At 39.3% G+C, this 288358-nt stretch overlaps 6 protein-coding genes, 2 long non-coding RNA genes, 1 other non-coding gene and 1 pseudogene across 18 annotated transcripts in view; 6 read left to right on the top strand and 4 right to left on the bottom strand.

Moving 5' to 3' along the window:
• GLIS3 (GLIS family zinc finger 3) overlaps positions 1-35385 on the bottom strand; it is a 526902-nt gene extending 491517 nt beyond the window's left edge. For 2 of the 3 annotated variants that reach the window (XR_012071988.1, XM_072959522.1), the window contains exons 1-2: positions 35175-35385; positions 2833-3003 (exon numbers count right to left, since the gene is read on the bottom strand). The gene's annotated coding sequence lies outside the window, so the exon portion shown is untranslated. Of the gene's footprint in view, positions 1-2832; positions 3004-34234; positions 34290-35174 lie in introns of those variants that run through there. The other variant, XM_072959523.1, reaches the window with a different exon arrangement.
• On the top strand, positions 34683-35865 carry LOC116280174 (elongation factor 2-like; annotated as a pseudogene).
• Positions 35866-61645: 25780 nt separating this feature from the next.
• TRNAA-UGC (transfer RNA alanine (anticodon UGC)) lies at positions 61646-61719 on the top strand. Its single transcript has one exon. It is a non-coding gene; the product is annotated as a tRNA-Ala (tRNA).
• A 35352-nt stretch (positions 61720-97071) lies between these two features.
• Positions 97072-155570, top strand: SLC1A1 (solute carrier family 1 member 1). Its single transcript, XM_006208135.4, has 12 exons — positions 97072-97473; positions 116719-116859; positions 131045-131137; positions 132830-132944; positions 134118-134160; positions 135680-135778; positions 138460-138644; positions 139815-139922; positions 141814-141936; positions 142342-142536; positions 151243-151377; positions 153399-155570. Exons 1-12 carry the CDS (start codon positions 97383-97385, stop codon positions 153643-153645), a joined length of 1575 nt encoding a protein of 524 aa, XP_006208197.2. The 5' UTR covers positions 97072-97382; the 3' UTR covers positions 153646-155570.
• On the bottom strand, positions 134779-166002 carry LOC140696037 (uncharacterized). 2 transcript variants are annotated; one of them, XR_012071978.1, is made up of 3 exons: positions 165653-166002; positions 136821-136991; positions 134779-136211 (listed from the first exon to the last, which is right to left on the bottom strand). It is a non-coding gene; the product is annotated as an uncharacterized lncRNA (long non-coding RNA). The 2 variants fall into 2 exon arrangements; XR_012071977.1 differs by lacking the exon at positions 165653-166002 and adding an exon at positions 165241-165376.
• A 2143-nt stretch (positions 166003-168145) lies between these two features.
• On the bottom strand, positions 168146-218989 carry SPATA6L (spermatogenesis associated 6 like). Of its 7 annotated transcripts, none has more exons than XR_012071975.1 (14): positions 209949-209993; positions 205631-205768; positions 203144-203192; positions 200104-200145; positions 191083-191204; positions 185918-185995; positions 183246-183485; positions 181057-181159; positions 178312-178346; positions 177390-177453; positions 177257-177306; positions 173557-173650; positions 172392-172494; positions 168146-168326 (listed from the first exon to the last, which is right to left on the bottom strand). XR_012071975.1 is itself a non-coding variant. In XM_072959486.1 (14 exons), the coding sequence occupies exons 2-13, from the start codon at positions 209985-209987 to the stop codon at positions 172405-172407; spliced, it is 1227 nt and encodes a 408-aa protein (XP_072815587.1). In that variant the 5' UTR covers positions 209988-209993; positions 210172-210190; the 3' UTR covers positions 168146-168326; positions 172392-172404. The 7 variants fall into 7 exon arrangements, 6 of the variants coding, with proteins under 6 accessions (XP_072815587.1, XP_031532797.1, XP_015098050.1 ...); XM_072959486.1 differs by adding an exon at positions 210172-210190 and having other exon boundaries at positions 177257-177453; XM_031676937.2 differs by lacking the exon at positions 177390-177453 and having other exon boundaries at positions 177257-177330.
• Positions 205990-208979, top strand: PLPP6 (phospholipid phosphatase 6). Its single transcript, XM_006208136.3, has one exon. The coding sequence runs from the start codon at positions 206008-206010 to the stop codon at positions 206980-206982; it is 975 nt and encodes a 324-aa protein (XP_006208198.1). The 5' UTR covers positions 205990-206007; the 3' UTR covers positions 206983-208979.
• Positions 218990-219384: 395 nt separating the features above from the next.
• CDC37L1 (cell division cycle 37 like 1, HSP90 cochaperone) lies at positions 219385-242034 on the top strand. The gene is made up of 7 exons (XM_006208138.4): positions 219385-219694; positions 223637-223918; positions 226609-226702; positions 233422-233537; positions 233905-234027; positions 237700-237864; positions 241433-242034. The coding sequence occupies exons 1-7, from the start codon at positions 219563-219565 to the stop codon at positions 241532-241534; spliced, it is 1014 nt and encodes a 337-aa protein (XP_006208200.1). The 5' UTR covers positions 219385-219562; the 3' UTR covers positions 241535-242034.
• A 3880-nt stretch (positions 242035-245914) lies between these two features.
• Positions 245915-265488, bottom strand: AK3 (adenylate kinase 3). Its single transcript, XM_006208139.4, has 5 exons — positions 265194-265488; positions 255295-255414; positions 254877-255049; positions 254129-254247; positions 245915-247975 (listed from the first exon to the last, which is right to left on the bottom strand). The coding sequence occupies exons 1-5, from the start codon at positions 265342-265344 to the stop codon at positions 247855-247857; spliced, it is 684 nt and encodes a 227-aa protein (XP_006208201.1). The 5' UTR covers positions 265345-265488; the 3' UTR covers positions 245915-247854.
• Positions 265489-265633: 145 nt separating this feature from the next.
• LOC140696035 (uncharacterized) lies at positions 265634-280937 on the top strand. The gene is made up of 5 exons (XR_012071974.1): positions 265634-265722; positions 266088-266166; positions 267777-267900; positions 279169-279286; positions 280858-280937. It is a non-coding gene; the product is annotated as an uncharacterized lncRNA (long non-coding RNA).
• The last annotated feature ends 7421 nt before the right edge of the window (positions 280938-288358 follow it).

The raw sequence follows: 288358 nt of genomic DNA, 5'->3' as shown, positions 1-288358 counted from the left end.
GTTTCACTTGGAAAACCAATAAGGATCTCAGACCTGACCTGTCCACACCTAAATTCTGATCTTCCCCGCTAAAACTGACTCCTTCTACAATTTTCCTCAATACAGGAAGCAGCAATTCTCTGCTTCCAGTATCTCAGGCCAAATTTCCTGGTCTCTTCTCTTCCTCTCAGATTGCCAAACCTCATCCATTAGCAATCCTGTTGACCCTACTTTCAAAATATATGCAGAATTCACACCTCTCAGTGTCTTCACCATTGCAACTCTGGTCCAACTTGTACTTATCTCTCACTTGGATTATGGCATTAGTCACCTGACTGATCTCCTGCTTTCACTTTCTCTCTCTTCAGTCTATTCTCGAAACAATAGCCGGAATGATCCCTTTAAACCAAAGTCAAAATAGGTCACTCCTGCATTCAAAAGTCTCCAGAAGTTTCCATCTCAGAGTAAAAGCTGAAGTGTTTACAAAGTCCAATACAATCTGTTCTCACCCTTTCCTGCCACTGAGCCCCACCATTAACTCAATGACCTTATTTCCTACTTCTGTCCTTCCTTCAATCTGCTCTTCTTGGAATACTTTTAGCCAGTACCCTCACCTACTTTAGGCACTTGTAAAGATGTTGCCATCTCAGTCAGGCTTTCTATAATGATCTTAGTTAAAAAATCACAAGCCCACTCCCCATCTCACATCTTTACGCTATCCTACTTGCTTTGTTTTCTCCAAACCTTTTTTTATATATACCGATTGACATATGTGTTTAACACATTTATTTATTGTGTGGATTTCTCAAAAGAATACAAGCTTATGAGAGCATTTTACTAGAACACAATAGCATGCAGTAAATATTTTTAATATATCTAATTATTTCTAATACTCAGTAACCCCCCAGCTGAAGTTCTGACCTGCAGAGGAGAAACCAAGGTCCACATATCTCACCACTTGCATTTGTTCTTCATTCTCCCCTTCCTTAAAGATTTTGTGTGGCAGATTTAAAGCAGGTGTTTACCTCCATTTCCCAAACTCATTTTCCAAAGCAGGAAGTCAATAAATAATTTTTAAAAGTTAAAAGTCAAAGTTACATGTAATTTGAAATATGGTAGTAACCACCAGAAAATAAGGAGAATTGAAAGTGGTTGCCTCTGAGGAGTGAGAATTTGGGGATAGGGAAGAGTAAGGCAAGGGATTACATTCTTCGGTTTGTTTCTTTGTTGTTAACTTTTGTTATTTAAGCATTAGAGTATAATTTGAACACAAAATTTAAAAAGAAACAGATAAAATAAAGTTATAGTAGAAGATTGTAATATACTTCTTTCAAATCAGTGAGATCTAGGAGACAAAAAATAAATACAGACACAGAAGAACTGAATATTACAATCAACTCACTTATTATAATTGCTAAAGAACTTGGCATCTATTGAAGGAAAGACATATTATAAAAACTTATCATGTACATGGCTGCAAAAAAAATCCTCAAGAAAATATAAAAGTAGAGATTTTACAGAGGTTATTCTCTAATAGGAATCCAGTATCATTAGAAATAAATGATATATAAAGGGAGCTTAGAAATTTAGAAATTCCTTCTCTCTCCTGATGCAGCCTAGCTTTCAACAGCATTTTCTCTCTTGGGACACAATACATTAAAAAGCTTCATTTGACAGTCAAAGCTGAGTGATGACTTTGGTGTTCTAGCCAGTGACTACCCTGCCCCTGAAGCATTGAAACTCATTGATTAAAAGGATGGGAAGCCATATGGCATCTTGATTTAAGAGGAATAAAAAATACATTAAATAATTCCTAAAATATCGTATCTATTATTCATAAGTGTAGCCATTACTTTAAATCCAGAGCCACAAAATGTCAATCAGCTGATGGAAAGAACTAGAATTGCCAATCTCAACTGCACCTCTATGCCCACCTTTGGTCAGCTTCTCTGGAAGAATTAATAAACAGTGAGGAAGTAAGATTTATGATGGATGGTATTTCAGCCAATAGTTGAAAAAACTCTTTAAAGTATCTGGATAAGTGCTTCTCAAAGTGGTGTGCCAGTTAAAATGCATACGCCTGTGCCCCACTCCTGACAACTAAATCAGAATATGTGAAGCTCAAAAGTCTCCTTTTCCAACAGGCTTTTAGATGGATTTTTAAATGTGCTGAGTTTGAGAACTACTTACTTACATAATCCAATAATAATCTAACAATAATAATCTCTCAATAATCCACAGTAAACTAAAAATCATGGAAGGAAGTGGACCCAGCATTGTAGCTGTGTGTGTGTGTGTGGGGGGGTTTGTCTATTGCTTTACAATTAAATGAAATGAAAGTCTTAAGAACACCTAAGAAAGTTGAAACACAACTATTTTATTGGGTTATTTTTTATAAATTTGACTTCGAGCCATTTTAGTAAAGGAAATCGGAGAGTGGTGTTTTAGCTTGATATGGGGACATCTGGCTCACATCTACATTTCCCATGTATGTCAGTCATTTCCCAGTAACTCGCCTTTACTCAGTGCCCACATATTCCCACCATATTTGTTCATTGCTCAAGAAGCTCCCCAACAAAACTGCCTTCTCAAGTTAAGCAAGATATTTCACAAAACAATACAAAAGTTCACAAATATTTTAACTGACAATTCAAACTCGTAGGAATATATTCAAAACTTTCCCAATTGTGCAGAGATGTTTGGACAAGTAGGCTAATTGCAGCATAGTTTAGAACAACAAAAAGTCAGAATCAGCCTAAGTATCTGTATCAGTTAGAGTTCTTTGTCTGCATGTAAGAGAACATTTTAAAATTATCATCATTTAAACAAAACAGAAATGTGTTTCTCCCTTACCTGAAAGAAGTTGAGAGGAGGTAGGCGATCCAGGGCTGATATGGCATCATTGGAGAGTCATCAGGAACCAAGGTTCCTATCTTGCCAGTTCACCATCTTCAGGAATTTGTTTCCATTCTTTAAGGTCCACATTATGACCATGTTTGCTACTTCTAGACATCCACTCACCACCTGGGAGAGCAAAGGGAGAACAGGTGGAAATCTGAGCAGTTGCACATGTTTAAATCAAGAACAAAAATTAAGTTTAAAGGGATTGTTTCAGTTATTGTACTGAACCAAGTTTACTGGGTTTGACTTAAAATTTAGATTTTCCTTCCCACTTCTATATGGATGGGAACTACTGATGAAATTTGGATAATTAATAGAAAATTTCTTTAAACCACATTTTCTATGTTCACCTGAGTACAGCATGAGTAAATTTACAATCCTAGTGACTGATACCTCTTTGAAATTTTTAAAAATGTTTTCATCTTGGTGTCTCTTTCAGATTGCTTTACTATCTCAGTTTTAGAGGTGGGGGGTTGAATTCTCCTTCCAGAGTCCAAAGTATTAAATGGGACAAAAAGAACCCACCTTTGGTGTTTCTCTCAAGTCACAGAATATCCTCTTTCCTGGACCAAAAAGGAAATGGAATTCATGTGTCTCACTCACTGTCTCTCCTGCCTCTTCAACCCACAATGCTCTGGGTTCAATAAAGGTCAGTTTTTCTTTTACTTCCTTTTCCTGTCTCTCAGGACTTCTCCTAGTACCAGGACCACCTACTTAATTTTTGGAGCCCAGTGCAAAATGAATAAAGTCCCCTTGTTCAAAAATTTTTAGGAATTTCAAGATGGTGAAAGTAGAGTATTAAACCAAGTACAGGGCCCTTCTAAGTATGAGGCCCTGCATGACTATCCAAGTTGCATGCCCACATAACTCATCCTGCCTATACCCAGATCTTGAAGTGGTGGGTTTTGGATATTCACTTTCCGTACTAATTCTGGCTTCCTGCTTAGAACTTAAGGCTGATTAAAATAACTTCTCTACATTTAAAGGAGCCTGGACTTCAAGTTTATTTTCTTGTTGTGGAGTCAAACAAAATCTAACTTGATGATAAAAGCTGATTAATATCTTTTAAGAAAATAGTCGGCCTTTTCTATTCCCTTTCCTAAAAGCCCTGTCAGTCACACTGCAGTGCGGATGATAAGATTTTCAGGACAGAAATATAAAACACCTGAAAATATCTTAAAAATAGTATCCTTGTTACAAAGGGGAAAAATACAAATCTCTAATCTAAGAATAGGAGATTATGCAACAAGAACAATCAGATTTGTAAAAGAATTGATTAAAAATCCAAGAAATAAAATATGCTCATTTAAATAAAAAAAGAAACAACTGAGAAGAGAATTAGTGAACTGAAAAAAATAACAGGAAACATAGCATAAAGAAATAAATTAAAAATTAACAATTTGAATAAGACACTAAGAGACATGAAAGAAAAGGGGAAAGTATAATTCTGGTAGAAATTCCAAAAGAATGGAATAGAGAAATGGGGAACAGGCAATATTTAAAGAGATAATGGATAAGAATTTTTAGAACTGAAGAAACACTTAAGATTAAAAAATAAATAAAAACCACTTTGAGTCAAGAGCAGGATAAATAAAAACAATTCCAAACACTAACATGTTGTAGTGAAACTATAGAATAATAAGAGAAAATCCAAAAATCAAACAGAAAGCAAAGGTAGATTATCTCAAACTGAAAAATCACACATTCATACTGGCTACAGACTGACAGCAAACTTCTCTCTGAACACAATAGACGCCAGAAGAGAATGAATTATATCTTCAAAGTATTCAAGGGGAAAAACTGACATAATAGAATTCTATCCACAAATAAATGATCATTGAAGAGTGAAAGCAATATAAATACATTTTTTTATACATCCAAAGCCCAAGAGAGTTAACTGATGCTCACCAAAAGAACTACTGAAAGAGAGACTAACAAAAAAGAACAGGAAGTCAGAATGAAAGATGGAATTCAAGAGCAATGGTAAGAAAATAAAACAAACAAAAAAGACTGGTAAAGATGTTAACTAACAATAATTAAACATTCTTTTGTATTTAAAAACAAGGTAGAACTAAAACTCTAAACAAAACATGAGAAACTGAAGAGAACTGTTTATAGCAAGAATGTGCTAAATTCCTTGCCTGTTTAGAAGGAGAACATAAATTAAATTTTTAATTTTTTTTACTGAAATATAGTCAGTTTACAATGTTGTGCGATTTCTGGTGTACAGCATAATGTTTCAGTCATACATATAGATACATATATTCGTTTTTATATTCTTTTTCATATAGGTTACTACACCATATTGAAATTCCCCGTGCTATACAAAAGAAACTTGTTGCTTATCTATTTTATATATACTAGTTAGTATTTGTAAATATCGAACTCCCAGTACTTTTTTTTTTTAAAATAACGAGTAGTGTATAACAAAAATTTAAAGTTACCTACTAAAGGACTAGAATAGAATGTGTAACTTTCAAACTAGTAAAGAAGGGAAAATAAAGAAAACTTGACCATTTAATAGTAGATGTGAAGAGACTGAAAAGGCAAGTAAAATGGAAAAACAAAAGAAAGCAAAAACTAAATAAATAAAATGGTATAAGCAATTCCAAATATGTCATATACCAAAAATAATATAAACAATTAAGATTCATCTACTAATTGAGATATTCATGTTTTAAATCAATACTGAATGAGAAAAGCAACTTGTAAGATGATACTTACAAGATAATATGTAGGGTAAACTGTCCTTGTATAATTAAAACACACACACATACACTAGTACATACTATCCTTTGATATATAAGTACGTACATAAAAAGTATTAAAAATATTTTAAGAGTACATCTTAAATTCATAACAGCAATTGTCTTTGGGAATGGAATAAGACAGAAAATGGGAAACAAAGACGACTTCAATGTCATTTGTACTGTCTTTTTTTTTTAATTTTTAAATTAAAAAACACTAAAAACAAATACAATAAAATGTTAATGAGTAGTGCATAATAGGTTGTTTATTAATTGTCATATTGTTCTGTATATTTTACATTTCCAAAATTAAGAACAATTAAACAAAATATAAATCAAGATGGGAGGGGTGAGGAGAAATCTTTCACATGTCTCAGAAAATACTGTTTTGTGCTTGAGCTTACAAAGTATTTAAATACATTTTAAAACACAAAAATATCTTTCTCTAAGAATTATTTATTATTCAGATTTTACAATGATTGAATGAACTTTTCATTTAATTGATAGGTATTAGTGAAGTTATCATGGGCAAAAAGAGCAAAAAGTTTGTAATTTGTATTCCCTAATGATAGACAGTAAATGATAATGGAAGATTTTGTTTCGAAAAAAATACTATAATCCCTTGAACTAGGAGCATAAAATGGTACTCAAAGTATTCTCTGTCACTTATTGATGAGTGTTAGGTTTTTAAAATTAGTTTCTGAACCTCTTCAAAGAACCCAATTTTATCTCTGAGCTAGAAATCTGGAGCACAAAGAAGTCAGAATTCAGAGAAAATGAATGCGTAGTTTTCTTTAAAAAAAAATTCACGATTCTGAATCTGGAGGAAAAAATAAAACGAAATGCTTCTATTTGAGGTGTTTCAGATCTCAGAAGCTTAATTTAACCCTTAGAGGGTTAATAGCTGTTCTTGGTTAAGAAATAAATAAGTTAGATCATTTTGTAAAATATCCTGCTTTTCATAAAGTGTTCAGTGTAAGCTTGAAATACCGTGTTCATGAAGTTAGATTCACAATTGGTGTGGAAAAGGGGATTTTTGTCATTACAGAAGAAGCCTCTCTCATTTCACCCTATTCATTCTTTAAATAAAAAATGCAGTATCATATTGAGTTTTGACAACATTGGTAAAGTTCAGGCATCACCCACTAGTGTCTTGCGGATGGCTAACTGATTTTCTCAAGGTCACATAGGGCTATGGCTCAGGGACAAAAGGAAGACCTGAGGTTGGCCTATGACTACTAAAATTACACTGGGCTCTTTACGTAAGGCCTTGGTCATTGATCTACAATTTTTAAGCAGCTCACAACTCATCTTGGGTCCTTTTAGCCTGTGAAGGCACAGGAACACAGATGGCTGACGCATAGTGGGGCACCTACTGGGTAAAACCAAGAGACTTTCCTGATCCCCAGTATTAGCACAGAATGGTAGCCAAATAGCCATGCCTCTTACAGATGATCATTAAAGGAACTGTCTTGGGTTAGGCTGTCTCTGTGTAAAGAGATTTCTTCCACTGGCCACCCACAGGCTTTCATGGGCACAGAGACAATCAGGCCAAGGCAGTTGGAGGGGAGATGATCAGGACCAAGGCAGCCTGAAGGGCTAAGTATGGTCTTGGGCAGTTCAGCTTGCCATTGTACCTTTGTGCCACAGATTCCAAGAAACAACATTTTGATGGAGTGGTCAAAGGAATGAATTGTTCATAAATTAAAATTCTCAGAAACTGGCCAAAAATAAATATTCTTTGTTTGGTGAACCATAGAAAGGTTCTGTGAACTACAAAAGAAAAACATATCCTTTGATGCACAAAAACATCCTGTTCTCTACACATTTAGCAGGTGTAAGCAGCAACCCTTCAGGCTGAGATATGGGGGGTCCTTACACTCCTTCAGAGCTCTAGTCTTTGGTGGTTTGTTGGCTTATCAGTTTGGTTAGGAGGTCAGTTACCTCTTTGGAAAGTTATGTCAGTCTGGAGTATGGTAGCCAACACTCCCAAGACTCTGTTTCATCTTTGATCCCTGAGTGAACAAACACAACTTGACCCAACCTCTGTATTTCTCTCAGACTCTGAAAAGTGTCCCATCTTGTTATCCCTGTGCCGATATTAAAGGCCAAAACTGCTGAGGCAAAGGTAATCAGTTTGATGTGCCCTATCAGATAGGCTAAACCACAGGCTGGGTGCAAACTTCTGTAGCCGAGCAATCCTTCAAAGCCTCCTCTGTCTTGTTCTGAATGCAACTGTGTGGTGTATGAACTACTTTTCCAAGGTCTCAGGCCTCTAACCTCAGGCAGCTTTCTTTAAAAGACGAGAAGGAGGTGTGGAAGTTCACTAGCACTAAAACTAATCAAGTTTACTGAGCCTCAGCATTTCCAAAGTTGAGGGCCAGGGTTTGTCTCTGGATTCAGCCCAGCTCAAAAATGACGAAGGCATTTCCAGAACTGCTTCTGGGCACTGGCCCAAGGGCTGCATGTGTATCTGTGTGTTACCCACAAAACTAAGGACCACACTCTAACTCCTAGCCTAAGAATGTCTCTCAGCAAGTCCAAGGTCAAGAAGTTACCAAAAAGGGGGTCTTAATCAGCAGTAGGCTAGAGTCTGGGATGCTCCTGAGACAGACCTAGAGTCTCCCCGTAAACTGCACAGCAGAACAGTTCTCAGTTGTTTCTCCTGAGACCTGCTTATCCCCTACACAGAGAAGTATGTTCTGAATTATATGTGCTACACTTAATTTGGTGCCTGAAGCTGCTGAGTTGCTTTTATTTCTCATAGTCTGCTCTGTATCACTTCAGGAAAACTCCTAATAGCCAAGAGGGCTTTTTTAAAAAGACTATTAGGCTAAAACTGACAACGACAAGCAAAGGTATCTGAATGAAATTAGATGCCCCAAAGGAAATTCTGAATATTCTCTCAGGCAAAACTTCCTAAGCATTTTCTTTGTGAATACTATTCAGTTTGCACCCTTAAACCAGAACACCTCTCTATGCTGTGAGGAAGAGGACAGAGCACCCGTTTAGTAGACATGAGGTCGCTAGCCAGAGTCACTCTCTTGAATGAGTTAATGATGATTTCTTTTTCTGTTCCTGTAATTAACATCGTTACATATTATGGCCTGCAATCTCACTTTTTATAGGTGATATTGCCTATAATAACTGCTTTCCCTTCAGAATCCATTTGTTCCATCTTACTGAGTCCAAAACCCCAGTGAATAGAATTGTCCCAAACACAGTTAAGCACAGTAGAACTCATGCAAAGCAGTGCACTGTTGCTGGGGCTTTCTCGGGCCTTTCTGACTACAGTGCTAGGACCAGGAGAACGACCACACTGACAGCACTAGAGTCATGCGTAAGTTGTCTATGAGTTCCTGGGTCAGATGTCATTCTTCCTTCAGAAAGATATGCTACCTCAAATTATACCTTCAAAGAGTTATTCCTTTGGGTGAAGGCATTGTCATCTTCAAGAGTTTCCTGAGGCAGGACAGGAGAATAGAAAATGTCCTGACTGTAGAGTTGGGCAGATCTGGTTCTCAATGCAAACTCTGTACTTACCAGCTATCTAACTGTGGGCCAGTGACTTAATCCGGTCAATTCTCAGTTTGGCCTTATGTAAAATCCAAAAACATTATACAGCTCCTATAAGGCAATATCCATTTAGGCAACATATATACAGTACTAAAGACATGCTGAATATATAATGTAGTTTCCAATAAAATGCAGATGTCACTATGATTATTAAATACAGACATTTCAAGGAATAAAGTTATTAATACCTTGACAAAAAATGGACTACTCAGCTCACACTATAAAGGTAATTAGCTAGCTAAAAACAGAGTACAGAATTAAGTGGGAGTTAGACAGAACCAGCAATGTTTCACAGTCCAGGAGCTATAAGAAAGATTTTAGAAAAGGGTAAGAAGAACCAAAGGCAAGCTTGATCACGTTTACAATCTGGCTCCCCACCATACTCCATCCTATAATAGCTAGAGACACTAACTCAGTGAAACTGCTTGCTTAACTGCTTCACAGTTAACTGAACAAGAACTGGAAGGAGAACCCATATACCCTGTTTCTAGCCCTGGGCTCTTTCTGCCAAATGATGAATGTAACTATATGATGGTGAAAGGGTCAGCAGTGGCTTGAACACTAGATCAGGAGTGAAAAATCTGCTTTCCAACTAGAAAGGAACATCGGGAAATTCCTTAGGGTAATGAAATGTTCTGTATCTTGACTGGTTGTGGGTGTGTTGGTTATGATTACATAGATATATCCATTTGTCAAAATGTCTCAACTGGACACTTTAGTTCTGTGCATTTTACAGTTTGCAAATTACATCTCAATTAAATTATTTAGTAAAAATGTATGCTTTCCAGCCCCAGCTCTGACACCAATTAGCTAGGTGGTCTTGGTCAAGTCAGTTCCCCTCCCCGGGCCTCAGCTCTCTTATCTATATAATGAAGGGTTACAATTAGATAACAGCGAGAGTCCCTTCCAGCTCAATACTTTGAAACAGTAAATAAGACCTCTTCCTTTCATTTCCGGCTCTATTTTATGCCTGCTGGGTTCAGCAGCAGGGTCAGAGAGATTGGCACACAATTTAGGAGAAGTGGGCAGGAACTTCATGGTATGTGCAGGGGATCCAGTGTCTTTCTATTGTATCATTAACTTTCCAGCCACACTTTAAAGAACACAATTGGTTTTCCACAGGGATCCGGCAATGCTACATGATTGAACTCTGGGATGAGGATGATCTGGCCCCAGAGAAGTTGTATCTGCCATCAGAGATAACAACTTTCACATGGAGAACAGAGAGAATATTTCCTGGACAATAGGAATGACTGACAGATACTAAACAGAAGGAAACTGAAGGCTCTGCCAAGTTTCATGATAAAATGCTATTTCTCACGGTAAGGTCAAGCTGTCTCTAGTACAGCTACTGCTTTTAAAATACAAAGTGAGCAGAGCAGATTCAACAGAGCGCATCAAGCTTTGCAAAAAGTATGTGATCAAAGGTCACTTGTTTCACTTATAAATGAAACTGAATGACTATTATAGTGATAAAAATCACCAAGAGTAAATTTGGAATTTGCTGATGAACTAAAAGCTGAGAAATACTAGTAAGGAAACCTCTAAAGGTTTGATCCCAAAGCCCTTTGGATATAAAATGCCCACTGATGTTTGCAAGATTATATACATAAAAGGAAGGTTAAATTAGACTTCCAGGGGAGAGTATTATGCCAGGAGCTAGGGTTGACATTACCGTAACACATTACAATAATGAGTGTTTTAAAAGGTGGAATATATTCACTGGCACTAAATCTTATAGCTCCCAAAGACAATATAAAAACAAAATTTAATACATGAGTCATTAAGTATTAGTGCATTTACTTAGGCAAACAGGACAGAAATAAAAGTCATATCTTAGTCTCAAGTTGCATTTTAAAAGGTGAGTATTTGTTTCTCACTTTAAATCTTTGAGGAACAACACTTATGATGGTTAATTCTGTCTGTCAATTTGACTAGGTCACAGGGCATCCAGATGCCTGATTGAACATTATTCTGGATATGTCTGTGAAGGTGCTTCTGGATGAGATTAACATTTGAATTACTAGACTGAGTAAAGCAGATTACCCTCCCAAATGTGGGGGGGCCTCATCTAATACGTTGAAGGCCTCAATAGAACAAAAGGCTAGGTAAGAAAAGAATTTGCTCTCTCTGTCTAACTCTCTTCTAGCTGTGACATCCAGCTCCTGCCTCCAGATTCATACTTGGACCTTTGGCTCTCCTGTTCTCAGGTCTTTGTTCTTGAACTGAAACTATAGCATCGCTCTCCAGGGTCTCCACTTGGCCAACTGCAAATCTTGGGACTTGTCACCATCCAGACTTGTCACCATCCATAATCACGTGAGCTAAATCCTTATAACAAATCTCTTAGTCAATAGATAGATAGATAGACAGATAGATAGGTGATAGAGAATAAACAGGAGACATTTATATTATATTATATTGTATTACATTATATTATATATCATATCATATATCATATCATATTTCTTTGGAGAACCCTGACTAATACAGACTCCCACAAATTAATCATCAGTTGATTCATGTTAACATTATTCATCATTTTGGAGATTAGATATCAAAATTTACATTGAGCATAGCCTTTGACCCAGCAATTGTCCATCTAGAAATTTATCCTACAGAAATACTTGGACATGTGTGCAAAAGACTAAGTATAAGGATCAAGGCCACTGCATTCCACAATGTTGGGTCAGGAAGCACTATTCCCATTGAGGCTATGTCAATGGTGCCCCTGAAGCATGACAAAGATGTTCACTGTTACATTGTCTGAAAGGGCAAGTGACTCAGAATGAAGCAAATTTCCACTATTGGAGGATGATTAAATAAGTTATGTTACATCTACATGATATAATATACTATAGCTATTGTATGTTTATTGAAAAAAATGAAGTAGATCTACATGATCTGATAAAGAAAGACATCCAGAACAAGAAAGGTGAACTCAAGGGCAAAACAGAGTAGAGCATGTTCCCCTACATACACATAAACTGTAAATACTAGTTAATGCTGGAAAGTGAGACTGGTGGCCAGAGTGGTAAGGGGTTGTACTTTTTGTTACGCACTGTTTTTTAATGTTTGGGTTTTATTTTCCACCATGACCAGGTATTACCTTTGTAATTTAAAAAAAAACCTAAACTAATACAAAAGTTAATCCATTCATTCCATAACTAAGGATCACATACTGAGCAACATGCTAAGTACCTTTCCAAGCTGAAGTGTTCCTCATCCAGTGAAATTCTCTAGTTTGTTGGTATGATTATTCTTGGTAGTGCAGTTGGTGTTAGCATTATGGGTAGTGAAATAATACATATTTCATTCAACAAATATTTATTGTGCACCTGCTATGTGCTGGCACTCTTCCAGGTGCTAGGGATGTATCACTGACCAAAAGAAAAATATTTACCTTCATAGTTCTCAGTCTACCTATCTGGATAGAAAATTTTGTAGTCTGTGCATCACATTCATGTGGCCCTGATATACCTCATACAGTGACAACCTCTAAAAATGCTCCCAGAGGGATGGGGACACAGGTGTGTATGTGTGCACATGATGTGTGTGTACACATGTGTGTATGTAACATAACATGTCTGGGTTACATTCTGACTGGCATTCACATAGACAACCCTCTACAGTGAAGTCTCCATTCACAGCAGATAAGACAGGTGTGGAAAATGTCCCTGTAACATGTAAAATCTTACAACGAGTCATCTTACAGAACCAGTGGGGGCTCCCTCTGCCGCTGCTGCCTCCACTCCTCCACTCCAAAACCCTCCAGGCTGGCTACAGTTCCGGAGACAGCCAGGTCCCTAAATTCCAGGCTGGCTGTAGTTTAGGAGATGGCTGGGTCCCTAAATCCTTAAAATTTGTCACTAGTTCCATCCTTGACATTTCCATCTGCTAAGACTATGTCAGCTTATAGAAACAGAGGCTTGCATTCACCAAAGGGAGATTACAACCACCTCATCTGGGCTGTCATCCTAGGTACCACTCTCTGGGTGTTGAAAGTGGCTCCTTCCAACCAAGTCAGTTGTTACAGTTGTTTCAATACATACCAAACCTCAAAAGCCCAGGAATGCCCACAGCTGTGCACACCCATAGCCAAACACATCTCTCCATGCAGGTACTTCTTCCCAACTTCTTACTGGCTCCACTGCCAGAGTGGCTGGAGCTGGCATCTGGCTTATCAGACCTCTTCTCTTTCCTCTCCTGCTTTGACCTTATAGAGTCACATGAACTGCTTGGAACCACTAGCCTCAGGCAGTCAGAAACAACTGTTTGTCTTCCTTCATGGCAAAGATCAGGACAGATTTCTGATTGCTATTTCTACTATAATGAGACTCAGCCCTACCATCTTTCTGGATGACTCCTTTGAGTATCCACTGCTTACCTTTTATCACCTTATAATGATTCCTTCCCATATAAAGAGGAATAATAGCTTCTGACTGGTGACAGGGGCAACAGACCCAATAAATATTTCATTTAACATTTTGTAGAAATAACACAGTATCCATGAGCTACCAAGACCCGGATTTTAATTTAATTTTAGAACCAAAATTTATTTTAATTTAATTTTTACTTTTTAAATTTTTAGTTTTTTTGCGGGGGGGGGTGGTAGGTCACTAAGTTTATCTATTTATTTATTACTTTCAGTGGAGGTACCAGGGATTGAACCCAGGACTTCATGCATGCCAGGCAGGTGCTCTACCACTGAGGTATACCCTCTCCTCTACTAAAATTTATTTTAAAAGGTAGAGTTGCCTGCTTTGGTTCTTGGGAGTACAATAAGCAGACATTGATATGTGCTGAAGTTAACAACAAGAATTATTGAACTGAGAAGTGTAAGCTGCCCTGATTTATACCTCAATCAATAATTACCTTGATGTTAAGTAAAAGCAAGCACCAATATATGTATCCTTTTTCCCATGCTGAGACAAACGTCAGATAGATAGATAGATAGACAGACAGACAGATAGGTAGGTAGGTAGATAGAATTTTAATAGAATACCAGAATTTGTAAAAGCTTAAATTACAAAAATTAAAGCCTACCTATGGTATTCTCCATCTCCTCATTATTTCCCTCTGCCATCCTTAATCTACAAGGGCACCTGTTTTATGCAGACAGTGTTATTTGCTCCCAATGAGGCATCAGGTTTAGAAACAGCAGAGACATCTGACCCACCCTTGGCTCTTAGACTGTTTAATATCAAAGGGCTCTGTCTCTCAACATGTCTTCCAAAAGTGAAAAGCAGTGACAACAATAGAGCACATAACTGACTACATTTGGTTGTTCTAAGAAAAACATAATCCATCTCGGAAACACTGTCACTCTCCCAAAGTCCACCTGCATCTTGCACCTGGAAAATACATACTCACTAGCTCAGACAGATGTTGCTGATGGCTAATAATGCTTTTCTATATATTATTAGTAGTATAAAACTGCTGTTAACTAAATCACTGCTACCATGCATTTAGCTCTTGGCATTTACCATGCTAGCTCTGGCCCTGTACAAGGATTATTTCATTTATTTTTCACTTAACCCCATAAAGTTGATATTATTGGTCTTTTTTCATAAATGAAAAAGAAATCTCATTCCTGGGAGTGTTGCTGCTGGCAATGGTGGTTGCTGACAGCTCCCAGCTCCCCTTCTTTGGGAACTGCCCTCTGCAGAAGGGAGTGGCTTCACTCAAGGTTACAACCCTTCCTGTAGGCAGCCTTTATGCAATGACTGGTGGATGTAGGGGAGTATCAAGGTCTGGACCTTTTGCCTCAAGAAAGGACCCTCTGATGATCCCAAGGACTGGCTGAAATCTCTCTTGCAATTGCAGGGCAGTTCAATTTCTCCTTCTGCCAAATCCTGCTTCCCTCACTCCCTCAAAGATGATGTTCTCTTTCCTAGAGAACTCAACCTGAAACAACAGTTCTCATAAAAAATTATTTGATGGTTTTTCTCTTTCCCTTCCATCCCAAGTGTCAGCAAGGTTCTACATGCAAGGAGATTTAGATTTACAAAGCTGTGGTGTATCAACCATTCCTCCTTGGGTAACTTATCAAGGGGCCAACATCAATTCTGGGATAAATTCCAGGTGGAAGATCAAGCTTCCAGATCCCCACATCCTTACTCTAGTCACCCTCTAAGCAGTCCTGATTTGAACCTTCTCCAATTCTGCAAACATATCTGGGAAGGCTTGGCATCAAAAGTCAGTGAAAGCTCCTAACCACTTCTCCTGACCTTCCTGTAAGACAATGATTTTATTACATCTTAAAGCCCAGAATTTCATTGTACATCAGCAGAAAATTGATAGCCTAATTTGAAGCTCCTCCCCTAATGATAAAAGGAAGGATCTTGTAATCTTTGAAGTTTTTATTTTGTTTTTCCAAGTTTGGATTGTTACCTCTCTTCTCCCCATCCAAAAGAAATAAAATGTGTGAACAGTTTAATGAGAAAAATCTAAGTGAAATTCTAATGATCAACTGATACCCTTTTTCTAGCTTGTAAAGCAGAAATAAGCAAGAGATATGGTCAGTAAAGGAAGATATATTTACTTACATGATAGTGAATCATTAAAAAGTGTTAATCAGTTCCCTACTAATAACCTCAAGTACCTAGAGAAGCAACTGTTAGGACAAGATCTAAGACAAGCTATATATCAAACTAATCTCTTTCCCAAAACCAGTGGAGGCAGAGGACTTTTTTTTAACACATTTTTTGTCATGGAGTTTTTTCCTTCTTCTTTTTATCTTTCTTTTCCTCTTTTAAAAGAATATTCCCTCAGCTAGGGAGGAAAGGAAACTCATTTTTCTGCTGACTGGCTTATGCACAACTGGAAATTATAAAAGAAATTGCTGTATCATTGATGTAGGAAGAAAACAGGAAGACAATTTTCATCCCAAAATGAGCCCTCTCAGCTGAAGCTCCCTTTGTAGTTGATGACCACATGCTTTCCATCTCGGCATGGGGCCAATTTTATTAAAATCCTATAGCAACAGCTTCTTTTTCAAACAAAACTCAAAAAAAGGCAATTTATGATGAATTTCCCTTAAGTTGCTCATGGTCATGTGCTTGCCACCTTCGACCATTCCAACAGAAAAGAGATCTTGCCTCACTGGGCAAAGTCTGAACATTATTCTTGTGATCAAAAGCATTTGTTGAGCCCTCAGGTAATGCTCAAGCAAAGAGGCAGATGCGCATCAAAGTACAGAAAAACTGGGGATCCCACTCTTAGTACATCACTTCCCTAAACAAAAAGAGAAAACTCCGTAGGACCTGCAGTAAACTCTGCCAGAAAACCCAGCTATTATGCTGGAGAATGACAGAAAAACATAAAAGATGCCTAATTTCGAGAAGACTGACTCAGAAAGAAGTAGAATTTGAGGAGTTACAGGAAGGAAGAAGAGAGGTAAAAAGGGTAGTGAAGGAGAAATACTAGTAACACAAAAAGAAGATGATGGCAGAAGAAAAGGAAAGAAAGGAGAAAAGAAAAGAGAGAAGTGGACACTGGTTCATTATTTACTCTGTAAATTGGAGATCAGTTCCATTAACCCCAAGGGAGAGCCTTGATCTAGAAAACCACCAAGAACAGAAGTAATCAATAAACTAAAGATAGTTTTAAAACACTTAACTGCATTAGTACCAAGTAACTAGAGAATTTTAGGGCATAAATGATGAAAATTAACTTGCCTTTAAAAAATAAAGTGTTTAAACTTCTCCAAGAATATATAAGGCATTTAGAAATCAAACACAAATTCTGGAGTAGAAATTCTATACACTTCAGTAACAATAGTCCTGTCCAAGAGATGCTTCCTAGCGACTGAGCTGTTAATATTGAAAGGCACCGTAACGGTCAGCTTCTCCAGCACTATTTAATCCAGACTGGATTCTTTCCACCTCTATTACATACTGAACAAATAGATACTCAACATTTCTAAGTATACTGGTTTTTCATTTTCATCTTTGCTCTACCTACAATAACTTCATTTAATTCTTCTGCTCTGAAAATACATACATACAAACATACAACTGTCATTGGTCAACCCTTTGTACCAGCTAAGATAATCTCACAAGGGCTGGATGGCTGTTGAGGTTAATAAACTGGGTTACAATCTCTTGCGGCAATTCTTCCTGCCAGGCTCCAACAGTGTTGCCAGTGATGAGGAAGCAGAGCAGGACTCCCAGTCCAGTATTACAAAGGAGGCTTCTATAGTCCTCAATTTCTTGCTTAAATTCCCCTTTAGTAACTCTGATTCAACAGTAGTCTGGAAGTGTATATTAAATATTGAAAGCATACAGCTGACACAAAATGCATAGTCAAGTCATAAAATCTGCCCTTTCAGGTTAAACCTGAGCTGAAAACTGAATGGAATACTCAAGGTTCTCATTGTAAGAGTAGAAACACTTGACTATTCTCATTTGATCTTAAGATACCCTCGAGTCTACTGATGAACTATTACCAAAAAGGACAACCAATCCATCTCCAAATCTCTGTAGGCCTTTGGTCTCTCTCTGAAGTTAATTCTGAAAAACTAGATAGAACCTAGAACGAAAGTATTTTTAGTGAACATTAGTGAATTTCTTCTTCAAAAACAGTGTGATATCTCCCGGGCAAGGGTAGATCTCAGGATACAATATTTGGCCATTTAAAAATGTGAACAATTCCATTAATAGGTGATTAGTTACACTGCGTAAGGAAATGATAATACTTTCAGGTAAAGAAATTGTGTATTCCTGATTAAAACGATGGTATAAACAACGCTCTCAATATGTAATTAAGTGAATAAAATCAGGTTGTGAAATAACCACAATATAATCTCCCTCATTTCTGTTTGAAAAATCACTATATATACATAGAAAAATATCTGAACAGTTCCGAATGTTTCAAAATGTTAACAGTTTAACAGTGATTATTCTCTAAAAATGTGATCGTGCCTGTATTTTTTTATTTTCTTCTTTATATTTTCTATTACATTTTATATATATTCTATACCTTTCTGCTGTCATCATGTATATTGCTTTTAAAATGAAACTATAAAATGATTTCCATTTTGGAATAAAAAGAAATGGGGTATTCTTAACTTATTTTTAAAAATTCCATGTGCTTTCAAGATGATGTTTTTATAAAAGAGGAATTTCCCTCTTCAGATTTTGTGTCAGTTGTACATCTTTCCCAGACACTATCATCAAACAGTACTTCTAGTTTCCACAGATATGCTGTTACATGCTACTTACGCAGATGGGAAGGAAGCTGAAATAGAGATGGCTTAGTATATGAAAAATATTATATGCAAATGAGAACGATCAAATCAAACATAATGGAAACCTGTGTTACATCTTATCACACTGACTTGCTCACATGGAGACAAAAGTTGAGACTTCGAAAACAGCATCAAACGTAGATTACTACCCCCTCACAGTTTTGAGAAGCCTTGCTCCAACTCACTTGATTCCATCAACTGCCAAAATATTGTGCTCCTAAAATGCCACCACCAAATATTCATTTGGGCTATCAAAATCTCCCAGGGATCAGGGAGCTTGAGAGTATGCTGGGTATTCTTACATTAACACATTCAAGTTTATTAAAATATTATAGTAAGTCAATTTAATAAAATATCTTCGTTTCAAACTCAGAGGTTCGACAATTTCATTCAAAAGTGTAGGCAAGAGAACAAGCAGGGCAGGAGAGTTCCTTGGAAATACTTTGGATGGGAAATGAAGTCTGATCTTGGGTATAAGGGGATTGGGAAGAAATAGACTCAAGGAGGCAGGAGAGAACATAGAAAGGGTGATAAGAATGGTTAAAGATGAACCCCACAGTTTCCCCAGGCTCTATCCTATCCTCATAGCTGTATTAAACTAATCAAAGAAAATCAGGCCACTTGACTCTTTGAATCGGATTTTACTTTATCATATACCTAGCCAGAATCACTATCTTCAAATAATTTAAAGTAGAAAAAGAAATACTGAATTTCTTCAACTGGTTGCTTAAGACTGAATACACTCAAGTAAATCCAATGCAATGAATAGAAAGTGAAAAAAATTTATAACCTTTTCTTGGAATGGAAGGGAAAGGGGTCTATACCACGCCAAATAATTGGCTTGACTAGATTTTTCCTGCCTGAGATGACCCACAACTTGGATGTCATGAAGACACAGCCTCTCTGTTTCTTTCCTGTACTTGGAGAAGGAACGTTCCATTCCACGCAATTCATGAATTTTAAAAAACCATGAACCTTCCTTCACATTCCAGAGGAACACAAACGTTTTCCTGTCAGAGAGCTGTTTTCAGCATAAATGCTCAAGTGATTGCAATGGTGACAGGGAAAGGCCTTTTCAGACTAAGTCTTTGTTCTGAGCTGGCTGGAGGCTCCAGGACTAGGTCAGTCTGGACATATGGTTGGGCACAGAGAGTAAGGACTGAATTTACCAACCACCAACTGCCATAACGGCCTTGTCCCTGGAAAATGGCCAACTGTTGAGCCAACTGCCAGTGCTACCATGTTGTCATTAGACAATGGTCCAACAGAAAATTACTAGACCACAGAAGACCACTGGCTCCCCCTTGTGGCAGAGCACAATGGCTAAGTCCAGCCACTTTTCCATTAGAAAGACATCCCTGAATTCCATGAACAAAGGATGAAGGCAATTTCTGAAGCAATCCTATCAACCCATTTGAATACTGGCCTTTATCTATACACTTCTAGAGAGCTACTATCTACAGGGTTCTAATTTCAATGACAAAAACCATATCACTTGAATTCATAAACTGTCCAATGACTCCCCACTGCCCTTAAAATTAATTTCCAAAATCACTGCCATGGGTTGTAAACCCCAAAGGATGTATTTCCTGCCCACCTCTCCAGCTATCTCAATTATCACCGTCCCCTCACTTTAACTCTCTCCCTTCAATATTTTCACACTGGATTTCTGCCTCTGTTAGGAATAATTCTGACTTCCTCTCCCTACCTTCACCTCATTTCATGACTAAATCCTATGCACGTATTAAGATTAAACTTAAGTATCACCTCCTCAGGGAAGCCTTTCTTGATCCCCTTAACAAGATCTCCTTGTTCAGTCTGGATTTAGCACCCTGCATTTCCTTATTTAAGTAACCATAACACTCAATCATAATTGCTTATTTAATGTCTATCTTGCCCATTAAAAGATGTTCTCTATGAGGGCAGATACTGTGCTCGCCACTCACTTCTGTATCTTTCACACCCAACACAGGGACTATATTTACTGAGAGAATGTGCTTGAAGAAACAAATTCTAGAATAGAAAAAGAGGGCTGACACATTATTGTGTGCACAAGGCATTAGTTACATATTTGTGTATCTGTCATTTCATTTAATCTTCATTTAATACAACCAAGGAAAGTACTATTATCTTCAATTTATTTTAGTGTTTATTTTAGTGGTATTTATTTTAGGTGGTATTTTTGTTCTTCCATTTTAAAAGAGATATTTCAAAATGAGATATTCAGTTTCTTTTGTTTTTAATTGAAGTATAGTCAGTTACAATGTGTCAATTTCTGGTGTACAGCATAATGTTTCAGTCATACATATGCATACATACATTCATTTTCATATTCTTTTTCATTATAGGTTACTAGAAGATATTGAATATAGTTCCCTGTGCTACACATAAGAAATTTGTTTTTTAACTTTTATATATAGTTATTAATATTTGCAAATCTCGAATTTCCAATTTATCCCTTCCCACTCCCCTTCCCCTCTAGTAACCATAGAATAGTTTATGGTTTAAGAGGGGTTCTCAGGATCCATTGATGACCTACTGAATCAGAATTTGGGAGTGATGTGGGGGATTTTTAAAGGCTCTTCCATGTGATTCTCATATGATCGATCCACAAACCAGCATTTGGGAACCACTGCCTTAAGATGACAAACTGTTAAAGCTGCATATGTTTCTGAGGCCCAACTTAATTTACACCAAGAATCAATTTGAGTTACATAAATGTTATGCAAAACTCTTGGCCAAATTCTTTTTCCGGGATCTAAGAAAGACTTTTCAACACTCAGTGTGAAATTTATGATTTTCCTCATCTAGGGGAAAAACATGAAATTTTCAGGCTATGACTACTGAAAAATTTACATTGTATGTGTGCATTTTTTTTGACAGTTACATTTCACATCTTGTAATGAATGGAACAGGTAGTACAATGCTTTCAGATAGTTTAAGAAATCTGTCCAAATGCATATCTCTGCTATTTAATTTTGCTACTGATGTACAGAGAAAGACTTGCCTGTTGAAACTGTCTCAGTGATACTGCTTTCTGATTACATGCCATCACTGCCAAGTATCTGTGCTCCAAGAGCAGTTACAAAATCAGTTAGAACAACTGCCCACCTGAAGTAACGGCTGTTGTAGGCAAAACCCTTATGCCCTACTTTCTACTCTACTTACTCTTCCAAAGCAAAAAGATAGAAGGTGCTGTTATTCAATTTTAGCTATCCTAAAATTTTCACTTCATAGCATGTTTTAAATGAACCAATATTGGGATTAACACAGACGGGACTTCCAATTATTGGCCAGCCCCTAAAAGAATATTTCACACAGGCCCAGCCTGAGGCCCTCAAGGCAGCTATGTCTATCCAGGTCAAGCTCACACATGGCATCTGTCTCCCTGGCATTCCCTACTTGGGGATCTATGCCCCCTTTCTACTCTGTGTGATTCTGATGAGGCTGTCAACCCAGGCATCACATCTCCACCATAAGGATAGGAATGAAACCTCTGTTGGCAACAGAGCCTTTCCATCTCCTGGATGAGTGATCACATACACAAAGTAGGCTTATCAAAGAAAATGTGGGTTATACTCAAAGTCAAAAAATAAATAAATGAACTACACTTTTCAGAGAGAACCACTGTTACTCATTTATTGCACATCCCTTTCCATGCACAGACACATGCACACGTGTGCACACAACTGAATATACTGTTTTGAAATCCACTTTTTTCACTTAACAATACATCTTGAGCATTTTCCTATGTGATGAAATATTCTTCTGCAACTTGTTACTTATCATCTGTAACAATATGCCATTACATGGCTGTCCCACCTCATTCCCTACTGTTGGATTTTAGCATTGTTTCTAACTATTATAAATAATGCTGATTGCTCTCTCTGTTTGACCTTCAATTCCAATCCTGTCTTCTCCTGACACAGGACACTATTCTTTTTTTAATTTTTTTATTTTTCAGTTGAAGTATAGTCAGTTTACAATGCTGTGTCAATTCCTGGTATACAGCGTAATGTTTCAGTCAAAAATATACATACATATATTCATTTTCATATATTCTTTTTCATTATAGGTAACTACAAGATATTGAATATTGTTCCCCATGCTATACAGTATAAACTTGTTTATCTATTTTATAGATAGTAGTTAGTATCTGCAAATCTCTACACTAGTCTTAGTCATTTAATATTTTGAAACTGAATTTTAAATCCTTCCTGGAGGGCTGACCCCTACAGTCAGCTCTTTCCAAAGAAGGAACACTCAGGTTTGAAGGGAAGGGGAGTTTCAGTCAACCATAATCGACCCCCAGATTCCTCCTTCAGTAGAAGTGAAGGAGATGAAACATTCTTACAGAACAAACAGAACCTTGGCTTTTTTTAGGGTGACAAGATGGGTGTAAAGAAAAGGAGTATATTACAGTATAGTATACAAATTTCCTTTTTCCTTTTTACCTTTAATGAAGACGGGGAACAACTTTAGTCTATTTTAGAATACAAGGGCTAACCTTCTTATGTGTTCCTGCTACATTTACCCTAAGATTAATCATTTTTCTGTTGAGTTTTCTAAATTCTCCCACATCTGACCCCTGCTCTTTCTAGGCTGTGCAAGGGTACCATCTTGTGGCTGATACAGAAGATAATCGAAAGACACATGGCTTTCTAGTACTGTGAAGGAATGAGAAACACCACGTTAAGTGTGACTGCAAGCCCCTCTTTAAGGGAATGTTTGCTTCTACAGTAATAGAATATACACATCATAGTTTATTGATTTTTTTTAAGTGCAACATAAAGCGAATAATGCTCAGAGAGTTTCCTCTCCCCAACTGATAACATTCTGGCATAGTAGGAAAGTATCAGAACCTTCTAGAATACTTGAGAGAGGAAAAATGACTACGTGAGTATTTAGCTCTCTTGTTGTAACAGTTAAGTCATTCACAAGAAACTCTGGAGTAATAAAAAGATCACAGGAGCAGGAGGTAAAATAATCAGCCTCCGGTCCTAGCTACATGAGTTTCAGTGGCCTTGGGTCACTTAACCTCTCAATCTCTGATTCTTTATCTGGGAGGGAGAGAGTACCTGAGCTGTGGGCTTCACAGGGATGCTGAGGTCACATCACATATGGGAAAGGTGCTGAAATCTGCTAAAACACCAAACAGAACCCACTTTCCTCTAACTTAGTTCCATGTAGCCTCTCCACGTGAAGAATGTACAGAGTATACCTACTATATGCCAACACTGGCTGAGATTTGAACTTAAAAGTCAATGGAAAGTATAATTATTTTTCAAAATAAGTGCATTTCAGACATGCTATTCTGTTTACCATATACAAACTCACTCTAATAAGATTTTCTGAAAAATGTACTGCAGGGAATAAAGAGAAGAATCAGAGAAAAAGACTGAGTACAAAAAAGAAAGGGCAAGCAAAAAACCAATTTAAATAAACATTGATTACAAAAAAACAATTTAAAAAAAAACACAAACAGAATATAAAGCCTTATTGCTGTTCAGCTAGATTAGCAATCTGGATTTTTAAAAAGAATAATTTAGCCTTGTTCTTTAAATATTCTCAGACATGATCCCAGTGGAAGAAAGAAATCCCTGAAGGAGGAGCAAAGTTTTTCTGTCAGAAGAAGATGTTAAGAGGAAAAGGTATCAGTAGGGAAAGGTTCAGAAAGAAAAAGTAATCCATTTTTTTAGGTGTCAGGTATCTAAAAAATTAGGAGGCTCCAAGGAGAGTTTTCAGAAGCTGAAGAAAGTTTTTCTAGGTAAAGGCTCTGAAAAAGCAATGGATTACAACGTCCAGTTTAAAATGTTGGATCTATATGCTCTCAAAGCCCAAGAGGAACAGAATAAAACATAAAAGAAAAGACTGAAATATTTCTCTCTCTTTATAATTAAACTTAACAAGCCAAAGGTCCAAACACAAAAACTGAAAAACAAGCAAACTTGATTTTTGCAAGTCCTCTGCAACAAATGACAACAGGATTCATGTGATTTGTTTAGTTCTAATATGCCAAAGGGTACGGATATAAATACACACCTTATAAAAGAAGAAATATGATTTTTAAACTGTATGAAAAAGAAACCTCAACTTTTTGTAATCAAATAAATACAACTTAGTAACTATTAGATACTATTTATTACACAGCAGATGTGAAAAAAAAGTTTCAATGAGAATACTCAATGCTAAAAAGGCTATGTTGAGACGCTCCATCCCTGATAGAAGAGTATACTGATGCAATCTTTCTGAAAAGCAATTTGGCGATGTGCATCAAGATGCTTACAAATATGGGTATTATATGAGTCATTGATTCCACTGCTGGAGGCTGAATAGTGCTATGGATAAGAAGGCAGGCTCTGAGCCAGGTCACCTGAAATTGTCTTCCAGCTCCACTGATTACGAGGAAACAACTGGGCAGGAAATTGCCTGGTCTCTTCGTGTCTCAGATTCCTCATCCATAAAGTGGGGTAATAATGCTACCTATTTCACAAAATGTGTGTGAAGATTATTACTAGTAAATGTATGCCATCTAGAATATTTCTGGTACATCATGAGATGGTATTAATATTACTCTTGTTATTTTCATTATTAGAAGAATCTAGCAATAACCTGGAAGTTGCATTCATTTAGGAAATATGTATTGAGCAATATCTTTAGTTGGGCAATGGAAAAGAAAAGTCATGGTCTCTGACGTAAGGAGCTCATAAAGTAGTTACAAAAAAAAAACAATGCTCTTAGATGGTCATTTCAATAATATTTATAGTGGCAATGATTGGAAATAAGACCAATATTCAAAAATATATGTTTATAAAATAGAAGATTATACAGCATACTGTGGATTATTCTACAGTCAGTAAAACATGTTTATGAGGCTTAATTTCTCCATGTGGTAGGTGGGATACCATAGAGTTATTAAGAGAATCAGAATAGTGATGAATATGAGGCTTTGGAAATAGTAAAAGTAACATACAAATGCTAATTATCATTACTTCTTAGGGTCTTATGAAAGTAATTTTAATGAACATTTACTATGTGACAGATACTATACACAAATAATCTTACCTAATTCTCAATCCAAGGCACAAAGTTTAAAAAATAAAAATACATAATACAAATTAAATTTTAATGTCAGATAAACAATTTTTAGTATGTCCAAAATGCAATATTCATTGCTTTTATCTGAAATATTTGGAATGTACTAATACTAAAAATTTATCTGTTGTTTATCTGACATTAAAATTTAACTTAGCATCTTGTACTTTATCTAGCAATCCTACATCAGTCTTACGAAACAGATAAAATAATTATACATGTGAGAGAAAGACAGAGAGAGGAAAAAACAGAGGCAGAGACAGATAGAGTCACAGACAGAAACAGTCTGTCAATTCAGTTTTGGTTGGTGCAGTGGGAGATTACCCAGCATTCCTACTATGGATGATATATAGGAGGAAGTACTAAATCAAGAGGCAGAATGAGAAAGGTAGATATTATTACCTGGTTCTTACTGCTGTGTTACTGTTATTAAAAATGTTACAATTTCTCAGAATACATTAAGCCCAAATTCAAATACTAAACATAAAAATATGTTGCAAAGCCAAATCTAAATGACTAGGGAATTAGCAGTCATTCTGGAAGACCGACAACATCAGTTCCTTCTTTTAATGCAAATTATCTAGAGATAGAAGGGTAAACATGTCAATATGTGTAAATGCTTATAAGCTGTTTTGAGTTGATGAGATTTCAGGATCTGGGAGCTAAACCTCAAGGCACTTCATTTCCATTGGGTGGTGGCAGCTGACTTGTTTTCTGCTATTTCAATGGACCCTGAAATTATCATAACTATTTGCTTCACTTCAGTGTGCACCATCCCTTCCCATTTGCAATCGGCACCACTGGAGGAGTAAACTGTTAATTCACAATGACCCTGCTGACGACAGAGGCATTTTCAAACATCTTTTTGCTCTTGGAGAAAAGATGTCACTTCACTTTTGCAAAAGGTGTGTACATAAAAATGGCTGAAGTTTAGTACTTGTTACAGTATACTGCAAATGGTGGAAGCCTGTGTGTGTGTGTTTCTATGTCTTTTAACACAGATATCAATCCAAAAAAAGGAGGTCTTAGCTAGGGGAAGATACAGTGAAAGGGTCCCAGATGGCCTAGGCTCCAGTATCAGCTCTGCAGTATCTAGCTGTGTGACCTTCCATCAGTTCCTTACTCTTTCTGAACCTCATTTTCGCTATCTGTAGCCTGACATCATTATACGCTCTACTCCCCAGGAGTATTTTAAGACAAGGTTTCAAACCTAGAAGGTGTCCTGGCAATATGCTACTATGATAAGAAAGATTATAGCTGGTTCAAAGTGAAATGATTTTGGAAATTAAGGACGCAAACTTCCCATCTGGGAAGTCAGATGGTAAGACGATATTCTGTTAAAGACAACAGTATTTTCAAAAGCACCAAAGGAGGTGAGAATTTCAGAGCTTCAGAGCTTGAAGACAAAGGTTTCTATCAGTGCATCTCACACTTTTATGTGATTAGAATCATCTGGGGAACTACTGTTAAACATGCAAATTTCTAGACCACAGAGTAGAGATTGTAAGTCAGTAGGACTGAAGTTAGCTAAGGAATCTGGGTGATTCAGAGGCAGGAGGTCCACTTAGGACATTTTTGAGAAACATCAGTCTTTACAAATCAAATATAAACATGTAGTTAAGATTTTTTAAGACAATAAAGTGAAAAGAAAATGGCAGAAAGCAGACTTGATTACATATAAAGTTCTGAGACAGAAGAGACAAGACCCTTCTAAGAGCTAGGCAAGAAAGGATTCACAGCAATGTCTGATCTCTCAAAACATCTCTAAAGTTGATCTATAAGAGCCAGATGGCGAAGATAATGGAGGAAAAAGGACAAACCCAGGAGTCTAAGAAGCCATATAATACTGGAAGAAAAACATGGGAAGATGGGCAGAAATGGCTACAGGATACAAGGATGGTAACATTGTTGGGGCCTACAAAGAAGGAAGAGATTCAGGAAAGTCACTGGTCTAAGGAAAAAAACACTTTCATCAGAAAAGACATTAAGAGCCAGGTGAGTGAGAAAACAGGAAAACTGTGAGTATCCTTACATTTATAAGAAAATTATTTACAATGTTCAAGGAAAGTTTGTTGGCAGGAAATAAAAATATGTTCAACATGAAATTATCTTCTCAAACTATCCTACAAGAATTTTAGAACAGGAGATAAGGAACTATTTTGAAAAGCATAAAGAATAAATGATATGGTTATTGCTTGCAGCATTTTCTATGACCATCAAATCTGTCCACTGCCGGCCTGGTTTGGAATCTAGTTAAGGAGGCCTATATGGCATCATCTTTGTATCCCCAGTGTGTGCCATACAGTCTGGCATATAATAGGCATTAACTGGATGGGTGGGTGGATGGATGGATGGATGGATGGATAGAAGGATAGATGGATGAATAGATGGATGGGTCGGTGAAGCAGATTAACATAGGAAAAGTCAAGGGAAGAGTTGCATGTTCACATAGTATTCACCAAACTTCACAAGCTTCGTTCTCTACTTTTCTTAGCCTGCGCGCTAAGTCGTTGTCACAAGACTCAGGCATATTTGAGTACTAATACCTGCTGACAGTCATGCATGAACCTCTGACTGAGGAATGTTTGTCTTCCTAAAGGAAGTATGTCTTGATTCCTTTTACTTCATGTACCAGCTATCTACCTGTTGTTCCTCAGCTCCACATACACTTCCTTCCAACTATTCTGTATTGCTGGGGCATGGTATCTACAAACTAAATTTCCCAGACTCTCTTACCAGCTGGATATCTGCTATATTTTGGCAAGAGAAAGAACCATTATTTCTTTCTTATACTCCTTTGCTTCTGCTAGTGTTTCTGGAAGTAGCAGTGTCCCATTAGTGATCCGAGCTTCTCTTGTAACTACCCTTCTTTGGTAGTTCCAGCTCTGGCCAAGGAGACAGTCCTCTACAGTCATAGCCATTGACTGGTAGAACCCCTAGAAGCCAGCTCTTGGGCTTTTATAAAAACTCCTCTTCCCTTTTATTCCCCCAGTCCCTAGAGCTAACAGCCATTTCCTACAAATACTCATCTCTGAGAATCACTCTTTCTTCTTTTTGCTTCTCAAGCTCCCTTGCTTTTTCTCTTTTTTTCTTCCATCCCTTCCAACACCCATAAGACCAAGATTTGTGTTAAATTCCCTCTGTTTGAAACTTCTATTTGAAACAGAAGAGTTTTCTGTTTTTCTGACAATACTCTGATACATATGGTAAAATCAGGGTAAACAAGATTACACTAGGTTAGTGAAAGCACAGATTAGAGAACATTTTATATGTTCCATAAGAATTCAGAATAGAATCTAAAATCAAATTGGAGAATTAGATTATTATTTAATAGCATACACAGGGGATAAATTACCTCCCCCTGATCCTAGAATACCTCCTAGCTTATATTACCTTATTATTATTTTTATTTATAACCTCTCTATTTTTTTACACAGATCTGTAAGAACCTCCTCCTCATGGAAGCCTCTCTGATTACCCCAGCTAAATTTGATCTTACTTACTCTGAATTCTTTTGGTTCTTTGGTTCTCTCATTTCTAGAGTACTTCTATAAGTAAGTTACTAATCAGTGTCTTTCCCTAAATCACTCTCTAAGACTGAGTGATCATCAGATTTCTCAGAAAAATATGTACAGATACCAGGACACTACTCCCACTCCTAACCTCCTGAATCAGAATTTCTGGAGTAAGGGGTGGGAGAGATGGGGTAGAAATGGCATATATAATATTCCTCAGATAATAAACCCCTCAAGGTCAGGGCCCTTCCATTTCTTATGTAGCTTTTACTGTGCCTAACACAGTTTAAGCAGAAGCAATAAAAATTTGTCCATTTTTCCAAACAATTAAGTGAAGATTCCCAGGAAGACCAGGTGGTGTCACTACTGCCTAATTAATATTTCTGGCCCAATGAAAAGCATCTCTAGCAAAATTTGACCTTCCCTGGACTCAGTGATTCCATATTTGTATCCATCTTTCCATTAGCTTCCTTTCCTGAGAGAGAACTACATAAACCTAGTCATGAATATAGACGGCAAAACCTTAACAGTGCAAATAATCCGAGTTCTCTAGGGAAAGGAAGGAAATGATGGTCTGTCCTGAGGCTGCTAGGCTTCACAGGAGGAAACAAGAACTAAAAAGAGCAGAAGTAAGCCTCTTGCTGGCCTGAGGCCTGAGATTTCACTGCATTAGGTTGTCATTAGCATTCCGAAGAGCAAACTTAAGAAACAAATACTTAATGAGCTTGCAAGAAAAACTAAACTCCAAACAGACTGCACTTTTATTCACCTTTTGCAATCCTATTAGTTGTTAATAACATTTGGAGTTGTTATTTGAAATTTTAATTTTCCTTTTATGTCTATCACTTTCACATTATTGACTTAAATAAGTTCTGACTCCTGGATGAGCAAACCTCTTTAGGTTTACCATGAGCTATTTATTATGTTACTTTTCAGAACCCTCACCTATGACAGAAACTGTTCAGTAATTAATTCTAGTTAATAACAGGTTGAGAACACCATGTTTTCCAAAAGCAGCTTCCATATAAGCTCAGGCCTGGCTATATTTTAACATTTCTGAATTTCGATTCTCCAGTTGCATTAAAAATTCATTAAGATGGTTGAAAAGAAGTAAATTCTAGATTTATGGGTCCAATAGGGGCCTTCAAAGGTCCCTTATAACCTTTCTCAGGTAACATCATGCCTTGATCTTCTCCATGTGAGCATCTATCTCCAGAAAAGTAGATTTCCTGGATAACTTGTCCTTTCTTCATATTTATTGACCACAAAATTACTCTGTTCAGAGGCTTAAATTTCAATGAAGAGGCAAGTATTAAGAGGTAGGCTGGGATTTCAAAATGTAGAATAAACAAGATTATACTGTATAGCACAGGGAAATAAATACAAGATCTTGTGGTAGCTCACAGCGAAAAAAAATTTAACAATGAATATATGTATGTTCATGTATAACTGAAAAATTGTGCTCTACACTGGAATTTGACACAACATTGTAAAATGACTATAACTCAATAAAAATGTTAAAAGAGGTAAATGGATTTCCAGTTGTAAAAATGAGCCCTCTCCTTATCCTTCATTAGCTGGGTGGTCTGGTCTTAGGGCAACCCTAAATCCCTAAATACCCCTAGACGCCTTTCCTTCAAGACTTACCCCGCCAAATATGCAGTGAACTACCCCCATTTTCCCACTGAACAGCTAGATTCTACTTACATTTTATAATAATCTGCTGGAGGAGTTTGTGTGTCCTTGGCTGCCCATCAGTCACTTCACTTACAGGGCATCAAGCTAGTCCCCATCTGTTCCCCACTTAGTACTGAAGAAGCTGTGCCCTTTTGGGGTTAACTAGTTACTTCCCAGCACGCTGTTCAGAGATTGTGTCAATAATATTTACAAATTTTCCTCCCACTCATTTTGTGGGACGCACACTGGTGATGAATGCCAAGCTGCTGGATCTAGATGAATTTTGGGTTTCAGTCATAGAGGAGGGTTCTTTTGAAATAATAGCAATGCTGCAGGAAAAAAAATTAGCAGCAAGCAGCTTTTTAGGCAATACTCTTGATTTAGCCAGGGCTCACTCTCATTGTAAAAGAACTTTCTAGAGACTCCATATGAAGGTAAAAGTTAATTTTCTAAGTTGTCAATATCAGCTTTGTGTTCTTTAACAAGGATTATTACCCATGGTCAAGTGTTTGCCAATGGCATTGAAATTCACTCCCCACCCCCACCCCCCCATTCTTTCTTGTATTTCTGGTCTTTGAAAAAAGAAAAGAAAAGAAAAGCCGCTCTCTCCTTCATTCCCCAAACAGCAAGATGTCACACACTGTCTTACTTCCACACCTAAATCACTGTCTGCCAGCTTCCTGCACGTCCAAAGGCTAGGTAATGACTGCCTTTCTTTGTGACAAGTTTATTACACGAGCTGGTTAATATCTATAAAATCGTCTGACCTGCCCTGACTCCCTGACACAGCCCTGGTGTCCAAAGCATATCAGATAAAAGACTTTCCATTCCTTAATATCCAAATTGGGAACCTAAGCCTCATTGAGAGATTGTTGTGCAACACTGGGTTATAAGTGTCATTGTCACAATTTCAAGTCACCCGTCAACATTCAGCTGCTCCAATTTCATCATGTTGCCCTGCAGAGGGCGAGAAACCAAGGGCAGATGCATCAGCCTTTTAGAAAACACTTGTAAAATGACAACAGAATGAGAGATTTTGAAGCGTGTTTCAAATTTCTAAATAAAGGAAAATCTCCTGACACACATCAGGGACAGTTTATTGTTCCCAATGAACTCATGGCAGCTAGGGTACCATCTGTTGCAGTTTGACAGCAAGACTGTTTCTGCAACCTCTTGCATTTTCTGTATTCAGTTTCTCCTCAGCTTCCCTTTGCAAATAAAAATTTCAGGGATTTCCAAAAGTCCAAAGATAGAAAGAAGTTGCTTGCAACCTGATTCCCAAAAGCTGCATTTTCCAAGCCACATAGATGTTAGATTTTTTCACGGACTTCAGACCTCACATGGGATTCTAGAAAATAGTTATTTTTCCTGCTTTGTAAGGCTCACCTCTTTCCTAAATCCATCCAGAGAGCCTCAAAGTCTTTTAATTTCCTGTAGTACTTATCATTTGTAACACTTACTGGCCACATAAAATGCTTCAGGGTGCAGAGAAACCTTAAGACAACCTACCCCTATTCCCATCTGATGCTGGTATCTTCCCTGTCTCCCCATTCAGGGACCAACTAGTAATATACCACCACCCCTGGGGATAAGGAATTGACTCCTTCCTTACATGCTTTGCTATTATTGATCTTTTTATTGCAACAACTTATATACACAGTAGAAAATTAAAGGAGAAAAAAACAGAGAGAGAGAGAGACAGAGAGACAGAGAGAGACAGAGGCAGAGAATAAAAATAAACTCTTCCCATAATCACCACACTCAGAAAAAATGTGGATCATCAAAGAGTATTAGAGTGCTATCCCATAAAAATAATAAAATTATTTACATAAATATATACTATAGGGTTGTAATAAATATTTTTTTCTGGCTAAATCTCTGTGGGTAACCATGAAATTTTTTTAAGATAAAGTATTAGAAATAGAATTAATCAAAAATTTAAGATGTCCAATAACAGTAATCACAATACTATTAATATTAATGACAAATATTCCTTAAGCATACTGTATGTCAGGTACTCTGTCACATACTTTAAATTCACAACAATTTTAGGAGATGAATATTGTAGCATTCTAATTTTTAAAAAGAAGAAATTGAGCCTTGGAAACTTACCTGAACTCTCTCAATAAGTGTGCTAAAAAAAATGACAAATCAGGGATTCAAATCCACGTCTATTTCTACAAATCATGCTCTTTCCATTCTATACACAAAGAAGGATTCCCTCACTGTGCTACAACGAATAAATGACTAGTGTTCTTAGTAAAACAACTCAAGGTTAGTGAACTAAAGGATGTCATATTGGGAAGAGCCAAAAAGTCCTTAAATTCAACCCTCAACTGAACACTCACAAGTGCTCCCCTCAAAACAAACTCCCTCTCAGACATTTCACTTTTGGACTACTCTAACAATCAGAAAGTTCATTTTTATTTTACACGGGCAATTATCTCCTTTTAGCCACCAACCATCACTCTAGGTCTAGACCCCAAGGACATAGACATTATCCCTCCTCCCCAGTGATGTGACAGTCCTTTGCACATGTCATCCACTCCCTGTGCCCTACTCAGGGCTTTTCCAAGCCTAGGGTTCCTTTAACTTTTCTTCCTAACTTAGACCATTGAGTGTCCTCATCACTGGGAAGACTTCTGCTGATCATTATTCAGGCTGCATATCTTTCAACAAAGCCAGGCACCAGCTGAGACACTAGATGGGCCATGATTTGAGACTAAGGAGCATGATCCAAAGCTCTACTCTACACTCACCCTAACAACGCCCATAACCAAGCCTTGGCAGGATCCTCAGAGGAGACAGAGCTTAGAAGTTGGGTTCTGCCTTTGAAACCATAAAACTCTGGAAGAAACCATAAAACTGTAGAAGAATACATAGGTGATAAGCTTCTTGACATCAGCCTTGGCAATGACTTTTTGGATCTGATTCCAAAAGCAAAGGCGACAAAAGCAAAAATAAACAGGTGGGAATACAACAAACTAGGTGAGGAAAAGGGGGTGGGAGTACCATCCGTTGTTGATTAAAAAAGGACTTGCACATACAAAATCAAAGAAAGCACTTAAGCCAACTGAGGTGCCAAAGCCTGTTCAGTCTGCCTGAACTCTGATAGAATGATGCAACAGCTACTGAGTACCCACCCTGAGCTGGATCTTTTATATGCATTCCTTCAATCATTATGAAAACCCTGTGACACAGGTATTACTTATCATCCCCCATATGATTTTCCAGATGATACCACTGAGGCTAGGAGAGGTTCAGTAGCTTGTCCAAAGCTGCATATCTAATAAGGAGTGGAGGTGAGATCCAAACCCAGCGCTGATTCCAAAATCTGTTCTCCTAACAACTACGCTAACCTGCCTCCCTCTAGGTTGCTCATTGGCAATGTCTCTTTCTCTTCAAGGAATCCCTGGATTCCTCTCATATACTAAGGCTGGGGGTGTCAAGGCCTATAGCCCAGAACCCACAGGCTGTGGAGGAAGAAAACTTACCTTGTCTGCAGATCTCATAGCACATAGGGCCACTTCAGGACTTCCACAGGCTGCTGAAACTCAAAAAACCTGTCTATGTAATATGATTCTATAAAGTCTGCATTCCCAAAGACTCTTTGGATCTTGAACTAATTAAAACTCAGAGTTTAGATAAGGATCTAAATCAAAAATAATCAGCTGAGTATACTTCTTGGTCCTAGACCCTGGACTTCTGCCCAGGAATCATGTAAAGCGAGAAAACCACATCATAAAGATGCCTGCATTTAAGGACAGTACACAGACTGCACTGATACCCAAGTGCAGTGAATAAGCAAATGCCCAAGAGTGAACAAAGTTTCAAGTCAATTCAACAATAATTTGTTGAGCATCTACTATATTTCAAGCATTGTTCTGTTTATTCTGCCAGGATCCTTGGAGGGGGGCGGGTACACTGTGGGCCTGGTAAGGCATGGGTCAGTTCATGGTGAAGACAGGCACCATTACCACTTTTGAGCACGCTCACAACATGCGGGTGATGAAATTCAGCGTGAGACCCACCGTCAGGGTCGCCGAAGAGTCCAAGAACCTAGCTGACCTGTCCAAGCTGGTGGAGGGGCTGAAAGACCGGCACCTACTGATCTGCCTGAAAGACCTAAAGGAGAACCACACCTGCATTCACATTAAGAAATCCTACTTAGTCGTGTTTTACCGAGAGACAGCAAGGAGTCGAGCATGCTATGCCTATCCAAGACCCCCAACAAGCACAATCCGCTGTACAGGAAGCCGCGGCCCTTTCCTGACTGCTTGGCAAAGGACACCCACAAGGGCCAGGAGCTCAGGTACGGGGCCTCAGTCAGGCCAAGTATGGGTGGGACATGGCCGAGGCCGGAAAGACGTAGTGCTTTGGGCCCTCAAGCACCAGCCCCAAACCCTCCCTGACGTCCCCAAGGGCGCGCAGTACCTCAGAGAGATGCGGACAGCGTGGCCGCTGGCCTCCACTGGGCCACCAAGCAGGAGGACTGTAGAAGGAGAACGCGCAGGGCATGCGCATCGACGCTCGCGATGTGACGCTGCGTGCGGCTTCGTCTAGGGCGTCCCCACGGCGGGCGCTGCCTCTGCGCCGCGTGCTGACCGCGGGCCGGCAGGGGAGCCCGTCTATCTGTGGAGATCCGGTGTCTGCAACAAGAGGGTGGTGGTGTCCGCGGGGGCATGAACAGGAAGCCAGACCACCTCTCAGCGGAATCTGGGGCGTTCGGCACCCCATGCGTGTCGTGAAGGCCTGTCAACAAGCCCTTTGGCTTCACCGCAGACCTGAGGACCACAGGGGCGGCCAGGCCTTCCACAGGTGCGTCTCTGACCCCTGTCCGACCCTGCTCCCAGGCCCCTTCGACCACTCCAGCGCCCCAGCCAGGTCGTGTGGGAGCCGCGCAAGCCAAAGGCCTGAAGGAAGGCGTCCCAGCCCGGACAGCTTCCACGACAGACTAGACGGCCTCCCTCTGTCCGGGCGGGACTCTTTGCAGCACCTGCGTCCAGCCGCGAGCTCCCGCGGGCGCCTCACGACATCTCGCGAGACTGTCCAGACCGCGGATGGCCCGCCTGAAGGGTTTCCTGGGCCCATCCACTCGCCGCCACCGCCCAACGTGAACGCTTGATGCCGTTTCTTTCCGTATCTATTGCAAGATTTCAGAGGAACGGAAATGCCCTCGCAGCAGATATGTTTTTGGCGGGAGGAGGTGGAACACCTAACACTTTTTTTTCACTTCAGAGGGAAACTCAATGCCCACCCCCCCAAATTTTAAAGTAAACGCATTAAGAGGTTTAATTTGAGTAAATTGCCTATTGTGGATTTTCCCCCAGAGAGGGGGAAAGAACATGTGTCCATTCTCCCTGGACAGAAACTAGGAGGCAGGAAATCTTGTGCCAGGTCACAGTGAGCACTTCCAGCTGTATTACTGCCATTGGAATAATAAATTTGATATAGCGGTGACGAAAAAAAAAAAGTGTCTGGGGCTGAGAGAAGTAAATAGGTAACGTGGCACACAGTAAGTGAATGACTTACACATACTGAAGGTTCCAAGAAAGCATAGAGAAGGGAGTAATTCGCTCTGTGGGGATGAAGGAGGCATTCATTCATTCATTCATTCATTCATTCCATAAACATTTCTGGAATACATACTATATGCTGCAGTGAGCCAAAACCTGGACAAATACATTTCCAGCAAAGAGGTAAAAAGAGACATTTCAGGCAGGGAGACCCTTATACACGTATAAATGCTTGAAAGGATCATGGTGTGTTTGAAGAACTGTAAGACGTTCCAAATTGTGGAGAATAAAATTTGCGGAAGAAAAGCAGCAGATGAGTATGCAATAATTCTGAAGTATACAATAATTCATACTATGTATTGAGAGCAACATTTCATAATATGTATAGGATGCAGTCATTCATGCTATGTGCAGGAAACATCAGTAAATTCTGTGGAGGTTCAGACTCCAGATAGTGCTTGTGTATACTAGGTGCTTGATAAAAGCCTTAAACTGCTAGTAGCCTGTGACCCTTTTGCGAGGGTGGAGTGGAGGTGAAGGGAGGAAGGGAATCACCTTACTCTCCTCAGGCTGGAGGACCCTCAGCTGGGGATGGGCCTTCCCCTCCCAGCAGTCCACCACGGGACAAGATGTAGCATGCCTTCTTCTCCTTATGCTAACTTTCTCACCCTCCCTTAAGTCCCCTAGGAGAAGATTTCAATCAGTCTTTTTCTGAAAGATTCATATATGACCCAAAGAAGTAGAGAGTTAGAGGCAGAAACAGAAATTGTGCCTTAAAAAAAAATAGCTAACATCCTTCTTATTTCTCAGAAGGGAATACGTTGTCTGTATTTGGGAACGTCTAGAAAGAATCTCCACAGTCTTCTTCCCATCCTAAGTCTTCCTCTGTCTCATCTTTCTGTCTTCTCCTCTATTTGGGCCCCAGTCTTCCCCATCTCTCCTTCCCCTTTCTCTCATTCCCCACTATTCCTGCCAGGATGTAGAGTCCTGGTTCCAGCCACTTGTTGAGTCTGGAATATTCTGCAAACTCAGGTTTCAGCCAGATGCCAGTGGCGGCTTTCTCTAATCCCCCTTTTGTAAAACCCTTCTGTAGGGTGCATTCTCCTGTGGAAGGGACATGTGGTGGGGGTGCTTCACCGTCAATGGGCCTGCCTCCAGATTGCCGTCTGACATTCCTTAAAGACAAACCAACTTTGTGAAAGAGTCATTTCTTCCAAAGATTACCCTGTCTAATCTGTATAAAGAGTGTGTTCCCTTAATATAGTTGTAACCCTGCTCCTTTTGAATTAGTAACACTAGACCTTCCTCTAGGCCTAGTTTTCATTAAGGCTTTCTGCATTAACTGAAAAATTACTCTGCCTGGGTCACCTGAGGCAATGGGACTGTATGCAAATGGTTTCTTCCTCATTAAAAAGGTTTCTTCCTGATAAAAGTTTAAGAGGAGTGGGGTGTGTGTGTGGGTGTGTATGTGTGTGTGGGTGTGTATGTGTGTGTGTGTTAGGTTGGGTAGGATGGAGTGTTCACTTTAGTTCACCAGATATGTAAACAATTATTTGAAATTTGAAAAGTAATCACATTTCTCCATCCCTGTGGAGGACAGGGAAACCAGAAAGAGGCTTGCTTTGTCAAGAGTTTCAGTAAAGCACTTAGCACCAGGCAACACACATCCAATACCTGGAGGCTGTCATTATTCTTAGAAAAGGTACACGTCCCCAGGGAGCCTTAGGGTGCACTGGTTTAGGTAGAACCTGCCTTCTTCTTGGCCTAGCTGGGGTTTGTGGCCCCTTTTGGGGAAGGGAGATTGAAGCCTATTACCTCTCGGTACAGCCCTGAACCTTAGATTGTAATGGGGAACACGGTGATAGGCTTTTCTTTCTTTATCTGATCCAAGAAGTTAACCTGTCTTCTTTTACTACCTAGATTGTCCTCCGTATGAAACATTCTTTCAAACTGCCTTTGAAACTAAGGCAGGAAGGACACACGTTTTATGATATCCTTTTGTTTCTAGGTGAATTAATCACTTATTTCTAATATCTAAGGGAGCACCTCAAAGCAGCCCCATTCTGAGTCAATACTACTGGTGCCTATAGTGATAAATGGAAGTGGTAGAGGACACAGAGATGTCACTTGTCAGAGTGAAATAACTGGAAAAAAAAATCCAGAACTACTTCTTTTAGGTCACTGTTCTTCCTGAATCACTGCTTCTGTTGTGTCCCCTAAATATTACAGCTTAATTTGTTTTTTTAAGTGAGGGAGTTTTCTTTAATCCAGCGATCCCACTTTAGGGATATGACAGAAATAAAATTATGGTGTGTGTAAAAATACCTAATGCAGCACTCTTTATAGGATCAAATTTTTTAAGTAAATTTTTCTTTCTTTTCCATTATTTTGCTGATTGCTATGGGTGCATACTTGTCCTTTTAGATTTGGAAAGGAAAGTTAATGTAGAGCATAATTTGTTTTAATCGTGAGGATAGCAGGGGTGATCAGTGGGGGGAAACAGCACTTCAAAATGACAATATGACCCAGTGTACTAGTCATTGTTTATTGTCTAACTTGGCCATTCAAAAGAGGCTAATACATATGAGAACTGGCATCAGGAGATACCTTATACCATGCAAGTCTTTGTTTTCCTTTGGACAAGGAAGAGTTTCTTTTGTGAATAATAACCTTAGGAAAACAGTTTTAAAATCAAACTGTCATACTTTCAGCTCCCAGCTGGTACATTTATGTTCTGAGCATGTTCAGGTTAGGCTAGCAGAGATTTACTAAGCAACTATTATGTTTCAGGCAGAGTGCTAGAAAGATACAAGGCAGTGGAAATGAATAAGACATGGCTCAGCTCTCAAGGTACACAGATTAACTGGGTAGAGATGGGAAGGGCAGTAGATATATAAAGGAGGAGGATAATACTGGTGATGATGGCTGTTGGTGTGATGTACTTTTGTGGAAAGAAGAGCACATTGGTTACTGGACCTGCAGAAATAAAGGCATGGGGATGTATGGATGAGCCTGTGAACACTTGGTATTATTGGAGTAGGAGGTACAAGACAAGGAGGGACAGTAAATGCAACTGGGAAAACTGGTTTTGCCCAGGCCACAGAAGACCTTACATGGTATTCCATGGGAGTTGGAGGTTATTTCCCATAAGCAATGAGGAGCCATGCAAAGGCTTTCAAAAGGAGAGTGATATGGTCAGATTTGCATTTCAGTTAGAGCACTCCAGTCCCAGACAGACATTTGCACAAAGGCAGGGAGTCCAGGTAGGTGAGAGAGGAATAGTCTCAATAAGAGACAGTGGGGCCTATCCATGGGCAGTGATACAAGGATGGAGAGGAAGGGGTGACTTTGAGTGAGATTTGGACTAAAATAGGTACTATTAAGTAACTGATTAGATGTGGGATGAATGAGAACATAAGATGATTCCTAGGGTTTTGGTTTGGATGTCTGGGTGGATGACAATAAGTAATAGAGGAAAACAAGTGTATTAGGAGGAGGAGGATAAGTTTAGTTTTAGAAAAGTTCTGAAATGACTGTGAGATATACAAATAGAGATGTCTTGTAAGCAGTTGGCCACATAAATCTGGGATTCAGGAAAAGAAGTCAGGGCTAGAGCTATGAACTTGGAAATCATAGGATGCACTTGGTTGGCTGGATCTAGGAGTCACATTCATTATGGGCCAGGCACTGCACTTGACTCTGGGTATATAATAGATGCACAAAATATTCTTGGTTCTTGTCCTCATAGGGTTAACCATCTAGTGGAGGAGACAGACATTAATCAAAAAAGGCACATAAACTTCTTGCAAATTGTGCTTGTGCTAAGTGCTATATGGGAAAGGCGAAGCTACTGCAAGATAGTACGAGAAAAGGACCTTATTTGCAACTGGGGGTCATAGAAGTTCTGTCTAAGGAGATAATGTGTGGGGGTAAAGTCATGACCCAGGCAACATCAAAATGTACAGATTGGGAAAGGAGAACTGAAAAGGAGGAAAAAGGCAGAAATGTAGGTGGAAAATTGAACTATTGTCATGGAAGACAAGGAAGTAGAAAATTTCAAAAGAGAATGTTCCAACAATGTTAAATTTAGCACAGAAGACAAGTAACACAGGGCTAAAAAGACCCATTGATTATAAACATGGAGGTCATTGGTGATCTTGACAAACAGTGCACTATGGAATCAGAAGCCAGATTTTAGTGAGTTGAGGAATGAATGGGAGGTCACAAAATGCAAGGGGAAGAGAGAGAGACCTAGCACAGTAGGTAGAGTCGGGCTTGAAGCAAAGGAGAGGTTGATTTTAGGATCAAAGACAATTTAACAGTGGGTCATAATTATAGGAAAGACGAATAAAGGTCCCAGAGGAAATAGAAAGGCTGGGATCAAAAAACCAGCAGAAAAGGCAGCTTGGATTTGGGGAAAGCACTCTATCCTTGGTTGGTAGGGAGAGGTAAAGGTGGATACCAATGTAGGTGGAGGGAGACCTGGAATGTTGAGATACTTCATCACCAGAGGCCTCTCTGTTGTAGTTTATGTAGGAGACTACTTCTCTGCTGAGAATGAGGGACCTGAGGATTGTGGAGAAAGTCAGCAGTAGTTGCTGAGGGGAAAGGGAGAAGAGCTGGCAGCTGACAAGTAAAAGGTTTGAGCCACTATGCTGACCCTGGCTTTGTAGTGGAGCCAACCCACTTGGAGAGGTGATTTTCTCCAACATCACTTAACAATTTGGGTAGAGAAGGAAAGCCACATTGCAAATTTCAAAATTAATTTTGCCTTGTGACTGTGACAAAAAGCCAGGCTGCAGAAGAATTAAGAAATTGAGTGGAATTATAGCTTAGGTCATCAATTATATGGGCTAAGTCAAGAAAGAAAACAAGTGAGGCTAGAAGGGGATGATTGGATTAACAGGCTGAGATGTAGGGAGCAGGAAGTACATGAGATTGGGAAGGACTCGGGCTTGATCAGAGAGTAGTTACTCAGGATTTCTGATGTGGAATGGTTCCAAGCCAAAGATGGAGGTAGCTCCAGTAGAGTAACAATTTACTGCAGTAGGGGCTAAGAAATTGAGGCTTAGGTGTTGGATGGCTCATCCACATGGGCATCTGAGGCACATGGGCTATCAGCAGGTAATGGGAAAGGGTAGACAAGAATGGAGCCAAAGGGTCAGTGTACCTGTTACGAATGGCCAGGAGGTTGGTAGTTTTCAGTGATCAGAAGGAGAAGAAGAAGGTACGTCCTACTGGCAGGACCCTTAAAAGAGCAAGGATTTTTTTTTTTATTACTGTATAGTTGGTGCCCAATATTATATGTTATAGGTGTGCAACATAGTGATTCACAATGTTTAAAGGTTATATTCCATTTATAGTTATTATAGAATATTGGTTGTATTCCTTGTGTTGTACAATATATCCCTGCAGTTTATCTTATACACAATAGTTTGTACCTGTTAATCCTGTACCCTTATATGCTTCTCTGTGCTGGTAACCACTAATTTGTTCTCTGTATCTGTGAGTCTGGCTTTTTTTTTTTTTTTTTTTTGGTGATGGTGTTGCATCACTAGTTTGTTGTATTTTTTAAATTCCACATATAAGTGATGCCATACAGTATTTGTCTTTCTCTGTTTTATTTCATTTAGCATAATACCCTCCAGGTCCATACATGTGCTGCAAATGGCAAAATTTCATTTTTTATGTCTGAGTAACGTTTCGTGTGTGTGTGTGTGTATATACATATATACCACATCTTCTTTATTCATTCATCTGTTGTTGGACTGCTGTTGCTTCCATACCTTGGCAATTATAAATAATGCTACTGTGAACATTGGGGTGCGTGTATCTTTTCAAATTAGCATTTTGTTTCTTTTGGATATATACCCAGGAGTGGAATTGCTGGGTCATAAGTAGTTCTATTTTTAATTTTTTTGAGAAACTTCCATATTGTTTTCCACAGTGGCTGCACCAATTTACATTCCCACAAGCAATGTAGGATGATTCCCTTTTCTCCATATCCTCACTAACATTTGTTATTTGTGCTCTTTTTGATAATAGCCATTCTGACAGGTGTGAGGTGATATCTTGTGGTTTTGATTTGAATTTCCCTGATGTAGAGCATTTGGAAAAATGCTATTCAGGTCTTCTGCCATTTTTCAATTGTTTTTTTTTTATGTTGAATCGTATGAGCTGTTTATATATGTTGGATACTAACCCTTTATCAGTCATATCATTTGCAAATATTTTCTCCCATTCTTTAGGTTGTCTTTTCATTTTTTTGCTGATTTCCTTTGCTGTGCAAAAACTTCTCAGTTGAATTAGGTTCCACTTGTTTATTTTTGCTATTATTTCCTTTGCTTTAGGAGACAAATCCAAAAAAATGTTGCTACGATTTATGTCAAAAAGTATTCTGGCTATGTTCTCCTCTAGGCATTTTATGGTTTCAGGTCTTACATTTAGTTCTTTAACTCATTTTGAGTTACTTTTGAATTTGGTGTTAGACAATTTTCTTTTTTTTTTAGTGTCTGTAAAGGAATTCTTTTTTTTTAAATTTAAGTATAGTCAATTACAATGTGTCAATATCTGGTGTGCAGCATAATGTCTCAGTCAAGCATACATATTCATATATTCATTTTCATTAAAGGTTATTACAACATATTGAATATAATTCCCTGGGCTATACAGAAGAAATTTGTTTTTTATCTATTTTTATATATAGTGGTTAACATTTGCAAATCTCAAACTCCTAAATTTATCTCTTCCCACTCCCTTTCCCCTGGTAACCATAAGATTGTTTACTATGTCTACAAGTCTGTTTCTGTTTTGTAGATGAGTTCGTTAGTGTCCTCTTTTTCCTTTTTTTTTTTTAGATTCCACATGTAAGTGATATCATATGGTATTTTTCTTTCTCTTTCTGGCTTACTTCACTTAGAACGACATTCTCCTGGTCCATCCATATTACAGCAAATGGCATTATTTTATTAATTTTTATGGCTGAGTTGTATTCCATTGTATAAATATACCATAACTTCTTTATCTAGTCATCTGTCAACAGACATTTAGGTTGCTTGCATGTCTTGGCTATTGTAAACAGTGCTGCTATGAACATTGGGATGTATGTATCTTTTCATATTAGAGTTCCCTCCAGATATATGCCCAGGAGTGGGATTCTGAGTCATACTGTAAGTCTATTTTTAGTTTTTTGAGAATCTCCATACTGTTTTCCATAATGGCTGCACCAAACTACATTCCCACCAGCAGTGTAGAAGAGTTTTCTTTTCTCCACATCCTCTCCAGCATTTATCGTTCCTGGACTTTTTGATGATGGTCATTCTGACTGGTGAGGTGATACCTCATTGTAGTTTTGATTTGCACTTCTGTGATGATTACTGATATTGAGCATTTCTTCATGTGCCTTTGGCCATTTGTATGTCTACATTGGAGAATTGCTTGTTTAGGTCTTCTGCTCATTTTTGGATTGGATTGTTTGATTTTTTGTTACCAAGTTGTATGAGCTGTTTATATATTCTGGAAATTAAACCTCTGTCAGTCACATCATTTGCAGATATTTTTTCCCATTCTGTAGGTTGTTGTTTTGTTTTGCTTATGGTTTCCTTTGCTGTGCAAAAGCTTATGAATTTAATTAGGTCCCATTTGTTTATTTTTGCTTTTATTTCTATTGCCTGGGTAGACTGCCCTAGGAGAACATTGCTAAGGTTTATGTCAGAGAATGTTTTGCCTGTGTTTCTTCTAGGAGGTTTATAGTGTCTTGTCTTATATTTAAGTCTTTAAGCCATTTTGAATTTATTTTTGTATATGGTGTGAGGAGGTGTTCTAATTTCACTGATTTACATGCAGCTGTCCAGTTTTCCCAACACCACTTGCTGTAGAGACTGTCTTTTCTCCATTGTATATTCTTGCCTCCTTTGTCATAGATAAATTGACCATAAGGGTGTGGATTTATTTCTGGGCTCTCTGTTCTGTTCTGTTGATCTATGTGTCTGTTTTTGTGCCAGTACCATACTGTTTTGATTACTGTAGCTTTGTATATCATCTGAAGTTAGAATGATTCATCCAGCTCTGTTCTTCTTTCTCAAGATTGTTTTGGCTATTTGGGGCCATTTGTGTTTCCATACAAATTTGAAAATTATTTGTCCTAGTTCAGAAATGCCACTGGTATTTTGATAGGGATTGCATTGAATCTGTAGATTGCCTTGGGTAGTAAAGTCATTTTAACAATATTAATCCTTTCAATACACAAATGTGATATATTCTTCCATCTGTGTCATCTTCAGTTTCTTTCTTCAGCATCTTATAGTTTTCTGAGTACAGATCTTTTACCTCCTTAGGTAGGTTTATTCCTAGGTATTTTATTCTTTTTGATGCAGTGATAAATGGGATTGTTTCCTTAATTTATCTTTCAGGAAGTTCATTGTTAGTGTACAGAAATGCAACAGATTTCTGTATATTAATTTTGTATCCTGGAACTTTATTGAACTCATTGATGAAAAACAGTACAGATTCTTACCAATTGATGGAGGAGGAGTTTGAAGCAATTCTGGCATATTAGTTTCCTAGGGCTGCTATAAGAGTACCACACACTGGTTAGCTTAAAACAACAAACATTTATTCTGACACAGTTCTAGATGCTAGAAGTCCAAAATCCAGGTGTAAGTGGGATTGGTTCCTTCTGGAGGCTCTGAGGGAGAATTTGTTCCATACTGCTCTCCTAGCTTCTGGTTGCCTGGCAATCCTTCGCACTCCTTGGCCTCTAGATGCGTCACTCCATTCTCTGCGTCTTGTATCTTCACATCATCTTCTTGTAAGGACATCAGACCTACTGGATTCAAGGCCCACCCTACTCCAGTATGACCTCATCTAATCTTAACTAATGCAATGACCCTGTTTCCAAATAAGGTCACATTCTGAGGTACTAGGGGTTAGGACTTCAACATATCTTTTAGGGGGACACAGTTCAACACTGAACAATTGGAAAAGGCCAATACTATCAAAGGAATGTGAGTTGCATGAGAAACAACAATGAACATCTTTGTTGGAGAGGGGCATAGGGGCAGCAGCATCCTGAAGTTGGAGCCAACTTTCACTTAAAGAAATGAGAAGGAGGGAAATTGGTAGGGGTTCCAGTGAGCATCAGGGAGAAGTGCAGGGCTAAGGAGGGCACCAGGAAGGAAGAGAATAAGAACATCAAAGGAGATGGCTGGTCAGGGGGTTTTACAGATGGGGTAATGGCTGAGGAGGCCAGAGATCTGCTGAGGGACTGGCCATCCTCTGGCCCCAGAAGTAACTTCAGTGCTCAAATGTGCACATGGCTGTGTGGAGATAGGCTTTTGCGTTGAAGGAAGAGGAGTGTATTAGAACCAGCTTAGAATTCCCAGAGAAACTTCCTTTAGAAACGTCTGAGTGGTAACCAGCATGCATATATAAAAAATACCTCCTGTAGAGAGGAGAGTATAGTGGCCAAACCCTCAGGTTTGGCATTGGACAATCCAGGATAAGACCAGACCTCTCTGTCACTTAACAACCACTTAACTTCCCTAGGCCTCAGTTTCTGCCTCTGTAAAATGGGGCAGTCTTATCTCACAAATCAGTTGTGGGAATTACATGAGCTAATGTATGTATAACATCTAGAGCATGGCTTCATGAGCAGTAAATGCTCAATAAATGACAACCGTTTCTTATATTACAAGACACCTTTTTATATGGCAACAATTGTACAAGGAATTTCTGTATACTTTTTACATAAATTCACCAACTGCTTACATTTTCCATTTTTCTCCATTTGTTATACATACATGTCTCTCTATATACACACATTTCTATCCATATCTCTATTTCTATTTCTACTTTTGTCTCTATCTGTGATTTTCCTTTCCTAACTCATTTGAGAGTAAATTTGGAGACACTGTGCCCCTTTACTAAATAATTCAGTGTGTATTTCATAAGAACAAGGGTGTCCTCTTATAACCACACTTTGATTATCAAAACCTGATACAATATTATCAAAAATCTGTAATCTTTTTTTAAAAGACTTTATTTATTTAGAACAGTTTTAGGTTTACAACAAAATTGGAGGAAGGTACAGAGATTTCCCATATACCCCCCTGTCCCCACATGTGTGTGATTTCCCCCATTATCAACATCACTTGCCAGAATGGTACATTATCTTTACCAAGGATTAACCTACATTGACATATCATAATCATACAAAGTGCATAGTTTACCTTAGGGTGCATGTTGTACATTCTTTGAGTTTGGCAAATGTATAATGATGTGTATCCATCATTCTAATATCATACAGAATATTTTCGCTGCCCTAAAAATCCTCTGTGCTCTGCCTATTCATCTCTCCTCACCTCCACTCCTGGCAAGCACTGCTCTTTTTACTGTCTCCATGGTTTCACTTTTTCCAGAATGTCATACAGTTGGAATTATACAGTGTGTAGCCTTTTTAGATTAGCTTCTTTCACTTGGTAATACGTATTTATGGTTCCTCCATATCTTTTCATCACTTGATAGCTTATAATTTTTAGCATTGAATAATATTCCATCTTCTAGATGTACTACAGTTTGTCCATTCACCTACTGAAGGACATCTTGGTTGCTTCCAAGTTTTTACAATTATGAATAAAGCTGCTGTAAACATCCTTTTGCAGGTTTTTGTGTAGACATAAGTTTCAGCTCTTTGGGGTAAAGACAAAGGAGCATGACTGCTGGATCATATGGTAAGAGTATGTTTAGTTTTATAAGAAACCACCAATCTGCCTTCCAAAGTGGTTGTACCATTGTTTTCCCTACAATGTATGAGAGTTCCTATTGTCCCACTTCATCTCCAGCATTAATGTTGTCAGTGTTCTAGATTTTGGCCATTCTAAATGTGGGTGGTTATATCTCATTGCTGTCTCAATTTACATTCCCCCGATGATATAAATGTGGAGTACCTTCCATATTAATTTTTCATCAATTGTCTAAAAATATTTTTTCTAACTACTTGAATTTCCTCACTCCAGGATCTAATCCTGTATGACACATTTCATTAGTTTTCAAGCTTCTTTATTCCACTTCAATCTGGAACAGGTTTCTTAGCCTTTCTTTGTGTTATTTGACCTTGATATTTATGAAAAGTACAAGCCAGTTATTTTCTAGAATGTCTCACAGGCTGGGTTTGCTTGATGTTTCCTCATGATTAGGTTCAGGTTATTCATTTTTATCAGGAAAACCAAAGAAGTAATGTTCTGTCCTTCTTGGTACATCATATCAGGAGGCACATGAAGTTAGTTTGTCTGTTTTTAGTGATTAACTTTGATCACTTAATTAATGGGAGACAGTCTTTTTGTCATTGTTGTTAAAAATGTGAGGGACTTTGTTTTAATATGATTCTCTTTTTACTGCCAATAAAATCTTTATCTTTCCTGTGGCCTTCATGAATCAGTACACCTGCATTTGGACTTTTCACCCTACTCACTGGGTAACTAAAACTGGAACAGAAAGTGGTCCATCTGGGTGAACCAGAAGGAGATAAAACTTGGATTTGCTGAGCCTGGTTCCATTAAAAGTTCAATTCTAGGAAAATTGCTCTGCATTAAAAAAAAAGATCCCTTCCATACTCTGCATCTATTTTTGACTGAATTTATTTCTAAATTTATTGTGCTTGCCTTGATCTGCTCACTGTGACAATTCAGGATTCTTCTCAGGGAATGCATAAAGCACAGAGCAGTTTGAGATGAGGTTTGGTACTTTTCATACCTTTCTTTTAGGAGAACTCAATTCGATTACATTTTTTTCAGAGCCCCTAACTCAAGGACTAAAGGAGTGATCTGGGGCTGTTTGGAGTGTTCAGTCTCTGGGAACATGGAGCTAGGTTTTGGAGTCTGTGCTTCAAATATTGGAGAATTCTTTATGGTCATAGTTCTTGAACAACAAGCAAAGGAAAACCATCTTCGAGCTTTAATTTGGTGGTACTCTGTATCATCCAGTGGGTGGGAGGGAGGAAGACTTACCTTAAATTCAGATGAAGTATTTGTGAGAAGCCCATATCCATTCAAAAGGTCAGCTTTGTATCTCATGCCAAAGTTTTTCATAAAAGGTGGCTCTGCATTCATTTGATTTTCCTCTTTTTGCATATCTAACTCTACATTTGTTTTTACAGAGTACAGACTAATACAAGTGTACTCTTCATCCTTTAGCCACTAATGAGCAAAGATTATAACTCATATAGCTTTCTTTGTATTACAGTAATAGCAAAACACTGCCATATATAGCCATGTGTAACTGTTATGAATATCTTTAAGCTTCAGGACCAGAGCTGGGATAGCTAGCGCTGTAATTAGCTGTTTAGTCAGACTGGCTTGGGAAAACATACTGTGAGTACTATTATTGCACTAGATATCCAGTAGATGACTAATTGTTAATTTAAAAATTCAGAACCATAACTCTGTAGAATGTCTATAACAGTGTAAAATGCTCTCCAATTATTCATTAAGGAAAAAATTATGGTCATCTATGGCATATCTCCAAACTACTAAAGGTTAATGTTGAGGGTTTTATGCAGACCATGTTCATAAATTTACAAATTATGCATGTGAATTTAAATCCTAGTAATTCAACTTACTAAACTCCAATCACATCTTCTCCCTTAAAAGGCTGTGTTTTACAAGTAGAATATAAATGTATTCATTGACAAGTGATTACTCACATGACTTCCGAAATAAGGTGAGTTGTATGTGTAGTCTGATTATTTTGTTGAGGTGCTGACATGATTTTCTATTTCCCCCTACTCACTATAATATTTGTGTGCACATATGCCTGTTACAGAGATTTCAATCTGCTTTCCTTCTTATGCCTCAGGCTCAAAAAGCAGCCTGAAATCTGTGGTGGTGTTCACTGTCCACCCAACTCTGATGCTCCAGCCAAAGGAAAGGCATCTCCACACAATCCGTGGGTCACTTTGGTGTTGGTGCTCGGGGAGGGTGACAGCTCTTCTTCCATAAAGGGCTGAGCCCACCCCAAACTGGTCCGTGGAGTATCCTTATATGGATACTTCATCAGGGATTGCTGCTACCTTCCATTAGGCTTTTACCACCGGTCTGGCTGAATTCCAGATCAGGTGACGGCCCTCCTATCTAAATTTCCCTACAAGTTCAAGTTGGTAAAATATGATGATCCTGCCTAACAAGAAAGGCATTTGACCCTAGAGGCAGCTGAATTAGTGACAGGTCATTTGTGGAACAAAGATCCAGATTATTTTAATTCTTATTGACAAGATTTCTAGTCCCCTCCCCCAACCCTCACTATTGTTTCATTATTTTCATTGGCAAGAGTATCAGAGACAGATTTCTAGCCAGCTTTTGTTTTGATGTCAGTCATTCTTCTTTTTTTTTTTTTTTTCTTTGGAGGGGGTGGGTAATTAGGTTTATTTATTTATGTTTAGAGGAGGTACTGGGGTAGAACCCGGGACCTCACGCATGCAAAGCGTGTGCTCTACCACTTGAGCTATACCCTTCCCCACGGAAGTCAGTGATTCTTAACCACTTTTATATGTCCTTTTGATATACAAATGAAAGCTAGGTAGCCTCTCCAAAGAAAGACACACATATGCACATACATATAATTTTTGCACATAATTTTAGGAAATTCAAAGCCACCACCTCTCCAAGCTCTTTCCTAGACCCCTGATTAAGATTTTATGTTTTAAAACTAGTGCCAGTTCCTTGAGTTTTGGTTTTTGACGTTATGAAATAAAGCAAACCTGAAATGGCTGATAAAGTTTGACCATCACAATGGCTTTGCTTTTTTCTAGGTAAACACTCTAGGCACTGTTAACCTTTTCCCAGGCACCCTGTTCTCATCTCCCTTGTCATTGTGGCCTCTGTGTTTTTGCTAACCTATTATTGCTCTTTGTTTTAGTTACCGATTTTGATAGCAAAAGAGCCATATTACTCCAACAATAGTAGATGCGAGGTGTCCCACCCTCGCTTCTGCCTACCCGCCACCCAGCAGCCGCTGAAGAGAACCTGGCAGGGCCTTTTGAGGCTAGTGCAATCCTGCTGTGAGCTATCCCTCTCATCAAGCCCACCTCTCCTGCAAAGAAAGAAAGAAATCATATGCACAAAAGTGCTGATGAGCAATCCAAAGGATTCCTTGGAAGAGAAGAAAAGAACTTCTAAATATCTACATAGACCCTCCTCCAATGCGGGTCCCTGTTTCTGCAGTTCCCCCAACCAATCTCTGTTTCCTCCTGCCCCCACTCCTATGCAGAGTAATTGTTCTCTGCTCTCATACCCAGGTGTGCCACTCATCCTGGTACACAGACAAAAAAGGCCTTGAAGTTAGTGGGGACCCCCCTCCTGAGAAGGCAGTTTAAGATCATTAATAATTATTTAAACACGTACTTTGTTGAGTCACTCTCCCTCACCTCAAACCCCAGTAACTTATCAAAGTATTTTTTTCCAAATTCATAGAGTATTCTTCCCCAAAGGAATTCTCATGTTGCCTACTAAGAGGCTAATAGATTTTCCATATCATTACACCAGTAAGAGATGGTATAACTGGTTATTTTCTACATCCTTGCTACTCAAAGTATACTCTCTGGACCAGGAGCATTAGCATTACCAAGGAATTTGTTAGAAATGCAGAAATCTCAGGCTCCCCTTTGATTTACTGAATCCTAAACTACAGTTTAAAAACAGCCGCAGGTGATTTGTATACACAATGAAGTGCCCGCTACCACCATCTTTAAGTCCTTATCGCCTAAGCTGGAGTTGCCTTGGGGTCCCGGAGTGCACTGCCTCATTCCTCTTCCATTTTTGAGCCCAAACTGAAGAGTGGTTCCATCTAAGGGACAAGTCAGTAGATTTCCTTTAGCTAAAAGTGGCTCCTCTGTCCCGCACCACCCTATACCCAGCACCATCGTTTGGACTCATGAGATGGTTGTTCAAGCTCTTACAGTCCTTTGTCTTCTGTCCCCTCCTTCATATATCTCATGCTTTGTGGGGGCTGGGGAGGAGGGTGCAAACCAGAACATTGTACAATAGTAACCACTTCTTACAAGTAGTCTAATATGTCCAGGGCCTTGTGTTAGGTGTGTGTATATATATATATATATATATATATATATATATAATTTCACTGAACCTCTTATAACAACCTTGAAGTAGGTAGTCTAATCACCATTTACAGATGAGGAAATGAAGGCTCAGGACAATTAAATAACTTGTCTAAGTTCTCATAGCTGGTCAGGAGGCAAAGGCAGGATCAAGCCCTGGTCTGTCCTTTCCTCTGTACCATGCTAATTTCTTTTATAATCATGATGCCAGGTGTAATTCATGACCAGGTACTCAGGATCGATATATAGATGTAGATACAGATATATCTGAATGAAATTCTTTTTCTGAAGACCTTGTCCCCTTCTTCAAGCATCCCATATTCGGAGACTGTCACTAACAAGTGAATTGGCAACACAGTGTGATATGTGATACTGTGGTGCTAAATGTAGGATGCTATGAGCACGCACAGGAGGAACATCTAATTCATCACTGGGTATGAGGTTAAATTTACTTTGAAGCATGAAATTCTAGCTGAAACCTGAGAGAAAAGATGGGGAGGAGAATATTTGAGCAGAGGAAACAGTGTGAAGGTCAGAGGCAAGGGACCATGTGGCTGGTTCAAGGAACAGAAAGAAATACAGTATGGCTGCAGCAGGATAGGGGAGGCTGGAGGGAGGAAGGGAGGAGGGAGGATGGGCAATGGGAGGAGGGAGGATGGGCAATGGGATGAGAAAATGTCCAGAGGGAAGCAGGATTTTGATTACGAAGAACCTTAGAAGCCACATAAGGAGTCTGAGGACAAGGAGTGTCTTTGAAGTTTTTAAACACAGGAGAAACATGATCATGTTTGTGTTTTAGAAAAGATGGCTCTTCTATGTGATGATGGGTTGAAGGGAGGGCATGAGAAAAATGATGCACTTGCACTAGAAGGCAATTGAAATAATATGGACAAGAGATGATGGTGGCCTCAATTAGAATAATAGTGGGAAGGACAGAGACGGAAAGGGTAGAGCTGTTCAGGAGGTAAACCTAAGGTAAACCTTGATCGATGAAATGTGAATGTGACAGAGATGGGGCTATCAGGATGATGCCCTCCATTTTTGGCTTAGGCAGGCGTGTAGATATTAGTACCACACGTTTGAGTATGTTATCAAAAATATTCCAACAAGTTTTCTCCTAATTAATATGTGAATGCCACTTCATCTACTACTAATACACTTATAGCTGAATTTGCCCTTGTCATGTTTACAGGAAGTCTCCTCTGTCATTTATTACAGGTGAACATGCGTACTTGTGTAACTGGATGATTACAGGGTATACACAGTGAGAATTATTGTCATAGCATGTTGTCATAAACAAAAACCATTAGGGAAGACATTGAAGATTCTAGTTATTTCAACAAAATTATGCATCTAATTGCAAACAGTTATTTGGTTGGAGAATTATTAATCATAGGTTAAAACAAGAGAGGAACAGATATTAAGTCACAAACTATAGACGTGAAAAAAAGGAACTGGTCATAAAAAATTAGACTGTCTAGGAAAAACAATATTGGCCACAGGAAAAGCAAACGTGGAGGCCTTTTTAAGATCATTGTTATTGGCTAGTTCTAATTTCAGGCATGGCTACTGGAAGTTCCTCCCTCCCCAAATGCCTGTAAATGATTTTCAGTATCTTTCTCGACAGTATACATAAAAACAGAAATAATTTCTTGAAAACCTCGTGTATTTTAAATCTGAAGGACTAGGTTCTAGATAAGTTAAATATTTATTTTTTCATATATTAAGAGGAAGCTAGAACAGCAGAGAAGCTGTTGTGTTTTCTCTTTAGCACAAATACAGGGAGAAAAGGCAACTTTATTTTTTTAGTTACAGTTGTAGACCAAAATGTAAAAATGAATTATGAAAATAATATTAAGATTTCAAATTTATATAGGGAATTTATGCATATACTGAAACTGTGGTTGAAAAATATTCACAATGATTTCACATGAATGAGTTATAATTTTCTTTGAATTAGTTGTGTGTTTGCTTTGGTCTATGACTGTGATTTTAACTGGCACATATCCTCCTTCGCCTTGCATCAAAGGATGCTATAGAAATACTGGCGTTAAACTTACTGTTTTAGTGATCAGGGTTTGTTGCCGAGGATACTAACCTTCCACTCTTCAGTATCACTCTTATAGGTACTCCCTGGGGAAATTTTGTTTAACTGCTTCTTCTGAGCAAACATAGTATTTTTTATCTTATAGATAAGATGGATCTTTAGCTAATCAAGTTCCTCTTTCTTTTAGTTTTCGCCACCAGGAAGGTCAGTGCAGACTTTTGTGGCCTAGCTTTAGTCATTACATAAGACATAATTCTCACGAACACTTGGGTTTTTTCTTCGGTTATGTAGGAACCTAAAAGGAGTTAGAAATTCCTTATGTTTATAGTCCTTAGATAATTATAAGAACCAAAACAAGTATACAAAGTCTAATGCAAACAAAATGTTAAAACGAATACAATTCATTTTATATGTTTGTATGTTAAACATCTGTACGTTAAAATGAATACAGTTTATTAGTGAACAGGACGAATGAAACTACAATGACGAAACTTATCACCACTCATAGTGTTTTCTTGAACCTGTAATTATGGCATGGTGTAATGACTAAGTTCTCTCACTCCTCTTCTTCATTTAAATTACTGTGAAACTTTCATTCGTATGGTGTGTTGTAATGACATTTGGGCTCTGTTTGGTGCAAACATATCATTTAGGCTTTAGGTCCATCTCTATGCTTTTCTCATTAGGCCCCAGATCATCCAACTGTAAACATAAACACAGTCTCAAGGATGAAAAATCTCATGGCAATACTGAGTGGTCATACAGATGACCTGGGGCATTCTTATATTATTTTCTAAGTTAACATAAAAATCAGTATGCCGAAGTATTAAACGCTTATAGAAAACTAACATTCCCTGAGAATGTATCTGGTATCTACTAGCTGAGAACCACTGATTAAGGGGTTAGCGACACATCAGTTTTCCCTTTGGTCCCATCTTTGCATTCTACTTTTATTTTCTACTTGACCTCATTTTTAGAAAATCCGTATTTTTGATTTATTGTGCTGTATGCTCTATGGTAAACTCCTTAAACTCCTTTTCTGAAACAGAATAAAATAAAAAACCCACAGCTCATGCTCCCAAAAAATAACCTGAGGCCACTGACTTAAAACACTATCAGCCACCGTTTTATGCTGAAATCTCTGTTTTTTTCATCTGAAATCCTCCTCTCCTATTAGTTTTGATGTGTAGTCTCAAAGTCATAAAAAGCTAATGAAATAATTTTTAAAAACATTTTCTGTTAAACATGCCATTTACCATCTTGGCTCATTTATGGTCCTAAGTACTGTAGATAAAATAAGTTGGCCTAATACCAAATGAGCTTTAAACATAGAAAATACATATTTCAAGAGATGGCACAAAATCTTAGTATGGTTATCAAGAGAGAACATCGTCAAGTCCTATGACCAAATTTCCCAAGTCTCTAAGAGCATTCCTGTCCTCAGCGACTTTCTGAGAATGTCTTGCTCATCCCACCACCTACATAGCCCAGAAGCTGTCCTAAAGGGTAGGCGGGGCTCTTCTAAGAAGCACTCCTGTTTAGGCCTAGCAAGATGGAATGCTTATCCTGTTATGACAGCCTGATAATGTGAAAGTGAAGCATGAGAAACACTAAGAATTAAAGTGTTCTATTTCTTTGTGAAAAATTTAGCAAGAATCCTTGCCTCCTTTTTGTCATATAACTTGATATAGAGAGAGTGTCTTTTCTATGCTTTGGTGAATTGTCATACTCCTTTTAAAATCTGGATCAATTTCCAACATTTCATCCTTTATGCTTTCAAAGTCATGAAGTAATTCTAAGAGTTCCTTTCATGTGACATTTTCTGTTGGTGTCACTCCCTCTGAGACAGCTTCATCCTTTTTCTCACAACAATTTCTGGTGTTTATGTTGGTAAGTGGATCTTCACTGAGCTTCTCCTGATGCATCTTAAGTGTCTCAAATGGCAGCAGCGTCAATGTTTCTGCGGTCAGCTATTTCTTTTACATCTCCATTTTGTGAAATTCAGAATTTACTCTCCAGCATTATCACTACTCTTTTCACTGCTGCACCTAATTCCCTCTTTGATGATCCATTTCTATCAAATGTCACGTGTGTTTATCACTGGAAGACTAAGGGACAAACAACTACTTGTTTTGCCATCTCTTTGTGAGTAGAGTAATAAATGTGCAGTGACCTTTCACCAAGAGTCACTGAAGGAAGTTTCAGTGAGTAGTCATGGATCATGGTGTGCATCTATTATTTCTGTAATGATTTGTGGATTGAAGAGGTGGCAACAAACTTTGTACTCTATCCAATGACTAGTTAATGCACCCTGGTAGCTAAAATTGAAACCATGTTGTTGTGGAACTGGAGCTATTTAACTAACCCTAGTAAAGAATTTGTTTATATGAGAACTGTGCAAAGTGAGAATTGCCTGTATGTATATATGTGCATGTACGCACTTTGAAGAAAAACAGATCATATCATGCATCCATTGCTTCACTTTTTTCTCTTTAATGTATCTTGGCGCTCATTCCATATGCTCACATCCCATCATATGGATGTGCTGATGCTTATTTAACCATTCTCCTACTGATGGACATATAAATTGTTCTCACTTTTTTGTGATGGCAACCAGTATTGTAATGAACATTCCTGTCATGCAACTTTGAGCCTTTACATAAATATATCCACAGGATAAATTTCTAGTAGTGAAGTATTGTCCTCAAAAGGTTACATCATGTCACATTCTCACCTACATAACGTGAGAATTCCTGTTTAACCAACCAGATATCATCAAGCTTTATCATCTATGCCTGTCTGATAATATGCCCAGGACTCTTTGCATATAATTTCAGAGTGAGTTTTAGAAGCTTCTTTCTTTCCTCCAAACCAAGTTTTTAGTTTTGTTTTTTAATTATTTTATAATGTGGATTGGTTAGAATCTGCCAGAATGGGTGTGGATATAAGGACAATTTATATTTTTAGTGAGATAACTCTTTTTCTATACATTGCAAAGCATCTAGCATTCGTGGCTCACACCCACTAAATGCCACCTCCAGTCTTTGTGATAACCACATACATATTTCCAGAGCCCTCTTAGGAGTAGACCACCTAGCTGAAAACCACTGGGTAGATGTCTCAGTCTTCTTACCAAGACTTAACAGTCGCTCATGAGCCATCCCAAACAAATGAACTGGATATAGCCAAATGTCCTTTGATAAGTCACCCTGAACTTTCAACCATGCTAGAGAATAGTGAAGCATTTTTAAAGTTCCACAAATATTTATTGTAGGAAAGAAACTTGACTTTAACTGTTGAGGTCACTGCACTCAGATGGGAGAGATAGACATGTAGACTATAATCTTATGTGAATCATAACATTGCCTAAATGATAAGGTTGAAATGAGGATGTTATAGGATTTGCTCTATCTGTAAAACATTCTGAATTAATTATTTGAAAGTTCTGTGTAAGAATTTTGAAAAGACTAAAATAGAAATACAAAATGGTATAAAAATATTGGCAAAAGATGCTGATTCAGGTCTTGAAGAGAGTATGGCATTCTTGGGTAGTATTTGAGTTGGATCTCCAAGGATGAGTAGGAATTCCTGCATTACATGTAGGAGGAGAAATATGAGCCAGGACAAGGGGTCGAAACGTTCAGGACTTTTTTAGGGAACAAGATGCTTCCCTGTATGGTGGAAAGGTAGAGTATGGCACACAGTCAACCCAAGAGAAAGCTAGAGAAGGAAGTGAAGACCAAATTGCTGAATCCCAATCTTTTGGGAATACGACACAACAGACCTTGCAATCTGTCATTACGCAATTAGACTACAACCCAGTAAGTTACAAAATACCTTCATATTGCTGAAGGCTAGAATTTCAAAATTCTCTTAAAAAGAATTAGTCTGGGAATATTGCTTTCTGACCTCAAATATGGGAGACTTTTGGTCACTTTCTCTCTCAAAGTTCAATTTTCCAATTACATTAGAGAGAAGGACTCTTTTTGGTGCTTCTCTGGTTTGAACAGCTGCTAATTCTGTTTTGAACAGGAGAGTGGGCTAAGAACTATCTATAGAAATCTAAACAGAATCATTGAGAGTAGTTGGAGGGTTTAGAGCAGTGGTTCTAAACCCTGGCTGCTCAGTGCAATCACCTGGGAAACCTTTAAAACTCCTGGAGTAGGGCCCAGGCATATGTGGTTATTAAAAAAAAAAAAATCACTCCCAGGTGATTCTAATGGGCAGTGGTTTTTCCAGGATAGACCACAGATTTGAGGAACCATCAAACAGGAGGCCACAGACCCTTCATGGAAGGCAAGAAGCAATTTGGGAATCATGAATCCATAAGTCCACTGACTGCCACATTTGCAGATAAGCCAGGAATTTTACGGAGTTCAAGAAGTTCATTTTCTTCCATTGCTTAATCCATATTCCATTACCTTGACTGTCTTATCTGAGAAAGCACATACCCCACAAACTTAAAGGAAAGAGAGATAATTCAATGACTGTATAGCTGGACAAGCATCTCTACCCCAAACCATTACTTGTAGGGAATTGTGATTCAAGGAAGTTATAATTAGTCACCACTTAGTATCATATTGAGCAAGTCAATCAATTTGAGACAAGGATGGGTGGGGAACAAGGAGCATATTTACTATTTGATCTGCATGATAACACAGGAAGATGGGTTCCACTGTGCAATTATAATAAAGCAGGTCCATGCATAGCATCTAGTTTTTATAGCTACCTTTAATTGCTATTTATTTCTCAAGCTATTTATCCTTTCCCCTATTAAGAAATAGATCTTTTATTTTTATAGCACTTTCATGAATATTCATTTGTCCTTAACTGTCTTACAAAGCATTCCAAAATTTTTGAGACATGTCTGCTACCAAGAGATGCATGTTGGCATCTGTGCTGCTGATACATTAGGAATTTTTTTAAAGCATTGAATAATGAATTAGATTTTGTCTCCACTAGCCCTGAGTTTTCACTGAAGTCCTATCAGTGAGAGCAATAATCCATGTAACACTGATTTTTCTAGTTGATATTCATGAGAGCCTGAAATTACATTTTATCCGATAACAGAGCCAGATTCCTAGTGAGCCCACTGTCCCAGAGGCCCTCCTCCCACTCAGTAGGAAGAAGGGTTCCTCCACGATGACTTGCCCAGGGCAGGTGGTGGTGGTGAGGCTAGTGCCAACTGAGGGGTGCTGTCATGATAAAAGGGCTGTGGCCGCAAAAGCTCTGATCTTGCTGACAGGAAACAGGGCCCAGGCTTTTCTTCCTTCCTTCCTTCTTTCCCTCCACAAATATGTAACAAGTACCTACCCCTGTGCCTTTGGGACTAGAGTTAAAATGGTGAACCAAACCTAAGTGATATTTTTTAGTGCAGGAATTCTTAACTTGGTGAGGGTGGTCCATGGACCAACCCTCAACCCCCCCACAACCTGTGGATAGACTTCAGGGGTTAATGAACTTGAATGGGAAAAAATACATCTTAATTTTCACTACTCTCTAACTGAAATTTAGTATTTGATTTAATAATAAATGTAGGCAACAAAACAGCAGTATTAGAAGTACCTATGGCTCTGTCACCAATAGAAATCACAGACATGTTTATCTCACATTACAGTTTTTGCAGACATGTTAGAAAACCAGTTATGCTCATCACCACTCAGAAATTATGGTAGGTTTTGTTACTTAATGTATTAATGAAGAAGCACATGTAACTGTATCATAAATTTATATTTTAATATTTTGATGGTTTTGTTTGAATATTTGGTTTCCTTTATAATCCTATGTATTTTACTTTATACATTTTAAAACAGTATTCTGAGAAGGGTCTCATAGGCTTCACCAGATACCAAAGAGAATCTTGGCACAAAACGGTTATGAATCCTTGCCCTAGTAGGAGAGATAGACCTTAAAGAAATAATCACACCAGTATGTAACTGAAAACAGTGCTAAGAGCACTAAAAAAAAGTCCAGGTGTGTGAGATGCCTTAAAGTAGAAGATATGGCCCCCCAGTATCTAGTCTAGTGGGACCTGCCTGGATTCTGCTTCCATCTCTCCTGGGCCAGGCCCTGTTTTGGTCCTGGGGATACAGCATCTGTGTCTGCCAGTCTAGTGGAGGAAGTTAGAGCTAACCACACATAAGGAAATACGTAGCCGAGATGGTTTCATTTAGAGAGCAGAGCCCCAAAGGAAATGAGCTGGGGTAATGAGATAAAGAGTGAATGCCAAGAGGCGCTCTGGGACATCTAGAGGGACAGGGAGGGGCCATTCCTCAGAGAGGTGACATTCATGTTAGACTGGGAGGAAGAGATCTGGGGGGAGGAATTTTACAGACAGATAGGACAAAGGCCCTGAGAAAGAAACAGGTAAACGCTCAGTTCCTTGAATTAGTGGTAATTGTTTCCTGCCAGGCCCTACTTTTGGAGAAAGAGACAAATCACAAGCATCAGAAGAGGAAACTGGGGGTGGCTGAGGGTGTGAGATGGACACAAGCAGTCAGAGCAGCAAGGTGGGTATGTCTCAAGGACCCTCACATATGCCACGTCCAGACCCTCCACATGTGGAGTACCCTGAAGACACACAGGGCACCCCTTCACCTCTAAACAACCCTGAGCCTTTCCTCAATCAGCTCATCAGTCTGCCTTTCATATAAGAAGTAGCTATTATCAGAGGTCCCACCTCATTCCTGGAGAAGACCCATAGATATGTTTCACCAGATATCATGGAGCCTACACCCTTATTTTTCAGAGGCCTACAGCAATGAAATAACCTCTCTACTACAGGGACTAGGGGATGGCAGCTATTTGCCTCTAAGGTGCATCTCAGTTTTACCCTCCAAGGCCTCCTGGTGGGTACCAAAGTCCTATTCCACCCATCTTTTCCTAGCTGGATCCAGGGAAAGCTACTCATTTTGCCCCTATGCCATTGACCTTTAGGAGAATCATTCTTTCCTAATGAAAAACTCTGTCAAAGCTCCTATATGGCAGCAGTCTCTACAACACTGCTTCTAGCTTACTAAAATCTAAAGAAATCCTACCAAGTGGCCATTAAACAGGCTCATATAAAGAATTTTTTAAAAACCAGTAATTTCAGGAGATATCACAAGGTCGTTGAACATTCAGCCTAATGCCCTATATATAAATGTTGGCTAAATTCTTGCACATATAAGGCATATGGGCATATGGAACTACTTTTATTGAAAAGTGGACCAATTGCTTATATCAGACTACCTTTCCGGATACTTCTAAACCTTCAATTGCCTTGTTTTTGTTCATAGCATCCCCCCTCCCCCACATACTTAAAATGGCTGAAGAAAATCAAGGAAGCTTTGACATCTCACAAAATGTTGCTCATCTCTTTCCTATGCAGTCTATATATACACTAAAGTCTGAGGTCAGAAGTGAGACTGGGGCTGACAGACCACAGACTTAACCCATTCCAAACTGTGCATAATTAAAGAAAAAATAAATTCCATCCTGAAAAAAGACAGGAAAGTGGATTAGTAAATGTTAGAAATATTTCCCCAAACCAAGAGTTGAGGCAAAAGGATTTTTGGCAGAAAGTTCAGTAAATATCAGAAATAAAGCTGATACTTCATTTGGCATCTTCTAGGAACAGGAGGGCATGGATTGAGGCCTCATGAGTCTAGGTTTTCAGATGAGAGAGAGAAAGAAGACAATGGTTACAACCAGAAAGTCCAGAGTGGGTGTAGTTACCTCCAGAACTCATCACTGTTAACTCAGCCCGGGCTTCATGACAGTCATAGAAGTAGATTCCTTACTTAAATAAGACAGTTTCAGGGGGGAAAAAAAGTGATATTTTAAGAGAAGCCTGGGGTAGCAGAAAGAGCCCTGGACTTGAAATCAGTTGATGTAAACTCCAGAACTAGCTTTGCAACTGATTCTTTGTGTGAACTTGAGCAGGTTTTACTCTGTACTGTTTTGTCTCTCTGTGCCTGTTTCCTCACCTGTAAAATTACTCATCTGGGTTAGAAGAGATTATTTCTAAGACCTCTTACAGCTCTAAAACTCTGCCTCTCTAATTATGATAGGTACATGTGGCACTAGGCAATAGATTACTAATAGGAACGTGATCCTAGCATGTGTCTTCAAACTTCCAATTTGGTCTACTAAGAGATGCATGATCACTGTGACAGTCATACAGGATATTTAGGCAGTGGTGAATTTTTCTCTTTTAATTAGAGATTTACTGATTAAAAGAATACATCTTGGGGGAGGTGTAGCTTAGTGGTATAGAGTGTGTGCTCTGCAGGCACGAGGTCCTGGGTTCAATCCCCAGTACCTCCATTTAGATAAATAAATATATCTAATTACCCTCCCCACCTCAAATAAATCTGGCATTATATTTCCTATCTTTTCCATGCCACTTGACTTTAGCCTCTCTGGGATGATTTGTACCATTTCTGATGGAATATCTCCTAAGAATGAAGTCTCCTCAAGAGAAAAGAGAGAGGAGCAACACTTCCCACTCATCCTGGGGAGGTCCATTGTTCTCCATTACCTTTTTTTAAGAATTTCCAGATCAGAGGAATTTGGGGAGTGCTCCATATGTTTTCCTCTCATGCAGATTTACAGTGAATACTAGCACAGTAAAGCGTCTGAGAAGTCCTGCAGTAACAATTCCTGCCTAGCTTTAACTCAGAGTTTCCCAAACTCATTTGCCTGCAGTGCTATTTTTCATAACACCTACAATAATCTCATGGAACCAGTGCCATATGAACACATTTTTGGAAGGTTCGAGTGCCGATCAGGGGCTCACTGAGAAAGACCATGTTCATTGGGATACCCACCTGCAGTGAGTTTAGTGGTGGCCTCCAAAAGATGTGTCCACCTGAACCTCAGAATGTGATCTTATTTTGAAGAAGGGTTTTTGCAGGTGAATTAAGTTTAGGATTTTGAGATTAAATCATCCTGGCTTAGTGTGAGCCCTAAATCCAATGATGAACGTCCTTGTAAGAGACACAGGCAAGAAGGCCATGTGAAGACAGAGGCAGAGAATGGAGCTATGTTGCCTACAGCCAAGAAAGCTGGAGTCACCAGAGGCTGGAAGAGGCAAGCAAGGATCCTCCCCTGGAGTCTTGAGAGTGGCCCTGCATGGCCCTGTTGACACCTCATTTTCAGAATTCTGGCTTCCAGGATGGTTGGAGAACAAATTTCTGATGTTTTAACTCACCCCGTTTGTGGCACTTTGTTACAGCAGACCTAGGAAACTACTGGCCCACCCTTCCGTTCCTTTTTCACCACTGACTAGCTGAGTCATTTGACAGAAATTAATGCCTTTGATAGTCATTTTCTTCACCTTCAGAAAGAGGAAAGAATACCTATTCTGTACATCTCCAGGTATTTTTGAGTCTCGAAATGAAAAATGGACACAAAGGTGCCATTTAAAGAGTTCAGAGGTGTGAGGCCGACACCCTTCAGTTAGGTATCAGGCCCAGCTACTAGGGTTGGGATCTCAAGCAGAGACAGCACATTGAATCAGAGAACACTGCTGGTCAGACTCTCCACATGCTCATGTGTTCATTCATTTACTGTTCCAGGCAATGTCATAGGACACAGAAATGAACAAAACATACAAAATCCCTGCCCTTGTGGAATTCGTATAGTCAGTAAAGGAGTTAGACAGTGAACACATAAGTAACCCACTTAATGTGTCAGAGAGAGACAGAAGGTGTCTTGGGTTCTGATGCAGCCTATAGTCCTCACTGCCAGGTCACCATTAATTTAGCACACCTGATGGTTTTGGCCACAAAGATGGCATGGGATAATGTGCTTAATAATAGCAATGTGGTCGTGAAATCAGCACACCCTCCACCCCCCTGCCCCATACACACTTTCCATCTGGTGAAGATTTTGAAAATAAGTAATTTAGTGGCACTGGAGGCATTACCTTTGGTAACAAAATGAACAGGTATCAAAAGCCAAGGTGATCCAGTAATTCTACTGCTAGGAATATACCCAGGAGATATGAAAACACAGGTCCATGCAGAATTGAAAAGAGGCATTCCAACAAATTCTCATACACAATGCTCATAACAGCATTATTGACAATAGCCGAAAGGGGGAAACAACCCAAGTGTCTATCAATGGATAAATGGATAAATAAGAAGTGGTGTAGCTACACAATGCAATATTATTCAGCCATGAAAAGGAACTGAAATAATGATACATTCTACAATGTGGATGAACCTCAAAACATTAAGCTTAGTGAAAAAAGTAAAACACAAAAGGCCGTGTAACATATTATATTATTCAATTTATTTGAAATGTCCAAAATAAATCCATAGAGACATAAAGCAGATGGTGGCTGCCAGGGCCTTGGAGGAAGGGACAAACGGGGAGTGACTACTTAATTGGGATAGGGTCTTCTTTTGGGGTGAAGAAAATGTTTTGGAACTAGATAAAGGTGATGGTTGCACAACATTACGCATGTACTACATGCCATTAAATTATAAAATTTAAAATCCTTTGTTATGTGAATTTCACCAATTACACACACAAAACCAGCGTGACTCTTTTATGTTGCTGCCTGGTCTGCGGGTAGGAGGGGTAGGAACATCCCAGGGCTCTCACTACTGTTGCTCAAGTTCAAAGCCAGAGCCCTGCCAGTAGGGAAATAGGAGACATAGTCTTATTTAAAGGACACTTACTATGGGATTTGCCACGCTCACAGCTTACAGTGGGAGGGCTGGGGTAGGAGTGGACCATGAATTGTCCATGACACAAAGATGGAAGTCCTGACCAGAAACTGAGGAGCATCCTTGGAGGGTTGGAGACAGCCCCCTTGGGAAAGCCCACATCCTGAAGTACCTTTCCTTGTATGATGCAAGGGAAAGTTCACATTAGCCAACCCCTCTGCTTTTGTTCTTGCACCATGATTCCTTTCTGAAATTTTCCCTCCTGCTTCAGTAAAGAAATTCACATGCACATCACAAGACAGCATGTTAGGGATAGGGTGTGCATTAGCTCCCTATTGCTGCTGTAACAAATTACCACATACTTAATGACAAGCTATATACATTATTTTTTACAGTTCCATAGAAGTCTGATATGGGTCTCACTGGGCTAAAATAAAGGGTTTGGCAGGGCTGTGTACCTTCTAAAGGCTCTAGAGAGGAATCCATTTCTTGCCTTCTCCAGCTTCTAGAGGCTGCCCTCATTCTCTTGATCATGGGCTTCTCCCATTTTCCAAGCTAGCAATCGCATTGTTCCAACATCTGTTTCATCGTCATATCTCCTCTGACTCTCTGTCCCCCTCTCCCATATTTTAAGGACTTTCGTGATTACACTGGGCCCTCTTTGGTAATCCATGGTAATCTCCCCATCTATTGGTCCTTAACTGAGTCTTATCAGCAAAATTCCTTTTGCCATGTAAAGTAACATATTAACAGGCTCCAAGGATTAGGAGGGATGGACATCTTTGGGACATTATTCTGCCTACCTAGAGTAGCTGGGGAAGGAGACATCTGCTGTGCAGAACCACTGTTGACCATCAGCAGAGACACTCACAACCTGGAGGGCACAAGAGAAGAACTGAGTGAGAGAGCCCCAATTTTTTGATTGTTCCCTAAATTAGCAAAGGCTACCCTATTAGAAGAAAAGGAGGAACCCAACAATATGTGATTATAAGAATAAAAGCATGTATGAAGCATTTACTAGGTGCTAGCCTCCCACCAGAAAAGTATTGTATTTGGTATGTACCATTATTAAGCCACATTTTATAAATGTCAGAGAGATTCGTAGAAGTTACCTGATATCTCACAGCTAGTGAGTACTGCACGTGACATTTGAATCTAGTTCTATCTGATATGAGAGCTTAGCCCTCAACCTAGTGTTGTATTAGAGCAGGCTATCTGCTGAACACCCTCCTACCAGCAGCTTAAGATGAGAAGTAGATTTCTTGCCCATGTAACAGTCCAGTGTGGACACTTGGTGGGCAGCCTTCCCTGGGGTGATTCTGGAGCCTAGGCTTCTTCTGCATGTGGCCCTGCCATCTGCTAAGCCTCAGGGTTCCTTGCTTCCAGAGGCAGATAGGAAAATAGAGGACAGAGAAACCATGCTTGCTTTTTAACCACCTCCTCCCAGAGGGATGCACCTCCTCTGCTCACATTTCAATAGCAAAAGGTGGGGTCACATGGGAGGCTAATAAGTCTAGACCATGGCTGGACAACCACTTCCCAGAAACAACTCTATGCTTTGAATAGGAAGCATAAATGTAGTAGATAGCTGAGCATCTCTGCCATGACAGTACTGATACATGAATAAATGAGTGAGTGAATGAATGAATGAGTGAATGAAGAAATCTTGCTTTTCACACTCCTGCTAACAAAAATAAAGGATGCTATCTGAATATATAAAGGAACCCACTATGGCAGGAGGAGAACTAAGTAACCCAAAGAAGTAAAGGAGTATCCAGACTTGCTAAGGTCTCTAGGGCTATCAAAACAGCATCAAAACATTCCATCTTCTCTTGAGGACACTGCAGAGACATCTAGTTGTATGTGTGTATGTATATGTAGAAAAGAACCCCCAGTATTTCACTAGACACTTGGGTGCCCATATTGAAGACTACATTCCAACCAGCTTGAACACTAGTTTTGGCCAGTGTGTTCTGGACAATGGGATGTGAACAGAACTGCAACAGGAGACTTCTGAGGAAGGAAGGTCCTTAAAGGAAGTGAGCTTCTTTCTTCCTCTTTTCCTCCTTCCTCCAGGCTGGAGGTTGAGGAGCCAGCGGCTCCCTAGGTCGGAAGAGGAACAAGCTAGGGGGAGCCTGGTTCCCTGCTGATCATGGAGTTGCCAAACCAGTCCCAGATAGCCCAACTCCAGATTTGGTTTACATGAGAGAGAGAGATGGATTTCTATCATGTTTAAGCTGCTGTTGCCTTCAGTTTCCTATCACCTGCAGACCGTCTTAATCCTAATAGACACAAGACTCTGTTTCTCTTTATGAAAGAGTATTATTATGCGAAACTCACCACTAATGACCCAACCAGCCTCCACCACAACTGTTTCTGCAAATCAAAGGATTTACCAGGAAACCTTGTTTTCATCACTGGCATTTCCACCTTCCCACCCTCAGTCACCTCAGCTGATGTCAGGGATGGCAGGGCCTGCTGGGCAAGCTTTGAAATGACTTGACAAACAGGAGGAAATGAAGGGTTTCCTCATAGGTCTAGACCACAAGTTGCCTCACTGTCAAGCCTGTTTTACTGTTGAATGACTCTCGTAGGTTTGGTTAAAAGTGCAATGGTAGAAATCCTTCCAGACAGCTGTCATCTGCCTAGAAATTGCACTTCCATTACCCTTGTAAACTTCCAGGGACAGCAGCTCTAAAGTGACCCAGTTCCTACTGACACATTTACAATGAGACTTGCCTTCCCTAATACCTCCCTGGTTGGGACTGCTAACCAAGATAACATGCAGTCCTGGGGCGGAGGCTGACACAAGGCAGGCCCCTGCTGATGCACGGTGATGATATTTCTGTGAAACTTTTGCTTGTCAATGGGGAATTCAAACTCTCAGTTTTGACTTCTGCGAAATCTCAAAATTTCAGTACCCTCAATAGGACATTGGTTCTAGCTCCTGACTCCAAGGGAGGCCCCACTGAGATCGTTGCTGACTTTTTCTCCTCAGACATGTGGAGAAGGAACACTTAGAAAAAGTGATGCATCTTATGGACCACCTCCCTAGACATGAAGCATATATGTTCATACAACACAAAACTTTGCCCATAATTTCCTGAGGTTCCAGGTCCCCTGAAGCCCATTCATGAGTCCAGAACCCCTGGGTTGAGAAGTCTTGCCTTTGAACCTCAGAGCAGATTTCATAACCTCTGAGGTCATCCAGTTTTGGGGTTGGGGGATAGATTCTCTACTTCTGCTTTCGAATGAGAGGACACTGAGTCAATTCTAGATGCTTCAATTATTCACAGGCTTTAGTGCTATTTATGACAAACAATGAGAGGAATGCTGCACACGCCTCCACACCTCCTGCCCTGTAGTCCTTTATCTGAAATTCTAGTCCCAACTAACTCTCCTTTCCTGTCTTATCTCATGTAAACAACCCATAATCCACCATGCTAGACTGTTTATTTGCAGTTTCCCAAACATGCCAGGTGCCTTCTGTCCTCTGCCTCTGCTCAGACAATTTCCTACCCCTGGACACCTCTTTGCCCATCATCAGCTGTCAAATACCACTCATTCTTCAAGGCCTTGGAAAAACAGAATTCTTTATAAAGTGTTTCCTGAATCCTTCCTTTGTGTTCTCAGCCTGAGCCTGAACGTCTGTTATGGTACATATTACCTTCTATCACAGATTATTTGGGCCTCCATACAGCAGAATATTTGAACCCTTGAGGTCTGAAATCAGAATGATTGGGTTTTAGTCCTGACTATTTCTTTCTTGCTATGTGACCTGGATACGTTTCTTAATCTTTCTGTGCTTCAGCTCCTTCACTGACAAAATGAAGACATTAACAGCCTACTTTATAGTGTTAAATGAGCTAATCCATGTAAAATTCTTACCGCAGTGCCTGGCACATTGAAAGCATTTGATAAGGGGTAGTTATTTTTATTTTAGTTAATTGTATGCTTTTGTTCCTATCCCCTACCATTAAGCTATACAGTAGTTGAGGGTAGAGACTGGGTCTCAGTCATCACTTTATAACCTTATAGAACTGGGGGTGGGAGTGGGGTGGGGAAGCTTTGCACAGAGTAACTAGTATATGATCTTTTAATGAAAATGAGTCATCCATAAAAATTTTATCTAAGAACTCCAGACGGCATTGTTTTCATCTATATTTTATGAATAGGTGAGAAGCCACAGGACAGTGAGATGGATGCTTTATTGAGACTACAAATCATTCTGAGCCTTGAAAAAAAATCCTGATTACATCTCTCTACCCGAATCCCAGGATTTTTATTCTACCATGAAGGATACGCCCAAAATTCCCACCTTCTCTAATTATAATTTTTTTCAATTCCTGTTCAAATATACAGACATTTATTCAGCAACTGTTGGGTGTGAGAAACTGTAGCGAGGGGTGTGAATCAGAGATGTACTGTTTGGGCTCCCGCAAATTACCTGCCCTTTAGCACTGGAATTCAAGCTCAGGACCCATGTCATATACATGTTTTTATATTCTATGAGCTTGAAGCCCAATGCCAGTGGCAACCAGTCTGCAGGATTTTCCCCTCTTGTCAGAGGTATGTACTTACGTCAAATGGCAGAAATGCGTGTAATACTTCATTATAAAATAGTTCTAATATGTGTAGAAAATTACCTAGACCCATTCTGACCACCCAGCCCACTGAGCTGACCCAGATATGCCCCTTGCCACATAGAAATGCTAGACACCATGTAACAAAAATATTTTCCATGTAACCAAGTTTGATAAGAAAAAGAGGAAAGTTTCAGGTGCCAAGAATGAATCACGTTAAAGGAATGAATATGAGTGATACCAGGAGGAGGACACAGGAGCTTCAGATAGAGTTATGGACCCCCTGAGGCAAGGGAGCTAGGTTTCTAACACCTACAGAAAACAAACAAAAAAATGTAAGTTCAGTCCTGAAGGAGGGAAAGAACGAAACTAAACTTCCTGCTTAAACCAATACCATCTGCCAGGGGTTTTGAGAGGGGTAAAAATAGTCACCTGTAAAAATCAAAACTCTGAGCCCAGACCACACGGATTTGGAGCCTTAATTTATAAAACTTTCATAATGTGGAACCTCTGGCTGGTAATTTAATGTAGCCCAGGGTCATTCATCCCCCCAGGAATTCAGCTAAAACCAAGGCAGGATGTTTCTGGACAGACACTTTCAAAGTTCATCTCCTCTTGGTTGTTGCAAAGGTACTTTGCACTCAATGTGGAGTCATCCCTGCTTTCCAAACCTGGTCATCTGTCAAAGCACCCTACTCATGAATGGCACCACTTCCCATTAAGACACACCCGTCTAGGAGTTGTCCTTGATACGCTACACCAACCATCACTAAGGCTCACTGATTTGACCTTCTAAATATCTATCAGATCTGTCCATTTCTCTCCATTTCCAATACCCCATCCTAGTCCTAGTTCACTATCATCTCTCACCAGCCTCCTAACTAGGTTACCCTGCATCCACTCTATCAGGTGAAATCATATGAAACTGCCATCTTGTAAGGCAAATAGTCTGGAAGAGGCAATTTCATAGAATTCAACCTGCTATTTCTTCCTATCTGATTTCCACACTACAAAGAAAGTTACCTTTTCATAAGGCAAATTTGATAATGTTGCCCCTGCCCCCTGCTTAAACTGTCCATGGCTTTCCCACTGCTCTTAAGATAAAGATTAAGCTCCTAAGCATGGCCCACAGTGCCATTTGATCCCTACCTCCTCCCCAGTTGCGCATTCCCCACTCTTCCTTGTTCCCTCTACTATGTATCTCTTCTAGTGCCTCATCCTCTGCATGTTCCTCTCCCCACAGAGCTTTTACACATGCTATTCCCACAGCCTAGAATATTCACCCCTCTTCAATCGTACAACTCCTTATCCTTTAGATCTTGAGAGCCTTGTCTGACTTCCCTGGCCTCATCAAGGGCCCCATCACATGTTCTCTTAATGCCAGGTTCGTCTCCTTCATAGCTGTCGCAATGACAATCTTACATTTATCTGTGTGATTATTTATGTCTGCCTCCCCCATCAAAACTGTAAGTCTCATGATGATAGTAACTGAGTCTGTTCTCACTAACCATTGAATCCCCAGCCCAATGCTAGGCACAGAGTAGGTGTTTAACACGTTTTCGAGTAAATGAAACATTGTAAACCATGGAATGGAGGAGTGAAGAGACTGGATATAGGGTGACCAAGGTGGAACCTGATGCAAGGGTCCTGCAGGGGAAGGAGAGGGCCTGAAACTAAGACTGTTTTTCCATGCATTACTTTGGCTAATCTTCAGAACATTCCATCTTTTGCTTAAGGAAACTAAAGATATCAGATGACTTGCTTAGAGTCACATAATGGTAGATCTAAGACACCTATACAGGTTACCTGACTCCAAATCCAGCCCTCTTTCTGTTTAAAACAACTGAGATAAGCAGAGGAGACAGCAAGGAACCCTGGCGTGAGAGCCAGGAACTCCAGGGCCTACAGGAGCTAGGCAGGTAATGTTAAGGCTGAGGAAGGCCAGAACTAAGATAAGAGGGAGTGTTGGGAACCACATCCAGCTGGATGATGCACGGCTACATAATTCTAGCTCTAAATTAGTGGTGGTACATGGGAATGCAGGCCCAGCATTTTTAGGCTGTTCTAATTTTTAAGAGAAGTTCAAACCTGGACTTTTATGTGTAATCATTCTGATTTAAAACACTGTAGATCAAACAGAACATGTCTGCAAGAGTAATGTAGGCTATGGATACCAGTTTATAATCCCCAGTCTAGGTGAATGGGAAAGTAGCAGGAAAGAAGCACTACTGTCAGTACACACCTATGCTTGGAACTTCCATGAAAAATATTTGGTAGGGCCCTCATAAATAATCTTAGCAATAGTTATCCAACTTGAACTTTGGTGGTTCCACGAAACTGAGAAGTTAGGATCAGTTAATCTGTAATTCGCTTTATTGTTCCAAGATCACTATGTTCTCTTAAAGCAAAGTAGCAATAACTGCAGGAGGATAAACATCTCCATTCCATGATCCTGAGGAAGGCAATGGGCAAGGAACCCAAATGGCCACTTCTGGAGAATGTGCAGATTACTGACTAGGCTGTTCTCCTTCCAAAGAAAGCATAGTCCAAAGATAAGCTGATAATGGCCTTTAACTAAATTCAAATTCCCATTAGGGATTGCGGTCGCTTTCTATACACCATAGATCATGAGAAAATTCATCTTTATCTCATTCTGGTTCCTTTCCCTAAGGTTTTTCATTGAAGGAATAAAAGGATATCACAAATTGCTCTTCCAAGAGAGAAGCTGTGATCAAACAAATACCTACTTTTCGGTTTCAGTTCCTCTAACTCTGGAGGGCCGTGGCATGTAGAAGAGCTTCACAACGTTCTCAGTTTGACCTTCCCCATGCAAACAGCCACTTGTACATGCCTCAGAAATTGCTGGAATCTTTTTTCCTAAGGTGTTTATTTACTCAATTAAATCATTAGCAATTCAGTTGCCATGACCTTCATGAAAGCTATTTTCCAAAGCATATTCCTAATTTGAGGTCCCAGAATTTCTCTTATATTCATCTGTAATGAATAAAGGGCATCAGAAGCCAACAGGAGAATTCAGTGACAACCCTCACTTGGATCAGGGGAAGAGGAATCATTTGGTTGCTGTCCTGGATAGATAGCATATTTACATCACTCTTGTATTAGTGAGGCGAGGCTAACTAGTGGATCAAATAACCTGGAAGTTTTGACTTATGAACAGAATAAAAGTTTGTTTCTTATTTCCATCACAGTTCAGTGCAGGTTGGTGAGATGGGGGAACCAAGAATTCTACTTCACGTGGTTAATCAAAGACACAGGATCCTTCCATTATGTGCTTTCACCACCCTCTCAGTCCAGGGGTTGACAGACTGTAAGAGCCATATAATAAACATTTTAGGCTCTGTGGGCCATATGATCTCTGTCAGAACTGTTCAACTCTGCTACTGCAGCATAAAAGCAGCCAGAAACAATGTGGAAACAGATGACATGGCTATGTTCCAATAAAACTTTATTTATAAAAACAAGCGGGTAGGGGGAGAGTATAGATCAAATGGTAGAGCGCATGCTTAGCATGCATGAGGTCCTGGGTTCAATCCCCAGTACCTCCTCTAAAGATAAATAAACCCAATTACATCACCCTACCAAAAAAAAAAAATCCAAACAGGCATCGGGCTGTAATTTGTTGACCCCTGCCCTAGGACCTTGTCCCTCTCTGTATTCAGGCAGTAGGTAAAGAGTGAACACCATGGAAGAGGCACATGTACAATTAATGCCTATCCCCATATAACTGTCTTGAGGATTACATTAAACAATGTTTGTGAAGTGCTTAGTGCAAACGTCTGTAAAAAGGATTTGCTCAATAAATTGCACTGTCATTTTTTTTTTTTTAACACAGGGATTAAGTACCTCTGGTATTTGCAGGAGCAAATGGTCATACTTAATTGAGGGAGATCAGGAAAGGTTACAGTTGATTCTCAAAAGCAAAAGAGGATTTTAACAGAAGTGGGAAACAACTTGAGCAAATGTGTAGCAGCTGTAAGCACCGTTGGTTTAATAAGCACATGTAGTTTGGCTGTAACATAGGGTTATTTGGAGGAATCATGGGACATAAGTCTGGAAAGGTAAGAAGGCTTTGAACACCAGGTTTAAGGTTTAGACATATAGTGGCAATTGAGAGCCTCTGAAAGTGGTTGAGACGTATACACACAAATCTTGTGTGCCAAAAGTCTGTTTGTAAATGTGCTGTTTGGAACCCAGACTAATTTCTCACATGTTAAAAGCAATGGGAGTTAAAGTCCCAGACTGGTCTACAGAAGCTTGTTTCTCAGGTGGTTATAACCTGTAAGTATCTGCGAAGAATTGTTTTACTCAACCAACATACCCAGAAAATTATTCAGCTATAGAGCTATATAAATGTTGCTCTGATTCTCATTGTCTTAATCTAAAATAAGCTTCCCTAGGAAAAGTTCCTCAGTTAACGTGTACAGAGATTTATTGCCAACTATTGAAATTCCTGGAAGGGTATGCCATGATAAAATATAGACTCAATTTTTTTTTTGCCAACTCATTTGGATGCTGAGAAATAATTTGCATAGAGGTGGAACCATGAAATCAGAAGCTTATTTAGCTGAGCCTTCATTTCTAGATCTTTAAAAAGGACTACTTACCCCTAATTGATGCAGACCTGTTGGGCTTGTTTGTCAGAACCCATCTGGGTTGAAAGCATTGATTTTAGCTTCCTTCCGTGCAGGAATCCCAGCTTCCACCTGCTGCTGGAGAAATCTGATACTCTGATATTCAGGTAAGGTCTACCTAATCTGCAACTGAATGGAAGCCTTAAAATTGGGAGCGCCCAAGGCCAGGGCCTCATTCTGACATTTAAGGTTAGTAGTCATTTATTCACTCATTTATTCCACAAATATTTATGAGTATGTGCTGTGTGCCAGATATTGCACTGCTTCCAGAGGTAGCAGATAATGTGAGAGTCACACTGAAAGCAACTCTTCCCCCAGCTCCCCAGAAGACAGTCTTTTTTTCGTCATTCTATTAAGTTAAAAAAAAATTTTTTCAAGATCTGTTTATTCTTCTTCTTTTTTGTTAAATCTTTTTTCCTGGGAGGGGGTAGTAATTAGGCTTATTTATTTATTTGTTTTTGATGGAGGTTCTAAGGATTGAATCCAGGATCTCATGCGTGTTAGGCACACACTCTACCACTGAGCTATACCCTCCCCTCTCCAAGTCAAAAATTAAATCTGGACAATGAGAGATTTTTCATCGTAATGCACAGTTTTAAGTACATGGGATACTGAATGCAACTCGATCCTCTATGTGAGCCCAGTGCTGAGTTGAGTGCTGGGGAATGATGCCAAAGGAGATTCGATCCAAGCCACCAATAAATTATAATCTCACTGGAGAATCAAGATTTGTATTCAAGAAATAAATCAGAATAAAGCCAGCAAATACCAAAGGCCTCTCATGATCTAGCCCCTGCTTCCTTCTTCAGCTTACTTCTTGTCTGTCTTTGCCTGTGCTTAAGCAGCCGCAGCACTGAACAGCTTGTAATTCTACAAACACACCTACTGATTCATGCCAAGATGCCCACTGACTGTCACTCTGCTACCCTTGCTCCTGTTCGTGTTGTACCTGATGCCTACGATGAACCTTTCTCCCATAACTCTTATATTTCCACCAGGAAATTATCTGTGAACAGTCTTCCCACCACACCACCACACATAGTGTTCACCCATTATATTCTTACAATGTCCTGTGCTTACCTCATAGTACAAGTGCTTGTTTTATGTCTGTTGTGGCAACCAGAATCTCAACAAATGTTGAACTGAAATTAAACTCTTAATTCTTACTCCAGTGTACCCATTGATCACCCTTCCTGAACCACACTCTGCTTCTAGACTTAAGTCTTTGACTCAAAGCACTACTGATCTGCTAGAAGAGATGCTGAAATTTTCTAATGGGTGGCTTCATGGAGGACACTGTCCCCAAGGACCCAGGTGACTTTACCTCTTCTTTTGATGGGAGGTTGTGGAAAGCAGTCCTCTTTACAGTACCTGAGACCAGCCTATTCCATGTTTAGGTCCTGCTTTTTCTGGGTCCCTTTTACATTACTTTTCACTTTTGTTTCTGTCCTGCTTTTGCTCCAAAATAGCTAAGTTTTCTCTAACTGGGACTAGCCACTAAAGTTAACTTCTTGGAGCTCTCATCTGATTCATCCCAGTTTTGGATCTTGCACAGAATTATGATCCCTCACTGCAACAATGAGGGGTACACGGAGGTGGGAATGAGAGTTCAGCTCTACCTGAATCATAGGGAAAGATGGAGGGTGACTGATTGGTCAAAGGAAAATCATGATGCTGTTAACTGAAGAAGGGTAAATGAATGACAGACAGACAAAAGCACAGATGAGCATTGCTCCATATCCTGTCAATGCCCAGTCTAGGATTTCTTTCACAGCTCCGATTACCTCAATCTGAGCAGCTACTTGAGTGTCTGCTTTCAGATTCTTGATGTTTAACCAGAATAAACTCTGATTTGGGTTGTTTATCATAATAAAGCCTTTGAAGTACAGTTGTAAAGATTTCACTTCAAAAATGGCAGAACCATGGACAGCGCACAAGTTTGCACCATAAATTCTTATCATCTGAAGCAGGAAGAGATCTTTGCAACATGTTAAAGCCCTCTAATTTTACAGATGAGGAAAAACAAAAACAAAAATAAAAAACTAAGGCCCCAAAAGGTTATTATGACTTGTCCAAGCTTACAGAGAGCTGAAGGTCAAATGCAAGTCTTAAAATCCAGGTCCCCTCTGCCCATACCCTACTTTCACAACACATTATGATAACACAGGTGAAAGGACAAAGGGACAAATCTAGGGGACCATACTAGACATCTGTTATTTCTCTCTTTCCAGCGTGTATCTCCTCTTATTTTGGTAAATATACCTCCATTTCTGTTTTGGAGAACTACCGTTCCCCCACTGCAGGGAATATAACCTGCTCTCCTCTGGTCAGTGGGTGTGATGTGTCTCAGACTGGGCCTGTTAGGTTCTCTCTCCCATGACTTCAATATGAGTGGGCTTATTCAAGAAAGCACATATACTGGAGGCGACACATTCCCTTCCTGGCATCCTGAAATGGATCTTCCAAATTTGAGGAACTTTTGACTTCATGTAACCTAAAATTGTGCATGTGTGAAGATAAATACTTTTTATTTTATTCTCTTTAATATTTATTATAGCTCTTCCATATTCTCATACCATTTACTTCTCCAAAACTATCGAGAATAAGAAGTGTTTAGTATTTTTCTACTTCCCTTGTTAATTTATGTTTTCCCAGAGTCCTGGATAGATAGTGGAAAGTGAAATTTAGCTCTGAGATAATAATCAATTTCTCATTCTAAAATAGAAACATTAAAAAAACTACTCAGAATGAGCCTTAAACCTGCCTTTGTGACATATTCTAAAATTATTATTTTTCCACATGGGTGGGCCCATAAATTGCTGAGTTTGATTTATATTTCATTCACAGCTTGTGTGAGATTGCCTTCCATCTCACAGTGTTCAGTTACCCTGAGTTCATTTAAAATCTGTCACCACACTCTTTGCAGACAACTAAATAGCATTATCTACAATTTATTGATGGAGAGATTATTAAGAGTTTACATAGCTGTATGTCACCTCAGAGAACAGAATGGGAGTGAAAGGATAAGGAAAAGAGGAAGAACGAGGCATTTTGTGTAGCAAAAAGAGTCTGGGCTGAGGGTCAAACAGACTTGGGATACTCGGGTTCTGTTTCTAGCTCTGTCATTAACCAAGTTATCCTGGGTTGATCAGACTTCTCTGGGTGGATGAAATTGCCTCGAACATTTCTTCAAACCTAACATTATAAAATTTCTCTAGTCATTTATGCAAGTAATTTTTAAAAGTCTGTTCCTAATATCATCATAAACTGACCAATAATGGAGCAAAGGTGATGTGCTGCTTGTTCCTTCTCAGATCCTGACAATGTATATTTATAAGGGAATCGACTGCCCCTCTAGTAGAAGCAAAGCAGACATTTGGCAAGTTTAGCAGGACATCATTCACCTTTGACACCTCTGTGGCCTTCTTTCAGGCGGATTTTGGCACCTATATCTTTGGCCCTGTAGTCACGTAAGGGCTTTGAACTGCAGAAATGCCTAGTGTGATGCTGGGTTAAAAATCCAAGACTTGCGGATTCTGTCCCTATAGCTCCTTCTGTACATATGACTATGGTGTGCTTGTGAGGACTGTGTACATACAGAAAGCTAACTCAGGGCAACTTAGCCACTAAAGTCCATAGACTCCATGGGAGCACTGAACCACCAAACTGCAGGAGATCAGAAATGCACTTGAGCACCACGAATAATCAGGGACTCAGGTTCAGCCAGGACTCACCTTTCAAATGGTCTCTGGCCCTCCCAGTATGCTGGCTTTGCTCTCTCTTATTTCAGACTGGTTTTCTCTGCCTCCGTAAGTCCTAGACCGTTACATTTATTTATTCATTAAATCAGCTGTTGTCTTTGAGCCTGACTACATGGCAGGCACTGCTCTCGGCACTAGGGACATAGGAGTGACAAGGAAAATGTCTGCCTCGGGCATTCCATGTTCTCGTGGAGTAGAGAAAGTCACAGAATAAACAAATGTACAAATAATATACACGGCAGTGTTAACTGCTATGGAGAAAAACCAGCATAAAGGGTTAGGGAGTACTGAGTGGTTGTGGCGGAGGTGGTGGTGTGTGTTGCTTTATAAAAGTGGTCAGGGAAAGTCTTCTAATATTTGGTGACATTTGAACAAATCAAGAAATTAGGGAGAAAGTCATAATACTTGTTAGAACAGCAAACACAAAGACTCTTAAGTGGGAACATACTCTCGACATGTTCAAGGACAAGCAGAAGTGGGAAGAGTGCTAAGACATAAGATCAGAAAGGTAGCAACGGCCAGACCCCATAGATCCAAGATCATTGTAAGGGTCTGAGTGTTTACTCTGGGATGCAAAGTCATTGGAAAATATTGAGCTGAGAAGTGACAGGATCTGGTTTATGTTTTAGAAGAACCACTCTGGCTGCTGCATGGAGATTAAACTGTGGGGGTGGATGTGGTGCAAAGTGGAGGCAGGGGGCCTATTTAGAAAGCTAGTTCAAAAATCTAGATAAGAGATTATGTGGTAGAGTTGGTAAGAGGTGGTCAGATGCTGAGTATATTTTGAAGGTAGTCAACATTATATATTTAACCATTGAATATGGAAGTAAAAGAGAAGAGAACCAAAGATAACCCAAGATAGAGAAGAGAAGAGGCCTAAAGACTGAGCCCCAGAGCTCTCCAGCCTTTGGAGATTGGGAGTTGGGAACAAACCTGCAAGGAAGGAAAACCAGCAAGGTAGGAGGAGAAGCAAGAGAGAGTGGTATCCCAGAAGCCACCTCGGAGAAATGGAGCAGTAGGAAGTGATCAACCTTGCTGAATGCTGCTGAATGGTGGAGAGAAATGAGGCCTGAGAACTGACCACTAGATAGGACCACGGGGGTGGGGGAGTCATAGGTGACCTTGACAAGAGCTGTTTTCAGTGGAATGATGGAGACAAACACTCTAAAAGCTTTTGCCACTTAAGAGGTGCTGAATTCTCAGTTCCAGTTTTTAAAATCCTAAAGATGGACACTGATTAATGTGGTTCATATCAAGTACTCATCTTAAGACCAATAAACTGTGACAAAGGGGAAGGGTAATTTGATGGGTTAGTGGAATACTGATCCACAGTATGGGATCTCAGGTTGTAAGGCAAGAACATGGGCCCCTAAGACATATGCGTGGATGGAGAAAGGAGGCAGGAAGGAGGAAGAGGAGGTGACCATGGCTCTCCCCAGCATTGGGTCTGTAACTTAACCTTTAATTATAAAATGGGGTTGAATGTCCCAGTTTCACAGAACTAGTTTCAGAATCAGATCAAACAAGAGAATGGGATGAATAAACTCTACACATACTGTAACTCCTATACAAGGATGGTAGGGACACAACAAATATATTGGGTTACCATCATGCCAGAGTGGAAGTACACATCCATGTTGCACACCTTCAGGCATCACTCCCTGGCCACACTGTGCCCTATGAAGAAGCTGTAGCCATATATATTTAAAACAACTATAACTGGACATTTTGGCTGGAACAACACAATTCTTTCTGCCAAGTTTAAACATCGGGAGCATTTAGGAGAATGCACTCGATAAATCTTAAAATAGGAAGTTGAAAAAGGCATCCCAAGAGTAGCAAAAGGCAAGAAGAAAAGAAAGAAGGAAAGGAAAGGAATGAAAGAAAGCAAGGAAGGAAGAAAGAAAGAGGGGAAGGGAAAAGGGAAGGGAGGGGAAGAGAAAGGGGAAAATTATTGGCAAGGAGGGAAAGAAAAGAGGCAAATAAGAAGTTTTTTTTTTTCTCCTACACGCAGTGGGGATTTGTCCTTGTTCTTTCTTTCTACTTCTGATAAGCCACTTCAAATCTGAAGTGTTTTAAAAATAAAAGAGATCTCGAAGAGCACTAACCCCAAATGAGACCAGTTACTCCATGGCTGTATGTTAGACACTTACAGAGGCTTATTAAGTCTTTGATAGGAAATGAGCCCTGTTTGAAGAAAGGTTTAAGGAAATTTTGTTCCTATCCTCAGAGAATTGATCATTTTTAAAAACTGTTAAGACCTCTCTGACTTCTTCTCTGGGAACTGTACATGTCCTATCTTATTTTACCAGATCAGGAATTCTCTAACAAGTTTCAGAACATGAAAATGTTACTTTTTCTCCGTGATATTCTCATCTTCTAAAATGAATCATGCAAATCAAGATAAAAGACGTTGAAGTTTTGAAACCTCACACATAAATTGAGTTAGTATTAGATTAGTTTTTATTCTCTTTTGTGTATACTTTACATTCATGCTTATTAATATCTACTCCCTATATACTCCAGCAGAGAGATGAATAAATTCCCAGGTTTCTGTTTTTAATATAAATCATCTATACCTCTTACATAGGGGATACATTTTCTACTTATGACACCTAAACACCTACTCTTATAGAGCCTTTAAGATGGAGTAAAATAAAGAATTAATATTGTTAAAATGTCCATACTACCCTAAGCCATCTATAGATTCAGTGCAATCCCCATCAAGATTTCAATAACAGTTTCTATAGAAATAGAAAAACAATCCTAAAATTCATATGGAACCACAAAAGACCCCAAATAGTCAAAGCAATTCTGAGAAATAACAAAGCTGGAAGCATCACAATTCTTCATTTCAAACTATATTACAAAATTATAGTACTCCATACATTATGGTATTAGCAAAAAAAGACACATGGACCAATTAAACAGTTGAGGGCCCAAAATTAAACTCACGTATATATGGCCATCTAATATTTGATGTGGGAGCCAAGAATATTCAATGAAGAAAAGATAGATAGTATTGGGAAAATAGGATATTCACCTACAAAAGAATGAAAGTGGACTCCTATCTTATACTACTCACAAAAATTAACTCTAAATGGATTAAAGACTTGTAAGGCCTGAAACGATAAAACTCCTAAAAGAAAACATAGGAGAAAAGCCCCTTGACATTGGTCTTAGCAATGATTTTATGGATATGACACCAAAGCCCACGTAACAAAAACAAAAATAAATGAGAGGGACTACATCAAACTAAAAAGCTTTTGAAAAGCAAACAACACACACACACACACACACACACACACACACACAAGAATATTATTCAGCTTTGAAAAAGAAGAAAATCCTGCCATTAGCAAAAACATGGATGAACTTTGAGGGCATTATGCTAAGCAAAATAAGTCAGACAGAAATCCAAATGATGGATGATCTCACATATATGGAATCTAAAAAACAAAACAAAACAAAAACTGAACTCATAGAAACAGAGAGCAGATAGGTGGCTGCCAGGAGTGGTAGGGTGGGGGAAATGGGTGAAGGTAGGTACAAACCTCCAGTTTCAGGATGAATGAGTTCTGGGGATGAAATGTTAGGCATGGTAACTGTAGTTAAATACTGTATTGTATATTTGAAAGTTGCTCAGAGAGTAAATCTTATAAATTCTCACCACACAGAGAAAAAATTGTAATTACGTGACATAATGAATATGTAACCTAATGTTATTGTGGTAATCATTTCTCAATATATACATATATCAAACCATTACATTGTACACTTTAAACTTACACAGTGTTATATGTCAGTTATATCTCATTAAAGCTGGACAAAAAGAGTAAAATGTTCTCAAATGGGTATTGAAATTAGTAAAAGTAATTTTTCTCTTGGTTATGGAATAGATTCCCCCCAATTTGAAACGCCTCTCTGCTCTTTCCACAACTCTCACTCAGATTTTAACAGCATGTGTCATAGGTGTTACTAGTTTTAATTCTTTGCTGCCCCTCCTCCCAGGCCTCTCCATCTGGGAGGTTATACATCCCTGACTCACTGACTTCAGGTTTGGTCATATGACTTGCTTTGGCCATTGAAATATGAGAGAAGGTAATGTGTACACTTTTGGTAGAGCTTTAAGAGCTAACTCATGGCTGCCATCTTCTCTCTTCCCTGACCACAAGACCAGCAATGTTCCACTTAGACTACTCTTACCGTGGGCCCTAAAATGAAGATAAATTGGAGCTGAGCTGAAATGGACCCATGATGGACACAAAGCATGAACAAGAAATAAATGTTTGTTGTTATAAAGCTCAGAGATGTCAGGGATCATTTGTTATGGCAGCATAAATTAACCTGACAGAAAGTGCTTTATAAATTATTTTACATATCATGTTTATGTAATATAATAATTGGCAAAAATTATAATAAGATCTTCAAATTTTCTGGGCTCCTAATTTTATGGTAGAGTTTTATAAAATGAGAATAGCAATAAGAGCGTGCCAAGTGAGTTGGAAAATTCTTGTTACAAACCAATAATTCTTGGATTATTTTTGTCCATGGACCATACTGTTATTATTACATTTATTTTAGGTCAATAAAAGGACTCACCAGGGCTGGAGGGGTCTTGTCATTTTATAACAGGAACTCTCAGAGCACCCCGACTAGATCAGTCTACTCAAAGCATGGTCTTTGAAAATTTTTTTTAATCGGTTCTCAATGTGTTAAGTCCAGAAATTATGAGTAAGTGTTTAGAAGTTCTTATAGCAATTTGATATTACCAGAACATCCAAGCTCAGGCTTAATCAAACTGTCTTGCTGAGCCAGGTAACAGAACAACGTGTGCATTGTCAGACTGGTGTGGTGAGTCACATGTGGCACAAGCTTCACACTAGGATTGCTCTGCCATGGATCAGAGAGACACATACACACAAATCCTGGTCCTTCACCACAGACAGTTTGAAAAGCACTGATCCAGAACCTGCCTGAAAGTCATCAGAAGAACCATTGCACTTAGCGTGATAAGAAACCTAACACAGGACCCAAAACACACAGAAACACCATAAGCAAAATTGAACTGTTCTTTTGGGGAAATCCATATCCATACTAACAATATTCCTGACATTTTCTGTCTCACTGGAAATTTACAAAGGCAGACAATAGTAGTAACATTCCTTAGTTACCCACTGCGTATGGAGCACTGCACAGTTCTCAGGTTACAAAATACTGTGTCACATGACACGGAAGACATTTTCTCTTAGAAGAAATTTTACTAACGGTGGGGAGAATCCTAGCCTATAAAAGTTGAATAATCTAAGAACTAGCTGAACTGTGTAATTTTCTATACTAATCTAACTTAAGAGTCTCTAGAACAGAAATTAAGGTGATAGTGTGAGAAGGAGGGGAAAGAGAGAAACTGTTAAACTACGCTAAAATTTTGAGACTCTCATCTTCTATTTATCTTCTGTCTCTCCATGCCTCCTCAGCCAACCGTCTCACCTCTTGTCCTCCCCTAGGCTTCCAAAATACACTACTCATCAAAATTATTTCATTCCCTTTCCTTCAATGTAGGCAATTTCAAGTATTAAGGAAATAAGTGGATTGGAATAATTTATACTAAGGTAGAGGGTCACTGATGGCCTCTTAAACCTCCTAGAGGCATCTGTCTTTTTTGGAGAATATACTAATTTTAATTCAAATCTCAAAGGGGAAGTGCAAGGAAATGAAAATACTTGGGAAAATAGAGGAGACTATTCTAAGTCAAGGAGGAAGGATGATTTTTGCCTGAGTCGCCTTCTCCTAATCATTTCCTGCTTTTCACACTTTCCCTCCTTTTTCTATTTCTTATATACAATTCCCTTTTTTTTTTTCAGTCTCAGCACTAAAAATGGAGGTGGTCACTGGTGAAAAGGAGTAGTTTGTACATGAGGTATAAGTCAAGGACAGTTTGCGTGAGTAAGAACTGAGGGAGGAAATACACAATTGGTTGGAAGAGAAAATATTTGAAACACCATAGATGTTGCAAGCTGAAAGTGGCCTAGGAGATGACCTAACTCAGTGGATGCCTGAAAGAGAGCAGGCCCAGGGCTCAGAGTCTTCAACAGGCAATGATCTCTTTGTATCACTTAATAAAAGTGTTTTGTTTTCACTGGTTTTTTGTTTTGTTTTGTTTTTACCATGATCTTGGAAAGTGGTATTGGTTTCCAATTTGTGATAGTGATATTAAGCTTCTTTTAAAATACATGCATTTAGGAAAAAGAAAATTAGTTCAAAGAAAATCTTAGATAAATTGGATAAGTGGTACATAGATGTGGAAAAGAATTACAAAGGCGGTATGCAGAATCTTGAAGCTAGGGAAACAGTGTTCTAGCCAGAATGAACTTCACACTTGAATTTAAAACTGATGAGAGAGATATGCATGTGGCAGAGAAGTGCAAGGGGGACCCAGAAATGGTGTTAAGATAATACAAAAGCCTGTCATCTATAGGTGGTGTACTTAAATTCCTCCAAACAGCCCCACTTGCAGAAATTGTAAAGGAATGTGGCCACAAGGGTAGAGCTTATAAGCTTCAGTGACAAAACACTTAGAACCTCTTTTATATTTGCTTATTCATCCTTCAGCATTACCAGAATCAGGGCATCTTTTCACCTCTTCTTCTTATGAGACAACCCTTGGGAATTTTCACTATTTATAGATCTTTCAGCACATTTTTCTGTTTGTGGCCAGAAAAAGGATAATCCTATAAGAATAATACAGGAAGTTTACACATGATATTGTATACATTTTTAGTCTAAATAATGATAATAAACAACAATTCAGCATGATCTGGATTAATTCAGGTATTGCCAATAATTATGGGCATGTGTATGAGAATTTTAGCCATTCACGTAAAATAGCTTTAGTTGAGCTCAACAAAGGTTTATTAAACACCAAAATATGTTCCAGAAATTGTGCTAGGTGTGCAGGAATCACGATCAAAAGGGCTGAGTCCTTGCCTCCAAGGCATCCACAATTGTACAAATTAAATATGAACCATACTATATTCATAAATTTTTCATAGTTCATAAAACAGTTTCACATTGGAATACTTAATACTTACAGAAGTATTGTGACATAAGATATTATTATTACCCCCATTTTACAGACAAGGAAACTAAAGCTTAGTCAAGTTGACTTGCCCAAGGTTATTAACAGCAATACCAGTAAGCAACAGAGAAAAGTCTTGAACCCAAGAATCCTCTCGCCAAATCAGTGCTTTTCCTGCAGTATCAGCCACCCAAAATCATTTCTCTTACATTTCTGTTCCTGGCTAAAATGAAGTAACATGTGTTCTTGCTGAGAACAACTTGATAAGCCAGAAAAGATACGAAAATGAAGTCTATTTAAAGGCATTGAATCTATTTGACGTCATTATAAAATTGCCTTAGCAGCCAGAATTTTACAGTACAAGATCAGAGAGATGAGAGTACCCTGAAAATGTGGCCTACTGACCAGAAAAACAATGTAGAAAATCAACAAACCCAAAAACTGGTTCTGCAGGGCGGGGGCGGGGGGATTAATAAAATTCACAAGTCCTGCCCAGACTGATCAAGAAAAATATAAAGCGAAGATACAAGTCACCAATATCAGGAATGAAAAAGGACGTCACTACCGACCTATAAGATATTAAGGACATAAAGCTATATTATGAACAACTATTAATGTGAAAACATGGAAGAAATGGACACATTCATTGAAAGACATATATTATCAAAAATTGACCCAAGAAGAAACAGAAAACTTGAACATCCCAATATCAATAAAGAAGCAGAATTTATAGTTAACTTCCACAAAGAAACTCCAGGCCCAGATAACTTCACTGGTGAATTCCATCCAACATTTAAGAAAGAAATAATATCAATCCTACACATACTTTTTTGAGAAAATAGAAAAGAAGGAAACACCAAATCATTTTATGAGTCCAGTATTACCCTGGTTCCAAAAACAAACAAAGACATCAAAAGAAAACAGAATTACAGAACAATACCCCTCATAACATAGGTGTAAAACTTCTTAACCAAATATTAGCAAATTTAATCCAACAATATATATCTATTATACTGGATCATATGTACTCAATAAAGATAATGCATCATGACCAATGGGGTTTATCCTGGGGATGCATGTTGATGTATCTGGAGAGAGAAATCACACTGGGGTCATTGGGAGAGAGAGTAATTTAAATGGGGAAATTTTGATATAAAAAGATCACTAATTCCAAAGGGATATAACTATACATATATAAAGAGAATGCTAAAGCCCTGAGAAAAGTACCTAAGGATGGACAAATTTAGAAGAAGGTCCTCTGAGATGCAGATCTAAGTTGGAGAAGATGGAGTTATAGCCCACTTGATGGAGAAGAAGTTCTCTGGGTTGCCCAGGTAAGAAATGGTCCACAGTTACCAGGCAAGCAAGACATATTCTCCCAAGTTTCAGGTGGGCCAATGCTGGTGCTGTGGGCATGAGGAGGGCATCAGGCATCAGGAGCCCAGTCACTAGCAGGGAAGCACAAGGCCTGGGGCATGAAGTACCTGCACTGGGCCAGAAAAGGAGCAAAAACAAAGACAAATACTTTCTTTGATAGTGAATGTAAAATAAAGACATTTCCAGATAAACAAAGACAAAGACAATTCATTGCCGTGAGGCCAACACCATGAGAACTATTAAAGGGGATTCTTCAGGAAAAAGAAAAGTGATCCCAAGCTGAAATACAGAATGGAGAAAGGAATTAAGAGCCCCAGAAAAGGTAAATATATGAGTAAACCTAAATGAATATTGACTGTATGAAAAAAAATACTAGTATTAGGGGGGAGGATACATAGCTTAGTGGTAGAGGGCATGCCTAGCAGCAAGAAATCCTGGTTCAATCCCCAGTACCTCCATTAAAAAATAAATAAACCTAATTACCTCCTCCCCAGCGAAACAAACAAGTGAAATAAATTAATTTTAATTTTAATTTTAAAAAATTAAAAATACTAGTATTAGTACTATTAATTCTGTCTTGGTAGGTTTTATATTTATGCAAAATTAAAAATGCATGACAACATAAGCATCAAAGGTAAACAGAGTTAACATGTTCTAAGGTCGTATCATTATGTAGGATACACTAATTTATACTAGACACTAGTATCTCAAGAATAAATGTAGTAATCTCTAGCATAACCACTAAAGGAATAAAGATGTATAACTAACCAACTTGACTGGAATGATAAAAAATACTTGATTAAGCCAAAAAAGATGCAATAAGAGGGAAAAGAGGAGCATAAAACAGGTAGGAAAAGTATTAAGTTTATAGAACCCAAATATATTAGTAATTGCATTAACATAAATGAATTAAATTGTAATGTAAAAACTATGATTTTTTTCAGACTGAAAATAAAATCAAAGCCAACTGTTTCCTGCATACAAGAGACATACTTTATATAAGGACACAGATGTTTTTAAAAGTATGGAAAATTAAATATTATGAAAACACTAATTAAAATTAAGGTGGTATAATTATACCAATGTTAGAAAAGACTTTTAGATAGGAAACATTACAAAAGATTGAGTGATATTGCATAAAAATAAAAGTGTCCTCTTAACCTTTCTTTAAGAGTCTGTAAGGCTGAGTACATGTAATGACTCTTTCTCTAGCCTGGCATCTTCTAAAGATGTCTCAGTTCCTGCATACTCCTTTATAACAGTGTTAAACTTGTCAACTATTTGGAATTATTCTAAATTTGTGCAGCCAGTTTTTCTGCAAGCTGCATTTCATGTCTTACATAAAGTTTCCTTCTAACAGATTGAGTAAGTTTGAATATAAATAAGAAACTCACCAATAATCAGATGACATATGGATACACGACTGTCTCCTACTGGAGGCTATGGAAAGTGAGTTGTGGACTCAAGTCATTGGATAGCAGTTCTACCACCATCTCACTCAGCTTCCCAAGGATCATCCCAAAGCCAAACTCCACAGAAGATTGATCGTAGCCCTCCATAGTACTGATCCACCATAGGGCTCTGCCAAGTAACCACGTAGCCACTAGACACAGCAAGCCTCAGGGAGCACCCCAACATTCTGCCCGGAACCCAACGAGCACTGGGCAATCTGGGTTTGTCAGTTATATTGTTGGTGGTGGAGGGGAGAGGGTGATTTGTAAATAAAACATACTTCTCTCAAGAAAAGAAGGTATGGAAAATTTTTTTCATGAAAACACTAATTAAAATAAAGGTGGTATAATGATACTTGTAATTAGGAAAGACTTTTATAAAGGAATTTGTACTAAAAATTAGGGTGCTATTTCATAAAAAATGTGTCAATATATCACAAAATTATATATTTCAAAGTTGTATGTGCCTAACAATACAGATTTGAAATATGTAAAGCAAAAATTGACAGCACTAAAAGAATAAATAGATAAATCCATAGGTACAATAGGAGATTTTTAACTTACACATCTTAGTAACTTAAAGAGTAATCAAGGAAAAAAATTAGTAAATATATAGAAGATCTGGATAACCTGATTAACAAACTTAATATAATTAGCATATGTAAAACACAGAACCAGACAATGGCAGGATATTTTTAATTTTCAAGACATAGGGAACATTTACTAAAGTTGACTATATAGTAGGCATAAAGACATTTCAAATGTTAAAATCATTCAGAATGTTTTATGAATTCAGCAGAACTGAGCCAGAAAATAACAAAACAGATATCTAGTGAATTCGTCCAAAGACATAATGAGGGGGAAAAAAAGGAACAAATCTTAAATAAATTCTTCCTGGGAAGGAAAAAGAATGCATACTTCTTAGCCAAGTCCTGAAGCCTGTAAAACCTTTATACCAAAATCTGACAAGGGCATTATAAGAAAGTAAAATAATATGCTTGTATGGCTACTGAACATAGAAGCAAAATGTATTTTTTTAATTAGCAAATTTAACACAGAAAAAAACATAAAAAGGATAACACATCATGACCAAGTTGGGCTTATTCCAAGAATGCAAGTATTAATATTCAAAATCTAATTACCATAATTCACCACATTGACAGGAAAAGAGGACAAAATCATACAATTATCTCTACAGATGTGAAAAAAAAGCATTTGATATAATTCAACACCAATTTATTAAGAAAACACTTAGCTAACTAAAAGGAACTCTCATAATCTTATAAAGAATAGCTCTACATCTTATTTAAGGTGAAATAGTGAAAGCTTTTCTACCAAGTGTGTGAAGAAGGCATGGATCTGTTATCACTACATCTGTTCAATGTTCTACCCAATACAAGAAAAAGAAGGGGAGGAAACGAAAGGACAAAATCGTTATTATTTACAGATAACATGTTTGTATATATGGAGAATCAAAAATAATATATAATTATTAGAATCAAATGAATTTAGCAAGATTGCTGGAACGAAGATTAATACAACAAAAGCAATCATGTTTTAGATATCATTTACAAACAACTGGAAAATAGAATTTTTAAAAAGATACAATTTACAAGTAGTAAAAACACAGTGAAAGATGCCCAAGACTTCTACACAGAAAACTATAAAATATTATTTAGAAAAACTAATGAAGACATAAGTAAATGAAGGAATATACCAAGTTCATGTATTAAAAGATTAAAAATCCAAGAACCTAGTATATTGTAAAGATGCCAGTTCTCCACATTGATCTAAAGATTAAAAAGAAAATCCCCCAATTTTTTTCTTTGTACATTCACAAACTGTTTAAATTTTATAAGGAAATCCAAAGGATCATTAATAGGCAAGATAATCTTAAAGAACTAAAAGTTAGAGGACTTACAATATCAAATATCCAAGCTCACTATAAAGCTACAATAATTAGAACAGATTGGGGATTAGTGGAAAGACAGACAAACAGATCAGCAGAACTAAATAGGAAGTCCAGAAAGAGGTCCACACATGTACATGTACACATACAAAAGTGACACTGCAGTGCAGTGCAGAAAGGATGATCTTTTCAATGAATGCTCCTGGATTAACTGGCTACCCATGTACAGAAAAATGGATCTTGACCTCTATCCCACAACAGAGTAATGAATTCCAGATGGATTTTAGATCAAATGAGAGAAATAAAACAATAAGCTCCAAGAACATCATATATAATATCTTCATGCCCCTGGGGTATGCAACCATTTCTTACACAAAATCCTAAATACACCAAATTTAACAAAAAGTTTGATAAAGTGAACTATGCTAAAATTTTAAAATTCAGGAAATCAGAAGAAATCATTAAGAGACTAAAAAGGCAAGCCACAATGAGAAAAGATATTTGAAATACATCTATTCAGCAATGGCTCATAGTAAGAAAAAATAAAATGGACAACCTAATAGAAAAGTGAGCAAAGACTTGAACAGACACTTCACAAAAGAGATTTCCAAATGCCCATTAAATATATGAAAAGGTGCTCATTCTCGTTAGTCATTGGGGAAATGAAAATTAAAGCTACAGTGATATACCATTACATGCCCACTAATGGTCAAAATTAAATTTTTAGAAAATCTGACAACTCTATCATAGGTCTGGAAGCACACTCTGGCACCTTCAAATTTGTATGCAAGGAAGTTTATCAGAGAATGTTCTTGGAAACAATATCTATGAGGTGTGAGGGAAGCAGGAATGGGGCAGAGGGGGAAATGCTGCAACAGAGGCCTCAGTTATTCTTGCAAGGAGCACTCAAGTTGGGATGGCCCTTGGAAATTGCCTGTATCCCACCATCACCACCATTACTACCTCCAGCAGAAGTAGCACCACCATCACCACCACCAGCACCACCAGCATAATATGTAGATGATCCTAGCACTAGCTAGCTTAGGCAGATAGAACTTTCTCTTCAAGTATTAGAACAACGTGTACATTCAATCTTGTGCCAGCTCACAAGAGCTGACTGTTTAATCCTCAGGAATATCTATGAGCTGGTTGTGAAACAATTCCATTTTAAAAAATTAAATTATACAAATGTGAAACTAAATAAATTATATCAAAAAAAGGTAATAAATACTCAAAATAATTTATTTTTATAGACTTTTACTATTATTTATGCCCTTGAATTTATTTATGTATGTTCTGTCCATAGGGTAGCAACACTCATAATGGTGTATTGCTATGTATCTCTTTCTAAGAACATCACATTCTGTGATTTCATGTTGGCAGCTTAAAATTGGCCATGGTGGAAATATTTCACCATGGAATTCAGCAAATGTTAAAAAATCAGAGCTTTTTTTTTTTTTCCCCCGAAGAGCTTATTGGTAAACATTCAGAAACATACTACTGAGTGAGGTCAATGCTATTCCTGTGGTATTATTTCTAATAGCAAAATACTGTAAACAAACCAAATGTCTATCAGTAGGGAGCTTGTTAAATAAACCATGGGTTTATACACACAGTCTAGTATTCCATAGCAGTTCAAAGGAATGAGGAAGATTTCTTTATAATATGAACAACACAAAGAAGTATTGAACAGAAAAAGGAATGAGGAAGATCTCTGTATGGTAACATTAAGCTAGCACCAGGATAAATGAAACAAAAGCAAGGCAAAGAACAAGGCTTGTAAAATGTCACTTTTGTGTAATAAAGGGGAGGAGAATATGACTATAAATATTTGTTTCTGTTTCCTAAAAAGAAGCAACTGAAGGATAAACCAAATAGTAAGAGATATCTGCTAATTATTAAATATGGTGGGATGGAGGGGAGTAAATGAAGAGAGGAGATGGAGATTAAAATGAGAATTCTCTGACTGTGCTGTTTTATAGTTTTGACTGAACCTATGTAAATATTTTATGTACTTTAAAAATAGTTCATTTTTTAAAAACAAATTTCTAAAATTTGAAAACAAATGGAAACCTATGATCTTAATTGCATTATCAGATTGATGGCATAACCACAGAAGGAAAATAATTATTTTGAGTGCCATCTTTCAAGTTTTGTATTCAGGTAGAATTCACATAACACACAGTTAACCATCTTTAACTGTACATACAGTCAACCATCTTTAACTGTACATACAGTCCAGTGGCATTTAGTGCAATCACAATGTTGTGCTGCTTTATCATTTTTGACTCTTAGGTCATTTTCCTTGGAATTCTACCAGTGGATTCTTTTTTTTCTTCTAGTTTTACTGAGATATAATTGGTATACAGCACTGTATAAGGTGTACAGCATCATGATTTGACTTACATATATCATGAAATTATTACTATAATAAGTTTAGTGAACATCCATCATCTCATACAGACATGACATTAAAGAAATTGAAAAAAAGTTTTTCCTTATGCTGAGAATTCTTAGTATTCTCTTAACAACCTTTACATATAACATACAGCAGTGTTAATTATATTACATCCCTAGGACTTACTTATCTTATAACTAGAAGTTTGTAGCTTTCATTACCTTCATCCAATTCCTTCTCCCCCCACCCCTGGTAACCACAAATCTATTCTCCTTTTGTGTGAGTTTGTTTGTTTGTTTTTGAAGTACGATTGACCTGCAACACTAGGTTAGTTCCTGGTACAGCATAGTGATTCAATATTTCTATACATTTCAAAATGACTACCATGATAAGTGTAGTTGTCATCTGTCACCAAAGAGATTACATAGTTACTGAATATATTCCCCACACTGTACATTTCATACCTGTGACTCATTTATTTTGTAACTGAAAGTTTGTACCTCTTAATCTCCCTCACCTATTTCTCTCATCCACCCCTCCCCCATCCCAGGCAACCAACCACCTGTTCGTTCTCTGTATCTAAGACTCTGTCTCTGTTTAATTACGTTTGTCAAGTGACTTTGAAGCACAGAAATTTGACCATATATCCCTTGTGGTATATATCCTGGTGATAAAAGAACCATAAAGAAATCTTAAACTGCATTCAGTGGTCTAATTATTAAAAGTAAGATTGATAATTTAAAAAAACTACTATATATACATTACAGGATTAGGAAATACATACTTCAATAAATGTCTTGAAGAATCATGATTTTTTTTCAAACTAAAGAGAAAATCAATATGAGTAAAATCAAAGAAGTTTAACCAAAACTCTGTAATCTTAAATTTGAACTGATTCACACACATTAGAATACCTAATATTAAAACAACAAGTATTGGTGAGGATGTGGAGAAATTGGAACCCTTGTGCATTGCTGATTGGAATGCAAAATGGTGCAGCCAATGTAAAAAACATGGCAGTTCCTCAAAATATTAAACGTAGAATTACCATCTGATCCAGTAATTCTGCTTCCAAGTATATACACAAAAGAAGTGAAAGCAGGGACTCGAAGAGATATTTATACACCCATTTTATGTTCCACTGTCCAGTGAAGTTTTACATACTTAGTCAATCTTTAGCCAATCCACTTTACTAGACAGTTAAGTTGTTTCCAACTGAGTTGGGATGAACAGCCCTTTAGTTTCTTTTTGGTATAAATTTCCAGAGGTAGAATGGTTGAGTTAAAGAATACAAACACTTGTGATGGAAGGTGTTACAAATTGCCTAATTATCCTTAGAAAAGTCATAGCATTTTCTAGGTCCACCAGCAGTGTGTGACACTGCCCATTTCTCCATACCATCTCTAAGTTTATAATTTACAATGTTAAAATTATAAGTTTAAAATATTTTATGTTTATGTTAAAATATCTTTGTTCAGCCAGTAAACGAATCTTGGTTTAAATTTTCACTTCTTTAAGTACTAGTGAGACTGAAATTTTTTTCATGTTTCAAATATGTATTGACCATTTGCATTTATTACTTTAAACGATATATTCAGATGTGAACATTGAGGTTCAGGAGATTAAATGACTTGTTCAAGAACATACAGCTTCCGTGAAGCAGACAACTTTTTTTTTTGTAATCTAAAATGAAATGAAATTGTTCTTCAGTTTCTCAGAGTCACCAATAAAGCCTATGGGACAAAGTTCTGTTGAATCCAAGAGTTCAAGGATATTTAACTAACATGTCTCTTCAGCCAAATCACCTTTATAAAATATTGCTTAGAGAATTATTGTGAAGATTTAATGGCGTATGGTTCTTTTACTCTTTGGAATTTATAATTTTAAGAGAAATCTGAATCAAGATTGGAAGATAAAGAGAAGACTGCTAAAAAGGGTATCTAAATATGCTGACAGCATCTGTTATAACATCTATCAGTCATGAACGGCTGCACAGCTGTAGATGCTAAAGGAGACTCTGGTACCCATGACCTCTTTCTCCCCATTACCACACCATGAGGACAAAGCATCCAACTGCACATGTTTTATGATGGTAGAATGCAACCAGCATACTATTTTAGGACATGCTCAGAAGCTGATGCCTTACTTTTTGATTCTAAATGCCCTTTTTCATTTCTATCCTAATTAATATATAAGGCCAGGCTGTTACCTGCTGGTTTAACTTTGTGTGGCAAAGTCAAAGTCTCCTTTCTTTAGTAACTAACAAGAGAGTCCATGAGTTAACAATTGAAAGGAAGGAAGGAAAGAAGGAAAGAAGGAAGGAAGGAGGGAAGGAAGGACGGAAGGAAGGAAAGAAGGAAGAAAAAAGAAAGGAAAAGAAAAGAAGAAAGAGGAAACAGAAGGAAGGAAGGGAAGGAAAGAAGGAAAAAGCAAGCAAGCAAGCACACTGGCAAAATGTAATCTAGTAAAAATTGGACAAAGGTGTATTTCAACAGAATGAAGGAATTTGAGGGACCTGGCAAACGGGAGATGTTAACATCTACTGGAGGGGGTAAAATCCTAGCAATTCTCTCTGCTTGGCTTTAAGGTCTTATCCCAGGAGAGTGATGTTTTTGTTCCAGGAGCTAAGTGGTCAAGATCCCCTCAGACAGAGTTTATAAGGGAAATGCCTCTTCATTCTTGCCCAGTTTATGATCATTTGTGTCCATGACTATCACAGGCTAAGTAAAAAAGAATAGAACTTAAGCACTAGGGATCTCCAATCTCCCCTTCTCCCTAAAGTGATGCTTCCTAAACATACATTTTTAGTCTTAGGCAGAGAAATCATATAGAATTATTAAGTTTCAGTAGCAGCAATGTTGAGAGAATTCGAGAGTTCAACCACTGCCCCATAAAATGTATGCAGTTTCTACTTGAGCACAGCACTGCAGGTCACCATAGTGTCACCTAGATGTGGACAGACAGATTCTTGAAGATCTGGCATAAAGTAAAATTCACATAACTCAAGAAGAATTTTCCCATAACAATTCTGTATTTGTTCTTCATATAAGAGGTAGTGGTTTAATGTAGAGTCTGTGCATTTAGCTTGAGCCTGACCAACTAGTTCAATCCCTGATCCTTCTCTAACTAATGGAGGGAATTTAAGCAAATTACTTAACCTCTTTTTTGCCTCAGATTCCTCAGCTGTAAAATGAAGACAATGATAATATGTAATATCTCATCTGATTCCTCCAACAGCCCCATGAAGTAACAATAGTCCTTACTTCATTAAGTTGCTATGAGGACCAAAGGAGTAACTATGTATAAAGTAATTACAAAGGTGTCTGGCAAATGTTAAGTGCACTGTAAGTGTTTGCTTATTAATTATCTTTCGTTACCAGTTAAAATGGAACCGCCATGTAGCAATAGCATAAACACAGTTTATAATTCACTTTGCCCACCTGCTTTGAACTTTTGAGACTCCTGACTTCTGTCTTTAATTTAGATTTTAATTATTTCAAAATAAGTGTATATATTTAGACTTTATTCATCTTTTTATATGGCACTATTTTAAACTTGCATAATTTAAATAAGCATAAAATGAATATGTACTGTATGAGCTTTATGTGTGAAAGTGCAATAGATTTAGGGTCCACTGATTGCAATTCTAAAGGGCAAAAACTATTGATCAGTAGAGAAGGGTTCTTGTGGGTGTGAGGTGGCTCAGGGTGTGTTTAGAAGAGGCAGGCAACAAGAGAGAGGAAGTAAGAAGGGAAATAAGCAGGTGCCTGCCCAAGTAAAACTCATAATGACACTTGTTGTGTGCCATGCACATACATTCTTGTATTCAATTCTTACAATACCTTTATGAGATAAATATTATTAATGTCCCCATTTTATAGATGTAGAAACTGAGACAAAAAATTTAAGCAACTTGCCCAAGGTCACCCAGCAGGTAAGTGGTGGTGCTAGGATTTAAATCTAAATATCCTACTCCCAAAACCTAGGTCTGTCTTATTACACCTCAAAAAATTGTGATGTACAAAATTTGTCTTAGGTTCTTCCACTTTTCTCTCCCTTGAGGGCCTGTTTATTTCTTAAACACAGCCCTATCCACAACTGTAATAGGTGTGGGTATGCTTATGGTAAACATTGTTGAAACTACAGAAAGATAGAAAGCAAAAAGATTCAAACATGGTATTATCACCCAAAGATGACCACTGTTAAAATTTTATGTATTTCCTTCTAGACGTTTTTATAAGTGCATGGCTTTGTTTCATATGTTTGTTTTACATAGTTGTGACCACACTATATATACAATTTTAATCTCATTTTCCCTCATATTATGACACGTGCTATCCCATGATATTAGAAATTTCATAAACTTCCTTTAGATAGTCTGCATAATGTGTAGTTGCACGGCAGTTCCATAATATAGTTACCATTTTTTTCATGTTGGACATCTGAGTATTTCCAGCTTTTTTACTGTGGAATGGATATCTTTGTCCCCTCTTTCTTGATAGTTTCCTTTCTGACATTTCTTCAAATGTTCCTCAGGCACACAGTGACCTTGGTATCCCTTTATCTTTCCTTCTCTCAAAATTTGTTTTCTGGAAAGGAGTTGATAAACTCATTCATACTAAAGTGTACATGGTTCCTAAAGCTTAATTTATTATCACTTCAAGGATTCTTGTATCAATTTAAGCCAAAGGAATGAAGTTCTAATTGTGGGCTTTTAGTTATCAGAAAATCTAGCTGAGATTTCCTGCACTCTCTCCAATAGGATTCGACTCCACAATAGCAAAAAGATACAAGGCTTACTTAATGTTAGTAAGAAAGCTGGTAAGAAGGCAGACTACAGCTGCGGAGGTGGTGGTGTGGTAAAGGGAAGGAAAAAGTTTTGTATAAGTTAGGGTGAAAAAAAAAACGGGTAGAAAAATGGAAGAAAATTAGAAAATTCACTTAGCACTTACCCAGTTCTCCAACTCTCCTGTGTTTGCCTTTCCAAGGCGTTTGGCCTTAAGGGTGGGCCCGCCCACCTTCTCATCAGAACAGCTTGGTCGGGTTCTCAGTCCTAATTATTCTGCCAAGTCTCACAACTATGGGGCCTTTGGCGGCCACGGAGCCAGTAGCAGGCAGCGGAAGTGGAGTTCTAACAGGGCCCATTTCAAACTCTGGATACACAGACAATTTAGTTGGAGCTTCACCTCCCTTGCCTCAAAGAGGAGAGTTAGTTAATAATACCTGTGGGGGGGGGGGGTTTAGAGGCCTCGTGTTAAAGTTCAGAAAGTCCTGTTCTGCCCCCCAGCACTCTTTCTTTTCTCCTGGAGGTTTCAGGCTTTCTAGGCTACTGGCAAATGCTAGGCTGCAGTGGAGAAGCAAAGGGGACCCAAGACAGAACTCAGTTTCCCCCAACTCTTCACCACTCCAGAGCCGCACTAGCAATGGCCGGTGCGTAGAAAGGGGGGAGGGAGGAGGTGTGCAGGATGAAGTCCTAGCCAAAGGGGCCAGTGACTCCGCCCCTCTGGATTAGGGAGAACAGGGAACCCTAAATCCGAAAACCTTGCCTGACCAAAAAAAAACAAAACAGAACAAAACAAAACAAACAAACAAACAAAAAAAAAAACGCGAGAGGCTCCACACTACGGCCAGGGCGGGGCTCAGTAGTCCCAGGGTAACTCCAGGTTCCAGCCACAGTGCCGGAGGCCCGCCCACGCCTGCCGCACAGGGACCCCGGGCACACCAAGCACGCACCCACCTCCTGCCTCGCTCGGCTCGCCGCTCCTCCCTCTTTCCTCGCTGGTTGGCCCGGGCGCCGCAGAGCGCGGCGGCGGCGGCGGGAGGAGTCGGGCGCGCCCGCCACGCACAGCCACAGAGCTAGCGCGGGAGGCAGGCGCAGCGCGCGGTCTCAGGTGGCGGTAGCGGCGGTGACAGCAGCAGCGGCGACAGCGGCGGTTGCAGCAGCCAGCGCACACCCTCTCCCCAGTGCGGCCGCATCCCTCCTCCACTGCGCCGCGGAGCCTCCCGCGGTCCCCGGGTACCCCGGCCCCCGCGCGCGCGCGCGGCCGAACCCCACGCACAATAGCGGCCGCCTCTGCTGTGGTTCCGAGCTCCGACGTCCGCCATGGGGAAGCCGGCGAGGAAGGGATGCGACTGGAAGAGATTCCTGAGGAATAACTGGCTGCTGCTCTCCACCGTTGCCGCGGTGGTGTTAGGTGAGCGGCGTGGTGGGTGGGCGACGCGCGCACCCTCACGCACTGGGCATGGCGCTGGCGCACGCGGTGCCCGGGTCCCTCGGCGCCCCCTGGACCTCGAACACCACGCGGGGGCTTTCTCTGGAGGGTGTTGATTTCTGTGTGCGAAGAACAAAGCTCCTCAGGGACTCCCATTTGGGTGCTCCGCGAGCTGCGGGTTCCGGCTTTACCCAAACCGACCAAAGGGGCTTGCAAGGGGGACAGGGAAGCACATAGCTGTCGGTTCTTCCCGTATGGAAGCAAATGTGGTTTAATTTTTTAAATCCTATCTGCTCCCCCCGCCCTTTTTCTTGAACCACGCGTTGTCAGACAGTCGTGTTGTTGGACAGAGATTGAAGGTGGATGATGGTTCGCAGTTGGACTGCCTTAACCTCGGGGGTGACCAGGCCCCCGGGGGGAGTGAGGGTGTAGATGTAACAGTCTGTCGCTCACCCTGGGCAGTGGCTGGAAAGGTGCCTTCCCACGCGGAGAGCCGCTGCCCGCAGTGAGGCACGGAAAACCTGCCAGATTCGTGCTCAAATTCAGGGGTGTGCAGTTACAGCTCACAGGAAGTCAAGAAGATAGCTTTCAGATTTCTCCCTTTCCCACTCTGCAAATCTACCGAAGTAGCCTGCCTGAGCTTCCTTGCTCTCCACATCGCTTTAATATTGAAAGTAATTTTTAAGTCATATTTGCTTGGTTTTAAGCAAGGTGTGTTGACGTGATTTATTCCTCACAGATCAAAGGACTAGGTGGATGTATGAGCCATTGCTCAGCGGTATGAGTTGTTCCCACATAGACTCGGAAATTTCTGCCAGGTTGTATTTTACAACTTGGGCCCTGGGATGCTCTTCTTTGGGGTTGGAGCCAAGTCTTCTCCTTGCCTCTATGAGCTGGTAGGGATGGAGACTCCCAGCAGGTGAGGCTCCTTTGAAGTCACCATGTTCTATTTGGAAACTGAAGCTCAGAGAGGAGGGCAACCTGGGCCACTCCCAACCTCTTGCACCTTTCTTTCCAGCTGGTGCTTCTGAAAATCAGAATATTTGGTGTTGCCAGCTCCTCCTCTTGATGCCTTCCCCGCCAAAAAAAAAAAAAAAAAACTATGGAAGTTAATAGGATCCTCAGGTCCTGATCCTTGTGCAAAGTCAAGTCAGGTTTCTAGTAAATAAATAACATCCTGGAATTACCTTAACAGAAGCCATTTGTGGGAGGAAAAGAGAGCAGGGGAGCAAGTCTTGACTGCTTAACTCTTTCCCCCAAGAGCTGAGTGATTTGGGGTGTCTTTTAGGGGCGGGTTATCCAGCTCCATCACATTTTAAATAACAGATGCCTCAAAGAGAGTAATTTGATTTCCCTGTAGCCAAATAGATGAGATGGACTTTGTTAGCCTAGCAAGAAGAGTCCAGAATTACTTGTTAAATCCCATTTTAAGGATGATTTTGGGTAGACTGGTATTTCCCTCCTAATTCCCTGTGGAAGTGGAATGATTCTGCCTTTTCAGCTGTTGGGTTTTCCAGAGATAATGCACCTGTTAACCAAGTGTCACACACCAGTTTACCGATTTTAGTGGAGGCTGGTTTGGAAAAGATTCTGAACAGCTGTTCCCTGGTCTTTGGAACCTGTTGCATAAATATATCTTCAGGGTCAAGGGGAATAACATGTGTATTCTGCAGACATGGCTTTTGGTGTCAGATGGTCAATTTCCTTCAATTTTAGTGTCGGTCAGCCCCAGGAGCTTGATTCAGATGCTTTGCTCCAGAAACGAAAAACAAGGTATAAAAATTGTAAGTGCCACGCATTTGCCCATCCAGGAGCAACATAGGGAAGTCCATGAATGTTTCCGCTCCTGGTCTGAGAAGTGTTAAGCCTAGGCTAACCACAATGTTCCTGTCACTGTCACTTCCCAGGGTCCTCCTCTTTTCCTTCTTCTTCAGAGCCCTGGGCCTGAGTGCAAAAATCCTACCTCTGTGTAGCCTGTGCTAACTCGTTCTGGCTTAAACCCAGAAGTGAAATTCCAGCCAACTTATAACAGTGACGCTAAGTCCATCCATAAGCCCTTTAGGTCATGATAGTGAGTTTATTTTTATAACAGTCCTAACTGATAGAGAAAATCACAAGTGCTCTCATGCAGCCTTCTTTCTGAGCCTTTTAGCATGTGGATCTTAAGGAAGAAAGAACTGTTAAATGTATTAACTACCCTGACAGAATGTCATCTTCTGATTATAGCCATTGAGATGTTTGGTCCCTGCTGTAATTCAGCAGCCCTGACACTTTAAAATATTTTGATTTTTGAAGGGAGGGGCAAAGGTTTTTACCACCCAGCTTAAAGCCTCTGATTTGTCAAGACATCATGTGAGGGGAAATGAAATTAAGTCATCTTTATTCGGTGTAAAAGTTAATTCTTTTCATGGAAAAGGAGTGCTAAAAGCTAAATATTTCCTCATATTCTTATTCATGAGATAAAGGGATTGAATAGTTAAGTGACTATCTTTGTTAATTTCTGTGAAACCTTACAAGGTCTTGGATTTTCAGATAAGAAGCCCTCACTAAAATGTGATTTGAAACAATTTTCATTGCATTCATTACAGTTCTTATAGGCTTTTCCTCTGCTTCTGTCACATAGTATGAGCACAGAGCCTGGAAGCAGGAGTCCTAGATTTGAATTCTGATACTACCACCTCTACCATTTAGACAAAATCTCTGATTCTCTGGAATCCTCAATTTCCTCATCTGGAAAATAGGGATATAGGGCATTACCTCATTCAGTATTGGGGTTGATTAATATAATGTGAAAATACCTAGTTGTGTGACTGGCATATAATAAGCGCTCAATAAATGTTATTTTAAGGTTATTTGAATAATTTGATTATGAGGAAATTACTATTTTCTTAATGATAAAAGGTCTCTCTTCTACTTGGTGTTCGGCCTAGAAAACAGAGTCCTGATGATTCAAGTGTTTGGATGACATATTCTATCTTGGCGTAATTTGTTTCAGTCATTTGAAACATCTGATTTCCAGCTGATAGATTTTCAGGAAGGGAAATAGCTGTTGTTATTTACATTACAGAGCTGGCCTGCTTATTCATTCTAAATAACTTTTTCTTCAGAGCACCCTAGGAAGCAGTCATTTATAGATTCAGATTCCATTGTCTCAAGTCGAGAACAGTTCCTTCGTGTTCTTAGTGATACCCTCACCCAACCCAGCCTCACGCCTCCTAGGCTGGAACTCCTGTAACGTGTATCTGGAGGAGCTAAGTTGAGTCGAGGCGTATGCTCTCTTGCTCTGTGAAGCTCCTGAGGACAGGGGGCGGCTGCAGCTCAGGCTGGTTCCAGGCCCAGCCCCTTCACGGAGCCTTGCGAACCACGAAGTTCAGAATGTGTTTTGTTTTTGATGAAACCCATTTACTCTGGCATGTCCTAGGCTGGGTAGTGCTGGACCTTTGATCAGCTCAGCTTTGGAATACCTTTGCAGTAACGATGCTTAAATCATTCACTTCTTCTACAAATAATATTGAGTGCCTGCTCTGTGCCAGGGACTGTTCTGGAGCCAGGTAAACACAACAGTGAATAAAAACCTTGTCCTCGTGGAACTATGTTCAAGCGGAGAGAGGGAGACAGTCAACAGGGTAAATCAGTAAAGTACAATATAGAGGATATTAGTTGGTTAGAGTGTTCTAGAGGACATAATGCAGGGCAGGGCCGGGAGATTGCAGGTGTAAATGGGTGATAGGGAAGGCCCTGCTGAGAAGGTGACAATTGAATTGAGACTGGAAAGAGGTGAAAGAACACATGCACAGGTATCTGGGGAGATGCTGGCGTGTTAGAGGAAGCACATGGAGGTGGGGAAGGGAAGTGAGGAGAGAGGCAGGAGGCCAGGAGTGGGGACAGCAGTAGGATAGTGTAAGCTCTTATAAGGACTTTGACTTTTACTGGGAGTTGGGAAACCATTAAAAGGTTTTGTGCAGAACAGTGACATGGTCTGATTGTCTTTTAATCTGCCCTCCCTGGCTGCTCTTTTGAACACAGACAGCAGAGACATGGGTGGAAGCAGAGAGACCCGTTTAGGAGGCTAGTGACATTAACCTGCTACGTATTTTACTTATTACGCCTTTCTAATCTCATTTCCATCATGGCTAGTGAAATCTTAGGAAATGCTTATAGAACAATCAATGAAAAACTTTTGCAGCTATGAAGTAGGCATTATTGTTGTGCCATTATGTACGAGAAACCAAACTCAGAACAGTGCAGGACTTGCAGAATCAATCAGATAATAACTGGCAATAATGGGTCTTCCTGTACCTTTCCTTCCCCTCCTTCAGACTGCTTTCCTACATCTTGCTCCCCATCTCCCTGTCCCGTTCGGCCCTTGCCAAACCTCCTGGGAGCCATGGTGGTCTGGCTGTGTGCTGTGTTGTGGTAGGGAATGAGGGTTCTATAGTGTGCACTTTGAGCTGTCATTGCCCCTTTCTGCCCTGAGACTGAGAAGGGACAGACACACACCTCCACAGGACTCTCATCATTGCAGTGTGTACCTTGGAGGAATACTGCTCCTGTGGGATTTGCCAGATTGATTAGCCAGGCTGATCTCCACTCTAGGCTCAGACCCACCCTTGTATCTCTGTCCATGAGGCTGCCCTGCTATTCTTTCCACCTTCAAAGTCTGCCCTTCCTACTTTCAAACTAAGTGGCTTGGTGTGACTGGCACAGAGGGAGTGATTGAGGGACTTGGGAAAACAGAAAAAGCAAGACTGCCAAGGAGGTCAGGGCCAGATCCGAGAGGACCTGGAATGCCGTGCTTATGAGTTCAGATATGGTCCTGAGGATTAAGCTGGGCATGACATAGTCAGAGCTGTGCTTAGAGAAGATCACTGAGGCAGATGGATGTGGAAAATGGATCCAAGGAGGGCAATCTTGCAAGTGGGTGGAACACTCAGGGGATTACGGTCAAGGTCCAGGCAGAGAGAAAGAGAGAGAGCAGCAATGGAAGAGGACAGGAAAAGACAGCTCTGTGAGGTGTTCAGCAGGTTAACCTGGGGGTGGGGCTTGACTGGGTATGGCCCTCGGGAGAAGTGGGTAACTTGGAAAAGAACTTTTGTGCTCTCCCACTGTATAGAACCAATATCTACTTGGTATTTATTACTCTGTAGTTAGAATATATTCTGATTTTCTGCCTTCTCCTCTGACCTATGAACCCTTGGGGGAAGGAATTCTGTGTTACCCCTCTCCATACCTGTCACAATGCCTGGTGGGTTCAATACATTTGTTGAATTGTTGAGTCATTTATGATCCAAAGAGATAATAAGCATTTATCCTTGTCTATTGAATAAGTAAATAAGCCCTAAGCTAAGCTTAAATTCCGACACACATTCTTCTCTGCCTATTTTAGCCTCCTCTGATTTGCATCAGTAAGACAGATTAACACTTAATTTACATGTATTTGTCAAGCAGGTTAAACTTTTCTTTCTCAAAACTGGAGTATAGACCCCTAGAGGGCAAAAGCATTCCTATTACCCATAGCAGGCACTGGAAAATGAAAGGAGACCTGAAAGTAATGAGACTTTTATCTTAAATGCTATGTAAGAAAGTATATCTTATTAAGATGGCAGGAGGTTTGACTTCTAGTAGACCTTGAGCTTCATTATACACTCATTGTAGCATATCAGCATGATCAATAACATGCCCGCAGGCACCATGACAGTCCTAAGGCTAACTACAGAAGGTCAAAGAGTGGGTGGTGGCCCAATTCCTGGGAATCCCAGCCCTTTCCCCAGGGTAGTTAGAATGGTCCCACCTGTAGGCTTGTGAAGCTACCGAGCCCATGAAAACTGGCAACACCTCACCTGGCTGCCCTTTTTAGCTCCCTCCCCTTCTGTCTGTGGGGTGTGTACCTACTTTTACTTTAACCTGAGCACCCAACTCCCACACCTCTTTCCTTGCCTTTCTCTTGCCTTACACTCTATGCAGTATGTATCTCTCTAAATAAATCTACCTTTACTCAAAAAAAAATAAAAGTATATCTGATACTTAGACTCTCTGGATCTTTGTTTCTAATCAAAGGGAAGTGAGGTTTGAATTAGCTGGAAGAACAAAGAGATTTCATTCATGTGCCAACTCCCTTTATAGGCAGTGGACTGTCTGATGTGATATTTGTTGAGAAAGAATTGGAAACAAAAGTTCAGAAATTGATTACTGATGTCTGCCAAGGGCTTAAGATCAGAAAATTATGGCATGTGTACTACATACTTGTTCACCCTGGGTCAGAAACGCTCTCAAGTTTTTTCTAGGTTTAAGGTCCCTTAGCTCTATCATTGTATAGTCATTCCTCAGTTTATTGCTACAAGCCAGAGGAACTCTTCCATAGGGAACTAACGGTCATTATTGGAGGATAAAATGACCTTAATGTTGAATCAGTCATTCTATATCTGTGACTTGGAGTATAATAATGTAAATTGTGGGTGGGACTGTTACCAGGATAATGTTCTATGTCAGCCTTTGATTATTCATTACAACAGTAGTACAAGGTCTAATACACTTACGTTTCTATCTGTGTGTGTGTGTGTGTGTGTGTGTGTGTGTGTGTGTGTGTATCTATCTTGCATATATCTGCTTAATTAAGTACCTTAGAAAAAAGATCCTTTAGCTGAGTTGGCCCCAGTTTCACATATTGAAGAATTAGGGAAACAGTTTTGGGCTTTGAGTGCTTGGTGCTTTCATTTTTGAAACCAAATCAGAACCCACCACAGTGGGGGAATCACTGAAAATACTCTGATTTTTGGTTGATCAAGCTTACCCATCTGTCAAAATTTTGAGCAGCAAGAATAAGAAATAAAGGGAGCTTCAAATGAAGACACAAGAGGTAGAAAATTATGTGCCAAATCTGTACTTAGTGGAGTTCCTTATAGTAGTTCTGATGGGTAAAAACCCTGGGTTGGTCCAACAAGGTATAAATAAATAGGATTGAATTAACTCTTGGAGAGCACAGGCATGCTCATGTGAACGCTCACTTCTAAAGAGAGAAAGCTTTCCACATTAATTACTTGTGAGAAATTGTGATTACCTTTAACAGAGCTGAGACTGAAAATAGCCGTCCTGCAGGGAGCCTGTGACACGCTGGCCTGGTGCCAGGGAGCTCTGTTCGCCTGAGGACTGCGATCCCCCCCGTGTTTATGTCTTTGGACATGTGGGGTCACGTATACTGTGGGGTCTAGAGCACTCTCGAAGGAAAATGAACTCATTTGCGATGACATTGAGTGGCCCACTTAAACTCCCCTGCAGCAGTGTCTGTGAAAGTAGCAAGTGTTTTTAGTGGCCTTCCCTATTTTGAATGTTAAACATACATTTAATAGAAGACAATATTGGAGACAGTTACTATTAAGCCAATAATTCACTCTGGAGCTATAGTTGAGCACGACGAATAGATTTAGAAGGAGCTAATTCATTATACTTGCTGAGGAGACAGCTCTACACTGCAACAAAGAGTGCTCTGTTGTAATTAGTACACTCCACAGTAACACCTCTGTTAATGGAAAGGAAGTGTTTCGATGACTCACTCGTTGCCAGAAATGTTACTACCCTACGTTTGAAAAATATCTGCTGACTGCCTGTTCCATTACCAGAGGTAGAATATTTCCTTTCCAGCAAGTACTCCTGTGCTTTCTGGGATGGACAGACCTTGTCCCAGCTCACAGACACTTCATGCTGTGTGTCCTCGGTGATTCCTCTCCCAGGCCCAGCCCCAGCTGTGTGAGCCCTGGGCAGTGGTCCCCACTCCCCCAGCACAGGCAGGGCATTGTGCTTCGTTCTCTTTCACGAGACCCAGAACCAGCACTGAGGAGACCAGTCCCTCCCCACTCAGGCTAAGGTCTTTGTTCCCAGGGCCCTTCTTGGTCACAGAGTCCCTAACTGTGTCCACAGGCAGGACAGTGGTCACAGCAGATCTCCAGTGTGTCCAGGAAGGGTCCTGATCCGAGCATCATGTGACTCTGCTAGGTCTGCATTATTGAAGCAAAGTGATGGCCTTTGGAACTGGAACTTTGTCCAGAAATGGTCTCAGCGAGGGTCTGCATTGTGTGTTTATTCTTATGGCTGCCCTAATGATTTGGGCCCGGTGCTCTTGGGGTTAAAACTACCCTTACTCGACTAAGGAGGAAACCCTTAGACGAGAATGCTTAAAAAAAATAAATTTTTTTTCTTTCACTGTTCTGTTGCTTGAGAGTTATCTGGTTACCTATAATTCTGTAAAGAATTAAGTCTAAAAAAAAGCACCATCACCAGAAATGCCTAACCACAGAAAGCCTGATTTCTGAGCTTCTTCCAATTACTGGAAAATAAACTGATTCTGTTCCATTTCTGTGGCTATTTTACGTACTTAATTGTTTTCTGAGCCGCTTAAGCACTTCACAGGTTTCATATAGTATTCCCCAAAGCATGAGGCGGTGAGGGAGACACGTTTTCTCCCTTGAAGTTTTCTTTTCCTTGTGGTTAACCAGGCCTAATAGCTAATGTTTACTGATGGCTTGTTATGACTTTTATGCACATTATTTTCCCACTTGACCCTCAGCACAGTGAGGTAAGAAGTTTACTTATTTTACAGATAAGAAGACTGAAACTTTGTGACTGGGGTTACAGTCAGAGCTGGGATTTGCACTCAGGACTGCCTGACTCCAAAACTGAGGTTATTAACCATTAAGCACGGCTACTTCCTAGCAAACCTTGCTGCACCTAATTGCTAGTTGAGAGCATTCTTGCAGACTTCACTCCTGTACAGTAGCTAAATAAAGCTTAGTATCCTCCTTGCTCCATAACTTGTCTGTCTCTTGGCTTTTCTTTATCCTGTCCCTTAACTGGGGGCATTCCGCAGTGTTTAGTCTTCCATTCATCTCCCACATAAACTTTCCATTTGAACTTACTCTCGTGGTGCTTGTCCAAGAATTGCTTTCCCAGGGTGTGTTGTACTCCTGCCCGACAGCTTTTGCTCGTGTGTTTCACCCACTGTTATCCTACGCATCCTTGATGATGGATCTAATTTTATCATATAGCCTCCTCTGACTGCCATTTGGAGGTGATTTCCCTTCTCTGTGCTCTTATGACCCTTAATTTATATTCCCAAATTACACTGCATTTGAACCACTACTCCCAGCCCTGCCCTGTGGCAGACATCACTAACTGATGACAGCACTTTTTACCCCAGAGGTTTGTTATAGCCTCAGAATCCCCAACGCTGTCCTAAAGGCAACCACTGTTAATCAAAGGGAACTGTCATGAAAGATGAAAAGTATTGTCCATTTCTGGGAAAATCTATTCGTTTAACAACCAATTTAAATCAAACAAGTATTGGGGTTACTGGCAAGAGCTGCACAGTTGAAGTCTATGTCTTGTCTTAGTCTGTGAGAGGCAGTGTGTGCACAGAAACCACTAAATAAGCCCAAGCGTGGTAAATGTTGCAGGAAAGCTACAACGTGCCTTGGGCCTTCGAAGAAGAGAGGGAATCAAGAAAGACGTGAAATTGGGAATTGGAGGAGGAATGGCCTTGAGCAGCTGTGGTAGGATTTGTGGGCTTGAAGATTGAAAAGAAGACAACCCCAGGTAGAGATGATGATACAGTACAGGAGTCTTTGTCTTATGTCCAATTTCAGAATTGTACTTCTCTTTTTTGTCTCAGTTTTTTGAGAATAAAAAATGCCGTCTTGTATGGGTCTGTCACCCTTGTAGCATCTCACACTGCACCTACTTCATAGGAGATGCCCCCAAATATTTTTGACTGATTACAGAACCTCTTTCATTGAAGAAGTGACTATCCCATTGATCCCCTAGTTACCTTCTCATTCATATGGGTTTTTGAGTGAAGACCCAGGGGAACTCTTATCCAGTCCCGAGACACCTGAATTATACTTTCCTCCTAGTTAGGAAATCCCAGAAGAGCAAACCTGGTCACTAACAGTTCTGAGGCCATTTTAGCGTGCGCTCAGCGTGGCCCTGAAGTTCTCAGACTAGAGGACATCTCTTTACCCTGAGGAAGATCTGACTTTATCAGGAAACCAGCACCAGAACTAGCCAGATCTCCAGAGAATTCTTTGGACTGATTGTACTAATAGTTCCATACAACACTAAAATTGGACAGAATTCTAGAGACTGGAAGATCCACCTAGCTTCCCAATGCTGGGCCATGGCATGAAGGTGAATAATGCTTGGATGGTAGAATGTGGTATTTAGCATAGAATTTTTAAATGTGGTATTTAGCAACTCCTATGTCTTTTAGTGAATTTATTTCTAGATTTTCCACCTCCCTGCATCCTTTCACATCCTTGTCCAAATTCTGCCCATTTCTGTCCCTATCTGGAGATTATTTCTGTGAAAGAAATTAATTAGCCTGTCTGTGCTGTCTGTTCTAGTAGACCTTGAGCTTTAGCTGTTTGGATAAACACTAGACTTGGTCATTAAAGAGCCTGAAGATGGGTTTTTACTTTTTAATTAGCAAAAGTTAATTGTCAACCCAGAGATATAAAGGTCCATTTCTGCTTCCTTTTCATTGATTTCTTTCCTACACCAGGAGATTTTCCTGAGGTTTCATCACATAAGGGAGATTCTGGGGTTCACAGCGCAACAGAGATTGAGATCTTGTTGCCAACTCAGGACCGACAGACCCTGAGAAACATGTCCAGATCCCCTCTGTGACTGGTTTACCACCTGCATTGATTATTAGTATTTTCTAGTAATCTCTAACTAGCTTGTTTATTTTGAAGAAAAGAATTAGAACTTTACAGCTACCGTTGTTTAAGTAGAAATGATTGGTTAAATTTTGGTTACTTTATTAACCTCAACCATAAACATAGAAGAATGGATTTGTTGAATGTAAGATCTAGATCCTGAAGTTACCTGAGGTGCTGAGATTTTCATGGGCTTTGTGAATCCTGCTCAGGGCTCTGTGCTCTAGGGGGAAGGGTTGCTAGATTTCAGTGAATGGGGTTTGCAGCTTTGATTTTTTGCTTAGATGCTATGTCTCTCTCGCTCCCCTTTTACACCCTCCCCACCATCCCATGCCCCAGAACATCTGTTCATGAGGGCAGTACTGAGAGAGGAAACTGAAGGTCTCACAAGCATGAAACATTCCAAGATTCCAAGAGGAAACAAAATCCTCAAGCATTACTGTGAAAAGATTATATTCACCGTGTTTGATTTTTTTTTTTTTGGTATCTGGTAGTCATCTTAAATGTGTTTATAGTCATTTATAGACCTTAAATCTAATCTATTGTTGTTATCAAATGAACTGATACACGTGGAGGTACTTTATAAAACGATAATGTCTTATAAGTGTTTATTGTTGTTTCCCAGAAACAAAAAAAGTAGGACATGCAAGTAGGTCCTGATTATGTTATTCCCTGAAGACACTGGTATGTAATGTTATCTCTGTGTGTTTTCTGGGGCTCTACTCTCATTCCCTGTGAAAAGGCATTGGGCCCCTTTTTGTGGCTATATGGCATGTTTAATACTCTATACATGAGTATTCTTTCCTTTCAGAAGTGATAAACAAGCAGGCCTGTCTTTGCCTTTTTTCTTCCAGTGAGGATTAAGACAAGCATCTGAAGTATTTAGAGACAGATTCCTGACCCAAACTTTCAGCATTGGGGACCACTTTCATTTTAATTTAAGAAATATTGTAAAATTCTTCAAATACATCTTAACTCATTTGAAGATAAAAGTAAATATTTCTGCCATCCTTCTGGGAGCAGGGAAGGAGGAGTTGGAGTTTCAGCTCCACAGAAGTTAGGAGAGAGGGGTAAATAGTTGTTAGGCAGGCAGCATGGCGAGAATAGAGTTCAGGGTGACAAAAGTTTCTGAAGCAGAGGTGAGGATGGGCTGAGGAAGTTGGGGAGTCCCAGCTACTCAGTCTCAGCATTCTGGGTGCAGGGTTCATCAAGCTGGGAATTCCTGGCTTGTGACAGGTATAGAAATTCCAGGATGACTGGCTGCCTTCTTTCTCCTAGACATCCATCTGTTTCCCTGCTCTCAAATTGTTCCTAAAACTCGCTGTGGGGTAGTCTTTTACAGATGGAAAGAAACCTTCCTAAGAGTGTATAATGAACCAAGAAGGTGTTTATGGGAGTTGTCAAACTGGTTATTGCAAGCAGGTAGTGTTCCCAGTTAATCTGGTGTTAAACCTGAGGAAAAGGTGTGTCCTTCAGGTAAAGGGTTCCAGGGCCTCTCCAAACTGTTGAAATCTGAGTGAGGAGGCTTGTCATTCCTTCAGGACTTGGAGACCAAGGAGGGGAAAGAGTGGAGTGTGACCACAAGGTAGAGGAAGATCTTTCACAGGAATATATAAAACAAGCTGACGGGTGAAATCACCCATGAATTTAGCAGATAAGAACCACTTTAAGAGGGAAAAAAAGAAATAGAATTTAAAAAATCATCAACAGGTAGAAAATGGGAGATTTTAGAACCCACAAGTCAGGTCATAGTTAGCTGTTTCAGGAAATAACCCAAGCACACATATGTGGGACTGACACAGCTTAGCGGGAGAGCAAGAGTCTGGCTGTTCCCTGATTGAAAGAGTCACTCATGAGCTGGGCTTCTCAGCCAGTTGAATGCTTCCTGTAGAGACTGGGTTCCTGTGGGCTGGTCCTGCAAGCAGCGTTATTCCCACTTGAACCCAAGGGGCTCTTTGGACTCCAGGGGCTCCAGAAGGCTGGAAGAAGTCCCACGGTATAGGAACTGGGCACCTGACTTCTCAGGGGTGCAGTACTGTAGCCACTGTCAACTACAAAGAGGCCATATTTGATTTGATGGCCCTGGAACAATGTGGCAGAACTTGTACCCACATTCCTATGGCCTAGTTTTCACACTCTGCTAATGACACCCTCTCTCAGCTACTTTCCCCTGCCTTTTGTAATCAGGTTTGATGAGTAAAGAGTCGACAATGCAGTGACATCTTGGGCAGTTGCATTAAATAGCAGTTGTAATACATTCCTGGTTCCAGTCAATGCAGCAGGTACTGATCAAACACCTGTGGAGTGTCGGGCCCGGTGCCGGGACATTGTGGGGTACAGAAGTAGCATACAGTGCTTATGCCGCAGAAACTAGAGATGAGGAGTGGAGAAGAGATAGAGGTCCATTAGAGGAGGTCATAGATGCACATGAAGCTCTGCGGGGTCCAGAGAAGAGACTCATTCTACCTGGGAAGAGACCCTGGGAAAGGCTTTCTAGATGAGGTAACACTTTACATTTTGAGGGGTAAGTAGGAGTCCATTTAGGCAACAGTAGTGAAAAGATTTTCCTAGGAGGGGGATCTGTGTGAACAAGGACACAAAAGCAAGGAGCATCTTTAAGAAATAGCAAGGAGTTTGCTTTGACTAGATATGATGGGATCAATGATGATGAGGAAGTGAGGGCCTGTACCAGTTAGGGGCCTGGCAGCAAACACATGATCCATTCACTCTAAAGTGTTTAACTGAACAGAATGTAATCAAGGGACTGTTTACAGAGTTAGTTGGGGTTAAGGGAACCACCAATGGATGGTGAGGCACCCAGGGCTAACAACTGGGAAACTGTTAGCTCCCCTATGCCTGAATGGACAAGGGGAGGGAGAACAGTGTTATCACAGTCCAGTAGGGGCTGAGCTGTGCAGAGGGGCCACACGACAGGACCTGTCTGGCCACAGAAGAATATAACACTACCAGAACCGTGGCGGGACAGGGTGGGAATGAGGACAGCAAGCACCCTGACCTGTCTCTCTCTGTCTTAAGATTCTCAGGTAGTGCCTCTCCTTGACTAAACCCTGCTAAAGCAAGGAGGGCAAGCAACCACGGGTTACACAGTTGGTAGAGATCAGTCTCCAGGACACAACGCAGGGCAAAGAAGGATAGGAGATAAATTTAAAGGGCAAAGGGAGTGTAACTAGCACAGAGTCTATGGCATTAAGCACCATGCTAATAGGTTTTCTCAGGACGTCGTTACCAATAAGAAGTGTCAACAAGATACACCGTCTGAATGACTGCAGAGAAGTTAGTCTGATGATGCCTGGTAACACTAGTGGTCTCTGCTTATTGGCATTATGAGAAGTAAATGGTATAATGACTCCTGCAACCTCTGTAACTATGTACCAGCATGACCGCTCTCCCACCTTGCTTTGTGCCACGGACCCATTCCACTGGCCCCCGTGACCAGAAGGCCCTGTCCTCACATCGGCCAGCCTTCCATGCAAAGAGGGCAAGTGTGGTCGATGGAGGAGGCACCCAAAATATTAGTGACACCTTCTCTCTCCCCTCGTTATTTTAGAACTCTTAATTGGAGGTTTGACAGAAAATCCAGATTAAACACGCTTAAGGCAGAAAGGTGGGGGATGAGGCATAGAATTTATGGCTCAGATAACTTAAGAGCTCCGAAATACTAACTGGTTTCAGGTACAGCTGGATTCAGGGGTTCAAATGGTATCCTTCCGTCCTGTTCTCTCTTTACGTATGGTGCCTGCACTTTTGTCTTGTTTCTATTCTCAGTCAAGACATTCTCATTGGCCGCGAGATAGCTGCTAGCACAGCTCATGGTTTCCATTTACCTGCTTTACACCCAGCAGAAAAGAGAAAGTTTCTGTCTGTTCAAACAAGACTCTGCAGCCTTAGCCTGAGTTTCAGGCAGTCCTAATTGGGTCCTATAACCATTCCATAATCTCTCTTGGATCTGAGGGAATGTGGTTATCTGATGGACCAGTCCAAAGTCACTCCTTCATCCCGTCCTCTTCCCCCAACTTCTGAACTAGTTACAGCTTCATCTCCACCCGAAACAGTTTGAGAGTTGGGAGGTATGCTGTTAACAGCAGGTACAGTGGATATTGACTGGCAGTTGCAATGAATGTTTTGCCTTTTATCTGTTATGCCCCTTAGCTATTTCCTGAATGCACTCAGTATATACTCATAGCTAAGTTTTATTGAATTCATAGCATTACAGAAACATTTGAAGAAGTTTAGATGGTAACCACATAATTGGAAAATAATTAAATTTAGCCATAAGCTGCTTTAAAGGCTGAGAGAGGGAAAAGAAAATAAAGCATGGACCACAATTGAATTTTTGCTTCAGACTCTTTAAGAATTCTTAAAAAAACAAAACAAAACAAAAACAAAAACCCAACCTACCACTAGCATCATATTTAGTGATGAAAGCCTGAATACTTTCTCCTTAAAATGAGGATGTCCACTCTTAGCACTTCTAGTCAGTATCTCACTGGAAGCCTGAGTCAGTGTAATATGGCAAGAAAAATAAAGAACATAGATTGGAGAGAAATAAAACTGTCCCTATTCACAGATGTCCTTATTCATGATTTTCTACATAGGAAATCCCAAGGACTCTACAAAATAACTCCCCAAACTAGTAAGTCATTTAGCAAGGTTGTAAGATACAAAATTAACACACACACAAAAGCATTTATTTCTATATACTAACAATGTACAATTGGAAATTGCATATATTTGAGTTGATGAGACAGTGTGTGAATTTTTGCACTGTTTCCATTAGAGCTGTTATAATATTGCTGGTGCAGTAAATATATTTCTAAGGGCTTAAAAATAAAATCTTTACAGATACAGAGGCATCTGTTTTTTGAGCCAAAGTTCATGTAAGGAGCTTGCATTGGTGGAGCTACTCAGCTTCAAAGGAAAAAGATGAGAAAAAGAGACAGATGTATTTCAGTGGAGGGATGAGATAGAGGAACCAGCTTCCCATCTATTCAGTAGATGCACATAGTCATTTGTTAATAACTTATTCATTCCATACTTTTTATTTTCTGGTTGTCAGTGTTCATCTTAGATTGGCTCCTGAGGGGCTTAATCTAGTGTTTAAAATAGTGCATAGCATGATGGCATGGATAGATAACTATTTCAGTGATGATTAAAACTATTTTTTTCCTTTGCCAATAATTCTTATTTAATCAAGACAGACTCAATCTGTGTACTATTCTGGGGCTTTGATTAAAAACCACAGAAGATTTTAATCTCTTTTCTGCAAATAACCTAAAAAAGGAGCAATTCTGTTTTCATAAATCTGAATCAAATGCAATTCAGCTACTATCCCTGGATTAATTTTTGTAACTATTAAAAAAAAACCCACAAGCATAAGAACAAAGACTGGGTAGGATCTGGAAAATGGTGAGGGGAAAGGAGTGGCTAGGTTAGTACAGTTAATTGTGTATGACTTCTTTATTTTGATTTCCAGAATTACTTCATGAACAATAACTTTTTATAAACTTAGTAGAAAAAAAATTACCCCATTACCTCCAAAATAGGGTTGTTTGAGACAACATGAACATGAAGAGATGACATTCTGTGTGTCTTCTCTTTTAAACTTCAGTTTTTGAACATGAACTTAGAGAATAAATCTGTAGCTGAGGTCTTGTTTCTCCCTAGTTTTTCCCTTCCCTGATTTACCAATATGCTTACATTTTGCATAAAAACTGGAGAAAGCGTAGCCACTTCTCTAGGAGCTAATGAGCTGGTTTTATGGTCCCATTTTAAAGGTGAGGACACCAAGGCTCAGAGATGATCACAGCATAGAAGGGACCTTTTGCCTCATCTCCAATCCCACCTCTTGACAATGGGAGAAGTTAAAGTCATGGCTCAGGTTATGCGCCTTGTAAGTGGTGGAACCAGAACTAGAGCCTGCTCTTCTAACACTGTATTCTTCCCGTGCTGCCTCAGTACCTGCTTGGGATCTTCCTGCATGGGTGGGTGAAGGCAGCCCAAGAATGAGTTCCTGGTAATTAAGGGGGGGCTACAGAGGTCTAGGGAACAATTTGACCTGTAGGCTTACTTGTTGGCTCTGCTGCAGGTCTCTGTAAAGCTGTACCATCCAGAGAGGTTCATGATCTTCATCTTCTCTGGTTCTGGGAGTGGCCCCACCATGTGTGTCTGACCTGTGCTGGCACTTATTCCCAGCAGCCTTTCCCTGTCAAGACCTCTCCATGCTCCTTAATCCAGTATAAGGTTCTGACTCTAGAAAAAGGATAGGGAAAGACTGTGCCCTGTGAAATCCTGACTTCATCTTGGAACCTGGAAAATCCTCCAGTGATTTTTCTTATCCTGCATCTCATTTTTACAAACTTGTTTGAGACCAAGATAAAGCACATTCATTTACAAGCATAACACCAGCTACTTCCTGTTTTTGAGGGTCCTAGGATGACATCTGTGGCCCAGAGTGAATCTCCCCACTGCTTTTTCCAGTCTTGCTTGGTATTTATATTCTTCTTTTCAATTGAAAGAAGGATCAGTATAATTTATAATACTCAACTTCAAGAACAAGCTTGATGGAAAGCATTCATTACTAAATATAGTAACCTATTCATGGTGCTTGTTACCTTTGGTTGCTTTCAGATGACTCCTGTGGTGACTCTTCTCTCCCCTAAACACCCATATCTGGCTAACGGCTGAAAAATAGCAAGTACATTTCTTTCTAACCGCCTGCATTCACTTGGGGTAGAGATAATTAGAGGCACAGTTAATCGTTAGTAATATAAACCACATGTGTTCTTTTGCTACTCAACAGAGTGCTTTTGTGGCTGGTTTTGAACCACAGACACATCTCCTTTATTTTTATGTACAGACCTTTCTTTTTTGTACAAATCAGAAATTTACTTGAAGCAGCCTAAATAGTATGAGAGTGAATGTCTGTTTTTTTTTTCTGTTTGTTTGAAGCATTGACCATTACAAAGTCTCCTTACAGCATAATATAGTTCCATATAGAACAGCTGAACATAGGCAGTTTATTAAGTCAAAGAGAGCACAACATGCTTTTTAAATTCACTTACAACATTTTGAATCATTGGTGTTCTTAACCATTCAGGAGTCTCTAAGACAAGGTTTTGAAATATGAACCAAATAGGATTGATAATAGGGAGGGGGGTCTTTCTTGTCTTAGCTATGATTTGACAGATGTCTACGTGTTTGTGTTTGTTCCAAAGATAATTTAGAATGACTGATCAGAAATACGTTCAGTAATGTATAAAGAGATAAAGGCAAAGGTAGAATAAGTAGAAAAATAAAAATAAGCTGAAGATGAGGTTATTACACAAATGTATCTTATGAAGTTCATCTATTTGGTCTACTAGGAGGCGTGAGAAGTAAGTATACTAGAATTTAAATGAAAGCTCTAATATTGATTACAGCTCTTTTCATTTGCCCTAGTGTTTTCAACTGTGCCAAAATAACTAAAAATTTCACTAACCATTTGAATGTGTGAATCAGCACATTCAGGGATATCCTCCTTGAATCTTCCTGCCCTCTAGTCATTTTCTTTCCAAATAGGATGCCATCCATCAGAGGCTGATAAAGGAAAAAAGATGTGTGAGTCATCCTAGTCCATTTTATTTCTTGGTTAATAACAGGGAGTATGGAGTGAGTGTGCATAGGGGTGGGGCAGAGTAGGGCAACTAGATGTTGTTAGAACCATTTGAAAGAGAATAGAGAAGAAATACTTAAAATTGTCAAATTCATCACAAGTGATGGAGTTCATATCGACATCTTATTAAGGCGAGCTTTTGGAGAATATATAACGTTTCTTGATAATGAACATTTCCCTACACGCATATAACGATAAGCCTCAATATCCAAGGTTCTCGGGATGAGAAATGTCATAAAAAAGCCTCTTGATCAGACAAACTTCAACACATCATTCTCTAGAAATAACTGAAAAGAATACAAAGTGTTGGAGAGCACAGTTCAACAATGTGGTAAATTTATCAAACCAATAGAATCTTATGTTGCTATTAAAATTATTAAAACTGTGTAGAGTATCATTAAAAATTATAAAATGAATATGAGAAAAAATACAAACAGATATGTAAACTATACCATATGTAGATTATCTATAGGTAGACAAAGATTAAAAATAATGTGTAAAAACTAAAATTATATTGGGTTGAGTAAGACAAATATTTTTTCTTTCTCACAGTATTCTTTGATGTTTTGTCATGATAATAAATATAATTGAAGGGGAAGAAAAGAAAACAAAAGTTTTCACATGAACTATACTTTTTACAGATTTACTGAATAATGTATACTTTTACTCATCTTTTAAAATGTGATTTGTTTTTTAAGTCTAACATTTACAGACTCATGGGAGATCATCTAAATTGTTTTTCTTCACATTAAAATTTGCATTTTAGGCGGGGTAGTGTTCCACAGAAATGTATACAGAAGAACTCAATCATGTTTCTCTTCTTTTCTTTCCAATCCTTGTTTTTCTTAGGGATTGCCACAGGAGTCTTGGTTCGAGAATACAGCAATCTCTCTAACCTGGAGAAATTCTACTTTTCATTTCCTGGAGAGATTCTAATGAGAATGCTGAAACTCGTCATTTTACCATTAATTATATCCAGCATGATTACAGGTACCTTGAAAACTCATACTCTCTATGATTATATAAGGAGCCATCATTATCACCTGAGGTGTTCTTTTCTTATCATGGAAAAAGTCTACATGCATTTGGTACATCACGCACACGCGCGCGTACACACACCCCTCACTTGGAAAGTGTGTATTTGCTTGAGTGAAATATTTCATTATTCACAAAGTGGCATTGCTCTGCCTGTAGCACTGTCCGCCACAGCTCAAGTCTTCATTTGATCAGCCATATGATTGCTTGCAAGGAAGAAAAGAAAGGTGTATTTGGTCATCAGAATGTCAGCCAACGTCTTCAGGCAAAATGTGGTTGTCAGTTTTGATCATGTTTTCAGTAGTTAACTCATTTGTTTCTCAGCTGCAGCCGTCCTGCCCCTACCGTCTCAGCAGCAGCCTTCAGAGTGCTCTGTACCCCTTCGCTCATGTCCACTCCTGCCCAGAACCCAGAACTTGCTCCATAGTTGCCCTGGAAATTTGCTCAGGGGACCAGCAGTTACATGCTGTGGGAAAGGTTCAATGATGAGTTGGCACCATGTTTTAAAAGTCTGGTATTTTAAAATCTGAACTTGTAATACAGTTGAATTTGGAAATGATTTTTCCCTTATTGATCATTACATTACTGGGCCCCTTTAAAGAACAAGCTCCCTTATGTAGATAGAGATTAATTTGGTTTGGAAAAATCATTTGTCTGGGTATGGAAAGCGTCTCTGTGCATTCCATAGTTTCCTGTACTTATCTGCATTCTCGCAGTAGGTAAAATGTGGCAGTCATTAGTATTGCCAGCTTGAAAATCACTGTTTTATACAACCATGCACTTAGGGTTCTTGATATGTACTCTTCTAGAACATTTTCCATCACTGCCACTGAAGAGACCTAGGACTGATTTATGTAGAGTACTGGACATTGGCTGGGGGAAGAGAGCGTAGGTGTCAGGATGCGCTGCACTCAGTAACTGCACTGCTTGAGCTGCAGATTTAGTCGTTGAACTTTTTGTATTTTCTTTTTTTAAATTTTCTTTTATTTATTTTTACTTATTTTTCTTTTTATGTTTTAGTTTGGCCACTGAACTTTTGAAGTGGTGGCCAAACTCCATTCAGACTAGAGTCCCTTGAGAGCCTTGTTCTTAAATCGTCTTGGTATTCTTGGCTTATCATAGACCTAAACAGAGTTTTTAATTACTTTTGTTTATATATTATATTTTGAAATGCCAGGCTTCTTTTAGGCCCTGCAGCCAAAGGGCCAGATCACAAAGACAGTTGTTTGTACCACGTAATATTTGTTTTATTTGTTTAACTTTAAATTACTGGTAAGCATTTAAAATTTGGAAGACTTCATGTAAGGATCCAGATTTCTGGCTTCCTCTGAAAATAATTAAGATCAGAAAACAATGGACCCATGTTCTCATACACCAGCAGTGGTATGGAGCTGAGAAATAGCTGCTCTGTTTAGTTGGAGCAAATGCATTTGAGGATGTCACAGTCCCCACCACTCCCTATTGCCTAATGCCTCATCCACTTCACTTATTTGCATAGTTGCTTTCCCATGTAGGCATTGCCATAACAACCCCTTAGAATTTTCTCCATATCAAAGATTCTTAATCTATTCTTAGGCTCCTTTGAGAACATGATAAAAGCTTTGGACTCTCTTCCAAGAAGAGTGTTCACAGTTTTACATATATACTGTATTTTGCATGCACTTGCAAAAGTTTCATAAACTACTTAATGATTAATACTCATGTCTATGGACGAAGCTATGGAAGATTAGACAGCAAATCCAAAACTCATGCAGTACACCACGTTTTAGAAGAAAAGGTAACAGTGCATGTATGAATACACTAGTTATAGAATATTGAATGTTTGAAACTATATACTGCTCTTGGCAGTCAATAACTAGTGAGATTTTTGCAGTTTGGCTGTTTTGGGTGCTAGCTCAGCCTTGCAGATAACCTGGGAAAACAATTTGCAACCCTCAACATTCCACTCACATAGCCCAGCTGCTTTTTGAAGGTGTAGCACAGGTCTGGACATTCTACATTTTTCCTTCACCAAATCCCCTTAGTTAACCAGGAATTACAGAGCAGAACCACTGCCTATTCTTTTGACATAAAGTGATAAAATGGTCAAAGATTCAAGGAACATGAACAAAGTAGGGTGGTAACGATGATGCTATATTCATGTTTTAAATTGTCAGATTAAAAGAAAAAATAATAATACTTAAGTAAGGTTATGGGAAAGTAGGCTCATTCATGCGCTTTTAGTTACTGTATAAGTTGGAACAAACTTGCTGGGGGGCAGTTTGAAATGTGTTCTGATCTTTCCACTTATTTCTACTTTTATGAATTTATCATAAAGAAATAATCAGAGATATGTTCAAAGATTTAGGTACAAGGATGGTCAGGGTAACTTTAAAAAAAGATAATGGTGATTAAGGGGGAGTATATAGCTCAGTGCTTAGTATGCATGAGGTCCTGGATTCAACCCCCAGTACCTCCATTTAAAATAAATAAATAAAATAAACCTAATTACCTTCCCCCCAAATTACTATAAATAAATAAAATAATGGTGAGTCATTATAAGCAATCTAAATGTGTGTTATACCCATAAGTTAGGAGTCTAGGCAACTATTAAAATTTTTGTTTGGAAAACATTTAGTGAAGGTGGAAATGTTCCTAATATGATACAAAGTAGGAGGATAAAACAAATTACACAAGATACTGTGTACAATCCAAATTTTAATAAAATTTATGTACATTTTTAAAGTTGGGATCAAAATCAAATGGCTAACAATGACTAGATCTGGATCAAAAGAAAAAAAAGTGCTTCACTGATGTTTCTTTACATTTTCAAGACAAATACATGTTATTTTTGTTTTGTATTTTCTTCCTTCCTTCCTCCCTCCCTCCCTCTCTCCCTAGAAGACAGTGGGATGGATTCTGCTCTGTGCTCCTCCTCTTGCCTCTGGTAGTCTCACTACTCCTCTCCTCCCCATCTCTTCTCCTGTCCCTGCAGCTTAGTACCACCTTTACCTGGTGTGTGATCCTTCCCCCAAACCCTGCTGTGGTCCTTAGCCTCCTCACCCAGCCCAGAGCCAGGATGGTAAAGTGGAAGATGGCTATAGAAAACCCATAGGAAGAACAGTTTCCAAGTTTTGAAAGCCTTTATAAATCCAGCAGATCAATAGCTTATTTTATACACTTATTAGTACAAAGGACAATACATGTTGGAAGCTGAGGGGAGTTGAGTGAGGGCCCTGAGGATATGTAAGTTAGAGGAAGAGACGGCAAAATTGAGACCTGAGGCTAATAATCTGTGCTCCTGCATGAAGGAAATTCTTTTGCCAAATTAACAAGTAGGAACAAAACCTTTGCCGTGAAAGCCTCTGCTGACATAAAACTACTTATTTTGTAGCTATTTTTTAAAAAGGAAGAATCTCTCTTCTTTAAAAAGGATGATGAGGATGTCACATTAATCAGGAAAACTTTGAGTATAGACTGGCTATTAGATGGTATCAAGAAATTGTTGATAATTTTGTTAGTGGTGATAATGATATTTAGTTATGTAAGAAAATGTTCCTTTTTTAAACGCTTATGGAATTGTGCAGCTATGAAATGACAATGTCTAGAATTTGCTTTAAAACAGAAAAAAGAGCAAGAGAGAAGGCACAAGTAGACATAATCTCAAGCATTTTCAGAGGCAGATAGTATAGGCACTAACAGAATCCTGCCTATAATTTACATCCTGAGGGACATGCTCGTCCCATATGCAGAATATCTATGTCTGGGCCATTAACATTTAGGTCTGTAAGCTGTATTATATCAAACTGCCAGGGAAATGGCAAGGGAAATAGCTCTGGAAAATCCTGGTCCAGGTCTTACCAGCCAGTGAGTTTAAATTCAGGTCGCATTTTCTTTAATACCTAATTATAATGACTTGCGCCTCCAGCACAGGAATGGAATAGCCCCTGGGCTCCCACTTTGAGAGAGTCCCTGAGCATCTTTCTAGGATACAGTCTTACTCCCCTGATAGAGAAGCTGGAATTACAATCATTTGATCTCAACTCTAAGGGCAAAGATTTTCCACTACTGTTTTAACCAAGGCGTAGATATAAACAGTATTTATTAAACAACAGCCAGATACAGAATATATGTGAGTAGGTTTCCTTTCAAGCAGGGATCTGGAAACTTTTTTTGCAAAGGGCCAGATAGTGAATATTTTAGGCTTTTTGAGCCATACAGTCTCTGTCCAGTTGCCCAACTGCTTATCATAGATGGATAGCAATAGATGATATGTAAATGATCGGGCATGGCTATGTTGCCAATGAAACATTTATTTGCAAAAAAAATGGCAGATGAAAAATAAGACTGGATTCTAACTCTCAGGATACAGTCTAGTTGAGATGGAATCTGAGTGACAGACCAACATACCAAGCAATTATTACTCATACCAAGTGATGAATGTAAATGTCCTGAAGAGACACTGAAGAATGGAGGATGGAGCAGAGAGAGTGCAATCGCAAGTATTTGGAAAACCCCATTTTCAAATTCAGGCTTTTCGGGTGGTGACATACTTGGATCCTTTGGGCTGGGAAAGGCATTTTTTTAAAGGATGAATTTACTCCTAAGTGGCTGTGTACTTGGAAGCCATCCCACACCCTCCAGTGGAAAGAACCATGCCATGTGCTTCCCTGAAACAGGTTCAGTTTAATTCAGCAAACACTTTTAACTGTGTGAAAACAGACTAACCCTATGACAGGTGAAGTTCCTGCCATCCCTCTGGTCATGGACCCCAGGTCTTCTGCTAGCCCTCTCTGTAAGCCCCCTTGTTGACGAGAAGCATTGAGAGTTGAAGATGCACATATCATTTGGTGGCACAGCTTGTGATTAAGTAGCTATGGGGGAAAAGTATGCATGCTTTTCTGAAATGTTGGTGGTTTTTTTATATAGTTAAGTCTCTACGAAAACTGCTGTTTCAAGATGGATTATAAATTTAAAACTTAACGCTGGAGCTTTAAGTCATACAGGCTGAGGACGAACATCTTGCCTCATTTAGAACATCTGGAACCACTGGGCTCTGCCTGCATTTCAAGAAGTGCCTCCTTCCTCTTTTCCCAGCCGTGTTTGGGAACTAGGAAAGAAAGATGGTCTAAACAGCCTTGCACACGTGAATTAATCATTTCCCGAAGACCAGCAAGAAATTTTTGAGTTTGAACACAGCTATTGCAGCCAGAGGTCTTGTTATATTAATTGGATTTCTACGATGCCTTTTCTCCAGGGAAGGAAGGGGACACATTGTGTGCATAAGGAGTGAAGTTCCCATAATGAGTGTGACACTTGCTACAGTCATAGAAAAGTGGCAAGAGATAAATAATCCCTGCTTCAGTCTCTGACATACTGAAGCCCAGAGAGTCCCCCGTGAGTGAGCTTGCTTGCTGCCTAAACCAGTACTAGAACTCGGTCGCAGCTCTGTTTGACTATGATGTAACCTGGTTTTGTTTCTTAAAAAAGAAAAGAGTGACCCTCATATAGTTTAGTCACTTCTCTACAGTTGCCTCTCTTTGTCAATCTAATGTAAAAGCAAGTAGGTTCTGCCATTTCTTTGGGACTTCATTCTTTATGAGTGTCACGTAAAACTTGTATTAAATAAATGTGTATGCTTTTCTTATGTTTAAAAAGAAGAAAGAAAAAAATGAGTGTGAAACCACGTGGGGATTCTGAAGAACCTCCTATGTTGGATGTATGGACCTAGGAGACTCATTTGTTCATTCATTCATTCATTTCATCTTCAATGTCACAGGCTCTTTGATGGGCACACAAGATATGAAGAGAAGTCCTGTCCTTCAAGAAAGGGAGAGTATATTGCAGTGCTGTGTGATAAGTGCTTTGTAGGAATGCGGATGGGGAGGGGACACTGGGATAGAGTTTTGAAGAAAAGATAGGAATCAGATGAAGTGGGGCAAGCATTCCAGGCAGAAGAAAACAGCAGAAGGCATGGCATCTTGGGAGGACAGTGAGACTTTGCCCGGAATTCTGCACACCTAGGGGTGAGGGATGGCTTCATGGGGTCTGTGTGCCTTCCTGAGGGGTCTGGACCTGAGCCTGTAGGTAAAGGGAAGCAAGTGAGAGCAGCAGCTCTCACCTGTGCCATTTTCTCCAAAGGGACACCCTGAACAAGCTTCAGGTGGGGAAGTATTGTTTAAAAAAAAATTCAATGACATTCCAAAATGTTAAGGCAGACTTTGTTCGAGACCATCACAGTAGATGGAGGGACCACTGCAATGGGAGAGAGATTGGGCTTAACTCTGAATGAATACAGCATGAGTCAGTGGGAATTGATAGCCAAGCAGCTAGGTAGGGGGATCAGTAGATGGAAAAGTACTAAGAGGAAACCTCAGAAGTAAGGGGGATTCTGGCTAAACTGATCTAACAGGATTCTTGCTGAAGACAGACCAGGGTGATCAGATATCACCCTGGGTGGGGCTGGGGGTGGTGATTGAGGAGCCTGATTTAGATGTGGAGAGTGATCAGATACTGAGGACTGGGGTTCTGGTTAAACTGACTTAGCAGGGTTCTTGCTAAAACTAGAAGGTTCAGGAGTGTGACTAAAGTGTGGTCAAGCAGAGAATCTTGGTCAGTATCAATCATAGAGGGTCAGGAGAGTTTAGCGGTTAAGAACACAGACTCAGGAACCAGATACCTGCCTTTGAATCTTACCTCTGCCACTTACTAGCTCCGAAACCTTGAACAAGTTACTTAACACGTCCTCAATTGTAAAGTCAAAATAATGGTAGTACTATGTCATGGCGTGGTTAAAGTGCTCTATGGTCTGTTTACTCTTTTTTGTCTGATGCTGTTGGAAGTTTCTAAACAGCCCCTCCATTGGCATCAGAAGCTGCAGGGCCAGTATCAGAATTGAGCCAACACAGGTGAGTGCACACAACTTGTTCCTTCTGGAAATGAAAACAATATGAAAAGGCTTGCTCTGACAGTAGTTTGTTAGGTTCTCCAGCATGCAAGCAGCTTCCACCCAGAAGCCTGAGCTACCAATTTTATAAGATAAGGAGAAGCAAAGAGAGAGTTCAATAAGAATTAGGTTGTGGTAGAAAACCAGAAAAGTCTCACTGAGCCGTTAGCTCTCCTGACGTCAAAGCATGGACTTTGAAGAGAACATCTGAGCTCCTCAGATCGTCTGAGATGTGTTTAATGCTTATTGAACGAAAAGCCTCCTATAAAAGCACATTGGATCTTCTAAAAAATTGGTCCCAACTATAAATACCATCGTCCTCTGTGGTGGTAAAAAAAGTTACAACAGCTCCTGGACTGCTGAAGAACCAGGAGACCAGCGGCTGCTTCTTGACAGATGTTTTGAACATCAAATGTGGACCTGCTGACAAAGGCTGCAAGTGAGAAGCTTTAATTGGTTTTGCCAAGGACCAGTTTGTTTGCTTCACACAATAGTGTAGGGGGTGAGAGAACCTATCTTAAGGGAATTCTTTGTATTAGTGTTTCTAAGGAAGATCGATGTTATAGCTGAAGCATGCACAGAAATATAGTTTGCATGCTCCCCTCTGCCTTTTCTTCCCTTTTAACGTCCCAAGAGTATTAATCCAGGCTGCCCTGGATCAACAGAGTGAGAAGACATACCGTCTTGTTCTCCCTGGGAAATGAACTTGACTTTAATCCTCATAGCAAAGCAATGAAAGTAAGTGGGACCTTACCTCTGTCTTTAAAGTTGAAGAGACAGGAGGTTGAAGAGAGGTTAAGCCAATTTTCCAAGATCACACAGATCATAAGGGCAGCATCTAGGACTGACGCAGTCTCAAGTTCCACTCTGGAACCTTCTGCTGCCTAGAGCCCAGAGCCTGGGCAGAGGGATCTGGGGGCAGGCAGCCATAGATAACTAGGTTATTCATTCAGTCAACACATGTTTATGGAGCTCCGCCTGTGTGCCGGCACTGGGTGGACACTGGTGAACAGGCAGATAGCTAGGTCTCCTGCCCTCAAGGAGCTTACAGTCTCATGAGAAAAACAGACATTAAATAAGGAGCCCACTGATGATAATCGTGAAACATGATATGAACAGGATGCCAGGTGAGGAAAGCAGGGAAGCCTGATTCAGCCTGGAGACGCAGGGGAGGGCTCTGAGGAAGAGACTTCAGAGTGGTCAGACGAAGGGGAGGGGAAGGCATCCAGCAGAAGGAAGAGCCTGCGCAAAGACTTTGAACTGGAAGGGAGCTGGGTCTGCTCGATGAGGGCTGGCCTGGTGGAGGGCGCTCCTCCTGCAGGACCTCGTTAGCCTCGTAAGAAACTTGTGTTTTAAGTGCCATTGGAGGCTCATACTTGCATGTGAAATGGCCTGACTTATGTTTTTAAACGATTTCTTCCGTGGCCATGTGATGAAGGAATACAGAAGGATTATGGACGGAGGAGTGAGGAATGAACGAGTTAACACTTGTGAAGTGGCTTCCACGTGCTCAGTGACACGCTTCACGTTGATCATTTCATTCAGTAATCACGGAGGCTGCTGACCGAGTGAAATTGTTTTAGGCACTGCACAGTCATACAAGATGGGGTTGTTCACTTTGTTCCTGACAATTACCCTTTAGGAGGTAGAAGCATTGAAAACCTCCATTTTATAGACGGGAAAACTGAGTTTGGGAGGAGAAGGCTGAGATTTGAGCCCAGGCTGTCCCACCCAAGCCTATACTCATTTCTCTCTGTGCTGGTGGCCTCTCTGCTGGTGGCAGGGAGACAGGAGTCATCTGGATGAAAGGATGCCCCAGTGCAACAATGAGCTTCTTGAATGATGTGTCCGTTTCACAGTTATGAAGCACCATCAAATACCAGACCAAAAAAACTTCCAATAATGGAGTTAATTCTGACACCTTAATCGCAAGGTGGAGAGAGATTGTCACGAAATTTTGTTCTCTTGTGGGTGGTAGCTTAATCAGAGAGCTCTCAGTGGAGTCTTGCCCTCAGGTGTTTATTTTTAAAACATGCTATTGTTTAGCCCAGGAGGACTGCTTCCTTTGCAATGTTTTTTATTAAAAGTATTTTTGAAAATTCTATTAGATTGTTACTGCTTTGGCCAGGAGCCAGCACCCCAGCTCATCAGAGCGTTATTCCCAAGGTGAAAAACAACTGTAGTTTCTTTCTTTTCTTTTTCTCTTTTTTATTTCTTTATCTTCCTTCCTTCCTTCCTTCCTTCTTTCCTTTGTTAATGGAGGTACTGGGGATTGAACCCAGGACCTCGTGCATGCTTACCATCTGCTCTACCACTGAGCTATACCCACCCACCAGGGTGGTTTCTTAAAGAGCTAGCATGTGCCCCTAACTTCCAAGAACAACCTTGGATTATATCCCTGGTTCTAGGCCACAGCTCAGCTTCAAAAACTGTCCCTGGTTTTAAAAGGGCAACCCTGGACTCACTGGTAACTGGACTTGTTAAAGAAAAAAAAAAAACTGACGCTTGTTAAAGACGGTAAGTCAGGACCATTGAGCTAGGTGTAGGAACCACCTATGCAATAGGATTTTGCAGTGGGAGAACGAGATTGGGCTCAACTCTGAATATAGCGTGGACAAGTGGGAATTTATAGCCAAGAAGCAGGGTGGGGATCAGGGGATGGACAATTACTAAGAAGAAACATCATGGGCAAGGAGGATTCTGGCTAAACCGACCCAACAAGGTTCATGTGAAAGACAGGCCTGAGTAATCAGACATCACCTGGGAGATGGTGGAGGCTAAGGGACCTTATCAGTTATCTAGGGTGATCAGTTATTGAGGGTCAGGGGTTCTGGTTAAACTGATTCAGCAGGGTTCTTGCTGAGACTGGATTTTGCAAGAAAGTACACAGATGGGCCTAAGAGAAGGTTTAGAAACTTGACAAAAGCGTGGCCAAGCAAAGAATCTTTGTCGGAATCCTGCTTATCTTTCTCTGCTCAATTCAGGTGCTACCTGTTGCAGGTTGCTCCTGGTCCCCTCAGCCTGGTGACGCCTCGGTCTCTGAAAGCCCGTGGTACCTGTCCTCTGCACCAGAGCTTTACAGAGCATCCAGTTTTTAAAGTGGGTGGGAATGGTCAGTTTTCTAAATTTCCAAACTGTCACAAATAATCTCTGTAAACTATAATAGAGATGAATTACTACAAAAAGATGTAAAAGACAAAGACATAAAATGCTAGCCCTATTTTTTATTACATTCAGCAGGCATAAAATTACTGTTCAATTGCTATGAACATTTTTAAATTCTTACCTTTGATTTCTATGGAGATGTGTCACACACCTGGTTTGTATCAGTGCACAGTCCCTTCCCATTTGTCAACTCCTAAAGGGCTGGTGTCAGCTTCCAGAAGAACTGAGTTCTGGGAGTGGACTGTAAGGAGAGGTGGTCCTTGAGACTTCGCCAGTCATGAGCATGGCCTGAACACAAGGAATCCAGGGGACTCTTTATAGTAAAACCCCAGGATAACGTACAGTGATGTTTCACTGGTATGGCACTAAGGTGGACCTGCCGTCTGACCTCCCTCTCAGTAAGTGATGGGGGCCATATTCTTAACCATTATGTCATATTCACTCTACCGTGTATGACAGAATTCTAGACAAGCACTGCCTAGTAGAACTTCCTGTGATGATGGAAATGGTCTCTGTTCGTCCTGTCCTTTGCAGTAGTCACAAGCTACACGTGGCTAGTGATCACTTGTAGCAAGCATGTGTGACTGGGGAACCAAAGGAGAGGCACCATCTTTAGAGTCCAGTGTCTGGATTAAGTTACCATTTGCAGGACAACATTCACTAAACTAGTCCACATGTTTTCAATAGGAGCAATGTGGCCCCAAGGCAGCAAAAGCTGGTTCTTGGAAATAAGGGGGAGAGATGTACTCTTTTCATGTAAAAAGCACATGTATACATTTCGTACATGAAGAGATGTACGGTTTGTCTAGGCTATTAAAATTTCACCAAAGTGGTAATGAAAAATGTCTAAAAGGCTGGGGAAGGGACAAGCGCTGTGGAGCACACAATAATGAAAAAAAAGGTAGAGAAACACTGAGATGCTAAATGTGTTCTCACATGGAGGTCTGTTATGGGTGGAAAGCATTTTTGTTGGCCACCCTGGAAACCGTACCAAACTGCCCTGAATGAGTGGTTTTGAAGGAGACTACCTGCCCAGACACCGAAGTAGATCTTTGAAATGGGGTCACTTTGTAAGGAGAGGACTACCCATAAAAAGTGCAGTTCTGTCACATGGAAAGCATCAGGTAACGATTCATAAAGCACCTTATTTAATGCACTGGAGATCCAGAGAAGAGAAGCATCAGGCCTTAGAACCTAAAGGCACTCACCCCCCCCCATTCCTAAAAATTGTGTTATAAATCGTCCAAGAGCCTGAATTTTGGGGGTAGCTCTGCCCCCAATCAGCAGTGGCTAGAGAAGTAGGTGGGTACCTCTAGAGATGATTGCTGATTGGAATACATTTCTGATGTATCCAGGAGAATTGTAGATTCTAGGTAGATTGAGGAATGGGGAACAAACCTCTTCCTGAAAGTAACAAGAGAGTTGCTGTACTACAACAGAGACAAAGTGGCTGACTGCTTTGAGGGATGTATATTTTAAGATATTTCCACCAAGAATCTCATTATTATGAAGCCCTTTATGGCCAGCTGGGACCTGGAATAAAAGCAGAGGCACCAGCCCATGGCAAAATCATTAAGACAAATTAAGACACATTAACATATGCTGGAAACAATTACCCACATAGACTTAATTTGTTTCACTGCTGGAAGAAAATCCTGAGAGGGCACGAAACACATACCCGAGAACAGTTCTGCAGCCAGCCTGTGCACCTGTCACTTGCCAGCACCTTCGGGGTTGGGAGATACTTAAGCTGGATATCTACCAAAGAACAGTGTACCTGAAAATACATCTTCTGTTAGCTCAGGAATGCAGGTGCTTACACAGGTTACTTGGAGTTTTGTTAAGTTGGTGATTTTCTCTCTTTTAACCTACCATTATTATAGATAATAATTGTTTATCAGAATAATGTACAGAGGTCAAAAATGGAATAGGCTCATTTTATAATCAAATAATTACTCAGCAAGCTTATTATATATTTGCATTATTGTTTGCCTTTTTTTTTTTAAAGAAAATGAGGCTAAATATGAGATAGTTTATTGGTTTCTGAATTATGGCCTTCGGTATCTCTTGATTTTGTTATTATTGTTGTCATTATTACTGTTTCTCGTGGAACTGTTATTTTTTAAAGTTGTTTTACCATTAGGAAAAGAAAGTCTGCTCAGCATACCAAACTGCGTTTTTTTCCCCAAAGAAAGAAAATAGAATCTACCCTCAGGGTTATTCTAGGATGTGACTGTTGCAACATGCCCATCATACGGTAATTGCACAATCTTGCTCCGGAGGTTGGCGAATGAGCCCTTAACAACATCCTGGTGTGACTGCTAAAGAGGCCGGAGCCCCTTCTCGCAAAATGTAAACTTCCAGAGGAGCAATCAACAGTCAGAGGAATGGCGTGTTGAGAGTGAGAGATGACTTGTCCTGTGATCATCATGATGATAGCTTCCTTACAGGTTTTTCCTGTACATCAACCACATATGATTGTATTTGAAGACCATAATCCCCTAAGCACTTAAAAAAGTGGATAGGCCTTTTATAGTGTGAGGAGTGAATATAAAAGCTACCTGTGCATGCTGATAGCCTGCAGGTTTACTACCTTTTCCTTGGGGTTGCCTCATGACAACCTCTTCGTTTTTCCTGCTACCTTGTCCTTCGGGTTTTGCAGTTCTGGAACAACTCATGCATGCTGAAGACTCAAAAAATCATTTTCTCTGCTGATCATTGGATTCAAAATGTGATTCTCATTTTGGAAATCGGGCAGGGTAGTCTGAAATCTCCAGACGAAAGCTTGCTGGAAGATGATTTGGTTGCTTCTCAGCTTGCCTCGTGTCCCACACAGATGCGGTCCAGTTAGAGAGCTCCATCATTTGACTCCACGTATATGAGCATCTTTGATGAAGGGCAAGGATTTCTAACAAGGAGGGATGTATGCCTTCCGCCTGCCTCCATAGCTTCCTTGGCATTCTATACAACCCTTTCAGGCCAGGCAACATTCAGTCATTTTATTGGCAACCAAAGACCATCTGAAACTATATCTAACAATGTGGTCCTAAGTCTCTTATACCTGTGCTCTCAGAAATTTTTATTTATATCCTAACTTCTTAAAACAGATTTTTAAGGAGTTTCACAATCAGGTCAAACAGAATAAGATTGTTAATATGAAAGCAATGTGAAAATCATGAAAGGAAGGAAATACGCTAGCCAGGATAGATAATGAAATTACTATGATTTATTACTGAATTTGGCCCTGAGATTAAAGATCCGTCACTAAGTGTTTGATTAATTAACTCTGGTGTAATCACATAACAGATCATGTAGCCCTTAAAAGTATCCACAGGGTGTAACAGTAAGATAAATGCTTGTAATATATGCTTGTAATAAAATAATTAAAAATGATAAAATTATCTCAGCTGTGTTCACAAAAAATTGAGAAAAAACTTATTGGAGGAAAATTCACCGGAGTATTAACTATGGCTGATGACATGAAGTGATTTTTGTTTTCATCTTTATATTTTTCTCTTTTCTTCAGGTAATTATAATGAACATATATAGTACTTTTATAATCATGTGGAAAAGTTACCTTTTTTAGTTGACTCTGAGCTTCCTGACAGAAGAGGCAGAAAGGGAAATAGTCATGAGTTACATGATTTTTATTATGTGATAAAAGAACTATCTCAGTTCTTCAAGGTAAAATCTTCCTTGATAATGAATTCCAAAGGATGTTGAGTGATATAATATACAAATCTTGATAAAGTTCTTAGAGCCAGTGCTGAAGGGGGACTCCTGACTGTCTCATGACCACCCATAAGAGGAGCCAAAGACACAGCACTCACCATGCGCTGAGGTAGGGGGGCTTCCATCTCTTAGTTCTGCAGTTGGGATGTGGAAGTGCTTCTTTTGCCCATTGGATTTATTCAAACAAAATGTGTGAAATAGGCCTGGCAGATGCAAAGACAGCTCTCAGCTCTTTATTTCACACCTTGAGGATCGAATCACCAAGAGTCCTGCAAATTAATTTTTTTTAATTACTGTAATTTGACTTCTCCCTTTCAGGTGTTGCTGCACTGGATTCCAACATATCTGGAAAAATTGGTCTGCGTGCTGTCGTGTATTACTTCTGTACCACTGTCATTGCTGTAATTCTAGGTAAAATTTATTTCTGAATCCTTATTTCCTTGTATAAAGTGACTTTTCATTTAAAAGTAAAAGAGGCTTTTTTAAATGAAACCTTTTTTTTTTAAATTAGAAAGTACAATTGTCAAACTACTGAAGCTTTTTGGCTTGAAGTCTGCACAGTGCCTTTTATATGAAACAAATATAATATTGACTGAATTTCAGCCATGGTACTATTGCTCATTAATGTCTCTAGGAAGAAACAGAAAGAGGGTGACCATTCTGTGCCTTATCAGGATCACTGGATAGAAGGAAATAAAGCCAAGAGCTTATATAATCTTCAAACTGGATAATTAATCGTTAAGAGTGGAGTTGAGTATAATTATAAAGTATTTCCAGAAAGATAGCATTTCAGTACATTTCAAATTTCACATAGGACCAAGAGCTATCAGAGTCTGTGAGTGCCTGGCCAGCAGGGTGACTTCAGAGGCACATGACCCGTATGCTTGCACAGGACCCCATGCTTGGTTTAATCAAGGGGCTTAAATTCCACTTGAAAGAGAGAGAATGTTCTAATAAGAGAATAAGGTTGCTCTTACATGGTTGGCACCCTTTTCTGAAGAAAGTATGGGCCATTCTTTGTGACCTAGTATGACATTTTAAGAAGGATGCCCAGAGTAGGAAGAGAGGAAGGAAGTGTTCTCAGATATAGCAGCTTGACTTTTGCAGCTCTGCTTTAATGAACTGATAAAAGTTGATGTGGATGTGGTGAGATTTTAGCGGTACTAGTCCAGGGGACCTGGGAGGGGCTAACCCTGCCTTAAACCAAAGCCACATCTCATGAGGTTCCTGAGGGAGGCCAATACAAAGGAAAAAGTTGGGTGCATATCTTTTCTGCAACACTGAGAGGTAACGGTGGACCACGCCCATCCACAGCCTCCGTATTGCCCACTGACTTCTCTCACAAGCACAGCTGACCCATTTAGCATCCTGAAGTCCTACCTTTTCTTCTTCACTCCTTTCCAGTCAAACAGCCTGGTCTTTCCTAAAACCCACCTCTGCTTGGACACACCTCAAGAGGAACCCATTACCTCCAGAGGCCAAAATGGCACTTTAAGATGCTCTCCGTTCAGACAGTTCTTCCTTACAGTGAGAAGAACTCTCTCTCTCTGGGACTCCTGCCTATTTTTCGTCACTTCACCCTCTAAGAGTCACACAAAACAACACTTCTTAACCCAAACCCTTTTATGGATTGCACGATAGCTTTCCAGGTATTTGAAAGCTTGTCCGTGGAAAGAAGATAAAGCTTGTTCTGTATGACCCTCAGGAAAATCACCAGCATCTGGGGCTAAGAGTTACAGAATGATGTTGAATGAGTGCCCTAGTTGGAAAATGAATCATTCTCACCCCAACCCCTTTCTAGGCTGATTTCACAAGCTAAAGAACAGAAAAAGAGTACTCTCATCAGCAGGTGCTTCCAGAAGCAGTTCTAGAATGCAGCCCCTTCATTTTTAAAAAAGGCACAGGAAGAGTTCTTTCTGCTTCATTTAAATGGAAAAATAATTAAGGCCTCTGCTGAGGCTCAGAGTTTTGGTTAGACCTCAGGGTCCAAATCCCAGTACTGCCTGGGACCAGCAGGCCTGCTGGTTCCAAGATGGTTGCACAAGGAGTGCCAGGTGCCCTGTGAGGTTCTTAATGCTCTGTGGGTGCTACGCTTGGCCACAGGTATTGTGCTGGTGGTGAGCATCAAGCCTGGTGTCACCCAGAAAGTGGGCGAAATTGACCGGACAGGCAGCACCCCTGAAGTCAGTACAGTGGACGCCATGTTAGACCTGATCAGGTGAGTGCCTCACCAGCAGGGTGACTTCAGAGGCATGTGACCCGTGTGCTTGCACAGGGCCCCATGCTTGATTTAATGCTCTGCTGTTGCCATCTTGACATTTTTAATAATTTTTGAATTATTGTGCATTTTCCTGTTGCCTTGGACCCCACAAATTACATATCCAGTCCTGCTTGCAAGATCCCAGTTTCAAGAGGGAGTGGGAGGAACAGGCTCCTGTCAGGGATTAGGATGGACAGATGTGCACAAAGTATACTTGTTGCATTTAGATGCTGGGCTGGGTTGGGTGGTCTTTTTTGAAGCATACTTGAAGAAACACATTTTCGAATTGTGCATAAGATACCCTCTTATCTGAAGCTGGAATCAGGGCTGGAAATTGGTCAGTTAATTAAAAAAAAACAGCAATTAAAATAGAATCATAAAAAATGATACAGATATGCATTACGTATTTTGTCTTGATGTAGGGCCAAGGTCTTTTCTTGAAGTGCGTCAGCTGATTGTAATTTCATATCATTTCTGTTGCCTAGGCTGCCTTTATAAATGAGTCATCTACAATTCCCAGGTTCAGTTTCCACGGAGTGGAGCAACAAAACCCTTAGAAGTTGCAAAGAAAGCTGAGTGCCGAGTCCTTCCAGTTGTTCTTTACATTTCACTTCTCTTCCGTTACCTAATGTAACCACAAGAGTTTGACTCACCTGCCTTGATTGAGTGTCCAAGCATTCAGCTTGGTTTTTATAGAAACCACTCCTTCCTTTTCACATTCATATTGCATTGATTTACATAATTTTTAATTCAGTAATTTAATGATATTTGCAGTTGGCATAAAGAATTTGGGAACAAGTGCGGTGGACTCACATTGATGAAAACAGAAGAGTGCAGAACATTAAAGAAGTCTCTTAGCTGTGTGTGTAATGTTTCACCAGGGTCAGCAAGCATATCATGATGCTACTCAGTGAATCAGTTAAGTGTGACAGTTGGTCAGGAGAGCTCTCTACACCTGGTGGAAATTCCACAGGGAAAAATAAATCTTAATACAAGGAAGTATTATGCAAAGGAGAGGCCAGAAGAGAAACCAGAGTAGATTCTATTATACTCATCTCCATGTGTATTGGGTATGACCCCAAAAACCCTACTTTTGCCTTAACGTAATACTGTTTTTCACGTCTCCTACAGAAATATGTTCCCTGAGAACCTTGTCCAAGCCTGTTTTCAGCAGGTAAGAACAAGAATTTTTGCCCTTAAGTTGCTCCCCACTTCCCCATTACCAATTAACTTTTTTCCTGCTGTGACCCAAGAAATGGAACTAGCCCATCAGAAATGGCAGGAAGTGGGGGGGATGTATATCTCAGTGGCAGAGCACACACTGAGCATGTTCGAGGTCCTGGGTTCAATCTCCAGTACCTCCATACAGAAAAACAATTTTTTTTTTTAAATGGCAGGAACTGTACCTGGGGAGGGAGGGATTTGAGCTGACTGTGTATAACCCTGGTCTTTCCGGCCACAGGGAAGTGCCTGCTAGGCTTATGCTGCTCGCTTTCCCTCAGGCTCAACTGGAGCAAGTCAGGAATTAGCAAGTCAAACAATCAGTGTTTTAACATGTGGCTTCTAGTACCTGTTTTTGGAGAACCACATTATGTTTGTGAGGAACCTTAGCCTATCTACAGATACAGTGCAGCGGGAAAGGAATCCTCTACCTCCTCTCTCCTTTCCCTCTCATGTTGGGAGGTCAGTATCTGACCCACACGGGTGGTTAGTGTTCCTAGTATTTGGTCTTTTCCTCAATCTTTGTGTGCCCATTGCTGGCACTCTACAGAGCCACGTGACAAAGCCATGATTTTTCCCTTAGGAAAGTTTAATAATCTCTTCACTCCATTTCCTTTAAGCCTTTTTCTCTTGTTTGTCTCTGCACTTTGAGACAGCTCAGTCTATCACAAGCTGCAGAATTCATTTACATAAATTACATAAACAGAGACCTCTATGTATACCAACAAAAATGGCAATTAACTTGCTCCCTGCCGACCTCCAAGAGGCACAGAACCACTTCTGTTTAGGGGGTGCCTTTGTGGTTCAGCCACAGTGGTCATTTGTAAGGTACTCGGTGTTGGCAGAGCCTCATAGGAGTGACATGTATGCCTGGTGTGATGGGATACTAGCTCTTTCTTCAGCCTCCGTGCTGAAGCCGGGCAGAACCAAACAGGGCTGAAGGAAGGGAATTCAACAGAAATCTCGCTCATGGAATAGCCCTAAAGGGACTGTTGATTTTGGAACAACCGTATAGTTCTTGATGTTTATTAAAGTCACGGTAACTACATTTATCAAAGTGATGAGGGGTTTTTTTTCCCCAGATTAAAAATAATTAATGAATAAATAAATAGAAACAAAAATGATTGACAAGATCCCTATGGAGTCTGTCTGTTAAAGCACCTACAAATAAAACCCATACTTACTTTCACATTATTGCTCCATTAATTGGTCCCTTGTTATGAAAGTGAGAGAAAATTTTGACACCATTGAATGGTGACCGTGGCAGTCAGGGGTTTGGATGTCTCGATCCCACTTTTGCTTCCAAAGCCTCATGGGAAGTACCATCCAAAACTGAAGCCAACAGAGCCCTCGGAGGTAGAACCCTTGAGTGGCATGGCACTTCTCTGGTCAAAGTAATATTCCTGTGGCTTAGCCTCAGAAGCTTAAAAAATTGTTTGTTTCTTTGACCTTTTTTTCCTTCCACCATGCAGTACAAAACCACACGTGAGGAAGTGCCTCTTCCCAGTGAGCCAGGGACGAATGAGACGGAAGCGTCCATCACAGCCTTCGTGACCAGTGCTGTTCCCAAGGTACCGTTTCCACCCTGTTGTTTGCTCCCTTCCTTCCCCAGTAGGCAAGGGCCAAGCCACAAGTGAACAGGAGATGGAAATAAGTCAGTCCTCACTGTTCACAGATTCCACATTTGTGAATTCACCCACTCACTAAAATGCATTTGTAACCCCCACAATCATGGTCATTCGCAGACCCACAAAGAGCGGTGAAAGTTTAAGTTGCCCAACACACGTGTTCCCAGCCAAGGTTAAGCAAGGCTGTGCTCTGCCTTCTTGCTTCAGCTCTTACAGGGTGAAGAAATGTCCTCTGTGCGGTGTGTTTATGCCTCATTTTTCTCATTTTTTGTGCTTCGTTTTGGTCATTTCGCCGCTTGAAATCCCCCCCAGGCATAGTGCTGCGGTGATGACTGCTGCGTGCTCTGAAGTGCAGGAAGGCTGCGATGTACCTGCCCTGCGAACAGATACCTGTGTTAGATAAGCTCATTCAGGCATGAGTTCAAGTGTGTTGGCTGTGAGTTCAGTGTTAATGACTCAATAATACATAGTAAATAAGGTGTCTTTGAGGAGAAACACACAGAAAGCAAGGTTTTATATTGATTATTTGACAAAACTGTGGTGGCTGTTGGTTCCCAGGAGCCCCATCCTTTTTCTCCCCCCAGGAACAGTGATTCAATACTCGCTAATTCAGTCTTGGTGGCCACTTTACAGAGTGTAACTTCTGAAAATAAGAAGCCAGTGAACCACTCAGAGAAAAGAATGAGCGCTTCCAATGCTGTATCTGTCACTCAGAGTTGAGTTGGGCACCTCTGGGAACTACGTTAGATTTGCTAGACTACAAGGAGCGCAGGCCTGTGGTTCCTTGTCTGAAACTCTGCCCAGATGTCATTCAGAGTCCAGAGCTTTTCAGTTTAGAAGGGCCAGGTGGTGTGTGTTCTGTGTGTTATACAACATCCTTAAGTGCAGTTGCTGATAACATTCTACAATCAAGCACATCAATATTTCTGCAACTACCTTATGAATGTCCTGCCGCGTAAGAAAAATAGGCTCTAAGTAGCCTCACCTCAGTTCAGGATAGGTTTTGCCACCAAGAGTTTGCCATAAACTCAACAATGAAATCAGTGGGCTCTGAGAGCTTTTGAGACTTCAGTGTTGGAGATCAGATCATGTGAGTCTGAAGTAGTATATTTGTAGTCCTCTAGTAGCTTTCTCCTGGATGTCCTCTGCCCTCACACTGGAAGGAAAGATTTAAGGAAAAAAGAAATACTCAGTAGACTTAAGGATTCTGTTTAATAGGCCACGGGCGGCTCTCTGTTTCCTTCTACAGATGGCGCTCGCTCCACGACCTGGCTCTTCCCTCGTTTCCCCGCTTACTTCTCAGGGAGCCCCCTCTATTCTGTCCAGACCCACCTCTTCAGTTTGTCCCTATTCCTGCTTCGTGATGTGGTTCCACAAAGACTTTCTGAGCACTCTCCATGAGCCAGGCCCTGCTGGGCCTGGGTTACAATAGAGAGAAGACAGATGTGACATCTGCCCTCGTGTGAAGAGTGATGACTATTACAATAGGGAGGAATAGAATACTCTGGGGCTTTCAACACGGAGGTTGAAATTAGTTTGGGGGCCATAAAGGGTGAGTAGGAATCATCCCAGCAGGATACAGGGCCCCGGAGCATGATGACTTTGCCTTTGCTTACCATTTCTTCTGGACTGTGCCTTCATCTCCTGGCTGCCTGCTCCCCAGGCCTAGCTTTCCCTAACCTCACAGCCCTCATCCATGTCCCCAGTCTCCATATGATGCCTATAACTCATAGCTCGGCTGTACAGTTAATTACACACCTTTCTGCTTTCACTGGCTCATGTCTCTCAGTCAGTTTTGTTTGTCCAGCTGCATTTTAAGGCCTTGTGCTGTAGCCAATGTAGGTAGCACACTAGCTGCTCAATAAATGTCTTTGACCATATCAGATCATAAGTAAGAAATAATTAGTACCCCAATGGCTCATCCACATAATTCTTTATAAACCTGGTTTGCACCAGTCAGAATACAGTATCTCCCTATGAAATCTCTCAGTAAATCTCATGCTGCACAACTCAGATTGAGTTATCTCTCAGTATATCTCATGCTATTTTTACCCAGGGTAAAATGAAGAAATGGTTCTTAGTAGTACATACCTGGTTAAGTTTTAAATCTCTAAAATCCTATTGGTCATCCAAGATTAGAGGCAGTAAAGAATGTTCCTGTGTACATTATCAGGATAAAACAAAAAGTAAAATGTCCTAAAAATGTCCACCCTGGTAAATATTTTGAGCTTCCTGCATTATTAATTTGTATCTTTTTCATGCAGACTCCAAATGTAACTAGTAGTTAAAATAACCCTGAAAAGTGCCTTGATTTCTTCAAGTTCGTATTAAAAATTTAAGGCATCCCAGAATTAGAAATCTTCAAAAGAAATATTCAAATATGAATTTATTGAGAGAGAAAAAACACTTTAAACTTCAATGGCAGAGGGTGGAGGCAGTAAAATTTGACATATGCGTAGGTTGGCTTTTTTTTTTTCCATTATATTTTCCAAAGTTGTTGATCCAAAGTTGTTGGTAGATCACTAGTTTGTTTGGATATCATATTTTCTTGTTTCAGGGCCTGTTATGCATTGTAATAAGATTATAACCATGCATCAATGTATTTTCTTGGTTTTGATCCACAGAACGAAACAAAGGACTACAAAGTCGTAGGCATGTATTCAGATGGCATAAATGTTCTGGGCTTGATTGTCTTTTGCCTCGTCTTTGGACTTGTCATTGGAAAAATGGGAGAAAGGGGACAGATTCTGGTGGATTTCTTCAATGCACTGAGTGATGCAACCATGAAAATCGTTCAAATCATTATGTGGTGAGCAGACACCAATTAATGCCATCTTGCTTCCCCTGATGACTGACCCCTTCAAAATTAGAATGAAGAGGCTTATGTTTCTCAGCTGATCTCACCCTCGAGAGGGCAAATATCAAGACACTGGAGTATTAAATAATTTCACGTGTTACTTAGGAGTTAATTCACTAATAAAAGTCTAGATATCAGCCATTGTCTTTTTCTACCCAAGCACTTGATCATCTTGTACCTAAGCAGCATTTATGTAAGAAATAACTCTTAAAAGAATGCTTTGAAGAAGTTCCTTGCACATCAGAACACAAAGTGCCTTCCTCATTAGGCCCCATGCGGAAGTAATATTGAGGATATTTACAGCTGGTACAGCGTGGGCACTAACCCATCCAAATGAAAGCTGCCATTGGTGAGCATAGTGGCCACACCAGCTGAGCATCTGCCCTGTCCCTGGAGATGCCAAAAAGTCCACCTTTCCTAAGAGACCTTTGCCCCACTAATCCCACAGCAAGTTGATGCAACATTATTTAATCCAAAGTATAGACACTGACAGTGACGTAAAGGGTTCAGTTATTTCAGTCATTTAATCTCACTGACTGTAATCATCAACTGTAAAAAAAAAAAAAGATAATAAAGTCTACCCCTGGAGTTGGGAGGAGGACAATAAGTGAAATGACGCATGTAATATACTTAACCCAATGCAAAGCATGTAATAACAGCTCCACAAACAGAACTATTACAGCCACCTCCGCTATTAATTCTGTCCGTCTGTTGCTGATACCACTACCTGAGAAACAAGATAACCATGGCTAGAAAGAGCCTAGTGGCCATATTTGGAGGGTCACTTAGAGAGAGATCTGCAGAAGTGATGTCAGCAGGGAGTATGTGTACGAGGATCAAGGCATGGGATATGCACCAGTTTAACCACACCTTCTTACCAAGTGTGCCCCTTATGGTAGCTTAGGTGGGTAGAAGTTAAGGTGCACAGGGTGCTGAAACCTGAAGCCACTGTGATCCAGGTTTCTGAAACTGAGACCTTAGCTTCACTGTGTACCCTGTGCTCCTCCCAGCTAAGTGCACACCCTACTCCAGGTGCATGCCCTGGCTTATTTCTTCCCCATCGTTCCACCCTGAGAAAACACGTGATGACAGGAGTGTGTCTTTGTGGTGCTTACTTTCTAGTTACATGCCAATCGGTATTTTGTTCCTGATTGCCGGCAAGATCATAGAAGTTGAAGACTGGGAAATATTCCGCAAGCTGGGCCTTTACATGGCCACCGTCATCAGTGGGTATGTCACATTCAAGAGAAGAAACAGAAACCTCATTTGAGCCAGTGAATCGCCGCTGTGAGCCTGTGTTTCAGTTGGTTAAAATCAGCTTCTTTTGCAGGGGAGGATGGGGTTCAGAGATAAGAGAGCAGGGGTGGAGGAGGGCTGCCCTTTAACAGCTGAACTGGAGGTGGATCACACGGTGCTAATTGCCAGATCTTGGCAGAACAGCCTGGACCATGCTTTGTCACTGCCTTTATTAGTTGTGTGAAAATCATTTTTTAAAACAAGAGCAAAACCCACTGGTAGCCCCTCTTGGCCCTCTCCTGGCCTTCACTTCTTCAAAGATGTAAACTAACCAAAGAAGTAAGAACAGTCCCATGTACCCCATGCCTGAAAAAAATTAGACAGGGCCTAAATGAAGTCAGACTTGAGCAAGTAGGAGTGGGATGGCTGGTTGGTTTCAACCCTGTTGGTGCGGCTGGTAAACACTGTCACATCCTGCATCATCAGAGAAGGTACTGGGGATATCCTCAGATTGGTAGGAAATGTGGAAGGCAGGAGGACACAGGTCGTTTGCATATTTATTACAGCCCAGGTATTGGTTCCTTGAGGGGGGACATGGTGGAATAGGTTATGAATGGTGCCCCCAGATACCTTCATGGGGACAGGCTATGTCACATGTGCTAAGACATATGCACCAAGAGAATTAGTAAACATCATCAGTTTGACTCCCACAGGTCAATGCCCCCAAACACCCTACTGGAGCAGTCAGCTCGCCTGTTGGGACCTGATTGCACTGGAGAGCTTTCAGTGGAGAGTTTCATTTGGTCCTTAATCTGTGTTTACCAGAAGCACAATCCTGCTGGCCAATGGAGAAGAAGCCAGTTTTCCTATAGTGTAAGGGCCCGTTTACATCCCAGGGCCCCAGTGGTAAAGGAGGTGGGATCATCCTCCTTACTGGAGGCCAGGGGCTGTGTCCAGGCTGCGATGCGGCTGAGGTTTTTTGGGCTTAGCCATTCCTTAATGGGCTTCTGTGGGTGTCTGTTCTCTCAACCTATCTAAGTTTCTAACAGAAAACTGAAAGTCAGCCTCTCGTAGTTCTAAGCCTCCATTGTTGCAAGCTCCATCTAGAATACTCTTTCTCCTGACCTCTAGGATCTGTGTTTTCAATGACCATTTCTTCTTACTTCAGCGTCACATAGCTGATCTGTAACCTCTACATTGTCTCTTACATGGTATCTGCAGAAAGTCTCATTTCTTAAGTCCCCTGTTTTGTGTAACCTGTGTTATTTCCACGTGAGACAGGAATAGTTTTGGAAGGCAGGAATAACAAAGAAAAGAAAGCCAGTCCTGAAGTATGGCTGTGGAAGAGCAGGGATTTCTTCCTCCTTACTGCACCCTGACTCCCCTCTTAGATGGCGGGTGCCATCCAGCAGGACAGCAGGTCCAGGCTGAGTGCTGTGAGAAGGCCTGTAATAGAGGCTGGTATGGGAGACAGAGAGAAGGGTCAGCTCGACCTGGGAAGATGAGAGAAGGCCTCCTGAAGGAGGGGGATGTTTCGCTGAATCTTAGAGGAGTAAGATTTCAGCAGCAGGAGGAAGTGAAAGCATGTTAGCACGTACAGCAGGAAGAGCTTGCACAGGGCTCGGCAGCATGACATCACTGTTCTGTGAGCTCTAAAACGTGGACCCAGCTGCTGGCTTAGCCACTAACTTTGACAAGATATTTGATGTGCTGAGTCTCCTCTTCCTCATAGGTGCAAAGGAGACATGTATTCCTGCCCTTGTTCTCATTTTCTTACTGGGTCATTATGAAAGTTGAATGATATTTCATGAGTCAAAAATCTGTTGAAAAAAGAATTTGAAGAGATGGTACCATCTATGAACCTGTTTCTCTCTCCTGTTTACAGGCTTGCAATCCACTCCATTGTAATTCTCCCACTGATATATTTTATAATCGTACGAAAGAACCCTTTCCAATTTGCCATGGGAATGGCCCAGGCACTCCTGACAGCTCTCATGATCTCCTCCAGGTAAACAGAAGACGGGTGTCTGGAAGAAGTCTGTGAGTCAAGCTTTATCAACTCTCCCCTCGCTTGATGAAGCACTGGCTGTAGCTGGTGGGTTTTGTAGCTGCCTTCAATTTGAGAAATGACCTCCATATGTCATTTGAGAAATGACCTCCAAATGTCCTTGAAAGTACTTCCTCACCCTGTTGGATATTTCCTGCCTTCTAGGCATGGCCTGCAGCCCAGGAACAGGTTATGGTGTACCTGGGAGCAGTGGCGAGCACAGTCCCTTCTGATTCCTGGGCCTACCAAAAATGCCAGCATGCTTCGAGCTCTTGGTTTAGTTTTTGGAACAAAAGTGTCTTTTCAGGCAGGGATTAAGGACCAGAATTCCTAGACCATCAGTTCCTTTCCCTTTTTATCACACAGTTCAGCAACACTGCCTGTCACTTTCCGCTGTGCTGAAGAGAGGAACCGGGTGGACAAGAGGATCACTCGATTTGTGTTACCTGTTGGTGCTACAATCAACATGGATGGGACCGCACTCTACGAAGCAGTGGCAGCTGTGTTCATCGCACAGCTGAATGACTTGGACATGGGCATTGGGCAGATCATCACTATCAGGTAGGGCATGAAGTCACACTCATTTTCATCTCTGTTACTAGAACTGCCTTGAGTGCAAATCATCTGTGAAGGGAGATCAAGAATGATCTGGTGATAGACTGATATTCTTAGTCTACAAGCCCCTTCCCAAGATTAAGCACAACTATAGTACAGCTAGTCAGCTTGTGGTACACAAGACTCTGCTTCAGGTCTAGGTAGACAAAGGCATCCCTGTGCTCTCAGTTCAGTGTACCCACTAGGTGCCAGGCACAGAGTAGGTACCAAGGACTCAAGGTTGAATAAGGGCCAGTTCCTGCTTTCAAGGGGATCTCAGTAGATAGGTAGGGGATACAGGTATCTAAGTCAATGCTGAGTGGTACGGTAAAGGCTATAATAGAGGTTTGAATGTGGGGCACAGAAGGCACCAAATAAGGAAGGGTTGGCTCCACCTGGGAAGGAGAGGAAGAGCTTCCTAGAGGAGGGGGAAGTTTAGCTAAGTCTTAGAAAAGGAAAAAGAATTTAGTAGGAGAAGAGGGATGCTAAGAGCATTTTGGATGAACAAGGGTCTTGATGCGACCATGGCCTAGTTACAGAGTACAGATTATTTGGCATGGCTGGCATAAAGAGGACCATGTGGAGAACATAGACAAATTAGGAGGTAGGGATCATGTTATGAGGCTTTGTGTGAGGAGCTCATGGAAGGGTCCTAGACAGTCTTTCATATTATGGACAGATCTGCATTTTGGAAAGGTAGCTGGCAATGTGTGGACGGATGGAATGAGGCAGGAACCATAAGCTGGAAGACCAGTTAGGAGACAGCTGCAGGTAAGACATGAAAAGGCCTACAGTAAGGTGCTGATGTGGGGGATGCAGGAGAGCTGATGAGTTCAAGAGGCATCTATCTTCTGGGTTCAGAGTGAGGGACAGAGGAAGGCAACCCCAGGATTGGTGAGTGGTTCTGGGTTGGTGGATGGTACTTATCAGAACAGGGACCAGTTTAAGAAGCAAGTATGGGTGGGAAGATAAAGAGCTTATACTTTTTGACACATTGAATTTGAAGTGCCTTTAAGACATCCAGGTGGAAATATGCAGTGAGAAATACGATCTCGATTGCAGATGCAAAGTCAGAGTCATCAGCTTGATGGTGGTCATCACGCATGCGTGTTGTGAGTCAGTTGTCTGACTCTTAGCTTCACCATGATTAGCTGTGACCTTGGCCAAGCTATTTGAATTCTCTAAGCTTCCATTTTCTCACCTGCAAAATGAGGATAATAATATACCTACATTTTATGCAGATAGTGATGATTAAGTCAGATGATGCAGATAAAATGCTTAGAACGGTACCTATATACTGAGCACTCAGTAAATGTTGGGATGGATGACGTTCCTTAGGGAGAGTTTATAGGGAAGAGGAAGAGACTAAGGACTGAGCCCTCGAAAATGCTAATATTAAGAGGCAGGCAGAGAGTGGGGAACCCAAGAGGGAGAATGAGAAGGAACAGAAAAGTGGTAAGAGAGCTGTGAAAACATGGTGTCAAAGACACCCAGAGAAGAAAGATTTTCCAAGGATAAAATGGTCAACATAGTCAAATACTACACAGAATTCTAGTCAAATGAAGACTGAAATTGTCCTCTCAAGTAGATGGTGAAAATGTCATCAGTGAATTTTGCCAGACTTGTTTCTTTGGAACAGCTCTGTTCATTCAATGTGGTAGCCATTAGCCACACACACAAATTGGACAGAGCAGACATAGAAGGTTTTATCATTGGAGAAGTAGGTGCCATCACAGGGGAAATTCTGCTGAACAGTGCTGCATTCAAGTGATGGGTTGGAATTCGAGTTAATCCTGAGATTTCAGTTCACTTTAGAATGGAAGTTTAAGACTAAACGGGGTTCCTTGGCCTACACACAGCTGAATCTGAACCTTTCAGGGTTAACTCACTCTTGCATCCGAAGTACTTGACAAAGGCATAAGTCAATCCCAGGCATAAAGTAAGTTCTAACAGTAGTTTGAATACAGCACATTTAAAAATCTTCCCAACCCTAAATCATAAAGCATTCACTGCAGTTTGCTTGAAATTAACTGAAGACAAGTGCAAACTAGACTGTTTGGTGCGTCAGGTGGGAAACTACACCCGTGCTGTGTGATCTGTAAAAAGTATTCGCAGCTTGGGAAGCCTGAGCCCAAAGAGCATTAGTAAAGTTCTGTAGTTTGAATAGCAGCAAGTACGTTAAAATTGAAACCCTGAATCATGCCTGAGAAGATGCCACAACCACTGTGGTTCCCGCGGCTGTTCCTTTTATGTCTCTGTGTGTTTCTTCCCACCGCCCTCACCCTGGCCTGTGGAACCTGGTCTGTACTGAACTGATTTCCAAGGAGCGGTTGTATGAGATGTCACTTATTTTGGGTATTTGCTACTTTTTTCTTCTTTCTTTTTTTAAGTATAGTTGATTTACAATGCTATGTTAGTTTCAGGTGATTCAATTTTATATATATACATATATTCTTTTTCATATTCTTTTTAGGTTATTACAGGATATTGAATATAATTCCCTGTGCTATACAGTAGGACCTTGTTGTTTATCTATTTTATATATAGCAGTTTGTTTTAATTTAATTTTTTTAATTGAAGTATAATTCATTTACAGTGTGTCAATTTCTGGTGTACAGCATATTTCAGTCATACATATGTATACATATTCCTTTTCATATCCTTTTTCATTATAGGTTACTACACAATACCAAATATAGTTGCCTGTGCTATACAGTATGAACTTGTTGTCAGTCTATTTTATATATAGTAGTTAGTACCTGCAAATTTTGTGCTCGTACTCCCATTTTATCCCTTCCTACCCCCTTTCTCCCCAGTAACCATGAGTTTGTTTTCTGTGTCTGAGTCTGTTTCTGTTTTGTGAATAATTTCATTTGTGTCTTTTTTTTTAAGATTCTACATATGAGTGATATCATATGGTAGTTTTCTTTCTCTCTCTGGCTTACTTCATTTAAATGACAATCTCCAGGTCCACCCATGTTGCTGCAAATGGCATTATTTTATTCTTTTTTATGGCTGAGTAGTATTCCATTGTAGAAATATACCATGACTACTTTATCCAGTCATCTGGAGAAATACCTGTTTAGGCTCCTGGGTAATTTGATAAGATCGCATTAAATCTGTAGATTACTTTGGGTAGTATGGCCATTTTAACATTAATTCTTCTAATCCAAGAGCATGAGATATCTTTCTATTTTAAAAATCATCTTTTATTTCCTTTATCAATGTTTTGTAGTCTCAGTGTCTAAGTCTTACACCTCCTTGGTCAGGTTTATTCCTAAGTATTTTTTGATGTGATTTTAAAAAGGATTGTTTCTTTACTTTCCTTTTCTGATATTTCATTGTTAGTGTAAAGAAATGCAACAGATTTCTGTGTGTTCATCTTGAAACCTGCTTGTAACATTGCTGAATTCATTTATCAGCCCTAGTAGTTTCTGTGTGAAGTCTTTAGAGTTTTCTATGTAAGTTTCATGTCACCTGCATATAGTGACAATTTTACATCTTCCCTTCCAATTTGTATCTCCTTTCTTTTTCTTGTCTGATTGCTCTATGGCTAGAACTTCCAATACTATGTTGAATAAAAGTGGTGAGAGCAGTCATCCTTGTCTTGTTTCAGATTTTAGTGGGAAGGCTTCCAACTTTTCACCATTGAGTATTATGTTGGCTGTGAGTTTGTCATAAATAGCTTATATTATGTTCCTTCTATACACATTTTGGTTAAGAGTTTTTACAATGAATTAATTCATTATAAATTGAATTTTATCAAATGCTTTTTCTGCATCTATATAGATGATCATGTGATTTTTGTCCTTTCTTTTGTTGATGTGGTATATGTTGCATTGATTGATTTGCATATGTTGAACCATCATTGTGATCCTGGAATGAATTCAACTTGACCATAGGGAATGATCTTTTTTATGAGTTGTTGGATTTGGTTTGCTAATATTTTGTTGAGAATTTTTGCATTCATATTCATCAAAGATATTGGCCAGTAATTTTCTTTTTTTGGTAGTGTCTTTGGTTTTGGTGTCAGGGTGATGGTGGCTTTATTGAATGAGTTTGGGGGTGTTCCCTCCTCTTCAGTCTTTTGGAAGAGTTTGAGAAGGACCAGTGTAAGTTCTTCTTTGTATGTTTGGTAGAATTCCCCAGTTAAACCATTTGGTCTTGGACTTCTATTTGCAGGGAGTTTTTTTTTTTTTTTATTACAGATTCTATTTCACTTCTGGTGATCAGTCTGTTCAAATTATTTCTTCTTGATTCAGTTTTGGTGGACTGTATGTTTTTAGAAATTTTTCCACTTCTTCTAGGTTGTCCAATTTGTTGGCATTTAATTGTTCATAGTATTCTCTTATGGTCTTCTTATTTCTGTGGTATCAGTTTTCATTGCTTCTCTTTCATTTCTTATTTTGTCTATTTAGGTCCTCTTTTCTTCTTGGTGAGCCTGGCCAGAAGTTTGTTGATTTTATTTACCCTTTCAGAAAACCAGCTCTTTGTTTTATTTTTTTCCTATTATTTTTTAATCTTTATTTATTTCCTCCCTGATCTTTATTATTTCTTTCCTTCTACGCTTCTACTGACTTTAGGTTTTGTTTGTTCTTCTTTCTCTGGTTCTTTTACGTGGTAGGTTAGGTTGTTTGAGATTTTTGTTGTTTTTTGAGGAAGGGCTGTATCACTATGAACTTCCCTCTTAGGATTGTTTTTGCTGCATCCCATAGATTTTTTGTGGCTGAGTTTTCATTGTCATTTGTCTCAAGGTATTTTAAAATTTCCTCTTTAATTTCATCATTGACCCATTGATTTTCTTTTTTGGCAGCATGTTATTTGGTCTCCATGCAGTCATTCTTTTTTTCATTTCTCTTTCTGTGGTTGATTTCTAGTTTCATGCAATTGTGATCAGAAAAGATGCTTAAAATAATTTCTATCCTTTTAAATGTGTTGAGACTTGTTTTGTTTCTGAGTATGTGATCTATCCTAGAGAATGTTCATGTGCACCTGAAAAGAATGTACATTCTGGTGTTTTTTTTGATATAATGTACTGGAAATAAGTCTAATTGTTCTATTAGGATCGCTTCCACTGCGAGAGGAGCCACTGAATATTCCTCCACAGAGGTGTCTACCGGGAAGTGCCCTCTGTGGTGTTGCCTGTCACGTGTCATGCAGGCTCACAAAATACACCGTTGTTGGTGCTGCCCTTGGCCCCACCTCAGCTGTGGGAATGCAGGCAGTATCCTCAGGAACTGTGCTCACAAAGGCACCATGACCCACTGGCTGTAGTTGCACGTAGTCGCACACCTGGGTCTGCTGTGAGCTGCAGGGTCAGTGCAAACCCCAGCCCTGCCTCTGCATGAACATGCCCACTGCTAACACCAAGTATTCTCCTTTGATGTCCTGCATGCAGTGAGTTTACAAAGGCACTATTGGTGTAAATCCACCCAAGCCACCTGGGACAGGGCTCAAATTTTAGCCCCACCTCCACTTGGGGGCAACCCACCAGGGATTGCATCCTTGTAGAGCAAGCCAAGAAGGATGCTGCTATGGCAGGGTCCTGCCTCTCCCTTCACGCAGTAGCAATGGAGCTTTTTATGGCGGACCTGGACTGCTTTGCACACACTCCCAGTTTCAGCCCATACCACACTCCAGCCCCTTCAGGCTGTCTCTGCACAGCCAACCCCAGTCCTCTCCCTGGGTCTGTCCTCTGAAGCCTGAGCTTCAACAGTCAGTCCCCAGCAGGCTCGCATCTCAGGCCAGGGACTGCAGATCGTCTGTGCTGGTTTCTCACTCTTCTGCCACAAAGAGGCTGCTGTGCTCTCCCCAAGCCTCTGAAGCTCCCCTTTCTGTCCCAGCTGATCCCTCTGCTGGCAGAGGGGCTTCCCAGGGTGAGGGCACTTTCCCTCTTTCACTGCTCCCTCCCCAGGGTGCAGGTCCCATCCCGATTCTTTTTTTTTTTTTTTTTTACCCTATCTGGTTACCTGGAGATGATTCCTGTAGGTTTACTTGTGTAAGATCTTCAGCTAGAGTTCAGGAGGTATTCTGTGAGAATTGTTCCACATGTAGATGTACTTTTGATGTACTTGTGGTAGAAGGTGGACTCTGTGTCCTTCTATTCTGCCATCTTGAAGCCCCGCCTCCTGCCACTTTCTGATGAATTCTTTATCTCTGTCTCAGCCATACGTTTCCTAGACCTTTTTAAACCTTTTTTTTTAAAACTCACTGCTAGAGGAATAAACTTTGGACCTAGAGACTAAATTATTAATTCACGTGAAAACTTCTCTCCCTGCCCTGTGTATTCTTAAATCAGACTTGTGAGCCCAGAGTAATTATGGACTTAAAAGAATCCTCTCTGGGTCTTCTTGGGAGAGAATGAAATAAGAAGCGTGATTTTTGTAATTCTACAAGTTACACTTGTACATCATGCGGTTGATGGTTAAAGAGATTTTTAGACCCAAAGATTCTCTCCTTCTGCGGTCCTTTTGGACTAGACATCAGAGAAACATAGGCATCATCTAGCCACAACATACCTTTTTGTGGTTTTGTCATAATATTCACTTATCAAAGGTTACAATGGATTGCAAGTGCGATAAATTTTCTTATAAAGGAAGATAATTATGGGATTTGGGGCCTAGAAAGAGCTTAGGGGAAAACAGTGACAGCAGTAGTAATAGTAGTAGTTGTTTTGTGATGGGGGCATACCAGCCACAGCAGCAGCAGTTGAAGTGGCAGAAATAGCACCAGTTTAAGTATCTACTGCATCCAGGCGCTACACCTTGATGCCTTACACATATTACCTCATTTAATGTTAGCAGCAGCCCTGCAAAGTAGACATGTTCTCCATTGTACAGGCAAGAAACTGAGACTCAGAGAAGTAACTTTCCTAAGGATACTGTAAGTAAAACAGCAGAGCCAGGTCTGTCGGCCTCTAAAACCTGAGCTCGCTCTGTTTCACGACCCAGTCCTCAACCTGCGTGGAGAGCGGAGTTAAATGGCCTGACCTAAAACTAGATCTCAGTGCTAGGAAAGAACTTTCTACCCATGATTGTTGTGTTTTCTTCTGCAAAAACCCTCTAAAGTCAAAGTAAGATATAGTCAAGCAGAATGTGTAGGTTTTTATATTTTCACCCCCAAGTTTCAGACCTGAGCCAGTCAAATGGCTGAAGTTCAATCAGCAGGGTTGAGGCTAAAGGGCAAAGTTTTCTTTGAAAAATGGATTTTGAGTTTCAAGCCCAGCCTCAAGTCATAGGGATGTGGTTAACCGTTGGGGCTTCCAGGGGGGAATCAGTGAGTATGGGCACAAATTACTTCTGACAAAACCCACTGATGCATTCAGTTTAAGTGTTTTCAACCAGCGTTGAAATAAACTTAGGTTTTTTCAAAGACTACTTAAGTGAGAACAGATTGAAAGGGTTATGCAAGCCTGAAACTTTTAGAGGAATTGGGACAGCCCCAGAAATCTGTAATTTACTGTAAGTTGGTGGTCACAGCCACTGAAGGAAACCACACTTGCCAAAGAACTTCGTGTGACCTGTGTTTGACTGTGCCCTCAAACACCACCTGTGACATCACTAGGCAGATGAATGAGCAGTAGAATCAGCTTGGTAAGAACTCTGAGGCTTTTTGAGCCCACAGAATATGGATTTGTGGATAGAATCAGGGATGCTTCTAGTTTAAATTGATAGTGTCTGCATCATGAGTGGGCAACCCAGTGGCATCCTTGGCCCAAGGATGAGAACATGTGTCCAGAAAGTATAGTGGGTCTCCTCAAGCTCATTCAGATTCAGGCACTTTTCAGGGCATGGTGAGCCCCTGTTTTCTCCAAAATGACCAGATTTAACTAAGGAAGGTGTTCCTGATGGAAAACTGCACAATCCAAAGAGAAAAATTCCTAGTGCCACATTCTATCGGCCCAAGAGGGATCTTTTTAAACACATGGTAATGAAGTTCACTTGGCTGCCTCTCCTGGTTTCCAGATCCCTCTTCCTTTTGCGCGAAGTGCATCCACTGGCAAAAAGGAGCAGTCAGGAACACTTGTACCTTGGACAGGAGTCATAGCTATTTCTCAACTCAGTGCCCTAAAGGGCAGCTAGCTCCCAGAGAGGTCAAGAGTCTTGTGGTATCAGAGAAGTGCATGAAATCTACTTGGCTGTTGCCTCATTCCTTTCCCTTCACCTGAAATATCCTTTCCTGGCTACCCCAACCACCATCCCACTACCATCCTTCATGGCAGTGTAAAGTCCTGGCACATATTAGGTGCCCAATAAATGATTGGTTGGGTGAGTAGATCAAACAAGGGAGGAAGAAAGCAGGTGGGTGAGTCCTTTGTATTTGTTCATCACTGGATGGGTGGATAAAGCCCTCCATTAACACCCTGGTTGGTAAACTCTTGCCTTCCTCTTAAATCTCTTTCTAGCTCATTTTTGTGTGTGCGCGCCACTCATGCAGTTCTTCTCCACTTCCTTGCCTTAGAATGATGTGCCATATCTCCCCCTGGAGAAGATCATACTCCCCTCAGTCTCCCACAGCTAAGGAGGCCGAGCTGATGCTCAGAAGATAACAGATTCTGTCTGGCCAATTAAGGGACACTGCAGTCAGCCAACAGGACTAACCATTTTGGCCCGGGGACCTTGAAGGGAGAAATGGGTGTCTAACTCCTTTGGTGCTGATGTGTTTTTGCTGTAGTGTCACGGCCACAGCTGCCAGCATCGGAGCTGCTGGTGTGCCCCAGGCTGGCCTGGTGACCATGGTGATCGTGCTGAGTGCCGTGGGCCTGCCTGCTGAGGATGTCACCCTGATCATCGCTGTCGACTGGCTCCTGTGAGTTGGAATAAAAGCGTGGCCTCTGTTGGTTGGGAAGGCGGGCTTCCCAGCCATGCAGAATCTGCAGTCTGTCATCATTCTCTCCTCAGATTGCCTAATGAGCCATCTGTTGCTGCTTTAATTTCCCTCTGACCAGGCCATCTGATAACATGCTTAAAAATTAACTCCCCATAACCTTGAGCAGCAATTTTGAAAAGCCAGTGATCTCTCTTAGCTCATTATACTTGGTAATGCTCAAGATTAAGAGCTGGGTGTGGCATGAGATAAACATGAAATAATAAGGTGAAGCAGCTGGGCCAGCGCCCAGACATTCCAAACCCCATCAGCCACCCTAGCCTCTCCCAGCCCTGGGTCAGCACCATCGTCAGCCCACCTTTCCAAGATCGTGGCACAAGCAAAGGCTTTGGGATAAGACTGATTTGAGTTGAGCCACTGATTTGGCTGTTTGACCTTGAGCAAGTGACTTAATCTCACTGAGGCCCAGCTGCATTATCTGTGAGTTGGGAAGATTCTGTCTAGTTCTTGGGATTGTTGTAAGGGCAGAGCCAGTGTGAGAGGTTTGTTAAGATTAGAATGAGTTGAACCATTTAGGCCTCAACCAACCATTCATTCATTCTCTCTCTCCCTCTAACCATTCATTCATTCACACACACACACATCAGAATATCTGCACAAGAACATGCCTTTTGTGACCCCCAGAGCAGCTGAAGTTAGAACAAGCCTGGTTCCTGGCTTTATCCTTGATACCCACTCTGTGCAATGAGCTCCCAGCATCTGGTTCTGGCTCTGTCTCCTGGCCAGTAGGGGAAGTCAGCTCAGAAACAGCCAGGCTTACTGGGGAGTTCAGTGTCATGTAGTTTGCAGGAAGCAGCTGAGATGGTAGAAAGGGAAGCAGAAACATTCCACGTGGGATTGAAGATACCAGTCACATCCCAGAAGGCAGACGCTCCTGCATTTGGGACAGCTGGCTGGTTCTACAAGGCCTAACTGAGGTAGCACCTGTCTTGCCAAGATACCCTACCATTGAGGAAGGTGCTTCAGTCTTTCTTTCTAGTGGTTATGGTGGATCTGCACTTCTTTCCTTTCCCTGTTTTTCCTGGAACCAGTGACCTTCACATCCAAGACATTCAGAGAAGTCAAAGGTCTGATATGATCCATGGGACAAAAAGACACTAGCTGGTCCATGCCAGGGTCTAAATAACAGAAGGGCACCCAGAATGGATGTGTGTAAGCTCTGTTGGCCTTTTCTGTCCTACAGGTGTAGTTTTAACAAGAATATTCATGTACATAGTTGTACCAACAATGCTCTGGTATCCAGTATGCCTTCTCCACCTACACCTTTTCCCACCACCAGCCTCCTCCAGGCTGTCTGGGAGTTAGGACTGGCTGAGGGTCCCACAAGGAGAAAGCCGGTCCCAGGTTGGCCTGGTTTTTCTGACTCTGTGCTCAGTGGCATCCCTGCTGGCTGGTTCATGGGGTGACCTAGTGTGGGAAGAAGGGGACACATCAGGGACACACAAGCACACAGGACCACTTAGATGTGTGCACACACATGCATGCACACACACACCCCCTCTTGGTACGTATACCGCTCACACAATATCCACATTCTTGCACCTTAGCCAAGAGAGAGCCCAGAAATGCCCACAAGACAGGGGTTGGGGTAAAGGACTTACGAATCCTGACCCTCCCTCAGCTCCCCCAAAGTATCTTTGAAGACTGTTCGCATTTCTGTGGGAGGAGACGAGTGAATCTGGGGAGATTGGTACTAGATTCAGGGGAGTCGTCGTGACTTATGGGGCACACAGACCCAGAGCAGCCTGTGTGCTCGTTCTGTACCTTTATGAAGCACCTCTGCCCAGGCCTGTGAAATGACGAGCCTCTGGTCAGCCAGCCACAAGGACAGCACTTTGTGCTTTGCTTAATTCATAACTGAATTCTTGGGGTCCTTTCCTGTCTCCAGCATCAAAGGAAAATGAAATCTGGGCCTCTCCTTTGACACACCCTGTCCTCCCCAGGGACCGGTTCAGGACCATGGTGAATGTCCTTGGTGATGCGTTCGGGACCGGGATTGTGGAGAAGCTCTCTAAGAAGGAGCTGGAGCAGATGGACGTTTCATCTGAAGTCAACATCGTGAACCCCTTTGCCTTGGAATCCACAACACTCGACAATGAAGATTCAGACACCAAGAAGTCCTACATCAATGGAGGCTTTGCCGTTGACAAGTCCGACACTATCTCATTCACTCAGACCTCACAGTTCTAGGGCTCCTGGCTTCAGAAGACTGGAAATGGTGAAGGACAGCTCCAGGAGAGCCATCTCTTTGCAAAGTCAAACAGTAAATAAGGAAAAGAAAAACACTAGTGGCCAATTGTACATTTGATTTGATAGACAGACCTCCGGATTATTTTCTGTATTGGATTCACAGCTTTTGCTCTTTGGGTTCTGGGATTTGGGGGTGGGGTTAAGAGGAGAGGAAATCGATTAAAAGGAAAGCTGTATTATCTGGAATTTTTAAATTCTATAAGAGACAGAGGTTGGAAATATTTAAAGTTGTAACTGTTGGAATTAGGTAATAGATATCGAAGAGAAACCGCTTTCTCATGCACAGACCAATGTTCTGGGTTTTTAAAAAATATTCTGTCACTGACTACAGATTTCTACTCAGGCTTTCTATTGGCATGGATTTCCTTTGACCTTCACATTTTTATAAAGATTATAATGCATCTAAACAACTCCCCCCACCTCGCCCAGTTAACGTGCCAAATTAACCATTTTGAACTCATGTCCAGCCAGGTTCAAAGAAACTATTTTGAAAGAAACAGACCAGCACAGTTCTGCACTAACAGTTTTAAGATGGGTGTGGGAGAAGGGTTCTTTTTTTTTCAATGTACTGTATTGGGACACTGGTGACTGTTAGCCCAGTGTTCAGTATAGAGCTAGGTATATATATGTATATATTTATTATTTTCATATAACTTGACAGAGATCAGAACTGAACCGTCAATGTGAAATAAAGAGCTCTCCTTGTACTTGAATAATAACTGCGATTTCAGTCCAAATCTGCTTTGGGGCTTATCAGAACTCCCCTGTTAGGAGCACCAGATGAGAAATCATGTCGTTTGATCGTTTCACATCCGTGTATTAGCCCCAAGGCAGAGATGTATTCTGTCGATTCTCTGAGGTGGCATAGCCATTCTTTTCTAACCTTCAAATTCTACTGCTGGGAGAAAATCCGTATCAGCTCTTGTAAGATTATATAGAAGGGTGTCACTCACATAAGGCTGACTGTTTTTATCCAACTGGAAGGCTTCATTCTTCCAAGGTCAATTATACCCACTGAAAATTGACAGTGCTTTGCCCTTTTGTACCCATCAGGGCCCAAACAACAGTAGCGAGCTACCAGCTAAGTTGTATTTTAGTATGAGTTTGATGGGTTAAACATGCCACACTGTCCCTACCCTGGATGTTTGCAGAGTAAATCCTATGACATGAGACATTGGTATCAATGGTTCAGGGAAATTCTTCCATTATATGAAACTTACCTCTTCCTCCAGGGAGGGTTGTTCTAACTAACTAGTAGTCTAGTAATCTTGGCCCCTGCTCATTAAAATCCATTGCCTGTCATTCTCCTGCTCATTTGTGAAGATAGCATATTAAAGTCTGTGCTTTGGCTCACATCTTGTAAATAATGCTTAACATAAACTTGTATATACACCAAGATCCAAAATAGTCGTATTTCTGCAGCATTGACTAGCCAATTTAAGCCTCTGCTTTTATATTTAAGAAACCAGAAACTGTGCCAAAGATCACGGAATAGTAAATAAATGCTCAGTATTGACCACCACTTTCACCTGAAATCTACAAGAGAATTGATACCAAATGGTCGTGTAAACATAAAATTCTGACCAGTGATTCAATGTGAATTTTAAAATGAAAATACTGGTGGTGTTTATAGGAAGTAATTCTAAATATAAATACTGTTGAATCAGTGATTTATCGTGGGGTGAATGGTTCTACCCCCTTGGCAGGCTGCTCCGATTTGAGGCACTGGAGTTGGCAGAGCTGTTCGTGAACTGCAGGTCATCTCATTTTGAAGTGAGTTTGTAACCAGCCTCTTAATACACTGTGCTGTTAACTCATAAACGAGAACAATGTTCCATTCTGAATAAACATTTCCGTCATTCTTTCTTCCTTTATCTGTTCTTTTATCTCACTCACCTGGATGGGTGTGAGAAGGTGGAGACCTGGACAGTTGATTAAGATTGTACACGGATTATTGTTTTCAAAGCTCTGTTTATACCCAAGAATGAAAAAGCAGGGCTTGAGGAACAGTAATCAGATTCTTCATGCTAATCAGTGGGGATTATAAGGCTGAAATAACAGTACCCCTGTGAACAGTTTGCCCACACTTATAACTGAGATGAAAGGAAAGGTAGAATTTGGTTTGAAATACTAAAGTGGGAGATAGTCTTATCACAATATGAGGGTGACTTGCTTTCACTGAAGGACCAACCCTGCCCCCTGAAATGTGACTACAAAATACAGAGAGCTATATTCAGGGAGCTCTTTAAAGATGGCACAGTTCTGCCTAAAACCTGAGCTGTGACAGTATTCTGCTGGGTGGACTCACTCGTCTGTGATAGAAAACAAGGGCATGGACAGCTCCCTAGGCCCCGCTGAGAGAGGAAAGTATCTCATAGAAATGCTTACGGCTACCTGGCCATACAAACTCAGAATAATTTCCTCTTTCGGCAACATGGACTAAAATACCCAACAACAGAACTCCTTAGGTCTGTTTGGAAGAGTTCATGCATCTGAGGAAGGCCCCCATATGACTTTGACTTTGCCCAAAATATACTCTTTTTCAGAGGAATGGTGTTACCAGCTCTAGCAAATTATTTTTCAACAAATCTTTGTGAGCCCACTGTGTACAAGGCCCTTGATTAAACACACCCCATTCCGAGAACAGCCTGAGGAAACCATGGCTTATAATCAGGCAGTGGGCCAGCAGCAGTGCTGGGTTTTACAGGTGTTACAGAATCTTCCCTCCCAGAACAGAAAGAGGAAATGGTCATGCAGAGCCTTGGCAGAATGCTAGAAGGTTCTATGCAACAGGATTGATACTCTGTATTTGTATTTACTGAAGTGATTAAGGACTGTTCTCACCATTTGAGGTTAGCTGGGTTATTAGAGCAGAGTACATCCAATCTAGTGAGACTTAATAACTCCCATTCTGTAAAGGGGAAACCCCTTCTTGAAAATGGGACATTCTCCTTTAAATAGTATAAGATTCAGAATATTTTGTCCTGTAAGGTATCACGTGGGGGCTAAGCAAAAAGAAGACCAGTCTTTTTCTACTGTCTGAGACAGAGGGGTTTGTGATGCTCAGGCTGCATGTGAGGGGGGCAGATGCACATTCATGCAGCACCCTTCACATGTCCTGAGGTTACAGTATGACAGGAAGTTCACTTGTGCCATCTTGGCTGTGAATCTCACACAACTGTTCCCACCTGCTGGAAGGAGACTTTGTTCTGGGCCCCACAAGGGGCTTTTTAATACTGCCTATGCTAGTAAATGTGCCTTCTTCCCCTGCCCTCTTGGACTTTTTAAGTGAAAACCATATAATATAAACAACCAGAAGTCAGCCTTGTTAAATTAGCTATGGGAACAATATATTGATCATATATATTGAATTAGATGACTGCCCCTAAGTATATGAGATTACTGACCATGGATGGAGATGAATGGGGACATTTCTCAAAGGCCTAGGCTACATAATACCACAAAACTCCTAAGCAAGCAATAAGATCTAACCCCACAGTCCCACTTCTTCTCCCACTAGGCTCTCTCTCCAGGAGACACTTGTAGTTTCAGAGACACTTGTACAAATCTACAAATCTCCATTTCATCTGCCAATCTGAAGTTATTACAGAGTTCAGAACAGTTATTAGTAAACTCCCAAAGCCAAGATAAAAACCAGTATCATGTTTGCGATTCTGGTTGGAGAAAAGGGGAAAGGAAAGCAATGACCTCATCCAGAGAAGTTCCACTAATTTCTAGAAGGCCTCAGCAGCCTGGAGCTGCAAAGCTGGGGCCTCCTGAGAGCAGGACTGGGATATTACCTAGAGAAGAGCTTACCCCCACAAAAGTACCATTTACAAAAAGACAGAAAAGAAAACCTCCAACTAAAAGGCGGAATCAACCAAACTCCTGAGCGTTAGTGTTTGGATTCCAATCCCAACCCCACTCCCAGCCACCCCCGTCTTCCTTCTGAGAAGCTGCCTTTTTCTGATAGACTGGAGGTTCTGGGAGCTGCCGTTCCTCCGTGACTCGCGCAGACAGGAAAGCTGTCGGCAAGGACACAAGGATATCACATTCTGTACCCTCACTCTAGGGCATCTGCGGGAATGCAAAGCAGGATTATATCACCTGGTATTTCAGAATCAAAGGTCTGGCTGCCAGGGGAAGAAATGAGGCATCTGGACACCTGGTACCAGCCAGGGGTTCTGCTTTATCTTGTCCAGGCTCACAAGAAAAGTATGTTGTCTAAGGTGAAGGCAAGACTGATTGAAATGAACTGAGTGGTCCCTAGAGGGGAGGAGGAAAGGCACCACTCCGTCAAGGCACAGGTGCTTCATTTCACAGACAAGCCTAAACTAAGTGCTGAAGGCATGCAAGTTTCAGATTTGAGATTTAGGTTTTAGATTAGATTTTAGGTTTAAATTTAGATGTAGATTTTAGAAGGCATGCACATTAATGATGACTTTGACCTTCCTCCAAGCATTCAAATGTAACTTTCATTTAAGGAGTCCTTGTGTTGTGTTTCCAAGGTCATTACTTTAGCCTGGCAAGAATTATGAGAGCCCAGCAGAAAGGTTTGTCTGAGCTGAGGTCTTTGGGGAAGCAGGAAAAAAAAAAAAAAGGTTCTCCAAAATGAATACAAGGATTATGAAGTGCCCAAGTCCTTAGGAAACCAGGTGGTTCAGACAAGTGTCAAAGAAGTGTTACTGTGTAACTCACAGTTATACTACGAATAAAAGCAATCCTGGTTGCAACAGAGGACACTGGATGAGCTTTTCCAACACGTGCTTTTGTCTTCCCAGCACACCAGTTGGCTTTAATTCCCAGAGTTTACACACTAATCCCCCATTTCCTAATTTAATCAGGACAGACAAGAAAGTGTCAACTTCACATTAAGCACACATAAACTCAAAGCTCTTTGCTCAGTCAGGAGAGGCCAGTTAAGTTAGAAAAATACGCCACTTGCACTAGATGAGAAAAAAATTAGAAGTACAAACAATAAGGCAGATTCAGGCCTTTCTGGCACTAAGAAGAAGATTGCGCCTGTATCTCTCCAGGAAGCCAGCCACAGCACCATCACCTGTCACAGAGATGACAATCTAAGGCAAAAAAAAAGGTCCAGTTTCTTTTAAGATGTTGACCTAACACCTAACCGCTGCAGGCACTGAGTGAGGAGTCTTTTCCCTGCCAGGCCAAATGCAGGAGAGGATGGGACATAGTGACTCCAGAAGAAACAGCAGCAACCACAACAGAGAGGAAACTCATTTTTATTTACTTGACAAATGTTTGCTTGGTAGTTACTATGTGGCAAACACTGTTCTTAGCACCTAAGAAATATTAGCTCATTTACTATCAACATCATCATGAAGTACTATTATCATCTCTTTCTACAGATGAGGAAACTGTACCAAGTTTGAGTGCTTGCCCAAGATCCCACAATGGATAGACAGTGCAGCGGTTTGGCTCCAGTGTCAACCTTCTTTACCAGGAGTTGAAAGCCAAAAAGGCCTGTGGGGGTAGAATATTAATTCTAACTCAAGTCTGGAGTGTCTAAAATTTTTAAGACAAATAATAAACCATTGTTAATACTTATCAAGTGTTACCTGTCTACACGCCTGGCTTGCAGAAAGTACTTTAAATGCTTAATCTCATTTGTTCTTCTCAACACTATCAGGCAGGAATATTATTACCCCCCATTTTCCAGATGACAAAACTATGGCTTAAAGAGATTAAGTAACTTGCCCAAGTTCACACAGCTGGGACTTAAACTTGATTGCAAAGTCTGTGTACCTAACCATTGAGATATGGTGCTTCTAAATGCCTAAAAATTCCATGTAAATGGAAACCAAAAGAAAGCAGGGGTAATAAAAATGTCCTAACAAAGAAAAGTCCATATCCAGATGGCTTCATTGGTGAATTCTTCCAAACATCTAAATAAAAATTAATACCAATCCTTCTCAAACTTTTCCAAAAAATAGGAGAGGAAGAAAGACTTTTAAATTCATTTTACAAGGTCAGCATTACCCTGAAACCAAAGCCAGACAAGGATATAACAAGAAAAGAAAATTATAGGCCAGTATCTCTGATGAACATATATGCAAAAATCCTCAACAAAAGATTAGCAAACCAAATTCAACAGCACATTAGAAATATCATACAACATGATCAAGAAGGACTTATTCCCAGGATGCAAGGATGATTCAACACAGGCAATTCAATGTGATACACCATATTAATGAAATGAAGAAGAAATATGTAATTTTTAATTTAAGTATAGTTGGTTTACAAATTATTAGTTTCAAAGTGATTCAGTTCTGTGTGTATGTATGTGTGTGTGTATTGCCTATCTGATTGTCTGTATGTCTTCTTTGGATAAATGTCTATTTAGATCTTCTGCTGACAATAATTTTCATGCATAAAAGGCATTTGACAAAATTCAACATCCTTTCATTATAAAAACTCAACAAACTGAGACAGAAGGAATGTACTTCAACATAATAAAGGTCATGTATGACAAGCCCAGATCTGGTATCACACTCAACTGTGAAAAGCTGAAAGCTTTTGCTCTAAGATCAAGAACAAGACAAGGATACCCTCTCTCACCACTTTTATTTGACATAGTGCTGGAAGTAATACAGCAATGAGGCAAGAAAAAGAAATAAAAAGCACCCAGGTCAGAAAGGAAGAAGTAAAATTATCTGTTTGCAGATGACATGATATTATATACAAAAAACCCTAAAGACACCACCAAAAAACTGTTAGAACTAATAAACAAATCCAGTAAAGTTGCAGAATACAAAATTAATACACAAAAATCAGTTGTGTTTCTTACTATACACTAACAGCAAACTACTGGAAAAAGAAATTGATAAAACAATGTAATTTACAATAGCACCAAAAAAGAATAAAATACTTCGGAATAAATTTAACCAAGGAGGTAAAAGATCTCCACAATGAAAACTGTATAAAACTGAGGAAAGAAATTGAAGAAGATACAAATAAATACAAAGAAATTGAAGATATAAACAAATAAATGTTCATGAATTGGAATAATTAACATTGTAAAATGTTCATACAATCCAAAGCTATCTACAGTTTCAATGGAATTCCTATCAAAAATCCAATGGCATTTTTCATTGAAATAGAAATAACAAGCCTAAAATTTTTATGGAACCACAAGAGACCTCCAATAGACAAAGTAATCTTGGAAAAAAGAACAAAGCTGAAGGCATCACATTTCTTGATTTCAAGCTATATTACAAAGCTATAGTAATAAAAAAAACAGTGTGATATGGCATTACAACAGACACGCATCAATGGAACAGAATAAGCAGCCCCAAAATAAACCTATGCATATATGGTCAATTAATTTTCAACCAAGAAGCCAAAATATATAACGGGGAAAGGCTAGTCTCCTCACTAAATGATGTTGGGAAAACTGGACGCCTACAAGCAAAAGAATGAAACTGGACCCTTATCCTACACCATACACAAAAATCAACTCAAAATGGATTAGACACTTGAACATGAGATCTGAAACCGTAACTGGGAAACAAATATTTGCAAACGTGAAAAACAACAGCTTAATTTCCAAAATACACAAACAGCTCACACAACTCAATAACAACAACAAAATAACAACAACCACCCAATCAAAAACTGGGCAGGAGACCTAAATAGACATTTATCCAAAGATGACATATAGATAGGCAATAGGCACATGAAAAGATGCTCAACATTGCTAATTATCAGAGAAATGCAAATCAAAAGTACGGCAAGGTATCACCTTACATCAGTCAAAATGGCCATCATTAAAGAGTCTACAGTTAATAAATGCTGGAGAGGGTATGGAGAAAAAGTAACATGCCTGCATTGTTGGTGGCAATGTAAATTGGTGCAGCCACTATGGAAAACAGTACAGAGATCCCTTAAAAAACTAAAACTGGAGTTACCATATAATCCAGCAATCCCACTCCTGGGCATATACCCAGAGAAAACCCCAATTCAAAAAGATACGTGCACTCCAATGTTCACAGAAACACTATTTACAATAGTTAAGACATGGAAGCAACTTAAACATCCAATGACAGATGATTCAATAAAGATGTGGTACACAGACACACACACACAAAATAGATTATTAGTCAGCCATAGAAAGGAATGAAATAATGCCATTTGCAGCAACATGGTGGTGAGAATGCAAACTGATACAGCAATTACAGAAAACAGCATGGAGGTTCCTCAAGAAATTAGAAAACAGAACTACTACACGATCCAGCAATCCCACTCCTGGGTTTATATGTGAAGGAGACAAAATCACTCTCTGGAAGACATGTCTGTATTCCCATGTTCACTGCAACACTAGTCACAATAGCCGAACTTCAGATCCACACTTCCAACTTCTAACACATATTTTTTCCCTCTGGCCCTTCCAGCATCTTTTAAACTGAACTTACCCAAAATCAACCTTGTAAATTTATTCTACAGTCTCTCTTTCCTAAATTGGGTGTTGAGTCTTCAAAATCAACATTATTTCCACTGCAACCTAGGATCATAGCAATTTCTAGAGGTTTGAGGGTGCAAGGCAGGTCTATGGAGGTTCGTTCACTTATTCTAATCCCTCCGCTTTGGTGGGTGAGGGCTTCAGGTGTGAGCCCGAGTGACAGTGCTGCCTCTCTCTGAAGCAGGTGGCCCAAGACTTAGCCTCTGTTCAGACATGAATAACTGGCAGTGGTGCAGCCCTGCATTTTCTCTTCCCATTAATTCTTAAAAAAACAATGTGTATCTTGATAACCCACTAAATCATTTTACAACAATGAGAACTTCACAGTAAAAACAAGATTCAGAGGGAAAACAAACAGACAAAAACAGCTAAATCTAAGAGAAGTCATCCCCCATTGCCTCTGAGCCTGGGCAACCCCATCTCCCAGGAATTCTGAGCCTTCCCTATTCTGTCCCTACCACACACACACACACAATCCCTCCTCAAAAGGTTTTATTTGGCCTCCTATTTTATTCTCTTAATCTTGGGTTCATCTCACCTCAAAGCATAAAGAATGTGAATCTAGGAAATGAAGGACATTCTGTCCTCATATCTGCAGATTTATTCTCTCAAACAATACTTCATTCCTGGTGATTAAATAGTTCTCCTTCACTTTGCAATGCAGCCCAGGCCAGCTGACTTACCTGTTTCTTCCTTAAAGGAGTCAGACTCCCCCTCCTTCCACACCCACACTGTTAAAGCACCATTAAAGTAAGTTGCCTGCGGATTTCTTCCCACTCCCAATGTTTTATGAGCCCCTTTCTTCTCTATGACCCTGCCACCAGGTCCAGGCTCTGTTATCCAGTTTTCCAGGTTTCTTCAATGGCTTTGTCATAGTCTCCCTGCCGCCAGCTCCTATCCACTCCCAAACAGCCCTGATTAGATTAATGGTCTGCTTTCCTATCCCCAAACTCTGGCTTCTTATTGTCCACAGCACAAAGTCTAAAATACCAGGCCTAATGTTTAAGACACTTCAGAAGACATACCTGGGAGAAATGTCCTTCTTCCCCATACACACGTCCTTCATTAGATTCCAATATCCTTGCTTCTCACAAACCTCTTCTCCATCTGGCCTTCCTAATCCTTCATGTTAAAAATACATTCTTGGTCCTCAGCCCCAAGACCCCACTATTTCTTACCTCATGGGACCTAGAGAAGTAACAGTTAAGTATCTTAGTACCTAATCAAATCTTACTTTATATTAAGTTAATCAACATGAGACGATTACTACACCACGAAATTGAGTTTCACAAACTTCACTATAAATCAACATCCCTATTTCATGTTATTTAATAAGAGATGAAACTGGTGGCCGTAAGCAAGATTCAGCTTCAGACCGGCTTCATGTGGCTAGAGAGCCTCTGTCATTTTAGATTTGAATATGAAGAACTTGCATGCCTTGTGGGAAGTGGAGGGAGTGGGGTTACATTCTCCACTTCACCCCAGTCCCCATCACTCACCATTATTTCAAACCCCAGTGCCTCTAACAGTTACAAATGGTGCCTGGTCACAAAGGTGTTTGAGTTTGCAACACCCTTTGATAGTCACACTTGAAACATCTCTTTGCCTGACTAAGTCCAGAGACTCCAGAAGGGCACGAGTTGTATCTTACACTCCTTAGCATACCTCGCCCCATACCCCACAGGGCACAGGACAATACTGAGCACACAGAAAGGGCTTACTAGTACAAACTAAGTAATTAGATGCAAGGCTGCAGAGTCACTTCAGCTAATGGTTAGGGCTGAAACCACATGACTCAATGAACAAAGGCTGTCATCATTCGCCACGCTGACCTTCCCTCATACAACAACAAATCAGCTTCCATGATGAGGAGTTCTCACCATGAATCCGACACTTCCAACAGTGACACCTATCACACACAGTCTGTTCCTGAAAGTCATCCCACTAAAATAGGTGTGGTATTTACCTCTGTTGAAGATACCAATTTAAATGAGTCTCAGTTCCTGGAGGAAAAGGAACAGGGATATTTATTTTGGGGTGGGGGAAGGGGAATGGCTTCCTAAAAATGCTATTTACAAACATAATATTCCAATGACAGGAAATAGGAGCAGAAAGTATCTTCTACTGGCCTAAACAAGAAGTGGTTAAGACTCGTTCCAACTTCCGTCAAGAGACCTTAGTTACCCTGTCACTCTGCTGAAGGACTCCGATTTTTTTTTTCCCCAAACCATATAGGTTGAATTATACACAAGCTTCAGGTGACAACCAAAGAGTGGCAGAAAGTGTTAGAAAGAACAGGCTATTTGGAGACAAGACAGACCAGGTTTGGAAATTGGCTCTGACACTCACTGGCTTTTCTGAACCTCAGCGTCTCCAGCAAAAACAAAACAAAACAAAACAAAAAAACGGAAAAATGCTTTCGTCAATAATTACAGTGAGAATAACAGCAGCTAACACTTACTGAGTGCTTATTCTGTGTCTGACACTGATTTAAAGTGCTTTAAGTGTGTTAACTCATCTACTTACGACAACACTATGAGGCAGATGCTATTACTGCCTCCATTTCACACAAACACTGAGACACAAAAAAGGTTAAGTTAATTGCCCACGTCACTCGGCCAGTAAATGGCAAAACCAGGATTCAAATCCAGGTGTTCGCACTCCAGAGTCCTCAATCTTAACAGTGACTACACTAGAAAGCCCTTGTGAAGCACGGATACAGCACCTGGCAAACCGAAGCACTAAACACAGGAATCAAAGGGCAGGTGGTGGACAGGAAGGATGAAAACCTTTACTCCATCTCCCTCCTGGGACTCGAGACCTCCCAAAGTTAGTTGGTAAGGTCTTTAAAAGACTGCAGCTCTCCCAAGCGCCTCAACCTTGCCCTTGCCCTTGCCCTGGCCTCCTCTGCGGAAGAACCTAGAATACACCACCTCACCCCACCCCATGCGACGGAGGACATGCAGTGACATACCTTGGCTGGTTCAAAAGCATCCCCAACCAATCGCAAACCAAAGGCCCAAAACCCCTCATGTGCATCTCAGCTCTCTTACCTCTGAGCAAATGCTCTGCCTTGCCAGAGGTCTCCCTCCTTTCTCTTTGTTTGAAAATCTTTCATGGTGTCTCCACAGCTTAACAGCCCCCAAATCCCCACACCATTTCTGGGGCAGGCGTGGTGGCCCTCAGGGCTGTCATCTCAGAGTGCTGGAATTGAGATGATCCTCCCACACACACAAAGCAAACCCAGTCATGCTTGATGCTGTATCATCTGTCCTATGGACCTGCATGGTCTTGGAGAGGCAAAGCTGTGGTCACCACAGAGAGCAAACGAGCCCCGGCAGGTGATTCTCATGGGTGAATGATGAGGAGAGTTGATAATTACACTATGAGCTACAGGGTACTTTTAAAATCAAGATAAGAAAAAGGAAGAAATATATTTTTATAAATATAAAAATATGTACTTACGGGGTGCTGCAGGATCACTCTAAAGATACAGAATCCCGAGGGAGAAGTTTCAGACTGCTGAAGAAGCTCCAATAAGCCAGCCAGCCACTTGCACCAGGGAAAAGCGCTTGTCCTAGGCATGACCCTGAATTTGCTGAATTTCCTAGTTTTGAGGGTAAAGCCAAGCATAGGCGCTTTCTTCTGATGAACAACATAACTACCACTGCCTCGCCAGCCCGCGTGGAGAAGCTGGGAGAGCAGACCCAAGGAGCTGCTGGGTTCCTCTGCTCACTGCAGCAGCGTTTCCAGTACATGAGAAGAGGGGAGGGGTTCTCGCCAAGACCTGCACTTTCCCAAGGAATGCTGGGATGGGTCCCCCTTCAGAGAACAGCACTTCCGTCAGGAGGCGCTAGTAGGTTCATTGGTTACACTTGGATGAGAAGGCAAGTCCTTTTCTTAAGCTACCCTCAGAGAGGCCAGGGCTCCTTTAATGGAACTAATCAGGTAGAGTCATGGCCATTAGTAGGAGTGGCCAGGCATTCAGAGGCCAGGCTGAACTTGTACACATAACCTTTCAGTCCTCTCCAATTATACATTTAAAAGTCACCTCCTTCTTGTATGTTAAACATATCATGTACACTCTCATTTTAAAAATTTTATTAATAATTAAAGGTCTGTAGGCTTCAGCTAACTTTGCATCAGTCAGGTGGCTGTAGGGAAACGGCCTTATTGTACGGTGGCTTTTATTTGGAGGGCCCAGACTCCCCCAAGATTTTCCCTGGAGCCTCTGTAAACGCAGACCCTGTGAATTATGCTCGTAAAATACAATCCAAGCTTTGATAGATCTGCAACTGTGAAAAGGAATAATAAACTGAAGCAAGACAGGTGGGACTTTTTATTACATTTAGTAACACAGATCTTCCCGAAGGAATCCAAACCCCAATAATCACAAAATCATGTTATATACTCCAAAAGCAAAATCCTGTTGCAATCCTGGCTCAATAGGTTTCCTCAAAACTGAAATAACTCACTAAGAAATAAAAAGGTAAAAAAGGAATAATATAAGCAACAGAGTTAGCAGATGAGAAAGTGAGCAAAAGGCAGACTGATTCGTGAAAGAAAAAAAAGACTAAATAAGAATGAGCACTTAAGATCTTATCCCTAAATTGAATTAAGGAATTATGCTCAAAACATTTTAAAAAACTGAACAGTGAGTGTCATAGTGTGTATTTGAACATTAACTGGCATGGGACACCAATTCATTAGAACTAATTTCCTTCAGCTGTTTATAATCTTTCTAAGTAGCCCTTTTCTGAGAATTGTACCACAGTCTTAATGTAACGCAGTACCTTTATTATTGATGACTACTTAGACATCAAAATAGCAAATTGACAACTACAGTTTCAAACACCCTGAGAACATATAAGCAGGTGTAATTTAAGCATGTTTTCCAAGTGTGGAATGCTTGCTGGGCTAAATATCTTTATTTGGCTAAAATTCTGAGAAGGGGATAAATGCACTTTGTTTTATTATTCTTTTGGGTTTTTTCTCCTTTAATTTTTAATTTCCTTTTCCTAACTTACCTAACAAACTAATTCCCATGGTCACAATGAGAAAAGGAAACTTGACTCACATTGACTCTTGTAAAAACTTAAGGGGTTTTAGGGCACAGTAGAGGAAAGTGCTTAGGCTGTACTATGACGCCAAGACAAAGGGTTCCATTTTCAGGCCCCTTCTTCCCTGGGTCTATACCCATGGAGCCAAATGTCCACTTCACCCCATCTCCATCCTCTTTTTGCTCCTCAAATTGGGTAAGCATTTCTTAAGGCATCCTTCTAACTAATTTTAAATCTGGTTTTGGCAGTCATACCTGCCAAGAACTTAGCGTGGTTCTTTCAGAGAAATATTTGAAGGTTTTATTCCTCATATAAATTCACTAAGAATTGATGGACAAAAAGGGGTAGATGACAGGAGTAGTTTAAACTACAGTCCAAAGAAATTAACCTCCTCTTAAAATTGTTTCACAGAAAATAAACCTTTAAAGCAAGATCTGAATTCTCCAGAAGTAATGCTCCCTCTACCTACGTAGTTTTTCAGTGGACTTCATGTAAATCAAGCCTAATGCTAAAAAGCAAACAAACCGCCATAAAAAAACCAGATTTACAAAAAAATAGTAGATCAGAGGGACAGTCTTTTTCTGGAGGGTTTATCAGGTTATTCCACTAAATAGCAGCTTCCTGGAACTCATGGAAAATGTAAGAGGAATTGAAAGGGAAGGGAAGTGGAGGTGGGGGAGGGAGAGAGGGAAGGAGGAAAGATGGACGAAGTGGGGAGAAAATACCTTTTCAAGAATACATCCACTGCCAAAAATGAGGAACACCTGAAAAGGCATCTTGACGGTTTCCTCAGAATTCTAAGTGCTTTCCAGATGAAAAAGCATCCGCCACCCAACTGCTGTTATTTTTTATTTCAAGCTCAAAACAAACATACAAACTTTCCAGCTTGGCAAGAAAATATGAGCCCCCAAAAGCAAATACTTTAATCAACGACTCTTACCTGGGTACAAAAGACTGAGTACAGGTTTGATTTAAAGGGGGTTAGACACTGGTGATTCGATACACAGAACAAAAATTGTTGTTCAGTTGACTTGATGAGAGTTCTTCATGTTGCTTCTCCAGCTTTCATTTGGTTTCCCCTGTAAAATTTGAAGAAACTTCATATACTCCCCGTGGTACTGAGAAAAGGGCAAGCAAGCAACACAACCAAGGAGAAAAAGGTTTTATTCTGTCCTGTTCTTGGCCCGCAGCTCTCCCTTGGGACCACCTGGTCTCTGAGCCCCTTCTCCTACATTCCCCGTAGAATGAGGCATTGTTAGCTTAGCAAGACAGACACTTGTGTGACCATGGGCAAGTCATCTGCGCTCCTTGTATAATCAGGACGAGGATAAGCAGAGTATCTACCTTTTAGTGTTACTCTGAGGACTTAGTACAATCCTTGGCACATAGTAAATGTGCAGAAACTGCTAGGTATTATTGAACTAAACTGTTAAACATGCCCCAAATCAATTCTATTCTATGGAACAATTATTTCTGAGCACGGAAGGAGTCAGTATAGAATTTGGAGGTGTTCCAAGTCCCCCATCCTAGGGCACTTGCAGCCCACCGCAGAGATTCTCAGTCCTTAACTTAGTGCGTCAGAATCTCCTGAGGAACTTTTATAAAAGTACCTATGCCAGGCGCCACCTGCAGAGATTCCAATTAAGTTGGTCTGGAGTGGGGCCCAGGCATCAGTCTTTTTCAAAGCCCTCAGGTGATCCTAATACTCACTGAGGACTGCTGACCCAGAAATGTGCCTTCTAATTTGGATGCACGGTCAGTGCCTGTGTGGTCTGTTAGACTGACAGGACCAGGAGCTCCGGGGATGAAGAGAGGTTATCCTTATCCATCATGTCAATCCCCACAGGCCACCATGTGACAAATCCCTCGGAAACTGGTGACCAAATCAGACAGGGAGTGCCCCCAAGGTTGGAGCTTGGCATCTGCAGGCTGCTTTGCTTCTTCCTTTGGTTGTAACGGAGATGAAGGGGCCCCTGCAGGAGGTCGTAAAACGGCTCCTGCCTGCCCAGCAGAGAAGGGTGAGGTAGGAAGCGATAGCAGCCCCTGCCTTTGGAGCTGGAGGCCTAATGAGCTATGATGGAATCAGAAACCAGCACTTTAATTGACTCGTCCCTTTTTTCCCTTGTCTTAGTTTATTCCCTTTTTGCTATTTTTTGATTTTAGGAAAATGGTTGTTCTACAATTCTTGTCCGTGTCCATGGACGTCCAGGCCCGGGTTGCCCTCCCTCCAGCTGGGAGCATTACATGTGGACCAGCTCCTGCTGTAGGCCGGCCACAGTGGTGGGAGCTCGGGGCACGGGAGCTGCTCACAGGGACGGAACACTCGGGGGACCAGAGTTGGTACCGCTTAGTCCGTCTCCCCTCCCTTCAGACACCCCTTCATGGCCTCTGCCCACTTCTTGGGAGAGTTCTCATGAAAAGAGCCAACTACAACACAAAGATGACGGAGTAAGGTACTTGGTGGATGCACGTGGAGGGGCAGGAGGCCGAAGGCTTGAGTCCGCCTGAGGGACCCACAGGTTTCACAGAGGACGCCCAGTGAGCCCACCCTTTAAAGTGGAATCTCAGTGCGCACACACCAGACCCGGGCAGTCAGCTCACACATCTGGTAAGGACCCTGACAAAGAGGCAATCACGCCTCCAGGAGAACTGGGGATAATCTGTGTGTCTGTGTGTGTGTTTATGGGAGTTTTTTTGTGGTAAAATTCATGTAACATAAAATTCACCGTCTTAAAGTATACAAAGGATAATCTGTGTTATACCTAAAGTACCTGAATAAACCAAACCATCCTAAATAGGAGAAGCAGATGTATTACAACCCCTTCTACCGATGTCTTCCAGCCATTCCCTGTCGGACAATTGGACTCACCATTTCTGGTCCAAGAGTCTCTGACATTTTTGTGATCAGAATCTCTTTTTCATTCCCCCCAAATCTTGAGATCACTAGAGAACCAGGAGAGGGAAAGATGATTGACAGGGAGAGAGCAGAAGTGGAGAAGGGAAGGACAAGAATTGGTGCAGCAAGCAGGAGACAGTCCTTGAGAAAAACAGGTGGGGGGACATGGGGTGGAAACCTACTGGGTCTTCTGCCCAAAGCTCCTCTCTGGGACTGTCTCCTCAGCTCAAAGGGGTGGCTCTAGCTGTCCCATTTTAGCTGCTTGGCCTTGCTTGTTTGGATCTTCCCTGGATCAATGAGACACTCAGCATCTTTCTACTAAATGCCCTGTTTGCTTAAGACAAGTCAAATTCACCTGGGTTTTTTACAACCATGAAAACTTTCATGAACCCAGCCCTCCAGGACCCCTGCCTCACCAGGGATCCATGACCAAATGGAGGCAGGGGGAGAATGGCACGGAGAGCTTTCAGAGAAGGCCTATGAGCATATTCCAAACCACTGAGTGGGAACTCATGTTATGAAGGAAACCCATTTTCTAAGACAGAATTTGTTAGTTTTTCCTTACCTTCTCTCTATCCTCAGGGTCCACATATCAGCTGGTTCAGGGCTTTATGTAACTTGATGTTAGCCGTGTTAAAATTCAACACAATTTGGCATTTGGTAATTACATGGGCCATGTTGCCTAAGTGGTAATTACGTGGGCTATGTTCCGTATAACCACCTAATAAATGCTTAGATGACTATTTTTGCAACTGGAGATTAGGTAGCCCAGAATCCACCCTTTAATCTACCAAGCAGAACGTTCTAAGGTAGAAGCCTACATGATGGGAAATCACTGAGCTGTCTTCTCCATTCCTCTGTGCTGAAGTCAGGAAGTCCTGGCCAGCCCTGGGCAAGGCAACTTGCACCCTGAAGCATGAATGACCCTCAAACCAGACTTTCAGGAGCCTGACAGCAGTGAAAACCTAGCACGTCATCCCACTCTTCTGTATTGTTTAAAAAGATTCATAATTATTCTGATGTTGCTAGGAGAGACGGCACGATACAACACCACAGGACCCTCTTGGGAGAGCTTCAAGGGCAATGTCCACAAGCTCTGCTTGGGTTCCAAAGGGCTCTGCTCTGTCTTTCTCCCCAGGGTTCTCCTGTCACACACTCTAGGCTTGGAGAACAATGGAATGTAATGGCTAAAAGCATGGTCACTGAAGCCAGATCACCTGGGTTCAGATTCTAGCTGTGCCATTCGCTAGCCATGCTACCTTGAGCAAGGCAACTAACTGCCCCTTGACTCAGTTTCACTATCTGTAAAATGGAACTGATAGTAGTACCTACTTCACAGGGTTGTTGTGAGAATTAACTATTAACTCATTTAATATACGTGAAGGATTTGGACCCGTTCCTGGCACTCAGGAAGCAAAAATAAGGAAGAGCTGTTCTTATTCTGAGTCTGGGTAGGAAAAGAAAGAAAAGAAAACCTGAGAAACAACAGCCCACAATATGACTAACTTCTTCCCACACATCTGAATTCTAGAGTTGCCTCATTCAACAGCCACTTATAAAAAATATTTACTGAGTACCAACCACAGTGGAAGGTCATCTGATGCAAGGGTGGCAACAGGGTGGTGGAGGGCAGCCAGGTTCTTGTTCAGGGCACACACCTGGTATGTGTGGTTGAGTTCACCTAAGTTAAATGGGGTCCCACTGTAATCCTGGCATAACACAGTGAGCAGGACGAGAGTCCCTGAACTTGGGAAGGTTTCATTCAAGTAGGAAGGGCAAACTTTGAAGCAATCAACCCATATAAAAATATAATAAACTGTGTCACATTTTGTGGAAGAAAAGTGCAGGGTGCTGAGATGATGTCCCTTGGAGGGTGAGGGGTGCCATGGAAAGCCATGAGACATGAAGGATAAACAGAAGTGACCCAAGCAGGGTCTGGAAAAAGTGTTCCCGACAGAGTGAGCAGCATGTGCAAAGGCCCTACAGCAGGAAAGAACTTGTGTTTCAGGAGCTGGAAGAGGGGCCGCTAGGTCAGGAGAGAGACAGAGACAGAGAAGAATACAAGAGGAGGCAAGACTGCTGGCAGACCCATGCACGTGTTGTCGTTATTGTACTACATGGAGGAAGAACGTGGCTCTTATCGCCTCCTCGACTCCAGTGCACCACATTTTCTAGTTCCTTCAATATTGACAGCAGGAAACAAATCATTTTAGTAAATCAAGAAGAAGCACTTAAGCTGCTTACTTACATAGGACAGCAGCTTAAAAATAACTCTGTTCATGCACTGGATATTTCTTCAGAGGGTAGCTTGGTCTTTCAAGGATATACTTTACTTCAGACACGGGATCTTCCTATAATAAAAACAAATTGAGCAACTGCATTACTAATATTGCAATATGGATCAGTGATACCCAGGTGGGTTGTTTTGCTTTTAAGAGGTCCATGAATCCCATACACGTTGTATATGTTGTGTTCACGATATATGTGTGTATGTGGATACTATTTCTTTCTTTTCTCCCTTCCTCCCTCTCTCCCTCCTCTCTTCCCTCTCCCTTTTCCTCCCTCCCTCCTTTCCTTCCTTTCTTTTTACATTTTGAAGTGATTCCCTTACTTGAAAAGATTGGGAATTACCAAAGCAAATGACTTTGCAGAGAGGAAGTAAAGTAGTTCACCAGTCTGGTGACTAGAATAATCAATGTTCATTTATGAGTATGATCCTATAAATCTAGGCTATATCAGCATTTAAATAAGTCAGGATGACCAGTTCAACTACATGGTATGGTTTAATCCAACTACAGGGGGCTCTGTCAACCTTCCATTTGAATTCTTTTGACCTGGTGACAGATCACTTAGCTAATGGTTGTACATCTGCAGTAGACAGAGTACCGGGTAGACCTATCTATGCATCAGAAGCACTCCCCTCACTCCCACAGAAGTCAAACAGTCAAAAACACCTTCTTAACTTTGAGGAAAACTTTATCTTCCATGCTGTGGGCTCACATAGACCACACACTCCCTGGATTCTTCCCTGGACTGGGATTCCTGTCTGTGGTGGAGGAGAATGTGCTTCGGGCCAGTTACACTGTCTCCTCTAAGTCCTTGGAAAGGACCATGCTCCCTCTCACTGGAGGACCTCTGCCTGCTGCATACTGTGCTCCCAAGTAGCTGCTACCCATTGCTCAGACTGAAGCTCCACTCTCTCTTCCTTGGGGAAGCCTGCCCTGACCCCCAGCCTAGTCAAATGCTCCCTTTCACACTCTTCAGGATACCATGTACCCTTCTTGGCAAGCGTCACAATTGTCCATTTATTTCTGTGGTTACTTGATTAATGTCTTATCTCCCCCTCTAGACTGTAAGACCCAGTTCCCATATTATTTTGTCAGCAGAGATTGAATTTCATCAGAAGCCTCGACCTTGCTGAGGTGCTGCTGAGCTCTGTGGGATGTCAGAAGACTGCATACCCTTTCGTGGATCTTCTTCCACGTGGACTGAGAACCCGGGGAGAACCTGCTCAACAGAGGAAATACGGTGGAGTATTATGCAGTTAAGAAAACGGATATTTATAGTATATAACAATAAGGGTTGTATTTCTTACTTAACAGTAAGAAAAAAGCAGCAATATGCAAAAGAGTATACAGAGTATGGTTTCAATGTCTTCATTAAACCTATGCACAGGAAAAACATTGGGAATAAAAACCACCAAGATGTTAAAAACAGTCTGTGTTTCAGTTTGTGGCTATGAGTGGTTCTTTTCTTCTTTGTACTTTCCTGTATATTTTAGATATTTCTCTAAAGAACAAATCCTGTCTTTACATTTAAAATTTTAATCCAAAAACTTTAAATACAAAATTTAGCCCCAACTGTTTTCCACCACAAGGATTTTATATCTCACCTACTTCAGGCCACCCAGGCCCAAACTAAACCACAGGTTTTACACTGTCTTTCAGTTTCTCAAAAATAAAGCATTTCTCCCTTCCATGGGCATTTTCCAATACTGCTCCCTCTGCCCAAAATGCTGCCACCCCCAACCCCCATCCTCACTCGTGTTAACTCCCATCCACCCTTCAGAGCTCAGTTCAACTACTGATTTCTCAGAAAAGTCTTTCCTGAGCCCCTCCTGCAGAGGAAGTCAACTTTCCTATTTTACACACTTGGAGTCCATCTACCCCTCACATATAGCACTTCCCCAGGGGACATTTTGTCATTATTTAGTTAATGTCTGTCTCTCCTCCTAGACTGAAATTAAGACTGAGGCTCTTGAGCTAATAGCTCATCCCAGGAACTTGTAGGTACCACCCACCCTAAAACTGGACCTGCACAGACGTCCGGTGAATAACCTTTGACATCAGAGGGCCAAAAACTGCATCCTCAGATCGTGCAAAGTGCCTCCATTTTTTAGCACGCATCCCATGAAGATGTATGTAACCCAGGTATACCTGTGCAAAGCACCGATTACCTCACTTTTCCTTACCTCTAATCACCATTCCCCATGCCCAAGACTGCCCTGCTTCTTGACTCCATAAATATCTCAAGCCCCTTGTCTTCTGGGAGGTAAGATTTGTTCTCCTGGCTCCTTACTTGGCTGCTTTGTGAGTAAACTCTTTCTCCGCTACAAAAGCTCCCTACTGCCTTCCATCTGAACCCAAACTCCTTAGCTTGGTTTCCACAGTCCTCTTCAGACCCTCAGCTTTGGCACCCACTATTCCCCCAAGCTTCTCTAACTTCCAGAAGCTGACGGCACCTCCCATCCCTCCCCTCCATTAACTATCATAATCCAACCCCCTTCCCTCGAGGCCCACATGAACATGCCACCTTCTCCATGAGACATTCCAGGGTGCTCTCTTTCCCCTTTAGCCACCATTTGGTCCATACTGTTCTCAGAGTTCAGCCTTATAGAAAGCCCTCTGTGTACTTTTTCTTTTTTAACATCCTCTGCTATGCTGCAAGTTCTCAGAGATCAGGAGGAATGTCTTAAATCTTAGCATTTCTATTCCAGGCCTACCAGATTGACTATCAATCCTGTTTTACTTCTGAGACACTATTTTTTCCCTTGTGTCAGCAAAACTAAGGGCCATGAATTGGTAACTGATTCTTCATGTGTCTATTTTTTTAATTGAGGTAGAATTGGTAAGTATCACAACTGTACATTTTAAAGACACTCTTTTAACCACAGAGATTCCACCCTACCCTCCACACACCCAGTTCTAATTCCAAGGATTTTGACTCAATGAGTCGATACAAGGCAATTCTTTAGTGAGCCTGAGTTGAGAATCACTGTCCTGCTGCATAAGATACTCATGGAAGACTGGCTGAATGAACGCATAAACCATCTAACAAACTACCTTAAAAAGAAATGAGGCCTCCCTAGATCTTCCCCTGATGGAGTTAACCTCCTCCTGCTCTGTCTTTCCCGTACATTTGCATTGTACGTCTGTTAGGTGCACATCACAATCCATCTCATATTTAGTGACATGGGAGGATGCTTGCCTCCCCATCTAGTGTGTAAGCTGCAGGCAAGCAAGGACGTGTCACGATCACATACACTTTACATAATAGGTACCCAGTCCATGTATACTCAACTCAGTCCCTCAGAAGAGCACGCTATGCTAATTATAAGGACTTTGGGTGATATATAAAAACAAGACACATGAACAAAAGTCATGGGCTTTCTCTAGTTATGGCAGCAGAGAAGCATCTGGGGCTGTAAGAGGATGGATTGTTGATCACTACACCCATTTTACAGGTGAGGAAATGAAGGTCTAGAAGGCTGAGTACTTGTGTGAGATTACATGGCACTTAGGGACAGGAGAACACTAGAGCTCAAGTCTCCTGACTCCACCAGTTGAAGATTCCTTCCCTTCTCTCTAAAATCAATTCTAAGTCTTCACATCTGGCGTAACCCCAGCCCCTGCTTTGCACACGTGCTGAGTTGCAGGCTGGCAGAAAGAGACTGAGCCAGAACAGAAAGGAGGTCAGGTACAGAGACAGGAGTGAATGTGTCTCTGACCAACCATCTCTGGGAGCCAAGGCCAATTTTTTCTAATCTATGTTGTGATATTTTCTTCCAATAAAGTAACTAATCAGGAACTCACCATTCTTTAATAGATTTTATTAAAATATTTTATGTGGTTTCAAGTCCATTGTAATATAAAGGTATTCTATCATTTCTGAAAAATACTAAGAATGCATTATCACTTTCTTAGTCTACCTCAAACTTAACATCCTTCCTACTAAACTTTCAGTGCCACTTTTGTTCTGGGATCCTTACTACAAGTCCTTCTGTGAGCAATTGTGTTATTTTGATACGGGGTTTTCTCTTCTTATTCTCATCACTAACACTACAGAGAAAAGCAGACTGGCCTAGCCTTCATTCAAAACAACTATCTTAAAAATAGTATCTTTGAGGCTACTTCCTGGAGTTAAGGTGATGAAATGTCCCAGTGTGCCTGAGACTAGGAAGTTTCCCAGAATGCAGGACTGTCAAGGTTAAAATTGGGACACTCCTGGGCAAACCACATGGTTAGTCACATTAGCAGGGAGTCCAGTTTGGAAAATAAAGTTTCCTGCTCTAAATCTCTCGCTTTCCCTCCAGTCACACGCAGTTGTCAGAATATTTGTGTGACAAATACAGAGTGTGTGTGTGACAATAATATAAACAAGCCAACAAACCATGTCTAGAAAAAAAGAAAGAAAATATACCCATATATTAATAATGTTTGTCTTTGGGTGGCAGGACTATGGGTGATTTTTTTTCACACCTTTTTATTTTTCTGTAATTTCCAAACTTTCTATAGTGAACCCATGTATACTGCTGAAATCAAAAGCTTGAGTTTTAAAATTTATGACAGATAATAATGGACTGATAAATAGTATCTATGCCAAGTTAGTTGTCTGTCCCATTTTCAACAAACATTCTGAGATATGCTTTCCAGAGGTAAGAGAAAAGTTACAATTCTTACTTTTGGGATTATTTTCCAAGGAATAATAATTTTTCATATCAAGGTGACCCCAGCTGAATGTTCCTAAGGAAGCAAACTGATGAAGTGACCCTCCCTTACTCCTGCCAGACCACAAGGCACTCTTGGAGCAAAGAGATGGGTGCTTGCCGCTGACCTTTCTCGGAGAAGGGGCTGGTCCAGAAGAGGGCTGGGAGATCTGGAGTGCTGGGAGGTGGCAAATGAAGTTTCCTGGTGGAAATCGGCATCCCCTTGGTTACTGTAACTGGGTGAGGGCTTTCCAAACTTACTTGAATCTAAAGGTGATGGTGATTCATTCCTTAAAATAATCCGTTCATCTGGCTCTTTGATAACCTGAGTGACAATGTGCATTAATCTTTGGTTGTAGTTTTTGGTTTGTTTGTTTAAATTAGAGCTCGGGGGGTGGGTGGGACAAGGAAAAGAACTGAGGGCAAGATGACAGAATACCTGCCCTGGGGATTTCCTGCAAATAAAAGAGGGGCCAGAGTAGAGAAGACTAGAGACAAAAAGCTTAGGAGTCAAGGTCAAGGAATGATAACCAAAATTCTGTACTTTTGGCATATATTAACAAGCCAAAATAAACTCATGCTCTGAACTTTGACTTATGAGGACTAGGGATTATTGGGTTTGGGAAAGATAAAATTTTTAACAAAATATTTAAATGCTGCAGCATAAGAAGCACAGTATACTCCATTTTCTTTGCATATATTAATTCTCATGTTTTTAACACAGAAGTTTGCACCTTCATCCGAACAAACCAATCAAACTTGAAGAACAAGTGATGAGGAGGGATGGTATAGCTCAGTGGTAGAATGCATGCTTAGCATGCAGGAGGTCATGGGTTCGATCCCTAGAACCTCCGTTAAATTTTTAAAAAAATAAAAAAATTAAATAAAGAACAAGTGATTCATCACCTCTCTATATAAAGGTATTCAATTAGAGAAAAAGCAATGAAAATCCCTACTGATAGAGTAGGTATTGGGCCTACATACACCCTCACTGGTGATTCATCCTACAAATGATAACAGGGGAACAAACCAACTAAAGCAAAGCAACTCAAGTTAAACTACAGCAATTCCACAGGCAGCATTAGCTAGAAATATATTTTCCACCACTCATGGGAGAAAGCACAACAATTGACATTAGGTAGCTGACAATATGTCATTTTACAACTGCTACTCGTAAAATTACCTTTACGTTAGCTGCAAGGCTGTCAAGAGAAGAAGCTGGAAAAAAAAGAAACAGGTGTTTCAATGACTCATTATTACCAGTTACCCCTAAAGCTGCCATTACATTTTTTTCCACAGCAGTACAAAAATATTACACAATGAATGAATTATTAGAGAACTTAAATGCTCCCTTGTAAATTATACTATCACTTTTAAGTCTCCCTCGAGTCACAGCAATTTTAGCTGTGAGTTTTTCTCTCCTCTTGAGGTCAACAATGAGGTTATATTAATGACAGCATGTTGGATGGACATAGGAAAGTTAAAAGAGAGTCTAATGTGAAGCAATACGTTCAGTAGCCCTTGAGCAGCCTGGAAAACCCCAGGTGCCCAGAGCCTGAAAGAAACTCACGTGGCTCTAATACATAACACATACACTCTGCCATTCCCTTTATATTTGGTTTACATCAAATCCTACTTATGCAGAAACTCTTGAGTATACTTGTCCAAGGTAGACACATAAATGAATATGTAAGAGCTTGGAAAAACAACACAGCAAAAGTAAATCATTATGATTACCCTAAATAATCTTAATAAGTAAGTAGACCTAATGCCAGAGAATGGTAAGAATTACTAGAAGTGAAGTAATAAATACACATAGACAAAACCAAGACTAAAGGAGATTTTTCCAGATTGAAAAAAAAATCCTTTTGAAATGAGTATTTGCAAGGCTATGCTAAGGCCACCATGGCTTCCCCCAGGAAGACTGGGGCTTGGGCAGTGACAAGGGACTACTGATTTCCCTTTGCCACTAGAAATAAGAAGGAAGATACAAAAAGGGATCTTTTTATGCATGCTAATTGTCATATCCTCTGGGCATGCACTTATGTGTGTGGCCATCTCATCCTGGAATCTGTCTTCTACCCCACTCCCAGCTGATCAGGGAGTCTATGATGCTAAGGCCCTTTTCAGCTATAGCCACAAACCTGCCCTGTTGCCTAGTAAGCCCCTTGCTACTGATTTTGAACACTCCCTTTCACAGGAGGCTGGCCCTTGGTCCCTTGCTTCTCAAAGTGTAGTCCATGGACCAGCAGCATCGGTATCACCTGGAAGCTTGTTAGAAAAGAAGGATCCCAGGCCCCACCCCAGCCCTACTGAATCAGAACCTGCAGTTTAACAAGATCCCCAGGTGATTCAAATGCACATTCAAGTTTGAGAAGCACAGCTTTATTCTACCTTAGGTCTGGATGAATGAGCTGACAGGTGACCTAAGGAAAGGTCTGGCTTGGAAGCCACAGGGATTCCGAGCATCTGAGCCCAGAGGTCTGAACATCTTCTCTAAATGTAGGGATGCCAAAAACTTGGTGTGTGACCTGTACACATTCTGTAACCTCTCTGGAATCTTAGTTCTCCACCTGCCAGGATTAAGAAAAGACAAAGGCCAAGACCAATATGATATATGAGTCCCATTGTAACTGAGCTAGCATTAAGCCCAATTGTCCCCCCCAGGAAAGGACATTTGCTGTTGCCTGATTTCACAGTAATGGGGAAGACAATGCAGCTTTTACAGGCTGCATGGGTGATTTTCAATCCAAAGCACTTAAATTAAATGTCAGAGGTGATGAAGCACTTTCTACTTCAAACCCTATCTTCTGTCCTTGGTTGCTGCTGTGAAACAGTCACTGTGATCCAAGAACACCAGCTTGAGTTACCACAGAACACTGTGTAGCCCCTTAAAAGGGTAAACCTTCAAGCCTGAGATAGAAAACCCTGTTGTCAGGGATGGTACAGACCTAGTCTCACCAAGAGTTGAGAGAATGGGCTACCACCATCCCTTGCTAACTTAAGAATTTTTAATCAGTTCAGGAATAGTTTAAATTCACTGTCATGACATGATTCACATATTTCAATCATAAATTAAAGGCCTCCAAGGGATGCCTTAACCCAATGACTCTCAACTTGCGATCCAGGGTCCCCAAGACCTTTCAGGAGATCTGCAAAGTCAAAACTCTTCTCCTAATAATAGTAAAACATGCCTTGTCTTTTTCACTCACAGTCTCTCACGACTATACAATGGAGTTTTCCAAAAGCTATATGATCTATCATGACGTCACCCCTCTGATGGCTAACGAAACGTGTTTGTGTATTCTTGTATCTTACAAATTTCTTAGTTTTAATATTTAATGCTAAATATTTGATAGATATCAATACACATACACAAAAACTCTTTGGGGTCTTCAGTAATACTTAAGAATGCAAAAGGATCATGAAACCTAAACATTAGAGATCCCTTGCCTTAACCTCACTGCTTCAGATAGAACTGGCTCCCCTTCTCGCTGACATAGAACCTTGTAAAGCAAATGCTGCATTGCCTGAACTCCACCAATCCCTTGCTCTTCCCCATCCAGAGAAATAGCAAGTCTTATATGTTAGCTATCAGTGGTGCCTTTGCAAAGAGTTCCCACCAGGAAAAGCTGCTCCCTGCTTTTCCAGCCTGGCCAGGGAACAACCAGAAGCAGAGCACCCTTGGTGCTCACATGACTCAGAGCAGTCTCCTTCGATAGCTCAGGGAACTCTGAAATGGACAGCTTCTCGGCTGACTGCCCGTGGGAACTCCCTTCTGGGAAACTCCACAATGGGAGGGGACCTAACAACTAGGTCTTGAGTTTCCAAAGAGACATGGGATTCATCAGAATGAAAGAAGGCTTAGAGGTAGGATGCATTTGTTCCCACAGGGAAATTATACAGAAGTAACAAGTAACTTGAGTACCTCTTCTCACTGGAAATGGGAAGTTTGAAAAGTTAGATTTCCTTCTAGACTTCTGGGAATGATGCTTTGAACTGTTCTCACCAAAGGGCTTTGCACTGTCCACCTGAAAGAAAAGGAAAGAAATAAGACTTAATGCCACCGTAGCTTGTATTACCCTCTGCTCATTACCTGTAATGCCTCTCTCCCCCTCAAAGTTACGCAGGTGAGAAAAGAGAAGGCTGGGAACAAACTGAATCAGAGTCTTGAGGTATGTAAAGGTTAGACCCAGTAGGGAATCCTGTGTATCTCTGCCTTCGCTGAGGCTAGAACACAAGGACATGGGCTAACGCTGGACACAAATCATATTCTAACCACTGGTAAGGCTCCAGCCCAGAAAAGAGGGAGTGAAGTTTATTTCACGTACTTTGAAAACAAGACAGAGTTTCATGTTCCTAAACAGTCTAAGCAGTGCTGGCCTAGGCGGGGTCCTCCTTGAAGACAAGGGATTATCACAGGATAACATTTCAGCCTTCCACATTCCCTTCCAATCTGAGAGTCTATAACCTTCGAAAAGACAATAGTGGTCACTTAAGGTGACCATATTTTCCTAAACTGGACAACATGATCTGTGAACAGGTCAAAAATACTTGAAATAAGGACCCTTCCAGAGTAGCTATGACATAGAGTTGCTGGATTTTCTTTTTAACTTTGTTTATTTCTGTTTGTTTTTTCTTTAGTTCAGGAAGGCATGTTATGATATTACTCTTCATTCTACTTCAAGAAATATATTGACTAGAATTCACAGTCTTGACAACATCACATCCTCTATATTTTAATGCTTCTACTTAAACATCAAAATATCAGGAAAACTGGCTAAATGAAAGTTAATATGTATAAAGCATTTAGAAAAGAATTTGACACATAGTAAAGACTGTGTAAGAATTTGTTAAATGAAAATATCAACCAAGTTTTAATTCTCTAAGAAAACTTCCAAGATTTTAAGGTTATTTAGCCCATAATGGCATACACTAAAGTCGTATTATATAAAAATTTACATCAGATGGAATAAATCAGACTCAAAAAACTCAATTTGATAATTTTTTTATGAAGCCATGTTTAAAGAGTTGGTTGCTAGATTTTTTGCCAGACATTTTGACCCAGGTCACCATAAAGAAAACAGTTATCCTGTATTTTCTAGTCAAACAACATCTCTGTTCTACCTACAAACCAATTTTGTATCCAGTCATCTCAAAAGCACGTCTCACTCTCGGATTTACCATGCTTCATTTCTTATGCCTAATACATAAACACGCTCCTGGTGACTTTAAGTCAAAGCATCAACTTGACAACCTGACAATAGTTACCATTCTGGAGAATAAGCCATGAACCAGAACGTGGGATGGTGTCCATGAAGTATATGAACGAATACTGGAAATGCTTTTAATGTGATATTAACTGTAAATACCAAGATTAGTTAATCTGTTATGTACAGTATAATTACAACTGTGGAAAAAAATAAAGCCTTAGAATACAAAAAAAGTAAAAGAAGAATGCATCAAATTAACAAAACAATGATTTTATTATTCTGCTGAACCTATGGACAATTTTTTTCTTGAACTTTTCTGTATTTGTCTTTACTTTTATAATAGTCAAAAAATTTGAGACTAAGAGGACAAGTGTGAGTAAATTTTCTCACTACTTCGTGAAGGCTAAATCCAAGCTAACTTCAATTAAGGGCTTTGACTGGGGCACATCATTGCTTTTCCCTGCAAATACGTGCTTTCTGCTCTTAAAGTACAGCCACTGAGCAACAACCTCATTAAGAAAATTCCAGCAGTTTTCTTTAAATCTGCTGAGGCCTCAGTTTCAGATTGCTACAGAGTATACACCAGCCTTCGATATGCATCTTCTACCATTGTCACTTTACTGATTCTTTTGGATAAAGGCGAGTTATCATAGGTAGATAACACTATAGACAATTTTCAAAAATTAAAAATAGGAATAGCAGACATTTACTGAACAAGCCCACTTTATAGGATTTTCCTGACAATAACTCTAGGAAGTGAATGCAATTTAATCATGGTTGTTCTTCAATTTGAATTTCCTCTGTTTACTTACCCATTTGTCTTCATGGTCCAGCCTTCCTATATTCCACCCTCATTCACACCCTCACCATTCCAAAGGACTCTGAAAAATAATTTTAGGCTCACGTGTCTTACTACAAATGGAGGTTTGCTTTCTCCTGGTATTTTGAAATTATTCCCAAGGTTCAGTTGAGCTGGCTGGTCCTGAAAGAAACGCCTGGTAGAATATGGAGAGGGTGCCCAGGATCGCATGCCTTGGACCGGTCTATCAAGATTACTCTCCCTTGGCTTCACCTTTATATTACTTAAGGGGAATTTTGGTCCATATGATGTAGATAAAGGCCTTTGTGACTTGTATCTTTCCTCCTGAAACCAAAAAAACAAAAAAAAATAGAAAAGAAAAAAATTTTTAATACAAAAATGTTTTAAAGAAGAAAATTCAATCAGAATATAGCTGTATTTAACCAAACTTTGTTTAACTAAGATAGAAGACTGAACATCTCAGATTTACAAACCATGAACTTAAGGAAGGGCATTTCTCTTCTTAATTTTTCTTCAGGTCAGTTTAGTATCACTAGTGTAACATATTTCAACTATTAACAGTGAGATTTATTTGTATTAGGAGAAATTTGGAAAGTATCAGATACCCCCACCACAAAATGGAAAGTGATTGACAGATACAGAAATACAGTGAGAGAGAGAACTTGGCATATACTTGGGTCCAGCAATTTCACTTCAAGGAATTTATTATGGCTATATATATAGCTACAGAAATTCTTAGAATAGTTCAAGAATTAGAAACCAATTATATTGGTAAGTAAGCAATTTCCTCTCAGCTCTAAATCCACCTTTCTATATTCAGCTTTAAGGTACTTTGCAAACCCCTCCTTCTGCTTTCCCAGCTGTTCTGTTAGGCTCCAACACTAGAAGGCGCTAGAGGGAGGCTACAAGACTGGAGAAGGAAGACTGACCTGCAACTTCCACTTTTGCATTCCATTCCTGTCAGCATCACCCCAGCAAGACAGCAGCAAATGGCTCCAGTTTATTGTTTTTTCCCACCATAATCCAGAACTAGACAGCTGGCCAGAGCCCTTGCTCAGAGATTTGAGTCTAGCCCCACAGGATCTTTCCTCCGAGCTCTTGAGGCACCAGCAATGATCAGTGTCCCTCCTCAGAGATTTGAGTCCCAGATCATCAGAGTTTCCCCTCTGAATTCGTGAGGAAGCACCAGGAGAACAGCTCCTCCCCACAGGTCTGGGTGCCTTTCCTATGGGGTCTCTTTCTCAAGCTTCTATGTTCTAATGACCCAACCTCTTCCCTTTGTTCCCCCAGCTCTGGAGGTGGAAGCTGCTTCCTGCAGGTACTGTCTCCATCACTTCAGTGTGCCGCTTTTCCTTTCAGTCTTCCAACTCTGTCTAGCCTTCTTTTTTCACATTAAATCTTTCTGTTAAAATAACAGAAACTGGACCCTGACTGATAGATATATCAGCTAAGTATTCAACAACAGGAAAATGATTGGCGTAAAAATTACAGTACATCTGTCTGTACAGTAGAATACTATGAAGCCATGAAAAACAGTCTGGCTTAAGAAAACTTAAGGCCATGAGAACATGTTCATGATATATCAAATGAAAAAAGGATATGAAATAATACACAGGTGTAGTATGATCCTAATCTTTTAAAAATTAAAAGTGTGCATGTATGTGTACAGAAGACTATATTCAAAAAAATTAGTCATGGTCATTTCTAGATAGTAAGAATGACAGGTAATTTTTATTTCTATTTTGTCCTTTTTGCTTATCTGTATTTTAACTAAAATAAATGGAATAGTTTTGTATAAGAAAATAATAAAACCGATGATTTCACAATCCATTTTTTAAGGTAATAGAGGAAAGTACTTAAAAAAGGTAATACTTAAAAAAGGTAATATAGGAAGATCTATATTAGGAGGTTAAAACAAGATTAAAATGGCAAGGTGGAAGAAAAAGAATAATAAACTGAAAAAAATCACTGTGCACACATATCAGATTGGAGAAAACAGTAGGTAAATAAGAAGAAACTAAAAAGCACCCATTGCCTTCCTTAAAATTAATCACTGGCTTCGCATTTATGAGATATGATGCTCAGGGGGTTGATGGATTTGCACAGATTAGCGACCCTTCTCATTCAGTACCCTTTATCCCAAAGCCCACATTTACAAGGTATTCTGACAGGACCACAGGTTAGATTCTGGGAGAAGCTCCACAAGTTATTTCATTAATTCTCCAAATCATTTTAGAAAGAATTTTACATGGCTGCAAAATAACAGTCAATAAAGTAAAACAAAAAAAGAAAAAAAAAAACAGGCTGAAGGGGAAATCAGAGCTAAACAAGAGAGTAAAATGAAGGTAGTGCTCATGGCTGCCCCAAGATCATCACGGTTACCAAGGTGGCCCACAAATACAACGCTGAGCTTCAGCCTCAGCACAGAAGGAAGGAAACACTATGATCATAAAATCAAGAGTAAAAGTCATAGGCCAACAATAACAAAAGCTTACTAGCCTACATGTCAGGCTTGTGATCACAGCTTCTGGGTCACTCTGACCAACTATGCCATGATGAATACATGCCAAACATACTCACTCTAATGTGATAGGCTGAACAGTCCGAATATGGAAATTCAAACCTAGCAATAGGTGTCCAGGTTTCTACTTGTCCAGTTGCACCTAAACTTGGAAAACTGAGTTTGGGCTGAAGTTCCTTAAGTTTGTGGAGAAAATTCCTGACATTTCTGTCACTGGCTTCTTGATTATACTTACAAGAAATCTGTTTCTATGCAGAAACACACCTTCTCTGATGGCTGTCCTTGTAGAAAACTCTATTTTGGGAGCAATGCCCTGAAAATAAGACGGCATGAAAGAAACAAATAAAATTATTGGAAAGACAGTCTTTGCTCATCTCATCTTAATTTGAAATCATGCAAGAATCTAATTGCTATTTTATGTAGTTGGCATAACCTACACACATTATCCTAAACATATACATAACAAACACACATACAATGGAATATTATTCAGTCTTTAAAAAGAAGGACACCCTGCATTTGTGACAACATGGAAGAACCTGGAGGACACAATACTAAGTGAATAAGCCAGACACAGAAAGACAAACACTGCATGTCTCACTTATATGTGGAATATGAAATAGTCAAACTCACAGAAGCAGATAATAAAATGTTGGTTGCCAGGGGCTGAAGGACAGGGGAAATGGGGAGATGTTGTTCAAAGGGGACAAAGTTTCAATCAGGCAAGATGAATACATTCTGGAAATGGAATGTACAGCAATGTGACTAGAGTTAACAATACCATATTGTAGATTTGAAATCTTCTGAGAGGGTAGATTTTAAGTGTTTTCACCACAAAAAAAGAAGAAAAAAATAACCGTAACAATATTAAATGGTGGATATGTTAATTAGCTTGATTGTGGCAATTATTTCACAATGTATATGTACATCAAAACATGAAGTTGTACACTTTAAGTGTATGCAATTTTTGCCAATTATACAACAAGGCTGAAAAAATAAAAATATATATATACATAATAAGAATAGCCAAACCCTTATATAATGCTACGTATTACGGCCAGAGACTGACCAAAGTGCTTTGCATATGTTAACTCATCTAATCCTCACAACAATTAACCCATGAGCTTAATCCTAATAGTATGACCAGATTTTTAAAAGAGAAAGCTAAGACACAAAGAGTTGAATCAACTGGTCCAGTTAGTAATGGCAGAGCTGCTAACTGAATCCAGGCATTCCAACTCTAGTGTCCATACACTTAGCTACTCTATTTAAAACACTGGACCATGGACTTGAATGAGATTACCTAGGGGGAGGGACAGACAGAAATTCTCCTTTGCTACCTACCAGCTTTGAAAATGGGCCTTATATATTATACAAAATATTTATGTTCATTTCCAAACTTTTCATTTTGTTTCACTGATCAATACTTCAATTTCTGCTCAGTACCATATGATCTAAAACACTGTGATATATTTACATATCATATACATATACCCTCTCCTACTTACTTCTCATAATCCTATAAGGAACGTAAAATTATTACCATCAACTCAGTTTATAAATGATAAAACTGACAACTGGACAAAAACCTGAAGTAACCCAAATGTTCTTCATAGGTGAGTAAACTGCAGTATATCTATATGATGTGATCTACTCAGTAATAGCAAGGAACAAATTACTGATACAGACAACTAACTACATGGATGAATCTCAAAAGCATTTTTCTAAGTGAAAGAAGACAGTCTCAAATGATTACAGACTATGTGATTTCATTTATGTGACACTCTCAAAAGGAAACAAAACTATAGTGATGGAGAACAGATTAGCAGATTATGAAGGAGGATGTGTCTATCAAGGGATAACAAGAGGGAGATTTGGGGAGTGATAGAACTGTTCTGTTTCCTGATCATGATGGTGGTTTCACAAATCTATACATATATTAAAATTCATAGAACTGTGCATCAAAAAAGTCAATTTTACTGTATGGTCATTTAAAATACAATTATTTTTCTTAAAAAAAAAAAGGAAGCTTAGAGAGATATAAAGCAATTTTCCCAAGGTCATTAGTCTTGTAAATGTCAAAACAGAAAGAGGACTTGGATCTGACTGAGTTACACTTTCTTCAGTTGACCCCATCAACTCACCTGCAGATTCTCTGAACAGGACCCTCTGCTTGCCTCTCCCACAGACACCACCACCTGCCCAGGTGCTCCTTGTCCCAAGGGTGTTCCCCCATCCCTGCTTTTGTCCCAAAGCGTGGCCGCGCCCTCATTCCTCAGTCCTGTTTCCTATGTATTCATTAATTCCTATGCACATGCATTCCTGTGCATTCATCTTGTCTGACAGAACAAGTCCTCACAGACACAACCTACATCTCAAGCTCCTTTTTTCCCCTCTAGAATGCACAGTATGCCCGTAAGAGTGCTAAGCCTGGACTGGTAACTCAAGATTTCCAGGTTTACAAGCACAAGAGCCCTGTTGCTGCATGGATTTGGATAATCGGGGGGCAGGGGGAGGCATTTAATAAAATAATGTGACCAGCACAGTTTCACCTCCAGTTATCAAGACTGCCCACACAAGAGGAGGTGGGGAACAGGGGGTTCCTGAGTTCACAGCACTACTGATGGAATACAAGACCTCATACGTGCGCGAAGCCTCAGGTTCCCCGTGGCCCAGTTGCCTGAGCCTGAACAAGTCATCTCATGAGCCACAGACTGATTCTCATTGCCTCATAGGATATTATGCTAAATGCTATACGTATGTTATCTCATTTAACCTGCACAATAACCCTGTAAGTGAAGAACTATTATCACTCCCATTTTACAGTTGAGGAAACTAAGGTATATGGAGATTAAGTAATTTACCCAAAGTCACACAGTCACTGAGTAACAAAACTGGGATTGAACCCAGACAAACTGAGTCCACACTTAACCACTATACATGCAGCTGCCCAATAGGTCTTCAAACCCCTGATCCACTCTGCCTGGAGAAGAAGAGGAGGGTCCCCTATCAGTAAGGAGTTCACAACCTGTAAATACATTCTTGTTCAACTATGTGACCTCTATTCCTGGCAATGACCAAAGGACAATAAGGAGGAAAGGTTTTCTTTTCATAGCACAACAGTTTAGAGCTGAAATTTATAGGCTCTATCTTGTGCAATCTCCTTAGCAGTTGGATGATAGTTACAGTGATTAGGTCAATAAATGGATTTAATGGTAGAATTTTTCTAGAATCACTGCATTAAGGAAAAAACACAATTATTAACTAAAAGTCAATAATTTTAAAAACTAATATTCTTTCTGCTTATTTTATAAATTCAGTCTTCAATTAACAAGAAAACAAATTATGTCTGTCCCCACCAAAATTCTTGACCTCAGCAGAAAACGGAGGGAAAAAAGGCTGTTAGGGTATCAGGTGAAATGAAACAAAATATGGAAATACAAAGAAAAAGTCACATGTTAGTGAAGGAAATAAATCTCTTCCTCAATGAATTAACAAGAGAAAATAAATGAAGTGAATGGTTTGTCTGACTTACACATGTCATTTATTTTCCTGTCCTACAATATTAATGAAAAGCAACTAGACACAGGCTGAAATAAACATGAACGAATATGCATTATGCAGTGACTAAGAGTGCAAACTTTGAAGTCCAACAGGCCAGCATGAGAATTTCTGCTCTATCGCTCACCAGTTCTATGACTCCAAGTACATTCCTTAAATTCCCCATGCCAGCTTCCCCAACCCTAAAATGAGGAAAATAATAGTAACCACCTTGCAGGGTTAAGGAGGATTGAACAAGATAATCCATGTAAGGAACTCAGCACAGTAACTGGAATCTAGCTAGCATGAACGTCAGCTATTATTAAAATTTCGGCAATTGGTTTTGTTTTGCTTTACAGAACATCTGAGAGAAATCGAGCTCCTCTATCTCTTTACAAATTGCTTAAAATATACTTTGATTAACTTCATTGCAAGAAATGACACTTTACCTCTAATGCATGGAGATCTTTCCCTGCAGTTTTAAAGCTCTTTGATGATTACCTTACATTTATGAGTAACTACAAATACAGCTTTCTGTAGGTTCTTCTTCTTACTTACGTCCATAAAGTTAAACAGAGACAATGTTTGGGAAAATACAAGAAAGTGTGTTTCTTCTTGTCTTAAGACTTGGCTGGATACTATCCCACTGTTTGAAGGTGGATTTCATTTCACAGAAAACTTAGGAAAGCCAAAGTTAATATGAAGGGTATTCCCTACCTGATTCTTATCAGTTTTTATCCCTTTTTTGCCTCTGAAGAGCAAAATCCCAATAACTCAAAATAATAAAGGTGAGCATCTTACGAGTACCACAGATATAAGTGATATACAAAGAACATCTCTGAGAAAAAGAAAGTGTCATCAATGATATTCACCAAACCCTCCAAGACTGTGGAGGGCTTAAGGTTATGGTCATTAGGAATTCTGATTAGGAGAACTTCTGATGAATGTTTGTCTGGTTGAAGTATTAGAACCAGAAGTCCTGTCATCATAAACATCATAGAAACAGAGGTCCTGTGTGTTATGTATTCTGTATGGTACTCCCAACAAAATGGAGACAATAACATATTATTAAATTTAAATAATAGCGATTCATGGGGCAGTACCAGAAGAGTTGAGTATTAAGTATGCTTTTTACAGTTCACAAAGATGTGGTCCTTAAAACAGAGGTCATCCAAGTGATATAAAAGTAGAGAACATTGTCAGAGTTGCTGCAGAGTTAGAAATCATCACAGACAACACCAAAATGAGTATTTTGAATTTGGGTTTAGACAATGTCACCCCAAATAGTTAGATAGTCAACTAAATAACTGCTCTGTCTTTTCAGATCCTTCAATAATACCAGTCTGTGAACCTCTGTCAGTTTCCCCTCCATTATATGGAGATCATATTATCTGCCTTGGCTGACTTAAGAACTGTTAGAAGGAAAACGAGATATCACATCATAAGAAAAAACAAAAGCACAAAATAAATGAGAGGCAGCATTATTACTATTACTGCTCTATGTCACTGTTATTATGTTTTAATTATTGTTTTAAATGGCTATGATTAAAGAAGCTGATATTAAATCTTTCAATTACTCTGCATTAAGAGGAATTGAAAAAAGCAATCTTTTTGTAACTATGTGACAGTGTGAATATGGCAGTGATTGAGCCTGATTAGGTAAGACTCCCACCTCTCAGATCAATAGTGGGAATCAGGATAACTCAGTATCTTGAGTGGGGCATCTAATCAGGGCTGCTAAACAGAACAATTGGGGTACTAACCAAGATGAAGCGGTCTGTCCAAGAGCAGACCCTACCAGGAATAAAATGTTCAGAATTTCTCTCCCAGTAGCAGCCCAGCCGGGCATGGACCACTTACTGGAAAACCTTTGACCGTCTTCATAAGCACCTCCCTGCACATCCCAGGGTGAGGAGTCAGCTTGGGCTCAGGGAAAAGAAAATCCCGTGTGTTTTCTTCATAGTAGGCCAACTCTTCCCACACTAGAAAGAAAGTAGAAAAGGCAAATATAGATTTACTTTCTGAAAACGATGTATCTACATCCCCAAGTTTATCAAAACAAAAGCTTAGACAGGTGGTGGCAGAGTTAGCACTCAGATAAAATAGACATTTTGATCACAGCCCCTGTCATTCAAGAGACAGATGACTTTCACTACATTCTATCTCATGGATACTTTTTAAAAAGCTTCCCAAGACATAACAGATAAAAAGACTTATCTAAAGAGTCGCTACACAAAACAGACAAAAAAGAAAATCTCTTTCCATCCATCCATTCATTCTTTCCTTCCACAAATGCTTTCTAAGGACATACTGTGGGCCAGATCCTAGGGACAGAACATTGTCTGCCTTGTTCACCCAAAGGGTACAGTGTAGATTAGGGTTCATTGTGTTCTGTGATGCAGGAATGTCAGTGTCCCAGTGGCACAGAGAACAGCCAGAGCTGTGGTTCTCAGCAGTACTGGTACCAACCTCATGGACATTTTGGAAATTCATGGGGAAATTTCATGGGCAGGAACCAGAGTTTAGGGTGTCCTACAATGCCCAAAACACTCCTGCATGACTTTCTAACATCCTACCAGATGTTCTTTCAGGTGAGAAGCCGTTTTATAGTTATCTGAGCCTGGAACCTAACAGTTACATACAAACACTTTTTTTGCACAATTTAAAAATACCTTGAATTTTCAGGAATGCACATACCACGTAAATTAAGGAACAACTGAACTTTGCTTTGTTTGGATCTTTACCAAGGCTCTTCTGGCATTTTGAAAGTCATGTCACGTCCAAATACCACATTTTGCTCGACATTTATGCATTAGTATACATGTCATTTTATTTTAAATCACTTTCCTTTTTGTTTCTCCTTTATATTATGGCTGGAATACCATACGGATTTTTTTTTGCAGTGATCTATATAAGTTGTTTATATTAACTATGAATATTATTTCAGTACGGTAAAAGGGTTACTACAAAATACTTATTACCAAAAGAAGATCTTGGTTGTAAGAGGATTAAGAATTACTGAGCTGAAGGAAGGAGAAGCTGCCATCTGCGCCCTCCTTGCCTACAAAGCAGGTGCTCCACAAGTGGTCTGGACCAAGAGTGGCCCCTGTACTAGCACAGAAAAAAGCTGTAGACAGTAAGGTTGCTTTACTGTTTCACGACTGCTATTTCACTTGTAAGAAGAATTCTGATGAGAGTATATTTTGGTGCATCAACTGTAGAAAGTAACTGATCTTACGTCAAACAATTTGACGGATTAATTTCCTCCTACTTATTCTACATAAAAAGAATGTTTGAATTCTAATAAGGATCAAAGTGCAAAAGAATATATTCCATATTTTTCAATATAATAATTCTTTCTACTCTTTTCTTCTCAGACATGCTTCAGCCACAATGAACTGACAATGCATCTTTCTCCCATGGCCATGCACTTCCTTAACCGATGCTGTTTTTAATGAAACATCCATTCTTCCTTCCCATCCTATTGAGATCCTATCCATCTTCCAAGTTTCACCGTAAATGCCCTGTAGTATCTCCAACATAACAGGTCCAAGTTAGAACTCTTGATTTTTTTCCCCACAAATAAGCTCTCTCCTACCTTCCCATCAGAGGAACCAGTACTAGATACCCCAAGCCAAAAATCTAGGATTAGGGGGAAGGTATAGCTCAATGGTAGAGTGTGTGCCTAGCATGCACAAGGTCCTGGGTTCAATCCCCAGTACCTCCATCAAAAATCAAAAATCAAATAAATCAATAAACAAACCTAATTATCTCCCCCATAAAAAATTTAAAAAATAAAAAATCGAGGATTTACCCTTGATTCCACTCTTTCACTCCTTACATCAATCCATTAGCAAGTCCTGTTGACTAATCTCCAAATTAAATCTAAAGTCTGTTCCCTTCTCTCTATCATTACATCTACTGCTATGGTCCAAGCCCCTACCTGCTCTCTCCTGGACGGCTGCCCTGACCATTCCTGCACTCCCATCTCTTCTCAACACACTGCGATGTTATAAATACATTAGGTTGGGACTTTTACCTAAGCATCTTATCCTAGCCTGTAAGACTCTATAATCAGGCCTCTGATCACCTCTCCCATGTCATTTACCAACACTCTCCTCCTTGATCATTCCATAGCATCCCTTTTGTCCTTCCTGCTGACCATCAAACACACCAAGGTCGCCTCTACCTTAGAGGTTTGTTCCACTGTTCGTCTCCTTGTAATGTTCCTTCCCTGGATCTTTGCATGGCTAGCTCCCTCCTATCAGATGATGGGCCTTGGTTTAAAGTCATTTCATCAGAAAAGTGGCAACTCCACCTAAAGGACCCTGCCTCTTCCTATCACATCACCCTATTTTATTTTCAACCTAACAGTTACTACTGACTGATATTTTTGTTCAGGTATTTATTTATAATGTGTTTCCACGAATGTTCTATCAAAGCAGTGACTCTGTCTACTCCATTCATTATTAAATTTCTGGCAAGTCTGTCCCTATAAAGGGCAGTTACTGCTCAGGGCTGTTACCTGTACAAGGCCTAGCCAAGACAATCTCACCTGAAAGTGGGCCATACTGTCAACATCTTTCAAAGGCCCGTTGAGAGATCATTTATGACAGACATCTTAAAAATGAATTTTAGTGATGTTCAGAAAAGAGCAGTAAAGTGCAGCAACCTGGAAACTGCCCCAAGCCTATGGAACAGTTCCTGGTACATAATGAGCTCTTGATAAATGCTTCTTGAATGAAGGAACTAACAATTAAAATGAGATAACTTACTTAAGTACCTGCTTACATCAGCCACTCAGTAAGCACTAGTTACCCTCCATGAGACTCAAGTTTCCCCAACTGTTAAAAAAAAAAAAAAAGACAGACTAAATGTTCTCTAAAATCTTTGCCAACTCTTACTACTCATTCATTTTTCAATAATTTCTTTTCATTCATACATTCAAGAAATATGCATTGAGAACCCACTATGTGCCATGAGTTCTAGACACTAGATATATACTAGTGAACAAGATGAATACAATTCCTGCCCTTCTGAAGCTTACAGTCTACAAGTGTTAGTAATTCAAATAAATATACAATTTAAAATGATGATAAAGAGATAAAGAGGAAGGAGGGAGGTAAGTGGGAAGGTGGGTGGAATTCTGAAATCAATATTCTACTTCATTTACTAAGTCTCATCCAGGCCTCCCATTTCATCAATGCTTCTTTTTAAAATGCTTGCTCTGATGGTCATGACCTTCCCACCTTTGTTGGCCAGACACAGACTTCCTCCTTTCAGGGCTCAGAAGTGCTACCTGAAAATAGGAAGGGAAGTAACAATTTCCTCACCCCTTATTAGCAACAAAATACAGCTTTTTACTGAAGCCCAGAGCACAATGGTTAAAAATAGTTTCTAGGTTCAGACAGAGCTGGGCTCAAATTCTCACTTCACCAATCAGCAACTACATGACTTTGAGCAAATCATGTGTACTCCTTAACTTCATTTTCCTCTTTGGGAAAATGTAAAGCTCATAATAACATCTGTCCCTTAGGACTACTGTAAGGACAAACGATAATCACATGTGAAGTGCAGGGCACAATGCCTAACATCACCTACCATGATCCTGACTGCAGTGTGATACCAGCCCCACAGTGGTCCCAGTACTGTTCCGGTCTTCATGAACGTCATGAGTTTTCAATCACATGTTCTGCTGGGAACAAACACCTGGATGCACAGTACAGTGCTCTACACAGTGGGCTTCTCCTTTTTCCTTTCATATGTTCTTAGATAGTTCTTGTCATTGCACCCAAGATGACAGCTACTAATTACTATTCCTACATTAGCAAGAATTAAGATAAAAATGAGAGGTCCGAGAATTGGAAGTGAGCTCATTCACTATCTTTAGCATCCCATGAATAAAAAGAGACTGAAATAGGGTTAGAGAAATAGAAGGCTGTGACACTTCTCAATTCTGTCTCTCTGGTTTGGCCATTTTCTAAAGATCCAAACTGCCACCCAGTATGAAAATGTCAGCATACCAAGGGGATGTTACAGCAAGAGCCTACGTTATAAATAATAAACAAACATGTCCACAGGCTGAGCCAGCCTCATAGGCCAAGTGAAATGTCTGAAAGAACCCAATGATCTCAAGAGACTAATGGTGTAGACAGGGACATCATCAGTGCCATCAGTGAAAAACTTCTCCCTAAAAAAGGAAACAAATGAGACTTCAAGAGAAATAATTTTAATAATAATATTGGTTTGACATCTAACATTTATAGAGCATACTAGAATTGACAGCTTGCTTCCCAATATGGAGTCTCATTTGATTCCCTCTTTACAGATAAGGAAACTGAGGCTCTGAGAGTTGAAGACACCTGTCATGATGCCACATGGCAAAGAGGGAACTCACAACCAGACCACCCAAGGCAGGAGTTCTTTCCTTGCTGATGCGTAGTAAACATTACAACAAAGTATAACAAGCTCAGATTCAGGGAAGGGATGCCCACTAGCATAGGATTTTACAGCTGGACTGAATATACATGACTTTTCCCAAAGTATAAGATTTTATTTAAGAGGTTGATAAAAGAAAGCACCAAGCTCACTGTCAGGAGATAGGACGATGCTGCCCTCCTGTGTCTATTTGCTTTTTCCCATCTTTGCAAACTGAAGCCCCAGACTGAGTCTTTATTGCTTCTAAGCCAAAACATTGGACAGCCTCATTCTTTAGCAGGAAGGCCACATGCAAATCTGACTTGTATCACAAGCTTGATGGTAATAATACGTCTTTTGACTATAATAAGTGCGTTTGAAAGTTCTATGAAAAAAATATCAAACAATAAAGTAGTATCTACAGCAAATGAAAAGGGAACAATTCAGCCAATGAAGAAATGGTCCCTAAGGACCTAAATGTGGCCCATGTGACCCCACAGTGTAAATCACTTGAAACTTTAAGCAAATCATTTTTACTTAATTATCTGGTGTTGAGAAGCAGCAGGTCAAGAGGGCACACCATCACCATTCTGTGCCTGCTGCCACTGGCATAATTCCAGGAAGTGGCACAGCACAGGGCATATTCTAAGTACACCTTCAACAAACATATGCTGGAAAAATTAAGGGATCAATCTGTGATGCATCTGAAGCTGAAAGAAATTAATTATTTTGAGCAATTCAAATTCAATTCCACTAAAATTACAATTTGAAATTGAGGAATTATAGAAAAGGAAGACAAGTATAATAAAGCCTCCGAGTTGTATCTGATTAACTTCTGAGTTATAACCAGTAAGCACACACTCTGCTTCAAAATTCTCCAATCATCATGGTTTTGTACTATTCTTGCAACCTTTTTACAGATGGATTTCTGGTCAAGTGAAACACATATGGCAGTCTAAAATACACTAATTTTTTGAAGTTGCAGGAAATACATATTCAACATATATATATATACACTAAGTATACATATACTAAATACAAGATGTATGTAATATATATGTGTATACATATCTATGTATATATCTATGTATTTTAGGATTGGCTGAATATATTAAATGTACTATATATGTTAAATGCATTATAAAAGGCATAAAAACTGCAACAAATTGTTAATATTAATTATTGTCAGGGGTTGTTGATGAAGTGGCTTTTGACTTTTTATTTCATATAATTTTGTTAGTTAAAATTTTTACAGTGAGAATATTTAAGTATTGGGTAATTTTCAAAATTCAAATTAAATTAAATATGACCAAAATGGTCCTGCTTCTATTCTATTAGCATACTAAAATATAACTTGCCAATTAACAGTGATACATGTTTGAACATAAAATTGGGTCAAATTAAAAAACTTACGGAAAAAAACTCAATGTCCTGATTTTAGCCTGTCACTTTGAGGCTCAAAAACATTCAGTGAGAATGTCTGAAAAGCAGGTAGGAGGCACCCCTGATCTTCCCTCTGTTCTGCTAGCCTAATAAAGCACAGACATATACAAGAACGTCCATCACTAGCTCCACCAACAGTGGGGTTCTTGTCTGTTTTCAGGATCTGCCTCTGCCAATGAACCAAGAGGGAGAAAAAGAACTACAGACTCCTGAGTCCACTCCACTCCAAGGGGCCCTGTCCTCTCCAGCGGGCAGAGCCATGGGCTTCACAAAAGCCTCCACAGCCACCGCTGCTTTAGCTGAGGCATCTGCCAGGCTCGCCTTCCTTTGCTCACGCTTTCTTTGAAAAAGAAAATTCCTCACAATAAAATATCAAAATAATGCCACAAAATAGAGGAAATACACATGTTAAGCATAACTAATTAAAAACTTTGTTTAAAAACATCAGGAATGTATACCAAAATGCAATGTTAACATTCAGACATCACTCCATAGGTAATCAAAGGACACTGACAGCCACATTTTACAGGAGGAAAGAAAGAAAACAAATGGTAATATGAGAAAATGGAAATTTTAAAGAAGTAAATTTAAAATGTTAAGGTTGTCACAAATCATATCTAAAAAGAAAGACAAGAAAATGCAGTAAGATATATTTTAAAGACATTATGATACACTTCACAAACACAAAAAAATCCAAAAGATAACATCCAGCATTAGCTGGAATATGGGGAATGGGCACACTATACAGCGCTGAACGCAGCAGAAAGAATGGAAACTTGCTGGAGATCAGTTTATGCCCAGGTTACAAGATATGGTTCAATCTAGCAATTCAATTCTTTACCAATATACCAAGAGAAAAAAATAATTTTTATACATATGCAAAAGACAAAGAATACCTAAATGCTCAATAATATCAATTTAAGGATAATAATAATGCTATAGAAAAATACATAGCTATTGAAAATGATAATAAGTAAACTATAGGTAACAATGTGAAGTGAAAAGATAAACCCCAAAATATTATGTACATACTATTTATAGCCCTATAGAAACATTTAAGTAAATTCACAAATTCTTCATGATATTAAAAATATTTTTAGATCTATGCTTTTAAAAATTACAATATCACAGTAACATATAATCAAGGAAGCTAGTAACAGGAGAAAATGTATGTGACAGTATTTATGTAAAAATTCCATTATCTATGTGTTCTTCTAACCATAGAGAAATATCAAGAAACATGGTCACCAAAATATAAACAGACGTTTCTTTGGTGGGGAGGGTATAACTCAGTGGTAGAGTACAGTACCTCCATTAAAATAAATAAATAAATAAACCTAATTACCACCCCCTCCAAAGAAAAAAAGGTTTCCTCATCATTTGGCGATGATTTTCACAAGTGAAAACTATGAAGCTGTTTTCATTTTGGAAAGGGAAACAGGCAAAGTACATAGTGGCAAAGATCAGAAGACAATTAGAAATGTTTCCAAGTTTTAGGTATTCTGTCTCTGTCTGTCAGTCTGTCTCTCTCACACACACACATACACAAACTCTAAAATCACCAGATAATCAGCCACACAGAGAGACTCTGAGAACTGGTGCCCCCAGGGGGCAGTTCCTACTTTCTTTCACTAGCTCAAGTCTCTTGCCACTCAGGACACAACACAAAGCAAAGGCACCACAGAACAGCTTCCTCCTAAAGCCCCATGACTCTAACACCGAGGTCACAAACTCTTCTACAAAGAGCCAGAGAGTAAATGTGTTAGGCTTTGCAAGCCATGTGGTCACAACTACTCAACTCTCACTGCAGTGTAAAAGCAGCCATAAACAGCACTTCAACAAAAGAGTATGGGTAAAACTTCATTGACAATGAAATTTGAACTTCATATAATTTTCACATATCAGTAAATATTCTTCTTATTTTAACGTTTTTTCCCAAACATTTAAAAATGTAAAAGCCAAAGACAGTTTGGCAGTTCCTTAAAGAGTTAAACACAGAATTACCATATGACCCAGGAATTCCACTCCTAGGTATACACCCAACTATATACCCAAGATAACTAAAAACACATACTCACAACTTGCACAGGAATGTTCACTGAAGTGTTACTTGTCATACCCAAAATCTGGGAACAACTCTAATGTCCATCAACTGACAAATGGATAAACAAAATGTGGCATATTCATATAAAAGAGTATTATTCGCCATATAAAGGAATAAAAAGTACTGATAGATGAAACACGCTCAGTGAAAGAAGCCAGATATTAAAGGACACACATCCTCTGATTCCATTTACATGAAATGTTCAGAATGGGCAAATCCATTTGAGACAGATAGTGGCAGCCAGGGGCTGGGAAGAGGAGGGAATGAGGAGTCACTGCAAACGAGTACAGGGTTTCTTTTGAGGCGTAATAAAAATTATAAAATTAGATAGTGGTGACGGTTACACAACCTTGTGAACATACTAAAAACAACTAAATTATACACTTTAAAATGGTGAGTTCTGTAGTATAAGAATTAAATCTCAATTTTTAAAAATGTAGAAATCGTCCTCAACTCACAGGACATACAAAAACAGACTGCAGGCTGGATATGGCCTGGGGGGCTGTAGTTTGCCAAACCTGTTCTAGCAACTATCAGAGAAGATAGCTTTGAGTTTTATACGTAAACACACATACACACACACACACACACACACACACTCCACAAATTACAACAAAAACAAAAGCAAAAACTTGAAAGAAGCTGAGCATGAACTAAAAAAATTATTTGATGAATATTAGCTAAAGTTATGAAGAAATAGAAAGTCAAAGAACCTGTTTAAGTTAAGCTCACTGCCACCAAACCCATAAAGTTACTCTTCTGAAAGTGGACAAGATTCAACAGACTGGTTGGGGGAGAAAAAGTGTGTGTTGTATAAAGCATAACTTTTAAATACCAGTTCTGACTTTGTCATGCCATGCTAAAATCCCTTTCAAAGTAAACTAATTTAGAAACTTTAATGAATGCTGACACATTACCTGGAGGCACTAGCTGTATTAATTCAAACCTGGTTAGAAAGCCTAAAAAGAAGAAAAATGAGATTTTAATACTTAAAAATGTTGCCATAGTTTTCCATTAATTACTGAGTTTAAAACTGCCATAACACCCCATTTACATTATTAATAATAATAAATGCCATACCAACAATGACTAAGGTACTTCTAGACTCAATAAATTGAGAGCATGTGGTGAGAGTAACTGAGTTACAAGAACAGCATTTCATCCCCTGAAAAGTACTGACAAAACGGATGTAATATTTTCTCTCTTAGAGATGTAATCATAAACCACTGAATACATACATAAATCAACACGTTTTTCATTTTAAAAATTCAAAATACAATTGTTATCCATTAATCTATAAAAGTGTATCTTACTTAAAACAGTTCGCTATATGACTAAACAAGTTAGGCATAATTTGCTATATAAATTAGACATAAAATGTAACATTTTTTAATATTTCCTGAGATCAAAGTATATTTAGAAATAGTGATCCCATGTACAATGTCTATTAGGACAAGGATAAAATTCAAATCTTAAAGGTAATTTAAGGGGGAGAGTATAGCTCAGTGGTAGGGTACATGCTTAGCATGCACGAGGTCCCGGATTCAATCCCCAGTACGTCCACTAAAAAAGAAATAAACCTAGTTACCTCCCCCCAAAAATGTAAGTAATAATTTTCTTAAAAACTAATTTAAAACAAACGGTATAACAATAAAAATCAATAAAGATAATTCCTACAAAATATTAGAAGTGAAAACATTATTATAATAGACAATAATGGTGATTATAGTTAATAATACTATATTATATACTTGAAAGTTACTAAGAGAGTAGAACTTAAATGTTCTCACTACAAAAAAACGAATGGTAATTATGTGATGTAATGAAGGTGTTAGCTAACACTAAGGTAGTAATCATTTGCAATATATAAGTGTATCAAATCAACATGTTGTACACTTGAAACTTACACAATGTTGTATGTCAATTATATCTCAAAAAAGCTAAAAAAAAACCCACAATGAAACTAAAATTCTCCATTAGTAGACTTATAAAAAAATGAATGCATAAGGACAGAATTTTAGATGACATTGCTTCTCGGCCTTTTGGCTAAGATCAAGTGTAGAATTTTAGATGACAACAAACCTAAAAGCCAAAACAGCCTGTAATTTTAGGTTTTCCAAAGAGGGACTATACCCTTGCCAACCATCACCCCAATGATAATGTTGAGCACTTAATATCCCAGGCTTTAAATTTCTTACGTTCAATTAATTCTCACCACATGCCATGTTCATGAATTGAAAGACTTAATATTGTTAAGATGACCATAGTCTCCAAATTGATCTACAGGTTCAATGCAATCCCTATCAAAACTTAGCTGGCTTCTTTGCAGAAATTGACAAGCTGATCCTAAAATTCATATGGCAAACCAAGGGAATCCAAATAGCAAAAGCAGTCTTGAAAAAGAAAAACTAAGTTGAAGGACTCACACTTTCTGATTTTAAAACTTACTACACAAAGCTACAATAATCAAAATTGTGTCACACTGACAAAATGGTAGATATATGGATCAATGGAATAGAACTGAAACCCCTAAAAGAAACTGATTTTCCACAAGAGTGTCAAGACTATTCAATGGGGGGAAACTACTAGTAACCATGTTCCTGGGACAATTGAAAATCCAGATGCAAAAGAATGAAGTTGGATCCTTTCTTCATATCATTTACAAAAATCAACTCACTATGTATTACAGACCTAAATGTAAGACCCCAAACCATAAAACTCTTAGAATAAAACACACACATAAATCTTTGGCCTGAATTAGACAATGATTTCTTATTATGACATCAAAAGCACAAGTAATAAGAGAAAAATAGATAACACAGATTTCATCAAAATTAAAAACTTTCATGTTTCAAAGAACACCATTAAGAAAGTGAAAAGACAATCCAAAGAATGGGAGAAAATATTTGTCAATCATATATCTGATATGGAACTTGGATCTACAATATATAAGGAACTTACAACTCAATAAAAAAAAACTCAATTAAAATACAGGCAAAGAATCTGAGCAGACTTTTCTCCAAGTGAGATATACAAATTGCTTTCAGAGAAATGCAAATAAAAACAACAGGATACCACTTCATATCCATAAGAATGGCTACCAGTCAAAAAGATAACAAGTGTTGGCCATGATGTGGAGAAATCGAACCTCATATATTGCTGTTGGAATGTAAAATGATACAGCTCCTTTGGTACAGTCTGGAAGTTCCTCAGAAGATTAAACAGAGTTACCCTATGACCCAGCAATTACACTCCCAAGTATATACCCAAGAGAAATGAAACCATGTTCACAAAAAAACCTGTACACAAATATTCACAGCAGCACTACTCATCACAGCCCCAAAATGAAAACAATCCAAATGTCCATCATCTGATGAATGGATAAACAAAATGTATATCCATACAATGGAACATTACTTAGATATAAAAAGAAATGAAATATTGACACATGCTATAGCAAGAAGGAACCTTGAAAACATCATGTTCCATGAAGTAAGCCAATCACAAAAGACCACATATCGTATTATTCAATTTATATGAAATACCCAGAAAAAGCAAATCTATAGAGGCAGAAAGATTAGTTGGTAGTTGCCTAGGGCTAGAAGGGATCAGGAAGAATGGGTACAGGGTTTCTTCCTGTGGTGATGAAAATGTTCTAAAATCAATTAAGGTGATAGTTATACAACTCTATTATATACAAAAACTATTTAATTGTAATAAAGCAAACAGAATCATACCATCAAGTAAATCCCATCTATATCTAGAAAACGGTTTGTAATTGAACCAAAAACATGGTTCAAATTTTACATAGTCTATCCTGAATATAAATATGCATCAAACACGAATGCATCACAACTTAGAAAATAGTAGAATTTTATATCTGTGAATTACATATACATAGTAGTCTCTCTCTTTCTCTCTGTCTTTTTTTTTTTTTTTTTTTTGGAGAGTACCTACTTTCTAAAATGTCTGCTACAGCTCCGGGGTCTATCGCATTTTCAAACACCTGCAGGAAAAAAAAATGGGGAAAACAAATTTTCAAACTTTTATTAATATATGCTTTTAGAAACTCTAAATTATATTCTTCCAAATAATTAACACATGTCAAGTCCAGCCATATAACATTTTAAGATTCAACAGCAGTATCTTTAACAGGCATGTGGTTAAAAGTTCAAGTAATGACTACAGAATAAATGAATGAGAATTAACACAACAATACCAAGTACAAGGAAAATCTGAGTTAGCTGCATCTCCTACATGTTCAAAATATCATCAACTTCACCTAGCTCTACAGTTTGTTGCACATCTGGCATCAACCTCAAAAGAGACTTGTCTGAGTACCTAGAAAAACATTCTGAATATGACAGATACTCATTATATTTGTTAACTGAATGAATGACTTCTCTTCCCAGGCAATTGGTTGTGCTAAAGATGAATATAAAAATTCTATCTATGTGTAACAGAAAAGGAAAATTAGGTACTCATAGCTAGACTCCCACAGAATCCAAATACAGCAAGAAAGAGAAAGCCTCAGGAGTTTTAGGTGTACCACGAAGCACAAGAAAATCATTTTGATACCTGTCCAGCCACTTCCAAATGTGCTTATTTTGTCCTTGAGATAAAAGGGCCTGGAATAGGACTGAAATAAAGGCATATCATGTCCCTCTCCTTGAACTCTAGAATGCTGTAAGAAAGACAAGTTTCCAGTGGAGTTTGATTTTGGGCATTAAATTGCTGATTTAAATGGTGTTTAACCTTAAGCATGATTAAAATTTGCTCTTGATCCAAAACCAGGTCTGCTTTAACCACAAAAAAGGAAGCTACCCCCGTAACACGTTTTTGTCTTACTGACTTTGATTTAACAAGCAAATGTGGGTGTTTTTTTTTCCTCAAAATTATTTCAGTAATTGCATCCCTTCTCTTCATCCTTGTCTAAGAATTTTCTCAAGGATAACTGTGGGGAGTAAATAATCAACAAGAACTGCTCAAACACATTGACTCATACATTCCTTATGAGTAATTTCTTATTTATCTAAATGCTTTAATTTAATGTAATTCAATTCTGAATTACCAAAAAGGTCCAAGGAGGATAAAATGCTTTTGCCACACGCTACAACTACTTGCAGCTAGAGAATGGAACAGACACAAGAAAGCTGGACCCAGCTGGTAGAAAGCTTGAATATGAATCCAAATGGCTCATGCAAGAAGGCAATTTTTCAAAATTTAAAATAAAGCATTTAGTTAATTGCACTTTATAAAATGAAAAATGTTCCATGATATTTTTGATTAGTAATCTCAAACACACAGCTTTGCAACACAGCAGTAGTGGCATCAAGAGTTTGACTCTAAGACTCACTCTCCTCTTCTGCAAGTCAGGGAGATTAGACTAGATGACCTCCAAGGTCATTTACAGATTGATTTACAGCTTCTATGATTTTATGTTCCTCAGCTTCTTATAAAAATATTTTTAAGGCCTTCTAAAGAAGTAAATTTAAAATTCAAAAAACTAATAAAGAAATTCTTGGGGAAAAAAATAAACTGGATTTTCAACACCCACACTTAATCACTATCACATCCTACATGGTAGAATTAGGTTCCTTTGGATTCTGACTGTATGTTCCAAGGTTACGTCCATTTATTTCTCTCCTCTTTTATCCAGCCTGTTTGGAAGTGAAAGCGATAGGCCCTACCCTGGAGCCTTCCCATACTCATCTCCTCCCCAAAGGAACCACCTCAGTGATATTGTTTTGGACAAAATCATAAACTTATCAAGGTTAAAATTCATTCCACCTCCAAATTTCAAAACAAAAACTTTAAGGGACTGTCGGTGATTGAATAGTAATGAAATTATTTCATTAAATACTAAAGTGAGAAAAAAGTTGGTAATGTTTTGGCTATTTATATCATAATCACATTCATTGGAACAGAATTTAGTCTTTATCACTGCAGCTAAATAAACCAGATACGACCTAAGAAAACGCAGTAAATCTGAAGAGTTTTGTTTTGTTACAAAATTTCAGATACGAATTTAACGAATTTGGTTAGTTTTGGGTTGTTTTTCTGAGTCTAAAAAATGTTTGTTTCTAAGGTCTGCTAGTTTATTGATAATCTCTGTCAGAAATGTAATGCAACTGCCTCTAACACCTCCAAGAACATTCAGAAAATGCTCTCTGCTCCAGTTAGAAAATGCCATGGGAGTTCCAAGAATAGAAAACATCCACCAGGGTATTTAGCACTAGTTTGACAGAACTTGGCTCAGACCTGAAATCCAAAAGCAAGTCCTCCAACTAAGGTTTTGCACTGTGCTGAGGTGCCTTCACATAATTTTGTTATAGAAAATTTACAAGATAAGTTTATAAAAACTGTGTTCTTCAGAAGGAACTATTAAATGATCTTCAGACAACAGAATCTAAGTTTCTCTAGCAATGAGAAAGTCAGGATCACCTTTTCAAACCTCATGCTCCGCTGAATCATAATAGGGAACACAGAAGGGAAGTTATCTGTCTTCAGATACTGATTCAGGAGGTAAACCCCAAGGTACACATCCTGCTTGCCAGGAAGGAACACTCCTGGGCAAGAAATCTTAAAAAGAAAGAAAGAAAGAAAGAAAAAGAACAGGGTTTGTTTTGTTTTGTAAAAGGGACTCTATATTCCCTAACCTCCTATAATGTCAAATTTCCCCCACTACAGCACCTGTACTTCCCACACCACCACCCTCCCCTCTCCTCTCCTTCCTCAAATTGGAAATTCCAGTTTCTTCCCTCGTCTCCGCCAGGTGTCACAATCGTCCTCTAGCAGGCTCCACTCCCCGCCCCTCCAGGATGGCAGTGCGGAAGCGGAAGAGGCTGCAAGGCCGGGAAGCCTCTCCTGAGGCCAGCGGGGTCCTGCGGTCCGGGCCGCCCGCCGTGATGTCGAGCCCCCGGAGGAACGTCGAGGGACGCCCGCTGGGTACCTGCGCCCCCAGCAGCAGCAGCAGCAATTCCGGCAGCCCAGCCCACGGCGGCGGCGGCGGCAGCAGGTTCGAGTTTCAATCCCTGCTCAGCAGCCGCGCGCTGGGCACCGACCCCACCTGCGGCCGGCTCCGCGCGTCCGAGAGCCCGGTGCACCGCCGCGGCTCGTTCCCTCCCGCCGGGGCAGGCCCCTCGCAGGCGTCCCCGCCCCCGCCGCCCGAGGAAGACCGCATGGACCTCAACCCGTCCTTCCTGGGCATCGCCCTGCGCTCCCTGCTGGCCATCGACCTGTGGCTGTCTAAGAAGCTGGGGGTGTGCGCAGGGGAGAGCTCGTCCTGGGGCAGCGTGCGGCCCCTTATGAAGCTGCTGGAGATCTCGGGACACGGCATCCTCTGGCTGCTGGGCACCCTCTACTGCCTGTCCAGGAGCGACAGCTGGGCCGGGCGCGAGGTGCTGATGAACCTGCTCTTCGCCCTACTGTTGGACCTGCTGCTGGTGGCTTTGATCAAGGGGCTGGTCCGCAGGCGCCGCCCGGCCCACAACCAGATGGACATGTTTTTCACCCTTTCGGTGGACAAGTACTCCTTCCCTTCGGGCCATGCCACCAGGGCCGCCCTGGTGTCGCGGTTCATCCTGAACCACCTGGTGCTGGCCATTCCGCTGAGGGTGCTCGTGGTACTGTGGACTCTCATCTTGGGCCTCTCCAGGATCATGCTGGGGCGGCACAATGTCACCGACGTGGCTTTTGGCTTTTTTCTGGGTTACATGCAGTATTGCATCGTGGACTATTGCTGGCTCTCACCGCACAATGCTCCGGTCCTCTTTGTACTGTGGAACCAACAGTGACACCATCTCATTCATTATGGCACCAGGAGATCTGGAGGTTTCCACATGTGATGATGCTGACATAAACCAGCAGCCATCCTGCTTGCCCCTCTAAGGAAATTTCAGGTTTCCTTTGGGATTTCAGGTGTCCTACCATCTTGATGGGTTGCTAGGCTGGAGCACATGCTGGCCATTACTGATCACAGCCATATTGTAGAAAGCAAAAAAGCAAACAAAAACCCTTTTATTATATACTTATTCAGCAACTGTTTATCTCCAGGACAACTGCAAAGAAACCAAGTTGGGGTGATATTAATGATGCTTCTTTTTAAAAGTTGACATCAGTAAATTTTGTGTTTTATAGTAATCTCGTGAGTCAACACATCACTGGTAACTTGAACTTTGAAAAAAGATCATCCTCATTCTGTAAATATACATGCAGGTGAGCCACATATTAATCCTAGTTGTTTTCCTGAGGTAGATTTTAAACAGTATTGTAAGAGTCTAAGACATAGATTTTTCTTATTCATTCCCTGAATATCTGAGGAGATTTCTTCTTAATCTTGATTTTCTTGGCAAGCTTTTTTAGTTTATTGTCTCTCCCATCTTTGCAGATTGGGTAGTGAGAAGACAGATTATAGTACGTATCTTTCTCTTCTTTTCTTCTACCTCTTCAAAAGGTCTTTAAACAGATATTTTTTCCACCAGTCTCTAATTCTGTATTTTGCAATATTGCCTTTCTGTATTCAGAGAACAAGCCAAGAACTTACTTTGAAGAAGAAACACTTAAAGGCTGGTGCCCTTATCTACGGTGCCCATAGAAAAGGAAAGATGAGACTGTGGCCTCATGCTTAATTCTGTTGACAGCCAATAGCATGGTATGACAGGGGACAGAAAAGCTGAGTTGCTAGGAGGGCAGAGGAACTGAGAGTCTAGGGGAAGGCTCACTACATATTATGTCAGTGGACAAACATGTTAGGAAATGGGCCCTGCTGCCTGTCATCTCAACTGAGTAAAGAATAATGCTCCTTTACTAAGGTAATAAAGTGGGAAAATAACTTGATTCTTTGCAATGCAAAAGCATAAGCTTTCTCATATATATCACAGGATGACCCTGTTATTATAGATTTTCATATGGAATTCTGTTTCCCTGTATACAGCACAATTTAGTTAACAGTATTTAACTTGAAATTCATCAAGTGGAAGCTACTGCTATACCAGGCACAAAATATAACTCCTAAAATTCCGTTGTATTGATTTGCCTCCCCAAATCACACCACCAAAGACCAGCAAATGCAGGGTGGACTCTGTTCACTATTCTTTGACCAGGAAAAACAAAAGAGAGTGTGTGCTTTAAATGCTGCTCTATCTGAAAATAAGGACCTTTAAATTACCTATGGAACTGGTGTCTTAAGATAATCTTAATGACCAACTGTTTTGACATTTATAAGTAGAGAGGATTATGGCCTTTGATCTATCACGTAGAGGAACGCAGAGGAATCTGGAGAATGGCTGTGACAAGTAGGCTCAGACCAGTAGAAGTGTGAACTCTCTGAGCATGAGAGGCACACTGAAAAAGCAGTAGCTACTCTTCAAAATAAAATAAAATTACTTGTATTCCCACAATAGCCTGAACACAGACTACCTCTTCACTTCCTGAATCAGCCACACTGTGAAGCTCTAAGTGGTTTCCTTTATTGTTTAGCCCTAGAGAGATCCTTTTATTTTAATTGCAGCAATATTCAGGCCAGATATTTGGAAGCAATGATATTTCCTCTTGTCATGTCCACAAGTCTAAAGATTGGGGGCTCAAAATTAAGCTGATCTTCTGGTTCCTGGTTATTCTTCTAGAATTCCCTATCTTGGTTGCTGGAATTAAAGCACAGATCAGTTCACCTGATGTTTTTGGAACATCCTAAGTACTGTAGAATAAAAAACTGATTTCACTGTTAATTGTATACTGAAGAATGCCTTTTAAAAGTCAAAATAAAATTAACCAGTAATGCTGAATGAAGTAAGATGAAAACTTGTTGAATTTTTGCCTTGATGAGGAGGAAGAATGATTTATCAGTCAGCTTCTCAAGAATTCCTTCATCTTACTGCACAATTTTGAGAGCTCACAACTAATATAACACAATTGATACAGTCTGGTCCTATTTGCTGTCAGCAAAGTAGGACAAATCCAGGAAATTTCTATCTTGGTTTTAGAGCTGCACATATGAGGAAATCAGCATTTGTCACTTACATGGAGGCTAACCAGATTTTTCCATGGCCATAACCTGTTGGTGTTGTGCTTATAATCATGGCCAGTGGAGCCCGTTATAGCTTGCAGGCAAAGCTGCATGACAGTCTGTCCCTAACTACAGATGGAGGGATTGAAAAATGGAAGCTGAAATCAGAGGAATGACTGACCCCACACAGGGAAAATTGAGTCACTCTGCCACAGCACCTCACTTAAAAAGGATTCAGTGGATAATTATAAAAGAGTTACTGATTGATTTCCCTTTTGTAATTAGCAAGACAGAACCATTTGCAGGGGAAATGGCTTAGAAAATATTTGATTGATTTATAGAGATGGCAAATTATCAGAAAGTGATAGGGTTTTTTGAACTTAAACTCTTTCCTGGTTATTTAAAGGAGGGGCTTTTTAACCATTTCACAAATCTTTATCCTGAAAAAGAAAATAAAATCATTCTTGGACCTGATGCAAGGTTATTTTAAAGAACAGAAAAATTCAGGATAAATCTAAGAAACAAGCTGGCTTTGGAGGCGGGGCATGGAGAAAATGAGAAGAGGTTATGCTGAATTAAAGGTTATAAACTCAGGAAAGACCAATGTAGAGAATCTTAGGGACAGATATATGATTTGTCCCCAAAGATAATGATGCGGGTGGTGGCGGGGAGGGTGAAAACGACCCAGGACGATTTAAGAAGCCTGGGGAAAGAGTATGCTTTGGGGCAAGGAGGAGAGGTTTGTAGATCTCTTACCGCCCGGATCTGCAGTTCCACCACCACCTCCAAAGGCATAGTTCCCTACGTGGGCGAAAAGACTGGAATGAAAAGATCCTTTTGTGCAGAGCTCTGGACCGATTTCTCTTAGTTTAGCTCAATCCCTACGGCAGATGGTCCCAGAAGTTTCCCCAGTCCCCCACCCTCTCGTACCCCCATCAGTTCCCCCAGCCCAGGTCCCTCCCACTGGGACGGGTCTCACACAGCCGGAGCTGGAGCCAAGGCTTCCAGAAGGCGGAAGCAGCGCGTTGCCATGGACACTCAAAAACGCAACCTTCCACCCAGGAACATCAGCGAGACTCTGGCGCAGGCGTGTGCGCCTCCAGCGAGCCACTTAGAACTCGCGGTCCCGGCGTCGGCTTCCCAGACTGTGCGCTAGCGGAAGAGATTGACCGGTGTACTGCCATGGTGACCGGCTCAGGAGACGCTAAGAGCCCCAGTTTCCTTTCCACCAAAACTTTCCAGCAGCAATCCTTATGTTAAAACGTTTACTGTGTCCATTCCAAAAGTGAAATGTGATCATAGCTCCGTTATAACTTAAGCGCTGCCCATTTTTACTACCTATACGACCCCAAGCCCTGGAAATTCTGTAACAATTCTAATTAATATAGTAGTATGTCCCTAAAGGTACTCTCTTGCTTGTGAAATGCTATGTCCTCACGCTTGGTTTCGAAACCATGCCACTGTCAATTAGAAATGAAACGCGTGCTAATTAAAAATACAAGGTTAATTCTTAAAGAGGTTTAAAAGTTAGGTATCCCATGTTAGCCATAATAGAAATTTTTTTCAGCCTCTTTACTAAGGTTTAGTTAACTTAAGACAAGCATCGAATTACATTATCTCCCAATGGGTGGTTACTGTAGTTGTTAAAGCCAGGGTTACACTGTAAAAAACCGTCAGAAGTGGCAGGCAGAGCAGGAGTTCTTAACCAGTAGGGGAAATTGCATTCCTCTCCACTCACAGTATTTAACAGACAACAAATGAATGAAGAGAGGAGGGAGTGGCTGCCTTTGGCTATTAGAAAAATCTAGGAATCTGGTGCTATCTCCAAACAGAAAATTTTCAATCGGTATTAGTTATTTATTACTAACATTTAGCATTGGAGATTTATGCAATTCAGGAATGTGAGTGTATTAGGTATTCATTTTGGTAATTGGATTGCTTTTCCCTGGAAGAGAAAAACTTAGTATGATGAAGGAAGATGTACTGTGTCCTTATCCAGTCCTCATTCCTCTGTGTGTCTGCATACCAGGAGGCACACAAATGAGGCTCTCTACAGTATCCAGAGCACTGATTTGTCAGCTCACAGCAGCATGCTGGCACCCTTACTAATGCAGTGATATAAGGGACAGAACCTGCCTTGACCCTCACAAGTTTATCATCAACACCAATAATAAGACATCAAGGAGAGTGACAACCAAAACATGACTCAGCAAATGATTAGACACAATGGAAGGGAGGAATCAGTCTTTACTGAGAACCTTTAAAGTGCTAGGCATGTTGCTTACACTAGTTAGTTTCATCTCTACAATAACTCTTTGAGGGAGATATTATTATTCCATTTACAGATGCAGAATCTGAGGCCAGACAGCCTTTTGTCCAAGGCCACACAGCTAAGGGGAAGCAGCCACACTTGAATCCAGGTGTGCTCTACCACATCACTGCCCCTGCAACATAGGCATCCTACTGATCCCTAGAGACACAGTGTCCTGTTCTATGCTCCTCCTAGCCTTAACTGGACTCTCCTAGCTTAACTGAACTCTCTTTGATATAATTAGAATCTCCTTGGTTAGCTCCTAGGGCACAGTCCTCTTCTGGTTCCCTTCAATTCCCTGGCCATCCTTCCTCTGTCTCTATTCATCCTCCTCTCCCTGGATAAGCAGTATTTCTAGGTCCTTTCTTTTCCTCACTTGAATATCCTTTACCTAGTGTGTCGTCCAGTGTAGGTCTGGAATAGCACATGTACACAGATTTATATATCCCACACAAACCTCTCTTATGCTCTTGCAGACCAGATGGAGTCTCACTATTACATATGTATCTCCTCTTTTTGGCAACTGCCACAATAATAGTTTTATATTTTCTCCTGATCATTGATTACTATTTGCCTCTTTAAACTGTAAGCCCTGCATGGCTAAAAGTTTGTATCTTAAATACCTAACATAGTAGATGCTCAGTAATTATCCTGAATAGATGTTAAATGCAGAGGTGCTCAAGCCAGTCTATAAAGTTTAATGTACATGGGTAAGGGGAGGTCCTACCACTACAGGGCAAACTAAATATGCAAAATGAGAAAGGACCAGGCACAACTACTTCTGCTAGTCTGCCATGGGGGTATTAAATGACTTGATAGGAAATACTTACATTCTGTTCACTTCCTCCACCATGGTCACCTGAAGCACTCAGCTGCCAGGGAGATGCAGACATTGCTACATACACAATGCCTCTGGCCCTTGCAAAGATTGAGGCTGCCACCTCCACTGGAGGCCAAGGAAAGCCATTCAAAGATTAAATTGTCTTGTCACCAATTCCAGAGATTGGCTTTATTACCTGTGTAGGTGGCAGAAAACAAATCCCATTGAACAACTCTTATTCCCAGAGTATTTCTGCAGTGCAGGCTGGTCAGCAGTGATATCAGCACTGCAGAAATGACACATCAGTAATACATCCTGGTCACATCCTGGCCACTGCCAAGAAAATGGCACATGCCCCAAATGGGAATTTTCCAAAGAGTTAATTATAATAAGCAAAGAACAAAAGTATGACAGATAATTATTGCTGACATTTTCCTTTTAAGTAAAAAATAATATAGAACACTAAATTGTAAACATGTCTTTTCAAATAACATAGGAAGGAGTATTCATATGAGGGAAGGAAACTATAAAAAAAGGAAGCACTAATGGCAGGGATATGGGAAAACACATTCATACACTGATAGAAGAGTAAAAAAATACACACACACACACACATATATATACAGTAATTTTCTGTGGCTACTTAAAAAATTACCACAAACTTACTGGCTTAAAACAAGACAAATTTATCATTTTTGGTTTTGTGGGTCAGAAATCCAACACAGATCTCTAAAAGCAAACTGTGAGTAGGGCTGCATTCCTTGCCTTTTCTGTTTCCTCGGTTTTCCAGCTTCTATGGGGCTGCCTTCATTCCTTGGCTTGTAGCTCCCTTCTTTCATCTTCAAAGCCAGAAACACTGATCCAAGTCTTTCTCATACTACCATCTCTCTGGTTCCACTTTTAAGGATCTTTAAAACAACATAGTGCCCACCAGATAGTCCAGGATAATTTCCCTATTAAACTTAGCTGATTTGAAACCGTAATTCCATCTGTGAATCAATTTCCCTTTGCCATGGAAGGTAACATATTCAAAGGTTCCAGGGATTAAGGAATGGATATCTTTAGGGGCCATTATTCTGCCTAACACACAGAACTTCTCTGGAGAGCAATTTATTAACATCTATCAAAAACTTCCATTTTATTCAGCAGTTCCACTGCTAGGAATAAGTATATATGGGTATACTTTCAAAAGTACACCAAAACATATACTGCAACATTATTTATAGTTAAAAAAAAGACTGGAAACCATCTGAATGATCCTTAAGTATGATTAGATTAAATCAATTATGGTTAAGCCTCAAGATAGAACAGTATGCAGCATGGAAAAAGAATAAAGCAGAGCTCACTGTATAGCACAGGGAAATATACACAAAATGTTATGATAAATCACAGAGAAAAAAATGTGACAATGAGTGTGTATATGTCCATGAATGACTGAAAAATTGTGCTGAACACTGGAATTTGACACAACACTGTAAAATGATTATGAATCAATAAAAAATGTAAAAAAAAAAAAAAGAATAAAGCAGAGCTGAAAGTCCTTGCAGTAAAAACCAAAATATAGGACTAAGGAGGAAAAAAAAATGGAACAAAAATGTGTAAAGTGTGCTTTCATTTGGAAAGTTGACAGGGAATATGATATGTACATGTATGCTCAGAATATTCCTCAAAGTATACACTAGAAACTGCTCACAGTTAGTGCCTCTGGGGAGAGGACCTGGAGTACAGAGATAGAGAGGAAACTTACTTTTCACTGAATATCCTCAGGTACTTCAAAAATATTTTTGGCAAGTAGTTGCATTATATAGACCAAAAAGGAAAACAAATTAAAACAAGTAGAAAACATAAAATGTAAAGGATAAATCTGGGAACACAGGAAGGGCCAGGAACTTGCTTCCTCAGCTTCTGGGGCTCCATGCTATATACACTGCATGCTGTGAGAATGTCCATGCAAGTGTGTCTGCTACTTCTGCTTCTAGTGCAGTGTCTTATCCTGTGACCCCTGGCTGTCTCAGGGATCCTAATCCTCCTGAAATGACAGGTAACCTTTTATGCACGTGTATAGGTGCATTTTTCTGGGAAGAGAGACTGTAGTTTTCATCAGTCTGGAAGGAATAGAGTTAGGGGTTTTAGAACCACGGCTCTGCCCTCTATTCTGCCATCAGTCCCCTCCTACAGCAAAAAAAAAAAAAAAAAAAAAAAAAGGGCCACCCGTGTGGCCCTTTTCTGACAAGGCGGCAGATAAGGAAAGAGAGGCTTTTCTCTCCATCACATTCATGCCCACTTACTAGAGCCAATTATCTCTTCAAGGGCAGCTTTATTCAATAATAAGTGAGAAAGATCTTCAAAGTTCTATTCTAGGCCATTAGTTTATGTCCAGATTCAGACTCATTTGTGAGGCCCTACAATCTTTTGTGCCAGTGAATCATTCATTAGCAAATGTGAGTAACACCAGCAGATTGAGTTTCCAAAGTCAGTTGTTCATTAGTATTTGTGAGAACTGCCTGGAGAAAAACAAAACAATACAAAACAAAAAACCCTTAAGTACATGAGACAATCTGGATTATTTCAACAGTAATACAATGCCAGATAACTGACTTTTTTTTAAAAAACAGACCCAGCCTCAAGACTCAAGCAATAATTGTGCTTTTACTGGCCTTCCTCAAAGTCTTTCTCTGAAATGTTTTTTAACAGTTTAGTTTTCTCACAGTCTGATATGCAGATGAGAAAAGTATACTTTTCTGACTTTTACTACAAATGTATAAAAGAGCTCAATGAGCTATCTTAGGTTCTTTCTTTGATTCTCATAAACTGTGCAAAGATGAAGTTTATTATTTAAAAAATCTTAATGTTAAAATCATATTCTTTGGGGGGAATGTTATATTAGGAGGACCAGGCTGCCACCATACAAACCCACTGTTCAAGCTTAACATCACTAAAGATGGTATCACGTGTCCTCTTCCTATGTGATTCATAGGAAAGCACCTATAAAGCACCTTTGTCAAGAAAGCTGAAGTTGAATCTAATCGAGCCTCTAGAGCTGCACGGTCTAATAAGGTAGCCTTATATGGCTATTTAAATTTAAATTAACTAAGACTAAATAAAATTTTAACTTCAGTTCCTCACTTGTACTAGCCATGTTTAAAGTGCTCAGTAGCCACATCTGCCTAGTGGCCACTGTATTGGACAGTACAAGTAGAGTATTTCCATCATCACAGAAACTGCCTTGGGAACAGTGTTGCTCTAGAGCTAACTTCACTTAAAGGAAATACGGGGGATGGAGAGACATGTTAATGACACCACAAGGAAGCAAACATATGTAGAATGTGAGATATTCTATAGGACAACTGATCCAGTTGGTCTGCAACAAGTCAATCACACGAATTTAAAAAAAAAGAAGGAAGCGGGAGGAGAAATGCTCTAGATTAAAAGATAATTCTAAGACCTGACAACCAAATGTAATATGTGATTTTGTTGGGAAACCCAATTCAAACAAACCAACTTAAACAGAATATCTGACACTATAGGGGAAATTTGATTATTGTTTGGGTATTAGATAATACTAAGGAGTTAATTTTGATAGGTATGATAATGTCCTTGTGTTTATGGAAGCCAAATATCAACATTGTTTGGAGATGCATATTCAGATATGTAGCAAAAATTATCTAATACCTAAGATTTTGTTTCCGAATACTTCAGCAAATGAATAAAAGGGATGGATAAAGGTAATGTAGTAAAATCTTGATAATTGTTGATCTGGACAATGGATATATTGGGCTTACTGTAATTCTATACTTTTGTGTATTTTAAAATATTCAAAATAACAATTTTAAAATCTTTAACACATATTTAAATAAGAAAAGCAATAAAATCCTTATGTAAACTCTATTCTGTCTTAAAATAGCCCCTCAAGAGGATTCTTGGTGGCATCACTATGGAATTGCCTTCAATAGAAGTCTTCATAGGTTTAAAGAGAAAAATATAGTGGATCTATTCACTTCAAATGCAGATGACATAAGAAAATTACTGTAGTGTGTAATACTTTACAAGTAATTCAGAGAGAAACCCACACAAGAAAAAAAGCAGTGTATTATAGGAATAGTGATCTCTCTATATATAAAAATAGATTTTAAAAAAAGTTTCTTCAGTATAGCACAGGGAACTATATTCAATATCTTGTAATAACCTTTAAGGAAAAAGAATATGAAAACGAATATATGTATGTATATGCATGACTAGGTCATAGGGCTGCACATCAGAAATTGACACATTGTAACTGACTGTACTTCAATTTTAAAAAAAGGGAAAAAAAGAATAATGGTCTCTGCATGAATATCAAAAACAGGAGCTGACAATTTGAGTATTTCTTTAAGTATACACACTTCTCAAGAATTTTCCCCAAGTATCAGGAATACTTCCATGGAAGGAATTAAATTGCAATTAGACAGAGTTGGATATTCTAGACTATGTACATAGTCCATAAACTTCCATCTTAAAGTAATTTCTATTCAGAAAATATAATTTGCTCCTTTGAGTCTCAGAGGGCTAGTTCTATATCCACGGGAGTGGTAGGCTAATTATGACTCAAAGCAATTTCCAAGGAATTATATTTATTATTCAATATAAGAAAGTAGAAAAGAGTGTGATTTAGTCCCAACACTTGTAAAAAGTGTCTGCTGTACCCGGGCGCAGGATTTAGGCCCCAAATGCAGACATGTCTAAGATGAGGCTATTTTTTATGTTGTTGTATCTACCCTTTCTTCTGGAAACATAACTGTTTCCATTTCCTTTTTACCCTCTTCTGTCTTTATTTAATCCTACACCTTTCCTTCCATACTTGTTTCCATTTATGTGCTCCCTATTCACCTATTGACATGTATTATTGAGTACCTACTATGTGCTAGGTACTGTTCTGGGCAACGGAGGCATAAGGGTGAACAAAAAACAATCTATGCCTTTGTGGACCTTACATTCTAATGGGGTAAGAAATATAATAAAGTGAACATAGATAACAACAGTATGATTAATGCTAGGAAGAGAATATCGGCTGGGTTGGGGAGAGAGAAAGTTACAGGTTGGAGAGGGACTTAAAACCCAATTTAGACCCAGTGGAAAGGTCAGCCTCTCTAACAGTTATGACATTTGATATAAGATCTAAACAGAAAAGATCACTAGCAAGACTTTCAAAGAACTAAGAGAAAATACATCGAGGCAAAGGGAACAGTAAATGTAATAGGCCATGAGTCAGAAAAGAAATGGGTATGTTTGAGGAACTGAAAGGAAGCCAGTGAGCTTACTAAGAGAGACCTGGGCAGGGAGTAGAAGAGGTTCAGAAATGACACTTAAAGAGTTAGGGTGGCACTAGATAGCCAGAAACTTACAGTTATTGAAGACAATGTGATTGTCTAACCAAGAGACATAAGCTCTTCTTCCGTCCCATTAGCAACCTAGTTTTGCTTGGGTGGCAATGGATCTAGCTCCAGGGAATAAATCACTATTTATTTAAGCCAATTCTGGCCAGTGATATATAAGGGGGAGTCACTGGAAGTTTTTGAAGTAATAGAAAGCCGCAAGTGAATAAAGCTGTTTTTGTCTTCTCTCCCTCTATGCTTTAGCTACTGCCATGTTTTCTCCTATGGCTTTCACTCCTAAACGCAAAATGTTTAGGTACAGTGCTCCTCAACTTTTATTCGTAATTAATTACTAAGGTATAATATATATTCATTGGAAAATAGTCAAACAGCATAATACAGGAGAGCTAAAAGTGGAAAGTAAAGATGCCCAGAAACTTTACTCTTCAGCCTTATCCACCAGGAGTATTCATTAATATTAATAATTCTTGTTTACCCTCCAAGAATTTTCTATACACATGCACACGCACATACACAGAGAACTGTTTTTACACAAGTTGCATTATCTCTTAATACATATAGATATATAAACATACATCTAAAAAAGCAAGTTGCGTTTTTTTTAAACTCGCATTTTGGGGATATTTCTATATCAGCACATTTATATCTACTTTACTCATTTTAAAGACTGATAATATCCTATTGTATTAATTATACACTATAACTTTTTTAAGGTCTTCTACTGGTAGGCAATTAGATCGTTTCCTCTGTTTTTTTCCTTGCTCCTCGCCCCCCAATGCTGCAATAAACACCTATGTAGATAAATCAGTGGTCAGTGGTGCAAAAACAACTGTTGGATAATTTCCTGGTAGTCAGATTGCTGCATCAAAGCACTTAAACCTCTGATACCGTCAATCTACCCCTCCCAAAATGTTACTCAAATGACATTCTAAAAGCATTTCCTCACACCTTGCCTACACTCGGTATTGACAGACTTCAAAAGATTGAAAAATGGCGTCTTTTTATTTTTATTTGGGTCTCTTCATTTATGAGTAGCGCAGCAATGCCCGACTGTTAAACGTGAACGTTTTTAAGTCCTATTCCCTGGGCTGATTCTACCTCTTCCCCTTTAAATGTGTGACCTTAGACATGCTAGGTCTTTTTCTTTTACTCAAAAAAGGGGTAACGAGAGCACAAATCTTTACGATGAAACGAGATACGTAGAAACACAGTAAGCCCTTTGTACACGTTCGCTATCAGTAGTACTATTTTTTTAAAACCCTGTTTGCTCCAGTACCTTATCTTTGGCATACTCCTCCTCCCAGCCAAGTTTCGCAGAATTCTTGTCGCTTGTAACTCAAAATGAGAGGAAAATTGGCTCTGCTTTTCAAAATTCTTCTCATTTCAACCGCCCCTCCCCCCACCCATCCCCGTTGCTTCAAAACTACTGGTTTACTTAACAGTGTACAGGAATGAGTTGCAGTTTTTAAATAATACGCAAAGTGAACAACGCTTGGCCCGAGCACCCCCCGGCCTCAGGACCCACTGCGCGGTTGAGAGTAAATCTGCAGCGCTGAAAGGCTGCAGAAAAAAAAGAGTTTTAAACTAGGAAGAGTTCCAGACGCAAGCTCCTCACGCAAGCCACGAGAACCACCTCCCACGGCCCCGCCTTCCAATCCGGAAGTGACGCATCGACTGGAGCCCGTCTTTTTCCGCCGTCCGCCCGAGAAGCGGCCCAGGCTAGCGCAGGGCGTGCGTCGGCGTCGCAGTCACCAGAGGAATTCTGGGTAACGGCCCCAGCCGGCTGGGGCGGCTGGCTCAGTGTAGCAGGTTCTGCTCACGCCAAGTCGGTTGGCAGTAGGGATAGTCGGGCCAGGGGCAGCCCGACATGGAGCAGCCGTGGCCACCGCCAGGATCTTGGACGCTTCCTCGGGCAGAGGGTGAGGCTGAGGAAGAGAGTGACTTGGACGTGTCCCCCTGTTCTCCCCGCTGCCCGCAGCTGCCGGGCGGCGGCGCCCAGGTGAGAAGGGGCCGGTGTTCGGCGTACGGGGAGGTGCCGTCACCAGGGGCCCAGAGTCCTCTCTCTTTGCGACCCTCGTGGTGCCCCGTTCGGAGCCCCCACCTCACCCCCTGGCGCCGAGGGCCTAATGCCATCCCAGCGCTTTGTAGCATCTTCTGAGGGCTTCGAAGAGGGACTCATTTATTCCCAGCCACCATCTCCACGCACACCTTTTTCACCTTGACTGATTCCTCACCCTTGGAAAAAGGTTCCACCCTGTCACCCGTCTTCTGACAACACCCAGGTTTGGGGCGGCTCACAGAACACTGACCCTTTGTCCTTTTGTGCCTGCTTTTATCTGAGCACTTTATTCTGTTGAGGGCTCTAATATTTGTGTACAGTTGATAGGAACAGTGAATGATTGAATGTCAACAATTCGCTGAACTCCTGACATAAAGATTTCAGATCCAGTTTACTTCACTGACTTTTGTCATCTGAGCAAATTCTTTAAAGCTTGCTTTCTATACTGGTGTAAATCTCTGCCATTCGCGTGACCATTTCCCCCTTACAGTTATGATTTTAGTTTTGCTTCACACCATTCTTCGGTAAAAACATGTAGGCACACGTTTGCCTTTCCCTTCAGACTTTTTCTCTGATTCCTGATGCTACTTGTGGTTTTCAGCCCAGCCATCATTCCTCGGAAACTTACCCAAATGTGATAAACTACCATTTAGGATTTTTGTGGATCCTATCTTAGGGAGAGCTTACATACTCATATCACTATGTCCTGGTTTTTCTTCTAACCTGAGCGTGTTGTCTTTATTTCAGCGTCACAGTATGTTCAATGAAATGGATTATAGGTGTCTGCTTTCTAGGCTTTTTGCGAAATGGGGTCCCTGAGTGCTTAACTGAATTGATACAGTTTTTCTCTGGACTCATTTTACTAGTTGTTGATGAAAATGAGTGATTTAAATCGTTTGCCAATAAACGTAGGGTCATCGATCCTGTGCCCAGCTCACAGGGTTAGTTGGCTGCACAGGGAAAAATGCTGTTTCATAACCACAGACTGTACTTCGGCCAGCCAGTCACTGGGAAAGTGCAAGACATTTTTTAGGAGGACAGAATGAGAGTTGATAGGTCAGTAGTCACCCACTAATTATGGATCACTGGTGTCATCTTTATATACAAAATGTGTTATATAAGCACATAATAAATGTGTTACAGAGAAAAAGGGAATGCACAGCGGCTGCCATTGTCAATTTTGAAGGCATATGGAGAGGATAGAAAGAGCTCAAGAATTTTTATTGCATTGTGGTTGAATCTAAAGAGTACCCTAAGAGAAACTCTTAATTTAAAAAATAGCTGTATATTAATTTTTACTTGTATACTTGGAACGATAAACTTATTTAGCTGAAGGGAATTTTAGAAGTTGAATAAGCTTATCTCTTTCACTAAAAGTGATTTCCCTGAGACCATGTAGCTAGTCAGTGGCAGAATTAAAACTAGAACCCAGTTCTGAGACCTAGTACAGTGTTTTTTCCCACCTCCTGCAGTGCCCATTCTGTGATGTTATGTAAAACTTTCTTTGACTGAAACAAACTTGAAGGTGCTAAAATTTGCAAAGTGATTACTAATCCTATGTTAGTTCACGTGTTTATAACAGACCTACTTACTTGTCTTGCTGTTAAGTTTTAGGACTTAAGTTCTCTATTGGAATATTTGGAAAGAATAAAATGTTTAGTTCAATTTATAAACATTTATTGATCTTTATAAAAACAGCCTTGGTTTAATTTTTACCAAATGTGGGAATCTAGACGTCTTAATGTCATATGTGATGTATAGTTCTGAGATTCAGTTAATGTAGAAGCAGTTTGGAACGTAGAGATGCTGTTTGAAAGTTTATGTAGTTATATTAGTAGACCTTAATGCTAACAGTTCCTTTTTCGAATTTGTGTTCATTAAGATATAATTATGTTTAATGTCCCTCTAAAAAACCTCAATATGTTCCCAGATAAAATATGACCTTTTAGGGGTGGGAAGGGAGTAGCTCAGTGATAGAGTACGTGCTTAGCTTACGTGAGGTCCTGGGTTCAATCCCCAATACCTCCATTAAAAATAAGTAAATAAACCTAATTACCTCCCCTCTCTCCCCCCAAAGATTTTATTTTATCCTCTAGATACATGTAGGATAGTTTCCTCAAATGCCCAAACATTGTCTGTGTAGTCTGTGGAGAAGAATTTAAATGTAAATCATTTTTAGAATTTGGAAATAAGATTTATGTGTTTGATTTGAGAGATGATTTGGTGATTTGCTTCCGTATAATTTGAAAATGCAATATATTTCCATTTGTCCTTGCCTTTGTTAGTGTTTTTCTGTCTTTTCTTACAAAATAAATTTCAAAGCTTCATTTTTCTCCTTCTCCTGGTCCCTTCGTAAGCATAGCTAGTATACAGTTAATCTTGATCCTATTCTAAGATAGCAAAAACTAAAAATAAATACTTTACTTGCTTGGTTAGGACCATGTGGTTCCTGGCTCCAAACCTGCTAAATGAGTAACTAAAACATCTAATAACAGTGTCCACATTCACCCCAATAGAAATCTAAGCTTGCTGAAGACTTGGATAAGAGCCTTGCATGCTACTTGCCTTAGAATTCTTTACCACCACCAGTCTGTTCCAAGAAGTCAAGAGTTATTTATTCATCTAAGATTTATTGAATTCTAGCCTCTCAAGAAACAAATAAGCACAATACTGTGTGGAAACACCATTATAGAAGTATGCATAACTTGGGGCAAAATGGATAGGATAGGAGGGAAACAAAGTGATACCAGAATCTGGAATGGAGATAGGAATTGGGGCAGAGGGGAGTTGCCACATTGCAAGGGAGGATGGAAAGAATAAGCAAACAAGTTGAAGATAACTAGAAGAGCTAGTAGAAGTTACCTAGAACTGAATCTAGAGAGATAACAGGAAGACAGATCATGAAGGACCCTGCTGTGCCACAGAGTTTGCGCTTTATCCCAGGACTCTACGAATGAATAAACTATTGAATTTGTTTCTTGGAGAGATCACTCCAAGTCTAGTAGAGAATGGCTTAAGATGAGAAAGGCTGTATTTATATAATTAAAGTGTGAAGTTATAAGGGCTTAATTACTAGTGCTGCAGATAAGGGAATAGGTTAGAGTAAAATTATTCTGAATACCTAACTTGAAATTGATCTACATTTTGGCTAAAAATGTGCCTTCAGATTTTGTTTTATAGAGCTGAGGAATATAAGGAATTAAACATCCATCACAATGCTTTACATGTGGCAGTTCAATAAATGTTAAAACTAATCGCTGTTGCTTATGAATGGAACAGGGTCACTAGGATAGACCAGTGACTATTTTATACAACTTTGCTTATTTTGATTAGAATTAAGTTAAATAATATCTAGCTGATATAGTCAGTTATAAACAGAAATTTCCAGTAGGAACTTCTTAGATTACCAAAGGTTGGGGTAAAACAGAAAGAAAATAGAAACCAAGAAATGATTACTTCTACATAAAAGATTCTTTGCAGTGAGAAACTTACAGAGCAAAACTCTAAAGGTCTGGTTTACAGCATGTTGAGTAATAAGGTAATAAACTAGATTTAAGCCTTTGTTATTATTGTGGTTTCAGGATTATGAAGACTATAAATCAGATTTTTGTTGAGCCCCCATTTGTTGGATATTGCTAGTTGCTAGGCTTTTTGTTGCTGTTAGTTGTCAGAGGAGAGGCATAAATTAACAAAGAAGCTTAGAGTGTAGTTGATGAAACAAGGCCTGTAATATAAAACTGTAAATACATGCACAAAGGCAGGATATCTATGTACCAGAAACATTGTACAGAAATCCTTGACTAAAAGAAAGTTGAACTGTATTCTGTAAACATACCTGTTCTGTTGCTGTTTCATTTCTTACAAATACTGTTTTTTATCCAGATGTATAGCCATGGAATTGAATTGGCTTGCCAAAAGCAAAAAGAGTTTGTGAAGAGCTCTGTGGCATGCAAATGGAATCTCGCTGAAGCTCAGCAGAAACTTGGTAGCTTAGCACTGCATAACTCTGAGTCCTTGGATCAGGAACATGCCAAAGCACAAACAGCAGTGTCAGAACTGAGGCAACGGGAAGAAGAATGGCGGCAGAAAGAAGAGGCTCTAGTACAAAGAGAGAGAATGTGTCTGTGGAACGTGGATGCCATTAGCAAGGATGTTTTTAATAAGGTACTATGTTTTATTGGACCGTAATGAAAGAAGAAAAAACTAAAGTGTCTGTACAAACCAGTTGTGCATATCTAGTAACAAAGCAACAGAATCCTGTAAACAGTATTCAGTTTTGACAGTTTATGAAAAGTGATTGTTGCAGAAACATATATCTCCAGTAGTGTCTAATGTGCTTAGTCCTTAATACAATTATGTGGCTGCAGCATAGCACACACACTGAATGTAAGAGTAGGTTCTGCAGTCACACTGCCTCAAATCTCAACTTTGTCACATACTGGCTTTGTGACCTTGGGCAAGTCACTTAACTTCTCTCTGCCTCAGTTTCCTCAACTATGTAGAGTGAAGACTAAATAAGGTAATGTCTTAAAAGCAGGTAGGAAGGGGCTTGGCATATGATAAAGCTCACATGTAACGAGCACTTTCTGATGTTATTGTGGTATCAACTTGCTATCAGTTTTGTAATGCTAATGTATAGTTACTGGATTTATCAAATAAAACAAGTTTCTTACTGTTATTTACCAGTATGTAATCAGTACACCTCAGATAGTAATCTGGACTTAGTGTTACAAGCATTGTTACTGGAAGGAGTAGTGTAGTACTTAAGCCAACTTAGTTTATTACAAGCAGTCCTCTGTTTTTCACTGGAATGCACAGGACCTTACTCGTTGACTGTTGTATCTGAAAAAGAAATGGGCATTTTCAATGCCCATTTTCAATTAATGTGTAAATTAGTACTTGTTTTTGTTTGTACTAAACTTAACTCTCAAGCTTCAGGGATAGACTGCTCATTCTTGTCTAAGTACATATTCACTTTATCTTTAATCCTCATTAATAATTCTCTAGATGTAGTCTGTAACACTACTTGTTTCTGCTCTGGTGTCCACTCGCAACACCTGCGCCCTGCCTCCTGCAAGCATCTTTAATTTCCTTCCCTTGGACCAGCTCTAATTCTGCTACAGCATCAAGTAATACACACACATAGATAAATGTACACCACCACTAGCCCTATCAGTACTTTATTCTTATTAATGGAGATAAATTATCAGATTACAGTATGCTTCTTGTTAAAAAAAAAACAAAAGCATGTAAAATAGAATTGAAAGGCTTCCTTCACTTCCATTTCCGTTTCCCAGAGAGAACCACTTTTAACATTGAGTCATATCTTTCTAGACTTTTTCTGTGCTTGTACCAATTTATATATGTATATTTTTCCTCTCCCACGACAGGATCATTCTTTAGTGAATGATTTGTGATATTTACATATATTGCCTTAAAGAATGTGTCTTCTTATTTTATTTCTAGTTTGCATCTATACTCCAAAACTATTTAAAATAATTTTTTACTAGAGAGGGAATGGTCAAGCCAGTTTCTTTGTTTTATAATGTCTCTTCTGTTAACACAGTGGTCACAAAGAAAATACTTTCATTTGTTTCTGCTTTTAATTATTTTGCTTTTTTTTTTTAACTTAGGTTCTAACATAGCCTACATTTATACCACAAATTAATTAGGACTATCTTTATGTTCCAGTCATTTGCTGAAAATCGTACATTGATTTTGTCTGGGAGCTTGAGACTTGAGAGGACTGGTCTAAATCTGCGCAGTCCAACTTGATAGCCACTAGCCACATGTGCTATTAAGCACTTTAAATGTGACTAGTCTGAATTGAGATGTGCTGTAAGTGTAAAATGCACACCAGATTCTGGTGACTTAGTACCAAAAAGAGTAAAATATTTTATTAATCTTTTTGTATTGCTTACATGGTGAAATGATAGTATGTTGGATATGTTGGGTTAAATAGATATGTTATTAATTTCATCTGTTTCTTTTTGCTTTTTTAATGTAGCTGATAGAAAACTTTAAGTTACATTTGTGACTTGATTGTATTTCTGTTGGACAGTGCTGGTCTAGATAGCAGAATATATAAAGGAAAAATGCTTTTATTTTGAAATAAATAAACTTGTGTGCTTCCTGATTGTAAACTGGCAGAAAGCTAGTTTTTGATTTTCATTTTTGGCAGTGATGAGCTGAAGGTTTAAATGTGATCACAGAATGTTCTGAGAAACTGTTCTGCCAGTTTTTCTGGCCAGATGAAAATTTCATCTTGGTCTGTTTTAATGACTTATTTAACTGAAAATAAGCACTTCCTTAATAGAAATTTGTACTTGATTTCAGAATCAAACCGGTCTTGCCTAAGAAAAGTTTACAACAAAGGTGTATCTTAGGTTTATGTCTTATCAAAGAATTTGTAGTAAATATACTTTTATTTTCTATATGCTTGAATTTCTGAGTTTGTTTCCAGCAAGAACTCCAAAGATTAGACTAGAGTTGCAAATATTTAATGGAAACAAATAATGCAAAATAAATTACGCATGTAAAGGATCTTTCTATACCTGCCTTTGATAAGTAAATTTAGATTTACAGAAAGGTTAATTCATTTGTTTTTCTGTGTAATTTCTAAAATAATTCTGTAATTTTCTACATATATATCATTTTAAATAAGACTAATGAAACTCCATTACAAGACAATTTTAATTTTTAATAGAGTTTAACAGATAAATTTAATGATACAATATCAGTTTAGTGTCTCACCTTTTTTAGTGTCTAAGAAGGATTGCTAGGTATTCAGTAGCTGAGAAAGAAGATCCAATTAGAATACAAAATCTGATTTTAACTTCAAATTTTTTTCTCAGAGTTTTATAAATCAAGATAAAAGAAAAGAAACAGAAGATGAAGATAAATCAAAATCATTTATGCAGAAATATGAGCAAAAAATCAGACATTTTGGTAAGTCTACTACTTGAGTTTCCTCCTTTTGTAATGTTTGGTATCATCAATATATGTACAAAGAGTGGGTTTATAAAATGGGGACCAAAAAGAAGCTATGGGACAAAACTCCAGTTGTGTAGCTACTTCCGGCAGAGTTTTACAGCTCTTGTTTTAGATTTTTTTTTTTTTCTATTTATAAAAAATAGAGTGACAGAGTAAATCAAATTGTGAAGAAAAGCAAAATTCAGTTTCTTATTACATAATCCTACCCTCTAAGGTTTGGTCTATTTTATTCCATAGACTTTTCTTTTCCCAGCTAGTCTTTACTTTTGTCTTTTCTGCTTCCTTGGTATCTGATTATCTTATGGTTATAAGATTAGCATTCATTTTTTTTTCAGGTTTTGGATATGATGCTATACAATTGATGCAGATCTTTGAACTTTTACTGAGATAAATAATAAGTAATAGAATATACTTCAAAATAATAAATGATAAGTAGTAGAAATATGTATACAGAGAACTATAAAGTAGTTTTCTATATTGAGGAAAAGCAGTGGGGATGGGATTGATGTAAGTGAAGGCTTTCCAGCAGAGGTAATGTCAGCTAGATTATGAGGCACACATAAGAGTTTTTCATGTAGGTAAGGGAAGCAAGGCAACAACAATGGCATGTGCAAAGGCTGAGTCAGGAAATAGTATGCTCTGTTCTAAGAATTATAAGCAGTGTGATACTGCTGGAGTGAAAATGCTGTTGGGAAGTGTAATGTGTTAATTTAGTAACCATAGTTTTTTATTTGTAATATGTTATAAGTTTTTTAAATGAAACTTTGAGACCTTTTTCCTATTGGTATTTTCCCAAAGTATTTAGAATTTCATTCGTCCTTCAGTTATGTCAGCACAGTGGATACTACTTAAGATTTTTTTCCCTTTTTATGGAGTTACTCAGAAAATTTATTAATTTTTCTCAAACGTTTTATTTTTAAAAAATAAAATAAGCTGTGTATTCTATTTAATTCAACAATAGTATCTGAAGAAATAAACAAAATTTATTTTTGCACATATTAGCATTCCAGTACTATTCACAATAGAAAAAAATGGATATACCGCCCTCCCTTGGATAGATATTAAAATTTTTAAATGAGCACAGCCCTGAATTATAAAAACAAAAATTTTGCAAATGAGCCTTAGTTGTGATAATGTGATTTGCAGCTCCCACCCACAGTCCTTTCTTCCTAGTCCTGTGTCCTGCTGTATGTAGGAAAAGGAGTACCCTGTACTGATTGCTCTTTCAGAGCATAACTGCGTCTGGTAGAATAGCATCCTTCAAGGTGCTTTTACACAACTGGAATTCTATAGGCTAGTTGCTTTGGAGCAACGGGGAACCTAGTGAATGTGAAATCAATAGTTCCCTCAGTTTTGCTATAAACTGAGTGCTGTGGTAAAAGCAATTTTGTTTGGGAAAATATCCCTATCTTACCTGGCACTGTAACCCACCTGGCACTATAATTATGTAAGTCTTCAATAAACATTTTACCACTCTATAATTCTGGGTAGTGAATTTCATAAGCTTGTTGCCTTCATTTCTTTTGCTGTAAATTGAGTTTTGGGGTCAAGAAATAATGTGGTATGGGGAATGCCTCGTTTAGTAAGACCTCAGATGCATTACTGTTTGCGTGGCAGGGAGGACAGGCAATACTAGATCTCAAATGGGCTTGTTCAAGTGAGGAACCACTGGTGCCTCCAAATGAAACGGGACCAAGATAATCAACCTGTTACTTGATGGTTGGTTAATCTCTCTAGCATATAGTGCCAATATTGAGGTTTCAGCATTGGTTTCTGCTACTGGCAAATTAGGTATTCAGTGGCTAATCTGGAATATCCTTGATGGAGACATCCCATGCTATTGATTCTCTGCATAATCTCAAATCTACCAGCATGACTCCTTAGTTTCTAAAATACTGATACAAGCAATCATATGGCTGAAGAAAAAGACTAACAGGACATCCACAAGTGACTGATAAACAATTATTTTGCCATTGCATGTGTGGGCTTCCGGTGTCTCATTTTTTAATATTAACCAGAGCCTTATTAATATTTAATATTAACCAAAGCCGACCAGACCTGGTAGCCATACCCAGATTCACATTGTTCCTGTTTCTTAGTGGAAATGCACATTGACTTTTCACTTTGGAGGAGATATCCTACTTGCTGCAGCCCATTGGGTCTCAGATGTGTTACTAAGGTAGGAAGCTCCCAGAATTTTCTTGTTTTATTTTCCAGTTTCTGGGTTGTTTGTATCTTACCAAGGCATATGGGATACCTGCCTCTTCCTGCTCACCAGTTTCCATCAGAGTGAAGTAAACCAGTTTGCAGTCATGTGGGATGATGTGATAGTCAAAGTTCCTGCAGACTAAATTATGGCACAGAGTTGATGGTGACTGAGGCAAGACAGTGAAAGTTTAATACTGTCCCTTCTGGGTGGAAGCAGGTGTTTTTGGTGTTGTGTGTTTCTTGTAGTAAAGGGGGGGAAGCATTTACCACAATAATGACTATATCAATATATTCCTTTGAAGTAAACACATCTGGAATAGCAGCTGTAATGAAAGCTTCTAGCTGGAGGCTTTACAAACTTGGTTTGCATTCCAGATTCTTGGAAGACATGGGCCTGGAACATGGGAGGCTGTGCAGGGCTGCAAAGGCTTCACACCTTACTTCTCTGTGGTCTCATGTGTACCTACATTCTTTAAAGTTCTTCCTAACTTTCCCTATGGTATTTGTTGACTATCTTTCTTATGTTGCTTGTACTCTTATAATTACCGTCTTGGAATTTACCACCTAATGATAAATGGTACAACAGTATCATGGAATATTGTGAAGTATTGAAATCTTGATTTTTCCCCCTGTATCTGTATTTAATATATTAATTTAGTTAATTCTTGTTTTATAAATATAAAATATCAGTTTAGAAACAGTCTGTTTTAAATTTCACAAAAGTTTTATTCAGCCATTATGCATCTTTGACATCACTGTCTTTATGATCATGAGAGCTGCTTTTTGATGATCTCACTTAAGTTTTCATGACATGTCATCTGTTCACTTCCAACCAGAGTTAGCTGTGGTTCAGCATTTTTTGAATTTGTGTAAGATGTTGCCACTGGAAATTTTATTAAAAGCTGTGAATATTTGCATAGATACTCTGATAGAATCAGTTGTGCTGTAGGTGGATATCAGTCTCTTCAATGTAAACACTGACATATTGCTTTTCAAAAACACATCAATATCTTATTTTTGAAAAGACATTTAATAAAAGTACTCTTGAATAGAATGTGAAGTGAAATGAATAGAAAATTAATATGTATGATATGATTCTAATTTTGTTTCTCTAAAAGTCGTTAAAAATAAGCCAGAAGGAAATACATCAAAATGTTAATGTTAATTATTTCTTGTAGAATTGCAGGTGATTTTTATTTTCTGGATTTTTTCAAATTCTTCACAATGAATATAGTTTATTTTTATAATCTGAAAGAAATATTTTAAAAGGCTTTATCCTAAGAATTCAAGAATGGCTTAACTTTAGAAGATTCTTTAATGTGGTTCACCATATTAACAGATTGTAATAGCATAACCACAGGATCTAGTGATAAGTTTGATGTGGGAGGAATGGAAATGTCAGAAGAATTTCTGGAATGCCTGATTGGGTGACATGGAGCTTAGGAAGCAGTGTAAATGACAGGGAGAGAAGAATGGGTTTGATTTCAAACAAGATGAGTTTATGCGCAGGCATGTAGGTAGAAACAGCTGTCTGGTGGTAGGTTATTGGGAATTCAGGAGATCTGGAGCTCAGGAAATAGAGAAAAAGAGGTCATATCATTCTTCAGAAATTCACAACCTAGTTGGGAAATTTTCAGTACTTTGAGAAGTTTATACTTAGTGTAATTTAAAGTTTATCATTCTATAAGTATAATGCACAGAGGAAAGGGAAATCAATACGGACATGTATTTGGGGGCCATTTTAGGAATCAGGTGGAATATTAATAGCTAATCGGTGAATTGGGATTTAGATGTTCTCTAGAAAAACATGTGGGTGAAGATACATAATTAAAGTATTTCAGTTTGTCAGAGTAAGTTTTTCAAGCATTTAGAGAAATTGGTTGTCTAGTTTAGATGACTAGATTACCCTTAACCAAAGGATTAGCTTAATATTTGACGGATGAATGAATGAATGGTTCATATTGTGTTAATAATACCTAACATCTATCAAGTGTTTACTCTCTGTCATATTGTTTTAAGTGCTATATATGTATCAACTCATTTAATCCTCACAAAAAAATCTTGTGCATTGGATACTATTTTTAGCCCTATTTTTACAGATGAGGAAATGGAGGGGTAGAGATATAAAGGAACTTACCCAAGGTGTGGTTAGTGGTGATGCTGGTATTCGAACCTAGGCAGTTTAGCCCCTAGAATCATCATGCTACATTGTGTTACTTTCCATTTCTTTTTAAGTTTGCTTATAAATTCCAAAATAACATTTGTAATTTTAGTTATGTTCTGTTCCACTAAGCCATTGATTCTCTTCATATATTTTGTTCATAAGATTCCACACGCTTCCATAGAGGTCTATATGGACTACCTGTAACATGACTTCCCAATTTCATAGTAATTTGGTAGGCATTTTTGAAATCAGTTATTGACAATTATTTCTCAGATGAAAAAAAGCTGTGGTCATCCTCAAGTGTTAATTTTGTCTCAGGTATTAAATAGGTAGTTTAAAACTTTAACGACATTCTTCTTCATGGCCCCTACAAATGTCACTAACCCTTTCATGTATTACTTTCCTGCCAGAGAGACCAAAATGATAGGATTTGGGTACATGGGTAAGTCATGATGCTGCCATGGAGAAGTTAACAGGAGAAGCAATGATCTTTCTATGGGTGGTAGATAGAGTTGAAAATATTATCTCTTTAAGTGTAACAAAGCTAAGGCAAAATTGCTTTATAGGATTTATTTTATGGTTTCAGGTATAAGAAATATGGATTATGCTTTTTTAGATCTGACCCCCCAGAAGTTATTATACTCTTTAACTATAGTTTGAGGAGTAGTTTTTTAAAATTTTTTAACTATTTAAAAATTTATTTATGTGTTTATTTTACAATATCATGTTTTAAAATGAAGTATAGTTGATGTACAATATTATATGTTACAGGTATACAGTATAGTGATTCACAAATTTTTAAAGGTTATACTCCATTTATAGTTATTATAAAATATTGGCTATATTCCCCATGTTGTACGATATATCCTTGTAGCTTATGTTATACCTGATAGTTTGTGCTTCTTAATCCTCCATTTTGCCCCTCCCCCTCCCCTCTCCCCACTGGTACCACTAGTTCCTTCTCTACATCTGTGAGTCTGTTTCTTTTCTGTTATATTCACTAGTTTGTTGTATTTTTTTAGATTCCACATGTTAAGTGATAATAGTATTTGTCTTTCTCTGTCTGACGTATTTTACTTAGCATAATGCCCTCCAAGTATGTCCATGCTGTACACCAGAAACTAATGCAACATTTTAAATCAACTATATTTTGAGAAGTAGTTTTAAGTAACTTAAATATCAGTTTCTTAGAATTTAAAATGACCTAATCAGTGTATTCAAAGTGTTGAGGAAATAACCTTATCAAGCTTGTTAAACTCTTTATGAGAAAATGCTAAATGCTTTTTTTTTCAATTTTTTAAATAAGGAGAAAATCATTTATTTTCAGCTGATATCCATGTGTTACTGTGTATTTCTCAATAAGACGTTTGTCCTCAGTTTTGTTTTTTCTTGTGTTCTGATGTGGAATGTTAATATATAGAAATTCATTTTGTATCTAGAGGAATAATTTATTGACAAACTATTGAGATAGCCTTATAAAATTTCCATGATGATTCACCTACATCCACACTTTCTTGGTTGGATGAGTATAAAGCCCAGCACTTTACTGGTTCTGTGATTACTTGACTGGTATTGACTTTTTGACCAGATTTCTTACTAATTTGGGTAAAGATGAAAGGATACCTTTAGTAGTTTAGGTTAGTTTGGTATTTTGAAGCAAAATAGCAGCCATTTTCAAATATTAACTAATTTAAAAAATTTTTTTCTCTGTGTATATAGTCATCATGACTAAATGGTTAACATGACTCAAACGGTTAAAATTTATTTACTGTTATAACACTGGATTGGTTTCCCATGCCATCAGCATTTTACTATATCATCTTAGACATGTTTTAATAAATTGGGAAAAATGTAGATTTTAAAAATCTTTTATTAAGTCTTTGTTTGCCAAGTGTAGTTTCTAGAAGTTTTGCTTTCTTTTGTATCTTTCTAATAGAAAAATTTGTATTCCATGAATAAATAATATTGCATCTCTTGAAATTATCTGTACTGACTTTACCCAAGGATGACCAGCCATCTCTCTTTGCCCAGGTCTTCAAGGCATTTCCCAGATGCAAGACTTGTGGCTTTAAACCAGTCACCCTACTTTAGGCTGACAAATTATTTGAAATAAAACTCTGAATTTTGAAAGCTAGTTCCAATGTACTGGGTTTTGCTTTATTATCCTTCTTTATTTCCTCTTTTACCATAAAATATTGCTGTGGTAATGTGAGTTGTCTTTAAAGAGACATTTAAAAATACCATTTTTTTTGTTTACGAGAGGAAAGTATTTGACATTCATGGTTTAATTCTTTTTTTACAGGTATGTTAAGTCGATGGGATGATAGTCAGAGATTTTTGTCTGACTATCCATACCTTGTATGTGAAGAAACTGCTAAATATCTTATTTTATGGTGTTTTCATCTAGAAGCTGAACAGGTATCATGTGAACCCTGAATTTCTGGGAACCTTAGTGGAATTCTGGTTTACTTCTATGTTTTGTTTTTTACATTACTTATTTTAAATGAAAGCAGGAAGGTCATTAAATGAAATTACAATTTTTTGTTTTGTTTTGTTTTCAGGTCTACTTATCATTGGAATTTTTTTTAGTTATTTCAGTTAGCATAGGGAAACTTTTACCCATGTGCTTTCCCTGTCCCCCCCGCCCCCCCATTTCTCTTGTTCCTGTATATTATAAAGGTTTTTTCTTTTTTAACCTAGTTAAACATCATGTTTTAAAAACCCAAGTAGTAATCACAATATTAAATATATTTCCAGAGATAATAATTTTAATGTTTATTTTCAGAAAGGGGCTCTAATGGAACAAATAGCACATCAAGCTGTTGTAATGCAGTTTATTATGGAAATGGCCAAAAACTGTAATGTGGATCCAAGAGGATGTTTTCGTTTATTTTTCCAGAAAGCCAAAGTAAGTAGCTGTTTGGTGTTTTTAAATGGGAAGGTTAAGCTTTATCTGAGACCTCTTTTGTCCATACGCATCAAAGGAAACTATCCAACTAGGATGCTACATGCTAAATTCTGAAGATTTTTTTAATAAAAATTTATATTTGTGTTTTTATGCTAATTTAGACTTAAGGGAGCTATGTGAAAGGTTGTACTGTAGCACGTATGTGAAATTGAGACCCATTCAAATGAATGTATGTATTCAGGAAAATTAGAGGAATGGTTAAAAACATACCTGTGCTACACAGAGCATTATGTAGCCATCAAAGTTATATTTATAAAGAATTTTTAATGATCTGAGAAAATGCTTTGCTATAGAGCCAAAAGAAGGGATACATATTTATATTTACAGATGATGTCAGCTGTATTAAAGAAAAATAATTATGTCTAGAAAGATTAAACAGCATTTCACACTCACTAGATTAGTAATAATTTGAAAGTTGTACAAGAAGTAGAGCAATAAGAATTCACAGTCACTGCCTACGGGAGTATAAGTTGGTATAACCACTTTGGAAAATTTCCTGGTAAATTTGAACAAGTGCTAACACCCAGAAATTCTCCTAGGTATATATACCCTAGAGAATAGATTTCTCAGTGTGGGGTCCAGGGACACTTGATGGTCTTTAAGACCTTTTCAGGAGGCCCTGAGTCAAAACTATTTTCACGATAATTCTAAGATGTTATTTGTCATCGCTTCTCGGCCTTTTGGCTAAGATCAAGTGTTAAGATGTTATTTGTCATTTTCATGCTCATTCTCTCATGACTGTATAGCAGAGCTTGATACAAAATGTGTGAATCCGCTATCTTCTATTAAGCCAGGCTTTTCACTAAATTTTTTTGTTTTGGAAATATAGTTTCTTAACAAAAATATATTATAAATGTTAATATATAATGAGTTTGTTATTATATTTCAGTTAATATTTTCTAAATTCCTCAGTTTTAATTTCTGACACACATAAATATTGATAGATAATAGCCCACATAAACAGGGAAGTTTGAGAATTGCTGCCCTAGAGAAACTCATGTGCACATCATAGAACTGTTCATAATAGCAAAAAGTCTAGGAACAACCCAAATGTCTGTTCAAACAGTAGAATGAATAAATTGTGGTATGTTCACTTGGTAAAATACTAATCAGCATTGGCATGGATTGAAAAAAGACAAGAAAGTAAAAAAAAAAAGTCAAAGAATGATATATCCGGTATCATTAAAAAAAATATTTTATGTTTTTTATTAAGTTCAAAAACAAGCAGAACTAAACACTGTGTTGTTGAGGGATACATAAATAAGTGGTAAAACTGAAGAGGCAAAAGAGTGATTAAGACAAGTCATGATAAAGGTAACCTCAGAGAGAGAGAGACATGGAATGCTCTTTGAAACTTAGATGGAATGACCTATTTCCTAATTTCTGTGGGTATATAGTTGGGGTTTTGCCCAATAAACTGTACTTACATATTTTACATGCTGGTTTTTGCATGTATGGTACATTTTAGCATACACAATTAGAAGTTAGAAGGAAATACACCAAAGGTTTAACTTTGATTATACTTGGATGGTAGAATTATAAATGATTTCCATTTTCTTTTTCATATACCACAATGAACATACTTCTTTTTATAAATAGAGGAAAACATTTTATTTTTAAATTAAAAAAAATTGTATCAGGGTGGCAGTAGTCCTACCTTCTTTGACTTCGACTATTAAAATAGGAAATTTTCCCCAAATAGTAGTTTTAATGAGTAAAACATTGACTTGGTATTTTAATTAGGCTTCTGATGACTATTCAAAATTTTCACTTAACACACAGGCATAAAAAAAATTCTTTTTCATCTTACGTTAATGATATGTTTGACCTAGTGCTTAATAGGATAATGGAACATAGCCAAACTATACATATACTTCAAAATTTACTTTGATAAAATAGAACTGAAGGGCTCTGAAATCTATAGGTCTTAATAATTTTTCTTTAAATTAAGGAATAATTTTCATGGGGTGCTTACTTTGTGCCACATTATTATTCTAAGCACTTTACACGGATTAACTCATTAAATTCTACTAACATTTTATAAGGATTATTATTTCTTTTTTACAAGTCAGGAAATTAGCATAGGAAAATTGAGCAAGTAACCCATAGATTACTTAATAAAGTAAAAATCAAGTCTCTCTAGCTCTAAATCCCTAGGCCTTAGGCATGCGAAGGTCAGCAGTTGTGTCACTTGATTCATTTAATGGTTGCATAACCATTTCAGAAGGATTACTTTTGGATATGAAGGCTAACATTCCATGTGTCTACACAAGTAACATATAGTGACAAAAGCAAAGTACTGTAATATAATTAAGGAAATGATTTATATATTCATAAAAATATAGGATGGCAGCACAGAACACTGTCTGCATTATTTGTATAGATAATGATGCTAATCATTAATCCATAGATTTTAATCCAGTTACACAACATAAACCACATTAAAAAAAAATACCATTGCAGACAAACGGGACCAATGATATTCAATAATGGGACTTGACAAAAATCTCTTCCACCACTTGAACGCAAAACTTATGTTCTGTTAGTGTAGGATATGCTGTGTCATGTTTTATCTGCAAAGGAGACATTTATAAATGGAGGCTACTGCCACAAGGGTGTTCTGCATCAAGAATTTTACTTATATACATTGTTGGAGAAAGCACCCTCTCAACATAACCCATATTTTTCTTTCCGTAATCTTGAAAAGAAGGTACTTGCTTAACTAAAACACTAAGATATTTCCATAATGAAGTTGAATGTTGACTGTGATTGTTTTTCATGGCTTTTACAAATAGGGATTTTAAAGTGTGAGAATTACTAATAGCAGGTTAGACTGCCCCTCATTAACTGATGGAGAATCAAAAAGTTTTAAGAAAATCCCTTGGTTGTTGGCTTGGCAGTGGGAAGAGGAGAGAAGAATGGTAGAGGTTAAATGAGGGCTGTTTTGCAAATGCATGTAGGAAGATTTTATTTAAATAAAGTTCAAAACCAGGCAAACTAAATATATATTTTAGGGATAATGCATAAATGATAAAACTATAAAGAAAAGTAAAGAAATTATTGTGACAAACATTAGAATAGCAGTGAAGGGAGGGATGAAGTCAGAGACGGAAGGCTGAACACAAGACTCTTCTAAGGCACCAGTCATCTATGTCTCAACACAAGTGGTGGATGCTAACTTTGTAATTATTTTAAAAGTTGTATATGTATGTTTTATGTACTCTTCTTTATGTATAACATTTTTGTAATAAAGAATAAGTGAACACCAAAAAAAAAATGAGGGCTGTATTGGATCCTGTCAAGATACAGATTAGAGAAATACAGAGGAAGTCTATTTAGTTCATTATATCTCTATGTATGTATGAAGAGATGTTGTTTCTTACTCATCTGTTTTATTTTGCTGAAGCAGAGGAAAATGGAACAAACCAATCTTAATTTTGTGTAAAATAGGCAGTTTTCACAAGTCTGACATGGATCTTGGTGGTCTCTACATTTAAATAATTCACCTCATCTTTACTTCTTCCACTTCAGGCCTGACGTATGCTTGTTAGAATTTACAGTGTGGTCTGGAAGTCTTGAAGGAAAAAAAAGTCTCTTTTTTGTGTTTTCTAGGCAGAGGAAGAAGGTTATTTTGAAGCATTCAAAAATGAACTTGAAGCTTTCAAGTCAAGAGTCAGACTTTATTCTCAATCACCAAGTTTTCAACCTGTGGCTGTTCAGAATCATGTTCCCCATTCTGGTGTTGGATCTATAGGTTTATTAGAATCCTTACCACAGGTAGGTTAGGAAAGTGAATATTTATTTTATAAATGTATTCATTCACATAATTTTTGCTCTTTTGGACTACTGTTTCTTCTTACATGTTATATATGTGTAGTCTTTTTAAATGTTCTTGCCTCAGAAGACAACTCTTGAGTTTCATCTCATGCCATCTCTTATGTATTTAGAGAGACACCAAATTCCACTCTTTTAAATATAGAAGAGATGAGATCTGCCTAAGCATTCTTAAGAACAAGTGTTATGTATTGATCATCTCAGTCATAAACTTCTCAGGATAGCTCCTAAGGAACACCTGAGTAGAACTATATCTTAAGAATTTATTAAGATGAATTAGCTTCAGAGTATATGTCCAAGTAGCAACCAAGGTGATCTGTTGCACAAGTTTATTAGTATTATCTTTTTAAATGTTGGTGTTACCTACTAGATGTGACGTTTTATTACACATTAATGTAACTAATGCTAAGCTATTCTTTCTGATAATATTGGCCAACTGTTTAAGCTTCTTGGAAGTCTGCTATTACATTAAAATAAAACTGTGTCAGTGTGAAAGAATTTATGTCAAAAAGAGGAGGTTGGACCACTGGTCTTCCTGATACTATTTAAGATTGTAATTTTAAGTTATCATTAGAAAGTTGCTGTCCATTTTGGTTTTAGTGGCATTTAAATGAACCAGTCATCTCTCATTTTCATGCCTCAAGACTTTAAGACCAACTTTAGCCAGTTTAGTCTGTCGCCTGCACAGTGAAAAGGGAAGTCTCATTCAAAAGACAATGTGAGAGGAGTTCTATACTTATTTTTAAATCTCATGAAGTGGTAGGAATTGAGATTTTTTAATATCTTGACCTTATGTCTCTATAATTTCACTATTCCAGTTACATGTATTGTAGGCCAAAGGTACAATTTAAGAAAAGCAGTTGATCATATTCAGCTCAGCCAAAAATATTGCTCTCAAGGATGGAAATAATCAAGGTCTGATTTTTAAGTAATTAGTAATGTTACCCCTTAGTTAGACATGTAAGTGATATTCCCCCTTGATTTGTCCTACAGATTATCTCTTAATGCTGTTTAAATAAAGACAATTTTTTTCTTCAGTTCCATGAGACATAGCCCACAGGAAAGCAGTCTTTCCCAAGGAATTTTATGACTAAGTCACTGTAAAGTCTGATGTATAAACATCCTAAAATTAAGATGTCACATAATGAATGCAAAGGAAAAAAGAGACTTTTGAAGGATATTGTTGATTCTAAACATAGGAAGGAAAAGATAAGATTTCAGCTAGATATACAGGAGCACTGTCATCTGTTTGAGGGAAATAGGGTAACATGAGAGGCAACCTGAGGGACTAAGTTGTCACCTGAGAGGAGATTCGGAAGAACAACTTACCATAATAATAACATCCCATTTTCATTGTATTATTTTATAGATTGCAAAACACTTTTACATGGTGTATCACTTAATCTGCTCAAAAACCCTGATTCATTTTCATTCATTTTACGGATGAATAAATTGAAACTCCTGGAGGTTAAGTAATTTGCCTGAAGTCAATACAATAAGTGATGGAGCTAATATTCTTTTTTTTTTAATCTTTTTATTTATTTTTTGTTGGTGGGGAGGTAATTAGGTTTAACTGTTCATTTATTTCTTCTTTTTGGAGGTGCTGGGGATTGAACCCAGGACCTCATGCTTGCTAGACATGCATTCTACCACTGCACTATACCCTCCCCCGTTGGAGCTAATATTCAAATCCTGGATTTCTGTCTTACTGCACTGCTCATTCACCAGCATCATAGACTATTGTTGAATCATATCCTAGAAATAAGACAAAATGCTCAGTCACATGCTCTTGGGAAGAACCGGTCTCTGGGACAAGAAATGTGTTGAGGATGATACTAGATGAGAATATGAGGTAGTCAGTAGGATTTAGGTGTACGTTAGGTTAGGTATATTGATTTTTTTTTTTTAAGTCTTTCCATGATAATGCCTTCTGTTCTTAAGGAGATGGTAGTTGAATTCTAGAAAATCTCTCTAGCGAATCTTAATACTCAAAATTCTCTAGTGAAAAACTAGAGCCTAGTCTTGCTGGAGTGTGTAAGCTCTGTTCTGAAGCCCTTTAGAATTGGGCCTGGGTGGTCAGAAAAAAAAGATTTAGCACTCTTCCTTTGGAGAATGGGATAATGTAGGAAGATTACTAATAATTTTTTTTATAAAACTTAAATTTGGGTAACACTTTAGCTTTTAATTTATTTTTTTAATTGACAACAGTCTTATGAAATAAGCCAAATAGCATTATCCTTAGTTTTGAAAGAACTAAACCAAGGCCTATTGGATAGAGACATAGTGACTGTTCTTAGACTATCCTATATACTAGCTTTTAATTTTATTAAATGTTGATAAATTATTTTCTCTTTGAGGATAGCATTATACTAAGTGGTAGAGGCGAGGTTAGAACTGAGGTCCAGTGTTATTTTAGTGTCCCAAACCTTAGTCAATTATTTGTGCCACTTTCTTCATAAAGATTTGATTGGGAATAATCCAGCTAACCTCTGGCTTGCTTTTTGACTTTTACAATAAAAGAATCATAAAGCTTTGTACTTTATTAATAAGATCTTTTGAAAACCCTGCCTCCTTCTGGGATGGAGAGATTTAAGATGTCGATACCCTGTTTTGACTGTTTTCCTCACTGGTGTTTATCAAATAAAATAAATGAAAGTAGGTGATATGTTAAAAAAAAAAAAAACCTCTAAATAGCTAGCACATATTCAGAGCAACTGAGTAGACAATACTGAATTCTTGGGAAAGAATTTCCAAAAGTCCTAGGTTTTAAGGATTTAGCGTTCCTTATTTGTGGTACTTAAACAATGGTTTTACTTTTGCACTTATTGAATAAGGTTTTCTGTTCCTACTTTAGAAATGAACAGATTAGAACATTTGTGAGTTGTTCTTCTGTTTAAAAAATAAAACCTAAATTAAACTTCTTTTGTTTTTGTTTTTAACTTTTTAAATAGGAGTCTAGTTACCTTTCAAAAGATTGATTCCTCAGTTGAGTTTGTTTTAACCTTTGAGAAACCAAAATAGACTCTGAAGATAGCTATAATTTTTACTTGGTAAATTTTTTTCCTTATTCAGGCGTTTTGCAATTTTAGTATTTACTGTTGTAATTAGATGGTAATCATCAAAATACATTGCTTGCTTAAAGCCACATTTATCTTTTAAATTATCAATAGCTGTGAACATATAATCACATGGAAGATACAACCTTATATGATTAAATAATTAAAATTATACAGTTTTTTTAAAGAGGAAAAAGATAGTGTTTATTATATTTCTATTTTTCACATACATCATTCTGTCTTTATCACATCTCTTTGGATTAAGTGGTAATAGTCTCATTTTTTTCTTTATCTTGGGTTTCTACCCAATCATGACTTCAAAGTCCATCTTTTTTCCTACTCTGCTACACTGCAGAAAAATAGAGAATGCGAAACTGAGTATGTAGTTGCATATACTGACATAAAACTGGTTATTATCATCCATTGTTTCTTCTCTATACTTTTTCTTTTTCCAGAATCCAGATTATCTTCAGTATTCTATCAATACAGCTCTCTGCGGTTTAAACTCAGTGGTACATAAAGAAGATGATGAACCCAAAATGATGGACACTGTATAATTTGGTTAAGACTGCTGAAGCCAAGTGCTATTTTGTTACAAGAAAGGAAGAACTTGGCTATTTTCTTGACACTTTTATGGGTGCTGCACTTTATTTTTGTTTGGTTTTTGATGGGAGGGAAAAAAAAAGAGTACTGAAACGTTTTGTAAATTTTTTTTTTTTATGTGCTGCTAGGTCTTTTTGTTTTGTTTTTCTGAAGAGAGGAGTGGTACGATATGTTTCAGGAAGTCAAACTGGACTTTTTGGGGGGTTTTTTGGCTACTAAAACTTGCCTTTAATCTTACTGTTCTCAATTTTGGAATCAAAGTATGAAAATCTGCACAAATGCAATGTTTACAAGAACTGGTTGATTCTAGGAGGCATCTGCTACAGTCTTTTTTTTATATGGATATGTACATGTCCTCTGCAAAAATGATTAAAGATAAAAATGTACTTGTATCCTACTGCTAATTTAGCTGTCAAATCTGGTGTTTCATCATATTAAAAGCAATAAATCAGTAGTTCATACTCTACTTCACTAAATAAGCTGGGTGGTACAAATTAAAACAAAGTCTTTCCCCTTAAAGTAATATTATATTTGTTTTTCGGCACCATCAGTTAAATCCTTGACTATAAAATCAATTTTCTATGGATACTAAATTTACCCCCAAGTATTCTGAGAACTGTATTAGAAGTTGATTTTACCATTCTGACATCTTAATATTAAGGGTTATAGTGATATAAAAAGTGATAAAGCTAATACAGATTTATTTTTTAAATAAGATCAACTTCAAGCTCACTCTTAGTTTCCTTACTTGACATAGTCTGGGATCTCTCAGGGAGCAAGTTTTCAAAGAACACTAATGGCCTATAAGAAAAAAACAGGAAAAAATTTTTAAATTGTGGTTATTGTTTGTTTCACTCAGAAGTGGCTTAAGGACTTTTTTAAAACGCAAATGTTTTTGAGTTAACTGCTTATTTCTAAGAATTTGGTGATCCTCATTGGTAATGATGGGTTTTACTACATTTGTCATTCCTCTCTTTAGCTCAGTTACCATAGAATGCTTCTGAGCTTTACTACTTCCTATATAATCCACTTTAAATCTGTCAGGATACTTGATGATTCATTTTATTTGGAATAAGATGACAGTGTTAATTATGCTGTCCTTATTATTTGAGGATTAATCATCTGACTTATAGGAACATGAGCTTTGATGGGTATTGGATATAGTCTTTGGCTCAGTCCCATTAAGAGTGGTAGCAAACATTCAGAAGATGACTAAACGGGATTTGGAATACATGTCTCAATTTGAAAAACCAAATAATGCTAAGGGACCCAAATGGTGATGAGTCCTGTGACCTTGACCCATTTGTACCTTGTTTTAACTAACTAAGGTAATAAGGCACTTAGTACCCATAGAAATGGACTGGAATTACTGAATCATACATACATAACATCACAATCTTCCTGGTTTTCAGAATAAAACTCTCTTTGTGCTTTTGATATAAATATATACTCTATAATAAAATGGTTGGCTAATTTATGGTAGTATTCATCAGCCTGTTTTTTTTTTTTCTTAAACTGTGACCTAGTTCTAGTTCTAGAAGTTTTTTCTTTTTTTTTTTTCCCCTTTTTTTCCTGTTTTGGAGCAAGCGCTTGTTTTTTTCCTTCCTATCAAATGGAAAATGTGAACATAGGGGTAAAATCCCCAGTTTCACAGAAATGTTAATTGAACCAGTATTTTCCATTCTTCAGCTTCACTCTTCTTTGTAAGCACTCAAATTGTTTTGAATTTTATTTTGCCCTAAGTTAAGAGGTATTAAAGGCTGAAGACTAGAAGGGGAGAAATTATCAACAAACTAAGTAAACTACTCCTGAAGGGTGTTTTTGATTTTTGTTTTCTAAAATAGGACTTATTGAAGAGATATTTTAAAATGTGGCTTATGTGTGTTCTTTCACTTTCAAAGGGACGTGTTCTAATGTTCTGAATGTGAAAGTGACTGGATTTATTCTGGGAACTACTGACTGATGCCACAATTTGCACTTAAGATCATAACTGACATAGTTAGCAGTACTTTAGTACTAACAATGATAAATTTACATCCTTTTTATTTTTCTTTATTTTGCTTTAGTACTAAGAACTAACTCCTACTAGAAGAAATGTCTTCTGTTTGTTAAATAATTAATATACTAAGCAAAGGGATAATCTGCATTTCAGGTTGGACAACTTTCTCCAAATTAAATAAACCATGGAAAGTCCAAACAAAAGAAAGAAACACCATTAACACCAAAGTATCCATCAAAGATTCTTGTGTCATTTGATTAAATTAATCTTCTAATAAGCGATTAAAAGAAATAGTTATCACTCTATTTTTCCCCTGTTAACTCAGTGTCATTTAATCAGTGGTAGTGGAAATAGTACTGATTGAAGGAGAGAGAGATGGGTAACATTCTCAGACAGTTATACCATTAGTGGGCTTTTTCAAATTTTGCCTAATGAACTCACTATTTCCTATGACTTCTCTTTAGGAAACTTGGGACTTCTTTCAGACTGGCATTCCTTTTATGCTTTTAAAAGTGAATTAACATGCTGCCCAAAGAACATGAATCTAGTTGAGTAAGTGGATTATTTTATAGGATGAAAACAGTGATTGTGGGTTTAGGCAAAGTGATCCTGACATTAAACTTGGGATATTTTCAGAGAAAAAGAGATGTCAAATACTGTTCTCAAAGTCAGTCATGTATTTCAGTTCTTAAATTGATGTGGAACAGAAACTTACTTGTCTGGGTTGAGATCAGGCCTTTCATTTCAGTTTTGCCACTATATCATATGCATTTTAGTAAGTTCTTAAAAGTATGCATCCATTGCCCATCTGTAATGGACATGTATGTACTGTTTCACAGGTCGTCTGAGAAGCTGACTCATCCAATAAGTATTCATTTGCTTGCTTACTATGTGAGCTAATGGTGGGGGGAGGGGTACTAAGATGAGTAAAAGTTGATTATGAATTCCTTACCATCTAATAATGAAGCTGAAACCATCCTCTTAAGCCTTGAAAAACTAGACTTGAAGTTTGCTCTTTTTTAAGTATGAAAATGATAAGAAAATCCCACATATTTCACTTGTTTCTTTAAACAGCATGATTTTTTCATGCTATTTACTCTTCAGACACTCAGAGTCTTTTGGTAAAATATGACATATCACCAAACTGATTTATACCTTGGTGAAATCCTTCCAAAGTGCATTTTGGCATGACAGTTTACTCAGTGCTATATGTATGGAAAAACAGGTAGTCACCAGTGAGCTAAAGGTAAAAAACAAAAGCTAGAGTAGGGTATGGACTCTACAAAACTTTTATCAGAAGCTTTAAACACAGCTAAACTATTTTGACTGTGTTTCAGAATCTTGAATGGCAAAGGTAGGAAGGCTATTTCTGCAGTTTACCAGTGCCTGGGAATATTTTCTTTTTGTCAGTGAAAAGACAACTTTTAAACATACTTCAAAATACAATTTATTCTTGCTATTGGTTACAATATTACAGCAATTTAATATAATCTGAGGTGAGGTCTGTAATTATCATGATTTGCTGTTAACAGGTAAAATTTGTCTAAAAATGAATGTCCAAAATATTTTATTTTGCTCAAGTGCCATTGTAAATAGCTGAAGGAAAAGCAGCCCTGGGCTACAGTTTAGATTCTGAGCCATTTCAAATGGAACTGAGAAATAAAATTGCCAGATGGTACTAACTGCCAGTTTGCACTTCCCACAGCACACCCTGCTTATGAAAGGTGTACCAAAATAAGTGTTATACTCCAGGAAACAGGGGTGATGGATTGAAATACTGTTCTTATTAGCCTTTAACTAAGGTATAGTAGCTTCTAGTCTTGGCATTCAGCTCCAGACATATTTCCATGTGGCACATAAATCATAATTATAGTTATTACAGCAGAAAATAAGTACTTTTTGTAATAGTGGATGTATGTGCAAAACTTTGGGTTGTTTTAGGAGTGGGGAGGAGTGATCACAGGAAGAAAGGTCTTAATTTTCATGTTCTTCTATCCTTCTTCTGGATTTCCAAATCTAAGGTGTCAAGAAGGCCAGCTTGGTGCTAATACTATAGCAGGAGATAGAAAATGAAACCAGTGTATGCACTGTTTTAAGACAATTAGAAAGCAGTCACTAATTCAGAAACCAATAAGACATCAAGGCAGCAGAACAGAAGGTGAGAGAGTGTGCCCTGTAAATTACCAAAGACAAAGTAATATCCATAGGTCTAAATTTCCATTTAATTCTAATACGTTGATATTAATGTATGCTTGATAATTCATAAGTTTAGTAGTTCACAACATTTTTAGAAAAGCATATGATACTAACATTCAAATAAGGCATTAAAGGAAGCTTTTGTAAATAATGAAATGTTTATTGTAATCCTTTTTAAAAGCCTTGGTACATTTTCAAAAGATCAACACTGAACTTTTAAAAATCAAAAGAAACAAAAGTAAGTTTTTTCCCCACAAAATACGTAAGAATCACTTGCTGGCATTTGTATTTTCAGTGATTGGAATAAAAATGGGCCAAATTTTCAAAGGCAGTTAATAACAGCTTGTACAATGTTTCATTTGTTTCATTTGACCTAGCACCAACTAAGTGTAGATACTGCCATTGAAGACATTGTCTGATTTCTCCTTAACCTCTCATATTACCTCATTCTCCCCACCAGGCTACAGTACATAAGCGTGTATCCTGTCGCCCCACTAAAGAATCAAATCATCTTCATTTAAAAATGGCTGCTTGGATTACATTCACTGGCAGATTCTTCCCCTTTAAGGTAGAATAGCAGTGAACACTAGTAGGTGTCACCTTCTTTGATTAGGAGTAAAGAAGTCTTCCAAGCAAAATCAATTAGTTTCCTGGTTTTTTTAAACATGTTATGTAAATCCTGTAATTGCTACACCTATTTACGAATTAAGATTGTTATGTATGTCAAGTGAATTTTCCCCAGGCAAACCTGATCTATTTCTTAATGACAAAGTGTGCTTACTTTACCTAGTACCCTAGGTTTTCTTTTATGTTTTTTTCTTTTTTTGGTTGTAGTTTAATTTGTTACTCATTAAGGCAGATCATACATTTAGATCAAAAAGAGAAACTGGCAAGTAGTTCCCAAAGCACACATTTCTTAACCTGAGTAACATCTGAAAAGACAAGTATTTGATAAATTTTCTACTGAAAATTCAACTATGGTGCTTTGCAAGAACTTATGGTGTCAATCTCTAACAAATATCCCTCGGTACTCAAGTATTTTCAAGAGAAAATAAGTCACAGGAAAATATATTTTCCTATATGCTAACTGATACATTTTTATAGCAAATTGAAATTTTAGAGTAAACAGTATGTTTAACAACAAAATGCAGCATATATGGCTATTATAAGTTTGCTAGTGTAAAATGTAAAAAAATTAACAAACAGAAACCTTAATTAAAATAGTCAGAAGACCAGAAGGGGGAGCCCTCATGCCTTGTGAAGAGAGTGGAGCCCAACAGGAAGAAGACAGACTCTTCTTTCCAGGCAAGGACTCAGCCAATGAAAAGCCATGCACTCTTGGTTTACTACAGCCCTCCCAACTTCCTTTTACCCTCTATAAAAGCATTCTCATTCCCTTGCTGTGCAGAGGATTTGCACACCATGGCTCATTTGCACATGTGGCTCACCATTGTTACAGACCCCAAATTGCAATTCTCTACTGATTTGAGATAATCCCATTTTTGCTGGAGAAATATCTGGCAGTCTGTTTGTTTTAGTTAGGTCATTAAAAGGCAGCAGTGAACTTTCATCCTGCAACTAATCTATAAGTCCAGTTGCTTTTTTTTCTGGAATTTTATAGACATAGTGTCCCATACAACTTTACCACAGTGCTAGAGATCTCTTTTTTTGGCATCGGTCTACACAAAAGCCTCTGATAAGATGCTTTCCATAAATGACTTAGAATTTTTTTTTACTTTTCCAGAAAAATAAGGAAATTTTATCAACCACTTTTCTTCTGAACAAAAGTTTAGATTATTACTAATTGCTCTTTTAATTATGCTCAAGATTTTTCAAGTTAAGACACCTCTGGTATTTTTCAATTGCACACCCATAGAAGATAATAAAACACACTAGATATTTCAAAAGAAGAATCTTTCTCTATGACTCATTTGGCACATCCTTAATTTCCAGAATAAAATCAGTAGAAATGAAACTAATACAATTGTCAAAGAATTTATACATGCAAGATTCTTAGGACAAGGAACTTCTAAATGCACAGAGGAGCTTCTGCTCATCTTATGTTATACGCACTTTTTCTCATGGAGTAACTGGTGCTTTCTCGTTTATTTGTGGAATTTTGGTTTGTAAGAACGCATATACATGTGGCCAGATCTTGTTGGTTTCTGTTCCAGAGAATGTTTCCAACACCCCTTTTTTCCTAAAGATGATAAAAAAGAAATAGAAAAAGACAAGTCTGACACCACAAAAAAAGAAAATCACAGGTCAATGTTACGGATGAACATAAATGCAAAAATCCTCAACAAAATGTTAGCAAACCAAATTCAACAATAAGGATCATACACCATGATCAAATGGGACTTATCCCAGGAATGCAGAGATGGTTACTATCTGAAAATATGTGATATATTACATTAATAAATTGAAGAATAAAATCACATGATCATCTCAATAGATGCAAAATAGCTTTTGACAAAATTCACAATAAATTTATGATAAAAATGCTAAACAATGTGGGTATGGAGGGAACATAACTCTGTAATAAAGGCCACCTATGACAAATCAACAGCCAACATCATACTCAACAGTGAAAAGCTGAAAGCATTTCCTCTAAGATCAGAAACAAGAAAAGGATGCTCACTCTTCCCACATTTACTGAACATAGCATTGGAAGTCCTAGCCACAGCAAGCAGACAAGAGAAAAAAAAGGAATTCAAATTGGAAAAGAAGAAATAAAACTGTCACTGTTTACAGATGACATGATACTATATATAAAAAATCCTAAATATGCCACCCAAAAACTAGTAGAACTAATAAATGAATTCAGTAAAGTTGCAGGATACAAAATTAATACTAAAGAAATCTGACGCATTTGTATACACTAATTGTAACAAACTATCAGAGAAATTAAGAAAACAATCCCACTTACAAATGCATCAAAAAAATAAAATACTAGAAATAAATCTAACCAAGGACGTAAAAGACCTATACTTGGCAAACTATAAGGCATCAACTAAAGAAACTGAAAACAACACAAACAAATGGAAAGATAAACTGTGTTCATGGATCGGAAGAATTAATGTTGTTAAAAATGACTATACTACCCAAGGCAATCTACAGATACAATGCAATCTCTATCAAAACACCAATGACATTTTTCACAGAACTGGAACAAAAATGTTAAAATTGGTATGGAAATACAAAAAGACTTCTAATAGCCAAAACAGTCTTGAGAAAGAACAGAGCTGGAGGACTCAGGCTCCCTGACTTCAGACTATACTATAATGCTACAGTTATCAAAACAGTATAGTACTGGCACAAAAATAGCAACATAGATCAATGGAACCAAACAGATAGCTCAGAAATGAACCTACACTTATGTGGTCAATTAATCTATGACAAAGGAGGCAAGAATATACAGTGGGGGAAAAATAGCCTCTTCTGTAAATGGGGCCAGGAAAACTGGACAGCTACATGCAAAAGAATCAGACTGGACTATTTTCTCACACCATATACACAAATAAACTCAAGATGGACTAAAGACTTAAGTGTAACACCTGAAACCATAAAACTACTAGAAGAAAACATAGGCAGTATGCTCTCTGACATCAGTCATAACTATTTTTTTGGGTATGTCTCCTCAGGCAAGAGAAATAAAAGCAAAGTTAAACAAATGGGACTACATCAAACTAAAAAGCTTTTTCACAGCCAAGGAAACTATCAACAAAATAAAATGGCAGCCTACTGAATGGGAGAAGATACTTGCAAACAATATATCTGATAAGGGGTTAATATCCTATATATATATATAAACTCATACAACTCAACATCCAAAAAACAAAGAACCTGATTAAAAAAATGGGCAGAGGACCTGAGCAGACATTTTTCCAAAGAAGACACACAGATGGCCAAGAGACACATAAAAAGATGTTCACCATCACTAGTCATCAGGAAATGCAAATCAAAACCAAAATGACCTGACCAAAACCATACCTTTTATCAAATTGCTTTTATCAAAAAGCAAAAAAATAAAATAACAAGTGTTGATGAGGATGTGGAGAAAAAGGAACCCTCATGCACGGTTGGTGGAAATGTAAATTGGTGCAGGCACTAGGAATAAAGTGTAGAGGTTCCTCAAAAAATTAAAAATAGAATTACAGTATGATCCAGAAATTCTACTTCTGGTTTTTATCAAAGAGAAAAAAAAAACTTGAAAAGCTATATGCACCCCCATGTTCACGGTAGCATTATTTACAAAAGCCTAGATATGGAAACAACCTAAGTGTGCATCAGTGGAGGAATGCATAAAGAAGATGTAGTATGTACATACAGTGTAATATTATTCAGCCATTTAAAAGAATAAAATTTTGTCATTTGCAAAAACATGGATGCACCTAGAGGGTATTATGCTAAATGAAGTAAGACAGAGAAATACAAATATTGTATCATTTCGCTTATATGTGGAACCTAAGAAACAAATGAATAAACATAACAGAACAGAAACAGACTCAGATAGAGAACAAACTGGTGGTTGCCAGAGGGGAGGGAGGTAGGGGAATAAGGAAAATAGGTGAGGAAGATTAAGAGGTACAAACTTCTGGTTATAGAATAAATGTCATGGGGATGTAATGTACATCATAAGGAATAGAGTCAGTAATACTGTATTAATTTTGTATGGTGACAGATGGTAGCTAGACTTGTGATCATTTGGTAATGTATAAAAATACTGAATCACTGTATTGCACACTGGAGACTAATATAATATTGTATGTCAATTATACTTCAATTTTAAGAAAAGGAAAGAAAACACCCGCAAGCACAGAGACCTGAGTCTTCCTAATGAGCTTTTCAAAGTGATTCTTAAAAGATGATAGTGTGGATTTAAGGGTCTCAGTAAGTATAGGTCTGTGTAATGAAGAGAGAAAGGCACTTGGCTGGGTGTTGGAAAACAGATTTTAGTTTCAGTTATGCCCTCTGGCTAACAGAAATGGTTACTTAAAAAATAAGAGCACCTGTCAATTTTTTTTTAGCATATTCTAAGTGCTTTACATATAATAGTTCATTTAATCCTTTTTAAAATCCATTTCCTTATTTACTGATAAAACTATTAAAAATGTAAGGTATTAGCTCAAATCACCAAAACGGTAGGTTTCCAAACATAGTGCCTTCCAGACACCAGAACACCCTTGGCTTTCTCTGTCTACTTATGCATTTGCAAAACAGCTTTCTAATACTTGATTATCCTTCCTTCTTTTCACCTAGGTTTATTTTTTTCCTCTATGCTCTCCTTCTGAATTTTAGAGGAAAGGGGAATAAAAAAAGTGTTGTTTTTATTGGGTTTCCTGTTTGGTTTCTCCATTTCTTCCAGGCAGATTTGTCTGGATCGTTACCAGCAGCCAAAGCCTATTCATTCCACTTTCCTGGAGGTTCGATGGTGAGGAGAATCAGAATCCAGGGGCTGCTTTCAAAACACAGACTCCTGCCAGTGATTCTGGCATTCCTCTTGTTTACCCTTCTCCAACCTCACTCATACACACACTGGCTTAAAGGCTTCATAAGAACAAATAAAGAACTCGGGTATATTGCTTTCTAAAAATAGGATCAGTCATACCTCTGTAACCTTTCCACTAGATTTTAAGATGTTTCACTGGGGACAAAAGTATTCCTTTCTGAGTACCTCATAAGATTGGTTACAGTTAAGACTAAAATAATTCCCACTGTTTTCTTTGTAAGAAACATCTGCTAAAGCCCTCCTGCTTCTAAATTCACAGCCATCTTGTTAAGTTTCTTAACTGCTGTAAGCCTCTTGAAGAGACATCTTAAAATCAAGCCAATGTCACAAGTGGGTTAATTACTGGGGGAACAACTATAGGCACCTTTTCAATCCTAAAGCTGTACTTTGGATGAACATTTGTCACCTGAATTTCTATGGAATAAAATAGAATCAGCTTCAGCTATCAGTCCTCTAAAGAGTAAGAGCATCCTGTTGCTTATAAACACATCTAATTGTGCTATCAAATGTCCCACAGCTGAGAAGAGTTCTAAAAACAATACAACTGTCAGTATTTTAAAATTACAATGCTGACTCTTGCTAAGGTTGTTGCCAATGCCACTTTACACTGTTGGTTAAGTCCAGTTCTAGTTCTGTGCACAGGAGCTTAGAAGGAAATGCTTCAATTAATAGCAAGAGGGACAAAAGCCAGAAGCCTAGAAAGACTAGGGTATCTCCTGAGACAGTGACCTGGGCCATCCACTTCATCTCAGCTTTCCCCAACTTTCCTTCCCATGTTTTACAGAACTAATCCCTACAGCCAGTGTACTTCCACTGCATTCGGTTATTACCTCTATTAATAGCCTGGCAGTGTTATTATCAGCTCAGGAACAATGTGTTCTCCCTTCTTCTGGTTACTTTTGAATGAATAACAAACTCCTCTTGGGAAACAATCTCTTCACCAAACTCAGTCTATGAGATTGGAATGAGACTGTCTCCACTTCCCAGCTTCCAGGATAGACATGATTAGAGCCAGTCAGTCTTAATTCCAGGACTTTTGCAGGCAGAGGCTCTCTTTTCTGCTGAGGTAAATGAACTGGTAGGAGATGAGCTCTAATGCTGAGGGGCTCACACAGGGAGAGCCCACCTGAGACTGAAGCTAACACAGGAAAATGGAGCTGAGTGAGACCGAGGCCTGATGACACCAAACACCTGGACCCAGCCATCTACCTTTGCACCTTTTAGTTACATGACCAGTAAATTTCCCTTTTGCATAAGCTAGTGTGAATTAGGTTCCTGATTGATATAAACACACCACATTGTATGATCAGTAGCGTTTACCCAGCACTCTGCGTCATAAAGGTGAGTTTCTTTGGGGCTTGGCAGGAACTGGGTCTAGTTATCTGTGTGGACCAAGGGCCTGGCACAGTGTCAACAGAGTAAATAATAATTGTTACCACTGAGTGATTTACAGTGCCAGGGCTGTTGTAAGTCTCTACCTGGACTCTCTCACTTAATTTCCTTTACAACTCTATAAAGTAGGTACTATTCAATACTGATCTGACTTTACAAATGAAGAATTTGTGCACAGAGGTGAAAAGCCCTTGCCCAGGTCTACACAGCTGGTAATCTGCAGAGCCTGGCTCATACAATCACCAAATTATAGCAACAACTACTATAGAAAGTGAATCGCCAACTTCCTTGTAATTTCACCCTCCAGAAATAACTATTAAAATAATTTGGAGACTGTTGCTTCAGATTTCACTGCATAGTTATCCCATTACAACAACAACAACAATAACAGGTAATTATATAGTGCTATGTGTCAGACACAATTCTAAGAAGTTACACATATTAACTCCATCTTTCGACTTTCTATTCTCACCTCTCTTTTACAGAGCAGAAAACAGAGTTAAGCAAGAGGTTTAATGCCAAGTTAATAAATGGCGAACTGGGATTTGAACTTAGGCTGTGTGGCTCCAGAGTCTGCTCTAACCACAACACTGGAAAGTCTTGGTGCTGAATCATTACTCAGGAAGTAAATAGACGAAAGTGGACATAATCAATCCCCTGTTAGCAGAGGGGAAAGGCTGAGTAAAGAAGCTGAACTGTTTCTTAGCCTGAGTCAAATACTAATTCAGTAGTGTTCCCAAATTTGTTGTGGGGTATGAATTCTCTCAAGGGCTAACAAAACCATATCAGAATATAAGCTTTTAAAGACTATTTGCCAAACAGATATCTGAGGATTAGTTGCCCTTTGAGACTCTTCTGTGCTGTTGTCACAGGTAGTGAGCACTATTAGGTTTGCCTCCCCAGCATTCATTCCAACCCTCCTGATACCAGACAGCAAAGTTTGGGAGAGACTGACCCACTCCCCACCCTGGGCGTGGACCAATCAGTGTAATCTCTCCCAACCCAGGGACTGGTTCAGGAATGGGCAGTACCCTGGGTCTAAAATGCAAGGCATTTCCTGACCACAGTGGCTGTTCAAGTTGGTTCAATCTAGAGCTTTTGTTCATTGGGGGAAAAGGGACCCCTTAGCCTTTCATAAAGATGACACTGTAGCTGTTCCTGACCAACTGTCTGCAACTATGCAGGAAGCCTATACAAAGCTGAGAGGATGGCAAAATTCTGATCAAACCTAGGGGCAACTGAAGTCCAAACTACCTTCTGGACTTCTCTGTTACATAAGCAAATACATTTCTGTCATCATTAAAACCAATTTGAGTTAGATCTAATGGTGCTTTAGCATTTTGACTGTAAAGCATGGATAATAAAAAATAATTTAGTGCTTCATCATACAAAATGATCTATCATACAAGTGCCTCATTTAAGAGAAATTCAGAAAAGTGACAGACTCACTGGTAGTATTCCAGGACGGGCTCTGTTTGGGCTTCGTAAGCCTTCAGTCTTTTGACAACTGTCTCTGGTCTATCATCCTCACGCTGAACAAGAGGTTCCCCAGTCAGATCATCAATGCCCTAAACAGGAGTTAGAAGACACTAGCATCAATAATACCATAGTTTTTAAGATTTTTATAGGTAGTTCAGACAGACATCTTATCTGTGCAAGCACCAAGCACAAAAATGTGCTTTTAAATAAATAGAATCAAATCCAAACCCAGGTCATTTCAACACAGAGCTATAAGACCCCAGGATCATTTCCACAGTGTCAGTCACCTTCTCCTTAGAGCAAAGGGTTTTCTAAGTGGTCTCTAAATATTTTCATATTATATATGTGCGAATACGTGTGTGTGTTTGTGTATGTGTGTGTGTATACATACACAGATTCAGCTACAGACTAGGAATTTCAGCTACAAGACCTAAATAAACCAAGCTAATCCCCACTGCCCCAACTTATAACACGCTCCCTAATGCAGAGTAGGAAATCAATCAATGCTTCTAAAGGAATAACAAATCCCTGTTGCTCCTGGGGACGCCTTTACTACTAAGCTAACTGGACTAGCCTAGCTGACTACACCAAGTACCCTGAAAATATGCCCTCAGGAGTTCTGGTCATCTAAGGGTATCCAAAGTCATCTGTGAGGGCAAGAGGTCTGGAAACCATCGACTACGTGGAAGGCAGAGTCAGTTCCAACACAACTACTCACCATGGTTTTGGGAGGGTTGAATTCAAGGTTGTAGACGCGGCCGCTGCCTGGATGGATCCAGCGAGCTGTGAGGCGCTGCTTGATAACCTCAAAGGGCACATTCAGATTAATCACTGTGTCTATCTGATGAGCTCTATCCAGGGCTTCTGCCTGTGGAAGTGTCCTTGGAAAGCCTTGAGAAATTAAAAAAAATGAACAAAGGAAGAAAGGGAAGAAGGAAGAAAATTCGTTAACATTGAGCAATCTGAACATAAGCAATTAACACCAGAAGATGGCTGGCCCAAAACACCAGGGTGGTAAATAGTAGCTCTCAGGCCCCCTGCCCACCACCTGGGATGTCTGTAGCCTGTGAAATGCTCACTCTCCTGTCTGCACACATCATTTTGGGTACCTGAAATATTCTCAATATTCCACTTACCATCCAACAGCCAGCTATACCGGGTGAGATTTTTCAACTCATGAAGGACCAACCGAGTCATGACATCATCTGGGATGAGCTTCCCTTGATCAATGAAAGTCTTGGCTAACACACCAATTTCTATAGCAGAGGCAGGAAAAAATGCAAATCAGCAAGAGCATTTATTTGTTCTGTCCCATTCTAGGCCTCGGGGAACCTGTTTGCCTAAAGAAGACCTCTGGGTAGCACACTCAGATGAAAATATGCATCATCAACTTTTGTGATAAAAACAGAGGGAACAAAATAATCTGCCTATTTCAAAATTTCCGTTATGTCAAAATATGTAAACGTAAAAATAATGGAAAGCTATAGACCAATATGTTAACAGTAGTCATTTCTGTGTGATAGAATTGTGATTTTTTTTTTACATATTTGCACTTTTCTGTACTTTCTAAATTTTCTATCAGAAAAAAAAATATATATAAGGGGGAGGGAAATAGCTCAGTGGTAGTGCCTGCTTAGCATGCATGAGGTCCTGAGTTCAATCCCCAGTACCTCTATTAAAAAAAAAACACAAAAGCAGCAGCTAAAAAAAAAAGAAAAATATTGAGAAAAAAATATATAGACTAACTGAAATTATTTTTTTTTAAAAAGAAGTTGAAATAATCATTATTTTAAGTGGCTCAGTTTAAGTGCCTGCAATCATGTTACTGTAGAGCTTTTTCTTATCCTCTAAAATAGATCCTGCCGTCACAATTCAGTTTTTGACCAGATTAGCACCATAATTATGTTACATTTTTATTAATAAAACACCATGGAAAAGAATTTATGAACAATCTAAACATATTACCCAGGGGGGTGGGGTATAGCTCAGTGGTAGAGAGCATGCTTAGCATGCACGAGGTCCTGGGTTCAATCCCCAGTACTTCCATTAAATAAATAAATGAATGAATAAATGAATAAATAAATAAATATATTAAATCTAATTGTCTCCCCGCCAAAAACATAAAAATATTACCCACAACTAAATGTCATTCTTACACGATAGTATTTTAATTCCTCATCAACTCTTACCAAACTATTTATATATATTCCAAATTATAATACCACTGTAATAATCTGTGTACTTATAGTTTTGTGATCTTTTTTCACTTAGTATCATTGTGTAAATACTTTTCAGTGATTTTATATATTCATTTAGTCATTTTTGGTAACTGTAATACTCCATAAATATATATCTATGTTATATCTCTCTCTATATGTATTTATATATTTATATAGATATATACGCACTCTATCACGGCAGTACACACTGTTGGTCATTTAAACTCTTTAAATTAGTCTTGATTTTTCCCTATCACTGCTGCTTTTAAAGATCTTAACACTCTTTTTCTTTTCCTTCTTTCTTTTTTTTGCGGGGGGTGGGGGTGCTTCTAAGTTATTTCTGATGGATAAATTCTCAGGAGTCAGAGATAAAAAGAGCAAAAGTTTATGACTGTTTTCATAATTCTTAGTATGAGTTGACATACTGACTTCAGAACAGATTCTAGATTGTCAAATCCGTGAAACTTTGGATTTCTAACTAAGCACATTACTTGCATGAAAACTGGCTGCCATTTGACAGGTGTACTGCCAGGGTTTCCAAACAGCTTCTGGAAGAGGCCCTAAGTTCCGAGAGCACTCAGGACTCACTAAAATGCCCTCTTGGAAAGGTCCACAAACATATGTGTGCACCTCTGTCATCAGGATTCTGACCACTGCTCTGGGGGACATAGAGCTCCAACTTATTTACAGTGTTTGGGAGAAAACTTGGAATTCTCCAGGGCTGAGTCCGCAAAACTGCTATTGGACCCTCCCCTCCCTTTTCACTCTTCAGGCCAAGCCCTCTTCTAAACCCCCAACTAATGGCAACAAAATGGATTGACAGGGGATTAATAAAGTACTTAATTTCATATTAAGTATAAGAATAGCCTTAGGAAAAGATGATCTGTTCTTGCCACTTCAACATTGTACCATAGACTGCAGCCAAGTCAATCAGTCCAGAAAAAGAACTAAAAGACATCCAGAAAGGAACAGGTAAAATAATGTATTTGCAGATGATATGATCTTGTATATAGAAAATCCTAAGGAATCTACTAAAAAACTATTAGAACTAATAAATGAGTTTAGCAAAATTGCAGGGTACAAGATCAACAGTATGTAAAAATGAACAATACGAAAATGAAATTAAGAAAATTCCATTTACAACTGTGTCAAAAAGAATAAAAAACTTGGCAATGTACCTTTTAAAAAAAGTTCAAAACTGGTAGTCTGAGAACTACAACACTGTTGTTAGAAACTAAAGACATAACTGAATGGAAAGGCAGCTCATATTCATGGATTTGAAAAGTTAATATTAAGATGGCAATATTCCCTGAAAATGATCTATAGATTCAATGCAATCCTATCAAAATTCCAGTTGGTGTCTTTGCAGAAATTGACAAAATGACTGTAAATTTCATATGGAAATACAAGGGACCCAGACTAGCTGAAACAATCTTGAAAAAGAAGAACTGTGTTGGAGGGCACACACTTTAGATTTCAAAAGACTGTTGGAACTATAAAGATAGACATACAGATTAATGGAACAGAATTGAGAGCCCAGAAGGAACCCCTTACATTTACGGTCAATTGATTTTCTACAAGGATACCAAGACAGTTCCCTGGGGGAAGGAATAGTCTTCTCAATAAATGGTGCTGGGACAACTGAATATCCATCTACAAAATAAGTTAGGTTAGGTGGACCTGTACCTAACACCATATAAAAAAATTAACTCACTATGTATCATAGACCTAATTGTAAGAGCTAAAACTACAAAACTCTTAACTGGACTTCATTAAAATTTCACACTTTCATGCTTCAAAAACACCATAACAAAAGTGAAAAGACAATCCACTGAATGGGAGAACATTTCTGTAAATCATGTATCTAATAAGGAACCTTTATCTAGAGTATCTAAAGTAATGTTACAACTCAACAATAAAAAGACAACACATATTTTTTAAAAGGGCAAAGGATCTGAATACAAAAAGCAGATACACAAATGGCCAATAAACACTTGGAGAGATGTTCAACATCATTAGTCATTAAGGAAATAACAAGTGGAAACCACAGTGAGTTACCACTTCACACTCACCAGGCTGGCCATAATCAAAAATACATAACAAGGGTTGACAAGAATGCTGAGAAACTGAAACCCCTACACAATGCTGGCAGGATTATAGATGGTATAGCCAAATGGGAAAACAGTGTGGCAATTTTTCAAAAGGTTAAACAGAGTTAAATGACATAGCAATTCCACTCCTAGGTTTATTTTTCAAAAGAAATAAAAACATAAGTTCACATAAAAACATGTATGAAATGTTCAAGGCAACATTATTCACAATAGCCAAAAAGTGGAAACAACCCAAATGTTTATCAAATGACAAGTGGATAAATAAAATGTGGTATACTCATAAAATTATCTATTTAGCCATAAAAAAGAAGTACTGATACACGTTACAAAGTGTATGAACTCTGAAAACATGCAAAGTGGAAAAATCTAGACACAAAAGCCAGACATAATTCCATTTAGATGAAACGTTCAGAGTAGGCAAATCTATAGAGACAGAAGGAAGGTCAGTGGTTGCCCAGGGCTGGGAGCATGGGGGAAAATGAGGAGTGACTGCTAACGGGAATAGGGTTCCTTTTGGGGTAGAAAAAAGTCCTAAAATTGGTTGTGGTGATGGCTGCATAATTCTGAATAGGATAAAAAACAATGAATCATACTTTAAGAGGGTTAATTTATGGCATGTGAATTATATCTCAATAAAGATGTTTAAAAAAAGGGAAAGATGAAAAATACCGAGTAGGCAAAACAAAAGAAAAAGCCACTCACAATCCCAACACTACTCAGAGACAATTATCATTAAAACTGTTAATATTAAAAACGTCCAAATATTTTGTTTCGTGACTAGATAGTCCTATGCATAGTCTAATAATCTTTTTCATTATCATTAATAAATTTCTATATCAAAAAACATTTATTTATAAAAATTATTAAAATCTGAAGCCTGTCATGCTTCATTTAAAGGAAAAATAAAAAAAGATTCAACTCTATGTCAAAGTCTAAGCCATTTGTTTATTACATTTCAAGTTTTTACCCACTTCCAAAATTATGCAAGAATTTGTCCAGCATATTTTTTGAACATTTAGTAAATTTTTATTCCCTTGACTGCCTATCATTTAATACTGTATATAAATAGACTCCTCATTAAAAAATGATTTCCTTTTAGATTCAAAAAAGTTAATTTGGGAGCTTCCAGACCTACAAAACACAAAAAGCTAGTTTAGATGCTGATTTTTTTTTTTTTGGTAGGGGGGAGGTAAATTAGGTTTACTTATTTATTTATTCTTAGAGGACTGAACCCAGGACCTCATGCATGCTAAGCATGCACCCTACCACTTGAGCTATACCCTCCCCCTACAAAGGAACTAGTTTAAACGTGTATTATTCAAAATAAACTAATCTATAAAGTTACACACAAATAAAAATGGAAGAGGAAGGTTAAAGGAAAACAGGGAAGGATTAAAACTAACGTCTAATTTTAAGGATAATAATCAAATTCTAAAACATGGAAACATTAATCTGAGAGATGGTGTTTGTATTATATAAAAAGCCATTTTTAATTCTGTATCTCCTTTTAATGTCTGGTCATTCTTATAACACTACCCAAACCAACCACACCTCATATCTGAGTAAGCTGGAAACAAAATTGTCTGAGCAAGTATGAAGTACAAAAGAGAGGCCTGACCAACTGTAAATACAGTTCTCTTCAATATATGCCAAGAGAAAGGGCTACAGAGAATTAACCTAGTTCCTGCCAAAATTGCTTTTAACATTGTTATAACATACATAAAATTTTAATAACACGTTTAAGCAAAACAAAATAAAACTAGAAGAACTAGAGGGAATGAGTCAAATGATAGCTTTACACCCAATCAAGGGCTTAAAAAAAAACTTTCTCAAATAATTAGAGGCTCTGAGTCAACACAGTGGTTACCGCTAGGGGACAGGAAGGAGATGTGATGGGTGGGCATAGATGGGGACCCCAAAGAACTGGTGGGCAAATAAGTATTCATTTTATTCTTCTTCTAACCATCATACAAATTATAATACCTTCATGCATGGGATATTTCATGAGAATTATATACTGAAAATCAAAACCTCCCTTGACATTGGTCCTCCCTCCAACCATCACCCAATCTGACTCCTCTTCAGTGAAGAACCTAGAAAGAATTCCTATTCCAGGTCTACAGTCCTCCCATCCCTACTCTGCTTCAGGACAAAATCTCAACTAAGAACTATACAAAAGCCCAAGTGGCTCTGGCCTCATCTTAACTCTCCCCCACTTACCTTCCTGCCATTTGCACCCCACCCTCAAACCATGGCCGCAGCAAGAGCCCCGCATACTCTGGGTCCTCCTAGTCTTTGCACAAGCTTCTTTCCCCCCTCTGTTGTCTGATAAGCTCTCACTCATCTTTCAAGATACATCTTAAGGGGCCCTTCATGGTGCGGTGTCCTTGAACCTCCAAGGTAACCAAAGTTTCTCCTCTGAACTTCTGTAATGTCACAGACTGGTCTCTGTTGGAGCATTTATCACACTGCTGAAACTATCTATTTATACATTGGTATGGACTGAATTTTGTCCCTTAAAATCTATATGCCCAAGCCCTGACCCCCAGTGTGGCTGTCTTTAAAAATGGGGCCCTTAAGGAGGTACTTAAGGTTAAATGAGGTCATAAAGGGGGACCTTAATCCAATGTGACTGGTGTCCTTATAGAAGAGGAAGAGACATCTGGAATGTACACAACAGAGGAAAGGCCACATGAGGACACAGTGAGAAGGTGGCCATTTGCAAGCCAGGAAGAAAAGCTGCACCAGAAACCAACCCTGCTGGCACTTTGATCTTGGATTTCTAGTCTCCAGAACTAGGAGAAAATAAATTTCTACTGTTTAAGCTGCCTGGTCTGTTTTACTCTGTTATGGCAGCCTGAGTAAACTACTGGCCACCTGCCTACCCATGTTCTGATTGTGAGCACCTCCAGTGAAAGATTTGTCCCTGTATCTCCAGTATCCAGCACATACTGGGTGCCTGACAAATTCACGGATGTATGGATGGAGAGAAGAGCTGCCTGGATTATCCTGGATTCTAGCCATGGAATTGTTAAGTGGTCTAACTTATTTTGTTTGAAAAAAAAAAAAGAAATGGAGCAATCCTTATGGAAAGCAATATTGTTAAACGTAGAAAATACTATATACAGTTTACTATCACTTGTATAAAAAAGAAAACAAAAAAACAGACAAGAGGTAAACAGTGGATTATATGTCCATGAAATAGCTCTGGAAGGATCTTTTCACTAAATTTCCTTTTGGAATTCCAAACCATGTAAATGTATTGCCTATTACAAATAAAAAATTTTGCCATTGCAGAAACATTATGCTCTACTGTTAGTATCACTCTAATTAGGCACATCTATGCTGCATGGGTGTATATAATAGAAGTTATGTTAGACATACATACAGAATCTTGAGAGCCGACAGAGGCTTTGAGGATTACCTCTTGAGCTCAATTCCCCAATTTACAAATGAGGACAAATGAGATTCAAAACGGGTAGTCATCTAGTCCAGGAGTATGTCTTTGAGAAGCGCTAACCTGCAGTGCAGTTTCTCAAACTTTGGGCAATCATACGGCAACCTTACAATCGCTGCCATAACTGAACTATTATTTCCTATTTTCTTCAAATGATTCAGTTTTTCAATTTAATAAGCTATAATGTTCATGAAATTAAAGGATTGTGCCAGTTATTATTTTTCAAATATACTTTGAAATAAAAATTTTTATTAATTTTTTAATTTGAACTTTATTTTTGAGATTAAAAATTTTTTCTCTATCTGAAATTATCTCATGAATCTCAATTAGGGAAATACTGCATAATGGAAAGAGTAATTTAACTGGCATACAAGGAGATTTGGGTGTTCACCCTTGTCTCCCAGTAACTACTGTTTATTATTGAGCAAGTTCTTTAACCTCTCTTGAACTCAGTTTCCTCATCTTCAAATATGAGGGCTGGACTAATGACAAAGGGACAGACTCAAGTTCCCTGACTCCAGAGTTCAGTGATCATCTACAGTTACTTCAGGTTTGCTGCCGTCAACAGGTTGCCTCATAATTCCAGTGTCTTTATCACATCCGCTGGGGTGCTTTTAAACTTTACCTATAAAATACAGCACCATCATGAAACAGTGGTTGGAAAGTAAATTGACACTGTCCTTCCTTAGCAGTACTTGATGGTACCATGCTTATAGAAATTCCACACTAGGGGATTTATTTAAAGAAAATAAGTAGAGACGTTGCCAAATGTTCATGTGCAAGCATAGTCATAACAGTATTAATTATAGCAAAGAATGGTTAACAACATAAGTGTACAATAGGAAAACGTTTAAAATAATAACTGTGCAATCTTGATGAAATTAAACATGATTTTAAAGATGCTTAATGAGTGAATGTGCTCACAGTAAGGGAGAAAAAAGTATCTAACCAATCATTTAGAATATAACAATTATGTAAATACATACAAATGCAGCAGAGAAAAAAAGAGAAAAAAAACAACGTTAAGAAAAAGCCCCAAAGAATTAATTATAATTGTCTCTGGGTGGTGGAATCACAGAGGATTTAATTTTCATTTTTATATTTTCGTGAGATGTTTTTCTCACCTTATAATAATATACTTTACTCTTAATATCAAAAAACATTAAGCAGTTTTTTTTTTTGTGCAGGGAGGTAATTAGGTTTATTTATTTTTTAATGGAGGTACAGGGAATTGAACCCAGGACCTCGTGCATACTAAGCAGGCACTCTACCACCGAGCTATGCCCTCCCTCAGCAGTATTTTTTTTTTTTAAATAAAAGATTACACCTCTCCTTTGGCTCTGATCCTGTGGGAAATATCCATTCCATTCACAAATATTTATTGAGAATATATTCTTAGTCCTGAGATACAGAACATCTGTAATAACAATCTCATGACACCTCCTTAAACTCTGTTTTCTGTTTTCTTTGTTAAAGAATTGCCTGTAAAGACTAGAAAAAGCAGGCGCCTGAAGAACGATGAACATCTTTCCCAGAGATCCTCTTCTCCCTCCCTCTGGCCTCTTTCATGTTGTGCAGCCAGGAATAGGACAGCAGGAATGTTATAGGATGTTAAGGATAAACAAAAGCTTGTTTCTTTTTCTTTATTAAAAAAAATTTGTTGTTTGTTTTGTTTGTTTGTTTGTTTTGAGAGGGAGGTAATTAGGTTTATTTATTTTAATGGAGGTACTAGGGATTGAACCCAGGACCTTGCGCATGCTAGGCATGTGCTCTATCACTTGAGCTGTACCCTCCCCCATAAGAGGTTTGTTTCTTAATTAAAAAATTTTTTTTTTACTTAAAAGTAATGCTCTAAATTAAATTTTAAAAAATACTTCGTGTTTTCACAAATTCATGTATTTTTAACTCTTCACTGAAGGTGTTCTCTAACCACAGTTATGCTTCATTGCTGAGTTATTTTTCAGAGAATCGCTTAAGGATTCTTTAATCCTTTCCATTTTGGATAACCTTGCCCCAATCGGCTGCAGTACTGGAGACTGTTTTTATCATTACCTAACTACTATGTTGCGTCAAGAACACTTAGCAAGTGAGCCAAACAGTTTAACCTTATGAAAAGTTTAAAATACTTCAGGATTTTTAAAAGATCAATGTTAGAAGAGGAAAATAAAAGTAATAATTCACTGAACCAAAGAACTCCAAGAAACAAACTAAAAGCAGTGAAATGATTCTTCTTTTCATTTACATGTCAGTATTTTGAAACAAAAAAAATCCCATCTAGAAATAACCTATATAACCTATCAACAGGGGGTCAGTTAAATAAATCATAGTAGATTCAAAAATAGAAACCTATACAAACATTAAATAATGAAATGGATTACTATGTTTTCACGTAAAGATATCCCAGATAAAAAGTGAAAACACACTGGTGCAGAATACATATACAGTAGGATTACATATTGCATAAAATAAGTGACATACACATATGTGCTTATAAACATATTTCTATAAGGAAACATGTTACTGCTCCCCTCTGAAGAATGGGACTGAGGCAGGGAGTGAGAGAGGGCTTTACTTTAACTTCACATACTTTCTTAAGATATAATTTACATAAGATAAAATCCACCCATTGTAACGTGTACAGTTTGTTCAGTAGATTTTGTGCTGAGTTGTAAGAATTTATTTGGCGCGAGAAACTAAATCCTTCAGATAACCATGCATAAGAATACTTTCACGTCTAAGAAACCTCTGGGCGGGGCGGGTATCAAACATCTAAGCCAGTTCTGTGACAGCAACGACGGTAAGTAACACTCGACCTTCAGATTACGGGCGAAAGGTCAGAACCAGAACATCCCATGACGTTTAACAAAAAAAGAAAAGTAAAAAAAGAAAGAGCTAACAGTGCCAGGGGCAAGGCCAGGGGGAGAATAAGCCACACACAGCTCGATGGATCCTTAGGAGCGGCTGAGACTGGGGCTGGACTTGCCTCTGAAAACCACGTGGTTTCTTTAATCTTTTAACTTCGGACGTGTCCTAACTTCCTAGTTCCTTCCCTCAATAACCTACCTGAAGCTGTCCACGGAGACCAGAACTTTCGGGGAACGGTCGCTCAGCAGCCCGGGGCGACAACTGGGAGATGCTGCACCCCAAACCCTGGACCCGTATCCTCACTTTCCCCGCCAGGGCCCCTCCGCCCACAAATCCCCACCCGGGCGACAGAGCACGGCCACCCCTCCCGCCCGGGCTCCCACCTGTGCCCCGAAGCATATTGTCTCGGAGCAGGTCCCCGCTGGAGAGGTGCTTCAGCTCGAAGTGTTTGGTGATGCGCGAGGACACGGTGCCCTTGCCGGAGCCCGGCGCCCCCATTATCGCTGCACGCAGTAGCCGCGCAGACGCCCCCATGACCGCAAAGAGAGGCCCGGGCCTGGCTGCGCGCTCTCCCGCTCCGTGGCGCGGAGCCGGCCGGCTGGCAGCGATGCAAGCCGGTGACGACCTCAGCGCCCAGGCGCTTCCGGAAGTGAGGCGATAGCCGCCCCGGCGGTCCCGCCCGCGCCCCGCCGGGCTGCAGCGCCCGCCCCTCAGGACTCAGGGCACCCTCAACCGCGCGCACGCCCCGCCCCGCCCCGCCCAGCGCCGGCCGGCCCGCACAAAGCCGCGCCCCCACGGCGCTCGCGCGGCGACCCCTACGAGCCGCTCGGCCTCCCGGCGTGCCTCCTGCTCACCCGCCGGCTCTGCTCCGAACCACCTTTGCGACTCCTGCATGCCCCCAACTTCCCTCAGGTCCACACCCGGCACCTGTCGGCGCCCCACCTTGTCCTTGCCCAGTCCCAGTCTGAGAGACCTCGCCCCGTTCCGCGCACCCTTGGCAACTCCTGTGTGCCTCCTCCTGACCCCTGGCCGCCCCTCCGCACCTCTTAGTTACGGGATGTCACCTCTCCCACCAAGACCCTCTCCTCACGCCTCGCGCCTCACCCACACTAGGCCCTTTCCTGCTCGGCCCAGCCGGACCGACTGCGCCTGCCCGCTGCCCTTCCCAACCCCTGCGCCTTCCTCCGCGTGACTCCCACTTGTTACCCCCTCGCCGCCACCCGTGCCCCTCCGCTCTCCTGGGTCACCAGACTCTCCTCTTCTACTCTCCCCCGCAGCACGCAGTTTCCTCCCCGCCCTTCTCTCCTGGGCTGCCGGGCAACTCTTCTCCCTTGCTTTCTCACGCTAATTGTTAAGGTATGTTTATCTGCGTAGAAACACCGTCGGTGACAATTAGCCAAAAGGGCCTTCCCCCGCATTTCACAGGAGAGGAAACCCAGTTGAAACTGAGTGAGGTGATCCAGTCACACGTCTATTGACGGGTGTCTCTTACCTCCCAGGACCACACTTTAAGATTCAAAAGTAGCTACTATTTTTACTCAGCAGAGCCTAAAAGTACTGGCTTCTCAGGCAATGCATTGATTCCATAAACATTCATTCAGTGCCTCCTTCGTGCCAGATCTTGTTTTAAGGGGTCTGCAGAATGCTGTGGTAAGCAAGACTAAATTTCTGCTCCTTAGAGTTTAAAGTGTAGTGGTGGAGGCGGATCATAACAAGGAAATGGATAAATGAACAAGGTGATTTGAGATAGTACTATGAAGAAAATAAAATCGAATGCGAGGAGGGTGGGTGTTTTACATCAGACAATCAGTAAAGCTTTGAAGAAATATCGTTTGCTCTTCGTACTGAATGGAAAATTGGAGTGAGAGGGACAAAGGCAAGGAGAAAAGGTCCCAAAATGGAGTGTTTGGCATGTTCCAGGAATAGAAACACAAGACCAAACATTTGGTACCCACTTCCTCTATAAAATGGGCCTGGAAGACTAGTATGGAGTTGTTAAAATATTGTGTGTAAAGTACAGTGCCGGCTACAGGGTGAGTTCAATATTGCATTAAAGTTAGCTATTATTGATATCATTTCTTTGTGGTAGGATACTGATAAAGCAGAGAGAAGGCTCTGTGAAAATAAACACAGTGCCATCCTCCTCACAGATTGCCAAATGAGTAGCCCAATTTAAAAGTTAGAAATTATTTCAGGGGTGGTGAGGGAAAGCGTACTCCCCAGTGAATATGAACTGGGTGAATGGATGGGGGGATTTAATAAGTAGACAGCACTGTACTTAAAAAGAAATTCAGCAGCTCATACATGTTTATTAGTAAGAAAGAGTGCAAATAAATGAGTTAAACATTCAACTCACGTAGTTAGAAAAAGGACATCAAAATAACCCATGGAAAGCAAAGGAAGGGATTAAGTAAAGAATACATAAATTTGAAAGGATCAGAAAACTTAAGAAATACAACTAACAAAACAAGGAAAAGGTCTGGACAAGTACCAGTACAAAACACTAGAGATCCTGAAGGTGTATAGCGAGTCCTTCCAGTCTCCAAAGCTGGAAACATTTGTGGTTTTAGCTTCAAAAGAGATCTGAAAGAAAGTCCTGGGGATTTTTGGCTTAGAAAGAACACAAACAAACAAAACAGCTGAGGAATCATCCGCTGGGGAGGAAAAGTTGAGTGTTGTGGTCATATCGTTAGGCCCCACGAAATGCCACCTAACTGCAGCTTTGCTAAAGTTTGTTGATTACGAAGGAGAAATGAGTAAGTTAACTGCCAGACTGGGAAATCTCCTGGCAGCTGGACTTAGCACAGTCACTTGGCAATGTATTCGCATTTGTATGGGCTGGTTCTTCACCCTTGAACTTGCCCCAGTGGTAAAGACACTGAGCTCAAGTAATACATTCTTATGTCAGAAAGTGTGAGTCAAAAAGAGACTTAATAAGTGCTTGTATGTTGGGGCTTGCCCTCTAGGACTCCTGAAGAAGCGAGGATCTGAAGAAGCCTGAGCGATGACCATGTGGAGGGAGGCTCAGCTGTCTGAGTCCGTCCAGGCTTCCAGCTGCTGCCCGTTGTAGCCACAGGAGTGAACCCGGGGGTAGGTGGATTAGAGAACGGAGAAGGAGTTTCTCCTTGAGCTACTAGGAGAATAGAACTGTCATTGACTGAGATTGGAAAGACTGTAAGAGAAACATGTTTGGGGAGAATATCAGTGTTGTTTTTGGGTAAGTTGGAGATGCCTTTGGGACACCCAGAGGAGTTGATAAGGAAGCAATTAGATGTACAGATTTTGAGTATGTAGTAGAAGTCCAGGCTGGAGAGACAAAATTTGCAAGTTCTTGTTCTATTTTATTTGAAATCATAAGATACTACCAAGTCACTGAGGGAGTTTAGACGAGAGAAGAAAAGGTCTAAAATCTCATTTCTGGGGTTTTCTAACATTTAGAGGATGAGGAGGAAATACTGAAGGAGCCTGGGAGGAGAAGCAGGTTAATTAGGAAGAAAACGGGTGCCTGTGGTGTCTTGGAAGTTGATGGAATGTTGTTTCAAGGAGCGAGTGATTGAATGAGTCAGTTTGCTGATAAGACTGGCTGAAGTTATCTCTAATTGTAAAACAATTAAAAACCTGTGAAATAGATTATTTTTCATTTACAATGTTCGTGTGAAAAAAATTGGAGGATAGTTTTGCCCCAAATCCTGTGGGTATTCAGCAAGTGAATTAGAAATTTCAAAAAATACTAGAAATATAGAGAATGCCTTCTCGGAGAAACTTCTGGGAATAGAATTCAGACTGTCCAGAACAAAGACATTAGAGGAAAAAGAAAGACGATCTAGACAGTAGTAGGGGAACAGAACGGAGTAGGCAGAAATCAGAAAATGCAAGGCAGTATTTTTTAACACTGCAAAAGCAACAGAAGAGGGAGCCTTAGGGGTGAGATAGTTTTATTATAATGTTCATTTGAAAGGATAAATGAGTGAGAAAAAGCTCTGAAAAAGAAGAAAAAGAGGATCTAGTCCTACCAGTTATTAAAACATTATAAAGGCTATATAATAAGAAGATGGTATTGGGACCTGAATACATAGATCAATAAAACAGAATAAAAAATCCAAAAATAAACCTGATTGCATCTGAAAGTTTAATATGTGATAAAGGTGCTCATGGAGGTACAAGACCTTTATAAATAGTGTGGGGGTAATTGGATAGCCAGTGGAGAAAGATACAAGCATATCTGTTTATTCATGCAAGGTGAATTCCAAATAGATCAAAAATTTACATTTTTTAAAGAAATAAAACTATATAAATACTAGTACAAAGTATGAGTGACTTCCTGTACAATCAAGGAATTGCAGAAATTTTTCTAATTAACTTAAAATCCAGAGACAATAAAGGAAAAGACTGAAACTTGGACTCTCCAAAACAACAGCAACAGTAAAACTTTTGCATAGCAAAGCGCATCATAAGCAAAATAAAAAGATAGATTACAAACTAGGAAAAACATTTCCAACTTATAGTATAGACAAAGGAATAATGTCTAGAGGTGTGTTCTGGAGAGGAAGGTGAGAGGGAGCCCTCATCCATGTGCCCGTGGTGTAAATACTTCCACCACAGCAGATTTTTAAGTTGCCGAGATGACATCAACTGTATCAATGTAACATCACCTGGCTCACAAAATTCCTGAAAATTTAACAATCAGCATTTGTTCAGTTAGTCCTCACCAGCTCCTGCACTTCACTGTGAATATCTCTAGTATATAAAATATTTCAAAAGATGGAGAAGAAAAGGAAAACCATCCTGTGAAAAATAGGCAAGAGTTATAAACACGCAGTACACATACCCACACACATGAAGAAATGAAAATAAAGGGCTCTTAAATATATGAAAAGATGTTCAATCATACTTATACTAAAGGAAGTGCAAATTAAAACTAAAACTACAGTGAGACAGTATTTCTCGACTATCAGATTGGCAAAAATCTAAGTTTGACAACCATAATGTGTTGACAAGGTAGGAGGAAACAGGCACTCGTATTTTGCTGGTGGGAATGCAAAAATTGTACAATCTATGGGGAGAGTGATTTGGCAATATATAGCAAAATCTCATGTGCGTGCACCTGTCGATTCAGAAATCCCACTTCTAGGAATCTGTCCTAAAGATACAGTGGCAAAAATACAAAAAGATGTAGACGTAAGGTTATTCATTGAACACTGTTTTTAATAGTAAAAGACTAGGAACAACCCCCAGTATCCTTCCTTCATAGAATGGCCAAATTAATGAGTCTGCTCACATACTGAAACACTACAGCTGTAAAAACAAATGAGAAATATCTCTATATACTGCTGTGGCATGATTGCCAGTGAAAAAAAGCAAGAAGGCAAAACTGAAGGTAACATGCTACCATTTAAGCAGAGGGAGAGGAAGATATCAATGTATCTTTCTATTTTAGAAAAATAGATAAAATAAAAACAAAACACAAATTAAAATTTTATTTTATTTAAACAAACAAACAAACAAACAAAAACCTGATTACCTCTAGGGGAAGGAAGGGAGGGGCAGAAGGACAGGGATGGAGGTCAGATGTCTCTAACTGTGTGTTGATTTATACATGTGACTTTGTTAAGTACGTAACAAGACTTAATTTTAAAAAATACTTCCAAAACCAAGCCTTAAAAGTCAAAGGCAAAATTTAACAGTTGAATCTGGTTGTGTAGTGACCTGGTTCTGTCTATTTTTATAAATTGCTACTGCTCTTTGAATAGCGTGCAGAAATCTGAGTCTTCCTTTGCTACTGAGGTAACGTATGTTCTGAAGTTTTGTCTTGGAATTTTCCATACCCTCTCACATATTTAACTTCGCAAACCTGCTGGGCGACAAATCCCATAACCTTGGCTGGAACATACTTCCTCACCATTTTCTCCTAGCCTGAGGCACTGCTTGTCCTTTGAAACAAAGCTGCTCCCATCAGAGCACTGACTTCCCTCCAGAAAGGAGACACTGGATTATTCCCCTAATAACACCTCTTCAGTTCTGAAGCTGTGGTCCACCCAAGGTATTTCTGTTCCAGGGCCTGGGGATAGTGTAATCATATACCCGTGAGGGTAATAATCCTTGAAATCCAAGAGTTTTCTGGGTCACAGGATTTGGAGATGCATACAGCTAAATTTGACTTTCACAAGCTGAGGGACCTTGAGCAAAACAACTGACCTCCCCTAGCTTCAGTCACCTCAAGTATGAATAGGGGGAGGGTAATACCAATCCTGTGGGGTCACTGAAATTTAAACAGGATTATGAATGTAAAGCACCAGGTGTATGCTAACTGCTGCTTCTCTTGTCCTTACTCTGCTTCCCTCCTCCTCTTCCCTCCCACCTGCTTTTCAGTCTTCCCTCCACTTCCTTTCTTCATTAAACAAAATGAACTAGACTAGGAAACTTTTAAGTTTTTTCTCAAACACTGAGATCCTTGGAAATATGGATGAAGTACAGTGCATTTAGATGGGGGCTTAGCCACTGGAATTAGAAATTCAGAAAAATGTAGTAGAAGTGTAGGTGTTGAGGTGAATGGTGATTTTAAGTAGATTTCAGGCGCTAAAGCACAGAGGAACAGGTTGCTTGGTGGAACTCCTTTAAAGTCTCAATAATATTATAAATTCTGCAGATTTGTCCAAGGGAGGGAAGGAGGTAGGGAAGTGAGAGAAAGACAGAAGGAAAGAGAAAAATTGGAAAATAAGGAGGAAATTAAAATTAAAAACTCAAGTAACAGCAAGTGTTGGTAAAGATGTGGAGAAATCAGAATTTTCGTGCACTGCTGGTGGAAATAGAAAATAGTGCAGTCACTTTGTAAAACAGCCTGACAATTTCTCAAACAATTAAACGTAGAGTTATCATATAAGCCAATTCTACTCCTAGGTGTACACTCAAGTATACAAGTACAAGTCCAGAATAGGGAAACTCATAGAGACAGGAATATGGGGACAGGGAGGATAAGGTGATAATGACTAAAGGGTACAGAGTTTCTTTTCGAGGCCTGGAAATGTTCTGAAATGGACTGTGGTGGTAGTTGCACACATTTGTGAATATACCACAAACCACTGAATTGCACACTTTAAATGAGTGAATTGTGTGATGTTTGAAATATATCTCAATAAAGCTGTTTAAAAATCAATTAATATAATTTACCTTATTAACAGATTAAAAAGAAAAACCACATGGTTATCTCAGTAGATGCAGAAAAATAATTTTACACAATTCAACACCCATTTATGATTAAAAACTCAGAAAAATAGGAATAGATGGGAAATATCTCAGTCTGATAAAGGGGATCTATAAGAAAACCTAACCAACATCTCAGTTAATGGTGAATATAGTCTCCCAAAAGTGGGAACAAGACAAAGGTATCTGCTCTCATTAGGTCTCTTTAACATTGTTCTGGAGGGCCTAGCCAGTGCAAGGGGAGGCAAGGAAGATTGGAAAGGAAGAAACAAAACTGTCTTATTCACAAATGAGCATGTATGTAGAAAAGCTACCAGAACTAATGAGTTCCAGAGTCAAAGTCAAATACAAAGCAAAATTGGTATTTCTGCAGACTAGCAACAAGCAATTGCAAATAAAAAGGTTTTAAAATGCCAAAAAAAAAAAATATTTGGGGTAAATCTAACAGATTGAATGCAAAACTGAATACTGAAACTACAAAACATTTCTGAGAAAAATTATAGAAGATCTAAACAAATGGAGAGATATACCATGTTTATGCATTGAAACACTCAGTTTTGTTACAATCTGTTTTCTCCCAAATCATCTATACATATCGTCTCATTCACAATCTCAGCAGGGATTTTTTTTTTATAAAAATTGACAAGCTGATTCTAAAATTTGAAAAAATAAAACGAATCTAGATTAGCCAAAACAATCTCGAGAAAGAATAAAAATGGAGAACTTTACCTGATTTCAAGACTTATTAAAAGGCTACAGCATTTAAGAGAGTGGTGTTGATGTAAAGATACGTATATGGATCAATGGAACAGAATAAGGTCCAGAAATACTCATACAGAGGATTTTTGACAAAGAAGAAAAATGCAGTCTTTTTAACACTGTTGCTGGAATAATAAGATACCCATGTGGCAAAACATGAACTCAATTCTTACCTCACATCATATGCCATAATTAACTCAAAATGGATTATTGACCTCCATGTAGAAGTTAAAAATTATAAAACTTCTACACAAAACCTAGGAGAAAATCTTTGTGGGTTTTATTCAGGCAAAGATTTCTTTGATGGGACACAAAAACCATGAGCCATGGAAGGAAACTATGATTAACTGGACTTTATCAAAATTAAAAACTTAACGCCCTTTGAAAGACAACGTTTAGAGAATGTAAAGGCAAAGCACAGACCGGGAGAAAATCTTTGCAAAATATATATTTAATAAAAGGTTTGTATCTAGGATATTAACTCAATAATAATAAAACATACAAGCTGATAACAAAATGAGCAAAAAACTTAAATAAATACTTCATCAAAGAAAATATATGATTAAAAAATAGGCACATGAAAAGATGCTTAATATCACTGGTCATCAGGAAAGTGTAAAATAAAACTGTCATGAGATACCAGTGTATCCCACCGGAACAGCTAAAATTTTAAAAACCAGGTCATACCAAATATTGAAGAGGACATGGGGCAACTACAACTCACATACATTGCTGATGTGAATGCAAAATGGTACAATCACTCTGGAAAACAGTGTGGCAGTTTCTTGTAATGTTAAACGCACACCTACCATAAAACCAAGCAACCCCTCTGCTAGGTATTTAGTCAAGAGAAATGTAAACATATTTCCAGTATTAATCTGCCTGAGTGCCATAACAAGATACCATAGTGGTCAAGAGGCTTAAGTGTTTACTTTCTTAAAGCTCTGAAGCCTGGAAGTCCAAAGTCAAGGCGTCATCAGGAGTAGTGTCTAGTAAGAGCTCACCTTCTGGGTCGCGGATGGCCACTTTCTCACTGCGTCCTCACATGGCCTCCTTCCTGTGTGTGCATGCCATCCTCATGGATGTGAGGCAGTGATTTTTTTTTTGCATTTTTCTGTTTCATTTGAAAACAAAATTAATAAGCATATATAAATTTTACCCTAAAAATCATCTTAAAAAACAAATACCACTTAATATAACATCACCTTTGGAAAAAAAGAACAGTGGATTCTTATCAGCTTATTTTTAGCTTTATTGAAGTATAAATAACATCATCTTTTTATTAGTCATGTTAAATAATTCCTTTTGATTCAATTAGCATTTACTGGTATTTTAGGACTGTAGCAGTGAACAAAACAAAGCCCCTGTACTCATGGAGTTTTCCTTCTCGTTGCTGGGAGGGGAAGAGGATAGTCATGAAATGAGTGTTGTGAAAAAAATAAAGCCTAATAATAATAAGGCAGCAAATGAAAATTTAATTCTGCAGACAATTCTTTTAAATGTCAATATTTGCAACCTCTGCCTCATCAAATACTCTCTACAGCAGAATGATGGGACAGAGAATGAAGTGCACATTAGAGGAGCTGGGTCTCAGTCCTCCGTTCAAACACTAATTGGCCCAGAAGACATGTGTCTGAGCCTCCCTCTCTCTGAGCAAAATGGAGATCATGCTTGTTCCAGAGCTGGTGATGAGGCTCTTATTTAGTCCCTTAGTGATGGCTTTATCATTATGTAAATGAAGACTCTGTCTGCAAGGAATCTTTTTAGGCAAATCTTGTGATTTGAAATTGAAGTTCTCTTTCTCCTCTCCATTTTTGGTTCAAGGTTTTAAAGATTTCCATTAAAAGACAAACATCCTTCAAGATAGCACAATTAAGAATAATATCACCTAAAATATATTTATTACAAAACATACTTATTAAAAAATAACTTTTTAATTACTCAAGTTAGTCCTAGCAGCAGAACTGTTTTGCCTCAGGGGCACAAGAGAGATTGGGGTGCTTTTAAAGAAAACCCCTAGACAGAAAAGTGAATGGAAGGACTCAGGACAAACCCTGCTGTCTTTGCAGTTTTGGTTTGAGCTTGCTGTTCACTTATCCAGAAAACAGCACAGGATAGGCAGATAAGCAAGCAGGTGAAGAATATTTCTCAGCAAACACTAATTGACGAGCTAAAAAAGGAAAAATACTAACTCTGTTAGAATCAAATCTGTCCAAAATATCTCACGAGTTTCCTCCAGGAAAGGCCCACAGTATGGAGGGCGCCCTGCAATGGGATAAAAAATTATCCCAGGTCAGGTGGAGAATTCTAAGCTGCTCTGAAGATCCTGTGCCCAGACTGAAGCCAAATTGACAGATGGGAGAGTGGCTCAAAGGAAACCAGGAGGCAAGTCGTAAAGCTACCGTTGGAGGGAACCTGAGATACGATGAAACCTAGTGATGCCTGAGGCTCTGAATTACCACTCTGGGTGAAGGCTGCCTCTCAGTGATGTGTTGCAGTTCCTGAGACGCACAGAAGGTGGCGCCATTCCTGTCTTACTCCTACTACGCCAACCCCCCAGTAATGGAGCTCCTAGTGATGGGACTTAACAGTTATATTTCACTTTACTGTTTTGAGAGCACTTTCTCCTTTGGTCTTTTCAACTAGGTAATGATTAGGGGCTGGTCCTATTATCTCTATTTTACAGATGAAAACTGGGAGGCAGCCAGTTTGAGTATTCAGTGTCAGACAATTAGTAGGCAGTGCTAGTCTTCTGACACCTGACCCAGTGCTCTTCCCACTCTGCTGTCCAGACTAAAGCAAGACTGTCGGTTACAACTGAGAAGTGGACAAAGACCCAAGAGCTACTGACAAAGGAAAAGAAGACCAGCTCCAACAGACATTCCACATAGAGAATGGCTTTGGGAAAACAGCTGCTCTTGCAGAGTTGGAGGTCAAGTTGAGAGCTCACTCCTAGGTTTCAAACATACAATTAAATTTAGTTTTGTTGGGTCATTCTGTGGTCAGGGCCATAAGTTGAGCTTGGTCATCCCGAGATGATTCTAAGTTGTGCCAAGATTCTGACAACATTAGACAAAACAGTCGCCATGTTTTCGTGTGCTTCTAGCATCTCGCACAGTGCCTGGCACAAAGAAGGCACATAATGGATCTGTTCTAAACGAGAGAGTGAAAGGAGCAGCATTGGTCAAGGCAACACAAGAATAAAGTGAATATTCCCCTACTGCGATTCCGGATACCAGCAGGTGGCGCTGTGTCAATACAAATGCTGTTGTGTAAGGGGGAGGAGGAAGACGGAAAATTTTGTTTTACAGGAATTCACGACTCAACTGCTGCGTAATTGAATTTATTTTTTTCTACGCACTTGGTCTACCATTGTCCCACTTGCATGAATAAGTTGATTTCTGAAGGCTTAAAGACTTAGACAAGGAAAACAAGTGGAAAGAGGCTGGTCACAGAAGAGAGGTGAGCCGGTAATGAAGGTGATGGGAAGGATATTCTAATTACCCCTATTTCCACTCTCATGATGGAAAGCTGCTCCTAGCGAACATTAAGTGTTGTGAAATTATCCAAAGCATTCAAAAGAATAAGCCATTTCAGCGAGAGGGTGGAGCCATCCTGTAATTTCTGTTAATCAGCCACTGTTTCCTATACAGACTGTCAAATGCCTCTGTGAAAAAACCTTTTATGATCGCCTCCTACACAATACAAAGTCTGAAAGCCCGAGTCTTCCTCCTGGGCTGGATACTTTATTCTCCTGAGATGTTGGAAGTGAGCCTCAGTCTAGTCCTGGGGCCCCGGAGACCACTTTTCCTCTCCCTTCAGCACCCCCACCCGCCCCCCAGGGGCATCTATGTGCAAACAACTGATAGGGCTGGCGTGGGGCACTGGGGAGACTATCTGGCAGAGCCAGGGCTAGAGGCTGAGCTGTTTTCCTCCCAGCATTGGAGTTTTTAGCCAGAGGCCCTCTGGAGGCAAGGGGGGAGGGAGTTCCCAGCATTTTGCAAAGAAGGGGAGCTATAGACACAAAGAAGGAGAAGCAAAACCCCTGCTCTCAGCACAGTCTCGGTATTATGGGAAGGCACAATTTAAAGGCAAATCAGGGGCATACTTGGTTAAAAGAACTTTCAAGTGCTGAATGACCCAGTATAAACTAGATAGAACTGCTTAAAAGTAATGAGAGAAGATACGGTTTCCCATTCCTTTTCTTTTTATTCCTTGTACAGTCAAGTTCAAAAGTCATTGACGGTTTGGGAAGGGTCAAGCAAATTGGGACTTTCTGGCCGGCTACTGGTCTCAGCAGCAGGCAAAGCCATCCTCCAAGCCGCCCCACGTGGGTTTGGTTGTCCTCATGATGAGAGGTTGGCCCACAACTACCAGTGGTTGGGGTCAGTAGCCAGGCTCTTGGAGAGCACCAAGCAGTAGTGTGTCAGGTGGTAGATGTTCTTGTCTTTGTTCAATGTCCCCTCCCCCAACCTGCGAGGAGGGGCTTCTCTGGGTCCAAGGGAGCTAGCTGTTCCCTGGAAACAGGAGAGACGAGTCTGCCCCAGCTGCGGGCAGCACAGATGATCTCCGTTCAGACCAAGCCCTGAACCTCAGAGAATGAGTTTTACACATTCTGGGCCGTCTGACTGATCAGAGCAGCAGCACTAGCAGTAATATCTGTCTCCAGGAAGTCAGGAGCCTTGCCCTGGTGGTTGAGGTGAGAGTAGCCAGCTAGGGGCACATTCCAGGGGCCTCACAACACACTTTACAGCAGGGGAAGCAAATCTGGCTGGTGTTGTCTGGGGAGGGCTACCTGGAGTGGGGCAGGAAGTCATCCAGCCAGAGGCCCTATTCCCAGGGGGCAGGCTGTGGCCAACAGCGCAGGACTGGACAGGATGCCAGGACTCAGTGTCAGGATGGCTGTGGACCAGGGAGGGGCTGACCTTGCCTCTCTCTGCTCCTATCGGGGAGACCACATCCTCCAGATCAGAGAGAGGCAAATCTATTTCCACTTGATCAACAGGGGATCAACATGGTATCCTTTCTGCCTAGCACAATACCTGGCACAGAGCAGGGACAGCGCTTCCTGCTGGAAGGGATCCTACCCTTGGAAGGATGGGAGGGAGGAGCTCCCCTTCTTCCTCTCCCACAGATAGTCTAGAGGGGGTGATCCTGCTGGATGGGTGAGTCTTCAGAAGAAATCCCCTCCCCTCAAGCCACGGGAGGGTTAGGAGCAGGTGCTGCTGGGGAAGAGCTTTGGCCAGACTCTTCCTAGTGGGAGGCTGTAGAAGATAAACTCACGAGGCCAAGGTCAAAGCTGCTCTGGGCTGTGTCCCCAGCTGGGATGGGAATCAGCCACTGGGAGCCCAGAGGATTAAGCTCCCTCTGGGAGAACTGGGTTTAAGGAATGGGGTTACGGGAGCCTGTTCCCTGGTGGCTGTTACTATTGTGATCCCGGGAGTGGTTCCTCCATCTTCTTAGATGCCTGATTAGGTCAAATATGGAATTCCTGATTTCAATCCCCAAATCCACTCTTATATTCCTCACCTCAGAACTGGCACCACCATCTACTAAATTGTTTAAACCAGAAAGCTGGATGTTATCTTTGATTTAGCCCTTCCACTTCCCCTTCATATCAAATCTATTAGCAAGTCCTATTATTTCTACTTCTTAAATATATCTTCAATATGACCACTTCCCTCTCTCCACTGCCACCACAATGATCCAAACCATTGTCATCTGCTGCCCAGACAATGGGAAAAACCTCTTTGTTGGTTTCCCCACTTCTTCTTTCAGCCCCCTCCCCCAATCTACAGATTACTCACCAACCCGTAGACCCTCCCTGTGATTCTTGGGCTCCCTGCTTGGTTCCTTCAGAGCAGTTGTCCCAAGTTATACGTTTATCTTGTGGTTCACCTTATTGTCCATCTGCCCAACTAGATCATGGCACCGTGGGACAGGAAATCTTGTCTGTTAAGTGCATCACTGTATCCTTTCTGCCTAGCACAATGCCTGGTACAGAGTAGATAAATAGTTTCAAGATGAATGACATTAGACTAAATTGTTTATACTTTAATCAAGAAACAATGAGGGGCTATCACACATTTCAGCAAAAGGACTTGATTAAACATAAGGACGTGTTAGGGTCTGTAATGGAGGCAGCTGGATGGACATTAATTTGAATTATCTTTACTAACATCTTTTCAGTGGGTGAGGCCTAATGTAGTAGCATAACGTTCAAGAGGAAGGGATAGAATTCTAGAGACAGTTTAAAGAATAATTTCTTTTTTTCCCAGTTTTACTGAGAAATAATTGACACCACTGTATAATTTTAAGATGTACAGCATGATGATTTAATTTATGTTTGTTGTAAAATGATTACCACACTAGGTATGGCTAACATCCATCTTCTCATAGGGATACAATAAAAATTAAAAAAAAAAAAGAATAAAAGGAAAAGTTCTCCTTGTGATGAGATAAAGGAAGAATTTCCATCTTCGTGAATATGTTGGGAAGAAAAGAGAGAGGCATTGATGTAAATAAGTCTGGTGAACCAGAAAAATAACATTACTTAATCTCTTAAAAAAAAAAAAAGGAATGGCATGACTAGGAAAAACCTCAGATTTGAGTGGAAGATGAATTCAGTTTTTAGATATGTTGAGTTTGAAACGACTATGAATATTTCTTATGGGCCATTGAAAACAGCTAGACTGGGAAACTTCTTTGATAGTTTGGTCAGCCATGAAGTAATCATGGGGTTTCTTCAAGTTAAGGAATTGTAATAAATTCTATAATTCTAGCAGAAAGGAAAGAGTTAAAGCTCTAACATTCTGAATCCTGTGTTTAAGGACACAGACAAATAATTTTGCACCATAATTTTGTTACATCAAATGCAATTATTAATAGGTATGCCTTTGTCTATTGAATATGGAAAGATTTTATTGTATAATACTTGTTATACATGATTTAATTTCTACTTATGTATATTTTTTCATGTTTTCCAAATTTTCCCACAGCACATGGTATTTTATAATTTAGGGAAAAAGTAGGAAACATTTTTTAATAAAAAAGTAGACTCATTGTGTGAAACTTCTGAATGAATATCTTTTGGGTAAGCACTTGCCTTTACCCACCAAACATATATAAGCACAGAAGTTACTAAATGTTCCCAGAAATCACTGGAAATTTCCTTCCAAGAGGTACCCACATCTTGATGTTTCTTGGAATCCCCTGCAGCTGGTTTCCCTTCTCTGGTTTCAGAGAGCCTTGGTCCCCAAAATCACTGGGCTGTCATTATACAATAAGTCCATTGTTCCAATACTTGTCCCTGAAGGCAAAATTCACGGATTTGTCCTCTTTTTGTCATTATAGTCCCAGACATAACTCTTAGCTGTTCTTCTCAGTGTGGTTTTGATCTGTTAGAGGACTGTTGCATAAAAAGTATCTTTCAGGGGTTTGTTTTGCTGTGGCAGGGCCTCCATTACAGCAGCAACCAGCTTGGGAAGGTGGCAGAGGGGAGTAGGGAGGAAAGACCAGGGAAAGGGAGTAGAGGCCAGTGCATGTCAAATTCAGAGTCCTGTAAGTTATTAGACTGAAGAATGGTCCAGAGGTGCAGGACTGGGAAAGAGAATGGTCCGGAAATAAGGACATTGAGGAATAGGCCAAAAAGGGGGGGATGCATATATTTTAGCAAGAGAAGATGGTGAGGGCTTTGTAGCAAGAGGAATTCAATTTACTCACAAAACCAATGCATTGCAATAAGAGGAAGAAAGAAGTCAACTTGATATATAAAGGACTTCTTAACAATTAGAGTTATTGGGAAGTGGAGCTTGCTCCTTCACATGACATAAGCTGCCTATCCATGTGGGTTTTCAAGAAGATCCTGGAAGGCTACTTAATCTCTGGGAATGGTACAGGGGGCTGTATGTCATGTAGGGCTTTGGATTTACTTGGTCATCTCTAAGATCCTGTGAAGCTTTGAAAACCAATGAATTCCATGAATAATTAATTACTTAATTGGTCTGTAAATTGCTATTGATTCCACAGATGATAAACATTATTCTTTTAGTTATAAAATAATCATTTGGTTCTTCTGCATTGTTTCAGGGGTACACTTTTCTAATTCTTATACTGTTGGAACCTGAAGTCTCCATACTACAGAGCCGCATTAAAGATTCTTTGATGTATTAGTCAGGATGGGCTAGGTTATGTTACATTAATAAGCAACCACCAAATCTCAGTAGCTTAAAACGACACAGGTTTATTTCTCACTCGGGCTACATGTCCATGGTGGGTTGATTGCTGCATCATATTTATCCTCACTTCTGAACCCAGGCTGATGGAGCAGCTACCAGCTGGAAAGATACTGATCACCATGGGAAAGGGAAAGAGGAACTTCAGCTTGAAAGTGACACATGTAACTTCTGCTCACATTTCACTAGCCAAAGCATAACACATGGTCAAACCTCAAATCAAGTGGGCAGTGAAATGCATATGCCTTATTTCAATGGGTGAATAAAAATGACTTAACAATATAAAAAGCATGTAATTTGTAGTTTTTAAAAACTTAGAGGTGAACTTTTGAGGTGCTTCATTGGGCTTGCAAACAGTTTGTTCTCTTAAGTAGTTTCAACACTACTGCAAATAGAGGACAGAACAACACACAGAAAGAAGAGACATCTAGACATTATCTGCCTCATGACAGAAGTGCACATCCTACCTATAAAGTATGCCTTCTGTCCCCTGCTCACACCCCAAAATTAAACCTGAATCTTAGGAGTCCTCTCAATCAGTTACGCTCAATATTTTTGCTTCCCAGGAGACAGTTGACAGTGTCTGGAGATATTTTTTGGTTGTCACCAAGACGGAGTGCTACCAATATCTAGTGGTTAGAGGCCAAGATTGCTGCTAGACATCCTACACCACATGGGATAGCTCCCCACAATGAAGAAAAATCTGGCCCAAAACATCAATAGTGCTGAGCCTGAGAAATCCCACTTAAGATCAAATAATCAATTTATATACAGTTCTATATGCCATGAACAGAGGAGCATGCCAAATGACATCATAGGGCTGCAATCAACAAAATCCAGATTGTGGGAAACTCTACATTCAAGACAATCAGAGTAGTTCCCGCAGCAAATAAATTGCAAGGAAGAAGGGAGAGAGACAGAGATAGAGAGAAATCGATACGAGAGAATCATTAAATTAAAGAGACCAGTGAAACAGATCAAACAATTGATACTGATTCAAACAAACTAAACAAATTTTAAAACCTGTGAATAGTGACTGGATACTTGACAATATTAAGGAATTATCTTTTTAGGTACTGTAATGGTATTTGGTTATATTTAAAAAACTATCTTTTAGAGATATATATCTTTTAGAATAATTTATAGATGAAATATTAGGATGTCTGGGATTTCCTTCAAAATTAGTTAAGATGGATATAAGTTGCTGGCTGTGGGTTTAGATGAAATAAGATTAGTCATGAATTAATAATTGTTGAATTAGGTAGATAAATACATGAGGGTTTACTCTCTGGTATGTTAAAACCATACACATTAAAAAGTTAAAAGACTTTAATCATGTGCCTTATGAAATGAAGTTGGTAACATATGATTGTTTTTCAAAAAATCCTCTTTTTGTTTTAAACAAAAGGGTAGCATCTTTTTGTCAGTGTATTAGTTATCGATTGCTGCGTAACAAACTGTTATAAAACTTTGCAGGTTCAAACTGTTTTATCTCATATGGTTTCTGAGTGTTAGAAATCTTAAGAGCTGTGTAGCCAAATGGTTTTGGGTTGGTATCTGTCTCACCCAGACTGTAGACAAGGTATTGGCTGGGGCTGCGATCACCTGAAGGCTTAACTGGGCCTGGATGGTCCTCTTTCAAGATGGCTCACTCAAAGCTATTGACTGAAGGCCTCAGTTCCTTGTCATGTGGTCTCTCTACAGGGTTGCTGGAGTATCCTAGTGGCGTGGCAACTAGATTCACTTAGCAAAGAATCCAAGAGAAAGAACAAGCAGAAGGCTGTAGTGCCTTTTGTGACCTAGTCTTAGAAGTCATACTGTCACCTCTGCCATATTTTATTCATTAGAAGTGAGTCACTAAGCCCAAGCATACTCAAGGGAAGGGAAATTAGGATCTACCTATTGAAGGGAGTGTAAAAGAATTTGTGGATGTATTTTAAACCACCACAATAGGTCTCCTTTTTTTTTTCCTTTTAATTTTACTGGTCTCTGATATCCTAGAGTGATAAAAACTCTAGGCTCAGAAACCTCTTCTAATATTAAAAAGATTGCTGAGTCAGTTTTCAGTATATTGATGAACTACACCTATGTTTTACTCATGAGGTAAGGTGCCTTCTTACTTATTCTCAGGAGAGTCAATCTAAATGGAACCCTTGTGACATATAAAAGTAAATTATTTTTAAAGGTGAAAATATGTTGAAACAATTTGAAATTAACATATAAGGATGAAGATTTTCAGTTAAGAAAGTGCTGAAGGGTAGGATAAATTCTGGAGGGTAAATTCATTTGTAATATCACTAAAAATTCTAATGGGATTAAAGTAGAGCAAATATACAGGATTGCTACAAGTGATGAATGAAGGCCAGCTCTTAGCATCTCATCTCCCACATATCCCCAGGCTCATCATAATCAGAAACATTCACAATAGGCTGGATATAATCCTATATTTTCCTTTATTGAAAACCTTATCTTGTGCAAAATGTGTGATATCAGCTAAACAAGATCACTGCTTCCTCTGCACCTCCCAGACATTCGTACTGGTCTTGTAGCTACTCTCTGTCTTCCTTTTTGCATGTCTTTCTCCTCCATCATATCAGAGAATCTCAAAGAGTAGTTCCTGGACCCCAGGCACCATGTTCACCTGAGGGGGATTTTTAAAATACATATTTCTAGAGACAATCCCACACCTACCAAATCAGAAAATCTTAGATTGTGGCCCAGGAGTGTGCATCTTTAATAAGATCCCCAGGTGAACTTTTTGTACAGTAAAGCTCAAGGACCACTGGATTAGGCTGTGGACATCCTGAAAACAGGATCTGAGTCTTGCTCATCTCTACATTCTTGGTCCTTCATCCTATATCCTTGTACATTGCTTGGCACAGCCAACCCTAGCACTCTAGTAGGTATTAGATAAACATTTATGGGATTGAATTGAATTGGAAAAATATCAACATATTATGTTTTAACTCCACAAAGTCATGAAGAGGTTCTAGGTGATGAGACTTTTTGGTCTTGTGTGAGTTTGGTGAAGTGGTCATGTATTGTTTTTGCCTGCCTAGCATCTGTTACCTCTTGTGATAACAGCACTTTAATTTTCCTTAGGGGAGCCACTCCTCTTTCTTGCACTATTCTTGTAGTTTGAGAGACACTGCTATTACTTTCTCTGGGGGTAAACAAAGGAGGTAAGCCCTTGACTGAGATTTGGCCAATCAGAGCACCAAACAACTGTGATTGGTTCAGAAATGCGTATGTGATCCAAGCAGGGCCAATGAGAGCTCCACCCCCTCACTTGCTGGTGTCTTTGGAAAAGAGGTGGCTTATTCATGCTGGACTTGCTGATCTGGTAGAACAGGAGTCTAGATTTTCTAATGACCATCTTTGCCTCCATCTAATGTACTTTCTGTCTCTGTAGGTTTGCCTGTTTTGGACACTTAATTTAAATGGAATCACAATATTCTTTCACTTAGCAAAATGTTCTCAAGATTCACCATGATGTGGCATGTATCAGTGCTTCATTCCTTTTTATGCTGAGTAATATTCCACTGTGGATATACTCTATTTTGCTTATCTATTCACCAGTGAATGGACATTTGGATACCCTAAAGTTATACTATTGACTTTTAATGAGTCAGTAAATTACTTTTTATGGTTAAATATTTTTGAAACAGTGAAAGAGTTGTAATATAGATGGCTCTGAATCAAATATTGGAACGTGTGATTTGATGAGTGATCAGTATGATTTGATGGAGGCAGTGAATAATATATGGGAGTGTAAGACAGTCCTAGAAAATCAGGAATATATCATTTATGTAACAATGCCACATTTGTGTATTAGGTGTCAATTCACATTTGAGGTTTCATAGTTATAAATCCCAATGTTTCATAATTATGATGTGATGGCTTCCAGAGTGGAAACCTGTGCCTTAAAAATTCTGCTCTGAGTGTTTATCACCAGCTGACCACCCACTTCTCTTTCACTTTCACAGTCAGTGAAGGTAGTTTATGTTTGTCTGTGACACAAGACTCAGATTCCCCACCCTTCTCCTCTCCAAAGGCTCTGAAGCACACAGACTTTTTCAAACTTTATCAGTGTTTTCACTGCTAACAATGATAGAAAAAATAGAAGTTAAATATCACAATCAGGAGGTCTCCAAGAATCCTAAGAAATCTTTAAAAGTGTTAGTTATGGTTGTCCCTAGTCATCATCTAAATATAACTGGGATTCAGGCTGTTGTCCTCTAGCTCAGCATCCCAACCTTCTGAGATGTTCCCTTGGGAGAGGGCGATCTCTTCGTTGTAGAGGGGATGGACCATATGACTTGTGTTTCTTGACACTGAAAGTCTGTAATCTCCATCAATTCCTCAGTTAACATATTTCATTATATCTTTAATCAAGTGTAGGTGAGAGAGTGCAGACTTTGGAAGTCAGATAGACCTGGGTTTGAAACCCAGTGTGTTAATTTTCCATAGTTGTGTAACAAATTACCACAAACTTAGTGGCTTGAACACATGCTAATTATCTGTTTCTGTGGGTCAGGAGTTCAGGCATGGTTTACCTGGGTTCTGTGCTTCAGAGCCTCCCAAGGTTATAATCAAGGTGTCAGTCAGGACAGGCTTCTCATCTGGAGGCTCCACTGCTAAAACCTGAACTTCTAAACTAGTGACTTTAACTGCCTGGATGTGTTTATTTATGCATTTCATCAAGTTTGGGAAGTTTTTGCCCACATAGTCTTTCTATCCCCGTCTCTCTCTTCTCTCCTCCTGGGACTCCTGTTATGTCTTTTTTTTTTTTTTTCCAGTAAAGCTTCTCAGAGTGTGGTCCTTAAGCCAGAAACATCAGCATCACATGGGAAGTTGTGAGAAGTGTAAATTGTCAGGCCCTACCCCAGGTATACTGAAGATACTCTGGGGATGATGCCCAGCAATCTGTGTTTTAACGAGCCCTTTAGGCAATTTTGATGCATGCTAAGGTTTGAGAAGCACTTTTTTAGACAGTTTGAGTTTATTGATTTAGGTTAGTCATCATTTAGGTAGGACACAATCCTCCTACTCACTGAAACACACGCACAAAGTGTTATTAGGAAAGTTGCCACATATACAGGTTATCAAGGATAGATACGCAAAAATGTAGTTGTGAATTGTTACTGTGGGAGGCCAGAGGAAGAGCATTGGACACAAAAATTTATCTTAAAATTGGAGCACTGTAACCATCAGGTCCAGGCTAAGGTGAGAAAAAGCCCATAGAACCATTATGATTTGAACAAAGGAGATGATGAGATAGCAGAGTGGAGTGGAAGTGTGGTGTTGAGCAACTTTCTCCATGGGCTGGGAAGAATCCATTTCTACTTTGGCCCCCAAATCCATTGCTGAGCCAAGTACACTTTTATCATTATTAAAATGGAAGTATTTGTGGAAGTGATTACAAGGCAGGATATAGTGCAAAAGAAGATTCTATGAGCATGTTTAAAAATTGTAATGAACAATTTTGAAAATAAGCAAAAGTAGAGAGAATTGTACTATAAACCTCTGTAGATTTATAATCCAACTTGTGAGGTAGTTGGTATGAGGACCAAATGAGAGCATGTTTGTAAAGCCTTTAGCCTAGAGCCTTAATCTCAGTGAGCTTTCAGTAATGGCTTATGTGCTAGTAAGTGTTCAATAAAAAAGGGAGAAATGCTCACTAGAGGTTTCTTGAAGGAATTTGATCTTATACAATTGTGGGGGCTGATTTCACAGGCTGTATGAGGCTGTTGTCTTATGCGTGGTGATAGGGCCCAAAGTCAGCAGGATGAGCTGGAACCTGCATCAGTCACAATCACTGACCCCAAGCCTCCAACTTCAGTGATGTGAGTGACCAGCAGAAAATGGTGTCCTTTGTCATGGAGGTAAATGCACAGCTGGCCCAAGGGTTGGAGTTGCTACTGTAGGATTGGGTGGGAGCTGGAAGAACTATGGGCCTGGCTGCTGCCCCGTGCCAGTAAGGTAGGATGTGAGCTGCAAGAGAGCCTGGTACCCTACAGTGACCTTTCAAACATAAAGAGTAGGGCTGTGACTTCACTTTTGCCTTTTAAACCTCATGCAAGATGTTTCTTATAGCTAGCTAATCCAGAATTACATAGGGAAGAGAATTCAGGGATATGGAGTTTCCATTATCCATTACTATGTAACAAACTACCCCCAAGCCCATAGCTTAAAACAGTAGCAATCATGTATTTAGCTCAGGATTATGCAGTTTGGGCAGGCCTCAGTGAGGACAGCTCATCTGTGCTCCATCTGGTGTCAGCTAGGGTGGCTCCAAAGACTTGTCAGAGGCTGGCTGGGGACTGGAAATATCTGAAGGCGCCCTCACTCTCATGTCTGGTGGTTGATGTTGTCAGCTGGAACAGCTGGCACTCTCCTTCTGTGTGGTCTCTCTGGCATGACAGCTTCATGGTGGCCAGACTTCTTATTAGAGGTTCAGGGTTCCAAAGATACAAGACAAGACAGAGAGAGACAGACAGACAGTGACAGAGAGGCAGATGAAGTTTCTATTCTGGTTCTGCCATTTATTAGCTATATCACTTTTAGCAAGTCATTTATTATTTTCTCTGAACCTCAGTTCTCAAATATTAAAAATCAGGACTTATAGCTGGAGTTGCCTGGGGTGGGGAGGGTATAGCTCAAGTGGTAGAGCATATGCTTGGCATGCACAAGGTCCTGGGTTCAATATCCAGTACTTCCTCTAAAAATAATAAATAAATAAATAAATAAATAAATAAATAAATAAATAAATAAATAAGCCTAATTACCTCCCCTCCCACCCCCCCAAAAAAAGAAGAAAAGAACAAAAAAGAACTACAAAAACAAACAAAATAATTAACAAAATGACAGTACATACATATCTATTGATAATTACTTGAAATGTAAATGGTCTAAATGCTCCAATCAAAAACAAAACTGGAATTCTCCAGAAGAAGACCCTAAGTCAATAATTTGAGTCAAAGTAGTTTATTTGGAAATTAGTCCCAGGAAATACCAGAAGGGAGGTGAGAAGGATACAAGGAAGGGAAGGAAGCTGTAGAAGGTACTTAATCAAGTAACCCCTGTGGGTAACTTGAGCTTAAAACCTTTGGGGAACCCTGGGGAAACACTGTAGAATCTATGTCTCAGAGGCATCTCACCCAGGGGTTAAAGGAGCTGGGATATTTATAAATCAACTCCCAGGAGTCATTGGTTGAGGACTCTGGGGGTGGGGGTGGACAGGGGCATTAATTCCCCAGCACCTTTGGCCTGCTGAGTTCTAGGCAGGTGGGAAAAATCCTCAGATAAAGATCTATAAGTGCTGTGGGAGGAAAATTAAGTAGGTTTGCACTGAA

This window comes from Vicugna pacos, chromosome 4, assembly GCF_048564905.1.
Source record: "Vicugna pacos chromosome 4, VicPac4, whole genome shotgun sequence".
NCBI lineage: Eukaryota > Metazoa > Chordata > Mammalia > Artiodactyla > Camelidae > Vicugna > Vicugna pacos.
This window is presented reverse-complemented; position numbering and strand designations above follow the sequence as displayed.

Bases quoted from the DNA above. Each gene is read 5' to 3' on its own strand.
- SPATA6L (XM_072959486.1), bottom strand. From the start codon at position 209,987: ATGCCTTTGGAGGTGGTGGTGGAACTGCAGATCCGGGCG. The intron at 203,193-205,630 runs GTGATCCTGACT...TTTTTCCTGCAG, and splicing joins GGAGCATGAGGTTTGAAAAG to GTGTTTGAAAATGCGATAGA. The intron at 200,146-203,143 runs GTAGGTACTCTC...TCTTCTTTTTAG, and splicing joins TGTAGCAGACATTTTAGAAA to GCTTTCTAACCAGGTTTGAA.
- PLPP6 (XM_006208136.3), top strand. From the start codon at position 206,008: ATGGCAGTGCGGAAGCGGAAGAGGCTGCAAGGCCGGGAAGCCTCTCCT.
- SLC1A1 (XM_006208135.4), top strand. From the start codon at position 97,383: ATGGGGAAGCCGGCGAGGAAGGGATGCGACTGGAAGAGATTCCTGAGG. The intron at 116,860-131,044 runs GTACCTTGAAAA...TCTCCCTTTCAG, and splicing joins TATATCCAGCATGATTACAG to GTGTTGCTGCACTGGATTCC. The intron at 142,537-151,242 runs GTAGGGCATGAA...TTTTTGCTGTAG, and splicing joins GGGCAGATCATCACTATCAG to TGTCACGGCCACAGCTGCCA.
- AK3 (XM_006208139.4), bottom strand. From the start codon at position 265,344: ATGGGGGCGTCTGCGCGGCTACTGCGTGCAGCGATAATGGGGGCGCCG. The intron at 255,415-265,193 runs GTGGGAGCCCGG...CCTCTGCTATAG, and splicing joins CAATATGCTTCGGGGCACAG to AAATTGGTGTGTTAGCCAAG. The intron at 247,976-254,128 runs GTGAGTCTGTCA...TATCATCTTTAG, and splicing joins CCCGTCCTGGAATACTACCA to GAAAAAAGGGGTGTTGGAAA.
- CDC37L1 (XM_006208138.4), top strand. From the start codon at position 219,563: ATGGAGCAGCCGTGGCCACCGCCAGGATCTTGGACGCTTCCTCGGGCA. The intron at 219,695-223,636 runs GTGAGAAGGGGC...TTTTTTATCCAG, and splicing joins TGCCGGGCGGCGGCGCCCAG to ATGTATAGCCATGGAATTGA. The intron at 226,703-233,421 runs GTAAGTCTACTA...CTTTTTTTACAG, and splicing joins GCAAAAAATCAGACATTTTG to GTATGTTAAGTCGATGGGAT.